Source organism: Cydia pomonella, chromosome 5, assembly GCF_033807575.1.
Source record: "Cydia pomonella isolate Wapato2018A chromosome 5, ilCydPomo1, whole genome shotgun sequence".
NCBI lineage: Eukaryota > Metazoa > Arthropoda > Insecta > Lepidoptera > Tortricidae > Cydia > Cydia pomonella.
Genome location: NC_084707.1, coordinates 11838613 through 12126970, shown reverse-complemented (window position 1 = coordinate 12126970; position 288358 = coordinate 11838613). Strand labels below are relative to the sequence as shown.

Sequence of the window (288358 nt, the reverse complement as noted above, 5' to 3'; positions counted from 1 at the left end):
CCGACTTCGGCGTATAATATTCTCGCATTATTTTAAAAGAGTGCTATACGTATTTGTATCAATTACGGTTATCGCCTTTCTCTGGCTTTCCCAGACAATTTAGGTCAAATGATATGTGATCACTATTGAGAAGTGGGATTAACTGGAGCAGAATTTCAATCTACCAAGTAGAGTGAGAAGGTGGTTGCAGCGCAATGGCGCAAGACCAGGCGCCTAGATTTTTACTTTCACTGAATATAAGCACTAATAAACACTGTATCCAAACAAACTCGAATATAAGTAATTTTGCGTAAAGAAGAACATATTGTTAGGAATTAAAAAGGCCGTTTAAAGCTTATCGCCGTTCACTTATAGGGATTTACGATTTTAAGGTGAGATTATTATTAAGTATTCTAAAACGGACTATAATAAGTGAATGCATGTGTAACGGTCTTTCCTACAGTTACTTTATTTAACTGCGCTTGCCATTCTACCGGCCACCGGTGCGTACGCCGCATATGAGAAAATAATGCCACAGATTACCGCCTCAAGCTCCTATCTCACGAATTTACATTATTACAAAAGCAACCTAGTCGTTCTCAAGATAAGGTTAGTATTTCTGTACTGCATATAAGAACGATGCGATTTAAGAGATGATATTCGTAATGCTACCTATGCACCGCACTACACAATGCGCTCTGGCCAATAATACAAACGATCAATTTGCTGCTTATGACACTTCTTATCCATAATGATAACGGCATATCTCTAGTGAAAAGTTTGCAATTCCGGTTCCCGTAGTTTACCGTGACTCAGAGATCGTTTTATAACAGATTCAACGTGATATTTTTTTCATATTTAATATAAAGATTTCACTTACCGCACTTTTACAACAAAGATGTATTTGTAAATTGTGGACACATATGGTGTATATAATTTTGAATAATTCTATTTCAAATGAAAAATAAGCTGCGTGTGATACCTTGAGATAAGAAACGCTACTGTTATATTGTAGCATCCAAACAATTTTATTTTATTTCGGGACTTTTTTTTTAAAGATATATAATCGGATGTTGACGCAGCTTCCTTTTTTGATTACAGACGGGGATAAACATTGTACGTGTTTAATTTGTTTACGTTTTAATTCTAGAAATACATACATTTCAAGATCTGATATTTTTATTTGATAACAGTAGTTTGTTACTCTTAATATACATATGAACAACCAGCCGACGCTTATTTTATTTGGAAAGATTTCAATGGCCTATGTATATTACAAATAAACTTTAATTCTTCGAATCGATCCTCGGTATCCTGTATCAAATAAATTGCACCACCACGCGTAACAGCTGTAAAAATAATAGGAAAGCCAGGTTGAACGTGGCATTTATTGTCCGAAAATGCAATAAACAATTGAATATGATTTCTTATGGCTGTTAGACAGTTATCTGGTATCACATGCGGAGGTGTATTTTGATATTAATTTGTTATGGTTACAATCATTTCTGGTTAAGACATGTCACTTTTGACACTGATAAATAATATCTATAACAAATGCAAATGAAATGTATAACCTGTTCTTACAATCAGAATACGCCTCCCGGAATCGTCACAAGTGTAATAACCGCCTTACAGCTGTTATGCATGATGTGACAGTACAGTTAATTCCCAGCGGGTATTGGCATTTAGGAACTGCTTTTTGCATTTAGTTTTAGTTTCACGTCGATAATAAGTAGGTATGTAGATAGAATGAAAATGACTTTATGTTATACAGCTTACCTGAAAGAAATGTTTGTGCTCATATACCAGTCTCGTAGCTCTCTTATTACCTCTGGAGTACATTACATACATATTGAATTTTTGCTCCTGAAAATAAAATATTTGTTCAACACTTCTATAGCGAACAAAAAATTTAGGTTGTAGGATGATAGGTGGTACAAATTAATAATATGTTTATTTTGATGATTTGTCACAGCTAGTTTAAGTGCCTACAAACTGCACACACTGTACAAGATGGTTGTGTGCCGCACAGTGCTGCACACTGGTGGAATCCCACCTTAATATAAGGACGGAGTTCTATTCAAAATTTTAATTTTGAACACAAAAAATTGTTTTCATGCAATGCGTGCCGAAGTTAGTGAAATCTCATCAAGTACTTTCCCCGGGCTAAAACGGCAAGTAAAACTACCATGTAACCCGGGCAATCTGGCGGTAACTTACGGAACTGTGAAAAATCGTGCATTACTAATATCATGGATATAGTCCGACCAGATTTATTGAAGCTACTGTCTAGTCCAAATATCGCTAATGTTGTAGAAATAACGGATCAAGTTTATTATGAGAAAGGCCAGATTACAGTGGACGGTTACAAGAATAGACAGTATCACGCGCGCCGCAGTCCATGACACCGATGTTTTTATGACTACTGGATAGTTACTTTTATTAATTATTTCAATTACTAATCAATCATGCAGATTTATGTCAGAATCTGTTTCTATAACAAGTTTAGTATTCTTAAGATTTTATCTTTTACCTGGTCACTGTATATTCCGTATGTAGGTATATTATTTCAAAAACTTATACCAGATATTACTAGTACTATTAAAGTTTAAACTGGAGCAAATAATAACAAAAAAACTAGACCTTAAAATATATGCAGTTACCTTCTTAGCCCATTCATAAGCAAGAATTACGTTGAATATGCACACATTAAACCGTTACATTTAATATTAATACGCTGAACAATCAAAATATGTTAGTGAGAATAAATTAGAAACTATCTCACTGTCGCGAGACAGCGGTGGCAGAATGATTCCATTTTTATCACTTGTCACTATGACCGTCACTTTCGCGCTTACATACTGTTAGAAAGTGACAGGTATGGTGACAAATTATAAAGAGCCGACCATCTTAGCCCTACAGTTGTACTTACTGTACCCGGAAATATTTCGATGCTTAATGTAAAGGCCAAAACATGCAGGCTGCATTCCAACTATACAATATAAAAATAAGAACTTCTGAGATAAGTACGGCTACCGCCAGGTTGACTCTGACATATTCGCTAGCGTGTGCGCAACTTACTTTCTATGCATCTCGCTCGTACTCGCATATTAGTGCATTACGTACATGTTAGTTTAACACTGTAAGACTATTGTAGTTAGTGTAGTTTTTCTAATTCAGAAGTAAAACGACTTATAAACAATGTGCACGATAGTCTGCAATAAGTTCAGATTTTCCCTCAAAGTCTAAACTGATTTCCATCACCCTGTGAAAATGTATAAATTCATAACTGGTACTTACGAACTTCCTAAAACATTGTCCCAACTTTCTGAGATCATTCTCACAGTCTCGTAAAGCCGGCAGGAATTCTTCGGAGTGGAACCTGAAGATGCGTTCGATGTTGGCAAAAATGTCAGTCTTCATACCCTGGAGGGTGTAGGGCAGGTCATCTCTCCCCATTTCGGGAATGTAGTTCTCGACCACATGCCTCAGTCGTTCCACGTACACGCTTTCGGTGTGAAGCAACTCATTTACTCTTTCTGTCAGTCGCCTGCAAGGGGATGACACAAAACCACAATTATGATACTTGTTATGCGTGTTGAACTTTCAAAATAAGGTGTATGATATCATAAAAATTGAATGCACTATTGTTTGGCTTTTGCATTGGATGTTGATGTGTGTGCCATATTTTAAGTTTACACAAGAATGCACAATACGTAAGTATATAATTGTCCTAGGTATCATAAGCATCTGATGAGTAAATACATGTAATTGATATCATTTGTTAATGATTTCTGTCATTAACATATCTAATCTTAACTTTTTTCCACTTTCCATGATATAGTCATAAAGTGCCGTAGCCGACAAGAAATCCTTATAGTTTTGTTATGTCTATATATGGTTTCTGAGCGAGAATTCTCGAGAAATTTGACCCTCGTCGAGACGCCTCCAGAACGCAAGAAATGAATCTCTATGATGAGTAAAATAAGAACACGCTAATAACACGTGATGTGTCTATAGTGTATATCTTTAGGTGCTTAAATAAATGTTTTTATTTTTATTTTCAGGCACTTAAAACAATAATTAGTAAACCAACCAAATAAAAAACTGTCTTAATCCATCCCTTATCGTTTTGGATATTCATATTTAGACACTTTTGAACTACCTACTTTGTCTCGTTTTAGGTTCTTTACTATACGTCGTTTTTTAGCATTAGAAAAAAGGTAAACTTTTTTACATGTCTTTTTATAGAACAACGCTTGTAGAAATTTAATAACTATTAATAATTATGAAAGCAGAATAATTTAAATGATTGACTGATTTATATTTTTTACATATTTGCCGTGACTTATTTTTCAAAAGTGTTTCTCAAAAAAAATACATGTCAAGTTCGCTTATGTTCTTTTTAATGCAGTATAAAACCAAACAAAACTAAATTACTATTGATAAATCATCCCGATATAGGTATTCCCATTATCAAAATAGCACAATTTCAGCAGCTTCATTGTTACGTTGAGTAGACTATTCTTATTACGTAGTAAAACATCTGTGCGATTGTCACGTCGAGTTAAATTAATTGACTTGAATATCCTTGCATATTAAAATACCATATTGTGGTTTGTTTACATATTGTTAAATACCTAAAGAAATACACTATAGGATATCACATCGCCGGCGCGCACGCCTGCACGGATAGTTTTTTGTTTGTTTTTAAATTTTTGTAATAAAGCATAAAAAATGGAAATAACATGATGTTCCATGCCTCCAGAAATAAAAAAGGCCGAAAACCAGAACCAATATCTTCCATTTTTTTTTGCTTCATTAGAAGTCCCATTTTTATCTCCAGAACATTTGATGTTTGGAGACATTCCGCCGTGTTGGAAAATCATCTTTGATAAATTCGCCTTTCATTCTGTATGTCGATAAAGAAAATCTATTAAAGACAGCGTTAAAGCTTATTCAATTCTACACAATAATGTACTATACGCCTTTGTGCAAAATATAGGCCATACAGAAAACACGTCTGATTTTTCGGGCATTTCACTACTAAACAGTATTCTAGTTCAGCAACCTTGACAATCGCCCGCGCGTGGCAAAAATAACTATACCTACACGTACCTTTATGATGTCATGCAACTATTCTTCAATGTTTGAAAATCATTGTAGTTGATTTAAAGATGCATAGGTATTGAAATCGCACGTTTAACTAAAAAAACTTTTAGGAATCAAATAACGGATGCAAATACATATCCTTCGTCGTAAAAAGCCAGCGAAGATTTTACTTTTTTTGCAGGCCGAGAGTTAAGTATATGACATTTTCTCAAGCTTAAGATAGCTTAGACACCAATAACTATAATATAAAAATTTACATAAATACCTAAATATAGAAAATACCCATGTCTCAGGAACAAATATGTTCTCATCGCCTAAATTCATAAATAAATAAATTTACCGGGATTTGATCCCAGGATTGTCAGCACCAACTGCAGGCTCAACCAGGAAAATAAAACTAGCTTACTACCGAGTAGCTAAACTAACCTAAACCGATAGGTCGTCAGTAGTACAGTTGTTGTGCATATTATTTGCTTAAAACAATATTATACATACTTATTGTTTACGGTGTAGTAAATGCTCTCAGGAAGATATATAACAAATTAAATCAAATACAAATATGTGTCTAGCTATCGATATACATCTCATACACAGCGTGAAGCCATTGGTTTCAAATGCTGCGTTAAGGCAGGCGTACTACGCATACTTCCACTCGCTTATGCTCTACGGCGTGATCTTGTGGGGTAACTCGACCGATGCAAAAAAGGGCGCTGAGGAATTTACTCGGTCTAAAGCAGAGGCAGTCCTGTAAAGCGTTATTTGCTGAGCATCAGATTATGACCCACTATTCGGAGTACATTTTTGAAGTCATAATGTTCACGCGTAAACACCTGTCTCAATTTAAGCGAGTGGAGGTCGTGGGCAAATGCCTCCGGAGCACGGAAAAACTTCGGACTGTTCCGCGTCGCACAGTATTGCATGCAAAAAACCCGCGAGTAATAGGTCCGACTTTCTACGAGCACCTGCCTAATCATATAAAAAATGAGACATGTGATGCAACATTCAGGCGCAAACTAAGATATTTTTTAATAAAGAAATCCCTCTACTCAGTTAAGGAATATCTTTCAAAAAAGTTTGACTCTGACCAACTACATGTAGATTGTAATTTCTAATGTATATTGTTATTGTTATTTATTTTAAGGTTTTTGTTTTCAGTTGACATTCTTTATTTTATTTTCTACTTGACATCATTGTTTGAATATCATATTTAACTTATTCATTGATAGGTACTCTGTAGTATCATGGTACAAATTCAACTTTTTATTCCTATTAATTATTTTTGACGTTTTGATATGGCTAATATTATATGATACATTTATATACCATTGTATATAACTACCTCTATAACATTATATTGTTTTGTAATAATATTAAATTTCACATTGTATCCAACGATCACTATACGATAAGTAATTGCTTATGTATCCTTTTACATTAACTTTGATCATTGTGTTGAGAGATAAATAAATAAACTAAAACTAAAACTACATCAACTGTTATAGTAATCATCTGTATATATCCATTATGTATATTGTTATTGTCAATAAATAGAATAATAATATGTTAATGTTTCATTATGTAGTGAGAACATTCTAGAAACGTTTGCTCATATGACCATACATTACAATACTTGGCGCAAAAATATGATTATCGTTAATATAAGAAGGAAGATTTACCATTTGTATAAAATTTGTTTCACTTGCGATGTTCAACGATTTGTATTGATACTTACTCAAATATAAAAAAACCGGCCAAGTGCGAGTCGGACTCGCGCACCGAGGGTTCCGTACAAACCTGTAGGTATATATTATTATATGATGTAACTAAAACTGTACGATTTTTGCAATTTTTCCTCTATCTGTGCTATAAGACATTGCTTCGTACCAAATTCCAAGATTCTGAGTTCACGGGAAGTAGGTATCGATTCTCTTGCGAGTGTCGAAAATTTACGGAAATGCGGCGGCTGTATCTTTTGATTGCCTTGGCTTAGAAGTTTAATTTTTTCACAGCTCTAAGGGACAGTAGACTTGAGTATTTGATATAAATTACAGTTTGATACCTCCACGCGTTCCTGAGAAAAAGGGTCTTGACAGACAGACAGACGGACGGACGGACAACAAAGTGATCCTATAAGGGTTTCGTTTATCCTTTCCAGGTACGGAACCCTAAAAAAGAAGAACAAGTAATAAATAATAATAACCCAATGGAGAGTAAACACTGTAAAAATACACTAATCATAATTCCATCCTCAGGTATATGCCACCGTATTTTACACACCAGCATCAAAACACTTGATATTCACCCACTTAGGTACATATATCTTCTAACAAAAATCTGTTATTATGAACACCTGTAGAATAGTGCGCAGATTTCTAGATCTATAACAGTAGGGCCTACAATATCCTCTTATACTCGTTGGGCAAAAAGCCCACGAAAATGCTAAAGCTTTTACATATTAAGGAAAATCAAACATAAAAAGTAATTATGAAAATGTCGCAATCTAAAGGCCACCTAAGCGCGCACATGTTTTTGGCAGAACTCTCGAAGCGTCTGGTTGACGTAACTGGTGACTGAAGAGCTGGCAGCTTCCTCGCACAACGTATCAGCATTGCGATACCACTAGGAAATGCCGCCGACATCCTTTGTACCATCCCTCATGGCCTCATGGGCCTATTTTAGATTTAAGCTAGTTATTAATTTAATTTAGTATTTGTACAGTTACTGTAATATGTACGTCTGTATATATCTAGTATGTTAACAAAGAAATACGTTTTATTGATTGCCACCTTGTTTTAAGTACAGTCCCGTCTGAAAAGTGCCAAAAATATTTATACACTACCTTAATATATGAGCCACTTTTTTCGTATCGATATTTTCAGACGTGACCGTACGATATCAAATGAACATTATTTTTGCGACAAGGCCTTTTAACAAGACAGTTGTTAAGTAGGTAAGTAACTACAAAACTTGAATGTCTGATTATGATATGACACTACTATCCTTATTATTATGTGACACATAACATACCTACTAAAATATCATGGTCAGATTGTTGATATAAATGGATGGTCTCGCAAGTGATTGTTTACAATTAGCGACGCGAAATGAACGCACCGCTCAATATTATATCAACAGTGGCTTATGCGATTAACAACAGAAACCTGAACTAACTTACCTACCTAACATGATATTACTAACAAGCGGAAACCCTATTACATATGTTTAGATTTATCAATATTGACTGGTTGTTTTACTGGAGAAGTACATCTACGCGTTCGTATGTACGTATATGTACGGCATAACATATCTACATCTTACGAATGAATGCATCTAGCTTACCTGCATAGCAGATTTGTTACGATTTCAGGCTTGGTTCCATACGAATAATTACTCAGTATGGCTTATACATTCACCTCGCCAAATTTCGCCTAAGGGTTGTTAAAACACCGTATACCTACAAGGTCTAACAAAAATAGTGGGAATCCGTTTAAGGGCATATTTGGTATCGTGATTCGTGTTCTAATCAGGCACAAATAGAAAAAACAATTTTTTGACGCATAATTTTTTTGGCGTTTGTATGGAGGGTTGACCGAATTGGACGACAAGCCCTATAGAAAAAAAATTGTTTCTTCTGCCTTATCCAAATCAGAACACGATATGCCAACATATCCAAATCCTGGTTCAAACCTGGTATAGGATATTTGTTCCTGAGGAGTCATGGGTATTTTCTATGTATTTAAGCATTTTTAAATATTTTATATTATATAATTCGTTGTCTAAGTACCCTCAACACAAGCCTTATTGAGTTTACTGTGGAACTTAGTCAATTTGTGTAATAATGTCCTATAATATTTATTTATTTTATTTATTTATTTTATTTATTTATTTATATGCCTTTAAATAGATCCCCACTATATTTGTTACAGCCTATTTTTGTCTGCGTAAATCAGCTGTTCCGTAGATGGCTATTGTAAGAACTGTAAGAGATGGCTGATTTTCCCTCCATTGTTGAACCCATATCAAAAGTCTCCCAGTAGGTTAACCGATTTAGTTACAACTTCATTTATTGTTAATCTATACATTATTGTATTATTATTTTTTTGTTTAACTTAGTTCAGTTAAAGGAATCGGTGTACATAGGAAAATAGTTTCGTAATGCATAGTTACAATACATAACATATATATTTACTAGTTAATATTTCTTTGAATCCTTTAATATTTGTCTAGAATAGTATAGTATAGTTGACTATATGGGAAGTTTTTCAACACTTAGCCAAATTTTCGCAATTTCGAGGTTGGTTCCATAGTAAAAGGTATTCAGTATGACCTAAATATTATTCATCTCGCAAATTAAAGCTGAGGGTCGGAAAAATTATTAGTAAGTATAGGTACGTAAAACTACATGACCAAATATTTAAAAAATATACTAATATCTACAGTACAGTACTACCACTGTACACAGAAAATATATATGTTAATAATTAATAATAAGCCTAATGAATAGGTATATATTTAACTGCCACTTAACCTAGTCGGTAGACATTCTGCCTACGAAGCAGGTCACGGGTTCGAATTCCGACATGGGTGTCTATTTGTGTGTGTGTGTTTATCACAAATATTTGTTCCTGAATTATGGATATTTTTTGTGTATTTTATTTTTATATCTATTATACAATATCGTTATCTAATTCCCGCAACACAGGCCTTATTGAGCTTAGTGTGGGACTACCTAGGTCGATTTTTGTAATATTGTCCCATTATATTTACTTGTTATTTATTTATATGTATATTTACAGTACATATGATGCTACTGGACCGCACTAGTGAGGTAATTACCACTTTACGTACTCGTACCTATGTCGAAAATTTAAAGGGTCATATGTATTTTAAAACGTGGTAAAAACTATTGCAAATGCGTACTCCCTTCGGTCGTGTTTTAATTTATCGCCACTCGTTGCCAATTTCCTACTTTTCCTACTGGTATCGTAAATCGTAATTTTATTAATACTCCTCCAACTGGGCACAGGGCCTGTGCCACACACACATGAATCGATAGGAACCTATGTAAGTAATATCATTTATAAAATCGTATTGCTATTCAAATTCATATCGCTTATTAAAGAAAGGAAATTATTTTCCTATAATTTAGAACTAGAAAAGCCATCTTATTGATTACCTGTGTGAAGTAATAAAGATTATGCGACCTTCCTGCCCACGCTAAGGCCGTAAGATGTTTCTTTCGTTACGAACACAACTCGACTAACAATAGATACCCACGCATTTACGCTGTTTTGTTTTGATATAATAAATGTATCATTTGACGACGGAAGTCATAAAAGTGGTTTCAAAGTACCTACCTACATATATGCTATACAACCTATACTTTACTTGGTCATGGTATTTACTCAAGAAGAAAAGCCCACCAAAACTCCCTCCGAAAGTTTTTCACTTAATCTAGCGATTAATACGATACAGACAAATACGAAACTGAATATTTTTAATTAAAAGTGAGTTTGTCCACAAGACTTAAATATCACAAAGAACTAAGAGAACAAAAAAGATGGAGAAAAGAAGAAGATTGAAGTCCACAAATGAGTAAAAAGGAAAAGTTAAGTCAGTTCTTGACAATTTAGTTGATAATAATCTGTTTATCTTGTAGTTCCCACGCATAAATTATCGTCAATTAGTTACTTCAACTACACGTACCTACACAACTAAACGTAATTTGTATATGAACACATAATTTTCTCTGTATCAAACGGAACTGAATGTCAAATATGGCATGTAAACACATACTGTATGGCTCAAAACATTTGAATAAACATCAAGGCGAAGCCATACAGACATACCTACTACAAACATTACAGTCACCTGTTATGCCTGTTATAAATGTAGCTTGCAATGATGTGGTTTTACAATAAATGAGACTAGAATAAATTTATGAGCTGTAGTGTATAATATGTGGTGTGTCCTTGGATCATTATACAATTTTGTGAATAATTTAATGCATCCCATATTTTAAAAGGCCGAGCATTTAATTTGTTAGGTAAATTTGTCTTTGAGGAAAATTTTTTACAAACCATTTAGTATTATAGCCAATAAGCCAAAATTTCTGATAGTTAGGTAAAATCAAATTCACCAATACGATATAATTACGGCATGTTCTTATAGTAAGACCTGCAGGTTTATACCTATGTATGTGACATTTTTAATGCATAAAAGGTATGTAGGTATGTGAAATAGCTAATGAATAAATATACTAAATGGACAAAGACGCAATATCCATATCTTAGCGGTAAAAGATAAGTATATCAGTTATCTATGGCATGACAAAGCCTAGCATCGATATCGCAAATATTTTTACACGTTATCGAATAAATGTGAAGTGACCTCACCGTCGATATTTCTCCTTTTTCGATTCCACTGGTAGCAATACCGGTTCCGCAGACTTTGTAACACACCACTCGTTCACTGCACTCACTGTAAGGAACTCTGTGTCTGGCGCATGGCACACCTCGGAACCGAACTCATCTGAGGACACTGTAATACTGTCATATTTTTGGTATGGAACCATACCGTCGAACGAAGATATGGACTTAATGCTAACGTTATCATAATTACTACGTTCACCGGAAGCACCTGATGTAACAGAGAAATAGTCTCCTTCATCACTGCAGTCCTCGTTAACTAGAGTATCGGTGGTCGTCGAAAGGGTGTCTGCTTTACCGTCGTCAATATTCACTACGTATTCCTCGCCCCTATTGGCCTTGTCACTATCTGAAGAATCATCACTGCTGCTATCAGATTCCGATATTAATGGACGAGTATTTTTAGGTTCTTCGCCATCGGATACTTCGGACGTTTTCAGTCTCAGTAATTTCTCTAGGTCACCTTGTGTAACACCGTATGACCAATGAGCTTCTCCTAAATGTTGATTGGAAACAGTTGATTTCCTCCGCATAACTGGTGGTTGGCGTCGACGCAGAACAACGGGGGAAGAATTGGGTGTCGCGAAGGAAAACCGTCTCGGCGGTTGTACCACCTCTGGCCTGGGGGATTTACTTTCGACGGACGAGTTATCGTTAAATGGCTCCGGAGGCGGGGGTGCAGGCCTATGAGGACGAAGCCTATCCACACCTGATTTCCGATCGGATACAAAACCTGATGAATTAGATTCATAGCTGATTTCTGACACATTAGACAAAATCGAATTCACCGATACATTTGAGTTACGGTCATGAGATCTATTCACTGGGTGCAAATTTTGAAAATGAAGTTGCACGGGGTTCACCACACTCGTTAAATTTTCTAGATCGATGTCTTTAACTCTTTCTAAAGATTCGGTGGAGCCCGCGAGGTTGGTCATCGAGGTCTTCTCGAAGCGCAGTATCATTTCCTTGACACTGGTGCGGTCCCTCCTGATGACGACATCCTCGTCGTCAGAGCGTTGATGCAGCTCGTCAGCAAGGTAAGTACAGAATTCCTCTTGTGTCATGGCGAAATGGAGGCAAGTCGGTTGCACAAGCGCTCGCGAGGCCAGGTGCGCCCGCTCATATCAAGGCGCACTGTGAGTGCGCACAATCGACGCGCGGTTGACACTGACAGCGAATCACAACTGACGCGACGCGCGCGCCACCCACCGCCGCGCTCTTGCCGGCCGCATTATACTAATTTTCCAAATCGAGATAACTAGAGAGAGCGGCATTCGAACTTCAAAAGTCTGTGAGTGATTTGTTATCGAATAATATTAAAATAAAATAAAATTGCCATTCTTTTGTTCAAGTTGGAATCGGCCTTCCTCGTAGTGATAAGCGCGCATTGTAATCTAAATATGTAACGTACAGTCAGCATCAAAAGTAGCGGATCAAATAACGTTTCATAAGTATCTACCATTCTGTAACGGCTTAACAAAAAGTGATGTTTTTAATATAGAATAGAACAACTAAGACTGTAAAAGATATACTTTTGAGCGCGAATTTTAGAAATTTATCTATATTTGGAATAGTTAACCGGAATATCAGATACTTTTGGCGCGTTGTTTCATCCGCTACTTTTGATGCTGACTGTACCTATTTATTGTTTTAGCTTTTTTGGCAAATTTTGTCGTGTTCATTTTAGGTAGACATATCTGTACCTACCTAGAAAAAACTAATTACTAATTAATTATACAGACATGCAGCGTGGAACAAACTTAACAAAAACCTTTTTTTTTAACATAACACATTTATTCAGCAAATACAATACAGATTATAACAGTAGAAATTAAATAAATAAATAAGTAAATATCTGGTACACCGTCTGTCAGTCGGAGTGTGGAAGGGCGGCACCATCATCGAAACCAAATAATTTCGCTGCTGGCTTCCATTTGTGGCGGGTGCCTCGAATGCACCTCGCTCTAAGTAATTATTGAAGTTATTATACTCAGCCAACCCAAAACGCGAGACAAGGATCTGTCCCAAAAACCTTATAGCCAAGACACACCCTTTTGCACAGGAATTTTATATAAAATCTAATTTGTAACATCGATTGATTTCCGTAATCAAACTAACAAATTTAACCCTTTATAGGGTACACTCACAAGTAGATATTATAGGGCAAAAATTAGCACCCCTAATATCATATTTTTGTATTTTTTCTTTTGCAGTATCATTAGGACTTTTAAGAGGCGTTGAGGATTGAATTCTGTTTTTTTTTTTATCTGAACCTTTAAAGGGCTAAGGGGAAAGGCGACAAAGTCACGTGACCGCTTCTCCGTACAAGAGTAGTCTCCATTTTCCTCCCTGAATACTGGGAAAAGTCACTGGAAAATATATTTACACAATTTATTAAACATATGGTATCGTCCACTATCGTCTCAATCTTACCATCTTTATCTGTCCCTAGCACTCTTAGCAGGTCACAGGTTTTATATTTTAAAACTAATATCTCTATGTACAGTCAGCTGCAGAGAAAAGTGAAGTATTGGTGGCTGTACAAGTCTTAACATTGGTGTTGTAAAAATAATGATAAGGCTAAGCCTGTGTTAGATTGTGCTAAATCTATGGGAAAAAAACGGTCTATAAAAGAAACAACAAATTTCTGTGATGGTACGAAACCGTCGGAGCGCGACTATGGTTCGCACTAGGGCAGATTTTTAGATTAGTAAGAGTAGTAACTGTTGTAACTTCTTAAGGTTCGTAAGTATGTACCACCACTACTAGACTAGAGTAGATAAGTACTCTACAAGTATATACTATATAAGTTATAGATTGTACTATCTGCTTATCGCTATCTTGTTATCAAGCCTTGAATTATTTCTATTTTTAGGAATATAACTTTTAAATTATTTAAATTATTCCCAGTCCGTCTTGACATGCATGCAACATACAACACCTAAATACCTTCCGCATCACTTACATTATTTGTACCTATGCTTATTTTATACTACGTCGGATGGCAAACAAGGATACTGCCCGCCTGATGGTAAGCAATCTCCGTAGCCTATGAACACCTGCAACTCCAGAAGTGTTTCATGCGCGTTGCCGACCCTAACACTCCGCACCCTCGCTGAGCTCAACGAGGCACGAGGCTCGACGTTGGTAATAAAGGTGTATTATTTAATTTGACCACTTTAGCTGTCACTATTTGATGCTGACTGATACAACATATGAAGGTTTAAATAAAAAGCTACTTGCACTGATATGTTTTATTAAAAATTACTCAATCGAACTGCAAAGTCCTGAAGGAGCCATCGACGCCGAACAGAGTGGATGACGTAGTGGGCTCGCCCGGCCGCTTGGCTTCATCGGACTGCACTGTCTCCTGAACCACGAACCAGTCGCGGTAGCTCTCTACTTTCAGCTTCCAGTAATCTACGAAAATATAGGCGTAAATCATAATCTGAATGTTGAACGTGTAAAACATCACTCACATAGGTAGTTACTTCGTACTTTTAGAAGCCTTTTTTTCTTGTTGTTTTTTTACGTTTTTCGTCGGCTGAGAATACGTTTGGTTTGCAGAAGAGCGAAAACAAGGAAAAATTTAAATGTTTCAACTAATATAATATAATAATAACATTTAGCCATATGTGTTTATTATTTACAGTACCATACAATTATTTTTAATATAGAGGTAATCGTGAAACAAAAGCAGTTTTATTATTGCCATATCCATTTTTGATGAGTAATTTTATAATAATTTTCTGTTAACAGAGTGTAAATTATCCTATAAGATGCGGATATGGCACAGCATTGCATTGCAGCAGCATTTGAAAAAAAAGTTTTTTTAATAGCTTTTAGTGTACCTATATTGTTTTTATTTTAGGAATCATTGAAAAACGATTTTACTCAAAAATGGATGTGGCACTATTGGATACTCTCAGCCGCCTCTCTGGCGGTATCGATATCTGAGGAAAAAACCATATTCCTATACCAATCTTGTAAACGATATCTGATTGAAGTGCGTAAGATACAGTAAATATTTTGTCGTTATATTGAAAATTCAATTTCCATTTAGGTGAAAAGATGAACAATTGAATTACGTTGTAAAGAAATATTCTTTTTTGCATCCAAATAAACGCAAATAACAAAGAAATAACATATAACATAAGAATAAGGTAGGTGATCTTATCGCTAAACAGCGAATTCAATGCAAAGCTCATTGTAATGATATTTACCAATCAATTCCTGGAGAGATCCGTCTTGTCCTCCATATTCCGTCGGGAGCATTGCTTGAGGGACGGCATGGTATATAGCTTTGTAGTCCTGGTTATAAACCTTTATCTGAAAATAATTAAAGGATACAGGGAAAGTGGGGCACAGTGAATCACTTATTTTTAACTGTAATTGCGAAATCTTAACATCAAATTATATCGTTTTCTTATCTTAAATAGCCTAAAAGTGTACCTATCTAACTCTTAAACTGTTTAAAACCCTCCCCCCACATAACCTCACGTGTATTTTTATTTCATTTTTTCATTCGACCTAATTTTAAGATAAATAGAATTGTATAGAGTAAATCTTGTTTATACTCGCTATTTTGAAGTGCCAAGTGAAGATTTATATTTAACAAAACCGAGAAAAAGTATGTGATCAATTTTTTTTTTCTTAATTTCGTTCACTATAGAAAAATACACGTGAGGTCTCCGTATACCCCCCCTCCCCCAACGTGATCTTTCGTGATTTTGTCGTTACCCCCCTTTACGCGAGGTTCGATAGGGGGGGGCTATTGAATTCGCGTGATTTGTGCACAAGCCCATACTTCAAAAACTGATGAGTATTTAATAACGTTCATTTGGATTTGATTTGTAATGTTTTATAGTCAGTATTACCCTTGAAATGGTGAGAAATTTTGTGTTTCACTCGGTGGCAAAGTTTGTTTAATCCTCGTGCCTTAAACCCTCGCAACGCTTATGATATTAACTACAGATTCTCATTTTAGCGCTTTTCCGTCTGTATACTAAAAGAGTCATTAAACAAGAGATCTGATGTTAAAATACTTACTCTTTTTTTCAATTTTTCTCCAAGGAAGGTTTTTAAAATAGCATATGCAGCCTCGAACCCCGCTGGAGTGCTTATTATGTAGTTGGACCGCACACGCACTGGGAAAGCTTTCTCGAAGCAGGAGATCGCTTTTTTTGCTAACGTTGGGGTCCATTGGCTTAGCACGCTGATCCCCACACCTTTCATGTCAACGATTACTTCCTGAGAAATAATAAGTTGAGTTTCATTAATAGTGTTTAAGACTATCAATTAACATTGCATTAGTCGTCAATAAGTCAAACGTAATTTAATTTTTAGTTATCAGTAAAAGAATAAGGAACAAAATGGCGTTCTAAAAGTTTTAATCATGTATCGAAAGATGGCAGTAAATTTCTGATATTAGGTATGCTTCCTAGTGCACGATATGCTAAGGCCCAATAAATGACACCCGGCTGTCATCTGTTGATATTAAAATACAGATGACGAATAGAATAGAGACCGTGCGCGTTGTAGGGTCTGTCATCTTGTGGCCTGAATCGGAACCATAAATATGTACATGTACACGTCACGTGTTTCCTTGTACATAGTAGGTTCTGCCATCTTGTGGGCTACATCAGTACAAAAAACATCACATTTACGCCTCGCACCAAAAATCTGACGGCTTCTGTGCTGCCTCCTACAGTTTATGCACGCTCTCTATAGTGACGAGAACTCGGACGTCTACCTTAATTATTTATCAACAGCCAAGTCAGAAAATTTTATATTTGACTATTTCAATTTTCCTAAATCAACATCGTTTTGTTATTCCTAATCACCTATATGAATCAGGCTGCATGTCATAGATGGTGGAATCGCATAGATGTGACAAGGACAAACAATAACAATGCTTTCTCTGCTACTCCTACTGAAAGATACATAAGACTATCTCTTTCTATCAGTTCCCCCCACTACTCATGTCCAATCCATACTAAATACTAGATTCATGCTGCATGTACAGTCAACCAATTTGAATCCTAGGCCACTATAGAACCTTGTCGCTTTAACTAGTCTATACATGACATGCATCACTCAATAAGCACTGTTGTAGAAGTCATTATGACATGGTTCTATAGTGGCCTAGGAATCAAATTGGTTGACCGTACATATGTGATAATGCAAAATCATTTCGCGAAAGCAGCAGAGTGCACTATTATATATATATATAGACATATAAGTAATTTTACTTGACTAAATTGAGCTACATAGTTTATGTATTGGCTGACTAAGTGTCAGCGGGTTAATCCTCAGAGTAATTAATCCCTAATTACTCCAGGTGTAAGAGATGGTATACATGTATGTACGTGTCATGTGTGATCTCTTGTTTATGTTCCGGTATTTGATACTTTCATATTAAATGAAGATATATATTAAATGTCGACGAAAAAACACACACAAAAAAATCAGTTTAGCAAGACATTTTTGGATACCTGTGAATGTTAAACAGCACTATCGTCCCCGGTCATCGTCCTGTATATGTCGTCCCTATAAAATCTCTCTGTTGACTGATTTTTTCTTATATTGAAAAAAAAAGACATAACATTAAAGAAAAATTAATTGAGTAAAAATCTTACTCTTACTTCTACTTCTCAAAGAAATTTACATATCGCTTAATGAGAAAATTACATAAATGTGAGTATCTTTTATCAAGAATTGCAAGCAACAAGCGCACCAAAGAGCATTACCACAATCATTATTAAATTTGTTGGTATAAATTGAGGTCCATTAGGAATATTTGAAATTTTCCCAATTTCTACAAGTACTCATTAGCCCTTTTGTGAAATGTGGACCAGTCTACTTTTGTAATTAAAACATAAGTAATTATTAGTTGGTATTAGGTGGATTTCATCTGCTGCAATTTTACGGTGAGCCCTTAGAATATAAATTAAAGAAATGTTACTTTGTATAGCCATGGGTATTAACTAATTGATTTATTTCGATAAGGTTAAAATTATGCAAATTACTTTAATGATCTGTTCGGCAAATACTGTATTATTATTTGAGGATTTTAATTCTTAAGACAACAATTTGGTATGACGTAGGTAGAATAAGTTCTTAATATTTCGAGGAGTAAAATAAATAATTCGTTAATATTTAACTTATCAGTTTTTAAACTGTCAGAAATGTGTGTCTTTCTGTTTACAGGCGCGCGTCCTGTATTTATAGTTGTATGGGTTGTAGCTTTTGCTGTGCTTGTGAAAACTATGTACATGCATGTCGTATTATGTTTGGAGCCAGGTCGGATCTATTTTTGGGAGTATAATTTATAATCTCATTTCCGTTTTTTGTAATACCATATCACAGACATGATTTTATGATGACTCTTTACCTCGCCAGCGACATTGAAATTGTCATCCTCCAGCATCATGATCTCAGTGATCATGAAGGCGATCTTCAGCACGTCCGTCAGGTGGTACTTGGAGGCATCGAACACCCCGATCCTTACGATACAAGTGCGAGATGAATCTTCGCCCTGGCATTTCTTCAGTGGCAGGAAGAGACTGAAAAAATTTTTTTTTCTTAGTGCAGTCTATGTTCTTATTAAAAAGGGGGAGGGGTTCAAAAGTATTTGTTATAGAAAAGCAACGAAAATCTAAATGGTTATTGCTTTCATTCATAATATATCGAAGGCAACTTGTGGCAAGCTGTTGGCCACTCGTTGCGAATTCCCTAATTTTCGCACTTTTCTCGTAATGTACTAGTATGAAACTACTTATTAGGAGGTGGTAGACATTTTTGGCGCATTGTTTTTATGCTACTATCAATGCTACCTGTATAGTAATTAGGTTTTTTAAATGTCTTATGCATTTCAACATTTTTATTTTCATTACCCATCATATTTTTTTGCATATAGTAGGTATACATAGATGTTGCATCAATGGTTTTAAGGCCATTTACCTTATATAACATATTATTCATATATTCATAATACCTACTAGGAATATCTCCCTCCAAAAGAATCATTAGCGGCTAACCCTGAATGTATTAGGGTTAATTAGTACTTTATGTTTGCAACATTAGGCTCTGTTAACAAGTGTAGGTAGGTACTATTTATGTACCTTCCACATTATTTTAGTAAATTAGCCATGTTTATAATTACTCACTCAGTGTAAACTTTTCTTACCCTAATTTCAGTGTCTCCTGAATCTTCGAATCCATTGGATCCCTGTTCGATAAAAACTCTGGCACCAACGCTTTTAAAGTATAATACATATCCAGTTTTTCCTTTGTACGTTCTAGACTGAACTTGCATCCCCGTAAAAATGCCAGCAGCCATTGATCAGCTGAAATAAAAGTAAATGATATAACTACTTCCATACATTTCAAAGTTTTCTAAACTAGCGCCATCTAACTATATTGTTCAGGACTACCTTAATAAAAATGTCGCTTAAGATGTTTGTTGTCAGTACGATATTTGTCAGCATGTCGGTAAAAGTTGTACTACTAGCGACTGTAATTGCTACGAGCTTCGGAGTAAGGAACACAGATGGCGCTGTCAGATCGGAACTCTTCTATTGGTAAAATACAAAGCAATGACTCGACTGATAAACACACTGAGTATAGAGTATAGATATACTCAGTGCCGGATTAACCATTAAGCAAAATAAGCACTTGCTTAGGGCACCACGTCTAGGGGGGCACCAAAATCGTGGGAAAATAACGGGTAGTTTGTACATGAAACTTTGTGCGTCGTGTATAGGGCACGTAAGTGCGTCTCCAACGCAGGCCTTTGCCCCTACGAGGGCCCATTCCATCAAGCTTACAATATGCTGATTTTTTCATCATACTTTACCTATTGGTTCGTGGTTGATTTTTGATTTCCAGCATTCTGCAAATCTGTCAGCCTTTAGGCCAAAGGGCCTTACACCCAACGTAGAGCTCAGTTTTAGAAATCTACTTGTCTTCAACCCTACGAGGAGCTTTTTCTTCAGCCTTCTCGGAGTGTCGAATTTAATAGTAGATCTACACTTTTGTCTTAATTTATTATTATGTCGTGTCCGAATTTCGCTCTCTTGCAACTCGGCCTTCGGCTTCGCAGCACCGAAGTCTTAACAGATTTTCGAGGATCGGAATTTGTCACTCATGCATGCTGCCTGAGCTCTTGCACACCAGATTGGTTTGCGACGTATTGCACACAGCCAAGCTCGTGCGAACTAATTGTCAAAGTTTTATTATAAAAAAACTGATGACGGAATCAAAGGCTAAAGTGCAGGTTCGGGGCTTCGTTCCCCACGAAGGTCGAAAACCAAAAGCATACGGTTTTATTTAACCCAAAGGTTTCCTTTAGCAGAATTAATCTTTGGTTTCCTAAGATGTAATTAAAAAGTGATGCCACCCAGATTTTTGATTCAGGTTTATTTTAGCTTCGGCGAAGTCGGTCAGTCGGAGGTCAATAACTGTTTAAGTTTAGGTTCTAAGTTACGTTTGTTCTCATTTTCGACAAAATCTAAAATGTAGATCATACCAAATTTCATTCAAATAGATGCAGCGGTTATTGATTCCCCACATAAACTTCCACCCTTCTTTACACATCCTTAGCGATGATTTTTTTAGATTAAAACTATCCTGTCCTTTCTTGGGACTAAACTGTAAACTCTTGATTATATTTTTGGGTCTAAACTAATTATCTCTATACCAAATTTCAACTAAATTGGTTCAGCGGTTGAAACGTGAAGAGGAATATTAAAAAAAATGAAAATTTTACATGTTTCCACTTCGGAATGGTGTCAATGTGATACCATACTCGTAAATGAGTTCGGCATTACACTACAAAACTTGGTGGCTCCACTTTTTAACTAAATCAACCCTTGGGTCCTAACTCCTAGGGGTCAATCCTGCCAAAGGAAATCTTCGGTTCGAAACGCCTATTTCATCGGCTGCAACTAACTCTAATCAAGTGCCCTTTTGAGCGAGGCCAAATGCCGAGCAGCAGGAGAGCCATGATCACATTGGTTCGATTTCGTTAGGTCTTATTCATACTCGGCTTTTTACTTTATGCAAAAGTTAGCCTTAAGCCTCACATTCGGCCATGTGTCCAAATCCAGGCTTTCGTCTCTCGCGGCTGGGCATTATGCCTTATTTACAATTCGCCATTGGTTTTTTTTATAGCGCGCCGCCCCCCCGCGCAGACTCCCCGGACGTCTAACCTTATGAGGACCTCAGCCTTCGGCCTCATTCACACAATTTGTCAATTCCAAGTTCTGCTTTCTTGCAGCGTGGCCTTTGGCCTCATACGTAAAAGCGCCGATCGGACCGCGCTTTCAGCCTTATGAAGAGCTCAGCTTTCGACTTAGTTTTTTAAGACACTTGGCCATAGATTCTTGCCAGAGTTCGGCCCTGCTGAAGCTCGACCTTTGGCCTCACATGAATGCGCTTCTTAGAAAAGCTCTCTTTTCAACCCTGTGTGGAGCTCGACCTTAGTCCTCGCTTACATTGGGTATTTTTTCAGTCACAAAACCCAGCTCTCTCGCAACTCCGCTTTGAGGTCTTGCTCGGAAGCGCCAAGTGGCCACTCCGGATCTTCAACCTTATGAGTATGGCCGTTGGATTCGTTTTTTGACTATTTCCACCATTGGTTCAATTCCAAGCACTGCTATCCTGCAGTACGGCCTTCGGCCTCGCACGATTGCCCGCCACGGTAGAAACAACTGAGTGTCAACCGTGAACCACGTTCGACGTGTTGTCTCCCTGTCGCACATACGAATTTACAATTGCCTCTGGGCCTCAGTCCTTATGTAACTTTCGGGTTACTTTTGGTCATGCATGTTACTTCTAGGGTTTATTTGTGAAGTGAACCAAAGCAGGTTTTAATCACATAGTTAGCCGGAAAGGCAAGTACACAATCATAGATATAGGTAATTTCAGTCATTTAGTTCACGCATGCTTTGATAAAGGTGACATTAGGATGGCGACTGCACCAGCATTACTGTTGCAACATTACTGCTGCAGCACTGTCAATTTCCTTGATAAAATAAGTAATGGATTGAAAATACTAATTGCAGCAGTAATGCGACCATGAACGTCATTTAGTTTACCAAAAAAAATCAATGTTGTCAATGTAATCTGGATGAGCCTAGGCAGAGGGGGCACCAAGATCTAGAAATGCTTAGGGCATCAAAATTTCTTAATCCGGCACTGGATATACTTAATTAAACATCTTATCGATTTAATTACTGTAAAGATATTTACGCTTCCATAAACATGACCTTTCTGGTAAATACTGATATTATTGCTGGTTTTGATAATGTTAGGAAAATCTTGTAATAAGAACATCGGCATTTTTGGTGTTTTTCCAGGATGACCTAAGCGAATGATATTGAAAACACTATGTGAGATAATTAAAACGTATTCTCTCTACACGCCATTCAAGGCTCAAATAGAAATCGAATTGTGCTTAATAATCATCCAGTAACAGTTAGCCCAATGTTTCCAGTTGAGGACTTTCTCATTAAATGTTTAGGTTGATCTTAAAAAAGGATTGCAGTTAACGTTACAGCAGCCATGAACGTCTGGTTTTAGGGATCTGAGTACCTACCTACTACTAACCTTATGTTATAGAGCGGAACGTATACGTTGTTACTTGTTAGTTATCTACGTGTACTTACATGTAACAACCTATCCTGAACCTACTATTTACCTGTTATGTGTACTTCTATTCGACAAAGAACGGCTGTACGATTTCTATAAAATTGATAATAAAAAGGCTCGTAAGACGAGAAATATATAATATAGGTATCAAGTTTTTTAGGTTCTTTCTTAAGAAATATGTTTGTAACTTATAAGTATGATATTAAATGATTATTAAATGATAAATGATTTGTAATTTGATTTGTAGTGTTTTACAGCTAATATTTTCCTCGCGATGTAATATTCTGTTTCAGTCAGTAGCAAAGTTCGTGTAACCCTCCCAATACTTACGATTTGTTTACTTTGCAATCTTTCCCTTGCACGGGTATCAATATTAGCACAAGAGGTTAAACAACAACTTTGTCCCCTTACTGTAAAAAATAGTACATTTCGATGCTATATAGTTAGGAAAGTATTCGCCTACGGCTCGTGGCAAGATATCTCGGTACTTGAGCAGTAACGACATTTCCGCACGTGTATCGAACGACGTTTTTTTAATACAGTTACGAAAAATAAGAAAAAACGACAGTTATTTTTTTTAAGCATGTTCTATAAGACAGAAACAATTGTAAATATAAAACATTGTACTATTATTACCTAAGTATATATTTATTTATGATTATTTGTGTATCGTATATTTAAATTGTAAAAAAACAATATCGAATGTTGCCTTTGGAAACTTAAAACATGCTTGCAGTAAGAAAAAAACGTCTTTGATAGGGTTTCAGGGCTTTGAACATATTAAGAACGGTTTTTCAATATTCAATATTAAAAAATTAACGTGTTATAATGATGAGGAGGTAAGTAATAAAATATGAAATATGCATATTTTTATTATTCTTACATTTACAGTGGGTTTTATTACGACTTTTAAAGGAAACTAACATTAACTCATTACTCATCAATAAGTAGTCATGAATTGGAACAAGTCAAAATTGGAAATGTGAAAAGCACTAGTTCGCGAAAACCAACTTTCCGCACGCTAAACACAAATAGCTACGTAAAGTAGCACGTTTTGAGCGACTGTATTAAAAAAGTTATTTTTTAAGGAAATTCATTTTCCTTAGATTTCTCGTCTTTCATGCCAAAACAAAGTGGAAAATACTGTTGTAGTATATTCATTTGTTAGATTTTACCGGTTAGTAATTAATTATGTAGTTGATATTTTCACATATTACTTACTTGGTTGTATTGCATGCAGATGTGGCTGTTTCTTTAGCCAGTCCTTCAACGCCGTGATATCAGACGCTATTCTGCGATCATCCTCATTTATTTCTTTCGCGGCTTTCTCCTTGAGTGCCGCAGACAGTGGTCGAATCGTCATATTCGATGATGGTGGTAATGTGCTTAATATCCAATGGCTTTTCACCTTTATCACAAAAAAATGTATATTATATTTCAAATAACCACAAAAATAATAATGTATGTGTTAATAGGTAGGTTGTTTAAAGAGTTTATTACATTACAATGAAGGATTTAGAAGCGGACGGTATTCAATAAACTTAAATCATTTGTGAAATAGCGTAATTATGATTGTTAAATTTTACAAAAAGTCAAGGTTAACTAGAATACGTTTGGTTAATAAACAATGGTATTAAGCACATGAATATCCATTATCATCTTAAATGTTTACACAATATTAGATAATAAATGTAAGTAAGTGGATTTTTTATGAAGAGACATAAACTTACATATGATCGTGACAAGTTTCCCAATGATGCGCTAACCAAGCAGTAAATTCATATTCGTCGGGATATATATTTCGCTGAAAATGCTTAAAACATCATTCGCGGACTGAAGTCAAGACTGGGTAACACCAAACTAGGATAGCGATAATTTTGTCGAGACTGTTATTAGGCTATCACTGGAGTGATTAGATAGTGGTTCCTATTTACGTGCGTTCTGCGAGCTAGATGGATAGATACTGAGAACATAAAACCGATGCCACGGATTAAGTATGGTAATACGGTCGATATATTTCTTGCTTCAGGCAGTTAGTCTACCTACAAACAGACACAGAAAAATTAGCCATCTCAAATATGTGATACTCTGATATATTCACTTTTTTTTTTTCATTTTTATTCAGCATACATAATCATTACAGTAGTGTTCTACACTATGATATACTTAGAATAAAACTATAAATACAACCTACTTATAATAGAACAGGCACCAGTAATGGGATGGTATAGACAAAGTATTTACCGTCAGTTTTTAATCGCTGGCAACATTTAACCTTAAACAAGAGCCAAAGAGTTGCTTAAGTTTAATTTTTCAATGATATTTGTTAGTTTGAAAATGAATGGCACCATACATCCTACGGAGTGTGGAATTAAATTACCTCCACCTTCCATAATACATCCCATGACTGGAGCAAAAAACCACAGTTTTAATTTGGTTAATAATATTGAAACCAATTGCAGTAGCTTTCATTAAATACATAGAAAACATAAAGGACGAATTGAACATTCAAGTTTTAAAGCGTAAAGCGGTAGAAATTTTACAGATGTCGGTGACGTATCAAAAATACTCCAAATTTTCTCTTAAATGTTCCATGATTGGTGCCGTTAACATACTTAGGTACCTAACATAATACAAATTTACTTCATACAGTCAAACCTTCAACCAGCTGACTTTTGTACTTTGCGGACACGAAACTTTCTGATAGAAAGCTTCTTTTTATTTCTAGTGTTATAGTTATGGACATCAGAATTCTTAGTGAAGGAGTCTAGATTCTTAACAACATAAATAATACTATTATAGATGTATTGGGAAGCTACAGTTAAAATATTAATTTCTTTGTAAAGTTCTCTTAATGATTCACGTGCTCTTAAGTTATACCTAGTTGGTTACTAAATTCTGTTACTGCAATAATCTTTATCTATATAAAATATACGAACGAAAGTTGAATAAACTATATATTAAAATGAAGTACACAAAATCAGAAATTACATATGACAATATCATTCAAAATGGCCTCCTCTGGCCTTGACACAGGCCCTCAAACGACGAGACCAGAGGGCTTACCGCGAACCACGTTCGACGTGTTGCCTCTCTGTCGCACATGTAAATTCGTACGTAAGTGTGATAGGGAGGCAACACGTCGAACGTGGTTCGCGGTAGGCCTCTGTCATCAATAGCGGCACGCACGATTGTCATGACTAATTCCGTCACTGTCTTAACTATGGCTCGCTTGAGGGAGTCAAGATTTATGTGGGGTTTAGCACAGGCTTTCTCCTCAATAACCTGCCATATTGCATAATCCAGGGAGTTAAGGTCCGAGCTGGAGGACGGCCAGTCTTCGTAGGCAATAAAGTCAATTTTGTTCCTTCGAAACCAGGCTTGAGTTGTTTTGCCTTATGTGCAGGAGCTAAGTCCTGTTGAAAGACCCATGACTGGTTTTGAAATAAGGTGTGGCTTAAAGGCTTCACTATTGGTTCGAGAACGGTTTCTTGGTAAACTTTGGCCCCAGTTTTCACACCTTTTTCACAGAAATGAACCTGTCTGCCCTGAGTATGACACACCCAGCCAAATCATCACATAAGAGGGATGATGGCCTTGTTGCACTCTCGGAACAGCCGCAATCGCCTCTTGACTGTTTTTTGCATACACTCTGTCATTCTGGCGGTTACAACATTCTTCAATGGTAATTTTTTTTATCTGTAATAGAATTTTGCGGTGGCCATTTTGTGCGTACCGCTTCAATAGCACGCGATTTCTCTCTAGCCTCATAGTCTTTAATCGTCCATTAAGCAAATGACCTTTTTGTCTGCGGTAAGCGTGTAGTCCAAGGTCTTCATTGATAACTTTTTTTAGGGAGCTTCTCTTCACAGACATCTGTATTGCCAACAACTTTTGCTTCCGGACGGGGTTTCTTGCAATTCTCGCCTTCACTGCTTCTATTAGAGCTGGGGTCCAAACGGTGCGTGGTTTTCCAGACCTCTTGCGGTCATCGAAGCTCTGACTACTATTGTATCTATTAATTGTGCGATAAACAAATTATTTGTTGAATTTTAGGTTTTCAAGCAACTTCAAAATCATGTTTGGCGGGTGTGCGTTAAGCGTGAGATAAGCGTTATGTGTGGTATATAATTATAGCTCACAAATCCACCACATTATGTCATTTTTTATTTTTTCGGTAGCATTTGTTTTAACGGAAATAAAGAGGTTGCAAATCGAGTAACACAACTTAGTAACTAACTAGGTATATAGAACGAATGGCTCTCTTTTGTAAGACAAATATAGTCTGTACGTCAGCTGCTTTGCCCCAAACCAGAATACCATATGACATTACACTATGAAAATAACTATAATAGACGAGCTGTCTCAACATTGGTCAATTGCCTGATTCTACTAACGGCGTAAGCGGCCGAACTTAATTTGTATGGTTAAGGTTTTTTTGGGACTTTTTGCAATTTATATTACCATATGGCTAAATGCTGAAAAAGAATTTAACCCTTGTATTGAACCTTCACAAGCTTTTATTTAACTTTAACTATGCTTTATACATATTTTATTACCAATACGTAATTTTAGTAGCTGACCAGAAAAATCTTCTTACCAACTGCCTCAGTTAAACGGTAGATCTATAGGTACATACTATCTTATTTAACTGTAGATACGTTCAATAACTTTATAAGGTAAAGGTATACGATGGGGCAAGTTCACCTAATCTAGATATAGGGAAAAGTAAATAACAAATGTTTTCCAGCCAGATATTGTCATTTCCAAGTCTTCGTTTCATATTTGTCTATTGCAAAACTTATCTAGCAACCTATGTATAAATGTGACCTATTGTATGTGTAGATAAAAGGGTATTGCTACGTGTCGCACGACGGGTCATTACACCGGTCGGCTATCTACGCTATGACCTCTTTGTAAACCCACTATTGACAAATAAATAATCAATTTCAATAACAAATTACTTGAAAACACGTGTCCCGCTTATTCGTTCCTAACTAGAAGACAAATCAACCGTGGCATGGTCATGATATTCCGGCCTAAACATGCAAAGAACGCTGAACAACACTGACGATTGGTAATAATTAAAGAGTTATAACATCACGACTATCACGAGCGTGTAAACGGAGCACGATAGATACTGTTGCTAAATTATTAATACTTTTTCAAGATAACCTGGTTATTATTATTATATTATAGTTATTATACTATTGAAAACGGGGTATTTATCATGTAAGTATATTTTGTTTTTGAGACTCCGTGAAGATGACATGTACAACTATGCCGAAATAAGGTAAAGGGCCCCTTTTTCGGCTGGTTAAGGCTATTGTGAATTAGTATTTTTATTATATTACTAAGCATGATAATATACCTCGAAATAGTTATATTAATTCTTTAGTAGTAATTTCATGTATAAGCCATAAAGATTTGGTTGTAACTTTTTTATGTGAATTTATTCATGAACCTCTTATTTGAATCAATTCGTGATAAATTTCAGCTCAGCTTCTAAGTTCGTAAGCTCGTGGCACCTGTTTCGGTATAAAGTTTTCCAGGGTAAGTGATAATAATTTGTTAATAATCTTACATATTTAACGGGTTTACTTAAGTACCTAAGGTGAACATAAGGACTAAATTATACTCGTCGACCTTAATGGTTGAATTATGTTAGCCTGTTACCTGAGTACTGGCCGTATGTTTTCATAGTTTATAATTTCATTATTACTTCAAAATGTGTTGTTTTTTCTTCTGTCAATGTTGTTAACGATTGTAATTAATAAATTATATCTTATTAAATATGTTAAAACCGGTCATTCACGTATTTTAGTCGAAAACGCTCGACATGATGGACTTCGAAATAAAATAAAAAAATGTTTCAGTCAGTACCGTGGAGTGTCGTCAAGAGCTTGCTTTGTCGGACCGGCGCAGACTGCGGGCCACAGCCGCAGCCCTCCGCGTCCGATGACTATCCGGACATTTAGGTAATCGCGCGTAAAGCACTTATTTGCACCGATTTTGTCGATCTTATTCGTAAATTTCGTATAGTTTGGACTGCTAGGTAATTTTGTATTACACATATCCTGGACTTCAACTTTAATTAACTACATTTTATTATTATAAATTTGAAGTTAATGAAAATTAGACGAAAATTAAACTAGTTAATAAATTTTTAAGTAATTAATCAGTTTGAATTTTCTCCAGAAATTACTTCAAAACAAGTGACAATTTCTCTGAAAACCGACATAATTTCAGCGTAAGTTTGATACTTAAACAATCTACAACATTTGCTGAAACTGTTCTTATACATCATTTTGTATAATTTACCACCATACTTTTTTGATAAATTTTTAAAAACTGTCCCTTCTCGTCACGTATTACCGGAGACGCACGCTTGCGACCTCATTATTAAAAGGCAAGATGAGAAGACGGGTTAAATAATAAACTTACTGTTCCGAAAAGACAGTAAATTTTACTGTTTTGAGTAGCTAAAATGTAGTGACCATTCGTTTATTTTTATCGTTTTTTCAATATTTATAATCCGTTTTTAGCATTAGAAAGAAGGTAAACGATTTTGACGTGGTTATTTATTGAAAAACACTTCAGAAAAATAAGTCACGGCAAATATGTCATAGTTATAAATAATATACGATCATTTACATTGTTCTTCTTCCTTATGTAATATTTACTAATTAACACGCTTTTATTAGGTCGACCTGTCGAACTATGTAATGGAATATAAGGTAAATAATTAAACCATCTTCCAAGGATCGTAGCGTCATGAAAATTGGCAGCTGTATGTAGTTCTGATGACAATACAATAATATGGTACTGTCGAACTGATCTGATGATGGGGTCGGAAGATATGAACTGGAACTTCATGATGGAACATCGTATCATAGCTGTGTTTGGATTTGTTAGAAAAGTCTTGTAATGAACTTTGACCAAGATTAGGTTTTATTTTTTTAACTATTAATTTAAATTTACAAAGCGCTTTTCAATAAAAAGACATGCCAAGATTGTTTACCTTTTTCCTAGTGCTAAATAAAACGGACTATATAAATGTTCAAACAGTTAACGTTACAATACAATACAAATACTCTTTATTGCACACCTCAATACAGAAACAGTACAAATAATACAACACATAAAGAAGAGGTAAACAACAGGCGGTCTTATCGCTACAAAGCGATCTCTTCCAGACAACCTTTAGGTAGCGGAATTAAAAATGTTATGTTATGTCAGTAGGTGTTCCAGATGCAATAAAAGAAGTCTAGCACACGTTACTGTTTTATATTTTACTGTTTTTAAAATATTTGTTGATATTGTATAAAGCAGTTAATTTTAATGAAAATCACTTTAATGTGCGCTCGATAGATCATATTTTTTTCAGATAGAACAAGAAACTAAAATTAAGTCTTATGTGAAAGGTAAAATTTAATTATTTATATGTAATCCAAACATTCTGTATTTATTTAATATAGCCTTTTTTTTTCAATTCATTAACTTTTGTAATCTTATTTTCCTGCGTGCATATATGACCTCCAATATACATTTTCAAATAAACTATAACTGGGAAAATTCAATCAATGTCGAGTTTTCTAAAGGAGCCGTCCGCGCCGAACATCTCCTCGGCCGTGCGCGGCTCTCCGGCGCGTCGCGACTCGTCTGTGCCGAGGGTCTCTTCCTGCTGCATCCATGACTTGTATTCTACCATTTTGTTCACCCATTTTTCTGTAAATTGAATTTCAAAACTTCATTCTGATTGGAACGTTCAACAACATCTAAAATACGGGCATAACAGGTTTCACGAAAATAATGTAAGAATTCAGTATATACTTAATATAAGCTAGCTAATTTATTTGAATATTATTATAATTTCTTAATTACGAATTCTTCCATGACGAATTCATACCCATATGCTTATGTGGGTGCACCGAATGCCACTGAACCACTTGCGAAAAGGGTATGCAATGATTACATTTCTTCTTCCTCGCGTTGTCCCGGCATTTTGCCACGGCTCATGGGAGCCTGGGGTCCGCTTGACAACTAATCCCAAGATGTGGCGTAGGCACTAGTTTTTACGAAAGCGACTGCCATCTGACCTTCCAACCCAGAGGATAAACTAGGCCTTGTTGGGATTAGTCCGGTTTCCTCACGATGTTTTCCTTCACCGAAAAGCGACTGGTAAATATCAAATGATATTTCGTACATAAATTCCGAAAAACTCATTGGTACGAGCCGGGGTTTGAACCCGCGACCTCCGGATTGCAAGTCGCACGCTCTTACCGCTAGGCCACCAGCGCTTCTCTTCTGCATGCAATGATTACATTTGTGGTTTTAAAACTCCCATCGGTGTTTCGACTTTCGACGCACATAAATAGACGCAAACATCGAGTCTTCGTAGTCTCCATGGTGCGAATTCGTAATGTAAAATATTAAGAAACTGGGTCCATATTTGCTCACGAAACAAATTTCGTTTCGATATTACCCGTAATAGTGATACCGACTTGTGATCATAATAACTTTACCATACAACTACGACCACTAACTACAACTCTTTCACGAATCACGAATGAATGTATGACAGCTTCTAACATGCGTGCAAACTTTGGAACAATTTAAAAATTCGTATAAAGTTGATATGCGTTAAATATTTATTGAAAAAATACAATGAGTCACAGTGAGATAAATCATAATACATATTTGTTTACTCGTGGCATTGTTGAATTCACCATTCTCTTTAAAGGCATCATCTAAAATTAGCTTTTACCTGTCAGTAGCATTATTGGGTTTGAATCTTACCTGTTATTTCCGCAATACTTCCGCCATTGCCTCCGTATTCTATTGGTAATGATTCTTGTGGTACGAATTCCCTTAATTCTTCGTATTTTTTGTGTATCTTCAACTTAAAAAAGAAATAAAGACATATTACAATGAATCTACACGTACATGAATCAAATATGATTGTGATTACTTGATTAGGTACTTATTGGTGCTGTAATTACCCTGTCTCTAGCTTTTGCATTTAGAAGTCCTTTGATTAATTGAAAAATGGCTTCAATGCCAGCGGGCAAGTTCACGTGATGGCTGCCTTTTAACCGTAGAGGCATTGATTCCTGCAAATGTTAACGAATGCTTAGGTTAGGATAGGTTAGATTAGATAAGGTATCTAAACCGCGGAATCAATGTAAAAATAAAACTAAATCTCTGAAACTGCTTCCGAATCCCGTGTCTAGATCTCTTTCGTATTTTCTGTTCCCAAAACCTAAGCTATTTTGGTGTAATGAAGGGCAAATTAAAGTAAGAGTAAGGTTAATAATCTGGTAACTCGTATACGTAGAGGGCGTTCCACTGTCTCATTTAAAAGTCACAGAAAATCTCGTGTGCGCATCGGAAGTTATTCAAGAAGTCACGATGTTCATAATTATGTGACTATTTATGTAAGTTTTCTTCAAAATTTGCAAACCATTTTGGGACCACTCATTCATTTCAGATTAAGCTAAAATTGAGAATACTTATGAAAGATCGATGACAATGTACTATTATTATGATATTGAGCTGATCTGATGATGGAGACCGGACTAGGCCATAGGAGCTCTGTGATAAATAACGCAAAATGAAAAAAAAAAACTATTTCATTTATGATAAAATTTACAGTATATTTTATAAATTACAATATTACTGAAAATATAAAGATTATCATGCAAAATAAATTGTAATATCCACAATTCCGAACGTGTCTTCGAAAATATTTTTTCAAAGAAAATTCTGGATTGTGCTGTCAACGTATGTTTGTTACTTATTTGCATAATATTCTTTCACTGAAATTACTTTCGCATTATTTTTGTGTTTTATTGCCATAATGAAATTAATTCTTGTATACCTAAAGAATACGTGCGTAAAAAAGTGATGAAGAAGGATAAAAACGTTTCTCACTGGTAACGTGTGCTACACGAGTTCAAAGTTATTTACATCTCGTGCTTTAGATTCCCTTGCTAGGCCCAAGATTCTAAATTATATTCTCTTTTACATACTTGGCTAACAGCTACTATTTTCTTGAGTAATGTCGGGTTGGCCTGTGCCAAGTGAGCCATTGTGACTCCTTGGTAATCTACCACGATCTTCGTTCCCATGACTGTCGCCGCATCGCTTTCAACGACCACAATCTGAAAACATTATTATTGTAAACGTTAGTATTGAAAAAAAGCGGTGGCAGCCGAGTGGATATGACGTCCGACTTTCAATCCGGAGGTCGCGGGTTCAAATCCTGGCTCGTACTACCAATGAGTTTTTCGGAACTTATATACGAAATGTCGTTTGATATTTACCACTAGCTTTTCGGTGAAGGAAAACATCGTGAGGAAACCTGCATACATCTGCGAGGAAATTCATAGGTGTATGTGTATAGTCCCCAATCCGCATTGGGCTAGCGTGGGGACTATAGCCCGAGCCATCTCGCGCATGAGAGGAGGCCTGTGCCCGGCTGTGGGACGTATATAGGCTGAATTATTATAATATATAGTATTGAAATGTAATAATATGTAGTTATTTTGTATTTTAACATTTCAATGGGTACCTACGTAGTAAATAAATGAATTTCTTTGATAATCTAATTAGATACCTGTTATACCCATTTTTTATCGAACGTCTGTTAAATTAAAAAAAAAAAACCTATCTGTTTGCCTGTAACCTCTTCACGCTTAAACCGCTGAACTGATTTAGATGATATTTGGTAACTATAGATATATTTTGAGTCCAGGGGCAGGATATAAGTAGGTATGTTAGTTTTTATTACGGAAATCATTATTATTCATAGACTTAATTATTACATATTAGTTTATTTATACATCTTATTTTATTTTATTTATACATATTAGTAGGTACGTAAAATAAAGGACCTCACTCTGGTCCAGACGTATAATTAATTTATACGTCTGGACAAAATAATCACTTACTTGCACCAAATAAATCAAGATACACATGATGTCGGCTACATTATGTGTGTTAGGGTGGTAGGAGCCTGGGCGGATGAGTATAATGCGAGGCGACAACTTTTGAATCGCCTCGGGAAGGATGACAACAGTTCTGAAATATAATGTTCCAGATAAGAAACGGCCTCCTAGCCTAGTCGGTAGTGGCCCTGCCTACGAAGCAGGCGGTCCCCGGTTCGAATTTTGATGAGGGTGTTTATTTGTCACAGATTGGTCCCGAGTTATTGATGTTTCCATGTATTTAAGTTGTTATCTATATCTATTTATCCATTATGGTGTGTTTTAAACACGGTGTGTTTTTATTGAATTCCGTTAACTCCAGGGTATGGGTATTAATTACCAAAAAAAAATGTTTTTCTTTTTTTTTAAGTAATTACTTAAATTATGAATACAGCGTTGTTGGAACACGGGGATTACATTTAATTCAGCCAAACAATAGAATCGGAAAAACAAATTATTGATTATCTCCGAAATGGAGTTAATTAGAATACCAGTGTTTTTGAGAAAGTTACTTAAATTAAGCTCAGGAATGCATTTCTATACCCACAACACAAGCCTTAATGAGCTTACTGGGACTAGGTTGATTTGTGTAAGATTTTCCCATAGTAATTATTAATTATTTAATTGTATCTCCTTGGATTTCACGGGCCTATAAATCCCGGTCTTTTGATAGGCTTGCGTGGGGATATAGATCCAACACGTAGAGGCCCCTTGGAGAGCTTAAATGTCATGCACTTTCACTTGCTGGAACCCGTTCACAGGACCAACAATGGGTACCTAATGATTCTCCGACAATTAATTCGCAGATTATCGATTCACAGACAACGATTCGCCGAACATCGTTTCGCAGAGTGATTCATTTGTAGAGTAACTTTTGGTCGACTAACGTTACGCAGAGTCTTGGTTCACATACAGTTCAGTTCGTTTCTGTGTAAACAAGCAGAACTATTATTGGACGATTTTTATTTGGCAGAGTAATCTTTTCGTTTAAGGAATGTTTAGTCGAATAACGTTTCACATTTTATACATCGCTATTTTCGAAATAAAGTCATTTTACAAAAAAACTGACTTAAGAAAAGATGAAATAAAATATTGACCTTTTTTAAGTATATGCGTTAAGCATAGTTTAGATTTCAATCAGTGTTTAACTTAAATATGAACAAAAGCGTAGGTATTGTACAAACAGCAACACTCTTGACTGTCGACCGGTGGACCTTATGCCTTTTGTAATAAGATCCACCGATGGACAGCTACAGTGTGGGCCATCGTACCTATGCAATATTGGTTTTGTAATATCTAGACGACCGCGCCTTGCTCTGGTCAAAAATGTGTGTTTTCCCAGAGATACGACCTAATTAGATCGATTTTTCGCCCCCCCAAAAACCCCCATATAGCACATTTCATCGAAATCGTTAGAGCCGATCCGAGATCCCCGAAATGTATAAATATATATATATATATACAAGAATTGCTCCTTTCAAGGCATAAAATTTTATGGTCATTTGTGTTAATGAAAATAAGTATATAATTAAATTTATCAAAACCATGTTTATCAGACTCAATCTAAAAGTTGTTGTGTAGGTTAGTCATGTCCTAGTCTAGCCATAAAGAGCGAAGTTTTGTTAATCAATATTAATGCCAAGTGATTATTCGACCTATTGTGTTTCGACCAATAGTTTCTCGGGTAATTGTGAGAGTTACTAAATGATTATTCTACGAAAAGTAAATATGCGTATTCAATGTTCTGCGTATTGACTACTCGTGCAAACGACTATTATGCGTAATGACATTCTGCCAATCGTTACTCGGCCAAAGAACCCGTCTGCAAATCGTTGTCGGCGAATCGAAAATCGGCGTATTGTTTGTCGGAAAATCAATAGGGCACCGGTCCGTGGGGTCGTTACTCCCCAACAGTATCTGTGGTGCAATTAATCTGCAGGGCAGCTTGTGGTGAGAGCTGCCCTGCAGATTAATTCAATCTGCAGATTAATTATTTAATTTTTATTAAATGTGTAATATGAAATCCATTAAGGCAATTTAATAGGTATAACGAACAAATAAACAGTTATATTATCTTATAAACGTAGCTCAGATAGATCATCGCAAAATAGTTCTAACTCGAAAATAGAACAAGATGTTATAAAGTCGTGTTATTTACAGTGTTTTTTTTATTAATTTCTAAATTTTCTAATATTGTAGAAACCAATAATTATCCAAAAATTGCGTCTTTTTCTATTACCGCATTTGTTTTTGCGATAATCTGACCGAGCTCTGTTTGGATAACAATAATTCTGATACAACTAACCCAAGTCGGAGAAACTCCAGAAACTTATTTTCAGTGGGCTTTAGGCGAAGAGTCACATCAGGTGCTGTTGTTCTCAACGTGTAATATAAATCCAATTTCTTCTTAACTCGTTCCAGACTGAATTTGCAGCCTCTCAGGACTGCTACCAACCACTGATCATCTATAAATAACAAATCAATACTGCATAAGTTTCTGGGGACCTATTATGCCCCACCACACATAACAACACAAACAAACAAATAACAACGAAGTCGTGGCTCCGGGCGCCGTGTACACTCTTGGCGACGGTCCGTCGAGAGTGACGAGCTACGAGCGGTCGGGCTGAACAGGAGCGAGGCCAGAAGGGCCGAGGCTGAAGGTAGGAAGGCGTGACGCGAACTTGTGAAGGCCCTCTGCACCTCTGGGGTGCTTTAGGACAACAACAACAACACATAACAACCGTAAGTGACATTGAACAAAAAACATATTTTGGTAATTAGATATTGCGCGAGATGAGTTTAAGAATAATGAGTATAATGAGACTTATGGTCCTTAAGCATGGGGGGGGGGGGTTGTTAATACTCCGCCGGACAACATGACTGTCCACTGTGACAGTTGTATATAACCTTATAACAAAAGTGCTTAAACATAATGGCGGCAGTTTCAGCACCTGAGAATAACGAGTCGAATAGGCCTTCGAATAACTGTGACAACATTCACCGTGCCGAAGCATAACTTGATCTGAGCCTGATGATTACTTAGATATAGTAAATCTTAATTACGTACCTACACTAAACACCTTTTAGTTGGCCCTTTCTTATCTGTAGGACTTTCTATTTTCTCTTTGATTGTGTCGTCGTATTCATAATAATAAAATCTGATCGATATTTATCATTTACAAACAGTACGATAAGTAAAGCACGTACCCGTCCGAGCCTTCAAATGTGGCTGCTTTGTAATCCACTCCTTCAAGTGTTGCACATCTTCTTGTAACCTTTTTGGATTTTCACTCAACTCGTCTTTAGCTATCTTAGCTAAATTGGGGGGCAGTTCACGAATCATCTTCGTGTAATACTGGAAATAAAAGAAAAATGAAAATTATCGTGAAGTGCAATAAAGATTTTAAATTATGATTTTTTTAGGGTTGCTTAAGAATTGTACGGTACCACTATTGTAGATTTAATCTACACCGTGTTTTTTTTTTCAGTTAATTTCAAGGGTGGATTCCTTAGCTTAAATTAAGTAACTTTCTCAAAGACACCGGTCTTCTAATTAACTCCATTTCGGAGATAATCAATAATTTATTTTTATTAAATAAGGCCCTTACGATCGTGAACACCGGCCTTAGGGCCTGTTTACATATTTATTAGTGTTTAGTAAGTGTTAATACATTTGCTACTAAACGTAAGTACTATCTCGGACGATCGATGTTCGAAATGACATTGATATGTCACAGTTCTTCATTTTAAAACACCGCTATATGCTTACCTTATCCTATTTTTATTAAAATGCAAAAAATAAAATATAATTTTTTTTTGAGAAGAACTACGGCATTTAAAACCGTTAACTACGTATACTCACATGACAAAAAACTACGACTTCTGGTAGGTAACATCGCCCACACTTTTAACTATCCATCGGTGGACCTTATTACAAAAGGCATAAGGTTCACCGATGCACAGTTAATAGTGTTGATGTTTGAACTGTTTTTATATGATAATACAATAAACTTTTAACGATATAAACGTACAAGCACATATAGGTATAAACAGATCGCTTATTTTTTAGAAAACTTACAATTGACCAAAATTATTCGCGTATCACTATCGACCGCGGTGTTTGCCGGTGTGTATCGACTAACTGATAAATATTAAGATTGCTATCGTTATCAAATGTAGGCTGGCTGACAGCAGTAAATATGTTCTGTTTGAATCCAAGAACGTGCCAATGTCGAGGTATTTACATTGTTTCAGTTTTTCTGTTCGCAGATTTGCAACCCAGTACAGAGGATAGGTTACAATAGTGTTGGTTAATTGTTATAGATTTAAAACTTTGCGCGTGTAGTTGTGTATTTGCAAAACAAACGCATAAGCATAATAATCCAGTAACTTTGTCGACTTTTGTAATGGGGTTCGTTTGCGTCAAATCCGGTAGTTTTGCAGACTTGTTTATAATGTTACCTTAATGAATAATCCAAGTTTGTAAACTCGACTGCCAAACGCAACTTTGTCAAAAAACGAAAAAATGGCAATAATTTCGTTTTTTTTTAGATTTGCGCGATTATAACCCTAAAGGACTAGTTTTTGATATTACCTTCTCGGGTTGTTTTCAAAGTAGACGAAATTTGCTACAGTACGAGACTAGAATTGTTTCTGTAGACTTAATAGTTTCCGAAATATTTAAAGCTTTTCAAAGTTTATAAAAGAGCAACCTGCCCTAGCAGCTTAGAGCAGGACGAAATATAGCATATATTGGACCTGGTGAGCTGACCCGTTCCCCCCTCTTTTTGGGGTAGGAACGGTACAATTTTTTAGCTACCGGGCCTAATCAGCTTTATTTGACCTAAGGAACAATCGTGCCAAACAGCATCGCCAGAAACAAAAGTGCATACTCACTGCACTTGCACACCCTACTAATTCAAGTTCGAAAAAATTGTAAAGGCTGTAGCCGTATTTCTATACAAAATTAGCCTTACAATCAAATGTTCTAGTTATTTTATTTTTAGATACTCCTTGTAGGCAAAGCTCTGTTCCCAAAAGAAGAACCATGTACACTTGTCAGTTTTCATAATATGGCGGTTTGTTTTTTTTTTTCACTTTTTAATTATTTTCTTGAATTTGGTCTTTGCGATTTATTTGATTTTTTGGTAGGCTATTAAAACTCATCACAACAAAAAATATTATCTGAAACTAGTTCAAATATATGTCATAATAATGGAAACCATAATTTGTCAATTTTTTTTTTTTTGGTCTGGTATAGCGGCACCTACAGTTTATCTTATACCTTTAAACGAGCAATTCTTGTATATTTCTGTGTTCTCGGAAACGGCTCTAACGATTTCGCTGAAATTTGGTATACGGGGGTTTTTGGGGGTATACAATCGATCTAGATTAGTCTTATGTTTGGGAAAACGCGTGTTTTCGAGTTTTTATGCATTTTTCTTTCGACGCAGAATATGGTCGCTAATTTCGTGCTGCCGGCCACTGTCCGTCTGCTCCAGCGGGTTAGGACGCGGACGGCTAGAAACGAGTGTTACGGGTTCGAATCTCGCCCGGTGACTAACTTTTTTTTTTATGTTTGCAAGTTTATATATATTTTTTTTAATTTTTATTGTTTTAGACAAGTTTAATTTACTAAAAAAATGTATTTAAGATTATCACCTATACACCACCATATTACAATAAATAGTTAGAACCGAGCAAAGCTCGGTTGCCCAGGTACTATTTCATGAATTGGCCATCCATAGACCTACTACATATATTAAAATCAAAATATTAGCTTTGATACTTCATGCCAGAAACAAACTACAAATAAAATTATTCCTTTCTTGTTTCAATGTTTTTACAGGATTGCTTTAATTACTTGTATGAACGAAATTAAATGTACCCAAACAGCTAAGAAACATATTTATTTCATCACTTATTATAAATAATAAGAGAGATGCCTCTGGTGACCAGAGGGCTAGCAGCTAGTTCGGCCAGAGACTAAGTCTTGACTTAACATTCAAGAGGTAATGCTGCCAGTCTTCTGGGCACCATTACCCATAACACATAACAGCGACCTAGGGAGCTTTTTTTTACTTATAAGTTAATTTTAAGTTTTAAAATAGTTAGTTTTATTAATTAGTTAACTCATTAAATTTAAAATTTCATTATATATTTTCATTTTATGTCCCCTCTTTAGTCATAGTATGTTTTTACAATTTTTCTATTTAATTTGTTATAAAACAAATTAATCTAAATCGTGACTAAATAAATATACTCTATCTAACAGTATAAAAAAAATTAATAGTTTATTTCCTTATTAATACCTACATCGTAAACGGGCCGATTTTTAATTTTTTCGTTTTTTTCTTCAGATGTTATTAAATATGGTGAATAGATAGAGTTCCCTATTAAGCGCAATTTTATCGTAAGTATGTCCTAAAAAATCTTCCTCTGAGGTACGAAACCGTATGGAATTATCATGACTCAACGGAAAATCACCTTTTTTTGGGACAAAGTGGGATTTCGTGGTTTTTCCGCATAGACTTACCAAAGTTTATCAAAATCTAAGGAAAAAAAACATCAACCAACATAAATCATATTTTATTTGGAACTAAGTAGTTACCTATTATCTACCTGTGATAAGTGGCTCGTTCCTTCATTTATATTAATCACAATGTGTACGGGAAAATAAACACAACTACAATTTTAGATTTTATTTACAGGATTGTACTACTTAGAGTAAATTAGTCAAACTGCAGTTGTCTAAAGGAACCCTCGACTCCGAACATGTCCTCGGCCGTGTTCGGCTTGCCGGGCCGCTTGCTCTCGTCCGATCCATACTGCAGGTCTTCATCTAACCAGGCGCCGTACTCCTCGACCTTCTTTATCCAATATTCTGAACAAATATTAAAATAAGATATATTATGGTAAGATAAAAAATATGCTATATTTTCTAAGCGGTTTAAACCTACCAAAAAGGCATCCCCATGACGGGGTTTCCCCTTTAAAGCTAAATGTAAATGTATTTTTTTCCTTTTTACAAATCAATTACAGAATTTTGCATTTATTGATAATGGTTGACGACTTTATATACTAATCTAATGCGGTTCATAACGTCAGTAAGAATTGACATGAATAATATTGTCATTATCATGTCATCATTATATTCCTGTTTTGATATAGTTTCAGAACCCCTAGTGTACATTTATTCGATAGCGATTTTGACTTTCCAAAACGTGCCGCTTGACGCGCTGTTTCTAAATCCCATACAAAATGAGACTTAACGCAAACGCGTACGTCACGTTTCGCTATCGAATAAATTTACACTAGAGGTACAGTCACTAGCAACACTGTCAGTAGTGATGTCATTATTTAAGGTTATTAGTTACTGACGGTCTCTGGCCTGCATTATGGTGACGGCACTAATGGTGCCTTCTTACCACAAATCGTTAACACTTAGGCTAGCGTTTCCTGAGGCTCTTCGTTCAATTAGATATCAACACTTAAATTCATAAAAAAGGGATACTCGCACCTCCCACGAGTAGAAGCAGCGATAGCTCTGTAAGGAAAATTCTTTACAGGTAATTAATACGGTTTTGATAGGTGGTCAAATTATATGATTTGACTATTTAATGAATAACTAAGTCAACTAGCTGAAGGAAACTAACCGTTTATTTCTTGGAATGTTCCGCTGTTGCCTCCATATTCCGCTGGTAGTATTTCTTTTGGTACGTGTTTATACAATCCTTCATAATCTTTATTGTGGACATGTATCTTTAAAAAAATCAGGCAACTGTTACACTTTGGCAAATAATTTATGTCAGGTGAAGCTTAATAAACATACATAGCTACATATAGCATAGGTTGTATGAACCTATCATAAATCGGGATGTTTCAAATTAAAACTATAAGCAAGTAGAACGTTCCATTCTTAAAAAAAGCTTACTTATGATTCTCTTATAATTTCATAAAAAAGAAATAGTTTTTTTTTATTAATGATTACAATGTCATGCATATTATTTTAATTTAGGGGCGTATATGATTGCAAGCGTCGAGACTAGGATAATCCTGAATTAATAAGCAAAACACTTACTCTTTGCTTGAGTTTTTCATTCATAAAAGATTTCATTATGTTTAATACCGATTCGAAGAAGGATGGAGTGTTCAGATAATGACCTCCCTTAATTCGAGCAGGAACCGCATCCTGAAAATTGAAAAGTGCTTGTATAAACCGTTTTGTTCCCTAACCGTAGTTTTATTAATATACAATTGCTATAGCCGTTTTTGGTCCCCATCATCAAATCAGCTTGATGGAATTGTAGAAGGTATGGTTTTTTAGCTCAATCGGAAACAGAAAATTGGGTCAACTCGGGCCGTTCATTATAATTAGGCTGTCAAACACTATAGTATACGATTGAACAACTATATTAATAAAGATGAGGTCGACTTTTAAAATACCTACCTACCTGTTTCTTAATAGCTATCAGCAGGTAATCTTCATTTTTAGGGTTCCGTACCCAAAGGGTCAAATGGGACCCTATAACTGAGACTCCGCTGTCCGTCCGTCCGTCCGTCCGTCTGTCACCAGGCTGTATCTCATGAACCGTGATAGGCAGCCAATTAAAATTTCTACAGATTATGTATTTCTGTTGCCGCTATAACAACAAATACTAAAAACAGAATAAAATAAATATTTCTTTCCAATCTCGAGGTTCTCATCCAATCACCGAAGTTAAGCAACGTCGGGCGTGGTCAGTACTTGGATACCCATCCAACCGTTTTTATAGATAATGGCACGGAACCCTTCCTGTGCGAGTCCGACTCGCACTTGTACTCGACTCCATTTTTACTTATTCGAGCATTTTGTATCAATAAAAAATTCAATTAAAGATCGAAAAAAATATACTTGTGAGATGATAACAACAGTTAACAGTCACTGCTAGAAAGAAAGTACTTTATTGGTAACATACCTGGTTGGCAACAGTCATCTTCTTCATGAGTGAGGGCGTCATCTGCCCAAAGTGAGCCATCGTAGATCCCTCTAAATCTATAACGCTAACTGCACCAGATACCATGTATGAATCGTCTTCCATGTATGCAATCTGAAAAATATTTTATTATTCTTGATGAGTACATGTAGGTACATACATACATAGGTAGGTACATGATGTGTACATTTTTAATTTTTGATTGATGGGGTGTAGGTACACCCCAGGCCAAAGTATGGAAACAAGCTTATATTTATGACAATAAAAAAACTGTAATTTTCAATCGATGAATTTTTATGAAGACAATTTTATTTGTACAACATGTGAATTACAAGATGTTACATAAATTGGAAAACAAAGCACTCAAAATGATAATAGAACACTTTAAAATTCCGGTTACGATAATTGCCAGTTCAACATTTTGGCAATTAAAAAGGGCGATAGCTATCTGACATTTTCCGAATTTAATTTTTTTATCTTTTTTATAGTACGTATACAGGATCAAGGATGTAACAAAAATAGTGGAGATCCATTTAAGGACATATTCTATATCGTGTTCTGATTAGAAAAAAGTAGCAGAAAATCTTTTTTGAAGCGAATAATTTATTTTTTCGTCGGTCAAAGTTGGCCAACCCTCCATACACAGACCAAAAATCTTTTGCGTCAATTATTTTTTCTTCTTTTTCCTAATCAGAAACATGTTACCGATTATTTATTAGAATATAAGTATTTTTAATCTTTTAGGGTTGCCTAATGTATTTTTTTGATAACCAATGGACGATAATAATATCGTTGATTTCATACTTTTGGCCTGGGCAAGTATCTTCTGCAGGTAACTTTTCCCACACGATGCACTTCACTTAGGTAGGTGAGTAGGTACATTTCATAATGTATCGCATTTTTTTAAAAAGCCTTTATTATCCAAATGTATGTAAATATGTTTATTTAGTCACCTGCAATAATTTACGGGGTAAATATATATGTACGTCATACTGAGCAACTTTCACTATGGGACCAAACCCGAAATCGCGAATAAAAATTGCCTGTTCCATACATTTTGGCTGTCTGACCTTGACATTTTCTATGGAAGAGCAGATTTTTTTTCGCGATTTCGGAGTTGGTCCCTTAGTAAAAGTTGCTCAGTATGTATATTTAGTCCGTAAATTATTGCAGGTGACTAAATAAACAACCTGTATAACACTAGATTAGGCGCATGACACACTGCATCCGGTTCGCCGCTCCGACTTGCGAGCGGGATGTCGCTATAATACGCTCATAGCGTTTTCTCGCTCAAACTTCCGAGCGACGTGCGAATCGGATGCAGTGTGCCATGCGCCTATGTAATTTTTTTTTGTAATTATACAATGTTTTTTAATGATTCGTATTTAGTCTTGACAGAAATAATGTAATAAGTATAATTCTACTTGTAATTCTGGTGGGCCCTGTAACTCGAGAAAATAATTAAAACATATTGTTCTCCTCAAACGATAAAACTTTTTTTAAAACAACTTTTAAAAATTATGATGTGTTAAGACTTCCTATTTTTCATACAAATAAATTTTTAATAATCTTCAATATACGCTATCATCATTAACGCTTTAAACATTACAATATTCGCTGAAAAATGGTTGGTCAGTTTGAGGAGTATATTGCCCACTAATTATTACTTCTCTGTCACTGGGCCCACCCGGTATAGTCAAATATTTTACCTTCACGATAACACTAATCGTTGACATAATGTCAAGGATAGATATCTTGTTAGGATCATAATGACCAGGTCTCATTATGAAAACTCTAGGCGCCGTTGGACTTGCTAATTTCGGTATAATGGCAAACGTGCTGCAAACATACAACGTCTTTTTAGGTAAATTAAGTTAGTTTTCACATTGGATACGGAATTGCGGATTCACACGTCGCTCCGGTATCACTCGCACTCACATCGCTATATATGTGCATAGCGCTGTCTCGCTCATACACGGAAGGCGCGTGCGAATCCGCATCAGTGTGCAACCTGATAACCACGTCACCTGTTTCAGTTTTTTCACGAGGGAAAAAACAAGTAATTTTTCCAACAAGTTTTTACCATTGACATATATATCTGAGGACGGGCCTTACGAGCAATAAGAATGGGGCCAGTACAGCGGTGTCACGCAGACGAATTCAAGCTAATCGTGCAGTCTAACGCCGCAACGCGATTGGTTGATGAGTTCGCACCACGCGCGCGATTGGTCACGACTAGTTCCGTTAGACTGCACGATTGGCTCAAATTCGAGAGTGACACCACTGAACTATTGCTCGTAAGGCCCTTCCTTAGATATATATGTCAATGGTTTTTACCCAGTTTTGAGAATTTCTTTGAATTTCGGATCCCTGTGATGAAGTCTGAATAGCTCAGGAGCAATTGTCCTGACTGAATAGTGTAGATCCAATTTCTCTTTGGCCCGTTCTAGACTGAACTTAGATCCGCGCAGAAATGCTGCTAACCATTGGTCATCTGAAAATAACGTAGGTGTCGGGAATCGTGGGCGTATAATACAATATTCTACTTACAGTCTTTACTGAACAAGACTGATTACAAATCATAGCACATGTTACATTTCTTATCGTAAGCCACCCAGTTTAGAAGTTAAAATTATATATATATTTGGGGGGGGGGGGGGGGGGGGTAGTCCATACATGTACCTGTAGTCCAACAATTTATTTTTATTAAGTAAATACTTTTTAAAATAATCGCTTTGAAAGTCCAAATATATGTTTACTTATTGATAGGTAGACTAGATATACAGAAACAAAAGACACACTTCATTTAATGGTTATAGAGTTTACACTATAGTAAGTAAGTCTGCAGTTGTAGTGTGAGGAACTGTTCCGATTGCCCGGATTATTTAGATCGCCCTCGGATTACCTGTCCTAGCATTAAGGTGAGGCTGCTTGGCCAGCCATTCCTTGAGGTGTTGTATTCCATCTTGAAGCCGCTGCGGGTCTTCTCCTAGCTCTACGCGAGCCTTTTCTTGCAGCTCGGGAGACAAAGGTCGGACTGGCATTTTATCCTAAAATATAGGTCTTTTAAAAATATATTTAAATTGAGTAACATGCATTAAGTATTCTTTGAGAGCTTGTTACGTCGAATCCAGTGGCAAAACCGCCTTATTATCATATTTAAGCTTAGGTTTCTAAGTCATAAATACTTAAAGAATGTATTTCAAGTAGCCATATTTCATATTTCACCTTCACGCTTCACGACCATATTTATGATCTCTCACTTATTTCATTCATCCGTTCATTATGAACTTCATTATCTGTAATAAGTCTATAATGCTATGCTATTAGTTCAACAAATATTTTTCAATGAATTCGCAAAATATTAGGAGGGTACTCAAGGCAAAGGTAAGGTAAGGTAGGTTAAGGTTTGTAGAGTGAGAAGCTTGGCTCTATAAGAGATCTGATAACTTTTTGGCAGTGTGAGTCTTATGGTTTCGTCTTGGCAACATTTTACATGAAAATGTTTTTAGTGGGATACCTATAATAGATAAAAAAAATCAGGACTGTACTTTTTTCTCCACGGACAATTCTAACAACCCCAAACACAATTAGTTTGAGTTGTTTTATCAAAGAGTTCCCATGGCCCATGGCCACTTCCTGTCTCCGTCATCAGATCAGCTCCATGTCATAATAATATTGCATTATCATCTGATTTACATTTGTATGAAAAAGGAGGGTGGGCTAATTGGCCCCTTTGACCAATAAGGGCAAGCGATGTGTATGTCACTGGATAGGTTATTCTAAGTTGTAAAACTTTTACTATGTCAGATAGTCTCAATTTTTTGTGTGAAAAAAGTTACCGCCGCAAAAAGTAGTGTTACTTGAAACGTATAGTTTTTATTCGATACTAAGTACCTGTGTCGCAGGCCAAAAAGGTTTTGTTATTGTCGATGATTTTATGTCCCGATATTTTAGTTTTTTAATCGTTTTCTTATGTTTTTTGGCATTTTTTTAACAGTGATTTTACAAGTCTCGCCATCCAAAAATGCAGTAGTTACCTTTATAAAAAAAACTACGTATTAATATTTACGCAAACAATAAAAAATGCTGTCATTTTATGGTCTTCAACGGCAGTTCTTTTATCAAATAAAGCTTTCCGAAGGTAAATGCATAAGTTCGGATCCCTTTGTTTGGCATATTTATTGAAAGTCATAATGTAATGGTAGTCAGATTATCATTTGTCATAATTCTGAAACCGTTAACTTTTCAGGAATTTCCTTAGATTAACCTATAGATAGGTTAGGTTAGGTTAGGTTTATTTTATGCCAATCTTGAAAAGTTACGCGTTTCTGAGAAAAATAAAATGATACATTATATTATGACTTAAAACTTTATAGGAAACAATAGAGACCCGTATAAGTTACTATAAAAATACTGAAATCACTATAGATGCACCTATAATATAAGAGCGTTTTCACATTCTGTATGACCAAAAAGAAGTAAAAAAATAAAATAAAAAATACATTTTTATATTTATTTATTCCTTTAGTTATTGTTTATGCCCCACTCTCTAGTAACTTTCTCCAAGAGTCATCCGACATCCGATATCAGATCGGACTATGTGAAAAAGATCTAAGGATCCAGATTCCCATAATTAGACACTCAATGAAAACGTGACCAACTGTGAACAATCTTTAAGGAAATAATTTTCCAATACGGTCCATCCGTCTTTGAGAAATCGGGAATCAAGAACTTCCTCTTTTGAGATTTTAAAATCAGTGAAAAAATTAATAGATAACGTTCATTCGCTTAACTTTCACTTAAAATTTAAAAAAAGGACGGTACTCAACGTTCACTTAATACTTTCTTAAAGCTTATACATGATGCATTTTCATTTTTTTGCCACTTAGCACTAGTACACGTATGTGAGAAAGAGTATTACCTTCCAAAAGGATTCATAATACAATATAGTACACCAATACTCATAATAGATATAAAATTTTAAAAAATAAACAAAATTGGGCAATACGTATACTTTTCATAACTACGTCTTTTTGCAGTAAGGATGTGTGATGAAAGTTGCGCACTCGCACAAAGAAACTTATGCAAACATGTTAATATTTACCATAAAACAGTCCGAATCCGGGCCGAGGCTTCCGACACTTCGTTTTTTATGACGAGCGATCAGTGATCACGAGACACTTTTTATAAAAAACTGAAGAGCCAGGACCCGGAATGTTCTAGCCTGAGTCATCCTTTATAATCCAATATAGGAAGCAATAAACTGGAAATAAGTAATATAAAAAATGAGGCAAACCTTGTGAAATAGTTACCTACCTTAAATAAAGTTTTAACAACAGTTAAAAATAACAGCACAACGATTATTGTAAAATGTGATAGGAACACTAAGATTATAAATGGATCAACAAGCTTTGTTATAGCTGCCGATACCGCGCATTATCTCGCTGATAACCCTCCTTTCCTTTTAGTAATTGATATTTAGGACGAATTAAACTCGGACATAGTAATAAAAGAGTTTTTCTTGTAATTATTGTAGATAACTAACTACATATATATCTGATGGACCAGGAATTGCTTTTACAGAAAACGAAACAACAACGTATTAATAAATATAATAATTATAGTTATGTGTATGTAAATTCACAACTTTGAGACGTATTTAAGTAAGTACGTAAAAGCCACGTTATCATTCGTCGATATGCAGGATTTCTAAATACATCTTCAGCGCCTTCTTTACCATCTACAATAAATTAATTTGAGGATTTAGGAATATACACCGTGTTTTTATTGAATTTGGTTAACTTCGGGGTATCGGTAAGTACGTTTAAGGAAACTAAATGGCATAGTTAATTAAAAAAAAAAATTTTTTTTTAGTTTTTTTTACTATTTTTATTTTTATAAAAAGTAACTAAATGTTGCATATAGCGTTGTTGTAACACGGGCATTACATTTAACTCAACGAAACAATTGAAAACTGTGACATATCAATGTCATTTCGAACGTCGATCGTCCGAGATAGTACTTACGTTTAGTAGCAAATGTATGACCTCGCACTAAACACTAATCAATAAGTAAACAGGCCCTAAGGTAAGTGTACACGCTCGTAAGGGCCTTATAAGATAGAAATTAATGATTGATTATCTCCGAAATGGAGTTAATTAGAATATCGGTGTCTTTGAGAAAGTTACTTAATTTAAGCTCAGGAATGCACCCTCGAAATTAACGCAAATCAAAAAAAAACACGGTGTATATCTAAACATCCAAATATATAAAGTTTCTAAAATATCCTAATTAATATCAGCAAGCTATGATACTGAAAGTAATCATATTTTTAGATCCACCCCTTATTTTACCCCAGACCCTATTCATAAATGAGCTAATTATTTCGTTCTTGTCTACAATTACTAACAATATTATGTACGATACGTCGCGTAAGTCTAGACAAACATATGTATTATACGGGGTCTCTTTTTATAAAACCACAGACATGTATTTCTTTAAATATCTTTATTTATAATTAATGTTCAATTATTTTAAAACCCTTTCAAATAATTAATAGTCAAAATAACACGTTATTATAACTATTAATTAATTATTATTTAACTGTAACATTGATGATATAAGATTACTTGCAATGCCTCTCACTCGAATAAAATAGAATAATTTATTCGCAAGAATATGTATGTACAAAGGTGTCCTTATAAATAAGTAAGTAACAATATTCAGCCATTTGGCATGCAACTTTTAGGAATATCGACAGTATTAAAATTATTTACATGTTCAGATACACCTTAACAGAGTAGAAACAATGTTCCCGAAGCCATTTCGTTAATTTTGTCTTAAATTCTATATCATACAATAATTTGATATGATCAGCTTAATACCTACTCGTATATATTTCAATAATTATATTGCATGCATTACGCTTATAAATGGCAGCATGACAGGGAGGTTGATAAAGCAGATTTTTGTAGGGTTCGTTGATTTCCTTTAAAAACATCAAAGCGTAACTTAAAATATTTCATATTAGCTTTGACAAACAGACAAACTTTTCTGGTATACATGGCATGCTAAAGGTAAAATATTATATTGCATGAAACTGGCTGTTATCCATGCATTTGCGGTTACGCGGACGCATTTTTTTGTAGTTTAAAAGCTTCCTCGACATGTACAGAGTTCCCCCAGAGTAGGAGACCGTAGTTTAAAGTAGAAGACACATGGCGGTAGTAGGCTGTAATTGCAGCTTCTGTCGAGACTGTTTTAATAAGTTTTCTCAAGGCAAACACAAATCTATCCAATTTCGAACATATTGTCTCTGCATGGTTTTTCCAATGCAGGTAAAAACTAAAAAAATTATACAGCGTAGCTTAGCAGCTTATACAGTGTCTTCCACATGTGTGTCTCGTAGTTTCAGTTTAATAAAATTCTCTTTGGCGCATTGCTACTTTGGCATACTGCAGGCCGAATCCAGACCACGAGCTTGCCAATTTTGCACTCGAAAACGAAGCAAGGGCCCATGGTTAAATGGCAATGAGATGTTTAATCGAATTCCAATTGCCTGAAGGAGCCATCAATGCCGAACATGTCCTGGGCTGTTTTGGGTTTTCCGGGCCGCTTGGCTTCGTCCGTGCCGTACTTCAGGTCCTCGTCGAGCCAGTCGCTGTACTCTTCGACCTTCCTCTGCCAGTAATCTAAATGTCATAATAAAGAAGAAAAATAATAATATGGTACTTAAGAAGATACGAATAGAAGCGCTGGTGGCCTAGCGGTAAGAGCGTGCGACTTGCAAACCGGAGGTTGGGGATTCAAACCCGGCTCGTACCAATGACTTATTCGGAACTTATGTACGAAATATCATTTGATATTTACCAGTCGCTTTTCGGTGAAGGAAAACATCGCAAGGCTTGCAGTCCGGACTGATCCCAATAAGGCCTAGTTACCCTCTGGGTTGGAAGGTCAGATGGCAGTCGCTTTCGTAAAAACTAGTGCCTACGCCAATTCTCGGGATTAGTTGCCAAGCGGACCCCAGGCTCCCATGAACCGTGGCAAAATACCGGGACAAACGCGAGGAGGAAGAGAAGGTAAGGTTTCCCACCGAAACAGAAGAAAACATTAATCGCTGTCAATTTTACGTTTTACTCTGACAGAGAAGAATTATTGATGATCAATATGTCAGAGTGAAGCGTGATCACTATTCGCGAGAATTCGATTTTCTTTAATTTCAGCTAAAATTTACATATCTAAAGCTTAAGAACGCACTGCGATTAATTTCTTGCGGTTTCAGAACCGCAAAAAGTACTTATAGCGTACGAGTCGTACATGCTTCATAAGCGCACGCACTTGCAACTGACTGAGACTGAAATCGCAAGAAATTAGACTGAGACCGCAAGAAATTTATCGCAGTGCGTGCTAAGCCTATTTAGATAGCCTATAGATAAGTAATATTTACGTTTTTTTTTTTTTATTGTATTCTTTTATTTAATACTTGTTAGCAATATAATAAGATTTAATGTTTTGAAAAGATATGTCCCCCCGAGTTTCTTGCCGGTCCCACATTGGGATACCCTCCTACAATTTAGACGGGATTTAAATAGTTTCGGGTCAGAGGTGTAGGGTTAGAGCCGGCATAGCTTTATTTGACGACGTTCATACTGTCGTACTCAGCAGTGCAGGGTAGACATCCATTAGAAACTAACCTATAATTTCCTGGAAAGTCCCTCCGTGTCCTCCGTACTCCGCGGGTAGGACCTCTTGAGGCACGTGCTTATATAGCGATTCGAAATCTTTGTTGTGCACGTGCAACTGAAATGAAAACCCATCAGTTTTAACAACAAATGTATAAATTGGTATATACGGTTATTATTTGAAACAAAGTCAATTTCATTCAAAACTTAAATAATGTACATTGTGCCCTTTTGGTTAAGAGAGGTGTAGAGATTAAAATAATATAAATAAAAAAAAACACGTGACTAGGCCGTTCCACCAATGACATAATTTCATAGATACAGGCGCGGATACAAGGGGGGGGCCATAGGGGCAATGGCCCCCCCCTAAAACCCTGGCTCTCACATTACTAAATTGAGTAAATTTTATTTTTTACCAACTTTGAACTATTATTTTATCCTATCAAATTATCTACCTACAGAACTACCTTGAGGTACCTACAATTCCGCTTTCGGGCCTTTCTGCAAGAAAATACCTACGTTTAATCGGGCTCTGCCGCGGCGCGAGGCGCGAGTCGTGACGTGAGTCAATAGGTATATTTTGGCGCGAAAGCGAGGGCGATCGAGCGCCGCGCGCCGGCCGGCCGCCCGTCCGCTTCACTCGAACGAACTTCACGTCTATTGTGTTGTGTTGTGACTGTCATTTGTTGCTGCAGTGAAAACTTTGTGATTGTGAAAGAAAACTTAACTTCCGTGCAGTTTAGTTAGTTCAGTGAAGACAAACAGAACTTTAGGCAGTTATTAGTACCATCATCGCTACCTACCTACCATATCTCGTAGGTAATCTACGTCTACGATGGTGAGCTAGTTTTTGAACTTCGATTCGGAGTAAAATGGGAATATTTTTGCATAAAGGCTGGCAAGGCGGCATCCTTAGTGACAACTTTGACTAATCAACAATTTATAGTGTCAGTGTTGTGTCTAAGTGATGTCCTGTCTCTTACACAGTCATTAAGCAAAATACTTCAGAAAACAGTACTCGATCTTAATGATAGTGCCATGCAAGTAAATAACACAATTTCTATTCTTGCCAGTCGCCGCGAAAATATAGACACAAGCTTCAACAGCGTCTGGCAGCGTGCAAAAGATATAGCCGAGCAACTGGGCGTAGAACTGAATGTTCCTCGAATTCCTCGCGGTGGTGGACGCCAAATTTATCGTGCCAATCACCAAACTAATTCAGCCGAGGAATACTACCGGGTCGCAATCTATGTACCATTGCTCGACTATGTCCTCACAGATTTACGACAAAGGTTTTCCACAGAAACCTTAGACACATTTCACTTGACGGTTTTGATTCCCGAGAACATTATTAAAAATTCTCCTGAGGAGGATGTGAAATCCATACAGTTCCTCCTCGAGCGTTTTGGACGTCTTTTAGATCTGGATAGAGGTGTTGCTTCGCAGCTACTAAAAGACGAAATGTTGCTGTGGCGAGTTAAATGGAAACAACATAAAGAGCGAGAGCAAGAGCTGCCAGCCACAGCAGTGGACATCTTGGCCGGATGCAATAAAGACGCATTCCCGATTGTGTACAATTTTATATGTATTCTTGCGACATTGCCTGTGACTAATGCATCGGCCGAGAGATCGTTTTCTTCATTGCGGCGTCTCAAGACGTACTTGAGAGCCACAATGAAGGAAACCCGTCTCCTCGGCCTGGCGCTTATGCACATACACAGGCACATACCTATAGACGTGGAGGAAGTTATCACGAAATTCGCTAAATCAAACCGCAAATTAGAGTTTAATATTTAATTTTGTAAATATATTAAAATAATATTATATGTAATTTTGTAAATATTGTAAATATAGTATAGGAATATAGTACTTACTAACGAAAAAACATTTTTTTTTTACCTTATTTTCTGTGCAAACATATATGATTTTCTCAAAATGCCCCCCCCCCCCCCCCTAAGCCAAATCTTGTATCCGCGCCTGCATAGATATACAAGATGTTGTACCACATTAATCTAACAACCGAGTCACTTGGTTTCTTTTTAGGGTTACGTAGTCACCTAGAAACTAGGGCTCGCGGTCGTGTCCGGGTTTCGTGTACACGTGTTCGGTACCCGTTTCCTAACTACACGTACATGGTTTTCTTACCCGTTCTATACGTGTAGTCGGGTTCACGTGTAATTAAGATCCATGTATCCGTGTACCCATGTACACGGCGGAACGGACCTTAAATACACGCGGGTCTAATCCGTCCTTGCCGTGTAGCGGAGATTGATGTCATGTATAGCTTTAAATAAAACATAGATTCAGGTTCAGGAACTCCGATTGTTTAACTGTTTTATCGGATTTTCAATGTGATTGATACTGTGTTATGTTATACCAATTTAACTGGAGTCTAACTAAAGTTCTATGAATCACTTTATAAATATTAACCATAGATATTATTCATTGTTTGCTGTCTCCGTCATTAGTAAAATGCGTTTTAGTGCCGCGCGGCAACAAAATAAAGGAATAATCCTACCTGAAGGGTTACTTGTTGTATTTTTTTGCAGATGTGTTGATCTTATCACAAAGAGATAAGACCAAAAGTGCCAACGCATGATGTAAAAAAACACGTTCTATTGAATGAAACACCTGCACTTTGTTTATTATCCATGTCATGTATTTTGTTTTGCACAGGATATGGCCATTTAAAATACTTAATCCCATTTTGTTATCATCCCGTTCATGGTAGTTTCAGTAAACATAACTATCTATACTTTTGTCTTAGTTAGATAATTATTGATATCAGTGATATCAATGAAGTCAGCGGTTACTAAGATATTGTTAATATTAATCTCATTTAGAGTAAAGCAAAACATATGAATTGTTGAAACAAAGTCTACGTACGTTATTATTGACATTACCAATCAATCCGGTAAAACTGCAAAGTAATTGAATGTTACTAATCTCTCTTATATTCAATCGTATCTCTTCATAGCACAAATCTCTGCTACACGAAAATGAAGGGTTGAACCCGCGGGTAAATAAGATCCGTTATTTCGTGTATCCGTGTACCCGTGTACGCGGGTACCCGTGTAAACATTTCTGAATCTGGGCGGGTTCGTGTAGTTCGGGTTCTTAGTACCGCCGGGCTTAAGAACACGGGTACCCGTGTCAGCGTGTAACACGTGTATCGTGATGACTACTAGAAACTCTTATAGTTTCGCCATGTCCGTCTGTCCATTCGTCCGCGGGTTTGCTTCGTGATCGTTAGTGCTAGAAAGCTGCAACATAACTATCTATATACTTATTCAATTTGGCATGGGTACATAAATTATTCATGGTGACAGAACGGAAAAACACTACAAAAAATGTAGGATACTCCCATACAAATGTTTTTTTTGCTTTGACCCAATAGTGTGAGGTATCTTTGGATAGGTCTTTCAAAACAAATAAAGGTCTCCGGAAACCATTTTTTGATAAAGTTAATATTTCCAGAAAGAGTCGCTCCGAAAGAAAAAAATATGTGTCCATGAACCAAGGGTCCAAAATATATGAAAAAAATTGCGAAAAAAAAGCTAAGTAAATACTTTCAATGAAACCTATAGCGAATATGATGGGTCTACTCGTTTTTCAGTTATTATAAAAAATCTTCTCTTCTTAGTAAAAACACGTACAAAGTGCTGCAAAGGTACTCCTTTTATGCTTATAATGTATCTACATGATATTTTGCTAATTAATAGCCCCCATTTGGCCTGTTCTGATAGAATGGTAACTACGAAAGCCTACACTGAGCATGGCCTGACATACTCTTGGGCGATTTTTTTTATTTAGATTTTTTTTATTTCTACACGACTCTTCGCTCTCAACCAAAATGGCAAAAACGGAACCCTTTTAGTTTCGTCATGTCCTTCCGTCCGTCTGTCTGTTCGTATGTCACAGCTATTTTACTCGAAAACTATAAGCTTTATGATTGGAACATAGATGTATTTCTTGAGCCGTTATTTAATTTAGAAGTCTAACTTAAGAAAATATATTTTAGGGGGGCCCTGCATAACATGTAAATGTGACAAAAAGCAATAAAAAATATCGTTAGAAATCTGTATAATACATCATTTGACACATCTTCAAAAACAACAAGGTATAAACGTCTTTGAAAATAGCCGTTTCAGACGTCCAAAAAATGTGTCCCTGTGTAACTTTTGAACCGGTCTTCCAAAAAATATTTAAAAAGTTTAAGGAAATAGCCATCAATGAGTTTTTCTAAAACTTATCTTCTTATTTAAAGGACCTAAATACCGCGAAGGTACGCTTTTTTTTATTGTTTGCCTTTTTTATATCCAATGAAGCACGAAGATCTCAATATGCGTGGCCAAACACGCACTTGGTCGGTTTTTGTATTTTATGAAATTGAAGGCACGGAACCTGCCACAGTGTATATTTATAAACGGGCGTACATTTTGGTCGGTTTTTTAATTTTAAACCTTACCTTACCTCACGTTAATTATCAATATCACAATAATTGTATAGGCAGTAGATTTACGCACCCTGTTTCTGTTCTTTTCGTTGAGGAATGATTTACCGATGTTGAGAATAGTTTCGAACCCTGGAGGTGTGTTTAAATAATGAGAACCTTTTATGCGAGTGGGGGCAGCATCCTGAAATTAAAGAATACACACAATTTATGTTTATTTTCGTTTGCTAATATTCCATATATCAAATATCTCTGTTCATAAACTGGTTGCGATACGTAATACATAGGATTGGCTAGCTGATTTTTTATAGGATAGGTATTTTAAGTACTCTCATAATTATTTTCACGAAAATGTATTGCAATCACACTTTTTTTAAGCTGCTGTTTTTTATTTCTTTTTCAACACACTTGCTCAAAACGGCCTTTTTATTCCACCGATTTTTCGCTCATAATTCTAGATATTAAACACGCGTGCTTTTTCTGTATATTATAACACTCGTGTTTTTCATTATATTATCCGACTGAGTTAAAAAGGTTAATGATTGGTAATAATATGTATGGAAACCGAGCCTTCTTAAATTGGTCGAGTAGATTTTACAACGTGGATCGGCGGGAGCCAGATGCAACACAACACACTAAACGATTTAATAATTAACATTTGATTAATATGAAAGTTTCTTTTTTCCTCGCCAGTGTGTTGAAAAACGTCGTATGAAACGCGTGTGCTATGGTCATTACACACATGGACTTTCTTATTGCAGCTCGCGCGCACAATATCGCCTCGTGTGTAATGTCCAACTTAACACACTTGTATCACTATGTACTATTTCTGTAGATCACTGTTAATCTTAGACCAATGACGCATTACCTGGCCAAGAACAGCCATTTTCTTCATCATAGCCGGCGAGGCCTGTGCAGCATGAGCCATAGTCGCTCCCTGTAAATCCATTATATTTACCCCGCCGCACACCACAAACGCATCGTCTTCTACATACATTATCTGAAAATGAAATACCCATAACTAGAGGCTCTGTGAGCTGTAGACCTATAAAGCCTAAAGGCTTCACCATATAAAAAAAATTACAAAAAAAACCATATCGAACCTGCCCACAAATTTTTATGATAATATTGATAATCGGTTGTAAAAAAAATACGAAAGCATTTTTTCCCTGTCGATCATAAATATTTTGCAATAGCTAGAATAAATGTAAACCTTAAACTGATATACCTACCCGCATTATAGTACCCATAACTGACATAATATCAGTCAGAGAATATTTGGCGGGATCATATGCACCCGGCCTAATTAATATTACTCTTGGATCTGTGGGCTTCAGTGATTTGGGTAAAACGAGACCGGAGCTAAAACAGAATACACAAAAGCATTAACATTATTGACAGGTTAGTACAAATGTCATACGAGGTCACATAATTTAATCAAATTAAATGTAATGGAATGGCCCATGAATGAATACGTTGCAAAATGTAGCAAAACAAAAGCAAATCATTTTCTCTAAATAAGGCGGTCCAGTGTGATATCATGAAATAAACCAGGACGGTCTTGGAAGTTAAGTTATGGTGTTCAATAATACGTACTTACCCTAAATTCAAAATCTCTTTAAACTTAGGATTTCTGTGGTTTATAGTATAAAGTTCGGGGGCAGTACTCCTCGATGAGTAATTTAGATCAATTTTCTCTTTTGCTCGCTCAAGACTAAATTTGCATCCCCTCAGAAATGTAGCCAACCATTGATCATCTTAAAAACATTTTAGGCATAAACATAGGTGTAACACAGTAAATAATTCATATTCACCATAATAAAATAAATACAAGACATAAAAGTTTTGCGTTAAGGTACATTTACGGTGTTTCGTCTATTTACCTACTATTGATTTAATCTTTATTGTACAAAAGAAAATCGTAAGTATATTTTTTTTTTTAATACCACGACGGTGGCAAACAAGCATACGGCCCGCCTGATGGTAAGCAGTCACCGTAGCCTATGGACGCCTGCAACACCAGAGGCATTACATGCGCGTTGCCGACCCTTTAAAAACCTGTACACTCCTTTTTTGAAGAACCCCATACTGTAGCCCCTCGGGAAAACCTCATATATAATACATATTTTATCGTACAATGGACAGACGTAATACTATAAGGCATTCTCTACCAGTCAACTTTAATAACACAGATTATAAGATTATTTTAGTAGCTCAGGAAAGGGGTTCATTGTAAGAAGGTACTGTTAAATTTTATCTGTACGTAAATTATTCAATTGCGATACCTACGAGTATATTTACCTACTGTTTCAAATATTGCTTTCCAGACATTGACGGCAAAAATTTTATGGAACAGTAGGTAACATAATAAAAATTGAAAAAATAGTAAGTAGTTATCATTATCAACTTCATTATCATAATCCAAAGTAATCCAAACTCACCGGTTCTGGCACGTAAGTGTGGCTGCTTAACAATCCATTCCTTGAGATGTTGTATTCCATCTTCAAGTTTTTTAGGATCTTCGTTTAGTTCTAAACGTGCTTTTTCCGCCAATTCCGGAGACAAAGGTCGAACCGCCATCTTTAAAAGCAGACGATTAACATTTGGTTCTAATTATTATAAATCCCCCAAATTAATATTATCACACTGATTAGTATTTTTCTGATAATATATCGCTATTAAACTTGTATATATCAACGTGTTATCAGAGTTGTCGATTGTAGTGTATAGGTTTTTTTTATTATAAGCCTTGAACGACTATAGATCGTGTGATGCTATTAAAAGTTAAATTTGACAAATCTGCTCGTCATGGTGGATGACACGAGCTATACCCTAATATTTAGAATTTACCCTAGTACTTAGAATGTGCCACTTATAGAGATCATGCAATAAAAACATTGAATTAAGTATTTTGAAGAAATATAACTCCGTAAATCCATCACGGGAGAAACAAAATCTGTAAGATTCAAAGTCAATTTTTGACTATAATTGACTTAAAATAACGTATTACCTTTTAGGTAGTTACCTGCGCCGATATTTTTGTAATAATTTAAATCCGAACTACAATTATTTTTTCATTTTAAAATAACAAAATTAGGTAGGTTAGGTAAAATAAACATCAATTACTTCTTTGTTTTTTTTTCATGATATAAACAATATTTATTCAAAAAGAAATTGATTGAAGTATGGCATTAGAAGATAAGGAAGGTAGAACCCCACCATCCGATGGGGATAAAAAATGACAAGGAGAGAGAAAGATAGTGAGAAAAAAAAGATAAAAGAGTATTTTTCAATCAGTCGAATTGAAGTTGCCGGAAGGAACCCTCAGCGCCGAACATACTTTCAGCTGTTTTTGCTTTTCCGGCCCTCTTGGATTCGTCAGTGCGATACTGCATATCTTCTTCTAACCATTCACTGTATTCTTGGACCTTCTTCTTCCAGTAATCTGCAAGATGTTTATAATTTTAGCAACAAGTTATATACTTATATGTATTATAATTATTATATAATGTTATTTAAACAAGGATTTCCGAAAGAATCGTAGAAAGAAAAATCGTAGTTTTCAGAAAAAGTGTCAACTTTTCGGTTGCCTTTTCAGTGCGACGGGTATAATTTCTTAAAGAACATACATATTTATTAATAATAGGAAAAGTTATACCTCTCGCATAAAAAAAAACTGCATAAAATCGTCGTAAACATCGTTCAATGACGTAAAATTTTTTCTTCCAATACATTTTGTACCAAATAACATAAAAAATTGCCTAATCGAATAAAACTCCTTTCCTACTATTATTTTAGTGGGAGATCCTTCAATTCAGATAAAGACTACCTGTATGTATTTGATAGATTGTTAGATAATACCCATTGAAAAATTAATTAAGCCAGGCATCAAAAAGCAGCTTTTGAGTAATTTCAACAAAACAAGATCCTTAGTCAGAACACTTGTTGAAAAACAGTGTTCAGTTCAAGACACTAAAGAAAACTGAGTATGGGGAACTCAAATAGGGAAGTATTTAACTTGAAACGAATTTTTATGATAACATGCACGTACCTATGATGTCTTTTTCAGTTCCCGCGTTACCACCATACTCCACTGTTAACATATGTTTTGGAATATGTTCGTACATCGCCTCATAGTTTTTATTATGGACATATAACTGAAAAATTTAATATATGACTTTAATAATTCTGGGTCAATTGTTACCTATTCATTGTAAATTACTCATGATCACTTACTCTGTTTTTATTTTTTTCATTGAGGAGTGCTTTCATCGCGTTAAAAATAGTCTCAAACCCTGTTGGCGTATTCAGATAGTGAACTCCTTTCATACGGAATGGTGTCGCATCCTGGAAGTTATAGTACAATAAGGGAGGTATGGGCAAAATTGCTAACAAGACTCAAGCGAAGCGGAGAGAAGGAGCACAGAACGCGCTATTATCGCTTTTCCTTGTCGTAGACGCTTTTTTTATTTCTGCTTAGTTCTAAGAAGTCCTAAGTGTCACGTCAAAATAATTAACTTATTGTTTGTTACCTACCAGTGCTTGGTGGGTAACAATGAATCCGACTAAATTACGTAGGTTGTTTTTGGTATGTTGTCAGAAATATTAAAACGTGTTTTTAATTTCGACGTATTGCGTACGTTCTGTCCTCAATGTGCTTTGGGGCAAGTAAGTATCAGGTTGCGTAACCAATCGTTTAAACTCCGTAACGAAGGAAACGCAACTGTCACTGATACTCACTAATATGGGAGAGTGATATTAACGCTACGCTACTGAGCGTTAACGAGTCTGTGACAGGCTGACAGCCGTCACAAGACCTAGCATAGTCGCGCTACCCCCTCTGCCACGCATACGGCAGTTTTACTCGATTTTCGAGACACGCCTACATTGCTGACTTCAGTCTACGGACCGGGCTCGGTCTAGACACATCGCCAGCTCGATGAAGAATTGTTCGAAGCTACTTCTTTAGGATATATTTTCTGTGCTCTGGTACAATTATTGGTTAAGATTACCCGTTAAAAACTGAATTAGGATATTACCTATTCGTTACTAGCAGACCTAGCGGATACCGGTTTGGTTTTTGGATTTGGACTAGGAATACACATCTTTGTATTTGAGTCCCACGTTGGCCAGAGTTGATCATCGTTGATGTTTTTATTGTGATTGACACTTTATAATATTTGGTGTTTTAAAAGCGCTATAAAATGTTACCTGGCCCACAACCGTCATCTTTTTCATTTGTAGTGGGGTCATTTGTAAGAAATGTCCCATAGTAACTCCTTCTAAGTCAAGTATGGCCATCACCCCTGATACGACAGCATCATCATCTTCCAAATACATAATCTGCAAAATAACATCAAATTCTTTAAAGTCAAGTCAACCCTACAAATTTATGCGTCTTTTAACCCTTTGAACGCTTTACGTCATAAACAAAAACGTTACTCACACGCCAAAATCACGGGCGCAAGCGAGCTAATAAACCTAAATTGAAAGTGCGAGCCTGCGAGGGTTACATTGACAGCGTACGCCATAACATTTATAGTTTTCCATGGCGCTGTGGGCACGATTACTTACAATGTCTTTAGGTGTTCTGGTCGTTCAAAAGGTTAATACGAGTAAGTCCATTACCTTTTCTAACGTATTCGAAACTGACAACACTTCCGATATTGTGAATTTCTCGGGATCATATTTTCCCGGTCTGATAATTGATACCTTAGGAGAACCAGGAGCGGCAACTTGTGGTAAAGGAAGAAAAGACCTGTAAAAATCAACAGTATTCTCTATCCAAGCAAATCTAGAAGGACATATTACCTTGACCTTATTACGGCCTGTTTCACAATGTCCAAGAAATAAATTAACTGCCAGATAAAACTTCATGCAAAACTTAGCACTGTAGATAAAGTGCTAAGTTAAGCTTATTTGAAGATTGTGAAACGTCAAAAATGAATTTCATTTTCAGATAAATGTCAAGTAGCTTATTCAGGACTTCACTTGTACATCGTGAAACAGGCCCTAAACAATTGTTTTCTTAGTGTGGATACTGCTTATTTTATTGACATGTGCAATAGATAGTATCATATTATATACTGTTAGATTTGTATACGTACTATAAGTAGGTACAGTAAGTTTTAACTTTGTATTTGATGAACCTACCCAGTCTCCAAAATTTCCCAAAACCGCGGGTTTTTTGGCGTAAGCTGAAAAAAATCTGGTGCCGTAGTACGAACCGAATAGTATAAGTCAATTTTTACTTTCGCCCGTTCCAAACTAAATTTACATGATCGTAAAAATGTAGTCAGCCATTGATCATCTAGAAATAAACAACGTACACACGTTAGCTCATTCATCTTTATCAAGCATCACAGACAGCACCCACTTAATAAAAACATAAAATTAGCTTCAAACACTACTTAAGTATAATTTAAACCAAAGTTCACTAAACCATTGATTGAGCACCAGACCAGATTTACTGTATTCAGACCTGTAAATAAATAGCTACACGAATGCGTAGGTTTTTGCTTCCAAAATTTCCCAAAATCGCAGGTCAATTTTTACTTAGACTATAGGTACCTCCTAGTTCAGTCCGATCCGTTTTATGTTGATAAAAAATATTTTTCCAATTTACTTTAGATTAAATCATAGTTCGAAATTAATGTAAGTAAAAAAAGCAATTACAATTTTAACATTATCAGCGTCAAAAACTTTACTATTTCGTTTAAAATTATTACTATTGCACATACCGGTTCTTGCTTTAAGATGCGGCTGCTTGGCTATCCAATCCTTCATATGTTGCAAGTCATTGGGTAGCCTCTGGGGATCTTCATTAAGCTCTTTTCGAGCCTTTTCTGCAAGCACTGGAGGCAGAGGTCGCACAGACATATTGCTGAATTAACTTTCAGAAACGAATAAACTTAATTTGTAGGATATCTTGCACGGTAATCCGATATCTGTCATTTATCTGTCATTGTATGTTTAAGCACTCGATAATGGTGACTTAATGCTTACTATCATTGATATAAAATATAACTAGTATAAAGATAAAGATACTGATATGAATTGTATGTATATTCTATAATATTATTCTCAGTAGTTTTCAAAAGGCACCTCTTCTCTTTTACCATATCAAGAACCACTTTATTGGATTTCTCTTCCTTCCATCTAATCGATTCCATCCGCCACCAGCACCACATTTTGAAGATTTCCAGACTCTGCCTATCTCGTTGCCGCTTGGCCCAGATTTCGCTTCCATATAATGCTTTAACCCCCCAATGCTATAACCCCAGATGTACTTGCTTTGAATAGGCATTTTTTTTGTATAGAAAGCTTTATTTGGCATAACTATTGCCTTATTACAATGCTCTATGTTTATCTGTAGTCGTACATATGTTATAATGCGATTTCATAAAGACCATTGTAGAAGAGAAAGTTGAAGCAGATTTATTTTCATTCGGAGCCTTTTTTTCCAAAAATATTAAATTTATCAAAAAATCGTGTTTGAATACCTCTCCAACGATACCCCACACTATTCGGTCAAAGCAAAAAAAATATTGTATATGAGGTACCCTAACTTTAGCATACCTAGTTAATAAAAAAAAATGTTTTCATTTTTATATAAAGTAATTAAATGTTGCATATAATGTTGTTGTAACATGGGCATTACATTAAACTCAACCAAACAATTGAAAAGTGTAACATATATATTGATATAACATAATAACATCGATCGTCCGAAATAGTACTTACGTTTTGTAGCAAATGTATAATCTCGTACTAATCTCTAATCAATATGTAAACAGGCCCTAAAGCAAGTGTACACGGTCGTAGGGGCCTTATCAGATAAAAATAAATTATTATCTCGGAAATGTAATTCATTAGAATACCGGTGTCTTTGAGAAAGTTACTTAATTTAAACTCAGGAATGCACCCTTGAAACTAACGGAAATAAAAAAACAAGGACCGGAACCGGTTTTAAAGGAGTCAGTGGAAGAAAATTGTTCGAGCCCTATACCCCGAGCTGGGGGTAACAGGATGAAAAGAAAGAAGAAGTAGAATACCGGTTTATTTCGGTTTTACTCCGAACTTACATAAGAACTCGAACGTTTTAAAAACTTTACTGTACGTTACCTAAATAAACCGGTTTATTCAATGATCAACGAGAAGGCCGGCTGGCCGGTGGTGCCCTGCGTAAAATAAGAAACCGATATAGGAAAAAACCGGTTTTTATTGTTCTAAACCGGTTAATCTGACAAGATTTTTATGGAAATGTTCTCCTCAAAATCGGTTAAAAATGGCTTTAAGAACAAAACCGAAATTAATAGGTTTTGTGCCAAGTACATGATAACGGTTGGGAAATTTAACCTGTTTCCGAGCCATGAAATAAAACACGGTGTATACATGGTGATGAATTGATGATGATGCCAATAGTACCTGCCTAAAAGTTGTTGTCATATTTTTAAAATCAGAATTATGCCAGAATATTTATGAAAGAGTAAAGTAAATATATATTTATAGATAGAGAGCTTCTGTAACTGTCATTATAGCAATCTACTTTAGGATATTCGTTATCAGTGGCATTTTAATAGAAAATTAAATACGTGATTTGAAAGAGTTGATAATTTTATTTTGTTAGAGATTTATAACATAAATCATGTACTTCACATTTTTGCCAGACTATTTACCTGGTGCTTAGGACAATAGCAGACTAAAAATAAATGTGTCATCATAAAAGCTAAACTAAACTGATTATAATTCTAATTCTTTTTCAGTTTTATGTTTATGACAGACCTCATTGCTTTTCTACATTATGAAAATAACTTATCTTGAACATTATAGTAACTTTCCATCATAAATATCATAATAAATATTTAGTATCGGCTCAGCGTTAATGAGTAAGTTAACCAATTAGTAAACAAACTTTTTCATAAGTACATAGATAATTACTTATAATAAAAGGCTCTATATGCGTGAATCCTTATGCACGGAACACAACTGAAACGTGTGAACCACTTAATCGGCCAAGCCTCTTTTTGAAATTACGTCAAGAGTTTAATAGTACATTACGATACAAGTGCGAAAAATAGGAAATTCGAAACGAGTGGCGATAAATTAAAACACGACCGAAGGGAGTGTTTTAAATCGACACGAGTTGCGAATTACCTATTCGCACATGTATCGTACAACGTTTTACAGTACATATGGCCCTTTAAATGTTCGACACAGTAACATAATATGCTACTTCTCGCACTAATGCTATAAAGTAGCCCCATATGTACTGTAAAAATAGTTACAAAGTTTATTTTAAACATATCTTAAATCAAACCAAACCATGGTTTTTTTCACGCGTGTGTTTGTTTGATCTAAATCAGAAAAGAACGTAGATTATACTAATATTTGAAATTGAATAAACAAGTTTTCATTATTCATAACTGATGTATCATGTAATAGAAATATTTTCATGTAAAATGTTGCCAAGAAGAAACCATAAGGCACGCCCTCTCAAAAACTCTTAGGGTACTTCCTGAAGTCCTAGAAAGTTGAAATTTGGTATGTACTTATAAGCTAGTATAAATATACACAAACAAGAAAATAAATTATCTTCACAAACTCTACACCTTTGTAAAAATAACTTGGTCATTTCGTTACTACAAGAACGAATTGTATAACAGAACAGAAAATTTATGAACAATTGAACAGTGAATACATTTTTTACCTTATGCCCGTATGTGATGGTAGCGTAACGGCCAAGCCACATATTTTAACTCTATCCTAAGTTTTGATGAACATCAGTGAATAAATGAGTCAGAGATGAAATCGGGGTTGTTTAGATATCAATAAAATCTAAAGTATAAGAGCCATGCAATTGAAAATTCTATATTTAATAGGTCTACTATTGGCATCATATCCCGAGAATTTTGTTTATCTGGGATAATCTTCACCTAAGTAATGAGGGTTCAAAAAAACGACGAAGCGCTTCGATAAAAGGTAGGTAGGGCCCTTGCACTTCGCATGACGCGTCTTGGCGGGGACACGGTTGTGAATTTATATAGATAACTATGAACATGATTACATCCTACAAAAATACCACAAAACTGTTTACGTGGTGACAATACAAAATAGACTTGACACCACATATTCTGTTTTGACTTCTTAAGGTACTTTAGCTTATGCTATAGTGAGATTATTCTAACATCCATAGACATACAATATAACTAGACAAGAAGTCGAGCGACCAGGGGTAAGAGAAAGACATATATGACGTCATCATGACATCATAATATGGGGTGACCATGGTCGCAAAAAATTACCCTAAAATGTAATAGGAAAACGATGCAACAAGTACTTAAATTACGTAATGAGTGAGTCGCCATTTTGACTCCCTAACTTGCGAAGTATCGCAAGAGAAATCGCGAACATAATCGCAACTAGTAGTCGGTTTATTTGTTTTTGTAGTAACTTGTAAATAAGCCTTACTTACCTATATGAAGTTTTGAGTTGATATAAGATTAGGTGATTGTTGGAATAAAAAGGATAAACTATCAAAAGAGGTAATTTCTTTATTCAAAACTTATATTATTATAACTGTACTTACTAGAAATAATAATTAAATGTGTCGTTCTCAAGTAAAAGGTACCACATAGTCGCTTACCATAAGGATACAATTTGCTTGCTCTCTATACGTACAACCTGTAAGAGCGTTCTTATGATAAGCGACAATGCGGTACCTTTTACTTGAGAACAACACAAATAAATTGAATATTAGGCAATAATTTGGTATATATATATTATATAATACAAGCATTTCAAAATGGAAACAACCCTATTGCAGCGAAGGTTCTTGACGATGTGCTTGAGCGACACCTCATTAGATACGCAGTATATGATTTTAAGCTAACATGGTAATTTACATTAAAACTGTTACTGTTTTTTTTTTTTGTTCCTCGCGTTGTCCCGGCATTTTGCCACGGCTCATGGGAGCCTGGGGTCCGCTTGACAACTAATCCCAAGATTTGGCGTAGGCACTAATTTTTACGAAAGCGACTGCCATCTGCCCTTCCAACCCAGAGGGTAAACTAGGCCTTGTTGGGATTAGTCCGGTTTCCTCACGATGTTTTCCTTCACCGAAAAGCGACTGGTAAATATCAAATGATATTTCGTACATAAGTTCCAAAAAACTCATTGGTACGAGCCGGGGTTTGAACCCGCGACCTCCGGATTGCAAGCCGCACGCTCTTACCGCTAGGCCACCAGCGCTTACATTAAAAACTGTTACTTAAAACCGAATATTTATGTTTAAATAAAAAATCTTACGTGTTGCGCGTTGTACATACTGTGGGGGTCAAGAAAACTTTATTTACACATACACTTGTAACCTGTGGATCAATTATATGAAGTTCAATAATAGCTTCAGAATGCTGTTGAGACTGCCACGACGACGACGTGCACGAATGGACGATTTCCATGACATGATGAAGAAAAGAATTTTCTCTCTCCTCTCCTGCGGGGTAGTATTAATCAATTTTAATAATTACATTATTTTAGAGTTTTATACTCATATAATCCGTAATCCCATGTACCAAGCCTCCAAAGAAATAATTTAAAAATTTAAGTCTGTGGTCTTAATAGTACAACGGGTTATTCCTACTAGTTACCACCAAGTTGTTACTAGTGGTAACTACTAGGAACTTTTGTCCACCTTTTACCACAGGTAGTTACACTAACTTTATTCCCACCTTTTACCACTGGTAACTACTGGGAAATAAAATTCCCACTGGTAATAGGTAGGATTTTTAATTCCACTGGGAATTAACTCTAATAAATTATTGGGGGTGATTACTGAATTACCCCCAATAATTTGTTAGAGTTCAAGAACCCAAATAAATACTTCAAAACACTGTGAGACCTATGTTAAGATGTACCAACTCTAATATAGTGTATAGTGTAACGGGTTATTCCCACTAGTTACTATTACTTATTTAATAACAGCCAACTTACGTGTATGAACAAGGTTGGAAAAGAAAACTTTTCGATGAAAGTTCGTTTGCCCAGTTTGCGGACACAATGTTGTTCAAAATGTTTGGAACAAATACGCGAGTATTTGTGAGGCATCCAATTTGATTTTCCAGTTCCCGCAATCCATTCTTTAACAATTTCATCCTCCGTCGGAAAGCTGGAAATATCAAATAGCTTGAAACTCCCGAAATATGGGGTAATTGCAGGGGACTTTTTTTTCTATTTGTTTGCAACTCTAAATAAAATACTACTGAATTTGACTGGTTTACATAACCAAACTTTCTGTTTTATTTTTAGCAATAATTTACTGATATCTCCTATTTTATGAAGTTTTTCATAATCCAACTAATGATGTAACTCAGTAACTTGGTTCCTGTGAGATTTGAGAAAGAAATACATGATCAAAATACGAAAAACTTGTACTTACGCATGAAATGTTACGCCCGCTTATTTTCGCAAGCTATTGCTTTTGTAGGCAACCACTGAACACCCCACCATGTTAATTGTACGTAAAAACATCTTACACCTCCATTAAATACTTAATAAACACAATCATTCACTTTATAAAACTTCTACAATAAGAAAACCACATTGTTTACTAGCACTCTTGACCATATGATTGACAGTTTAATGTATGGCATCTTGCGGGATTTTGTCTCTTTCACTCTTATAAATTTCTGTATATCGCCATCAGCCTCCTTCCTAAGCTGCCATAACCCGACCATGAAAAAAAACCCGGTCGGTGATAAAGACAAAGCATTGCACTATTTTTTCTTTCCTCTTATAGGAATCGCAATAAGACTATCTTTCTCTATCAAAGAGTGTCAGGCCCTTGCTAACATCACATATTATTTGACACATGACATTTGATGTTTGAAGTGCAGCAATCGGATCGATTACAGTTACGATTTGTGAGATCGAATCGATTACCTTTATAAAAAATCAATATACTGCTAGTGACTACTTAGTATTAGCAAAATCAGGCATTATTAGGTCCAAAGTCAACTAAATTCAAATACAAGCAAAGTCAAAGTCCAAAAATACGAGCCAAGGTAACCAGATGTGAAAGAAAAGAATCAAAAAAATAAAGCCAGGTGAAAAATACGAAAAGAAACGGAATATGCGCACAGTAAGGCGGAGAAACTTCGACAGACTGCGCATTTGACATTTGACAAACGAATGATTTTGACGTCAAATTTGATCCGCTCAGAAACCGACATATTTTTTGCAAATCGTACGGTAAAGATCTATTATTATAATGGATTTTTAAAAGTATTTGTTTAAGTTAATGTTTTCTTAGTTGTAATACCTTATTTTTGTATTTTCTGTAGGTTATAAATATATCGATTTTATCGAATTTCTTTAACTTACGAATATGTTACCCGAATCGAAAAAAATGATTTGGCCACAACGCTGGTTTAAAAAAAAAGACCCTTAGGACGTAAACGTTTGTGCAGTGATTTATTATTGTTAAATACTTCAGATATACGATGCGAAAAAAATAACTATAAGCATAATTACATTCAAAAAGTGAGTATAGTTTAAGTGGTAACGAAAGACATATTATAATTGCGTGGTTTTGTTTTTAATTATGGGAATGGATCATACACATTTACATTATATGGGTGCTGTCATGTGTCAAATATGTGATGTTAGAATTAGAACGTAGTGATTATATGCTCTTTGGTTAGAATAATCTCACTTATAGTACTACTTAGGTAGTCCTATAAGTGGCAGTCGGGTTATTTAAATAACGATGTTTTCTGTGCGAATTATGTACCTACTAAACTACCTAGTAGTTCGTCCTAAACAGATATTTTGCAATATTTCAACGCCTGCAAATACTTCCTCACCCGTATGCACACTACGGGTGACTCTTGTAATTTGTTTGAAGGTCACAGTTCTAATCTAACCTGACCATCATCAATATCATCATCATATCAGCCTTTTATCGCCCACTGCTGAGCATAGGCCTCTCTTCGAGGTACCTACACCAGTGCCCTCGCCTTGTCAAAAAATAAAATAATATATAAATAAAAAATATTATAGGACATTATTACACAAATTGACTAAGTCCCACAGTAATCTCAATAAGGCTTGTGTTGAGGGTACTTAGACAACGATATAAATATTTATAAATATACATACACATATAATACATAGAAAATTAATTTATAAATATAATACATAGAAAACACCCATGACTCAGGAACAAATATCCATGCTCATCACACGAATAAATGCCCTTACCAGGATTTGAACCCGGGACCATCCGCTTCGTAGGCAGGGTCACCACCCACTAGGCCAGACAGGTCGTCTGTCGGTCGTATGTCAATTTCTCAGCATTGTGAATTTTTCACATACCTAATGTAATGTTCAATCAGGATCGAAAAAAAATGCAACAGATACTGAGGCCGATTCTATTTTAACCATTTGATAACGATATTGTTTGGTACCACTTGAGTCGTGTGTTACATGCTCACATAATTGCGGAGAGATGCCTATTGACTGCTCCTAATTGCATTTCCGGACACGAATGAGCGTGAGCCGATAACGTCTACGTGGACGAAGTCAAGGACGAATGCAACTTTAATGTTTTGCGGAAGCCCTGTGAAGAGTTGTTAAAGATTGTAAAAGCCCATATTCATTAGATCCGTACCTTCCAGAACGATCCTTCTCATGTTTGCATGATATATATCCTGCCCAATTTCATGAACATTGGCCAAACAATACTCAAGATATAGTTTACTTCGCTCGGTCGATTAATAGTTTTCATCCTACTTGCATTATAACTTACTTACTAGTTTGAAAATTGCAAGATTTACTTGCTAAATTCAATAAAGATTTATCTTCAGTTTCATGTAGTACAATAATTTTATTGTACAGTCAGCGTCAAATACTTTGTAGCAGTCAAAGTGGCCAAATAGTTCGGTACACCATACTAAATATATGGTGTACCGAACTATTTGGCTACTTTGGTTGCTACAAAGTATTTGACGCTGACTGTACCTATTTAGGTACCTTAAAATATAGAAACTCCGAAATAAGGGATTCCATTTAAAAAAATCATGGATGCCTTTATAATAAGTAGTTACGAGTATCATATGTACTCGTAGTTGTATTCGGTTTAAGTTTTTTCATCACATTTGCTCGAAAAAGATCTTATTTCATGCAGGTGTGCTGAAGGACAAAGGCAACTCCCTAGGGAGTTATAGCTTTTTTTTTTTTAATTATGTCACTTATTCATATAAACCAAGTAGCATAAATGAATTTTACTTCTAAAATACTGACGTATGATTTAATATTTTTGTTTATATTTAAAATTATTTAATTTGATTAATTTAACAGCCGTTTAAAATATGTTTAAATAATTTTCAATCGTGGCCTGCCTGGAAAAGGAACCTGCCAAGAAATTACAAAATGGCGGACGAATGTTTGATATGTCACCGTATTTAAGAATTATTTCGCTTAAAATTTAATTTTTTCTTCGTAAGTGTGATGAAAAACATTGTGTATAACTCCGGGGGTAAGAATATTGCAAACTGCGGCTGTCGGAAATTACCACCCTCGAATCCATAATTTCACTTACCCCCCTCGTTGCACAATGTACTATTGTTGAAGTTATTGTTTTTTTATCTTCCGTTTAATGACTTTATCAGATATTTATAACATATTGCACAAGTGTAGACATATTGTAGGTCTCTGGTGCATATTAATATGCACAGAGCATAGAATTATAACACATTTATTTTGGTAAATGTACATTTATTTTATATTTTACAACCCTGTTGTTTCTTAGTAAACTATTGACGGTTACAAAGTAGGCAAGTTTCAATGACATTACGCCTCTGTGATCATTGACTGAAATAAGTTAGTAATAACATTAATTATCTTATACTTAACGACTAAATGAAATCACAGAGAATATTATATGGCCTAATTACGCCGCAATCCGGAAAAATAACGGCAAGAAGACTCTTCGACATACCTATAATCTTGCTAGGTACCTCGTTTTTAATAATCTACAAACAGTTATTTTGGATAAGGAACCATAATTAGCATAAAAAATCCAATTTTTAAACCGTAACCTGTACCTAACTACCTAGGCAATTCGTATAAAAAAGTATGTAATTTAAAACAGTTATCAAAATAGACATATTATTTTTTTCATTGAATAAGTATTCTTCATTTAGCTAACTTTAACCAGTTACCGATAAAAATCTACACGATAACAAAACGACAAAAGAACATGAAAAGTAAATCTATAGTTACTCATTTATGCAATTAAATAATGTTTTTTTATCGTTCCCTTCTTTAAATATCCCACCATGCTAGAGTCGACCCAAGATAACTCTGCATGGCAATGCAATGACAAATTGTGACCATGTCATGATTGATATCAATTTCTCTGAAATTATGACGTTTATTCTCCTAACGTTGTTCTATTCACGACGCAAAGTTAGTTTAGAAGGACACTAGAGGATGTGCGATTAACGCACTCAGAAGGACTGTAGAACCACTTGGGTACATCTGAGGAAGTACAATTAACGCACTTAGAACGACTCTAGAGCCACGTGGGTACATCTGAGGAAGGGCAATTAACGCACTTCGAAGGACTGTAGAACCACGTGGGTACATCTGAGGAAGTGTAATTAACGCACTTAGAAGGACTCTAGAGCCACATGGGTACATCTGAGGAAATGCGATTAACGCACTTAGAAGGACTCTAGAGCTACGTGGGTACATCTGAGGAAGTCATGAAGTGCGTAAACAGTACATCGCTTCGATAAGGTAACCTCGCGCATTGCCGTAACTAAAATGTCTACTAACATATTGACTGTAACAGCGACAGCCGCCAAAAATATCCTGTGATATGTACAGAGCTCACTTGTACAGAGTTCTCGGGACATTAACCGAATAATTTTAAGGTTATATTCCCGGTAATATATGATTTAGAGGATTCATTATGAATCAATGCATAGACTCAGACCAAGATAAGTTGGCAGCGATTTTGATATCCCAGACGGTGAACGTGTTATTTTAAACGTCAAACTTCTATGAAATTATTGTCGCGCACAGCGCGATTCGCCATGTAAAAGTCGGTATGTATCAACATCAGTAATGTCAATCTATATTTTGAGCTGTGGTAACACCACTCTTGCTTTGACTAACTTCCGCTTGTTGGTATGTGGGTAGAAAGATGGCGAAATGGTTGTGCCGCGGAAACGAGGAGAGAGATGAGCAGATTTCGTGGTCGTAAGATAAGTTAGGAGCTACGAGCTTCTAGGAGGCTTGTACCCCATAGAGAACACCTCAGGTGAGTGTTTGCTTTGCCATATTATTGTGTCGACCTAAACATGCATCATAAGGTGGAAAGATGAGGAGACGGTTATAGCATATCGTTCTTTCCGTGAGTAATAGTCCAATCTTGCAGTGCACAGCACACTTGGTAGTCGAGGACATTGGACTGGGAAGCCCCGGGCTCCCATGTATTAGAGGTGTGTCCGGGAACACACGGGCACGGTCGACTAAGTTGGAGCAACCGAGGCGAGACTATGGGGAAGGTGGAGGTCTCCGGGGGGGCATAGCCCCCCTGTCCGGCTAAGTGACTAATGTATGAAATATGATAAGAGTCACCAGGGATGTACCCCTGTTTAGACCGGAGCAAGTCGACCGTTGCCCAACTGGAGGTGCATAGCCATTAATTATCGTGAGATTTCCTCTTGTAGTGAAATGTGTGGCTTAGCAGCCACACAAAGGGTAAAGAGATGGAAAGGCACCAATGAAGATCATGTATGTGAGTGGCACAGCCACACGAGAGAGGCCAGACCTCATCGTATCTGTATACACATAAATTAGTAGAATGGATTAAAAATGGTCGACTCATCTTTCCATTCTCGTGATATAAATAAAAGTGTAATATATATAATATGTATCCATGTCGTCCAATTGTATAATGTGAACCCAGCATTTAGTATTTCATACATACATTATTTAGGAAAGACGACAATTATGACGTTTTCTTGCACCGCTTGCAACATATTTTGATTTGACTCTAACACCTTTTTAATAGTGATATTTTGTGATCTAATCATTAAAGTGACAAAGGAAACATATAGTGATATTATTCGTTTTTACATAGAGCTATATTATTTTAATTATATTATTATCAAAAACGCGTGCTTTGAACAAACCTTGCAGATTAGTTAATACGATCATTTGAGACTAAATCAAATGGCGCGTTGCTTGCATCATCACGCATCATCATCGCGTAGTCGCTTTAGTTAGGACGACGAGTAAAGTAATATTAAGTATTGAATCTTTAAATTCATAAATAATGTTTGACATAAAAAATTCAATTGCCTAAACGCAGGATCTTTAAATTATATTAGTTATATCACAAAAAAAGGTGCAATGGTGGTTACTCAAAGAATAAGATTGAAATAAATACTTAATATATTATACAGCTTAAACTTAACATATTTTAAGGTCTATTTTAAACTTAAATCACAAACACTGGACATCGCATCTTAGCGAAGCTGATTTTACTAACAGATATATACCTTAAACTACTCTTTGAATAAACAAGCATTGGAATAATTTTAAGTGAGTTTTCACTAAAATGTTGAACCCTGTTACTAAATTGATCCACAATAGAAACAGGTTAACAATCAATTACTTTCGCAGCTCTGCATTAGTTTCACTAGGTACTAGTTTCATATATCTACACATTCATACACAAATATTAAAAAGCATGCAAGTCTTTGCTATTTACATGCTAAATAAGGTAAGGTGGGTTAAGACTATCACCGGGGTAAGACAAACAATTGTATGGAATCCTCATACTGTTTGTCTTGCCTCGAGCAAAATAAACTACGTTCGTCTAACCCACCTTACGCTTAGCAAAAGAAAACAAATTAGCAAATTGGTCGTGGATATAAATATGTACGTCCAAAATGTTTATCAGTGCGTCAGTATACATACACTACCTACTTAAATATACAAAATATAAGTATGAACAAATACAATTTGAAAACGGCTATTCAATTTGTAGTTTAACAATGTATAAATGCATATTATTTCTTGTCAATTATTAGCTTCTTTTTCATCAGTTACAATATCATAAATTAAGATACTTTACACCAATACTGAGTCACCATAAAGTAAGTGTGGTTCGTTTCATATTTTGCCAAAAAAATCATACGAACCACAAAATAAGGTTATACAATCTACTTTGTTATGAAATTATAATATTTAGGTATTGCATCCGTAGTTCTTTACAGTTATTTTTCTAAATAATGAATTAACGGCTACGAAATATTTTTGTCAGATTTATAAATAAATATCATACCTGCCATTATATGACTTAAAATGTTACAACAGTAAATACTTGTTTTAGCTCTTAAATTAAGTACATACCTACCTACAGTTATAATAAAACCTATTAGGAAACGAAAATCTACAATTTCCGTTTGGAACTATCGGGTTAATATACCTATGTATGGTAGCCAAAACTACAAGGATTCTAACAGTTTCCATTGGATTGCTTATGCGCAGGAGATCAGAAGTTCGCGAAGAGTTTAAGTTCGTCGGGGTCAAGCGCGCGCGCCGCCTTCCAGTCCGTCTCGGTGTATTCATCGAAGTTGGACGTGTCGCCCTCGTACGACACCGTCGGCATGATGGGAGGCTGCACATAAACAATATGGTTGGAGACACATGTTGATCTAATGTTATAAATTATTCAGTTCGCCTGGAATTTTATCTTGGTAATTGAAATTATATTTACTTTCAAATGACTTCTAATCCCTTTAGACTAGGTACCTATAATACGTAATGCAATTATAAATAATATATAGAGAAACATGGACTCGACATAAAAAAGCCAGGTGATGTTAAATAACTAATTACCTGCATTTTCTTCATGAACACATCGGCCCAATCGATATTCTTGAACCATCTGTGTCTTTTTACGTCTTCTGAACCGCACTGCAATATGAAGAAAACAAACACTTACTACAAACTAAGAAAGATCTCCAAGAGTCATAAATCAAGTCAGCTGTATTGATCTTTTAAACAGTCACTGCCACAGATTCGGGCTCGATTACGACTAAAGGAATTAGAGCATCATTGTTTATCGGTACACTAGCCTCGTAAATAAGAATAAAATGGATGACTTCGAAGTGACGTAATATGCCACTACTATTACTATTTATAAGAATGCGCCTATCGAGGACGTTATGAGACACTAGTCACAGCTGAGTCGTCTTGTTTGCACGAGTGATAGTTAGCATTTTCTTCGCCATTTTTTTTAACTTATTTATTTAAAATATTTGTATTTGTTGCCAAAATTCTTACATTTGTTTGTGTGTTTGTTTTATTTTGTTTTTAATAGTTAGATACTAAAGATTCGTTCAGATGCATATTATACTTTTATCATTTAATGTCGCCTCAAGCTAACCGCCAGTGGCTCTCTCCCGTGGTTTATTGAACACGTTTTGGATTGTGCATGCCATCGGGGCGGCCACCTTACTGATGGCTAGCTCACTTATCTAGATTGGCTGGGTAGAAACATGGTGCGCGTATTTGCGTCGAGACATAAGTCAGTGGTAGTGGCGACTGTTTAATGTCGCCGCTAACCGCCTGATGGATGGCTTTCTAAACATCGCGGCGACATGGTGACATCGCGGTGACGCGCAACCGGCCCGCGGCAAAAAGCTCGGAGAAAACAAACCACTAGAAACTGCAGCCGATTCCAAACTAACGATCATCGGACCTCACTCGATGGGAATAGAATGATCTAATTACATTGACTTGGTAAATTGAAAGTTTTTCTTTGGAATTGAGTAGGTATTTTTCCGGTTTATGCCGAGCTTACTACATGTCTAAATGATATTTTCCATGAGTTATGTTATGGTCTTGACCGATTTAATTTTTATCTCTAAAATATAGGTAACTACTGACTGGATCAACTTTTTATTTGTATATTATATATTTATATCGTTGTCTGAGTATCCACACCACAAGCCTTCTATTTGTGTAAGAATATTCCCTATAAGTAATATTTATTATTTATTTCTTATAAATTTCGTACAAAATTATAAACTGTAATAGATGTCGTATATATAATTACTAAAGAAAAATAATAAGTAAAATATTTATGGTTCCCTAGTTATTATAAAATTATTAAATTTTATTAATATTTGGATTGGTGTGTTGGTTTATTTAACTCGAATGAACGGGTTTTTCTACAATTGACATTCAGCAACATTTAATGTAATGTTACTCGTATCAATGCTAAATGTTTGTTTTCGTGTGTATTTAAGTACTTTAGGTAATACATGTGCAATATTTCATTTATCAAAACACAAATATTACTGCTGCTACTATACTACTCGTAGGTAACTAGTTTGACACTAGGTCGATTTGTGTAAGATTGTTATTAAAACGATTTTTCAATAGTACATTACGATACAAGTGTGAAAATAGGAAATTCAAAACGAGTGGCGATAAATTAAATCGACACGAGTTGCGAATTACCTATTCGCACATGTATCGTACAACGTTTTACAGTACATATGGCCCTTTAAATGTTTGACACAGTAACGTAATATGCTAATTTGCGCACTACTGCGGTAAAGTAGCACCATATGTACTGTACATATATTTTTTGTAATTTTAATAAATATGATGAAACTACATACATGAAAAAATACTATATACTTTAGATCCTAAAATAAAATTAGTTTCCATGCATTAATTACAAATGCCTGGTTTATAAACGTGACAGTTTGACTAATATCAACCTTATCAAGACCTTGTACAGATGAGTCTAAATCAACCTTTAAAAAACTCCTACAGACAAGTTGTCAAGTGTAAGATTAGAAGTTATATATGGAATCGGCTGGAAAGCGGCCAACATCATAGCTCCGAAAAAAATATTTTTAGTGCACATGAACCTGATTTTTACATACAAAGCATACAAAAGACAACAACCTATCATCTTTCCGCCTAGACACCGATAATTCTCGTAGCGCATAGGTAATTTTAAGACAACGGGTCAAGCGCAAGGCTAAAAGATATTTTCCGCCCCAATGTAAACACGCGTGTGTGTACACAGCAATAACCACGTAATAACTATGCCACTTCAATATCGATTTCTGAAAGAGTTTCTTCACCATATCTGTGATGTTACTGTGTCTTTAGGCGTTCTTTACCTACCATTTCATTTACACAAGGTTATATTTGTTTTTCAGCAACATTCATTACAAAGCATCGTTGCTAGATCAAAAGATTTGAATGTCGGAATATACAGTTTACTACAACTACACACACGGTTGTCGCAACCGAATTACTACAGTTATTTTTGTAGACGATTTTGTTAACAGTTTCATATGATAAATTACCTTCATATTTCCAAGTCTCTTAGTTCTGTCTTGTACGAGTAGTTTCTTTATAATATCCTTCGCAACAGGGTCGAGGTGCCGCGGCCACTCCACCCGTCCGTTGAGGATTTTCTCGTAGATACCGAAGGGGTTCTCATCGTAGAACGGCGGGTAACCAACAAGCATCTCGTAAATGAGTACACCTGAAAATAACCGACAAAAGCACATTATAACGCGCTCATGAACCCAATTTACTAAAATATCATTAACATGAAAATCATAAATGTATGGAAGTATGGCGTAGGTATATTTATAGAAACCGGACAAGTACGAGTTGGACTCGCCCACGGATAGTTCCGTACAAATGTAACATATTTTCAATTTTTTTTACAAACTTACAGTTTTGAGATTTTTTTCCTATAGTGTAAAAAGGTATTACTTGTCTAACTTCATATTTCTAGGTCAACGGGAAACACCAAATGGAAAGTGTCAAATTATACGTTTTTCGCGACATAAACGATCATATTTTTTTTTACGTTATCTTAGAAGTTTGATTTTTTTACAGCTTCAAGGAGCTTTAGACTTGAGTATCTAGGTATATGGTGGACGTCAAGACACATTACATTACATGTAAGTAAATTATTTTAACAAATTGCTTGGCAGCTCCATTATCTCAGTACAGATAGGATCATAACACCGCATTAAACTGTCGGTGGCAGCAGGCAAGAGTGGTAAATGAATATTATATATATCCACAGCGCGCCGAGTGAATTGCTACGACCGATCGATCTCAACGCCTACAACACAAATCAAAATGAGCTTCAGTTTCGTGCGCAGGGTCATACTGGTTACCACCGACTAGACCAAGAAGCCGTTTCTTCTTCGCTTAGTAGCATTAAGGTGACGTTCGAGTGTCGACTGCAGCTGCATTACTGTTGCGGCGTCGTTGTTGCCGGCGCTGTATTTGTCAATTTCCTTGATAAAATGAGTGACGGAATTAACGAAATAATCGCGGTAGTAATGGGGCAGCGAGCATCACTCCACAAAAACGATGCCGCAACAGTAATGCAGCTCTGCAGTTGACATCCGAACGTCATACCTAATGACATCTGTAAAATCGAAAATCGAATTCGGCGAAAGACCTTTACCACAAATATGGAGTGTGGAATTAAGAGGAGTGGCATCTCATATGGTAGAACTGTTGCAAAAGTGTACAGTTGTCAGCTATAAATAATAGCTCCAAATCTCTCCAGAGTAGCGCTAGAGTAGCTAAGAACCTAGGCGTTATTGACGTAGTGAATTGCGCTGTGTATGATTAGATTTTTTTGTTCAAGTACTCTAGGTATTGTAGCGCCACCTATTTAAAGTTTTTTGATGACACTTTTGGTACATGGAGATTTCGTTCCTTATCTCCACCTTCCGTAGTCACAAATTTAGCTTGTTTATAAGCTATCACGTATTATTTGGTTATATTGATTAAATATTTTTTGTTAACTGAATGCTTACTCATAGATTTCAACAGTTGCAATTACTTTCTAATGTTTCGATTAGTTATACTTGTCAAATTTCTTTGGACATTGTTTATTAAATAAACGGCTTTGTGTGTGTTTGTTTTAGTAGGGCCAAAATTTACATAATCGCAGCGGTAATATAAAGAGTCGTATTTTAATTATGCAGTTATCAAGACATTAATCGCGGAAACATACATTAGCATACGAGTAAAACCGGCTCCGCTTCAGTTTTCGACTTTTAGGCCTATATTTTTTTGCAAATTTTATTTCACCCATTGGCGTCGCGTCTCAAATGTCAGTATGTCATTTTCATCAGCAAATTTCTAAATACGGCCAATCGCGTGTTGGACCACACATAAAGGAGGGTTCTGTACTTTCATACTATGTAAAAATGCCATACAAGCAAAGGGTCATAAGTATATTCGCGGTACTTAAGTCATATAATAATAAGCAGTTTATTTTGGAAAATCTCAGTAATGGCTCAATCGAACATGTTCAAAATAATTGTAATGGAATATTAATTCAACTTTATTTTCTTATTGATCTGGTGTGAGGGCTACTGCTATTCAAATTTTATTAATTGTAAGTAGAACTGACTCGCGCGTGTGTGTGTCTGTTTTTAGGGTTCCGTAGTCAACTAGGAACCCTTATAGTTTCGCCATGTCCGTCTGTCTGTCTGTCCGAGGCTTTGCTCCGTGGTCGTTAGTGCTAGAAAGCTAAAATTCGGCATGGATATATAAATCAATAAAGCCGACAAAGTCGTACAATAAAATCTAAAAATTTAATTTTTTTGAGGGCACCTCCTCTACACGTAAAGTGGGGGTGAATTTTTTTTTTTTGCTTCAACCCTACCGTGTGGGGTATCGTTGGAAAGGTCTTTCAAAACTAATAGGGGTCTTTAACAAACATTTTTTGATAAAGTGAATATATTCGGAGATAATCGCTCCGAAAGAAAAAAAAAAATGTGTCCCCCCCTCTAACTTTTGAACCATAGGTCCAAAAAATATGAAAAAAATCGTGGAAATAGAGCTTAAGAAAGACATTAAATGAAAACTATAGCGGACATGATCAGTTTAGCTGATTTTGAGTTATCGCAAAAAGTTTCCCCTTTATAGTAAAAAGACTTACTTTAATTAGGTACTGATTATGCAAATTTGCCTATTTGTTTAATTCGCGTGAAAGGTACCGTTTCATCCCTTGGTTAACAATTTACTATACTTTAAGCTCCAGTTTAGCTTATTGTGACGTGGAAGAGTAACTACGGAACCCTACACTGAGCGAGGCCAGACATGCTCTTGGCCGGTTTTTTTTACTTTTAGTTATATGGAGTGAAAACCCATCCCCCAGAATATTTACTTTTATTGGCTACGGAACCCTAAAAATTAAGTAAATAAAGCTAAAACTATATTGGTAACTATATATTTCAATAATAATAAAGGATAAGCGATAAAAAAAGCCGTAGCATAGGACAACAGCTGCTGCCGCGTGACTGTTGATAGCAGTTAACTTGTTATAATGACACGTTCTCTAGCGATAAGTACTCGGCTAATGGAGCTATTTTAAAGTAGGTAGATATATGTTTTTGTTATATTATATACAATAACACTAATTAGTAATACAATGACTAGTGATAATCAAATCTTAAGCGCGCGATTGTTTTATGCGATAAACTCAGCGTTCAATAGAATACGCTTGCCGCACACCCATTTTACATCAGATAATGTAATGACACTACATTGTTTTACGCGGTAAACGCAGCGGTAAGCGCATTGTCATTTTTCCTACATTTTGTTAACGCATGCGTTCAACGCTGCGTTTATTGCATAAAACAACCGCGCGCTTTAAAACCAAGAAAACATATGTATTTACTCGTTTATATAGACATGAACTCGAAATGGAACGATGCGACTACCCTAACAACAAATACCTAGTTTTAAAATAAAGGTTTTAAATAAGGAAGCCTTACCTAACGCCCACCAATCCACAGCCTTATTATGTCCTTTACTCTGTATGATTTCCGGCGCCAAATATTCCGGAGTGCCGCAGAGCGTCCACGTCCGGTCCGTGAGCTTTTTCGCGAACCCGAAGTCCGTGATCTTCAAATGCCCATCCTTCGCCAGCAGCAGGTTCTCGGGCTTCAGATCGCGGTACACGATGTTCCGCGCGTGAAGATACTCCAAAGCCGATACTATCTCCGCGGCATAAAAATTACCTGCAAGAATTAAATTTACATTCAAATTTGATACTACTAACGTAATAAACAAGATGGACTTTCTTTATGGACCCATAAAGGAAAAAATTGGGTATCCATTAATCAACGGGCAATAAATTCAAATGATACAGAAAAAGTCTTCGTTTACTTTATTAATTACAGATTTGAACCACTTTCATATGTAGCACCTTTCTCTGATGCTACGTGAAACCGGAAATTAGAATATATATCCAAAAACTGGTCTTAATATCTCACGGACGCCTAGAAGTCTGTATAGATAATATATACATATATAGGTACTTTTAACATACAAATTCAACGAAAAGTCCTTTCACAACCTAGACATTCTCGTAATATGTCCGAAGGTGGCATATCTATCAGCATGAATTATAAGGTCATAAATATTATGATGCGTAGCATCATCAATCCAAAAACGATGACTGTGAAACCCGTCAATAAAATTAGAAAGCGTGTCTTTCGCTTGACCTTTAACTTCGTAATCTTTTGTTTCATTTAAACCTTTCCAATATCAAATTACTTAATGGAAACATTCTACAGTCATCGCTATAAATAATAGTCTTGTACTTTTCCTGTATCTGACGGACAGAGAGATTTATTGTTTTCTGAACGTGAACTATTATCACAGTTCAGATATGTGGGATTTTAATAAATCGTAAAAAATTGGCTAGCTAGTCGGTGTAATAGTGAGAGTATGAAGAAATCATTTTTATTTTGGGTGTTAGAAGTCAGCACTGGAGCGAGTGTTGCCGTCACCAGTATTATTAGTATTACTGTCGGCCCGACACGACAGTGCCACAGGAAAGCTCTGTCACTTTTGCGGTAGCATCAATACAGCGGATTATTTACTTTACGCCGGTTGTACAGACGAACTATTTGGATTTAATTTATTGACGCCTGAAACTCGAAGCAGAAATTTATTGCTAAATAGATATAGAAAATTCGTATTCACCCAAATAGTTTAGATATATGTAAAACGTCATGTGATGGTGATAGTTTGAACTACATATTTTCTACGATAAAATAGAATTTAAAAGTAAGTTCGATACACAAAGTACTTAAATACATTGTATATACATTGCGTGTCTAAATACCTATGGCCTCTTGATACAAGGAACACAATTCTAATCGTGTTAAAGTAGGGTGATTTAATATTTTATATATCTTGAAACTAGAACATATTCAGAATAAATACGTCCGGGCTTTCAAATTTCGATTTAATTTTCATAGTTTGATTTAATGCCAGTATTTAAAAATCACCGCGAAATCAACACACCAATTTATTACTCGGTCGGTGTATTTAACCTATCTGAGAAGTCGTCTAGTATTGTTTTTGTGTTGTCGCAATAAATTAGCGAGGTCTTGTTGGAACCGAGACAAAAGGAGGACATAAAGAAGTTAGTGGGCGAGTGCGCACGGCACGGCGCGCGGCGTGATCGCGGAACCGCGCAGGCTTCGGCGCCTCATCCGCGCCGCCTGCGCATGACCTCACCAGCCCAAGATCATTCAACCGACACGATGCATCATAATAGGCGATGATGACTTGTTTCCTATATTAGAACTAATCCGCTGCTCTAAATATGTCTCCAGGATGTCATGTAAAACTCAAATTTCCAACAAGCTAGGTGTAAATTAGTAGGATATTAACTATTGTAAAAATAGCGAATAAATAAAATACACCGAGAAATAAAAGGGACACAAATACGTTATCCTCGTAAGATCTAGGGTAATTTTATTTTTTCCTATAAGAGTTAAAAATACGAATTGAATTTGTACTTGTTCAACTATTACCCGGGGACTGTATACAAATAACTAATGGGAAACATAGCCCAAAACTTGTTTCCTCATGAAACAAGTTTTGGGGTATGTTAGTCATATTGAAGTAAATCGTAGTCCATATTGGACTACCAAATGAAGCATTCCACGGGCTGTCCCGTACAGTCACCATCAGATATATCGGAGCGGCCCGGGTGCTCCCAAATATCTGATGGCAACGGTACTAGCGCATATTATTTCGTGTCTTAGAACTGTTTTTTCGGCGGTTGAAGCCGATGATTCTTTTTCAATTTGTCTCGTCTTATTTTTAACCAAGTCAAAGAATAAGAAACTCCTATGGCTGCAAATCTTCAGATCATTTGCGTTTGTACGGGACAATGGTAGACAATTCCATGGAATGCTGCAAATAGTCCAATATGTAATAATACACTCTAGAACTTATACATATTTGCTTTGAATTTTAACATAAGGTTCAAAACATAAACCCATATTCCATACATTCGCTTTTTATAGGTTTTTAATTACCTACTGTTTCCTGTGTCTGTAATCAAATCTTATAAGTTTTTGCATACCTACGTAACTTATGGTAAAATCACTTTATCTAATGATAGAGACCATAGGCCGATTATGAAAAGGTTGCGTTGTTTTATTTTTAATTACAGCTCAGTCAATGAATAAAAAGCTTATGAACAAAATTATATTTAGAAAGAAATTTCATGCGTAAGACGTTTGTTTGGTTTGAAATTGATAGATAGTTTTTATTTAATATAATATATATTTTGATTTTATACCTTCTTATAGAGAAATAGTGTTATCGTCATATGATTCAGATGCGAAAATTTCATAAATAAATCTCTGTCCAACTACTTTATCGAGGCATAACATTACATTTATTTCACTACATACATATACACTATTAGGGGTCACCAATTAGTTTCTACAGGGGTCCAGTTTTTAAAATAAAATGACCATTGTGGTCCGTTTTTACTTGAGTTTATTAAATAAGTAAAAAAATAATATACAGACCGCGGTCCGCCATTTGGTGACCCCTGCTATATACATTACATTTCACTAAGCGTTAATGAACCCTACTCGTGGTTCAAAAAATTGCGTTGGATACAAGAGTAAAAATACCAGCTGCACGAGGCAAGTCTACGGACAATATTGGAATGAGAGCAGGACGCACGCGGGCGTCACGTTGTCTGGCGACGGCACGGATCAGACATATTGTGTGATCGCCAGTTTACTTCCCTGCCGACAAACTACTATGGAAATCGCCGACAAAAACGCACAAACAACGACAATCCTCTCAACACCCAATGGCAGTGCCCGCGTCACTGACCGACTATTTCTGTACGCTTTGACATTCATGTCCTTTCTCCAGAAATACAGACACAAACGAACTGATTAATGTTTGTTTGGTGGAATGGTTTAAAACGCGTTAGAAGCATAACTAGGTGTAGCGTGAAGTTAATTGCGTCAATCACGAACTGATTATTTAAGACGTTTCAATTATGAAGCAATCATTCGTTAAGATAATTTTCCATTTATTTGTTAAAAACGTTTTTAATACTAGGATAAGACTAGTATTAGGAGGATGATAATACATTTATATTAATTAATGAATTAGGTAGTAACTTTATACCCAAATTTTTCTTTAAAACATTTCCTCACTACTGGATACACCCAGTCAGCATTAATAGCAGCCAATGAGATTATGCATCAAAAATATTTACCATTTTAGCCAAGCCAACCATTTTAAAAAATGCGATATGTCTCTATACCTATATAATACAATTACATACATTGTGGCATATGTGGGTACATGAAGGCGAATTGTAGCTCTATTTGTAAAACTAATGGGGTGTCAGACACTTTCGGCGCATTGGTTCATCAATTAGGTACTCTTGATGCTCACTACACACATAGACGCAGTTTAGAAATATTAAAACAAATGTGTAGTGGCGTGAATACACCGCAGGCAACCAAGGATTAAGTGTGAATGAAATATAATAATTAGAGTCAGACCAAGACAAGTCTGCAATGATTTTGATAGCACACGCAGTCCAAGTGTTATTTATAAGTCATAATTTCATAGAAATTAGACGTTTAAAATAACACTTACACTACGTGTGCTATCAAAATCGTTGAAGACTTGTCTTGGTCTGACTCTATATCTGGGTTAATTCATTATTTACCTCCTGAGTTACTATACTATAGTTGCATGAATACTAAGTTATAATACATATCTATATTTAATATCAAGTGCAACTATATCTAAACTTACACACTGTATTCGCAGTACACGCTGCATTTGAAACGCAAATTACTACGGCCATTAAACCATTTGCGTTGTCATGCCAAAAGGCGCCAATTACTAGACTGAAATGTACATTTGAGAGCCAACTCCGACTATCGAAACTAAGCTTAGATCTGCGGATAAGACGTATCTACTGGCACGAGGTGAAAACTATGACGTCAAAGAAAGCGTCACTGCAAACAAATTATATTTGACTTGTGATATTTCGTTTTTTATTGTGACTTATATATTATCATTTAAAGTTGTTTAGATCGAATATTACAGAGAGTAAACATCGGAAAACAAGGAAAAGTAATATTCAAGACACTTGGCATAAACAAACCCGGTGTCAATAATCTTTCAACTATCTTGTAGTAAAGGACATTTTACTCGCCACATTTACTTACTGACTGCCACAACCCTTATTTAAAATATGTATTAAATTTCAAAATTTTGTACCAACATTTATTTGCTTGCATTTTTATATATTATATAATTTTAATTAACGTGTATTCCCATGTCATAATTTAATCTTATAAAAATTTTATTAGTTAAGTTTAGTTTATTTTATAATGATAAATTGCAGTATTAATTTTTTTTATTTTAATCTATATTATTTTATATTATTGAATTGGATATTTAAATGATTTAGTTAAATTCTAGTCTAACAATGCAACTAGAAATTAGTCTATATCTGCAATATCAATCATCGCATCGTGTGTGGCTGCACGGGCCACGGAGCTGGACATTCAACGTAACATTACTTTGGCGTAAATCCAGCATTTATTTATATATATATTATGTTTCGTCTAATTTATTTACTTGGGTAATATTCCACACAAAAAAAATACTTTGATATCATATCAACCTCATTTTTATTGAATCAATATTTTCAGATTTTTATCTACCTTTATAACTAGATCTACTTTTTATACTAAATATACAGTCAGCATCAAAAGTAGCGAATCAGACGACGCGTCAAAAGTATCTACCATTCGCTAACAGTTTAACAAAATAAGATATGTATCTGTATGTAGAACAATGAATGTAGAGATTAATCTCTATTGGATAAGTATTCCTGGGTCGCAGATACTTTTGACGCATTCTTTCATGTGTCATTGATGCTGACTGTACATACTTATATCGAATTAGAGCAATCGGTAAGAGTAATCATGCCGCTGGTTGATCGCCGTAATCAAATGTCAGTGGACATGAATAAATTAGTGCCCGCGTTATTATGACTTCCCGTAATTACCTAGTTAATTTACTCCTGCGACTAGTTATAGTTTAACTAGATAGTGAGTAAAACTTTAGTGACATCAGTTTCTCAAGACGTTACCATGAATATGATCTAAAGGATGTAGCGTTAAACAAGGTGTCCAAACATACGACGGCAAAACAAAGACGGCTGACAGAGTAGCTCATAAGTTCACACAATCAACCCCAATGCCCATTTTAGTCCGCGTTACCGCGTAACAAAGAACTGTTAATTTTATTGTTGTGGACCATTTGTAGTGATAGAAATAGAATAAAGACATAATAAAATTAAGAGTGTTTGTATCACGGGTGTAAAAATCCAAAAAAAAAATTGACATTGCAATATCTTTAAAACTACTTATACTATCTGATAACGAGCTGACAGAGCAACAGCCGATTTCGATTTATGTCACTTTCTGGGACACCTAGGGACGTACTAATGATCGTTAATAAAAAATGCTAATTCAACTTAAATAATATATGGTAATTATCACATGACTTTTCGTTCGCATCTGTTGTCCCGAAACATTTTGTGTTGTAGATATAGCTGAGTACGGGAAGCCATAAATCATAGTTTAATAACAGACCTAAAACATCAGGATTCTCAACAGACGACAAATGACTTACCAGTAGTATTGCTAAAGCGTCCTGCACTCCTCAGATATGTGAACAGCTCTCCACCAGACACGTAGTCGAACAGCATGTAAATACACGAGTCATCGTGCGTCCACCACCGTCTGCAATACAACATGTTTTTTTTTTTTAATACAGTTGCTCTGAAAGTCCTACTTTACGTAGCTGTTTAGCGTTCGCAAAGTTGATTTTTGCGAACTAGTGCTTATAATTTTCCAACTTTATAAATTTATTTCTGAACGTAATCCATACGTCCATACCACAGAGTTTGGATTCCCAAAAACTTTATTCGCCATTACACATTTATTAAATCCAAGAATATTATTAAACGATATAAATTAAATATTTATTTGTTATTATATAAATAAAATGTCTTATGTTACGATATTTCACTAAAACATTTTTTTTAATTATTGGGTGAATGCCACGTTGCCACGTTGCCACGGTATCATTGCCACGGTGGCTGTAGAAAGAAAATATAATTCAACTTAAATTGCAACTGTGAGAGGTGTTTTTGAATGAGATTAGTTGTTGTGATTAATTTTTACAATGTAAATACTGATATTTGTATATGACGATTTAAAATTGCTTTTTGCTAGGCCTACTTGAATAACAAGGGTTTACTTTACTGGTAAAAGGCGAAAATTAAATATTCTATTTTACGCACCGTCTTACATTTATAATCTGCCTAAGTGTCTATCGCTACGTATTTAACTATAGAGGGAACTTACTGTAGTTGGATGCTGTACTCGGTGCAGTAGCGTAAAAGCATTCAGACAGCCACCGTACGTGAGATATTGTGTCCAGCCTAATAAGGCCCGAGTCTCAATTGATTTCTTTAATAATGAGCCAAAATATCTACCTATTTAAAGTAATGTCCTTTGAACCCTGCTTGTTTATTTAGGAAATCTTTGTACGCAATTGCATGATAATAGATCACTGCACGTAATGTCAAATAAAAGTGTGTTCGATAAGTTGCCAGACCGCAATCAGCAAGGCATGCGATTGAAATGTGACGGCACGGCAAGCAGTTGGCTCAGGCTCGGCGCTATAAACTCACAACGATGATATACATGATTAGGCCTAGGCCTAATAGTAGACTTGTTTGTTTTAATATTGTTGTTGTGTTGTACATTTCATTTCCAATTAAACTACTGCTACAAGAACAGGTGATTTTACTTTATTATAGACTTAGCTACTTTGAACAAAATCACAGGAAGACCGGTAATCATCAGTCTTGCATAACTTCATATCTAGGGACATACCTTTTTAAACGACTGCGTAATAATTAATCTTTTCATAATAAATAAATAAAAAGCCTAATTTCTATTATTACAGAAATAATCATAAAATCATTTTCTATTTCTTTTAAATAATCAAGGGTCCAAGCATGGAATTATTTTGTACATTTTGCTCCTTTTTCTCATTTATTGCATTTTTTTTCAACACTACTTATATTTTATAACCTTATACTTTTTTAAATAATTACATATTTTTATCTAAATGTCTTTGACCTACCATAGCATCTACACGAGTTTGAATTAATTGAAAGCAGTGCCTCAATTTAATTACTTATAACCTGCTTGCCTTATAAAGCGCACTGCTAAACATCACCGCATATTATATCCAGCGGTGGCAGCATGGTTCCATTTTTATCACTTGTCAATATGCCCGTCACTTTCGCGCTTACTTACTTGTTAGAACGTGACAGGCATGGTGACAAATGATAAAGAGCCGACCATCTTAGCCTTACAGATATAATAAGCCGGTCTGGCTCAACGCCTAAGATCCATCCCAGTAGGTAAGTGACACGTGGCACGCAGTGATTTATTTTATGATAGCAATTCTATATTGTACTTTAATTACAAGTACCAGAAGAATAACAAATGTTTTGGTACAATTTGAATACATAAATAACCTTAACATTTGACCATGGGATGAGCCAATGCATGACATGAATATGAAAATATAATTTTGTTTTATTAACACATTATCGGTATAATTGATTTATATACCCATGCCAAATTACAGCTTTCTAGCTCTAACGATCACGGAGCAAATCCTCGGAGGAATAGACAGACGGATAGAAATGGCGAAAATATAAGGGTTCCTAATTGACTACGGAACCCTAAAAATGGACACTGATTTAGCATGTTAACTAGCTTGTTCCGTAGATAGAAGTCGGCGAACACATTAAAGGAAGATGTAAATATCCCATGACACGGTTTAATTTTTTGACAGCCTATACAAGCGTTACATTTATTGGAGTAACGAACGACTTGTGGGGTCATGCTGCCAGCTGTTGGAAACTTTTCCACATGAGTTGCAGCTACTTAAGGTTGATAAAAACGAATGAACAAGCACTTACAAATTTACTATGAATGGGTGGTTGATCTCCGCGAGGATGTTCTTCTCGTTCATGACATGGTCCACTTGCTTCAAGCGAATGACGTCTGCCATGGACAGGATTTTCATAGCCAAGTACTCGTCCGCGGCCTTGTCGCGACATAAGCAGACCCGTCCAAATGTACCCGTGCCTGTAAAAAACAATGCTGATTGTTTTAGTGATTCATTTTATGGACTATAAAACTAACAAACACTAAATGAAGGTGATCAATTTATGACCTCAGTACGAGTGATCTTTATTGTATCCGCCTCAAAGTAAAAATAAAGAAAAAAAAAACAATTCCAGGATTCGCAGACCGATTGAGTAGCAATTAAAAAAATGATGTTAGGTTTCGTATCGTATCGGTCGATACGTAAACGTAGCAATAAATTGTATCTACAAAAAGTTCAGAGGAAAGAAATACGCGGCTTTTCTTTACCTATCAATAAAGCGTGAGTCACGGCGGTATTCTTAGACATCTGATAAGTTTACTCTTGTTTAGCAACACGGTGTATTTCGGTTTTGTTCCATTTATATGCAAATGCTATTTGAAACTAAAGTGAACAGTTTAATATTCACGAACAGAGTGGTAAAACTGGATAATTGGGCGCTATCCCTGTACAGAATCCCCATCCGTATAGAGACCTCTCGACGGTTAAAAACAGAACTAAAAACTTTTATACAAAATCACCAGTTGTCTAGATCGTTTGACCTGTGTATTAACCTCTACAGTGACTGGAACAAATGAGCTCAATCAAATTAACGATAAAGCCAATTAAGACCTAAGCGATTTATTAATTTTAGCCCACATTATTATGGAGGTTTATTTCAGTAACATTTGCAAAAACAATTATTATACAGTGACCTAATTATAATCTAGGAGTAAGCGACCGTCCGTTCGATGAACTTTAGTGGCTATTAGCTAACTAGTTAGTGATCTACCTGGTTACAAATGATGTTAAAACTCACTTTCATGTAGGTACAATTTAAACACTTAATAGTATTTACAACGGTTACACTAATACTTGGCGATGTTATCGACAAGTAGGTAATTAACTGGTTTATTTATTTACAACTTCCTACAACTTACTTATTTGATTGTTTATATAACTTAACAATTATTTCTATATGTGGTTTTGTTTTGTTGTCACGGATCAAAACCACATTGCTTACACGTATTTATACTTAACAATAACATTAAGACTTAACGAATGTATAAATTTTGTTGCCAGATACACAGTATCAAACCCGAAGGCCTGCTAACCCAATATCATCGGTATTCTTAACCGAGTGTAAATTTTGCGTAACACTTGTTAATTCGAGATCCCGTGACGCGAGTGTGTCGTAAGATTCCATATTACTAGCCATATATACACTCCCCTTCGCAGAACGCTAGCCTCAGAAAAACCAGCATAAATTGGACGTCAACATCAGTAACAGCTATTTGTAATCGAGATTATACCTTACAGCTTCGCCTCAGATAGGCCAGTAAACGATGAGAATGATAGCGCCCTGTTCGATAGCCCTTGCGCAAACCATTCGCTTTACATATGAACCGTTAACAAATGAATATGTTTAATCTCCTTGCCCTATTTTTCGTTTTTAGAAAAAATATATTTAAGGTGCCGTAGGTTCAAACAGCGGGGTTTTCGAAAAATCGTACCGCTTTTTTAGATAACAATACAGTTGCCAAAAATTTAATTAGCTTTCTTGAGAATTTCCTCTAAGGACTTCAGCGTTGCGAATCCTGATTTTTTGACTTTCGCTCGATAGAAAAACCGGCCAAGTGCGAGTCGGACTCGCACACGCAGGGTTCCGTACAATTATGTATAAAAACGGCAAAAAAATCACGTTTGCTGTATCGGAGCCTCCATAAATATTTATTTTTCTCTGTTTTTTAGTATCTGTTGTTATAGCGGCAATAGAAATACATCATCTGTGAAAATTTCAACTGTCTAACTATCACGGTTCATGAGATTCAGCCTGGTAACAGAAGGACAGATGGACAGACGGACAGCTGAATCTTAGTAATAGGCTCCCGTTTTACCCTTTGGGTACGGAACCCTAAAAATCACGAGCATACGTCAAAAACGCACTTTTTAAAATTTGTAACTCAGCGATTCCTTTTTGTTTATTTTAAACTTACAGCAAATTAAAATTCAAAAACATGATATCTTCGATCACGATCACGTACATCCATCTCGCTCACGCTTACGCTCAGTGAGAAAAGAGAAGAAGAGCATGATCCTACGGGGCCTTAAACATAATTTAGACATTCAGTAAATAAAGTTGAGCAGACCTTAACACGCATTTGAGATTTGAATTTAACTACCTAATGATGGCTCAACGAAACGTTCCAAAGAAAACATTGACTAAAGGTCATTGATTTCGATTATTTCTGATCCTGACGAGATGCATTTGATGAAAATCAACTGATAAAAAAAAATTATCCGTAAAACCCACCCAGATAATTTGCTTATTTGCTATTGCTTGCGGTTTTTATTTCAGCAATAATATTGCTGTTTATGTATATCTAAAAGTGTTCAATTAGCTACGTAATGCAATACTAAAGCAAATTATAAGATAACGTAATAAGTATTCAATTTCTCGGGAAGAAGCCAAATAAAAGTAATTCTTTAAAACAGTAACACTAATCATTCATGAACAAATTTAACCGCACCACACATCGATAAATGACGACCTTACCTACCTACACCTTTACCTTTTTTTTTACGTACCTTTTTCTTTGTAACTGCCAGTACTTAAAAATCCTTCATTTTTCCTAACCAAAAATAAAAAATTAAATTAAGCATCCACTTAAGAGGCTGTCAATACCTAAAGCGCGCACACTGTCTATTTGTATCGGAGTAAATGAGATAGCACTGTCGCATGTTACTGGGCCTGGGCAACGGTATAATAAGAAAAATATTTAAATAAAAAAAAGTGGATTATTAGTGTAATATTTTACTCAATAGCGGTTTAGATATAAATGTTTTGAAATTGTGATTTTAATTGCAGAGCCATAAGTCAAAACAATAAAGACATAGAACCGTTTAATTGTGATTTTAAGACCAATCTTTGCAATTATTTTCTATCGAACCGATTTTGTTCAATCATGTATCGAGTACAACCACGGTCATTGAAATATAATTAATATGAACATATATTTTTCTTACGTGACTAAAACAAATAGTCTTTCTTAAAAAACTGTTTAAGTAACATCAATTTCAAGGACATTGGGTGTTGACAGCCTCTTAAGGGTACCCAGCAAGCTCAGTTCTCCATCAAACGTAGTTACGCTCTCATTTTAAAACGACTAGCTAGATTGCTCTGAAACTGAAACTTTGTACTTACACTAAAATAAGGTATATCTAGTGATGTAATTAGTTTATGTACTATATGTATACAATCCAACACGTAGTTTTAACATAAGAACGAAACTCCGTTTGTATGGGAAGGTGAAATTCGGCTGAGTTTTCCGGAGACTCTTTAAAGATGGTACTTTCTAAAATTCTCCTAGTAAAACAAATTCATCAGATGATTATTCATTTGTTACTTGTATCACAATGTACCTAACCAATGTGACAAACGCCTTACACATTGACATTGAGTAGTTTCATGACACGTTAGTCATTTTTATCTTTGCAGCGATCATTTGATTAAGCTGGCACATTTGTAAAGATCTATTTGTTAATACCAAACAATTTCTCAATCCAACCCGCCCGAGCTTTGAGTCAAAGTAAAAATGACAACTCTCTCCGTAGTGTTAATTGTAATATAAATTTGGTTCGATCTTTAAAATTGTTAATGTATTCTTGTTGTCTAATCGTATTCAATAACACAAATGACTCGTCTTGTTTCGCATAAAGTACCTACTAATCTGGCGCCCGATTCGGATTTCAATTTATTGTTCTGAAACTATTATGGTTTTGATCTTTCAGTTGTCAAATGTGATATTTCTGGACCACAAATGTCACTTTAGACAGAGTAGAGCCAGATTAGTAGGTACTTTATGCGAAAACAAGAAATAAAAATCAGAATCGTGCTCCTGAACTAATTTCAAAGTATTTAGGTGCCGAGTAACTGTCAACACTGAGGACGTTTTTATCATATTTCCTAAACCTCCAAGATTAGAAGGTACTTTATGCGAAAACAAGAAATAAAAATCAAAATCGTGCTCCTGAACTCATTTCAAAGTATTTAGGTGCCGAGTAACTGTCAACACAGAGGACGTTTTTACCATATTTCCTAAACCTCCAATGTCAGAAAATATAACCTGCTCTGCAGCTATCGTATTTATTCACTAATTTATTATTAGTGCCCCTGAAAGCTCTGACCTTAATTACGCATCATCTATTTTATTATATTTGCAGTGTTGGCAATAAGACCCAGAACTAAGTACAGTTAGCAATATGAAACGCATCCCGTTGGATGGTATATTCATCTCAGTGAGTAGTGTATGTGTGTGTGGAGGATTTCCGTTTTGGAAATGTCTTACAAATGACCCATTTTTACTGCTCTTGATTGCAGATAAGTAGTGCTAAAAGCCTAATGTTAATAAATCAATTTTAATGTTCTAAAGCTGCTTTATAAGTCCAACTCGCACATCATCAAAGTTTATTGGATTTATATTACCTACGCAGCCAGTTGACAATGAAAGAAATTCAATATATGTAACCAAAATATTTTCCATCATTAGTGGTCCCATGTCAACAAATAATTAACATGTGAGATTTTTAGGCACGGTGGGAGTGTCGGCGAGACGACCCCGTGGGTTGCCGGACCACTTTCACTGAGCACTCATAACGGCGCAGTGCGGGCGCCGAAGACACGCTTCGAGAAGCGTTCGCTGTGATTTACGTCACTGTACTCAGATTACGTACGCGTCGGAGCCCATAAGCCTTTTGACAATGAGGCGGAGATTCGACCGTGAAGTATGAACAACATACCTACACAGAGAGCATGATGTGCTAATCTGTAGCTAGTCTGTAGCCCAATCTTAATTGCTACAACGGGTAATTCGTTTACTTTTAAAATACATAAACAGCACATTTTTATGATCATTAAAGATCAAAACTGTACGCCGCCGTGCGTGATTATGCGTTTCAAAACAAACAATATTTCTACGTATGACGTATAGGTTTACAAAATAAAAATGTTTTGCCTATGAGTATACCTGCTCTTGTGCATTACATTAACTTGAGTCAATCGGTATTTATGTTTGTTGCTTGTAGCTATAACCACTAACAGGCGTATTCGAATTTTAATTATTCGATCGGTTTTCAATATGATATCTACTGATCTGTCAATATCAAAAGTGACGTTTTTGATCGCTTTTTACACTGACAGATCATTATCATATCGGAAACATATCGAAAATTCAATTACGCCTGTAATTTGTTGAGGATATAGGATTTAATATGTAATGGGATATTATGTGTTATTTGTTTATAGGAAAGAAAAAGCACAGAGCAATGTCATCTCGATCGAATTAGCCTAACTGAGGGTAAGCACTCGTACCTTCATCTTATATACTAATGGCAATAACCTAATAATATCACTATTAGGTATTTTCCCCATTAGTATGTAGTAGGGGAGGCCGGGTATACAACCATATACATATACTAAACGACCACTAAACGAACGAAAAAGTTTATCGACTTATATATTACATAAAGAAAGAAGCCTCTTGCAATCTTTAGACACCGGTAGTGAACTGATTCGTTCGTTTAATTGTTTTTCCTACTCCTCTACTGTTATCTGTCATTTATGCATTCATTAACACGAATATAAGAACATACATAAAAGATTTCAAGAAAAGTCTATATTGTCTATTCCTCATAAAAGCTCTTGTGCTTTTATACGCTATAACGTTACTGCGATTAATGGCTACCAACCTAACAAAACCAAAACGAATACAGTTTTAAACTAAGTGCATTGATGCCAACTTACAAAATATTCATTTGGTTGCATAGTAAAAATAATTACTTCATAAGTCAGAAACAGGCATGTGACACCCGTAATATAGCAACACCCATAGACTACGAAGACCGCTCAGCGTTGCTTGTTAGTCTCCGTAGGCTACGGTGGCCAAAATTGAGGAAAAACTGTCCAAAAAATTAATTTAGCAAGTAGCAAGTACCAGGGCCTCATGAGTTACGAGGAGGTGTCGCCGACCAGCCGGCCGCGGCCCGGGGCGGGCCGGGCGCGTAACAAGGTATGCTCGCGCGTCTTACTTTTGCTGTAATTTGTTTACCTAAATTAAGATTTATTTTTGTTGACTCGTAGGAAAAATATTGTATGCAACGTTGTATAAGTAGGTCAAAAAATTCTCGTGGCGTATTCCTTTACAATTTTCGCCTACGCCTTCGGCTCCGGCTCACATTGTAACTCACGCCACTCGCCTTTTTTGACCCTTCTTATACAACTGTTGCATAAAATACTATATTATGGTTGCTGTGACCACCAACCTCTGGCACAACCATGCCACAGTCTCCCGTATTCTGTTTCTGATGCTTAGCTCCCAGGGTTACTTACGGACCTCTATTTGTCCTTAATATGTCATCACTATTAATCCTCACATTCCTATAAAAGGTCGACAACGTTTTCGATAGCCGTTTGTATAATAGAATAAAGTTAAGTAAGGAAGTAAGTGTATTTAAATGGAATTAAATAAAGCGCACATTTGCAATGCCAATCAAACAATAAACCAATTTGTTCAAGTAAATTTGTTATACAGTCTATTGATTCAACAAGGCGATCGCACCGGCCCAATGGCTACAAGGGGCAAGGCCACTCAAGCAACTTTTTTATTCTTTGTCTCCAATGAACAATGAACCGCCACGTGCACACGTCGTGGTGACAAACCTCCTAAATGCTATTATTGTATCGCCAACGGCATGTCACACTTATTAAATAAAATTAAAACATGAATTACCTGCCATATGTTACATACATTGTTTTGTTTTATATTATTAACGTCTTGCTATCGCAAATCAGTAGCCACTGACGCAAATGTCTCACGACTCGCATCCCCGCGTTACAGCATAAACCGATACTCTGCCAAGGATAGTTTCAATAACAGTAACAAAAAATCTATTGCTAGTTTTATGTTTTACTAGCTGTTGCCCACGACTTCGTTTGCGTGGATTTATTATTACCCGATACACTCTTTAATTTCAACCCCTTTTTAACCTTTTTACCCCTATAAAGAGTTCTTATAATGAGCCACTGAGTGAAGCCAATGAATGAGTTTTCAAAAGCACTTCATTTTTTTTCTACCTTTATATACCACGACGGTGGCAAACAAGCATAGGGCCTGCCTGATGGTAAGCAGTCAACGCAGCCTATCTCATATTGAGTGTTTCTTCCTCCGAATTTCCCTCCCTACTCAATTGTGTTCGTTACAAACTTTCTACCCCTTTTAATAGGGTACCTAGTGGGGGATAAATTTTCAAAAACGCTGAAATTACTTTTCTCGTATTTCATGTGATGTCTTATTACGATGTTTTAAGTTCTCAACCTAATATAAAACTTGATTCCGATACAAAATTTCATCCCCCTCAACTTAGGGGATGAATTTCCTAAAACGCTTATTTTTTTTAACGCTTAAATTAATTTTCTTCTATTTTATGTATACGAAATTTCGAGTTCCTAGCTATAATTTAAAAAAAATCCCCATATTAACATTCATTCTTCTTTCAACGCCCTTGGAGGATGAATTTCTAAAAATGATGAGTGAAAACATCGCTTTTTTTCTATTTTAATATAACACCTTTACACGAAGTTTCAAGTTTCTAGCTTATAATAATATCGCTTCTTATCTTTTGTACACTTTATACATAAATGCAACTTAATGTGCAAATTTCAACTTTCTAGCTATTGTTGTTTCAGTTGTGCGATGATGAATCAGTCAGTCAATCAGGACACACGCCTTTATCATTTTTGTATATATATAGATTAACCATTTTGTTTATTAATGCATCACCATACATTAGGCATTTATTTGTTATTTATTACAAAATGGTCTCCGCTTTCGACTTCGTTATTTTAAAAATATTAACACCATTTCAATCAATTTCGGCTCAATCTCATCTACGCCTCTGCTAAGCAGGGCAATGCAACAGCATATCCCAAGATTCCCAAGAAGGTAATTATTATGGACTACAGTGTGAGCCATGGTTTTTATACCCAATTTATCTTTGAATAGATGCTGAATAAATAAAAAAGTAAAGTAATTTAGAAGAAAAAAACGAAAGTAATAAACAAAATTCTTTCCAGTTGGTGACGTATGTACGCAACTGCTTCTGTCTACTCGACAAAACTTATTTACCTAACCACGCTTGACAAGTGCCATTTATTAAAAAGCTTTTATTTTAACACATTAATCGCTGGTCAGTCTCTGACCACACCCACTATGGCTACCGACCGGCGACATAGCGTATGAAAATATCTTTCGGTAACTCAGAGCCTGTTTCACACAGATTTCCGTCAAAGGTGGTATCCTAAGAATGCGAGCCAGTAGAAATTGCGTTCTATGGATGCCTTGCTACTATTAAATAAGTTCTGTTATCTTTATCTATTACATACTTACAAAAGTATTTAAATAATAAATTGAAACATGACAATCTATTAAGTATAAGTTTCATTTTGTGATAAGAAATACTACTTAGGTCATACTGAAAGTTTTTATAATCTCAAAAACTGCAGTAGGTATGTAACATTTTATTTTATATTTCTATTTCTTAATCCTTGCTAACACTCCGTTCATATTTTCTTTAAAATAATAATTATTATTTTCTTTATCGTGAAAAGTGCAAGGCCCATTTTTCTAGAGGCACTCTTTGTATAAAAATTTCAGCCATCAGGGATTTTGCATCGAGCTTTTAGGGTATCGTTAAGTTCATTATCTGGAATATACATGAGCATTTTTTTTTTACTTGACTCACTTGGATACCTGAAATTGTCTGAATGATTATTAAAAGCACACAGCAGCAATTTTATTTTGGACAATCACTATTGGAGGACTTGTTTCTAGATTATCATACGTAAGACTAAGAAATAAGCAACTAAATGTATAAACCACAAATAGACGCACAAGAACTGAGCTTCATTGTAGTATAAAAGTTAAAAAGCCTGATATAAACTTGTTGTCGACTGAGGGCACATCGAAAGTCGTATAAAATTCTAATACGATTTTTTACCAGTAAAAATTTAAAAACGGTCGACAAATTTTCAAATACAATGTACCTCGAAAAACAGATAAAGAGTTATACTTACCTATTTTTAATCAATAAACGTTTTATTTCACTGCGTCATCTCTAAGTGGCTCATTATAAGAACTTTCAATATTGCCCACGTATCAATAAAAATTTATTAACTATGTACTTGATCGTGTTTGATTACCATTGAGTGGAATTAAGTAATACTTAAACAAATAAGCAGGTGTCGCCTTGCACTAACCGCAACGTTACCGCCTGCTGTAGGTATACGATAGTATTGTTTCTTCCGATTCTTCTTAGGGCATGGTTACACCGGGTTAACAGAGCAAAATTTTGCACTCCACAGCGCATAATCATTTTTTTTTTCCATAGCCTCTACTAAAAAAGCTTTACAAAGAAATGCTTAAAGTTAGATTCAAATTGTAGTCGACTTTCTTATTACTCCTAAAGACCCTGCTTAGCAAGGTATCCTCGGGAGTTAACGGCCTCATTTTGGTCTTGGATCAAGGCATTTCCGGACTGTAAAGTAGTCGCATACTTACGTACCTTCCGAATCGTAGGTATCGCCATGAACAGGAAAATATACATTTGGAACAAGTCCAATATGCCAATCCAGTGCTTGAATGCATAAAGAACTACTTTTAAAATCATTTAATTATACAAACATAATGTCAGCTGTTTCTGGATTTAAAAGGTTTTGAATTACATTGAGCGCTGCCACGAAAAACACAAGTAATTTTGTTTCAAGTCTATCTTCATGCTTCACTGGAAACAAATGCCAATTTAATCAGCGATCTAATAATAAAGCGTATAACTTATCGACGGCAAAATCATGGCCAGTCCTTTCAATCGGCTACCAAGTACATGGCCTATTATTCAAAGCAAAGTGTCTGATTTTAAATGGCACAAGCCACTAAAATAACACAGCGCACCACCATCGCCTTAAATTATAAAAGTATAAATTAAATATGAAACTAAATAGATAATATCATATTTGAAACATGTAATTGTACATACCTATAACTAATAATACAGGGTGAAATTGTTATGTTTGACCATACTCTGAGGTGTGAATATTAGGTCACACTGAACAACTTTTACTATCTCTCTAGGTATGTCTCATGCATTATGGTGAATCACATGCCAATATTTTCTATGGAACAGCTGAATTTTTTTTTTTCGCAATTTCGTGGCTGGCCCTATAGTTAAAGTAGAGTTGACCCATATACCCTCAGCGTATGGTCAAACATAACAATTTCACCCTGTATGGTTTGCTTGTGGACTACCTTACTCAAGTCTATTACGTTTTATGACATAACAGCGATTACCTTACAGCAAGTCGCGTTAAGCCTGTGGTATCCGTCTAATGTACACAGTTTATAATATAGGTATATTATATAGTATAAGTCGATTTCTAACCTAGACTTACACTCAAAGAGTAGTATAATATATAGGACACCTACACCGTTTACATTAGATAGGTACCTGCCCACTGTTTGTTTGCACTTATACTTGTTTAAGTTAAAACAATATTTTTGTAAGTTTTTTTTTTGTATTTGCAGTAAAGCCGAGTGGGTGACCATACCTTTATATGGTGTAAGGGTTACAGCACTGCCAATGCCACCGTGATCGCATTTTCCCTAGTACACGGTGCCCCATGAGGGCACTTCCCCCCATTTGCCTGACTGGCCTTACTTACAGGATAAGTACGAGTATGATAACAATAGGTAACAGTATATTTTAAATAGTCTCGTTGTTTTCAAACTAATATTATTTTTACAAAACCGGTTCAGGGCAATACACGAAGTAGGAACTGTAAGCGAGACAAGAAACCCGTAAAATGATTTTCAGTTTTTCTAACAGGTTTAACTGACTTTTTTAGCGGAAGTCAATTTCGTGACGAAGGTGAAGGTTTTAAAGGTTTTTTCATGTTCCATGTATCGCGTGCCAGGTAGATCAGGAAAAAGTCAAGAGTGACCGCCACATGCGATGCTTGACTCACAACTTATTGAACCGATGACCTCAACCTCGGGCTTGAGATTTATACTCCTCAATAATCAAGTTCAAGACTACCGTGAAAAAGCCAGTTTTCTTAATGGACAGAAGAATATATTTGAAGTAAAATAAACGCTGAAATATTTGTAAACTATTCATCCTATTGTAAAATCTTTAAAATTTATTTGTAGTTTTACATGTAAGTAAACTGTATAATTATTGGTGCAATAAAGAATATTCACTTACTTACTTAAAATCTCACAAGTACTTAAAAGCATACTAAGAAAAAAATTAAAAAATGAAGAGTCCTGGCAGTTTCATAACCTGTACCCCTAGTGTAAATAAATTCGATTTTGAAACGTGACGTACGCGTTTGCGTTTAGTCTCATTTTGTATTGGATTTAGAAAGAGCGCGCCAAGCGGGACGTTTTGGAAACTCAAAATCCTATACAAAATGAGACTTAACGCAAACGCGTTCGTCACGTTATGATGTCGATAAAATTTACACTAGGGGTACAGGGCCCGTTCTTTTCATGCCGTTGACGCAAAAATGACGTAATTTAACATACAGGGAGTTGTTTTACAATACTACAAATTTAGATAACTTACTTATTGACGGGTATCAAAATAAATACTTGTTACGAGAATAAAAGCTTGTTACGCTGTTAAAAATCAAAAATATGTATTATTTAATAAATTAATAATCTATTATTTATTTGAGTGACAATAAGGTGAAAGTTAGTTAGACGTTTCTGTACTCATTGTCAAGTATATGTATAACTTACGTAAAGAGGTTGATAAATGATTAATTATTACGAAAATATTAATTGGAATCATACTCTATGTAGCGTGACGTCATTTTTCTGTCAACGGCATGAAAAGTACGGGCTCTGTTCATAACCTTATAGACAGTATTACCTTTAGGCGGGCCAGGGCAGATTCGTATTGAGACAGTTTCGTTTTTGGGCCCGAATCTGAGTAAGCCCGACTCTGTAGAGGCCAGATTCGCCATAGGTACCTTTCTGAACAAAACAATATCGACATACGACTTATGATATAGAAGTCACTTTCTTTTTAAAACAATTTCTGAGTAGGTCAGATTCGTATATGGTCCCGTGACATGACAGTAATACGTCTGATTGGTAATAAGTTGGGATCGGATTTATGCAGTTTCTTATCTCATCCGATTAGCAACGATTCGATTAAAATATTAAGCAGATTCTTTTAATGATGAATTCTGGAAATAACGCTTTCTTATTAGGACAGATTTTATGTATATTTAATTTCGAAAAGGCCAGGTACAATCAGCAGATATCTGAGATACTGGCCACTTTAAGATTAAATATGATAAAGTAATTAATAGATAGTTCTTAATGACAATGTCACAATGGTTATGTTATTTTCTGACCTACTCAGAATCCGGCATTATGAGAATCTGAAGAGCTAGGAATTTGAGATCTTAATAACCTGACATCTTAGGAACTTGGATAACTAATAAAATGCTCTATACATTATCGAACTTACTCAGAATCAGAATTAAATAGAAACTGGCAACATTAGAGTCATACTTACTCAGATTTTGGCCTAAAACTCAACTGGTTTAATACGAACCCGTCTTGCCCCGCCTAAAGGCAGTATTAGGTAACAATTTAGAACCCGCGACATAGATTACCTGTAGCTGTCGCAGGTTCTCAACTGTTACTGTAAGGATTTTTAATTTAAGTATAATTAATCTGCATATTATGCAAAACAACAGTTAAGATTGTTCATCTAAAAAGAACACCATGATCAAATTATGCGAGATATTAAGGTTTTTTTTCCATTTAAGGGTTTTTGCATAATATAATTTAGTATAGAAATATTTTATATAAAACGGTTAGATATATATCATAATTCTTTAAGTACTTTTATTTAGTTTAGTATCAAATAGTTGTCTATTTCAAAGTTCATAATTTACCCGAAAATCTTATAAAAAATTGTAAAGGCTCTTTCATACCCTGATCATTTGATACTTACCAATTTCCGTGTATATATTTTTAATAAATATTCATAAATTGTGTTTATATAAGCCAATGTGTCTGTGCACTCAGTTGTATGCAAGTGAGTCCCTAATATGCTAATAACGGCCGGGTAAACAATGAATGTTTAATGAGTCTACAGTTGCGACGTGATTTATATTCATGTGCGGCCTACAGCGGTTCAACAGGCTTTTATCACTCTGTATTGAACACCAATATACCTACACCTAGTTATAATTGCCGAAACCTTAGTAAATGAAAAAGCAATTTAAAAAAACCTTTAAAAAACATAATAGTAACGAAAGCATTTACATAAAAGGGAGTCGCATGGTTTCTTTCGGATATGCCATCATGTACTCCCAAATAAAATGTTTATTTATTACACAAATTAAGTAATATAAATTGCATTGTACGTAATTACATGGTATCACTGTGAAACAAAGATAATTTAGTATTTTTAAACATAGAGACTATACATCTCTATTGTATTGTAGTAATTATTTATTTTAAGATTATTATAATGTAATGTTTACCCAGGTATTGGCTGTTGTATTTATAAATGTTGTTATGTATTTTTCATGTCATTATATGATGTATTGACTTGTAAAAGAACCCTTGAGGCCTACTTACAGAATAAATTTTTGAATTTTGTTTTTTTTTTTTAATAAGAACATACAAAGCGCTCGGAGCTTTCGGAAGTTAACTCCTACTCAAAGATATTGACTTATAATATTACGTATTATACAATGCGCAGGCAAGCCTTAGATCCGGTGCGGTGAGAACATTTCTTTAAGAAGACATTTTTACCGCGGTTCCCGACAAATACGAGAGTTTCGTTTCACCGCTAGCTAAACGCATGCGGAATCGGATACGCGCATTGTTCACGTAATTTATGTAGGTACGTGTAAATAAGTGCCTTTCTTTAGTGTCTTCAACGAAAGATCTAAATAGCTATTATTATATTGTGGCGAAACTTAAGACCCAAAGTTTTATCAAACATACCAACAGTTCACCAGCCTATTAACTTTAGTATGTCAATTTACAATGCGAGGTTGTCGTTCGATTGAATCATTAGTTCATTGCACTTGAATTAAAGCTATTGTCTGTTTAGCCCTGGAATAAAAAGGTTTATTAGATTGTTTCCTATCGCCAAAAGCGTGTACTAATTACATTTTGGCTCACTAACTCGCTATTTAGCAGCTGGTGATTTCGCTACCTACACTAAGGGCCAGTGCCAGGCTAGAATATTCGCGCACAGATTCTGTTTCGTACCTAGTACTACGTTCGATCTAAGCCTATTAATAAATGTGTTACTTCAACCTGCTTTCGTCTTTCAAATACAATAGTCTAAATTAACTGCTCTTTATTAAAAATAAGTCTAAATTGCCACTATTGTATATACGTTCCTAATTTTATAAAACTTCAAATATCTTATAAATAACACAAATAGAAGCATGTTATGATAATCTCTGGATGTTATTGCTAGTATAAACGGTTATTAGTGTTATGACGTATCTTTGAATAAAACAAAATCCCTGTTTACACTGGTAAGACTTCCCTAGAGTTCTCTGCACCGGACCCGCGTCGGGCACGTGTTGGCTGCTACGCAAATCACTCATAACAATGTTAAATATATCATTTTTCCTCCCACTATAATCTTTATTCTGAAAACCTATCCAAGGATGACCTGTATTATTATGGCTTCGACGAAAGAATTATCGACGCATCGGCTATGTCACGACGACGTCGTTAGTGCTTCTCCAGTGGCATTTAGAATGTAGCAGTCTCCGATAATTTACTTTAATATAAAACTACAATCTGCCTATCCTGTACCATATTTGTTTTTATGTGTTTTGTTTAATAAAGAGTTTATATATACATACATACAATCCTTGTTTGAAGAAAATTAAAACTGTAGTATTTTGTTCCGGTCTATATTGTATAGGATATGATAGCATGAATATATATACACGTAGATGCTATCAATCAATGATTCTTGGCTTTATTTGATATGTTAATACATTCGATAATTAACAGTAACATATAATACTAACATTAAATCGTTGCAATAAAGTTCAAGAATGGTCAATTAACTGTGTCGGCGATGGTATAAATATAATATATAAGCACAGAGTTTGGTAAGGGTCTGATCTGAAATGATCTACTCGTTCAGCCATTGCATTGCCATTACGAGTAGATTGTTATAAAACTAGTTCTAACTCGAGCACTTTAAAAAATGGTCCAATTATCTCAAACATTTTTGCAATATTTGGAATTCTAGTTTCTACCCAGCTTCTTAACTTTCGTTATGGTAATGTAGTGTCAATTTAACAAATGGACAGCACTACTGAATTTCTAATGCATTTTTTATGATATTGCCAAAACGGAATCATCGCTTAAATTTGAATATGATTATTTTGGTATCTGTTAATTTTGAACATGAGATATACCATATCGTACGTCAGATCCACACTCATACTAAAATCGTTCCAAGAAAAATACACCAATTGTTGCGCTGGTGCCGCTATAACAGTCATCTTTTGATAAATGATGTCAATCAATATTTTGATTATTTATTCATGCCATACTATATTTTGTAAATAATTTTAAAGTTCCATAGGTGATATAGTTGACCTATATAAATAATGTCTAAAAAAAAGCGTGTCCACTTTATACACATGCTTCTGGAAAATTACTCTATCTACGATATGTCGTTAAATGCGTCATATTGATCGTAAACGTCAACGTGGAAAAAAAAACTTAGGTATAACAAGAAAAATTGCAATTGTATTAATGTAGTTAAACTCGGTACTCGGTATCGGTAAGAGATATATTTCGAAATGACTAAAAGCATTTTGACGACCGATCTGGCCTAGTGGGTAGTGACCCTGCCTATGAAGCCGATGGTCTCGGGTTCAAATCCTGGTAAGGGCATTTATTCGTGTGATGAGCATGGATATTTGTTCCTGAGTCATGGGTGTTTTCTATGTATTTAAGTATTTATAAATATTTATATATTATATATACTTATATTCAGCGTCCATACAGTACCTAATATCTGCAGTCAGCACTGAATACAATTGTATTTTCGCGACTTTGTTTGATTAATGAGATTAATTAAGACAAGAATTCTTGATAGCCGTTGGTAGTAAAATATCGTCGTAGCGCTGGACAATGAGAATTACAAAAATATAACTACATAAAACGCGCGTCGCTGTAATTTGCTTGTTAATTTATATAACGTTAAAAAGATGACGAGCATTTTCCCAGAAGTGTGGGCGTTTACCCACGTGGGACCGTATGTAGGTCGCCTAAATTCGCCGGAAGGAAGAGCTCCCCTTTTATATTATATTGGCTATTTTCGGTTCGCACAAGTCAACCTCATTATACGCGATTATCGACAATATGCCAGTAAGTAGATATTTGATCGAAACCTATTGATAATGCTATGAAAATAGTCTGTTGATGGGTATGAGTTGTTATAAAACTCATATACTTATACTGCCTGTAAGTTGCAAAATCAATGCGTTTATTTCGTTTAAATTACCATACATATTATGACACTCATAATATAACAATCACACTAAAAGATAATCAAACATTACGAAATCAAATGGAACGCACATTTCTTTTATGGAAGTGTGAGAAATTTAATGCAATACAAATTTCCGGCGACGTTGCCTGTCTTCGCTTTCAAGTGTCTCTCCCAAACATTTCTCTTTTCCGTCACCGCCAGCATACGGCCGAGTTCTTCAATTATGTAGTCTTACGCAACGATTGATAATCGATTACAACGCCAATTTCAAATCCAAGACACAAAGATCAAACCTGTTCCGTTAGCAATTACGATGCTCTCTCGAAATTATATGTATTAAATACATACTTATATAATATTATTATTTTTATATCGCACCGTATATAAAAAACCTCGTGCCAAATAGCATTATCCTATCAGTCAGTCATTTTTTTTCATTACCGAAATGTCCCCACGCCACATACAAATGTCACTATTTCATGCTAATAATATTTGGTAGGTATAACCGTTTTAACAATATTATTTACAATTGGCTATATTCCGAAGACGAGAGTAATGTCGCTGGTGTACTAATCAGAGAAAGTGGATGTCGACTGCGGAGTATTAAGTCGGATCGCGTAAAGCGTGGAAGTGCTCCTTGGCATTATGTAAGTTTGCTGAGTATGAGGGCTACGCACTAACAGTAAACAATTTCACGCGTCTAAAGGAAAACAAACGACTTACGAAAACGAATTCATTTTTACCTAAAGTACGTAAATTAACATTGCCAATAGCACGTTAATTGTTCATCCGTGAAATAGTAAAACTGTAGTTCCTTATAGAGTTATTATTCTTTTGTCGTTAGCTGGTGTGCGAAATGAAGATTTCTTGTACCTAATTGAGATACGATTCTATATTTTTTGAGAAGAAGCCTGCTCTAGAATACAAATATGGTCAGATATATTTGATGGAGACTGTACACATCTTTTCATTTCTCATGCTCTGAAAGAGGGTCATTGTTGTTCTAAAAGTGTGCAGAAAGTAATACGTTTCTGCACAAGAGCATTTTACTTTCCAAGTACGTTTTTTTTTATTTTAATACAAATTAATGATCATAGTTATTCCTTGTTAATAGATACTAATCGTATACTTGAAATACGAGTACCTAGGGGGGTAGGTGTCAGCCTATAGTGAACCGCTACGTCATCTGTCAAACAGCATCGCACTCTCAAATATTAAATAGGCTTCAAATAACGGTACAGAAGCTTAATCTACGAATAAATCACATACTGTGATTTGGTGTTTTAAAACTGGATTCCCCCGGGTTTCCCAATTTACATAGAGGTAAAATGGACGAATAATGAATTCAAGGAATTTAACACAAACGTACGTAAAGTACAGCGAAAAAATAATAGCACTGATAGTTTTTAACTAAGTAAGATAGGTACTTACAGGTGTTGTTTGCTTGCGTGACCACTCTTTACGGTGCGTTACCTATAAGTTTTACAAACTACGGCTATGAAAGCTGTCAACAGTCAACTGTAAATTTTGCCGTGGGACATTTTCGCACTTATAATATTATAAGCGATTATTCAAAATTAAACGTGCTTTGATCGGTATTTATAACACTTGAGTCCGTTACTCATTCGCATTACCTACCCGTCACCGACAGCCGCATCAAGCGACAAAAGTAATGAACAGCAAAGATTACGACTGATTACGGCCAAGGAGTTGATGTACCTACTAAAATGCAACTAAAAACTCAGTACTAATTATTTACAAACCTATATTAACAAACATATGATTAACCCCCTTACATTACTACACTTTACATTAATACATTTTAGCAAGCCTCCGTTACATTTTGTCTATGTTAAACAAACACAAATGTCAAAATGACGGATAGAAATAAATTATTATCAACCGTTTGTTAGATTTGACAGACCTTTATGGATAACACAAAAAATCTAACTAATCCTAGAACAAGATCAAGTACCTATAACTTATCACTTGCAAACCTATTTTGAGGGCACATAATCTCATGAAGCACCTATTTGTCCAACTGTCTCGCCTCTTAGTGAGAGTCATAAAGTTACTCAGCAGCGGCGTGATGCGCATGACCCTGTTTCGTCTGGACGTCGGTGCGCCGGGCGATTCGCTTACACCGCATTGTCTTTTACTTTCTTCTTATCTTAATTTGACTACATAGTCATTGTGAGAATAAATTTCTCTCAAAAAGATCTCATTAAGAATTTTCTCTTATTTCTCTATCTATCCCTAAGAGCGGCTGTAACTACCTACACGTGTAAATGTAGTGTATTTTTTTATGTTTCATGCACAGTGGCACAGAACAATCTCAAAACAAGTTTGTCTTATCAGCTTCTTTGCCTCGTGCTGAAATTTGTTTCAAGAATGAGTATTGCTTTTAAAAAAACTCGTACGAGTAAACAATAACTCGGACAGTTACTTAACGTTTTATTGATCCGCACATATACATAAAACATTGGGTAATAGGTACCTAATAGCAGATCGCGGCAACCTAGTCGCTGTGGCACCTGTTTAATAGAGCAAGGATAATTTTATGACTTTGGCATAAACAACACAAATCCCAAATAACGTCTCACGCATGAAGTTTCAATGTTTAGCCAAGAACGTTAGTTTATCTCATATACCTACCTATTTAGAAGGACAAATAAGTCATAAATAACCTAATTGAAGTAGAATTTGTGCTCGGCAAATAAATGTGAACGAACAGACACCAATTGCATTATCTTTCGGGGTAATCAAAGCACTCACGTCGAAAGTGTAAGATAACAAGATGGCATCGGCCCAGTGATAAAATTCATTTGCTAAATAAATATTTTGCCGGTTACCTACAACTCCTTACTCTATTTGCCACGACACACTAACCGACATATCTGTTTCTAATCGCGCGTGACAATACACAATCGTTCGCGTGCGTTAACTTATTAAGTAAACGTTACACATTAATTAAACGTATATTTTGCTTTTCTCCTATGAAGAATTTGCAAAGTGACTTTTCCTTAATAACTGGTCTCAAGGACTCTTAATTGTGCGTTCTGTCAGCGGAACCTAATATTAGCTTGGGCCCGCGCCGCCGTGTTGCAGTCATTACTGCTGTAACTAGAGCGTCGAGTGAATATAATACACAAACTAGATCTGTATTCTAACTGCGAGACGATTTGTGCTCTGTTTCACCTTCACAATAATTCTAGACAGGCGAAGCCGGTGTCACTTTTTATGTACCTATCTAAGCCGACTATAGACTGCCTGTGTGTGATTCATGTATTTCTTGTAGAGTTTAACTGCGAAACTCCACGCAACTAAAATTCTCCATAAATTACTGAAAGTAAAGGCGTGTCTTCCAACCAAATTAATGGACAAACCTGCTCCGATTCTGATCTTTATTTGTAATTTTGGTGCGACTTTCGCCAATCTGTTTCCAAATTAAGCATCACGTTTTCATTATATGCCATACCTGTAACTTTATTATACCTACCTAAACCTATACATGAATACTTACTTGGTTTTAACATAAGTAAGCTATTGCAAGAATAAAATAATATTACATAAAATAATTTAACACGGTCATAATGTGTTTGCACATCGTTGGTAGGTATGCGATAACCCAAGAGAGCAATAATGAAATCACGGGACCATCAGGTGCATTGATTTCGACCGTGTACATATTAAAATGTATTGTATTAAATGATTATAAATAATTAAATGTATTGTATTGTATTTAATCGCGTTTCAGAAAGATATGAAAGTAATATTATATTTGCAAACACACAAACATTAACAACTCGACGATTACTCGAAGGTTAGCTGGAAGAGATCCCTTATAGGGATAAGGTCGCCTTTGTACTTTAATTACTGTAATTTATTTTTGTAAGCCTGTGTTGTGTACGATAAACTGATTACCTACAACGACTACTGAGTATCTTGGAACTTGGAATGCATTTCAGTGAAGGAAAATATCCTAAGAAAACCGGACTAACCCAAATATGACCTAGTTTCCCTTTTGGTTTGGAAGGTCAGATGGCAGTCGCTTTCGTAAAATATACTTAATGCCCGCGTCAATTAGCATTAGGGTTGCCAAAACAATCCCTTTGGGACAGATAGCGCTAATTTATAAGTAAGTAGGGCATTATTAAACTAAGAGACATCCTTATACTGTTACTTATGTATTTATATACTTTCTCGACAAATAGGTGCCAGTACCTGTACCTTCACAGTAGGTATCATAACATTAATTGATTAATTGTACCATTGCTAATTTACCGGGGCGTTATTCCGAAGAACGAATGTTCAAAACTAGAGCGAAATGTCACGGGGCCTTTTATCCTACTTGTACAGGTCGATCGCCCTTGGCCCATATCTGGCCCGCAAAACTAGGTCGAGAGGTTGATTAGACCTCGTGCCTTCCAATTGCATCGAGTTTATGCGCTCGATGATAATACTAATAAACAATTTCCGATATTACGCAAACAAATAACATTGCAGGACAACATTATTGGGTTGAATGTAATTTAGGAATGTTATTTTGATTAATAAGAAATAAATTGACTGAAGGTAAAAGATAAGTATATACTACTTAGTTAAGTACTTATTATAAACGTGAATTTGTGAGGATAGATGTATGGTTGTTTTACGCAATAACTATGTTATTGAGAAGCAAATACTAACCTGTAGGTACGTACTCGAATAAATAAATCGATAAATGTAAGCAAATGTTATTTTACCTGTTGGCAAACCTGACCTAAATAAATAAATACATTCAACGAAATCATCCCTCTAAAGTAGTGAAAATTGTTAAATAATAATTTACACAGCTTTTATTATCATATTCTGTTCTTAGAATGATTGTATATTTAGAAGCCTATTGCACATTTTGTAGCTAAATCGTCAAGTAGGTACCTATTACCTACCTATACTAAAGCCCTACCTGTTGATGAGACAGCAGCGCTATGGCTACCTGACGAAAAACCTTAGCATAATTTTAGTAACCCTGATTCGGTTACACATTAGTTTACATGGCCAGGTATAACTTCACTTTTTAATTGCATCGTCCTTGAAATCGCTGCGGTAGTGAATGTTTGTGTTCAAAACATTCATTCTACGGAAAATACGGTCATCATATTTTTTTTTTTACAAATTTAAAACTTTAAGGTATTTTATTAAAATAAGAAAATACTAATTTCAGCGTTTTCGAAAATTCATACCCCAAGGTGGTGAAAAAGGGGTTAACAGTTTGCATGGAGATCAATTTTTTTTGTGTGGGACCTGAAACTTTGTATAAAGACATATAATTAGAACAAAAAAGTATTTTCAGAATTTAAAAAAAATTATCACCTAAAAGGGTTAAAAAGTTTGAATGGGGTTTAAGTTTTGTTATGAGCTAGGAACTTGAAAGTTAGTAAAAAAGTATTTTATTATAATAATGAAAAAAATTAAGTGTTTTTGAAAATTTATCCCTCAAGGTGGTGAAAAAGGGGTAGAAAGTTTGCATTGAGGTCAAACATTTTTTGAGTACGGGACTTGAAACTTTGTATAAAAGCATATTATTAGAAGAAAAGAAAAGTAATTCCAGCGTTTTAAAAATTCATCTTCTAAAATGGTTAATGAGGTTTAAAATTTAATTTAAGCTAGGAACTTGACACTTCGTAAATAGGAACGTTATTAAAAACCGGCCAAGAGCATGTCGGGTCACGCTCAGTGTAGGGTTCCGTAGTTACTCTTCCGTCACAATAAGCGAAACTGGAGCTTAAAGTATAGTAAATTGTTAACCAAGGGATGAAACGGTACCTTTCACCTGAGTTAAACAAATAGGCAAATTTGCATAATCAGTACCTAATTAAAATAAGTCTTTTTACTATGAAGGGAAAACTTTTTGCGATAACTCAAAAACAGCTAAACTGATCATGTCCGCTATAGTTTTCATTTAATGTCTCTCTTAGGCTCTACTTTCACGATTTTTTTCATATTTTTTGGACCTATGGTTCAAAAGTTAGAGGGGGGGGGGACACATTTTTTATTTCTTTCGGAGCGATTATCTCCGAATATATTCACTTTATCAAAAAATGTTTCTTGAAAACCCCTATTAGTTTTGAAAGACCTTTCCAACGATACTCCACACTCTAGGGTTGAAGCGAAAAAAAAATTTCACCCCCACTTTACGTGTAGGGGAGGTACCCTAAAAAAAAATTAAATTTTTAGATTTTATTGTACGACTTTGTCGGCTTTATTGATTTATATATCCATGCCAAATTTCAGCTTTCTAGCACTAACGACCACGGAGCAAAGCCTCGGACAGACAGACAGACAGACAGACAGACAGACAGACAGACAGACAGACAGACAGACGGACATGGCGAAACTATAAGGGTTCCGTTTTATGCCATTTGGCTACGGAACCCTAAAAAGAAGAACTACTTTTAGCGTTTTTGAAAATTCATCCCCCAAGGTAGTGAAAAAGGGGTTGAAAATATGTATGGAGGTCAAACATTATTTTGAGTGCGAGACTTTGTATATGGGCATATTATCATAATAAAAGAAAAGTTAATTCAGCGTTTTAAAAAATCATCCTCTAAAAGGGTTAAATAGGGGTTGACGGTTTGAATCCATTACAAATACTTTAAAACTTCTAAGAAAGGCATAATAAAAGGTAACAAAAAAGTTATTTCAACGTTCTTGATAATTCAACCCCTAAGAGGGTTAAAAAGGGTACATAAGTTTATAATGTTTATATGTGCTACGCGTTTTTTAAGCTAGGAACTTGAAACTTGGTAAAAGGGCATTATATTCAAATAGGCGAAAACTGATATCAACTTTTATAAAAATTAATTCCCTAAGTTGATGAAAAAAGGGTTGAAATTTTTGTAAATGCTTAGTGAATTTGGAATGTCGTAAAAACACACGTTAATCGAAAACAAAGAAAAAGACTACAGCTTTTTTAGAAATTTATTCCCTAAGGGAGTTAAATGGCTTTCATTTAAAGTTTGTATTGATCGATTAATTTTTTTAAAAGTAGACTTGTAAATAGTCTTAGGGAGTTGAGAGAGATTATATAGAGAACATTTTTTTTTCAGTTAGGGACTTGAAACTTTGTACGTTGTAACAGACAAATCTCATGCGTATAATTATTAACAAATAATTGACCGTCCCTACTCTATTGTTGCATAATGTTCTATGCTCATGTAGAATATATAACCACCAACATACAAATCCACGCGTACGAAATCGCGGGCAACAGCTAGTTTATGAATAAAAGAAAATAACAGTTTGACATCAAATGAACAAAATAACAGTTTATTTTACAGTCCAGTACTTTTCCATAATGCCTGAGTTGATACTATGGTCAATATCTAGTTCATATAACTCGACGAAAGACAAGTTTTATGCATACTCAAATCACATTGTTTTGATTATTAATTAGGATGTTTCTCCTAAACGTTCGGCTACAGTTGCATACTTTCTTATTGGGTTTGGAGTGGAATTCTACCAGGATTGAATAGAGTAAAACATTATATTGTCGCAGACAGCAAAACGATACGTGTATTCATTTGTTTGTAAACTGACAAAATAAAAAACCACAGACAAAATAAAATAGCTTCCAGCTAAGGAACATTGGGTTTAAAACCTGTTTGGTTTATATGTTCTAACACCTGCCCTTAAACCGAACAGTTTAAACCAAGATTATAAACACAATTAAAATGTTTGTCTTTGCCTAGAGGCTTTGTCAAAACATCCGCAGGCATTTGATCAGTAGACAAGTATTCTAAGTTAATAATTTTATCACTTACGACTTGCCGCACATAATGATGTCGAATGTCTATATGTTTACTTCTACTATGGTTAATTTGGCTGTTACAAATCTTCTGCGCCGACTGACTATCATTGTATAGAGTAATGGGTAAGTATTTACCTAAGCATTCATGTAAAAAGGTCCTTATGAATGCAGCTTCTTTCGCTCCTTCGCATAACCCCATGTACTCTGATTCGGTTGAAGATAAGGCAATGGTTCTTTGCTTACGACTCTCCCATGACACAGCCGAGTTGCTTATCTTGAACACATAACCTGTATATGAACGTCGGTCCAGCGGGTTAGACGCCCAATCTGCATCTACATACCCTGTAACAGATAACGTTGATTTCTCATATTGCAAGGAATAATCCATAGTTCCTTTTAAATATCGAAGAACACGCTTCGCCGCTTTCCAGTGCGTTTCAGAATAACAGTTGTTGAACTGGCTTAATAGGCTTGCTGCATGGGCAATATCTGGTCTTGTGCACACCGCTAAATACATAATGCATCCAATCAGGCTTCTGAACTTAGAGTCAGGATCAGTCTGTTCTCCCTTTTCAAATTTCAAGCCGGTCTCTAAAGGTGTGTTCACAGGCTTGCAGTCTGCCATATTAAATTGTTCTAACACTTTCTGTATGTAATTTTTCTGATCAAGAGTAATTTTATTTTTATCTTGAGTCAATCTCATGCCCAATACATGTGTAGCACGACCAAGATCCTTCGTTTCAAATATTCTCATTAGTTCTTCCTTCAGCTTTTTCTTCTCTGGTGTGTCTTTACTGAAAATCAGAATGTCATCAACATATAATGCTAATATAATAAGATTACCACTATCATCCGATTTTATGTAAACACAGGGCTCGCTGAGTGATTTTCTGAACTTGAGGACCTTCAGGGCATTATCAATTTTATCATACCAGGCCTTTGATGCCTGTTTCAGTCCATATACTGCTTTGTTCAGTTTAAATACGTAGTTTTCTTTACCTTTGACTTTATACCCATCTGGCTGTTCCATATACACAGTCTCCTTTAAATCACCATTGAGGAAGGCTGTCTTCACATCCATGTGATCAACATTCATGTCTAAGTTGACTGCCAGGGCAAGTAAAATACGTATGGTTGAGTACCTTACCACAGGGGAGTAGGTCTCATTGTAGTCTACACCATATTCCTGGGTAAATCCCTTAGCTACTAATCTAGCTTTGTAACGAAGTAACTGACCTTCCAATCCAAGTTTCTTTTTGAAAATCCATTTACATTTTACAGCTTTCTTTCCAGCAGGTAATGTTGTCAATGTCCAGGCTCTGTTCTTTTCAAATGACTTGTACTCTTCCACAATTGCTTCCTTCCAATGTACTTTATCATGTCCTGACAGCGCTTCATGAATTGTCTTTGGTTCAGCACCTTGACATGCAACTGTCATTGCAATCTCTGCATTAACGGAGTCTGTCATTTCCTCATACTCACTAGAGCCTTGATCCGTAGTCATATCAGGATTCCAAGTGACATCATTAGGATCATCTACAAAACTGGAACTAGAAGTGCTTGGTTCAGTTTCAGATACTTCAGATACTTCCACAACAGGATCAGCTGACAAAGGATCTGCAGTTAAAGGATCTGCATTTCTAATAGTATTATCTATGCCATCACTAATTAAATGTAACTGGCCATCTGTAGTAGAATTTTGCTGATTCAGTTTTATATCTTTATACATTTTATCTTCAAAGAACTGTACATCTCGAGACTTAATACATTTAGACGGGTTTTCAGGGTCAATTAGTCTATATCCTTTTGATCCATCGCAATATCCCACAAATACATACATTTTGCTCTTTGCATCTAATTTCTTACGTTTTTCACTAGGGATCATTGCATAGGCGACACAGCCAAATACTCTCAAATTAGATAAATTGACTTTATTACCTGACCATAGCTCTTCAGGTGTGGTCCCTCTTACCGCCTTACTTGGTGACTTATTCTTAATGTATATTGCTGTATTCAATGCCTCGGCCCAGAACCTCGGGTCCATTCCAGCATCCTGCAGCATGCAGCGTCCTGCCTGCATAACCGTGCGGTTGGCGCGTTCTGCGACTCCATTCTGGGCTGCACAATATGTTAGAACATATAAACCAAACAGGTTTTAAACCCAATGTTCCTTAGCTGGAAGCTATTTTATTTTGTCTGTGGTTTTTTATTTTGTCAGTTTACAAACAAATGAATACACGTATCGTTTTGCTGTCTGCGACAATATAATGTTTTACTCTATTCAATCCTGGTAGAATTTCACTACACCGGATGTTGTAAACATTATATTTAACGTAGTCCATTGAAATCAGTAATGTTTGTTAGTGTTCGTGTTTAGCTAACAGTCTGTCAACGTTAAGTCACGGCAGGTAATTGTGAGGAGCTTTCCAGGCTTTCAATGACTCCGGTCATTTGCGGATGTGCACTAAAACGGGCTTTCTCTGTTGCCACTCATGGGACATGGCCAATAACTTCTATATGAACTTAAATATAGATACAACCGAATTAAAAAAAAAATATATATATATATATACTATTTTTATGCCTCCTTATCAATCCAGACACGATTGTTTTTAACAGCAGATACATGAGTCACAAGTAAAAAACCCATTACGTGTGTATCTAAAATATTTTGAGGATTTCCAACGATTTATGATAGGTTTATGAAGAGACTATAGAGTCCATTCAAGGATCCAGATTTTTAAATGAAAATCGATGATTTATATCAAATACGAATCACGCAGTTTCTAACTGTATTAAAGTTGCAACATTTAATATAATGAGCGAAATATATCCCTATCGAAGCAAAAATCCTACGCTATCTATTTATCTATACACCTTATACGTAATACAAAGTCCCTGTGTCTGTCTGTATGTATGTTCGCGATAAACTAATAAACTACTAAACGGATTTTCATGCAGTTTTCATCATTCAATAGAGTGATACTTGAGGAAGGTTTAGGTGTATAGGTTTTGTGTAACCCGTACATAGCCTCGCTAGTTAATTCTAAAGATAGGTAATTATACTAGAAATTTTTAAAAAATGCATGTGCATAGAATGTACGCCAAAAAACAAATATTTAAAATCGACTGGATATTCGTGTAACAATTACCTAACCCCTGAAGTTGAATCCTGAAGTGCACTTAAAAAATAAACTATATAGTTAATTAAGGTATTGATTATTCTTCAATAAATACTTCCAAAAAATAATACAGAAATAAGCTACTGTTTGCCTGAAAGTCAAGATCATAGAAACCAAAAACTTACCAATGGTTTTAAGGATTTGTAGGTCATCCAGCTCATACTCCTTCTCCTCCTCAGAAAACTCAGACTCTGTGGTGGTGGAGTCGTGCTCCTCCGTGGACGACATGGACAGCGAGCGCACGTCGGAGCTCAGGTCCGAGCTGCACTCCCGGACCAACTTCGCACTGGCCATCATCATGCTAATTTTTTTTTACACCAACTTAATCTCTTAACTTTTTCAGTACCAGTCAATTGTTATTCGTTTTCAGCATAATCGACGTTTTTTTTTTCACTGCTGATTAAATGTTATTTTATTTCAATATATTTTTAAAAATGATTTTTAATACAGGTTTATTTCTTTAAGTATCAACTTTATTGTAAAGACGATGAAAGCGCGCGGAAAACTATAAGAGAAATCGCGACGACCACGCGTTCTCACCGGTAGCTAGCGCTTTACTGGCCCGAACCGAACGCTCACCCGACGCCCGACCGCTCTCAGGGATTAAAACGAACAGTAGGTAGCCGGCGCGCCGCGGGCCTACTGTAGGCGACGGAGATTCATTTCCACATGCGCCATGCTACCTCCTGTGCTTATCAAAGAAATGTCATCGTGTGATCATGCGTGTTCTCTCTCATTTGCAAAACAAATAAAAGATAATATAAAGTTTAAACTTTATTGGGCAACAAGCGCAGTACAAAGGAATATACAAGGATAATTATAAATGTAACCTAATATTAATATCACTGTGAAATCCGATATAGAAGTACTTAATTATTAAAGGAATAAATATGTTTACATCTAATTTTAACTTTACCTTAATAATATACAAAACATATATGTAGGTATGTATATTATCTGTTACTATATACATACAATAACAACCTATATTTACAAGTTTTTGTAGTAAAAAATATAAGACATAATGGGGTACTAATACGTACGAATACAGTAATTTTTCTTTCCCTCCTGAATATACAGTCAGCAAAGCTATTAGCTTGGCACCCCTGTATACACATTAATAAGCAAGCTGCTAAGCTAATATTTTTGCTGACTGTACCTACCTACTGTATCTACTTGTTTAGAGTGATTTGTATTAAACGTCATGAGAACTGTACTAAAATCGCGTGCTTCCCTCCAATATACGCCACCAACACGCGATCTTAAATTATTAGGAAACTCAACAAATCCTGTGGACTCAATTACCTACAAGGCTTTTTACAGCGCATCATTAAATAATAAATATATATAAGTATTTGTATACGAAAATAAAGTTTAAACGTTTAATATGAGTATATCACTACCTACTAGACTCGGAAACTCAACATGAACATGAATGAAAGGATGTCAACATTCATAGAAATTGACGTTTATCAATTTCTATGAAATCAATTTCTATGAATAATGGCGTTTATAATGACACTGTACGGTGCAGAGTAAGTAAGCTTAGACGGGCTCTGGTTAGTGAGCTACATGAACTGGAACTCTGTGTTTAATGTTTTTTAATTAGACATCAAAACCAGACAGCAGAGAACCAGATGTAGGGTAAGCTTTTCGGTAACTAGTATTGGCGGCATCAGAGGGCATTCCACTTATGCACTATTTGGTTCTTGAAACTAATCGTAAGTATTGCTACGAGATTATATTATTCAGTGTATAACCAGCTTAAAGTTGTTGCGTGTGATTAATTTTTAGCTAATGATACCTAGTTAAAAGATATAGGACTTTTAAAAATGGAAAGACAAGTTACTTATTACGTTAACAGTTTTGGTAATATACCTGTTTACAGTCTTTATTACAAGACCAGTAATTGGTTAAAAAGTAAAACAAAATAAAACATGACCCCAGACCCAAAAGGTTAACATTACAACACGGTTTATCAGTAAATGAGAAGAAGTCCGAAGTTCAAAATATAATAAAAATATTGCAGTAATAAATTAATACTTTAACGCCATCACGCCTATACAACGTGATTGCGAGTACAGTAAACAGTATTATCATAAATAATATTAATAAGTTTTCAGACAAAAAATATTAATATTATTTATGGCCGACATTGAGTATACTTCTTGAAATCATCACATACATAATTCAGTAAAAATCAACACTCCATATGAGAAAGATAATCCACAATTTTAAAACGTTTTCTCAGTAGACAAAACAATCGTAAAATAGTTAAAGCCCAGTTGTTTAAATAAAAAATATTCAGAATAATACAACCAAGACATAGTACTAGCCTGCGCCATGTGCGTTGTAATTCGCTGTGTAACTAAGAATTACTCATTACCTACTCATTGATATATTTTTGAGTCATATAGGTATTTATGCATCATTTACATACTGTAAACAAATAAAAACAAAATATACACAATTCAAACGGAGCGCGATAGAAATCTTATCTGTTATAGGTAAAAATATGCACCTATAGTCGTCAACGTTCAACAGCCACGTGTACATAGATATATTGTGATAACTGATAAGTGAAAATGTGACTATCTCTGGACACTTCAAATTACTGTAGTGCTCTTACTTTCGTGTATTGCCAGCTATTCTACTATCATCTCAGCGCTTTATTTACGTATAAACCAATACTATCCATAATTTTATCTCTTATATACAACATAACAGCATCTCTTTTGGTAAACAATTATATATTAAGGCTTACATTATTTACAACTTCTATTTGTGACCGCGGCCGGCAAAACGTCCCACTTTGTCGCTTGCCAGGTCGAGATTTGTTTATATCTTTATACGAATAACCTGTCAAGGCGTCCTTATGGCAAGCGACAAAGTCGGACGATTTGCCGGCCGCGGTCACATTTATATTCAAACATACGATAACAGCTTCCCAATCGGCTTATCGATAGAGCCATAGCTCTGCGACAACCGATCTTTAAATACAACAAGTACCTATAACATAACATTATTTACAGTACATATGGGGCTACTTTATAGCACTAGTGCGAGAAGTAGCATATTATGTTACTGTGTCGAACATTTAAAGGGCCATATGTACTGTAAAACGTTGTACGATACATGTGCGAATAGGTAATTCGCAACTCGTGTCGATTTAAAACACTCCCTTCGGTCGTGTTTTAATTTATCGCCACTCGTTTCGAATTTCCTATTTTTCGCACTTGTATCGTAATGTACTATTACAGTACATATGGTGCTACTTTATAGCACTAGTGCGAAAATTAGCATATTACGTTACTGTGTCGAACATTTAAAGGGCCATATGTACTGTAAAACGTTGTACTATACATGTGCGAATAGGTAATTCGCAACTCGTGTCGATTTAAAACACTCCCTTCGGTCGTGTTTTAATTTATCGCCACTCGTTTCGAATTTCCTATTTTTCGAACTTTTATCGTAATGTACTATTACAGTATCTACATATGGTGCTACTTCACCGCACTAGTGCGAAAATTAGCATTTTACGTTACTGTGTCAAATATTTAAAGGGCCATATGTACTGTAAAACGTTGTACGATACATGTGCGAATAGGTAATTTGCAACTCGTGGCGATTTAAAACACTCCCTTCGGTCGTGTTTTAATTTATCGCCACTCGTTTCGAATTTCCTATTTTTCGCACTTGTATCGTAATGTACTATTACATAACAACTCTTTAACTTTTCAACCTGTATACTTTCGGCAAGACACGGCTAGAGTTAGACCAAGCTAAGTTGGCAGCGATTTTGATACCCCAGAGTATGCAAGCGCTATTTAAAAAAGTCATAAGTTAGACGTTTAAAATAATACTTGCACAGTTTGGGCTAGCTGCCAACTTAGCTTGGTCTAACTCTATGCATTTATTATTCGTTTTTTTTTTTATTTAGTCGTGGCAATTCACCTCACCTTACATATTTGCACAAATATAGCTCTACAACTGTTTTGCTTTCTATTATGCAACACGAATGTTTGGGCAAATACTATTCACGTTGAATGCTAACATAAAGTTAAATTTTTCCTGCTTTTGATAGTTAAAGACAATACCGGACTAAAAGACATGCGATGACTAACATTGGAGTTGCAGGCGTACATAGGCTACGGAGACTGCTTACCATTAGGCGGGCCATATGCTTGTTTGTCACCGACGTAGTATTAAAAAAAATGATCTGTATTTATATCTAAATATTGCCACGGGCCAGGTGAATTAACCCTTATATCAATACCGGATAGAGATTGACATTTTAAAACGTTTCTCATTATATACCTACACATATATTAGACATAGTTACACTTAATCGTGGGTTTATACTTCAAACGAGAAAGCGCAACAAGATGAACAGTACGTATAACCTTTAACATTCGGTAGCAAGAGATCTCTCTGAACTTTACAAATTGATCTCAATTTGATATAACAGGCATGTCGCTTTTAATTATTGGCACGAGCCGTAAGCTTACTTAAAAAAAACTAAAACTTGGAGGCAACAACAATTAAAATATCATATTAGTGTGTGGTAATTAGGAACAGTATACCGGAGTGTGTAGCCACAGCTAGTTTGTCATGGAACTTTTTGGACGGGCAGAAGGCCATGGACTCAACATCTGCTAGAGGGAATCGCTCCGGGCAACGCGTCTTTGGCTTCGCCGAACATTGCTGTTGCATTGCCTGTGAAACAATGGATTATTGTATAGTAAGGTAAATGTGGAGAAAACCATCTATAAGGGAAGACCGTCTACAAGCTTTTTCGTCGCTTTTAGCTTTTGCGTTTGTAAGTTTGTACGCATACTTCACTTACAGAAAGTTGAGCAGGACTGAAGCTCTTCCTTTGTGACTATGCCTAAGCGACGTACGTATACAAATACGAAAGTATTTGCCGTGACGGTCTTCCCCAGAAACAATTTTATGTTTACATTCTTCACCGCATCGACCTAATTATAACAGTAGGTAGGTATGTAACATTATGTATAAAAATACAACTTGAAATTATACCCAGAAACAATTTTATATGCCATTCTTCACCGCATCGACCTGATTATAACAGTAGGTAGGTATGTAACATTATGTATATAACAATACAACTTGAAATTATACTCGCCTTTTTAATTTTTGTTTCATTTTATCACAATCTGAAAATTTCAATTTGAAAAGCATTCAGTCCGCAAGTTTCTTGCTAGGTTATTTGTAAAAAAAATCTTTTATCATTTGACGTTTTGATATTGTTAATAACATGTATGGTGGCATACATTAACAATTGCAAGTTTATACGTAGATTACGATCACAAGTCTGTGATCAACAATTGCTAGTAAGAAAACCTTTTTTAACAAAAATATTATACATATGTATTGTTAACTAGATTGATAGCGAATGGATAGCAAAAAAAAATATCTATATTAAGATATTAAATTAAAACTGGCCGAATACGTGTCGGTTTCGTACCTTCATACGATATCGCGGAACCTACGTCCTTTTATCAAAAATATATTTGGAAAAACTCATTCATAGCTCACCCAATCATGTTCAAAACCAATTTCGTGTATTTATTAAGCTATTTATTTCTTTGGGGTTTTTGGACTTTCGATGCAATTATTTTCAATATATTTACTTATTTTTTTAACCCTCAAGTTATTTTTAAAGACCTATCGAATTATGTGCCACATATTGATGTTTACATTTTTTTATTTTATTTTAAGTTACATGTTTAGGGTTCCGTACCAAAATGGTACAAAAGGAACCCTTATTTTAACTTCTAAACTAAGTGGCGACTGACAACATATACCTACGTTCGAAATATAATTAAAGAATAGCTTACAGTTTTCGAATAACATGGCTCTGACAGACGGACATGACTAACCTATAAGGGTTCTGCTATTTTGGCTACGGAACCCTAAATGATGTAAGTCCCGTCGGGCCCAACCCGACCTAAAAGTAAACAATAAACTTACCCTATCAGTTTTGACGATTCTCGTGAACACAATTCCATATTTGCTGACAGCGTCATCATAAGTCAAGGGTTCTATGGTCATGGATAGCTCATCGTTGGCTTTCTTTCTCTTCTTCGCGAGGTGTGTCATTTCTAACATTCCAATAACCTAAAGAAAGGAAAATCCATCAAGACAAGACAAAAATAGATTCGGTCGGGTAAAATGGTTGGTGATCAAAAGTATAATAACATTTACAGGACCAATAGCGAAAAGTACCAATTTTCACTTTCTCTTCATCCAACACAGGGTCACTGTATATTCAACACAGGGTGGGCCAAAAACATGTGCAAATAGAAAAACTTAATTTATCTTAAACGAGTTAGTGACTGGCAGTTGGCGGGAAAGTATGCGTCACATCGTGCAATTTTTTTGAAGCGGTTCATGGGACAAGAACGTGCTTTTTGTGTTGAGCAATTTTATAAAAACAACGTTTCCTACGTTATTGTACGACGCCTGTTAAGAACTGAATACAGATTACGCCGTGTAAGTGAGTATCCCAGTGTTCATTTAATTAAATCCTGTATGGAGGAGTTCGAGCAAACTGGTTAGACCACGAACATTAAACAAACAGAGCGGCCATGTTCAAGAAGAAACGATGAGAATATAAGGGAGGTCGAAGTTTTTGTAAGAAATTATTTAGAATTATAGAAACTATATTTTAAGCGAAATAATTCTTAGATACGGTGACATTTCAAACATTCGTCGGCCATAATGTTATTTACAGTACATATGGGGCTACTTTATAGCACTAGTGCGAGAAGTAGCATATTACGTTACTGTGTCGAACATTTAAAGGGCCATATGTACTGTAAAACGTTGTACGATACATGTGCGAATAGGTAATTCGCAACTCGTGTCGATTTAAAACACTCCCTTCGGTCGTGTTTTAATTTATCGCCACTCGTTTCGAATTTCCTACTTTTCGCACTTGTATCGTAATGTACTATTTTACATAGTCGTCGAGCGAGCAAGCCACTAACGCTCTGAGCGTGCTTTTCGTGGCTCTCGGGTCAGTGTTCCTGTTAGTAATACCTATGTACCTACCTGCTTCTTGGCGTCACAGAAGGAGGGGTGCATGCGTATGATGCGCAGGGTGGGCGGCATGGACGCGGCCACGCGGCCGCAGCGCGCGCAGCCAGTCGCGCAGCGCGTGCCGCCTAGCCGCCGCCCCGGCGGCACCCACACCAGCTCGCTTACAGACGCTTGCTCTGAACAAAAAATACAGAAAGTAAGAATTGGCGAAGTCATTTGTAGTTTGTAAGAATTAAACCAATCAAACAACAACAAAAAAATAAAGCGAATTATGTCTCAAATCACTAAAAGTCTCATACAAATCCTGATAATGTCATTAACCCTTGTCCTACGGTTGACGCCGTAGGCTGCGTCTCTATCTATCATTACTGAGGTCGTCGGCGCTTGCGTGGTGCTCGAAGAACTCGCCAAGCACGATCCACCACTGCTTTGGCTGAGCCTTTGCGTCGCCGTATCAATGATTAGTGTCTGATGGAAGAACAAACAGCTTACTGAGGGCGTCGTCTCCAGCCAGCACGGCGGTGCAGGCCTGGGGCGCGAATGCCACGCCGAGCGAGGCGGTGGCCAGCCGCGCGCGCCCCGGCGCGCCCGTGCCGGCGCGCGCCGCCAGCTCCGCGCCGGTGGGCGCCGTCCACACGCCGCTGCCAGATCCGGCCGCGTCCCCGGACACCGGGTACAGATCCGTACCTGGTGACAGAACGATATTCTGAATGTACTCCTCATACTTCACTGACATCTTAACTGTATTTTATCGCCCACAAGATTTTTAACATTTAGTAACATTGGTTTTCAATCTCAATTTTGAAACGTTTTTATAATTTGAAATATATAAATCTTCTACCAAACCCTAACCAGCCAAAGACGAAGAAGCATAAGATCAAATGAAAATTTTATGGTAAACAAACCGCCTTGTTAGTTTTTAATCAAATGCATCGCGATTAGGATTAAACTTGCAATAATAAAGTCATAAACACAATATTTTTACAGTTACAAAATGGCCAGGGTAGGAGACACAGAGTATGGGGGACAAAATTTGTCATGTATTTTTATTATGAAAAAGAAAAATTTAAAGGGCTTTATTAATAACAGTACAATCAATATTTCTATTAATTTATGAAATACCAAATTTAACAGATGTAAGAGATTTAGACCTGGATATAATTATTGATTCAGTGTAAAAACTGACCAGACAGACCACTGTGTCCACAAAGTAAATGCAATCTAATAGGGGATACTATCATAATTTATATATTATTTTTTTAAAGTACGGATATGTATCATGGACATCGTTAATACCTTTTAACTTAGAATCACCCAAATATTTAATAGCATTTCATTTGCATTTGTTTGCATTATGTTTTCCTGTTAGTATTTTCCTCGTGTTGGTGTGGTGAAAAAAAATGTAGTCGGTGGCAAAGTTTGTCTAACCCTCGTGCTTTGAAACGCTCGCACCGCACCGTCAAGATTCTACATTTCGAACCCACTACGCTTGTGGTTAAATTTTTGAATCTTTCGCTTGCTCAGGTATAAACATCGTGCTAATATTTATACCACAACTTAAACAACAACTTCGTCTCCTTGTAAAACAAATTACTATGAATGCCTTGGTCAGTTTATATTTTTTGGCCACGCAATTAAGCTTTCAGTTACGTATTTTTTTTTATGTGCGAAATCTCGTATTTTTAACACATCTCGCCCAGATGGTCAGTACTGGCTACGATTATTAAATGAAGATCATTTTTTCGCACTAACTTGCCAGCAAACAACGATGTTAACACATAAAACAACTTGTATAAAGTATTAATAGAGTATCCACCATGATTCATATCGAATTGTAAATCCGACCCGCGGTGAACAATATCCGCTCTAACCATCAACATTATCAACAACATACTAATCGTATAACGCAGTGTCATTCTTAAGGTACTTTTGTACTGGTAAGGAGATAATTCCTTCGGTCGTGTTTTAATTTATCACCACTCGTTGCGAATTTCCTATTTTCTGCATTTGTATCGTAAATAACTATTTCGAGCAAGTGTGATGAAAACATCATTAAGTGCTCGTATTGCAATTTCGTTCAAGTCAAACAAAAAAAATCGGTAATTCTTATAAAACTAACCTGTAATGCAGGTGTTGTGTGGTCGTTCGTCGTAATACGGGTGAAAAACTTGAACGTTATTTTCTACCGCCGACAACAATGGCGAGTCGGTATGTAAATCATAATAGGCCGTTGAACCATCCGCGTAACCGACTAATACTAGATTATGTTCTTTTTGCTAGAAAAAATAAAATATTAACATTAGAAAACTATGACTAATAATTTTATTAGTTTGAATTTTAGAGAACCACTGAACCAGCAGTATTTGACTTACTTTAGACCACGATACAGAAGTTGCCTGATATAGTTTCCTGTTACTGCCCATAGTCATTCTTAACTCGGCGACTGGTTTCAGTTTCTGGAGAATTTGATTACTGAAATCACAAAGGTGTTTAAATGTTTGCCTAACAACTCAAAAATATATACAAACAAGTTAATCATGTATTACGAAGTTACTAAGTAAACAACTTACTTCTTAACTACAATGGACGGATAGGGAACAGCAAAAATGTACACGGATCCGCTGGAGCACGCCACTGCGAGCAGCCCCAGACGACTCGCTGCGTTCTCGGCCGTTAAGGCATCCCTCGCACCCGACGGACACCAGTCCATCGACCAAACCGTCCCGAAGTCGTGTGCTATACCCAACACTATCTCCGGTAATCTGTGCCAATAAAAATACTAAGTATTTATATAATACAATACAAATACTCCTTATTACACACCTCAACACAGAAAACAATACAAAGAATGCGGAAAAAAAAGAAGAGGTAAACAGCAGGTAAAAAAATTCAAGAAGAGGTAAAAAAAATCAAATATATTCCAATAAATCCAGCTCTGGTGATTAATTTGAAGACAAGTCACATTTTCCGAAAGTGCAATCTAATTAGAACCTTAAATAGGATGGGTAAGGTTGAAATTCTATTGGCGCGTATGTGGTCGATAAATCGTACTTTGCCTGGAAAAGGGTTAAATAAATAAATAAAATATTATTTATAATTAACTAACGATCGACTCAAAATAACTACTACGCTACGCTACTACGCTAACTTTGAACGCCACGCCTATTACATAATAGGTACAGTCAGCATAGTAGCGGATGAAACAACGCATCAAAAGTATCTGATATTCCGCATAACTTATCCAAATATAGACAAATCTCTAAAATTCACGTTCAAAAGTATATTTTTTACAGTCTTAATTGTTCTAAAAATAGAATCATCACTTTTTGGTAAGTTGTTACAAAATGGTAAATATTTTTTGACGCGTTCTTTGATCAGCCACTTTTGATGAGGACTGTAAAACGCCCGATCGAAAACTTTATTGGAATGCACGAAGGTAAATAGGTATTAAACTGTAATTGTGTGCATCCGTGTCTGTCTTTGACGGTCAAAGTCAAATTATGGTTAGGGCTTAAAGCAGTTTTTTACGCATATTATTCCAAAAAGGAAAACTAATCACTTAAATTGGCGTTTTCGTCAGTCTTTCGGCAAGGGAAAAATCGGGATAAAAAAAAACCAAACTAGTCAAATTAATGAATATATTTTTACATTAATTTGACTAGTTTGGTTTATACACTATTATATATTTTTACAATATATCGTATTGAGGACTTACCCTTGAAACTTGTTGAAACTCCATATTTGTATTAAATTTTCGTGTTTGGGCGTTTCTCCGCCTTGGTAACGCGGGCAGTCCGGACCGTTGTGGCAGGCTATCGCCAAGAAGTTGGAGGCCCCGTCAAACATATCCTCCACTCGGGGCGGCACCCAGGCGATACACACTATGCTTGCACCCACGAATATACTGGTACCTAAAATATTCAATATTTTTCAACTGCCATAGCTACACAATGCACAACACCTTACAAAATTTGTTTGGCAATATTGTTAAATAACTAGATGTCAAAATATCATACAGATACAGTGAGGAAAACTCTTACATGTCTAACAAGTCTGCTTTTCTGACATTAACAATAATTATTTTAAACTGGCCTGTGTTGAAGATTTTTGCAGTAGACCCTAACATTTATACAACGCACAGCAGTGAAAGCAGTCAAATTTTACCAGTGTAAACTATTGTCAAGGTTAATATACCTTAAGGTTAAGATTGTGATTAGATATGTAACATATTGTAAACATTAGATTTTCTACCTTAACACGACCGGGATAAAGTCCATATTTGAAACACCCGCTCAATACTATGTTTTTTGCATATGTATGTACCTACATACAGCAATTTTTACTCATATAAGGTCGGATGTCAAGTGTATAAAAACCATATGTCAATCACAAACTAAGGATAATAAAGGTGCAAACGACTTACCACTGTTGTCCTCTAGAGCTTGGAATCTCTCCAAAGTTGTCCAAGCAGAAACAGTTTTGAATTTACAAGAGTGCTCCAGTGGTGGCATGTATCTTGTCAGTTCAGATTCGAGTACGGGTTCGTTATGACATTTCCATCGAGGAAACAATACTTCATCGGTCAAATGAGTATTACAACTGAAAATATAGGTTTCGTTAAAAAAATTCTTACTTCTTCACGTAACGAGAAGAATAGTGACAGCTTAGGGCGTACTTACAAATCTTCATCACCATTTCGGATATATGAATTGACATCTTCAACTTTGAAGGGAATACGTGTCACTTTTGACAACAGTGGCGCTGGAAAAATCAGTAATTTATCTTTAATAATTGTTAGATAATTGTTAATAGAAATACGAAATTTTAAATATGCAGTGTATATGTATGTTATGTACTATCTAAAGGATGTCTGGAAGAGATCTCTCTGTAGCGATAAGGCCGCCTGTTGTTTACCTCTATCTTCATGTTTTTTATGTGTTTCCATGTACATTTTTTTCAGAGGTTGTGCAATAACGAGGATTTGTATTATGTGATTCATGTTAAGGGTTCCAAATGGCAAAAAACGGAACCCTTATGGATTCGTCATGTCTGTCTATCTGTCCATCCGTAAGTCACAGGCACTTTTTTCCGAAACTATAAGATCTATACTGTTGGTAACTTGGTAAGTAGATGTATTCTGTGACCGCATTAAGATTATCACACAAAAATAGAAAAAAAAAAACAATAAATTTTGGGGGTTCCCCATGCTTAGAACTGAAACAACATTTTTTTTTTCATCAAAACCATACGTGTGGGGTATCTATGGATAGGACTTCAAAAATGATATTGAGGTTTCTAATATTTTTATTTTCTAAATTGAATAGTTTTCGCGAGACACACTTTCAAAGTGGTAAAATGTCCCTTCCCCCCTGTAACTTCTAAAATAAGAGAATGATAAAACTAAAAATATATGATGTACATTACCATGCAAACTTCCACCCAAAATTGGTTTGAACGAGATCTGGTAAGTAGTTTTTTTTAATACGTCATAAATGGTACGGAACTCTTCGTGGGCGAGTCCGACTCGCACTTGGCCGCTTTTTTATTTAACTAAGAAGTATGATAAGATTATCTAAGCATAAATAGCCTTTAATATCGAAGCACAACTTACCAGGATCTCTATACCGTTTCTTTTTTGCTTGAAGCTCGTCATTATCATCACCTTCGCCTTGACCGTCATTCACCTCATTCGAAATATTGGAATCGACGTCGGTATCTTCCGATTCGTCCTCCGAGCTTCCTATCTCGGCGGCTGAATCCTCGTCTCCACTGAAGTCTTTTTCATTTGACACTTCGCATTTGTGCTTCGTTAGTTCCTCTTTGAAATCCGTACCAAATCCACACGACCGGCACGAATGTGTATGCTATAAGCAGAAAAAAACAATGTATAATATTTATAAATTTACTACTCAATATCTAAGTAAGCTTCAAATAATGTTTTACAGATAAATAAATAAATAAATAAATATAAATATTATAGGACATTATTACACAAATTGGCTATGTCCCACAGTAAGCTCAATAAGGCTTGTGTTGAGGGTACTTAGACAACGATATATATAATATATAAATATTTATAAATACTTAAATACATAGAAAACATCCATGACTCAGGAACAAATATCCATGCTCATCACACGAATAAATGCCCTTACCAGGATTTGAACCCGGGACCATCAGCTTCGTAGGCAGGGTCACTACCCACTAGGCCAAACTGGTCGTCAAAGATCTGACTTTGTATTACACACCTTACTCATGTTGTCACTATAGTTCTCGATTACAGACCGCGCCCTGAAAATATAGGGAATATACACATAAGTTTGGTAGGGGCATTGATGTAAGTATAATTAACTGGATTCACAATCAGCCGAAAAAAATGGCCCCACAAAAGTAATGCTCGAACGGCTTGAGCATCAGTTTTGCTCCCAGTCTCGTTTCGGCCGTCGACAACGACAACTGTCAAACATGACGATTTTTTCCGTGAAAAAATGCGCTTATAATAGCAAAACAACAAGAAAAAGGGATGGCATATATTTCTTTCAGTGAGTTCTATTGATATTTTAACAGAACTAATGTGAATTCTTCATAATTTTATGGTTTTTAATCATTCATTTTGTTGATACAAATTAACGGTTGTCACGGAACAAAAATCTATGGAGTCTACATTCGATTTTTTTTAAATACCATCTTGGTGGCAAACAGGCATACGGCTCAGCTGGTGGCAAACGGTCACCGTAGCCTATGGAGTCTTGAAGCACCAGGGTGTCACATACGCGTTGCCGACAAGTTTTTTTTTGTTGTTGTACATGGGTGAGCTTTTTTATGCGTCTGAAGATGTATTTACTGTTTGCAAAACAACTGAAACTTTTTAAAGACATAACATGCGAAGGGGAACAAACCATGACAATTCTATAATAGCATCTAATGTATTGAAAACACTCATGCACGTAAACATTTTTACGTCATAACCACCAGAAGATGAACACAACAACAATCATAGAATTGTTGTAATAAAGTCGATAGCCAACCTGTATCTAACTGTACGTTTACATTACATTGCGAAAAAAGAAAGCTCCAAAAGTAAATGTAGATCAAAAAGACAATTATATAAACCCTGACCAGTAATATATGATCACGCGCCATATTGCGGAATTTCACTGGAACTAAATTTTTCATACTAAACTGAACTGTCACCCTATAAATGAGAATAACAGCGCCCTCTTGACAATGATCATATATTTCTGGTCGGGCTTTAACAAATTGAATTTATTTCAAGGAAACGGTGTTTTTTAAGTCGTTTTATTTTATATTTATGTACGTAGTAAAATGTTCTTCTAAAGTAGTATATTCCTGCAGGGCAATCGCAGACTGCATGTTGTCATTCAAAACAAAGACCATTCATACATCTATCTCAATCTAGTTATTAAAAAAATATACATATATATTCTATTTCCGATTTTGATATTTTTATTTATAAACAATAATATTAAAATAATTTGTATACATAAAGCGACTCCATTCATTCGCTATTTATTTTGACGTTTATACAATGTTCAACTTACGAAAACGTCATTTAACCATAAATAAATCAATGTTTTGAAATGGCCGTTTGCAAATTTGAACTGTATTGCATTAAGTTTACTTTTGTATGAAATACTTATCTTGACTAAAATTATAAAGAAGCGTTATTAGCATCTACCAGAGCGCATTGCCTAATGTCAGTTTGCTCCATATATTTTGACATATTTCTTTCGCATTGGGTGTTCTATTCTTTTAATACGTCATTGGGTTGGGGTTTTCTTATTTAACAAATAAGTGCCAAGACATTGTAAGTGTAAAGCAAGACTCTACATTTTGCTTTATAAAAACTTAAAATTATGAAAATGACAATAGAAAGTTGTGGTTTGGAATACTTGTATAAAAATGAAGAAGACCGGTGAAAGCACATGGTGCCCTTCTATAGTCTGTATCTTTAGGTATTTAAATAAAAGTAAACAAACAATTTGTACATTTTCGGGTAGTTATAACATTTATTGGTTAACCAACCAAATACAAAACCGCTTGGGTCTGTCACTGAACGACCTGATTCTAACCTACATTATTTGATTATGTAATGTTTTCATCTACCCTCAACTATTTTAAGGAGCCATTTGAGGATACATTTTGTTTACTTTTATTTAAATATCTCTTTAGCTATTATTTGTATCTTTATATAGAGTATAGGTTCATACGACAAATGCCTTCTACGTTGATACTTACTTCACAGCAGCACGCCTCTTGCCCGATATATGAATTTCTTGCTTTTCCTCAATTGCTTTTATTTTGGCCTGCGCTGTGAGCGTTTGTACCCTGTGCATCATCGCATGCTGGTTCTTATATATGCAGAGGTATTTATTATTGCATATATCACACAGGCTTCGATACATGTCTATTTCCTGCAATCCAATTTTATTGTTTACATATTATTTATTATTATATATTCTATTATTTAATATAAAGGTTTTTAAAAGGTCAAATTATTTGATACTATTAGTCAAAATATGTTTCTATGTATAATAAAGCTCAAAAAATACCTATAGTTATATAGATAGATACTTTTAAAAACGGATGTACTTATTAACAAATGAAGGAAAGAAATGCACTAAAGTACCTCCTCCGTTTTTTTACACATTATGATGTGCGCATAAAAGCCAGCAAAAGACGCTCGGGTGGTTCCGCATTCATTACATTTTAAATTACCCTTTATTTGTTTATATTCTTTTAAAAATCTCTCTACAGCGTAAACGTTTTTGATGTCCTGAAACCGGAAAATAACAAATTATAATAAAAATTAAGGTTTCCTTCATCATTCATATAAGGTATACTAAGGAGCAATATAAACTGTATAGAATACTATACAGTTAACAATAGGGAAGAGGATATGGGAGTGGTCATTTCTCCATACAAACGTACTCCACTTTTTCCTCCGTGGTTTATCAACACAGATTAATATTATCAACAATATCTGTGTCGGATACTGTTTTGTTATTTTTAAATATTTTTGTTTTTTTAAGCGCTAGTGCACTTCATACTTCGCAAAAACAGCCAAATCGATTAAGCCGCAAAAAAAACTGATATCAATTAGCCCATAAAACAAACCAGGCCGACACACACAATTTCATTACCGTTTAGATTTTAAAATTTCGTTACGACTGGTTAACAATTTGTTTTGGAGTTGAAACAGTCGAGTACGAAACCTAGACTTTTGAAATTTTTGAATACAGGATTTTTCGCCTACGCCGCACTAATTTTAGTAGCCGCCCTCGTGAGCGCGACGGATATATAAACCTAAAATTGTCAGGGGCTCGACTCCCATATCCGTGTACGTATTTTTAAGGAGTGGTTCAGAAAAAAAGTAGCAGCACATTATGTGGATTTTTCATTTTATTTAGTTACAATTGTTAAATAGCGCATTATTGTATTAATCCTTACATACTATTATATACAATTAAATACAATAGTAGTTAAAATAAAAGGGCGAATTGAAGTGTTCACCTTTTATATTACATGTCTCCTAAGACTTTTTGAACAGCGTCTTCTGAGAGAATTTATGAGGTGTTTCTCATAAACACAGTTTTTTCTTTAAGTTTGATAAGCTACTTAATACATTATTAAATTTTTTGTTTTGACTTCACTTTGAGGTAGTTACATGGAATTTCCATTTTTGTGTATTTGCGATTTTTACAGAAATTTGTCTCCCATAGAAAAACCTCTGTCAAGGTTAGATTGGAGAGACTTCCTGACTACCGAAGATGAACTTCAGTTTATTGGTATAAATTACTCGTAAGATGATATTCCTAAAAGCATACACAACTAGTTGTGAAAATGATTTTATTGTTATTATATAGTATTTTATCTGCAGATTACTGAAAAAAATAAACTACTCCATCATTAGTAAAACATTTAACAAGATACTAGATTTAAAGACACTTTTTTACTGAACCACTTTACCACACCACCACCACCACCTTAGGATCTTTCCTTAAGTACGTAAGCCAACTAGAAATCTAATTAAAGTCTTACAATAGGAGTTTCGCCAACTATCCAGGTTACATTGTAATGATTTTCTATAGCGTGAGTTTTCCAATCTTGCGACTTTATCACTTGGTTACACATAGCGCACTGATGTTCATCTGGAAACCCAAAATTAACAAATTATACACTTGTAAACACAAAACTAAATTCATGACTGTATGTATAAATCTAGCAATTAGCTCATTTTACCTAAACGAGTATCTAATTGTATATTATACTTAGCTAGGTCATAAGTTCTGTCACAAAGGTAATAAAATGTAATACAAACCTTTTAATTAAACAGGTTTGCCATGATTTGAAAACTTGTTTTATACAAACGTAATATAATTAGTTTCAAACTTAGATGGCGTCTTTATTTACTACTTGTTTACTTTGGGATTGTCGTTAGACGCAAATACGCGGCTGGATTGTGAAAAATTATACTTTACAAAAGGGAGTAAAATCAATGTCACATTAATAAAATACGTATGAGCCTACTTTTTAGGGTTCCGTAGCCAAATGGCAAAAAACAGAACCCTTATAGATTCGTCATGTCCGTCTGTCTGTCCGATTATGTCACCGCCACTTTTTTAGTTCGTTATTTTATCACCAGGCCCCTGTTTCACCACGGCGACAGGTGTGACAAATGTCACAAAATATTACATATGTAGTATTATCGGTTTTACCACGGTGACAGGTGCGACAATTGTAGAAAACAATTGTAACGACTAAACATAGGGAAACATGTATCAAATTTGTTTTTTTTTTTTGATACGCTTAAAAACTTCAATGGGTATTAAAGATCCATCAACGACTCCACCAATTCTTGGAATATTTGCAATTTCTCTAAATAAATGCGGGATAGCGTTGGAATTCTCCGGCTATCGTACTTCTCTCCCAAACATTTCATTGAAAATTGCAATCGCAACTCTTTTTATACACCGATGAATGGTAGCCTTTGATACTCCATGATTATCTCCGCTAACGTGATATTGAGAACCCGACCCCATCCAATGCAGCACTGTACAAAGAATTTGTTGGCAAGGCTTTAAAGCTTTGTTTTTTGTCGCTGGATGTTCAATATGTGCACCGATTCTATTTAATAAATATTCTACACTGATTTTACTAACACGAAATTTTTCCTTAAATGAAAAATCCGTGAGATAAAAGAAAAATTTATTCTTTCTTTAAATCTTCTTCTATATGCGAAATCATCAAGATCACTGTTACTATCACTAGCGTCACTACTACTCGCATGGAGAGCCATTTTGAACTACGCGTATGTCAACCACGACATACTACAATTGTCACGCAACTCGACACAGCTTCAACCACATGTCAAGATTCACCGATAATTCTACAAATATGTCGAGTAGAAAAAGTAATTCTTGTTTCACAACATAATTGTAATACATACAATTGTAGCAAAATGCCTGTCATGTTTGTAAGCATTTCTATAGAAAATATTTTATAAAATTGTAATATGTCACCTGTCGCTTGACAATTGTCGCTCGACATATGTCACTGACAATTGTAGCCGTGGTGAAATAGGGGCCAGCATTCAGTTCTGCGACAAGTCTTTAATTCAGCTTACCCTTCAAACTTAGGGTACTTTTCAGTGAGATGCGAATTGTTGACTGCCATCTGACGAGTAGGTTTGGTTAAACACGTTCAGTTGCAAATTTTGGCAACCCAATACACATGAATTATATATTCTAGGAAAAATAAAACACCCGGTTTTTATTTTATGTAAGATTAAATATGTAAAAAAGAAAAATAAATAAATAGGGATCAAAATCACCTTGAACAAGTCGCGTATTTATTGCATATTTTTTTATGTCATTTTTCCGAATATTACATAGAATTATGCAAAACTGTTATCAAATTACGTTAAAAAATTATTATTGCATGTAATTCAGCATTAAATAAACTTTCAACCCATTACATGAATAATAAGGAATGTATAAAGAAATGAATGTATGTGAATGTATGTAGGAATGTTGGTATTAACTAAATTGTAATTTTGACATGTAATGTATGTGTACATTATTAATAATAAATATGAATATGAATATATGAATATGTACCTATAGCTTTTTTATCAGTCAATATCTTTGTGTCAGAACTTATGACCTAAGTATATTAAAGTTTAAAGTATAGTTGGAAGTATGTTACCTTTATTCGAAGGCCCGATTCCTTCAGCAACTGACGTGTCAATAACATTACAATCTTTGATGTGTGTCAAATAAGTCTTCACATATTTTCTCACTAAGCCACACTTGTTACAGGTTAAGCCATCCATTCTTTTGCAGATTACGTACAAATACTGGTTCACGTCTTCAAAACTATCCAAGTTCTGAAAGATACAAGATATGATGAAAATATGAATGTTTACTTTTAAGCTGGATATATTATAGGATCCGACGCCACCTGTGACCGCCAACTGTACTTAGTGTACATAACCCAAATGTAGATCATTCAAATATGTATACAACACAGTCCTTTTGCATATTCAAGTCATCTTAATGTCAACAATTTACATATTCACTGCCAGGGACCTTCGGCGAGGTCTCTGTTCGTAGGCGCTTTTCGTTACAAAGCGGAAAATACGTGTTATCGGATAATGTGTATACCCGGATTGTGACAAGACCAATTTAAATATTGCAAAAAACTTTTTACATTTGTAAAGTTATTAAAATTCTTTACCGACATCTAATAAAAACTCACCCAAGGCCTTTCTCCTTTTCTCCATGCTAAGTAGTTGTGTTCTTTCTGCGTATGGTGTATCCATTTGCCGGCCTCCACTTCCTTTTCACAAACGCCGCAGGTTCCGCCGCTTGCGAAGTCTACGTCATCGAAATCAACAACGGATGCTGGGACTCTTTCCCTTATACCACCAATCTAGAAGTGTTTATTTTATTCATTAAAATTTGCTTGCCAATTGTCATACAGAAAAACTCAGTCCAAACTAAGGTTTCAATTAATGTTTTTACACTAAAATAAATAAATATCATAGGACAATTTTTCACAAATCGGCCTAGTCCCAAAGTACTAGACTACTATTTACAATATACCTAGACCTAGGTATGTAATTGAAAAATGCTTAAATATATATAAAACATCACAAAAAGATAGATCACATATCCTACGGAGATAGGAAGACTCCAGGAAAATTGATACCAGACTTGATAGATGAATAGTATTGTAACTAATGTACTTATACTGACTTTGCAGGCCTTTATGTGTTGCAAAAAGGATTTCACGTATTTCAGATTTATTCCGCAGTATTTGCAGCTCAAACTCCCAAATTCTTTAGTGAAATTTGTCAAATGTTGATGAACCTCTTTATCGTCCTCAAAATTCTATAATAATAAAAAAGATATTAACGTTATATATAAATTTTTGATGCTTATTAGAACACACACATACGCCAACAAACTGTTCTGCAGTTTGGCGAAATTTCAAAGCTGTAAATTTGTTTATTGTGTATATTACAAAAAAAAAACATTAATTACTTTTTATAGTAACTTACCACAGGAGCATCGCCTTCCTTCCAAGCGAGGTAATCATGCTTTTCAGACAAATGCTGTGACCAGAGTAAACTTATAACAACTTCGTCACAAACTCCACATTTGAAAGTATCCGCTTTTTCAATTTTAGACACTTCAGTCTTATTTTCGTTCTTGTCCTCCTGTCAAATAATTAATTTGTAAATTAAATGCGTAAATAACATCTTGTGAATCAAGTCGGGCCAACCGACAGTCACTATATAATTCAAAGACTACTCTACTTTACTTCAAAACTATTACCTAAATATAAAATATAATGCGGTAGGCATGTCGGACAGAATACGGTAGACTGGCTACAATGATTACCTATATATTTTTTGTTCTCTGTAAACACAGGATCCCAACCTCCAAGCTGCCCTAGATTCTAAAGAAATTATTATATTATTATTTATTTTAAGTTTCACAAACCTCTACGCCCTCGCAAATCTTCAGATGACGTAAGTATGACTTAACAGATTTGCACGGCAGATCACATTTCTGACAGGTCAAAGTTCCGATTTCAATAATAATATTACGCATATGCACTCGTACTTCCTCTTCATCATTTATATTCTGAAAATTATTAAAATTATAAATATATAACTAAAATATTTTTATGTAGTAGCAAATCAATTTTGTCATTAGCAGTAGAATGTAAAAACTATAGATCGTGTCATTCACGAAGACGGGCGCCTTGACTCGTAATGACATGTTTTAAGAAGATTAGATTTGACAAATCAGCCCGTCATCGTGGATGACACGAACTATATATACCGGCAGGTGACAAGCAGAACTCACTAATAATTACTAAAAACAATTAAACATAAATCAACCTTATTTTAGTAGTATTATGGTTCATTATGGCTATGAACTTGTGGTGGTAATTAGTGAGTTTTACTTCTCACCTGACGGTTATATCCCATTTTTGGGGTAATATTACAAGTGTAGGAAAAACACAGCATGATACTCTCTACTTACGCTCCAGTGACAACTAACTCTTACCAAACTATAGTAAGATAGTTATACCTGAGTAACCTAATGAAAACATGGATCATAAAACACGGAGACAGTAAACAAGAGCAAAGATTTGCATATTCATTACTCACTAAAGGAGGTTCGCCGTCTTTCCAAGCCAGATATCCGTGACTGGCGGCTATATGTTGCGTCCAGTCCTCGTTCGCCGAGTACTGCCCGCACACCCCACACTTCACCAGCGCGGAGTCTGCTGGTGTTGTTAGCGCCTGCACTTGTCTCTCTACCACTAGATCCAGAGAGCTGTCTTTCAAATCCTGGTAAAGCAATAAAATAGTGTCAAACATTGCGTTATTCTTTGCACAGTCGGTTCTAACGAGTCTAAACTCATTGCATAGTTCCGGCTCTGTCATAGTAAACCTCTAGAACAGGCCTGTAGGAATTATTATACATGGTGTTTTTTTTAAACTCCGTTAACTTCGGGGTATGGCTAAATACATTTAAGGAAACTGAATGGCATAGTTTTTTTTTTTTTCAGTAAAAGTCATTAATAGCGTTGTTGTAACTCGGACATTATATTTAAATCCACCTAACAATCGAAAACTATGACAGCGAGGCATTTCGAATATCGATCGTCCGAGATAGTACTTGCGTTTAGTAGCAAATGTGTAAATTGATAAACACTAATAAATATGTAAACCTAAGGCAAGTGTACATACTCGTAGGGGCCTTATCAGATAAAAATAAATTATCGATATCTCCAAAATGGAGTTAATTAGAATACCGGTTTCTTTGAGAAAGTGACTTAATTTAAACTCAGGAAGCATCTTAGAAATTAACGGACTTAAAAAAACAGCGTATTAGTAACACTTAAGCACGTGCACATATGTATAAATATGCACATATTATATTTATATCTTATGACATGGATAAGTTATAGGTTCTGTCATACTTCTTTGCTTCTAAACGGTTCTCACTGCACCCACCTTGAAATTTTTCTATTTGGTAGAGAATGCCATCCACCATTTATAGCTTTTTTTTATATGCAAAAAAGTTTAAAATAAAATAACTTTAGAATAACTTAAGATTTTAACTTAGAAAGACAGAAGCCAGGTCAAATAGAACAACCAGTTCAGATAAAATAAAAACCTTAGGTCTACTTCAAATTACGTTGTACCAAAAATATGTCAGACTTACACTACTACTTATTCCTTCGCATGACTTAACGTGTCTCGTGTATTTGTTTACAGTTTTTATATTTTTGCAGCATTTCGCACACGTAAGGCTGCCGATCTTCTTTTTGATGCGTATCAAGTGTTTACGAACGCTCTCCTCATCGGCCACATCCTGACAATCGAAACAAATTCAAAAATTTATTCAATTCTTTAATATAAACTTTAAACGAATACTAATTAATAAAAGGCCGATTGGAACGTGCACTGACATCAAAATGATATTTGATGAATCATGTTATTTAGTTATTGTGCGTCTCGCCCGCGCCGATACAGGCACGGACCAGGCAAGACCTCATTAGCAGAGAAAGTACTTTGACCTCATTTTGCAAACTATCCAGGACCATAATCAACAGTCTAAAAACGTTCAACAACACATTAAAAAAAACACATCTACACCACCCATCTTCACATCTTAACATTCATTACCACCATCACCTTTCATAACAACACAACATCACCCCAGTGTCACATCATTCATTAGAGATATAAAACATCCCACATGACCTTACGGATCCAGCCGCCCGTAAACTTCGCGGGGACTGGACCCAAAATTATAACGCATAATAATAAAAAAAACAGGCACGGACAAGTACGGTTGAGGCAATTGATTCATTACCAGTTTACGGTTCACTTTACATTGGACAGCTCTTAATATAAGTATGTACAACCAAATTTACTTGAACCGCAAGTTGCTAAATAATTTTTTTTTTTCGACCGAAACAAAATGCACATTAACTGAATGACATCAGTTAGATGTCATTCTGATATCAATGTATGTTCGAATTAGCCTGTAAAAGGCGCCACAACGCATTGATGATCCACACTGTCATGTCGACACACGCCGCGTTATTGGCCACGTATGCTAGAGGTCGTTTCACGAAAGCTGGCACCAATGGAACGAAACTTTTATTTATTTAAGCGTATGGCGTAACAGTGTAGGCAATATATTATAGTAATAGCAGGCCACGCAGCCAATCGATCGCGTCCGGTGTCAAATTGGTATAGAGGTCCTCCGGGCTGCCTTGGAAACGTCATTCACTTTCATTGTATGAGAGACACATGTATCGGTACACATACAGTCAGAGCCACCATTTTATGGGTTAATGTCATACACACAAATATTTTCATTCCCTCATTCATTCCATTCGTACCAGCTTTCATGAAACGACATGTACGTAGTATACGTACACGGACTACAAAGGGCAGCACCTCTTATAAGGGTCAGTTTTTTTTTTCAAATTCTAACTAGAGTCTAAAGCCAAAGCGTACAATGCGGATATCCCGGTCAACCCCGCCGCAATAGAGTATTTTATTGATATTCAATTGCCTTAAATAGACGAGCTCATTACTGTCTATAAAAACAACATACCAAAGTCTCCTCTCCACATTTCCAAGCCAGATAATTATGAAGAAAGCCTATATGATTATTCCACTCTGTTTCTTGAACACCCTGTGAGCAAACACCGCATTTTACTAGAGACTCTTGTAGTTTGTGATTGCTTGTAGAACTGTTAGCGAAGTCGACCAAGTCCACACCAGACTTCTCGGTTGAAGTGTTGGAAATAGTCGTATTCTGTGATTCCTGTAAAAGTTGAGTAATTTGAGCATATAGCAGTTATTTCTATATATTTAGGAATTATTATATGTTATTTTATTTGACTTTAATGATAATTTCACAGAGTATTTCATGAATATAGTTCGTGTCTTAGCTTGGTCAAATCAAAGAGAATTTGAAATAGAAGTGGATTGTCAAAGAAAACTTTGTAGCCACGTAGATTTACTGTCATCTTTCGACACATGATTAAAACTTTTAGAACGCCATTTGACTTTGATCCTTATTCTTTCAGTGATATGTGTTAAATTTGTTAAATAATGAAAAGTGGCGCCATCTAATAGATCAAAGGCTTAAGGTATGGTGACATCGTTTCGAACGATGGCGCCTTAACCTTTAGGTTGTACCCGGTAGGATAGCGCCACTTTTTGATATTTAACTAAATTATCACATATCAGTGAAAGAATATACGTCATAAATGGTACAGAACCCTTCATGGGCGAGTCCGACTCGCACTTGGCCGCTTTTTTATATTTTATATCGATGGACATTTTCGTTTTAAAAATATATATTTTATATTATTTATTACATTGGAAAAAAAAGCGCTGGTGGCCTAGCAGTAAGACCGTGCGACTTGCAATCTGGAGGTCACGGGTTCAAGCCCCGGCTGGTACTTTTTCGGACTTATGTACGGAATATCATTTGATATTTACCACTCGCTTTTCGGTGAAGGAAAACATCCCTACAAGGCCTAGTTTACCCTCTGGGTTGGAAGGTCAGAGACAGTCGCTTTCGTAAAAACTAGTGCCTACGCCAAATCTTGGGATAAGTTGTCACGCGGACCCCAGGCTCCCATGAGCTGTGGCAAAATGCCGAGACAACGCGAGAAAGAAGATTACATTGGAAAAAACGCTCTAAATTTTAGCTAAGGCGCTACCAATCTTAAAATACTGTTTAGTACTCACATCAATTTCACTGCAGTTTTTGAAATGAGTCAAATAAGCTTTGACGTATTTTCTGGTGAGTCCGCATTTTGAGCACGTGAGCCCGCCACATGTGTTCGTGATTGCATACAAGTGATCTTTTACGGCGGTTTCATCTTGCACATCCTGAAATGTCATAATTGACGTGATAAAAATACGGACCATGGGTCTGGTCGATTTGATCGCCAACGAACATGATGTTAATCGAGAGCAAAACAAAAGTGTGCTTACACTAAATCTAAACCATTGAATAAATTGTTCTTAAATATTTGGGAATTATTGTCGAATTATTACGGATCCCACCATCATGCAGTTCTGAGGAGAATGGGGCCTTTCAAACCATATATTTTATAAGGTCTTGATGTTCGCAATGATTCCTAATTCATATTTTCTATTTGCAACATTTATACAAGTTGTAAAAAAAAAATAGTGAGGATCCCGGTATAATCAATATCGTGTTTTGATTAGGAAAAAGTAGAAAAAAAAAATCAGTAGCAAAAGAATCGTCCTTTGTATGGTGCGTTGGCCGATTTGAACGACCTGCCCCATAGAAAAAAAAATCGCGTAAAATTTTTCTTTTTTCTCTTTTTTCCTAATCTGAACATGATACTGAAAATAACCTTAAACGGATTCCCACTATTTTTGTTACATTCTGTATATGTCTCTATTTAGCGCTTTGGTTGACTGGTAGAGAATATCATTAACCATTAAGTCTGTCATTTGTATGTTTATATATTTTGTAACCAAGTTGTTCAACAATGTTTACATAAATAAATAAAACACTTTGTAATTAAGTTAAAAAGGAGTTATAACATTCAACATTACAATTAACATGGCTTAACATACCAAAGCTGTATCTCCAACTTTCCATGCTAAGTAATCGTGTTGTGAGGCTATGTGGCTAATCCAGTCTTTTTCTTGCATAGATTCTTCACACACCGCGCATTTCACCAAGTCATTCGCATTTGCTATTTTAGATGAGATTTTTGTATCACTTGGCTTTTCAGCTAACTTCACTTCATGGAATGAAACGTTATATGTACTGTCATTTTGTGACTCCTGTAATTTAAATATAGGTATATAATTAGATTACATTACTCAAAATAATACATTTCTGAAATAACATCAACTTCGTAACAACGTCACTGCTGTCGGGTTTTGGTCAACACTAAGAAGTGAAAATATGGAGTATAGCTTAAGTCCAGCTATTTCTGTACAACTTGAGAGCTAAGCCTCTAGCGGAGCGTTCGGCGGGGCGGGGACAGTACACTGTGCAGCGTGCAATCTGGTTGCTCGCATACTTTTGGACTTGAGCAACCGCTTATTGAGCGTTCACTGAGTTTGCACACTTTCGCATTCTATTAACCGAGCGATAGAATTGGAGGTAATTTCTTCCTAGACATGTTATTTATTCCTAGGACTTGACGTATTTGTGCTTAAACAGTGGGGTTTGGTATATATACTAAGGTGTTAAGGTTGTTGAAAATAAAAGTTCAGACACGGTAACAATAATTAATCTATATTAACACTACGTGAAAACTAAACTAACATTAATTACAATAATAAGTAAGGAGCAATCAAGCTCCACCCATAAATAATAGGTACCAAAAGAACACGTAGGGACGGATACGCTATCAAGCTCAACTTGTGATATAGGGTACAAGACAACTTGTCGAGTTGACGTCTGATTATGAACCGATTCCTAATTCCCGCGATCCCGAAGACCGTAACTTTGGTGGTACGCATCAGGTTCATCGGAATAGCGGTACAGAACCTACAAAGGTTTCGCATATGCCAATCCTAAAAGCGTTTCCCACGCTGGCTACAAGCGAGTTTATTGTCTTAGTTAACAATATTCGGACACAAACAATAAAAGAGATTTAAACAATACGTAAGTACCGACAAAAGAAAGGATATTGATTATACGATGCTTTTACAAGCTCATACAGTCAAGTTCATAAATATGTATATGTCACCGTAAAATTGTAAATACTCGTCAGTTTATAATCTCGCTAGTTACATTATAAACTGACGGTAGTTAGATTTCAAACTAACCTAACCTAACCTACGTTAGATTATAAACTAATGGGTGTACAATCTTACGGTGTCATATACATTTCTTCACCTTAATCCATTGCAATAAGGTGAAAAAATGTATACATATTAATGAACTCGACTGTACCTATAACGATCATAATAAACAGTTACATGCTATTATATAAATGCACATTGCGTATAACGGGATAAGCTAAAATTAATATTAATTTATTTAATATCATTTAAGCTTGGGCGAATGTAGGACGCAGTCCCTACAGTGCTAACATAAAGACGTCATATTCAGACACTTGTCAAAAAGAAGTTCAAAACCTCTTCTTACATTAATTTGTGAAAATAAAAGATTGACATATATTTAACTTACGTTAAGTCCATTGCAGCTCTTAATATGACTCAAGTAGGCTTTAACATATTTTCTGGTTAGTCCACATTTGGAGCAGGTGAGGCCGCCACATGCCTTCGTGATCTCGTACAAGTGATTTCGAACTGCCACCTCATCATTTACATCCTGAAATGGTATTTTTAGAAATATTAGATAATATTTGACCCTTATTTCCGAAGCATTAACTGAGGGTGTAATAAACGGAATAATAAGAGAGATTTATATCGTCATCCTGTGAGCACCGTCAATATCTACCAATACAAATGCAAATTTGATATGTCAAAACCAGAATCAAATTATAATGGTATTGGAGACTTTTTAGAAGCTTCTGGGCGACTAGAGGTTAAAGGTGATTAAAGCAAGAAATATTACTTTGCTAATCCGCGAGAAAATAACGTGTTAGTCAATCAGTGCTAACCCGTTATACTTACTTGCGTATTTTTACATGCAATTAGTGTTCCCACCCTCCCACCGCAAAAATAAATACGCAAATAAATATAACAACCCACCACCAAAAATACAAAACTCGACACGTGTTTCGCCTCTCTACGAGGCATCCTCAGGAGATGCTGGAGATGTTGACGGTCTGACACCCGACAACTGAAATTAATTGCATGTAAAAATACGCAAGTAAGTATAACGGGTTAGCACTGATTGACTAATACGTTATTTTCTCGCGGATTAGCAAAGTAATGTTTCTTGCTTTAATTAGCATGGATTTCCGCAGAGTAACGCCTGATTCTATTAATTATTGGTTAAAGGTGAGCTTGGTTCAGAACAGTTCCGCAAGAAGGAGAAATATAACTTGATATACACACGTTTTAATTAATTTGCCTCCATAGCAAGTAAAAACAATCTAGCTAGTATTTTGGCTTAGTTTTGCAATTATCGTTTCTGTAAAGTAAACATATCGGACGATCGTTTCGTTTCGAGTACCTACAGTAGTAGAGTACAACCAACCAAACAAATTACTTACCAAAGGCGTATTTTCATGGTTCCATGCTAAATAGTTATGTCGTGAACCTATGTGATGATACCAGTCTTCCGTCTGTACTAATTCTTCGCACACCCCACATTTTATTGGACCAGTATTCGTATCCGCACCATTTTCATCAGCTTCTTCATTAATAGGACTATATTCCACTTTAAGCATTATCTCCGATGACACGTTGTATGTGGCATCGTTTTGGGAGTCCTAAAAAATAACTTCCTTCTCAACCAATTTTCCACTGTAACTGCGTCAAAATCATTTGACCGTCAACGGTATTTTCGCCGGATTTTCCGCTCGCTATAGCAGCTATATTGCATGTCTCATGGTCAGATAATTTTGAGTTACTTAGATAGCATCAGTATATGCCAGATTTCGACCTCTTATTTTTGTATATGTATTTTGTATAGCACGTTAACGTTACAACGCCATCTATTGAAACTCTTACTAGTTAAGCGGCATGCTATCTGCCTCTACAAAGGATAATAACTTTACACATCAAAAAAAGTGGATGAATATTTAAACACTGCAAGCATATATATAATAAGATATACAAAGAAAAAATAACTACTAACGAATATGTAATGTTGAATATGTTAATTTAAACTTTAAGTGAAGGAAGCAAAAAAGTTTTTAACCAGCTAATACTACACTACTGCATACAATAGTTCATCTTATACTAACGCTCAACCCAGTGCAGTTTCGAACATGACTCAAGTAAGCTTTGACATATTTTCTGGTGAGCCCACATTTAGCGCATGTCAGTCCGCCACACGCCTTCGTTACCTCATATAAGTGTGCTTTAACTGCAGCCTCATCCGTCACATCCTGATAAATATAATTTAACGTTATGTCTGAAGTAAATAAACAAAATTAAGGTGGATTAACTGTTTACAGTCGTTATTCTGTTCCATCAGCCAGGAGACAAAATTATGCCAGCTAGTTGCATCATAATATTGTAACCTATCCTATTGACCCACTAAGTAGTTATTGGCCTTGCAGTGTGAGCTCATTATTGGCCTTGTAACTTACAGAAAAATGGATGGTTTGGTGATTTTAATTTCCCAAAAAAATATTTTTAGCCAGTCAGGAAATAATGATACATAGATTAACAAGTAAAAGTTGATGTGCAAATTTACATGGCCAATAAATACATATAGGTATTCGGAATATTCACAATATTTTCCCTACATTGTTTAACTCCTTAAATGTGTTGGGTACACTATTTCAAATTCATCGTCTGAATCTTTACTAGCCCATGAATTATGGCGTAGCCACAACTTTTACATCGTTCGATGTTCTGTTCTCATAAACAAACAAAAATAAGCTTACCAAAGGTAACTCTCCACATTTCCAAGCAAGATAGTCATGTCGAGTGGCTCTATGTTCGTTCCATTCTGAGTCCTGCATAGATTCCTCACACACGCCACATATAACTAGGCCGTCTCGTTCGTCGGCAGGCGGCTCTTTAATTTTGACATTAGATTCTACTTGTTCTTCGCTAGACCTCAGTTCAGATGAACACTCGGCCTGTAACATAAGTTTCTCATAAAAATAACGAAATAATATATGTATGTTTCTCGTAAACTTAAGTTATAGAGTTATTTATTGTTTATTACACCTACAGTTAAAATAAAGATACCTGAATTTATTTATTGAAGATTATTCTGATTGTGATTCTGACTCTGACTGACTTCAATATCTTAATAGAACGTATAAGTTAATAGGTCGAGTGTTATAGTAGGAAAACTCGCGAGCCACGCCATCTATTGATGTTACTGAAAGTTTTTCTATAACACCTGTCACTTTCTGTGATCGCGTGTTATAGATCTTGCCGTAGAATCCCTGGTAAAATAAAAAAAATGTTACACCTATTATAAGAAGGTACTAACTTTTGATCCTGAGCATCTTCTCACGTGGCTCAAGTAAGCTTTTACATATTTTATAGTGAGTCCGCATTTACCGCACGTGAGTCCACAACCCGTCTTCGTGATCTCGTTCAAGTGTTCACGAACCGCAACCTCATCGTGGATATCCTGGAAATATTAAAGAGGGGCCTATACGTATATATTTAACTCTCAAAAACAACAGACAGACAGTTTTAACAGAGTTTACTAATATTTTCTGTATTAAACGAACAGTAGGTACCTACTATGATTACATTTTATCAGTTTTGTCTCAATTAAGTAGTACGGTATAGTGGATGTGCTACAACGGAAAAACAGCTACTTTGCCACATACATATCACCTTCGACGATTTTTGGTACTACCTGTGTACCAAAAATCGTCGATGTAGATATGTATGCGGTCTTTTCCGTTGTAGCACAGCTAGGGATTGCAAATATTCGAAACCTTCAGGAATTCGAATATTCTACTTTTTCTGACGAGATATTCGAATATTCGAATAAAATTCGAATATTTTAAAGAAATAAGAAAATGACCGGGAATCGGTTTTTTTTAATCGTTTTATTCAAAAACTATTTTCAAATATTGCAAAAACTAATGATATTTTGCAGAAATCTACTTAATTGACTAGTTTTATCATCCTACTGTGATGCCCACATTTATAAAACGAGTCGAAACGCAAAAAATGGACGTATTCAATATTTGTAGATAAAACTTTTAGTATAAATGCATCGTTGCGTGAATCAATACTACTATAACTACATATAAGCATCCAAACACGTAAGAGAAAAAAATGTAGTAGGGTATTATTTTTGCGATTTAAATTTAATATTTATTTTCAGTCACTCAGTTGCCTTTAAAAAGCCTTTCATTCAATTGTAGGTATTTTGTTCCGCTCTATTCCAGTGGTTGTGTGAGAGTAAACGGATAGTACACCGAGTGGCTTAGCATCGAAAAGAGTGTTAGGCAAGGATGTGTAGCGTCACCGTGGCTGTTCGTATCTACTCATGGATAATAGTTTGCATTGCATCATTTGAGAAATGATGAATGTGGGTTGAGAAGGAGTGAGTTACTTGTCAGATGTCTTCTTTAGATGACCTGGTATTGCTAGCATCATCGGGTGAAGAGTTGCAGCAGATGGTAACTAGAATGCATCGATCTTTTGAAAGGAAAATAATGAAATAAATGTAATCAAGACGAAAGTAATGGTATTTGGAAAGGGGGAAATATGACAAACTGTGATATTTTTTATTGGTCAAGAAAGAGTGGAACAAGTGAAATAGCTTGTGTACCTGGGAACTTTGTTTACTAGAGACGGTAAGCATGATAAAGACATTGAAAGGGAGTAAATGCTGGAAATTAATCGTGTCGTGTCGATGGGGCACTTAACGCTTTTATGAGCAGCCAGAAGGTGTCACAAAAAGCACGGTTGTCTGTGCATAGAGGGGTGTTGGTGCCCGCACTTATGTATGGTAGCGAAAGTTAGGTATAGCAGAAGGGGCATCAGAGCCACGTGGATGCAGTGGAAACAAGAGCGTTGAGAAGTGTGTGTGGTGTGAGATTACAAGATATAATACAGGAACAGTGTGATAGAGGAAAAGTGCTGACTGAATGAAGATGTAGTGACAAGAATTGAAAAAGGTATGTTGAGATACCATCTCAAATCATTCGAAACGTGGAAAGAATGAGTGGAAGAAGGCTAATAAAGAGTGTATAATAAATAAATAAATAATAATAATAAATAAATATTATAGGACATTATTACACAAATTTACTAAGTCCCACCGTAAGCTGAATAAGGCTTATGTTTAGGGTACTTAGACAACGATATATATAATATATAAATATTAATAAATACTTAAATACATAGAAAACACCCATGACTCAGGAACAAATATCCATGCTCATCACACGAACAAATGCCCTTACCAGGATTTGAACCCGGGACCATCAGCTTCGTAGGCAGGGTCAATACACACTAGGCCAAACCGGTCGTCAAAATACATAATGGAGCTGTAGAAGACGGAGCTGGAAGGGGTAGACCTCGGCAGACTTTCTCTGATCAAATCGGGGAAATCTTGAAGAAAGGCCTGGTCTAGACACCCTAAACAGTAGCAAGTGGAAATCCGTGGTCTCTGCCTACCCCTCCGGGAAATAGGCGTGATTGTATGTATTGTATGTGTCTATGTATATTGAATTTTCATTAGCTTTATTTGTTTTGGCAAGTTTTGATTCCTGATGGTCGGCTATTATAATATTGGAATATTAAAGGGAAAAAGTTGGCTGACTACTGGGTAGATTATTCGTCACCTGAAGGTGCATGGTTAAATTAGTCGGGCAGGTGCGTTTACGCTTGTAGTAATATGAATAAACAGAATGACCCTTTATCTTATAACTTACGAAACGTTGCTATGTACCCACAGTCCTACAAAAAGCATTAGCCGCACAATAAAAATAACAATTTTTGATTTTATTTTCGTTGGCATCAAGTTAGGTTTAGCTGTAATTTCACGAAGCCTATCGAGAAGAATACAATGAAAATATTATTTCCTTCGCATTTGGATACCTACCGTTTCGTACATAAGTTCCGAAAAAATCATTGGTATGAGCTGGGGTTTGAACCCGCGACCTCCGGATTGCAAGTCGCACGCTCTTACCACTACCAGTGCTTTTTTTCAAAAAACGAACTGCTACCATAAAAGTGGGTTAAGTTAGGTTAGAACTGCAACCCTCGCAAAAATAAGTTAATAAGTTCGGGTTATTCCCAGCTGTTACCGCCAACTTGTTACCACTGGTAACCACTGTGGTTACCACTGGCATCTACTGGGATTATTTTCCCAAACAAAAAATCCCAGTAGTTACCAATGGTAAAAGGTGGGAAAAATCCCAGTTGTTACCAATGGTAACATCTTGGTGGTAACAGCAGGGAATAATTCGTAAGTTCACGCCCTTGAAATTTCAAAGAAGAATTATTTCTAATAATTTATAGAACACAAGGTCACATCTGTAATAATTATGGCACTGCATTATGGGCATTATGGTATGGATAAATTTAAGGCCTCGATAAATAATGATAATAATCATTATTATCTTATACCTTTAAACGAGCAATTCTTGTATATATCTTATACCTTATTTGTATATGGGGGTTTTTGGGGGTAAACAATCGATCTAGATTAGTCTTATGTTTGGGAAAACGCGTGTTTTCGAGTTTTCATGCGTTTTTCTTTCGACGCAGAATATGGTCGCTAATTTCGTGTTGCCGGCCACTGTCCGTCTGGTCCAGCGGGTTAAGACGCGGACTGCTAAACGAGTGTTACGGGTTCGAATCTCGCCCGGTGATTAACTTTTGTTTTAAGTTATATATATATATATATATATATATATATATTTATTGTTTTAGACAAGTTTAAATTAGTAAAAAAATGTAGTTAAGATTATCACCTATACATCACCATATTACAATAAATAGTTATAACCGAGCAAAGCTCGGTCGCCCAGGTACTTACCATTAAACAGTAATTTTTTGCCCACTTTAATTAAAATTTATAAATACCTAATGAAGCAACATTTTTGTAAAGAGATGAGCATTAACATACCAACGACGGTTCTCCTGATTTCCAAGCCAGATAATCATGTTTTGAAGAGATGTGCTGTATCCAATCGCCTTCAACACTTAGTTGGCAGACGCCACAAATGATAGGCTTATTTTCATTCTCTCTTGACAGTTGAGTCTTTCGTTGATGGTAAATTTTGACCTCATTTATCGAAGTTAATGGCGGATCAAAATGCTCAGCCGTAGTGTCATTTGCTGAGATGCATACCTCTGTATCATGTTCTCCAGTTGCAAAAAGTATCGAACTCCCACAAGATGGGTCTTTTAGAGGGCTGTTTTTAACAGACATGTTCTGAAACATGAAAAAGGGTTTTTATTTATTTAAACGGTCACAACATAAAAAAAATTACAGATAGCGGACTTGAGTTAAGTCTAATGGCATTTTCTTCCAGTCACTTGACTGGAAGAATATAACTTAACAGAGACATGTAAAATGGTGCAAGGAGAAAACTAAGAAAATAATCCTTTTTTGCGGAAATTTAACACAAGTCACTAGTAACATATCTATGTCTGAATCTAAATAAATGTTGTTTCATTATTATGCGTAGTTCAATGCGATTGGCTAATAGGCCTAATGGTCTCTGTATATCCAAAAAAATACCTGCACAGACTTCGTTGAAGTATGTTGCTCCTCAATATAAGCAGGTGTTTCTTTAGTTTGCGGTAACTGTTTAGATATTCCATGTTTTTTATTTTTCGCTGGTAGTTCGCAATTATCGGGATCGACAGCAGAACGTTTACGCTTCTGAAATATGGAAAAACTGAAATTATAATACGTACTGAATTTAGACTATATACATCAACTAAGAATGTAAATAGTTATACGAACCTGTCCAGTTTTTACAGAAAGTTCATCTGTATCATTTGATACCCCTTCGCAGTTTTGTAATATATTTACAGTTAGCATTGTATTTTCAAATATATGTTCCTCTTCAGCTTCCTGCTTTTCATTTTCCTTCAATAGAATTAAACAAACTATGTGAATAAATGTATTCCACGTGTATAAATAAAATCTAACACAAAATATGATAATCTGGAGTCTGGAGAGGTTTACAAAAGGTATTGCGAAAGTAGCAAAATTATATAACAAATTGTATCAACTCGTCGTAAAATGGAGGAATGTGAATGAAGAAAATTGAAGCGAATACTTACGTTTTTCCTTACCATCTCAATATATACACTTGATGTAACATTGTTTTTTGTTTCCTTTTTATTGATAGATTTAATTTCGTTCCAACACAATTTATAGGAGATTTCATTGCAAACATCAATAGGATAGTCTTTTATATCATCATCAATGGTTACAGGAGTAGCATCTTCACTATAAATACTAAATATGAGATCAGGAGTACAATTCATCCTTGCATTATTCCAGAAATGAATATGTTCATAGCTGTTTGCATCATCATACGACATTAATCGGCCAAAATCATGGCAAAGACATACTTCTATTTCATTACAAATATTAGTGGTACTATCAGGCAGGTCTATAGACTGGGTAGATGTGTTAGATCCTTTAAAAGTGGACAAAGGAATATTTTTCCAGACCTGTCTACCCCTACGTTCATACGTTTTAGTAGGCAGGTAATTTTGAATATTTTCGGTTATTCCTGAACCACCCGGTTTTTCAACACCTTGAATGGACGATTTCGAATAGGTTGTGTTTTTCTTATTACTCACTGCGTTGCCCCCAACCACTTTATTTCTTTCCATAAAATGATGTCTCTTTTTTAAGTCAGCAAATTCGCTTAAGTATTTAGCTATTTCTCTAATTTTGTCCTCATGAATAGCAGCTTTATTCATGTGGTGAAGTTCCAGTTTATTTATCTCTCGAGAACCGTTATCTTTACATTCATGAGGTGCATTCTCGCTATCTTTTTGTTCATTTCTGTTTTCAACAAGTTCGTTTTTTTCACAAACTTGCTTCTTATAATGCTTGAAATATACAATGGGACTTTTTGTAGATGTTTCTTGTAGATGTTTGTTTTCTTGAAGGGCATTATTTTTGTCCTGGTTGTGTTTACTTTTTAGTGAAGTTTCTATAGGATTGCTCGCTTTATTTTCGTCGGAGGTTTTCCGTGTTGATTTAGACCGCTGTTGACATTTACCTTCATTTTTAAGTAGATTGTTCGTAATTGATAGACGAAATGAAACCTGTCTATCATCCGTGAAAGAAATATTATTATCAGGATTTTTTAAATCGACCTCTCCATTTTGCAGTATACTCAGTAGTTCATCATTATTATTTTCTGATATGTTAGCAACTGTCCTACTCTCAAGTGACTCCTGGCAAGTGTCCCTAACATTAGGCGCACTTTCACCTTGTAAACAAGCTTTAATTAGAGAGTATTGACTTCCAGACGAAGTTGGAATTTCATTTACAGCTTCAATAATATGCAACGTTGCATTATGTTTATCAAGAAACATTTCAGATTTATCTTCATTTGATATGGCCTTAGTAAAAATACCTTCATTATTTTTATGATTTTCAAAGAAACTTGCGTTTACTTCAAAAGATTCTTTTACTGCATTATCACCATGCTCAGAACATGTATTTCTATGGGCACTATATTTTTCCCGCTCTATCAATAAATTACTTTCGACCACAAAATCAGTATGACACGGCACGACTATAGTATTATCAATTGTCACTTGGTCTTTTATAATCACTTCTTGTTTTTGTGTCATTGGTAATAGTTCAAGAGTTTGTCGAGGGTTTACCTCATTTTGAGTGGTCATTATGAACTCTGATTCAGTTGCGTGCAAAAAATCGCACTGAGAAATTTTGTTCATATTCTGTAACATAACAAAATCTTCCTTGGAAAAGACATCTTCTTTTTTTAAATTCTGCTCAAACATTTCACATGCATTAAAACCAGCCATTTCAGCTAGTTCAATATTTCCAATTTCATTTGGTATTAAATCCACAATTAAATCGTCTTGTGGAACGCTATTTTTATTGTGACTTTTTATCGTAGTATTTATCGGAACATGAATAAATGTATTTTCTTTTGGTGAATATATATTTTTTAATTTGTAAAATTGGGATGGATAAATTATTTCCTCTGAAATTATATTAATTTTGTTTTCATTGGATTTACTTAAATCATGTTTGACAGAACATCCAATATTACTGCTACTGCAATCCGAAGAATAGGCCTCATCAGCATGATCATCGATAAGTGTTTGCATTTCGAGATCATGCGTTTTTATATTGGCATTAAAAATCTGATCACACTGTTTATTCTCCTGAGTAGTTGAGGAATTTGGACTAAATTTTTGTACGTTAGACAAAGAAACATGTTCTCTATGTATGTCTTTGGACACTTTGTCAGCTTTTTCAATTATATGTTCATCAATTAAAAGTCCAGCACTAACTCCTGTGCTTTCTACTAAAACATTTCCAACTATCTCTATTTCTCCTTGGATAACGCTTGTATTGTTGGAAATAAAAGTTGGACTCAAAAAAACTGACTTTTTCATCAATTCTGCAGTTTCTATAATTGACGTTGATTTTATTTCTGAAGATGATTGGATGACAGAAGTGGGGACATGTGAATCGAAATCTTCTTTAAAGGATAATTTATTTTCACAGTGGACACTTTCTTTGAAACTTTCATTTAAATCTGCAAGTAATAATATAGAAATATTACTTTTAGGAAAGCATTTTCTTGAAAAATATCTAGTAGCCATTTACAAAAATACAAATTTAGCCGAATTTGTTTGCAAGGTAATATTACTAACGGTAATGGTAAAACTTGCCTGTAATTTGAGAGTTGGATATACTTCCTGTTGGTGATCCATAGTTTCCTAAATTAATGCCCAACTTTTCCAATAGATTTGGAGGCAAGACAAATACTTCTGGAGATTCCTTTTTAGTTTTGGTTTTTGAGCCTTTGCGCGTTGTGACCTTTGTTTTATTCATTTTTATTTTATTTTACCCAATAACAAATCATGGGCTAAACTTATACTGCAAACTGAAAACCATTATAAAATATTAAAAATAATAATGGGACACATGATGTACCTAACAAGGAATTATAGACTTGAATTTAACATTTAGTATTAGATAGTGATAGTAAGCAAGTAAATATTCTTTATTGTGCGCCATGCAGTTAGAATTACGCAGAACAAATTTGATTATGTTTATTTTTACTCTACGATCAATACTTTAGGAGCTAAGGCGTTTTTTCGTAATTGGTCATCATAACTAATTTTTTTTGTTTAGAATAAGCAAGCTTAGTCACCCGCTGACCAAATATAAAAAAACCAGCCAAGAGTATGTCGGGCCATGCTCAGTGTATGGTTTCATAGTTGCCCGTCCGTCAACATAGTCCCGAACTTCTGAACCGTGGGTCCAAAAAATATGTAAAAAATTGTGAAAGTAAAGCTTAGTAAAGACTTTCAGGGAAAACTATAGCGAGCCTGATCGGTTTAGCCATTGTTGAGTTTTTGCAAAAAGTCTATGTTACCAGTCCTTAACTACGGAAACGGAACCCTACACTGAGTCGATTCTTGGCCGATTTTTTTTATATTTGGTCAGCAGTTATGATGAACAATTACGAAAAAGCGACGTTATCTTAAATCGTCTATTTTTTTCTCTTTGTTAAGTTAAACACTCCTACAGCTCCTAAAGTATTGATCGTAGAGTAAAAATAGACATAACTTAAATTATAGGAAATTTTATGGTGAAACTTTTGTCCGAAGTAATTATAATGCTATTCGTTAAAATGTTCGAGATATGAGCAAATATCTGAAAAAAGGTACCTTCAACCCCCCCTTACACCCTCAGCACAATCCCCACCCTCGAGGACTTTTAGTATGTTTATCTGGAGACCACAAGGTATAAAGTATACCAATTTTCAAAACTACACGAATTATTTCCCCTGATTGTCCATACTGAGGTTAATTTACTTAAGTTAAAAAGAATTTTATAACTATATAAACCTAAATGTATATTAAAATTTAGTTTAAGATAAAAATAATTGTATGCCCGAAAAGTCTAAAACTGCTGATACTCATAAAAAAATGTACCTAGTCTTCTATATATTAATAATATTCTTGTACCTACACAGTTTACATAATAAATATTTCTGATTTCTGTAGGGGGATCCACCCTATTTTTTTTTCTTCTACTTTTCTTTTATTTTACGATTTTGTCGGCATTTTTATTAGGTTTTCGTAGTCAACTAAGAACTCTTATAGTTTCGCCATGTCCGTCTTTCTGTCTGTCCGTCCGCGACTTTTCTCCGTGATCGGTAATGCTAGAGAGCTAAAATTTATCAAGAATATATGTATAAATCAGTTACCCCAACAAATCGTAAAATAAAAACTAGATTTTTTTTTAGGGTGACCCCCCTACACTAAAAGTGAGGATGATTTTTTTTTTGCTTCAACCCTATAGTGTGGGGGTCGTTGGATAGGTAATTTAAAACATAAGCGGGTCTTCAATAACCATTTTGATAAAAGTAATATTTTCGGAAATAATCGCTCTGAAAGAAAAATGAATATGTTTCCCGCTCTACTTCCCCTAACTTCTGAATCGTGGGTCCAAAAAATATAATAAAAAACGTGCAAGTAAAGCTTAGTAAAGACTTTCGAGGAAACCTATAGCAAACCTGATCGGTTTAGCCGTTTTGAAGTATTTGCAAAGAATCTATGTTGACGAAAGGGTAACTGGAACATGCTCTTGGCCGGTTTTTTATATCTGGTCAGCAGGTGACTATGCTTATTCTAAAGAAAAAAATTGAGTTATGATGAACAATTACGAAAAAACGACGTTTTCTTAAATCGTCTATTTTTTGTCTCTTGTTAACTTATACACCGTGTTGTAGCTCCTAAAGTATTGATCGTAGAGTAAAAATAAAAATAACCAATGTCCGAAGGAATTATAATGCTATTTAATAAATTTAATAAATAAATAAATAAATAAAATATTTGTACAGATATTCAAAATATGAGCAAAAATCTGAAATAAGGTTCCTTCAAAATACTGTCAAAACCAGGGCCAATCGATTTCAATAAAGCCCCAACCCAAGGTATTTGGGAACACCTCTTTAGAAAATTATTACTCATTCTGTGTTAACCATTCCATAACAATTCAAACATGTGTAGTACATACAATGATGAAGAAAGATGTGTTTAATACATTAAAAATATAAAACATTTATTACTGATATAAAATAGGGAGTAATTGATGTTTTACTCCAAAAAATGAACTGACTAGTCCCAGTTTACTGTAATAAATAAAAACAAAAAAAATATTGGTATAAAGAATATTAGTTACTGTGAAAATAAATAGTATACCCACACCAGGATTTAAAAATAATAAAAAATCTGTGGTAAAATTAAATATAAATAAAGTTTACACATGAAATCTAATTAGATACCAATGTGATATTCAATTAGATTTTTAAACAAGGAAAATAGTAATATAGATGGATGGAGCCACTTTTTCTTGCCACTTATTGCCATGGCTATGTCTCCTTGGTCACTCTGTGAAACAGTGATTGTATATCAATTCATTTTACCGAACATGCCCTTTCGTGATACCTAATATAATGCCCCTTCCATAACGAGCCATCTAGCATGTCAGTGGGATTTGTTAAAAAAAATCCTAACAAACTATTCTATAGCTGTCCCCTGGCTGACAAAACAGAATAATGCCAAGAAATAGTTAGCATAACTAAATATACATGATGAAAAGTAAAAATAACTTTATCTATAAGTTCAAAACTATTTTTTTTATAAATAAATATTATAGTACATTATTACACAAATTGACTAAGCCCCACAGTAAGCTCAAGAAGGCTAGTGTTGTGAGTACACAGACAATGATATATATTAATTATTAATACTTAAATACATAGAAAACATCCAAGACTCAGGAACAAATATTTTCGCTCATCACACTAAGAAATGCCCTTACCGGGATTTGAACCCAGAACCATCGGCTTCATAGGCAGGGTCACTACCCACTAGACCAGAATGGTTGTCAAACTTTTTGATATTATTTTAACTTATGGTCATTTGTTTTTAACTCATTTTGGACATTTTTGAACTTAAGTATTAATAAACTTAAATATTTGTAAGTAATGAAAAAGAGAAATTAGTTTTATTTTTAAAATTTTATGAAATGAATGTTGGTAAGTGTAATTAAAATTAATTTAGGTATATAATAATTTATTATATTTGTAACAAAATGCATGCAAAGACATGTTTACATTTCTGACTCCACTATAAAAATGTGAAAAATGTACTTATGCATATTTTTGTGGCAACTGAAAAAACTTATGAAATACCTAAATATTTCAAAATTTTGTCAGCATAGGTACACACATTTATAACATAGTTCAGTATGTATCTAGATATATAGGAATTTTAACGTAGTTGTGACAGATTCAACTAAAATATAAAAATTATATATATTTTATACTTTCAGTTCAACCTCAGTGTGTAATTTTAACTGTCTAAACAACTAACAGGCTCTAATTAAAATATAAGAAAATAAAAACAAAAATACATTGTACGCATAGCCCTCGTCAGGATTCGAACCATGGTCCATGATCATCACAACTAAAATCACGTGGCCACTTTACAACTGAGCTAAAAGGGCCAATGTCATTTCTACCGAAATTTTCAATACCTTTTGTAAAACATCCAAAATAAAGTTAAAAAAATAGTAAAATAAGGATGTTATACCAAAAAATAAATCAATTGTGACTTACCCGAATTACAATCTTCCAGAATGATCGGAGAATCGCATAAAATGTTTACATTTTGAGAAATGTCCAATATCTGTAAATAAGTTAAAATAACTTCACAATATTTTAGTTATTCTGCGATATACTGCGCTCTTAAATTAGTTATTTAAGAAAACCCAACATTTTCTGAACTTAGAATAGGTTAGGATATTTTTTTTTAATTAGTCGGATTGTTATTTGACTTTTATCATACTGGATGCTTATTTTTTTGCCAGTACGCCCAGTACACATCACAAATGCATGCACGTCATTAGATTTTTTTTAGTTGTTTGTAGATTATTAAAATTTTAACAGAACAAGATGATAAAGATAGATAAAGGATTATGATATGCTATAATTTATTGAAATCAAAGTGAATACTTCTTTTTTTTTTTTTTTTTTTATTTCATCTGGTCACTTTTTTATTTCATTTCATCACCAGCAAATCACCAGTCTGGTGGAGACCAAGTCGAGACTATCTTCTTTGGAACGATTCCTACCGCCACATCGAAGTTAATCGAAGTATTGAAATCAAAGAGAAAAAGCGCGGGAAACGTGAAACGCGGCGGTCCAGTTTTAGGTTTCTTGTAAATTTAATTTCCATTTTAATATTATAGATCAGGGAATCAGTAATTTGTATATAATTTTTCACATAGTTTGTATATATTGTTGTATTTGTATATATAATTAGTGTAATTTCGTCGTAGTTGGTAAGTTTTTTCGTATATATGTAATGGGGGATGACGATCCTCCCGACCCTGGAGGTGATAACCTCCAGGTCGGAAGTAATGTTATTATCGATTCAGCAATGGACACGGACTCTTCTGTGGGGAGCAGAAGTGAATTGAAAAGAAATAAGAGTCACAAAAGATGCAAAACATGTAATAAAAAAAGAAGGAAAAATAATGGCGGGGACTATTCGTGCGATTGTCAGAACATCATACAAGAAACCCAAGCTCCTTCAAACTCTAACATTCAGGTTACCAAAAACTCTTCGGATAACTTAAATACAAAAAATGACTCTTCTAATACCAAGGTTGGCAGGAATTTATTTTCATCTTCCGATGTTGCTCCCTTCACGGTGCACGTACAAATGAAACAAACAGATGCAAAATCATCTCTGCACCCGGTGTCCTTTGGGAAATTTTTACTAAAAAAAGGCTTCAGAAACATTATAAATGGAAGTGTTAAGCGCATTGGTAGGACACGTATAGCGATGTCGTTTTCAAATTACGTTGACGCAAACTTATTTGTTACTGATACGTGTCTTGAATCAGAAAATCTTACCGCATACATTCCGTCGTTTTCTGTGACCCGTATGGGCTTGGTTCGAGGTATTCCAGCACAGTGGTCGGAGGAGGAAATAGTTTCCAACATTTCCGTGCCCATGGGGTGTGGAAAAGTATTAAAAGTACGACGTTTGAACCACAGAGTTGTGGTTAACGGTTCTGTTACCTGGCAACCCTCAGAGACAGTTGTATTGACATTTGACGGTCAAGTATTACCGAAACGAGTCTTTTCATGCTACAACTCTCTTGCCGTTGAATTGTACATTTTTCCTACCATTCAATGCTTTTTATGCTGTAAATTTGGACATACCAAAAATAACTGTCGTTCGAAGCCTAAATGTTTCAAGTGCGGGGAAATGCATCCTGGAAATACCTGTGCAGTGGAGGAGGAGGATGCCATTTGCTGTTTATGCAATGGCTTTCACTTTGCCACAAACAGGTCATGCCCAGAACATGTAAGGCAAAAAGAAATTAAAGTCAGTATGGCAAATAACTGCATCTCCTATGGAGAAGCCGTTAAACTGCACCCAGCTATATCGAAATCGTTTGCTGATATGGTTAAGTCACAACCACATATACAATCAAATTTACCACATAATAGTGCTCAAAATTCAGTTACAAACCCTAGTTCGAATATGCGCCCTCCTAGCCATAGCAGCAGAAAAACTATTTTGTTGAAACCTCGTCCTTCTGTTAAAAAGACTACCCATGGCTATGATGTGGCTGCACATCGGGCCATAATAAGTGAATACTCCATCCCTTCTCCTGCAAACGGTTGTGCTCTACGTCAGGAAACAGAAAAGGAAGAACGACTAGTAATCGCTGAGTCTATTGAGGCCTTAAGAACTCTTTTGTCCAAGCCAAACCTTACTTTACCGTCCCACGTTGCCCCTATGATTGACTCTCTTACATTTGCAATTAAAAACAATGGACAATATAATACAATGGAATTGCAGAAGCATAATCAATAAAAAACATGATTTCATTCATTTACTAAATAAATTTAAACCTTGTGTTTTTGCCCTATCTGAGACATGGCTCAAGCCTGGAGCTCTTCTAAGAGCTACTGGCTATTCATGCCTCAGAGAGGACCGTCCTGACGGGTGGGGTGGAGTAGCTTTACTCGTCAGGAATTCTGAATCATTTTCATCTCTTCATCTCCCATCTCATAGTGATGATTTTTCAATTATTGCTGCCATTGTAAATAACATCTGCATCCTCTCTGTATATATTCCTCATCAATCATCTTCTATTTTTAATGAATTAGAACAAATAATTTCCTCTCTACCTAGGCCCTTGTTGATTCTAGGAGATTTCAATTCACACCATCAGTTTTGGGGCAGTTCAGTATCCAACTATAATGGACATCGTGTTTTAAAAATCTTAGATGATCACAATCTTTGTGTCCTAAATACTGGCTCTCCAACTCGCCGTACAGCGCCTACAGAATCACCCAGCGCTGTTGATCTATCCATTTGCTCTGCTGAACTGGCATCTTCTTTCACCTGGCAAACTCTAGATTCTACATTTGGTAGTGATCATTTTCCAATTATAGTCTCATTTCCTTCATCTACACGACCATCTCCGAAACCTAGCCCTAGGCTTAAATACAATCTATGTAATGCTGACTGGAAAAACTTTAAATGCTGTGTAGAGAAGAAATTATTGTTTTTGCCTAGTTTAGATGATACTGACGTAGTTGGTTGCTCGGTTGCTTTGGCCCGGGTGATTACAGAAGCAGCTGATGATGTATTTCCTGTAAAAAATACTGTAATTAATAAAATCCCCTCTCCTCCTTGGTGGGATCAGGATTGTTCCCAAGCCATTAAACAACGAAAGGAGGCTGAAAAACTTTATCGTCATTTTATGACTACTGAAAACTTTGAGTCTTACATGCAGGTCGCACGTGATACTAAAAAATTGTTACGTAGGAAGAAATATGAAGGTTGGAGACGATTCTGTGCGTCTCTCAATCCTAATGTAAAACCTTCCATAGTTTGGAACAACATCAAAAGGTTCAGACATGCATTCAATGAACCCTCAAGGCGTACACTGCCTCCTAATCTTGCACAACAATTTATAGACAGACTAGCACCTTCATCTGTTCCTGAAGAGTTTGTGTTCCAACCTGCAACCTTTTTATATGATCCTTCCTTAGACTCCACTTTTAATTGCCCTTTTAAAATGGAGGAACTAAAAGGTGTTTTAAGCAATTTAAAAGATAGTGCTCCTGGTGAAGATGGTGTGCCTTACTCATTTTTAGTAAATGCCAGTGATGGCATACTTACTTATTATCTGAGCATAATAAATTCGGTTATCCAGTCCGGTATAGTCCCAGATTCATGGAGATCCCAGATAGTTATTCCTATTTTAAAACCCAATAAACCAGCATCAGATGTTTCTTCCTATCGCCCTATTGCCCTTTCCTCAGTATTTGCAAAAGTAGCTGAACACTTAATTAAAAACAGGCTAGAATTTTTTGTTGAAAAGAACCATTTATTATCTCATAGTCAGTTTGGATTCCGAAAAGGTAGATCTACTTATGATAGTTTGTCAATATTAATTGCAGATATACGACTGGCATTTTCTAAAAATGAGTCAGTAGTAGCTGCTTTTCTGGATATAAGTGCTGCTTATGATAATGTATTAGTTTCAGTGTTACAGGAAAAGCTTTTCAAGTTAGGCATTCCACAAATGTTAAGTCATTTTGTAATAAACCTTTTATCTGAACGGTCCATCAGTCTTATAAATGACAACAATAGAATTTCTCGTTTAGTGTGGAGAGGTCTACCACAAGGGTCTGTATTAAGTCCATTATTATACAATATCTATACATCTGATTTAGAGTCATCTCTAAATGGTACTGTTAGGGTCTTACAGTATGCCGATGATTTATTACTTTATTCATCAAATCTTTCTCTTGAACAGGCTAGTAGATCAGTCACTTGTTCCTTATGTTTCTTGAGGTCATGGTTAGATTCTAATGGTTTAGAACTTTCTGTTCCTAAAAGTGTTGTAGTTTTATTTACTAGAAAACTATTTCCTCCTCCAATCAATGTGCAATTTGATAACTACTCCATTTCAGTAAAAGATAAAACTAAATTCCTTGGTGTCATTTTAGATAGTAAATTAACAGGCCTCCCACATTGTGAGTACATAGTTTCTAAATGTGAAAAAAATATTAATATCCTTAGGTGTGTTTCTGGAGTTTGGTGGGGTTCCCATCCTTTTTGTATGAAACTAATGTACAATGCCTTAATAAGAAGCATTTTAGATTATGGGACATTTTTGTTAGAGCCTGGATATGTCGTTGGCTTCCAAAAACTAGATCATATTCAATCTAAAGCCTTGAGAATAATTTGTGGTGCCATGAAATCAAGCCCTATCAATGCTATGCAAGTTGAGTGTTGTGAGCCTCCGCTCCATTTACGACGCCAATATCTTTGTGATAGATTTATTTTCCGTTGCTCCCAATTCTCTAATCACCAACTCTGGATTATCTTGTCTAACCTTCTACTTCAAATAAGTACATCCAACTATTGGAAACACAAGAGCCCTCCTTGCTTAATCAAAAGTTTTCAAAAACTTAAATCTATTTCAGCTCCCACTGTTAGCTCTTCATCACTTCCCATTTTTCAGCATGAATATGAGTCTCTTATACTAGTTCCACCAGTTCTCCTGGATATAGGTATATCAAAGAATGATATAGATCAAAATCAACAATTTCTGAGTTTTATTGATACTGATTATCAGGGTGCTAACCATATGTATACAGATGCTTCTAAGATGTCCATCAATGGTTGTGTCGGTATTGGTGTGCTTCACATTCAATCTAATATTTACCAAAAGATAAAATTGCCTCCAGAATCCTCTGTGTATAGTGGTGAGTGCTTTGGAATCCTTAAAGCATTAGAGTTTATCATCATAATGCATCTTAAAAAAACAGTCATTTTTTCAGACTCTTTAAGTTCTCTTCAATCAATATCTAAATTTCCTTTCAAATCTAAATCTAATAACCCAATTATTTATCAAATCCGTAGTCTACTGCAAAAATGTCATCTTAAAGGTTACTCGGTTTCCATTGCCTGGATCCCTGGACACAGAGGGATTAAAGGTAATGAAAGGGTGGATGACTTAGCTCGTGATGCCATTAGTTCTGGAGACATGTTTCCATTTAAGAATGTTGCTGAAGACCTGTTGGCACTGCCTAAAATATACCTAAGAAAGGAATGGACAAAATTATGGGCATCTGGTGCGGGTGCCGCTGCGTTACATTATCGGAGCATACAAAGATCAATTCCTGCCAAACCTTGGTTTGCTAAAATCTCTTTGCCAAAGCCTGCAACCAGTATGTTAATTCGAATGAGATTGGGTCACGTATGTACACCGGAACACCTGAAACTACAAAATCGCGTGGCCAGTTCCGCATGTATTTGTGGAGCTGATCCCGCTGATCTTAATCATATATTCTTTTCAGGTAATTGTAACCTGTATGACCGTTCTATATTATTAAGACAGCTGTCAGATTTAAAAGTTCCGTTTCCCACATCTATTAGAACACTCCTGTATATTAATAATTCTTCTCCATATATATTTAAATCATTGTATTCATTCCTCTCACGTCATAATATAAAATTATAATATATTACCATTCCCTGATCCTTATCCAAATTCCGACATATCCTTTATAATGTAATCCTTTAATTCCGTTTCCCCGTTTTACTCGTTTGGCTGAATGCGCCAGGAGCGCGATGCCATAAAAAAAAAAAAAAAAAAAAAATCAAATTGAAATACGTTACTGCCTCTCGGTTGCTTAAACCAAGAGCAACAGAGAAGCAAATAGCGATTTTCAATGTAAGCGGTAAGCTCCTCACTTATCACTTCTCAAACGTCAAACTGACATCCGCCAAAAGGACCATTCCCAAACCATTCCCAAAGAGCATATAATCACTACGTTCTATTCCCGTAATTAAACTGAATCTAACCGCATGCATTTTTGTGTGTTCTAAATAACTGTTAAAATTATACTTACTGAATACTTGAATAGTCATCCTTCGATTGTAATATTCTTAGATGGAGTAACGATAAGTATCAAGACAATAATACTATTGCACTAGACTAGCCTTAATAAAATTTATTATATCTTGCAGCAGGTCTTTTAAGTCACTTTGAAAACAATTTAATTTTTAATATGAGTTCTAAAGCCTTAGCTTTTACCGTTCAGGCAGAATGTACAGTTACAAAGGCTCGAGCAGGACTGATGGAGCTACCCCATTATAAAGTAAGAACTCCTGTCTTTATGCCGGTTGGAACACAGGTTAGTTGTATTAAAAAAAAAACTATTTGTGCTTTTAAAGTTCCGGAGGAGCTTACATTTTACAGTGTTGCAACAAGACAAACAATATTAAATATTTGCAGCACTAACCAAATAATTCGGACGACCGCCCTTCTAATATGTCGAATACCGAATAATCAAAAGGGGGTCAAAAATAATAAGATCAAACATAATATGTTACCACTGCGCTTTGAAGGGTTAACATTTATTTTATAGAAAAATAGCTCAATATTTATAATAATGAAATAGATAAGTGATAAGATAAAAACTACTAGATTGGACTTAATATTTATTATATGTTGTGTAAGTAAAACTGCTAGAGTCAGACCAAGCTAATTTGGCAGCGATTTTGATAGCACAGACTGATAGTGTTATTTTAAATGTCTAACTAAGAAATTGTTGTGATGTTACTTACCCCTTGCGCAGTCTGTGCTGTCTATCAAAATTGCTAGCAACTTAGCTTGGTCTGACTCTACCATCATTGTTATTGTTATAACTTCATAAACAAATTTATTATTTTACAGGGAACAATGAAAGGTATATTGCCTGAACAGTTGGAAAGTTTAGATTGTGAAATAATATTAGGAAATACTTATCACCTGGGCAACCGCCCAGGTACAGAAGTGCTGAGCAAAGCCGGAGGCCTTCACAAGTTCATGGGCTGGAACAGAGCTCTGCTCACTGACTCTGGTGGATTTCAAATGGTATCTCTTCTAAAACTGGCTGAAATTACCGAAGAAGGTGTCAAGTTCAGATCACCATATGATAACTCAGAAATCATGTTGACCCCTGAGAAGTCTATTGAGATACAAAATTGTATAGGTATGCGCTTCTTGCTTCTTTTAATTTAACATGTTTGTAATGGAGGCTTGCTGTAGACCTTATATACAGGGCATGGACAATGAACATTATAGATAGACATAATAGATATGATAGCTCTTATTAATGATTTTATCATCAATTACACCCAATATGTTTACCACCACACAAATTGTTACTTTTCGTTCATCTCTAAATAATTTCCTATTCTGAAATGTTTGCAATAAATAGAGGGTTGACAATGTTAACATTAACATTCCTATAGCTTATATATACAATTTCAGGTGCAGATATTATAATGCAGTTGGATGATGTTGTCCAAACCACATTCAATGACTATGATAGAATCAAGGAGGCCACTGAAAGAACTAGTCGCTGGCTAGACCGGTGTCTAAAAGCCCATAAGAGGCCCACTGAACAAAATATTTTTCCCATTGTTCAGGGCTTGTTAAATGCGGAGTTGAGAGAAAAGAGTGCCAAAGAACATATGACTAAGGATGTCAATGGATTTGCTATTGGAGGACTTAGGTGAAAAAAAGTATAACTTTTAATGTGCATACCATTTTTTATACATATTCTAGTGTTCCAAATTCTAAAACAAAACAACTACTTCCGAGTCTCAAGAGAAAGAAATTTTTTTCAAATTTTGTTTGTGAAGAAGTGTCAAAGTGGCAAAATATTTAGGATGTAAAAACTTGGATACTTGTGCTGTTATTTTGTATAAATTTTATCTCTGATGGATTTACGTTGTGTTAACTTACAGTGGGGGTGAATCAAAAGATGATTTTTGGCCCATGGTTACCTTGAGTACCGACATCCTGGACAAAAATAGACCTCGTTATTTAATGGGAGTGGGAGTAGCTATAGACCTGGTGGTTTGTGTGGCCCTGGGTGTGGACATGTTTGATTGTGTGTACCCAACAAGAACTGCAGTAAGTTGATCCATTAAGCTACAGTTAATATATAGTATAAAAATGTAATCAGTATATTTATTGCTTTCATCATAAGTTATACTATACAAGATGTTACATTTTATTTTGTTCAGCTATGAAACCCTGTAGGGCACTGCAATACAACTTAAAATCTAACTTAACTATGGCTTAAGGCTATCTCTTATAAGGATCATCTCTTATCAGGATATCTGTATTTATGATATAAGACTATAAATAAATATATTCTTTCAAAATGGTTTTGACACATTTTTAAGTAAAAAATACTTTAAATACTACACACTAGGCTACTTTCATGATGAATTAGCCATTATAAAATATATGTTCTGCAAGTAAGATAACTCAACTATTACATAAATTTCAGAGATTTGGTTGTGCACTTGTCAATAAAGGACAACTTAATCTTAAACAAAAACAGTATGAAACTGACTTGAATCCAATTGACAAGGATTGTACATGTTCAACATGCAAAAACTACACTAGAGCTTATCTGCACTGCATTGTCACTGTGGAGACAGTTGCTTGCCATTTACTGTCAGTGCATAATATTGCTTATCAGGTATGTAATAAAATTATATATTATGATATACATGGCTAGCATGTCTTGTTGGGACTCAGGCGAGATCAAATCAAGGCTGCTTGAAGTGAGACTGCGAAGTTGTGCTAGCCATACTGAGTTTGTGTTGTGCCATCATTGAATTTGTTAGCTAACATTTTAATTAGCTACTTTGCACAAGGCTTCTTTGTTAATCTAATCTTTGAATTTGTTTTTTCTTTTACAGATGCGTCTTATGAGAACCATGAGAGATTGCATACAAAAAGGAACTTTCCCAGAATTTGTAAAGCAGTTTGTAAAAGAAGCGTTCCCTGACGGAAACTACCCTACATGGGTGATTAATTCCCTTAATTCAGTTGGAATCTGCATAGATATTGATAAAAATAAAAATTAATTATTAAATTATATGATTTATTTTCCTTATCACATGAAATCATCAGAGTCATTGCCATCATAATTAGTACTCATGTTTTCTGGTTTCATAAGGGTTGAGTAGCTTCTAAGTTCTGCTTCTTCCTTTTTCTTTTTCTCCTCCTCCTTTTCTTTTTCTTTCTTTTCTCTTATCAGTTTCTTTTTGTCTTCTCTCTCAGATCTATCCCTTTCTTCTCGTTCTTGTCTCAGGTCTGGAAAAGCTTCCTTCTTTGTTTTGTTAAGTCTATTTACAATTTCATTATGTCTTTTGGCCACTCTGACTTTTCTTACATCTTTATCTTTGTGGAATGCAACTTGGCCAGCCTGCAAGATAAGAAATAGTTTGTTCTTCAGACTATAAAACCTTGTTTGAGAATTTATATAATAAAGGGTATAAAACTTAAAAACACACAGATAGGGTAAATCATCAATTACTGGCCACCGGTGAATTCTATTCTTTTTGACGACCGGTCTGACCTAGTGGGTAGTGACCCTGCTTATGAAGCCAATGGTCCCGGGTTCAAATCTTGGTAAGGGCATTTATTCGTGTGATCAGCATGGATATTAGTTCCTGAGTCATGGGTGTTTTCTATGTATTTAAGTATTTATATCGTTGTCTAAGTACCAGTAGCGGCGTGTGGAAATTCTGGCTAGGGCGGCTAGGCAACTCGGAACAAAAAAAAACACCTTAACATTATGTACTTTTTTTTCATGATAAATCATAAAAGTGAAGCGTGCGCTAAGTGTGTCCTTGGGCGCGACCTTTTGCAGTTAGTGTATAACCACCTTGTGAGAGTCAGAATGGCTTATGTACCTAAATAAAATTAAACATGATAACCATACCATATTTTTGTACCTAATTTGTACTATTTAGTACCTCCTTTAAAAAACCTCACGGTACCTACTTAAGTTATCACCAAAAAACAGTACACCCGCCATCCTGACAGTCAGAATGGCGGGATGGGACCGTGCGAAGTGCATGGTGGGGGTAAGTAAAGCGATCCCAGCGCATAAGGTGGTAAAAATTTGAACTAATTGCGGATAGCGTCTTTAACATTTCGTACAATTATATGGCTCGAAATGAAACTTTGATTTACGATTACTCCTGAAATATTCATTTAAATTGTATGGTGTAAGAGACCATTGTAAGCTGTATGAAATGCTTAATATAACTAACGTAACGTTCAATGTTTCTGTATGGCAATATTAAGCAAAGGCCACTCGATTCATAATTGTCAAACATTACACTCCAAGATAAATCTTACCTGTTTGTATTTAAGGTTTAAATTTAAAAGAAGCAGCATGTTAATATAACTGCCGTTATCGCGGCCCTGGGCTATAACCGCGAAAATCGAAGTTCGTCAATTCCGGGCATTTTTCTCTGTCACTCTAATTACGTCTTAGTGAGAGTAAAAGAGAAAGATCCCCACAATTTGCGAATTTCGGTTTTCGCGGTAGGCCCGGCGTACCCCGAAGTTCGCAAATTGCGAGCATCTTTCTCTGTCACCCTGATCACGCCATTGGAGTAAAAGAGAAAGTTGCCCGCAAATTGCGTACTTCGGTGTTTGCCGTAGGCCCCTCAGTACTCGCGGACTTTATGAATATAATATGTACGTGCATTTTTCCAATATAATAAGCCTTATGCTGTTACGTTTAAGGTTTTTATTCAAATGCTTTGAAGCTCATTCGCGTGGACTCTATAGCACATTTTACGAGCATGTGCGTGAGTTTTCGTCTGGTTTTCGTATGTTGTGTGTAGTGGCGCATGAATGAATAGTCAAGCTTAGCTTCTCTTCGCGCGCTTGCTATGATTAGTTGAAACTTAATCAATATAGTGAAGCTTTAGTAAATCGTGTTAACAATTCCAAGGTAATGTAATACGTAGTGTTTTCATTATGGATATATTTTTATTTTTAATGATGATAATATAAATTTGGTTTATGTAGCAATAAATTTTAGGTAAGCTGGTGGGAATCGAGTTGTATGGAGCCGCCACCCCTGCTAAATACCCTCAACACAAGCCTTATTGAGCTTACTGTGGGACTTAGTCAATTTGTGTAACCATGTCCTATAATATTTATTTATTCACTTATAAACATAATTCATAGCATAAGGTGCTCAGTTATTAAAGAGTGGCCAGTAATTGATGATTTAGCCTATTTGCTTATAACTGTCTTGTTTTGTTGTTGTAAGCTTCAAGTTCAGAAACAAGAAATTGATCTATTTGTTTACAAGCTTTTATTTAGTTTCATCAGTCCCTGTGTGTATATTCATAATCAAATCTTGCAAGCTAAATTACACCCACTTCCTTATTATCCAATTGAGCTGAAACTTCTCATACTTATGTAAGTCAGATGGAATGCTGTGTTAAGGTATCATCAAGGTGACCTTATGATGGAGACTAGAGGTGGCCATAGGAACTCTGTGATAAAACAATGCAACCTCATTGTGTATGGGTTTATTAGAATTATCTCAATGAGCCAAACAGTAAACTAATAGTTGAAACAAAAGTACAGTCAATGGTTAAAGCTTGTATCAAAAATGAAGCTGTTTAAAAAAAACTAAGAGTTAGTCTTTCAACTTTGGAGTTTGGAACATTTAGAACATAATACTTTACCTCCATAGCAGCGGTCTTTTTTAAATTTGACCACATGGTGTAGACGATATCTATATCATTCATCTTATTTCCCATTATAGAATTGGCCTTTACTAACTGACAAGCATCATCAAGAACTGAATTGGGTATATCATCTATGGTTTGACCCTAAAACAAAAAAAAGTAGATATCAAATTTGCGACCGGCCCACCTTTGGACTCATGTATTATGTTATTTGTACTTACAGGCTCTAAACGAAGGTAAACATGAGCAGACGATACTTTATCGACATGGAACCACACATCCTCAGGCCAGCCCCATTTAATTAAATCTTCGTCTGAAACGAAAGAGATAAGTTGATTTATCGATAAATTAGTACATGTAGAGTATGGCGATCAGTGTCTATTCTAGTGAAAAATATATAAGGGAAATATTGCGAAATTTAAGGAATATTTTTTTTACATACTTTCATGCTTGTCAGCACCCATGAATAAGGTTACAGGCGGAGATACTACATTACTAGTAAAGTAGAAAACCATTTTTGATGTTTTCCTAGAAATAGCTTAATTTTATTTTATTTAAATAAATCCTTCCTAAATTTCCAACCTACACACATCTGATTTGACATTGACAAATGAGCAAGCAAATGACAGTTGCCAAGTCATGTGTTGCCTCTGTAAAGAAATAAATAATGATTGTAACTTTATCACACTGTCGGACAAAATTAAGACTATTGCACGTCATGGAGGATCGCTTGTGTAATCATGCAATGTATTCACAGCATTAAAATCCAAAAATCATTGCCTAAAGATGAAAATCCAAGGTGATTTTGACATATGTTATGTATGACAGAAGAAAAGGAAACAGCAGTTGATTTACTTCGATCTATTTAGAATTTGGTTTCCATTCAAGATTTGCAATGGGTAGCCCAGAACAAGAGCTCTGTCCACCGCCATCAGAAGAAGATGAGTTAACCTTACCTAGAGCAAGTATTAACAAAATGATAAAGGAGTTGGTTCCTTCCGTTAGGGTTGCATTTGAGTCAAGAGAACTAATACTTAATTGTTGTACCGAATTCATACACTTGCTCAGCTCTGAGGCCAATGAAGTTTGTAATCAGAGTAATAAGAAAACTATTAATGCTGAACATGTACTCACAGGTATGTCTTTATTTCTCATGTGATATATATGTGTATTTGTAAAAAGTAACGTTTTTAGTCTTCAGCGTTATTGGAAATGAAACCCAATTGCCTAATCAGTGTCTAATGTTACATGTCCTGGTTCTACATTCTAATTTTGGCACTGTCCAATAAAGCAATACTTTGTTTTACAGTCAAAGGTTGTAGTAAGTGTTTAAACATATTACTGATTTTCAGCTCTAGACAGGTTGGGGTTCAATGACTACACAATAGAAGCTGAAGCAGTGCTAAAAGACTGTAAGGCTGTAGCGGCCAAGAGAAGAAGGCAGAGCACCCGTTTGGAAAACCTTGGAATTCCAGAAGAAGAGTTACTCAGGCAGCAACAGGCACTATTTGCAAAAGTAACTAAATGTTTAATTGTTTGTTGTTCTTAATTTGTTTATCTAATTAAATAAACATACTGGGACAAAGGGTGTACTAGGGTGAGCTACATTATGTTTAGTACCCAAAAATTATAACTTTTTAATTGAAATAGACTGGAACATAGATAAGTATTATCAAAATAATAATATTAACCTGAATAATATAGCAGGTAAAATTTATTGATGAAATAAAATATGAATTTTGTAGAATATACCTGTGGCCCTAGTGAAAAAGGGTACAAGTCTCTGGCAGCGCAGGTGTAAAGGGGTGTAAGTTCCACGTAACACTTATGCCCTTATACACCTAAACTGCCAGAGACTTGTACCCTTTTTCACTAGGGCCACAATTACCTGTGCACAGTTTCCCACTAGTATATCTTTTTAATCAAACACTGGTTAGCTAGGCTTTGTAGACAAAGGCAGGCATCTATTCTGGTCATAGACAATCAATAAAAAAAAAAATACTCATATATCAGGTATTAAAATCCATCACAAGACAAAATAAAATGAAAAAAGTAAAAATTAAAAAAATATACATTACAGTTACACACTATTACTATGCTACAAACATAATCACTATATACATTAATTAATTGTTTATTTATTAGCAGCACTAGATAAAAATCATCACTTTATTTGGCCAGTGATGATTTCTGCCCAGTGTTTTGTCATGGGGCAGTCCAAGCGCTCAGTAAACATGCTCAGGATGGCGTTAAAGCTGCCGCACACTCTGTTTAGCAGATGCTACTCACTTCCTTCTGATGGTGTGAAAGCCATCAGTGTACACCTCTGCAATTCAGGAGAACCAGCTGATGTATATTTTGTATTCATTCCAGGCTCGTGAAGAACAAGCAAAGCAGGACCAACAGCAATGGCTACTGCTGCAGCAACAGGGGCTAGTGGGTTCTGACGTGACGGCACAGCCTTACGTACCACCACCTACTGGACCTAAGGGTGACATGGATGAAGATGATGACTACTCATAGGATCAATGTTTATTTCTAATAGGTCAATATTGTGTGGTTAATTCCATTTTTTTTACATGAATTTGACTAATAATTTCTTTGCATCTATAAAATATGTTATGTTTACCTATACATTTATAGAATTTGTGTTGGTTGATCGGAACACTAAGATATGTTTATAGACTTCCCCAATTATATTAAGTATTGGACTTACCATACCACAATAAGACTAAAGCAAGAAATATGTATGTCTGCCTCATAACTCTAAGTATTTATTAGCTAAGGAAACTTGGATGCTAAACATAATATGGTGTACTCCATTTTTCACTTTTAATATAATAACAAATTTTTAATTAAACCGAAACTTTTCAACCCGAAACCGAAACGAAAATTCAAGAATAAAAAAAGTAACCCTGCTGGATGTAGAAATACCTATCGAGTTTCTATGAATGGTGAAATAGTAAACAAATAAGACAGATTTTTCTTTATAACCTTATGTTAATTTTATTATTCAATGAAATGTAATTCTTTGATTTGATAGGACCATGTTCATTCTATAAAGGTCCATATTGACGTAAATTCGGTTTTAGTCCTATACACAATTGTGTACTTAGACTTAAGATAGTTCTTAAGTTTATATACCTATATTTTTTTGTTATTTTGTACTGGGATCACTAAAATCTAGACTGTCAATACAATAAATCATCTTGTCACTACTGTCATGTTGGTTTAATTTCATTTATCATATATTTTGTAATGAACACCTCTAAGGAATTCAAGAAATATTAGTCAATTACATGATGGTTTCTGCAACATGAATACCAATGAGTCTAAAAAGAAAAAGGCTAAAAAAGTTAAAACTAAAACATTACCAAGGAACAATTCTCAGGCATCAGTAAATTTCATAAAGCTCAATAAAGTTGTCCATTGTTAATATGATTGCAGATTAGCTTTATTATAAACATTTCAGGGTTCCAGACCACCCGGCGATAGTAATATCAATGATTTAGAGGAACCATGTTGTCCCCTGATAGCCAAAGACTCCGAATGGGTAGACATTTTACAGACACCACATAGAACCATGTCCTCTGAATCCACCGAGGAGGTAATATTCTGATATATCTGTGTTATGAGAGTAGGTATCATTAAACAGATTGATATGAATAGTTAAAATATAGTTATTTATTTTATAAGGGGTAAAGTTGTTGTTTAAACCCCTCATGCTAATTGATACCAGAGCGAGCGAATGATGTGTGATCCATGAGCGGAAGGAGTGGTTTGATAAGTGGAATCTTGAGCGTTGCGATGGCTAAGCAAACTTGTTACCGAGTGAAATACAAAAATGTTCACTCGTCAAATTTTTTAATTGCAAAACAAAGTGTGGTTGGGGTATAATAAAAATATTTTTTTTATTTATTTAAACGTTGAGGAATAAATCTGGTAAAATAATCTTATTCAACTACTTATACATAGCTATACTTAATAACTGTATAATTATTTATTACTGCGTGCCTTTATCAAGAAGCAGTTGTTCTTACATGCAATCAAATCTGTTTGCTAACATACTCAGAATGCTGTTGGAGCTGGCCCTCACTCTGCGCACAAGGGATGTAGCTCGCTTGCGCATGTCGGTCTACCCGCCCTTCGGCGGACATCCCCGTCATCACTCTTATATTGAACACGCAGGCGCTGTAACGTTAATGAGTATAACCAGCCCACAGGTATAAAAAGCTGGAAACGACTGTCTAAGGCACAACTAAGACAAACTACGCGTAACCTACTACCATCCATCCTTTCCTTTTATTTATAGGTAGAATCGGAAGACGGTCGGGAAACGAAACCATTAGCAATCATGTTTCCAGGACTGCTCGCGAAAGACCCTCAGACTCTGCAAAACATGCTGACCAAGGCCATGTCGACCACAGAAGTCACCAAGCATTTAGTTGATCTCGGACAGAAAGCAAACTTCAAGTACATGAAAAAATCTAGCAGGCTCATTCCGCTTGACAAGGTACTAAGACATTTAAGGTGAGAGTGGGAGCCCTATTTTTTATTTAAAAGGAGTGTATAGGTAAAAAACTTAAGTCATCAGTACCCCTAGTGTAACTTTGATCGACATCATAACGTGACGAACGCGTTTGCGTTAAGTCTCATTTTGTATAGGATTTTGAGGTTCCAAAACCTCCCGCTTGGCGCGCTCTTTCGAAATCCAATACAAAATGAGACTAAACGCAAACGCGTACGTCACGTTTGGAAATCGAATTTATTTACACATTTATTTACTGTTGTATGTAGTTGTGACGTGTTCGAATAGACATTTGTTTTGTTTGTGTGTCTTTTAAACATGTATTGTCTATTCTTAAGTTTATACTTAAGTTTTTACCTATACGTAAAGCTTTTTAAAGGAATCGATAACGCACCTGTGACACCTCCCAGAAGTAAAGTTGCAGACGTCTGTAGAGGTAGACTACGGTAACCGCTTACCGAAGGGATAATTTAGATAAGTATCCAGGCTGCCATCTAAGTACTTGCTTATGCTTAATATACTTGGATACCTGTGTTAATCTTTGCCACAGTCAGTCTTAACTTAAATATTAAATGTATTTTCAGGAATGGTTGGAGAGCGTTTCCGAAGTGAATACCGGTTCCCATTCTTCAATGGGCCCCGGTGTGAGCGGTAAGCTTTACCTTTGAAAGCCCTTCACTTTGATAACCCATTCAAAAAACGTTTTGAAAAAATTATCTGTCTAGTATTTTTCCAAGATTTATATATGATATTGGTAGCGTACTGAGGAGTGCCTTCTGATTTGGACGGCAACTAGTTAAAGTTAAGCGGCCCACTACGGCGCACGGTCACGTGTTCATACAAAAGGGTTGGCAACTGTAATGGCTCCTCTACACGATGGCCCAGCGTAGGCCAGTCCAAGGGACGCATTTATGCGTTAGAGGGAGCAAGTGATATTGCTATCTCATTCCACCGCATAGCTGCGTTCCTTAGACTGGCCTACGATGGGCCATCGTGTAGTGGAGCCCTAAAAGGTTTGTATAAATGGCGCCATCATAGCTTTTCCCAGTTTAGTTTAATATGATTCGGCTTAAAGGGCTGGCATATAAAATTCCATGAAATAATCAAGAATTTCACATTATTCTAGGGATTGGCAGTTCAAGCTGTACTGGCGCTATCTGCTAAATACTTCGACCGGCCAACCATATTTATAGTAAGGTGAATGTGTGGCTCGTGGCCGTACTTTACGTGCGTAGGTATCAAAGCAGTTTCAATTCATACCTTTTAAAACTAGATAGTACTCAGTTGTACGAGAGCGGGAGCTAAGTGGTGATAGAGTGGGATGGCAATACCTATTTTCTATATCTTTTCGATCTACCGCACTTGCAGGATTTAATATTATTTATTTTTTCAAAAGGTTCATCCAATTCTAACAACGACTCCGTGGAAGATACAGAAGCCAAGAAATAGAAGAACTTATGACAGTAATATCAACATAAGATCTAAATAAATAAGAAAATAACGCAAAAAAATAAAATACCATTGATATAATATTAAAAATGTATTACAATTTTTGTACAGAAAAAAGTATTTACATATTTTGTTTTATTACCAATCGAGCCGTACAAGAATATTATTTTCATGTTCCACTTGTTCAATTTCTATCATTCTGGGGAAATGATACGATTAGTGACATTCGTATATGATGCCATTTTCGGCGGAGGTGATTCAATAGCAATGGGGAGGCGTCTCACAAAGGTAAGCCGAAGTTAATTTTGTCTGCTTTTTTAGGGTTCCGTACCCAAAGGGTAAAACGGGACCCTATTACTAAGACTCCGCTGTCCGTCCATCCGTCTGTCACCAGGCTGTATCTCATGAACCGTGATAGACAGGTGAAATTTTCATAGATGTATTTCTGTTGCCGCTATAACAACAAATACTAAAAAATCGGCCAAGAGCATATCGGGCCATGGTCAGAGTAGGGTTCCGTAGTTACTCTTCCATCACAATAAGCTAAACTGGAGCTTAAAGTATAGTAGATAATTAACCAAGGGATGAACTGTGGATGAACTGTACGTCTTTTTACTATGAAGGGGAAACTTTTTGCGATACCTCAAAAACAGCTAAACTGATCATGTCCGCTATAGTTTTCATTTAATGTCTTTCTTAAGCTCTACTTCCACGATGTTTTTCATATTTTTTTGACGTATGGTTCATAAGGCGATTATCTCCGAATATATTCACTTTATCAAAAAAAATTGTTGAAGACCCCTATTAGTTTTGAAAGACCTTTCAAACGATATCCCACACTGACTCACACTGTACGGTTGAAACAAAAAAAAATTTCACCCCCACTAAAATACCCAAAAAAAAAATATTTTTAGATTTTATTCTACGACTTTGTCGGCTTTATTGATTTATATATCCATGCCAAATTTCAGCTTTCTAAAACTAACGGCCACGGAGCAAAGCCTCGGACAGACACAGACAGAAGGACATGGCGAGACTATAAGGGTTCCTAGTTGACTACGGAACCCTAAAAACAGAATAAAATAAATATTTAAAGAGCCTCCCATACAATAAACGTAATTTTTTTGCCGTTTATATAGATGGTACGGAACCCTTCGTGCGCGAGTCCGACTCGCACTTGACCAATTTTTTATAAAGCGACGTATGTATGAACGTATGATACCGGCATCTTAACACTTTACCGATCCATGTATTTGGATAAATGGACAGTAGTGTTAACATAGCCAATTAAACGCCAGTTGAACGCCTTAAGTCATATACAAAAGTGTCACCCGCACGCAAAGGGGTATATGAAAGCCAGAAGGTACATAATAAATAAATACAACACTTATGAGGCAGAACTACTCACGTAGACTTTAAGCGTTTTTCGGCGTTCAAAGAATTAAATTAGAATTGGGTTTCACAAACACCTCGCCACTGATAGGATATGACAATACTGTGTCCCGGTTCCCGGTTCATATTAGGTATATAATGTAAATTGCAAGTCTATCTAGCTGATGACACGATGTAGGCTGCAATCTAGGGCATCTATCTATTTCATATACATATCCCACGCTATTTCCGAGAGGAAGTCACTATTCACGTAGGTACCTACTATGATTTATCAGTTATTAGTATTATTGGTGTATTATATTATTTATTATGTTTGTCGTAGATAGCCAACACAGAAATAACTGTTATCTTGTGTGGCCTATAGACACTGACTGACTTAACAATACTTAAAAAAGATGAATACAGATAAATACATTAAAAATAAAATTATTGAGCATGGTTTAAAATAATCTTATATTCTAATTTATTAATAAGTTTTATAAGGCATAACATATGTTTAGGACAGATTAAAACACCATTTAATAAGACTAGATAAGTAAATGTTTACTTAACTTGTTTTATGTATAATGAAACAATATTGGCCAGCCAATAATAATGTGCACTGAACTAACAGTTTTGTGAGATTTGTTTTAATTCTGCTTGTATCTTTTTGGGTCATAATTAGGAGTCTAAATACTCTTAATAAGGATGAAATTCTATTGACAAGTATGTGGTCAATACCTATATGTACAGTTGTGTGCAATATAATAGTATATTCAATACGAGTAAGAAAATGAAAATTAGGTAGGGATTTACGTTTTTATAAGAATTTCCGGAAGTTAGTAAAAAAGCCAAATTCCATAATATATTTTACTTCCAATATTATTTAAGTAAATGTTACAGTTAATTTTGAAACAATGTCAAGTAATGCAGAAGAATTATATAAAAAAGATCCAATATAAGTTATAGTTTTCCCCATACATTTTCTTATGTACTGCTATTATATTGCACACAACTGTAAACACAAACAAGTAAATTAATTATAAAAACAAAAAACCCGACTACTACTTGCATATGTTTTTGAAATGGCCTTTTCACTAGCTTTCATTTGATACCCATATTGTGGTAAGAAAAAAAATCAGTTTTATCCCCCTCCCCCTTTTATCATACGCGGATGCCATTTTCTAAATCGGTTTTTTTTTTTATGTCACTACCACAATTCTGACGAATTCAACGAAACTTCATATGTAAAAAACCGTCCAGCCGTTTGGGCTGTAGGGCGGGGCGTGCTAAACAAAAGGACATACATACATGCATACGCTCGAAAAACATTACTCTCCTTCTGACGCAGCCGGATAGTAAAAGATTTGCAAGTACCATTACAGAACATATAATTAAGTAGATAAAATATCTAATTTCTGAGCCACAAAAATACATAGTTAGGTTCTTAGGCTCTATTTTTGTGCATGGTTTATCTTATTATAGACCGCGAGCCAGCCACAGATTTCCATGACCAATCGCCTCCCGGGCGGAAATTCGTATAGTGGATAACGGGTATGTATGATAAACCCTCATGAACGTCAGCTCCGTTGGTAGGGTTGGTGGGTTGGGAATGGCAACCACCGAAACACGAAAAAAAAGTGTCATCGTCCTATCAAACGGTGGACGATGACACTTTTTGATCTTTGTCAGATGATAGTTTAGACGCTATTGTGAATTTAGAAAATCGTCAGTCGGTTGTTTCGCGGTGGAAAGACCGTCAGCTGGTCGCATGAACATGTAAAAAATAAGCGCTTTACCTTTTTATGATAGTGATAACAAAATCATGAAACTAAACTTTGCATGTAGGATTCCATCAGGCGTTTCAATAAACGGATTACGCATAGTTATGTCTAAGTGGTAAGGCACATATTTTTTACATCATGTAACCAGCTGACGGTCTTTCCACCGAGATACAACCGGCTGACTATTTATTAATTATTATCTAAGTATGAGCCGGGAGACGATATGATATGCTCCTGGCCCGCAGTCAATCAATAAAATTTAAGATAATATAAAGTTTTTTTTTTTGGGAAATTCACAAAAATCAACGATATTATCGACTCATGTCAGCAAAAATAGCGAGCGAAGAACTTTTCGAATTTTGAAACTTTCTACGTAGATAACCTGACTGCGTCTGCGGGTGTGCTGTTGAGAGTACTTTGCGCACTTGAAGTTGAAATAGTCACATACAAATTAGGTACCTATATCATTCGAGTAATAAAATTAGTTTGTTTCAGTTCAACACCTAAGTGATTCAAATTAAGTACGTTTTGCGACACACAAGCTATTTGCTAAAATATGTATCAAATTGTATTCTACTAAAATTCCTTTGCTAAAAAATATACTTACTGCGGTTTGCTATGTACTATTAATTACCGACTATGAAATAGTAGGTAAGCGTACGGTAAAATTTACATAGAAAACCGTATAGGGACTGCAATTGTATATTACGATTATATAAGTATCATAAGTTTTGTGTTCATGCATGTTATGCACGTGTTTTTATTGCTTTCCGATTCTACAGAATGTCAAGAAGTTAGGAAAAAGGAATTTTACAATTTACATTAATCAATCGTGTCCCGTGAATATTGTTAGCCAGAAACGTCCACACGCCTTGCTTTTGTAAATATTTAAACATTATCAAAAGCTATCTTAGACTAGAAATAAAAAAACCTAGTACCTACATAATTTACTATATATTTTCGCGTCATTGAACACATTCGTATGAACTAGGTTTGAAAGATGAATACGTGATGTTCGATCTATTACTTACATTTGGAGAATGTTATAAAAGCGGCTTATAATTATTTGATTACTTCAGGTAGGTAGGTATACTGTGGTCATCGAGAATATATAAGTAGGTTATATCTGTAGCCCGATTGTACAGGTAAATTCATAAAAGGCTGGCGCGAGATTTGTACTGAATTCATGAATTGACAAAATTTTCATATAGAATCCGTGCCAGCTTTTGTGAATCAACCTATACAATGCCGCTACAGGTTACTATTTCAAAACAGTTATTGATAGTAGAAGATGTGTCCGTCCAAGAAAAAACATGTCAACCACGATTGAAAATTCCGTAAAAATATTTTTAACGGCTATTAAATCAATCAAATTAAATACATTTTTAATGTTCCTAAACAATAAATAGTTATTTACGATACAAGTGCAGAAAATACGAAATTCGCAATGAGTGATGATAAATTAAAACACGACCGAACGGAACGTAGTGTTTTAAATCGAATTACCTATTCGCACGTGTATCGTATGTTTTACAGTACATATGGCTCTTTAAAATTTCGACAAATGCACGGAAATTGCTCATTTCCGCACGCGTGCGGGATAGTAGCACCATATGTACTGTTTTTTTTTTCGTATGGCTTTTTGTTACTCTACTTCAGAGATATTACAGTTTTTAAGTACTGTACCGCTTCTTTAGTTAAGGTGGTAAAATCCTCTACTTACCCATGGTATTTGGTTAGAGGACAGTCAAATACCGTGTGGTGTACGGTCTGTTCGGGTGCTCCACACCGGCATACATACCCTTCGGTCGTGTTTTAAATCGACACGAGTTGCGTATTACCTATTCGCACATGTATCGTACGACGTTTTACAGTACATATGACCATTTAAATTTTCGACATAGTTACGTAATATGCTAATTATCGCACTAGTGCGGTAAAGTAGCACCATATGTACTGTAAAATAGTAATTAAAAAGTAAGTAGTAATTTAAAAGTAAAACTCATTCATACCTACTTGGTTCGTATGAATTAGTGACACAATGAAAAAAAAGAGCTATAATTTTTTTTACAATCCATAACTCCCCCGGAAGCAATACATGCTTTTGTCCTTCAGTATACCTACCTGCATTAAATAAGATTTCGAGCAAGTGTGATGAAAAAAATATTGTTTTAGGTATTGAACAGAGCAGAGTGGAGGTAAAGATATGAAACCTTTAGCGACATATTAAATTTTGAAATTTATTCACGATAGATTTTACCTGAGTTCATCATTTTCCATTCGCCTCTAGATTCTACCTACCTGTACCTACTTATCACAACAACAATCTGGTAATGGTCATACAGATAGTAAACTTTATATATTAGTGTTTGCGTTAAATCCGGTAGTTATGATTTTTTGCAGACTTGTTTATGATGTTGGCCCAATGAAAAAACCAGCAAGTTTGTAACCTCGAGCGCCAAACGCAACTTTGCCAAAAATCGCAAAAACAGCGAATGTTTAGGTTTTTATTTATTTAAGCGATTATAACCCTAAAGGACTAGTTTTTGATAGCACCTTCTCTAGACGTTTTTAAAGTAGACTAAATTTGCTACAATACGAGACTAGAATTGTCTCTGTAGGTCTAATAGTTTTCGAGATAAAGCCTTTCCAAATTTATAATTTTTTCGATCTTGTATTCGTAGACAAAGTAAGATGCCGCTTGGCACGATTGTTCCTAAGGTCAAACAAAGCTGATTTGGTCCGCTAGCCACGAGATCGTACCGTGCCTACCCCCCAAAAAAGGAGGGGAAAGGTACGGCTCCCCAGGTCCAATCAATATGTCTTCCTGCTCTTAGCAACTAGGGCAAATTATTATCATTTTCATATAATTTAGGAATAATTTCATACAACTCGGATTATTCATTAAGCCAACATTATAAACAAAAACAAGTCTGCAAAAAATCAGAACTACCGGATTTGACGCAAACGAACACCGTTACAAAAGGCGACAAAGTTACTAGATTAAGATTCAATATTTTGTGATTACGTTATAAAATAAATTTACAATACCAATTGGTATGCAAAGGGGGCCAGAGATCTTCGCATTGATTGTACTATTCGTACGGAATTTACAATTCTTATTTCTTCATGTAAAAGAAATAACCTAATACCATAAGTGAGTTTTGAATTGGCAACACATCATTTCTTAAAAGTGGCTTCCCTTTATTCCGTATAACATTTTAACAACATTAATATAAATATAAATACATACATACTATTATAAAACCTTATTTCACAAGTTTTTACACACTTAAGAAGTGTTTTCCTTGACATTGTCTCAAACAAATGTTTTTAATATCTACAATACATTTACGTCTTTTTTACATGATACACAAACAATTATGTAATAAGACATAAAGTTTTCAATAATTAAATCAGCCATTGGCAGTCTAAAGGCTATGTACTAGCAAGTTGTAAATGTAATAATTTGTATCGCTCTATGTACTCGTAGGTACTGAGGTTTTTAAGCTGTTCATTGCTAACTACAGAGGGCGCTTAGGGAAAGGTGTAAAGCGCCAAGTTGTTGCTTGCTTTTTATTATAAATATAGTTGCGATTTTCGTATTTTAAAATTTATTTTTGAAAAATATCAAATTTGCAATAACGTTAATTTTAATTTTAGGGGTTATTTCGAGGCTCTTAAACAAGATATAATATATCTTTTTTTTTTATTTGAAGCCTGAAATTGAATTCAAAATTATAAAATCCCACCAATCACTAAAAATCGTTATACAACAGCGCCATCTGTGTTGAGCTTTGCGCGTTAAACCTCATAGCTATATACTCTCTTTGAAAGTTATTTGCATAATTAATTATATGCATATTGAGTAATGGTTCACAACTATAATAACTGGTTATGGATGTTTAATGAAAGAAGTCTGTTTCACAACCTCAGTCATCGGTGAGTAAACAAGTGAAGTCGTATTTGCTCATAAAATTTGGCGCCACTCAAAATATAGATACCAACTAATAGGTATTTCGTAAAAATAATGTAAGCTGCAAACAACACAACTAATGTTTTAGGTCTACCGACTGGCACCGAATAAAGTAGTAATCAAGCTAAGTACTTTAAACAGTAAAGCGGAAAAATTACAATGGTGTTATGTAATTTTGGTTAAGGTGTACCTAAACTAGGGTTATCCATTAATTACGTCACACGTTTATGTATGTAATTTTACGTTATTTAATGGATAATCCGTTTAGAAAAAAAAAATTTAAACCACGCTTTGCGATTCTCGCTTTTCAAACTAGGTACAATTTTACTGGCATCTGCATCTGGCATAATATATACTATATCCTGAACATGTAAATATGATACTTAGTAGCGCTCGGGAGATTAAAAAACGGATTAATTGTATCTACCTACGGCGTATTCTGCTTAGAATAAAAAATACAACAGAATTGGGGATTGGCCGATCGAAGCTTTTTACGGATGGGCCAGTATAGATCTATATCCTACCAAAAATTTAAAATTTTTGTTTGTCTTTGGAATGTTATGACTCGGATGCTAACCTTTAAGCGAAATCGCACTATAAAACTAGAAACAGAGGATACTTATGCCGGCGCCATCTATAAAAACCTTCGACAGTCGGCAACCCCATTAACCAAACTCGCACTAGATTCCGGGCACAGTAAATCCAAAATGACCAATCTAACATTTATCCTTAGCTTATTTTTTACAAGTTAATCGTTTAAAAGACCGTCTAGGTATCGTACCGCGGCAAGCGTGCGGGGTGCAGGGCGAGCACGAGCGGCTGGCCCGAGCAGCGCGCCAGCAGCGCGGCGCCGAGCAGCGCCAGCGCCGCCGCCGCCAGCAGTCACGCGCGCGGCCGCCGCGGCGCCGGCGCCGGCGCGGCGTACCTGCACGAATATATTACTACTTTATGTGACTGCTACATAATAAAAGGCATTAAAACACACGAGTGTGGGTTTAAGAAATGAACGAAGTGAGTTTCTTAAAAAGATCACACGAGTGTTTTAATGCCTAATTATGTACAGTTACATACACTATTTTATCTACACACATATTATAAACTTTCTATGAAATGTTCACTAACCCAAATTACAGCCTCCGTTGGGACATGGCGGAACTCGCGGATATATGGTGGCGTCACCGAAATATTTTTATCGCTTATTTTACACGAAACTTTTGCTATAGTTACCTTAAAAACAACAAAACATTCATTTTATACTTAAAACTAATTCAAATATAAACTGTACGTCAGATGGCGGTAAATTAAAACTTTGTTCACGCATGTAGTTTTTTTTTAATTCAGAGACAAACTAGAATCGGGGGCCTATTTCCGTATCATTCGATACAAACACACATGCGACATATGTCAAAATTGTATGCTATTGACATTTAATTTTGATTTCGAACAAAAAGGCATCTCGACTGATATTAGAATAAAGGTCAAATCGAATTGCTTTTTTTTCAGAGATGTTCCAAATTTTAATGCATAACCAAATCGATTTTTATGTAGTTATGAAGCTACATTATCACAGATAAGAAATTTGTTGTAACAAAACTGTTTATCGTAATGTTGGCCATAATTTACGGATTTTGAAGGCATCATAGAGGGTTTATGATATGTGTGTAGATAAACTATTTTATTCATACTTTTTCCTACTCCTCTACTGTTATCTGCCATTTATACATTCATTAACACGAATATAAGAACATATATAAAAGGTTTCAAGAAAAGTCTATATTGTCTATTCCTCATAACAGCACTTGTGTGTAATGTATAAATGGCAGGTAAGAGTAGAGGAACAGGAAAAATACTAGTATATCATTTGTACTTGTATCAAAATAGTTATTTACGATACAAGTGTGAAAAGTAGGAAATTCGCAACGAATGGTCATATATTAAAATACGACAGGAGTTTCGAATTACCTATTCGCACGTGTATCGTACGTTTTACAGTGCATAATATGGCCCTTTAAATGTTTACATAAGCACGGAAAATGAAAAGTAGCACCATATGTACCTACTGTAAATGATACTCCTATCAAAAAGCTTATTAATTTCACGGCCTGTTATTGTCATAAAAGTTAACACGCTCTATAAATTAACTTGGAAAGACTTTTCACTACTTCTCCTTTTTTGGTCATATGCTTTTAATTAGAGGAAAAAGGATAACATTAATTCTTTCCACATTTTTAAACCTAATATATAGAGCATTTACTTTTATTTTATAAACCACGTCGGTGACACACAAGCATACGGCCCGCCTGGTAGGCAATCACCGTAGCCTATGGACGCCTGCACCTCCAGAGGTGTTACATGCTCGTTGCCGACCCTAAAATTTAATGCGTGTAATGTTGCTTTTCCCCTGAATGCTATATTTAGCTAACTAACCGTCATTGCGCGGGCTTGAGCGCCGCCATCTTGCGTCCTCGCGCGCGCGCCTCCTGCCGCGTCGTGGTGTACTCGAACCACATCACGTTGGGGATCAGCGTCGTATCACGGATCATTAGCATCTCGCAGACTTTTCTGAAATATAAGGATTTTTTTTCACATAAGCCATTGTGAAACATACTAAACGGTATTTATTGTTCTTTGTTAATTATTTCATTTCTAATTGGGCAATCTAATAATACGAAGTCGTTATCTAAAAACACAACCGAGTCCTATATTTGGAGTATAAAATAAACCGAAATATATGTTTATTTCAAAGTTTTTCCAAAAAACCGGTTCCGATCCCTGCATACTAAGATTAAAACATTTTTTTCTAAAACTCACAACTAATCATATCTCTAATTTATTGTACTACAAAACGTATTGTACTATAATGTATTTTATTTTTAGCTTTTAGCTGGATTGTTAAAGTTGACAACTTGACAGGTCATAAGTTATAATGTGATTCTATGTAAATTGTAAAGTAAATCTGTGAATTACGTAACACATTTACATTAAAGAATTTGAAAATATGTTGAGGAGGTATTTCAATAAATGTCCTATTACTAATCATGGTCAAAACTAAAATTATGCAGAACTTATGCATTTACTTATAATTTAGTTATTAAAACCTTTGGGAAACAGACAAAAACAACACACATACACAGGTGATACTGAAAGTTTATATAATCTGAAAAACTATACTAGATATTTAAGATTTTATTTTATAATTCGATTTCTTCATTCTTTCCGATATTTTTTTTTACGATAGAGTCATCTTGAAAAATACATGGCTCATTTTTCCTCAAGCACTTTTGTAAGAAAATTTGGCCCCTCAGTGATTTTGTATGGAACATTTGCGGTATAAATAGATTCATGTTGTCTGACGCATACAACATGCACTGCGTGTCCCATATGGCTTATGACCGCACACTATGGAGGGAGACGAAGCATAGTAGCATACATGGTCGCGATCTTCAGCATAGAGGGACCGAGGAAGAAGACGTATACATGTGTATGTAAGATTTTTTTTACTCGACTCTTTTGGATTCCTAAGGTTGTCTGAATCTGCTGACATGCGACTTTTTTGTAACTTTTTATTATAGAACACACACATGCGATTTAAGTTTGGAGAGAGCTGTTGAGAAACTTTTATATGTAAGATTAATAAAAAAAGCAACTAAATTTATAAAACCTACCACAAATAGACGTACAAGAACTGGGCTTCATTATAAGATAATATTTAAAGCCTGATATAAACTTGTTGTTGACTGAAGACACATTGAAAGTAGTTTAAAATTCTAACACGAAAATTGTTTTATACAATTTTCATACTGCCATAATTCCTAAAATACACATCACATCCAAATGAATTGTACCTCACAAAATTGATAAAGATTTATATTTTCAAACAATAAAGGTTTTTTTTCACTGCCCCATCTCAAGTGGCTCATTTCACGAACTTTCAGTATAACCCATATAGTTTATCATATTAAACATGCAATAAGACTGTTGATTATGATTATTAACAAATATATTACTGAGAAAGTAACATTAGGTACACAATTTAAATGATGCAAAGCTAATATGAGCTACTACATACTTACAATGAAACTAAATGAGGAAATAGTGGCGTCAGAACTCTATGCACCACGGCAAACCATATTGTAGCAAAGAGGAAGCCGACAAGGGCCCCCACTATGACTTGTGAGGATGTGTGGTAGTGTAGGTACACCCGACCTATGCTCACCAGCACGGCTAGGCTTAAACACCCACTGACTATGATGCCTTTCCACAATGCAGATATTATACTATTATTGTTTATATGGTGCAATCTGAAACAATATGAACATGTTTACTATCCTTTTCAAATTATATCCATAGATAAATAGTGATCCCAAATGCTAACTGTAGTGAAACATTTTTAAAGATTGGGTGATATCACTTTTACATATAATGGGAAGATATATTTTATAATAGCCTCTAGGCCACACAGAGATCAAAACTTGCTAAGACAAATACAATTTTGATTTGTCAAAATAAAGATTTAAAACATATTGGAATTGAACACCTTTTACTGCAACCTCTGAGCAGCTAGAGGACATGCTTCTGATAAGAATAAGTGTTTGGCAAAAATTTCATTTTTGGTACAAGCTTTTATCGCTGATTGTACTTTTCTTTCCACAGGCAACTAATACTCATAGAGACAATTCTAAAAACCCCAAACACAATTAGGTTGCATTGTTTTATCACAGAGTTCCCATGGCCACCTCCTGGCTTCATTATCAGATTAGCTTGATGGTACCATAATATTCCATTGCCACCCGACTTACATATGTATGCATAATTTCAGTTCAATCAGACACCGGGAAGTGGATAAAATTTAGCTTCCAAGATTTGACCCACACATACAGTTGTGTGCAATATAATAGCAGTACATAAGAAAATGTAAATTAAGGGAAAACTATAACTTTAGCTATAATCTTTTTATATAATTATTCTGCATTACTTGATATTGTTTCAAAATTAACTGTAACCTTTACTTAAATGATATTGGAAGTAAAAAAAAAATATCATGAAAATCGACTGATTTACTAAGTGGCGGATTGCTATTATATTGCACACAACTGTAATAGCAGTACACTCTGCGACGAAGATCGTCTTATAGAAAAGTTTTTTTTTTTATGACTCGGGTTTAGATGTCAAGCTTTGATTGGAAATAATAGGAAAGATTCTAAATTACAATTATAGTACACAATTGTATTTTTTTCGTAGGGTCTTACGTTTTTATAGGAATTTCCGCAACTTAGTAAAACTCAGCCGATTTTCATGATATTTTTTTGTTTACTTCCAATATCATTTAAGTAAAGGTTACAGTTAATTTTGAAACAATATCAAGTAATGCAGAATAATTATATAAAAAGATACAATATTATTGATCTAAAGTTATAGTTTTCCCTTAATTTACATTTTCTTATGTACTGCTATTATATTGCACACAACTGTACATACTAACAGGGCAAGTTAAATGAAAGCTTGTAAAATTGTTGTTATGGTAGTGAAAGATAACAATAATTTAATATAAATTGTAATCCAATGAACTTACCTTACAGCAACAAAGTACAATACATATATACTGAAGAACCAAACAAATTGAGCATGTGAAGATGGCATTCCATATTCATTGTACAGATGCCCTCTCGCTAGAGGTCTTGCTTCACATATTATGTGCTTTAATATTATGTTTAATACTTCATTGACCAGTGTGCCTAAGAAGAAGGCAATCTGAAACAAAAAAAAAATATATATATATATACAGTGTAAACTCTATATGTATAGTGACACTCAAGGGACCGGACGTTTTTTGACACTATAGCCTCCTAGACCCCAGAAGGGATGTTTAGTTTTTGAATTTGGAACCATGTCTTGTTTAGTGAAAGTTAAAAATAATGTTTTGGAATTTGTCCTTTATAAAGGCCTCTGGGCTCTGGGACTCAGGAGGATAGAAAGTTTTCATTATATAGAGAGAAAGTTATGTAGAGTAGAAGGCATATGTATGTTCTCCAGAAAACAAACCAGTCCAGCTAAGCCTTTATCGGGCAGAGGGAATATAATTCTCACCTGATTTTGAACTCTATTTCGAACTGATAGGGTTTAATTTTGCATTATAAAGGGTTTTATTATAAAATATAATGAATAGTTTAAAATAAAGTTCTGAATAACATGTTACCGTATGAAGTGATTGAATTGGATGAAGAGAAAAAATCAAGTATAACTTACGGTATGAAGATCTCGACGAAATAACACTAGCGTGACGAATCCGGCGCCAATTCCAAAAGGCGACAGGCTAATAAAGGCAAAGAACTTCCCTATCCAATCACCTGTAAAAAAATTAACGATATACGTGATACTCATTCAGCCGGTAAAGGAGCTGTTAAAATCGTTTTATTGTCTTCGGTAAAGCAAAATCGGTGCAACTTTCACGCATGAACTAGCAGCATTTACTGGCTTGCATTGTATTTAAACACTTAGTATCACTCTTCTTTAGATATTATGTTTTGTGGTCTGTTCTATATGACGACGAAATATATTGTGGTAATAAAATAATACATACCTTTTGGATATTCAACCAAAGTAAGAGCTAGCGGTTGCCATTCGATCTCACCGTTGAGTTGCATTGTATCGCTAAACGATGAAACTTCTTCTTCCATTATATTACGCTTATTACTATATAGAATTTAAGATAGAAATCGTCATAGAATTGACATCCTTTTTGTTATAAATTTATATAAAATAGGTACACGATACGCGATACCTATCAACGATTGACAAATTTTGCTTGATTTGACGTTTGGCCTGGTCAACTTTTTTTAAAGTTGAGACTACAGTAGGACAAGTGAAACAGTCTGAAAAACCTATTTCACACGAGTTAAGCCACGTGTATCGGTGGACACGACATGTAAAACGTAGTGATTATATGCTCTTTGACGACATGATTGGACAAAGTTCGACTCGATACCGTGTGTTTTGAGCCTTAGCACAAATAACCATAGACAAATATTACCGATTTTTTTATTTAATCGAGGCTCTATTTTGTGACAATCACACCGACCTAGGTCTTTCTTTTGTGGAACCGTCGTCAAAATAAAGGAGACCTTTGTATCAAAAATTTCACGAAAATTATAAAAATTAAAAATGGCAGAATCGGAAATAGTGGATGCGGACCTTACAATTGATGATTTACTTCCTAAAAGTCCAGAAAGGTAAAGTAAATGCAATCTATACATATAAGTTGCATTGAATTCGTGAACTAAAATGCACAGAATTAGGTATTGATTAATGAATGGATTATTTGCAGAGCGCTAGCGTTCTTTATTTAGCTAGATTTTCTTTGAGCACGTGCATTAGATTGCAACGTGCCAATAACGTAGGAGTAAGTAGCTATAGTACCTTGACATTTGACCTACTTGTATGGATCAAAATATACCGTCGATCAATTTTTTACAAGGAACAAAGTCTCTGTTAAATATAAACAACTTGTACAGCTGATAGCAATGTCTTACTGACTTAGTAATTCATCAACAGCTGAGAAAATAACAATGTATATTTTGATGATATTATACTCACACACAAACACTTTTATCATGACTGATTTTAAGTGACTTAAATAAGTACAAGTTATTTTTTTGTTACCTTTTATCAATAATAAGTTATTAATAATTTTTCTTTGTTGCACAAGGTAAAATAATAATGCTGAAATTAATAACCACTTCTTTTGACACAGTGCCTTTTAGTTTGAATAATTGTATAATATATTGTATAGTAATATTATTTTTAATCTTACCCTTTTTTTACTCTTACACTCTGGAAACATTTTAAACATCTCCTTTGCTTTCCTCTATCATTCATTATGTTATAGCAAAGGAGTTACTATTGAACACAATGCATGGCCTATATACAGTCTTATAATTTTCAAAATTACTGTAAAGCTATTATAATAGTTACATCGAAAGCACTTGTTCATTATTTAAATGAAAATGAATATGAAATATTTATTGATCTTACACATTTCAGTCTGGCTGAGGAGAAGAAAGAGAGTGGCAACCACTTGTACAAATTTAAAAATTATAAGGGTGCCCTTGTTATGTACGATGAGGCCATCCAGCTATGCCCGGAGAATGCCTCTTACTACGGCAACAGATCTGCTTGCTACATGATGCTGGGCATGTACAAGAAGGCCCTAGAGGATGCTCAAAAATCTGTTGTGCTGGATCCAACTTTCACTAAGGGATACATCAGAATTGCAAAATGCTGCATTGCTCTTGGTAAGAAGAATGATATTAATATATAAATAAATAAATGGGTGAATCAACTTGTTTTGTTTTGTTATCCTGTCCCGTTGTCCAAGGGACAACAGTGGCACAGTTTGTTTGAAGAGACGTTGTATGCCGTTCTATTAACATGCTTAGTAAAGGGGCCCATTATGGACATTGGTTATAACGACCACAAAAACGCAAGTTTGATACATTTAAGTACCATAAAATCAGTATTTCAATGAACTTTTGTCCCCTGGACAACTAATCGTAACCATGGCAACGAGTGACGCTAAAAAGTTGATTCTCCCAAATATTATAGGACATGATTACGCAAATTGACTAAGCCTCATGGTAAGCTCAAGAAGACTTGTGTTGTGGGTCCTCAGACAAGAATTTATAAATATACCTATAAATACTTAAATATATAGAAAACACCCATGACATGACATGACTTGACCCAGGAACAAATAAATGGCCTAACTGGGGTTTGAACCCAGAACCATCGGCTTCATAGGCAGGGCTACTATCCACTAGGCCAGACCGTTCGCCTAGTAGGTAGTATATTAGATTTATATATTTTCCAGAATATTAAAAGTAATGAAACAAAATTGCTAGTCTTTTTTACAAAACTTATGTGATAAATAAGCTCTTTTGAAAATACACTCCTTACCTAGTGAGACCTCACTAGGTAAGGAGTGTATTTTCAAAAGAGCTTATTTGTCTATGAAATCTGTACAAAAATAAGCCCTTATGAAAAGACACTCATATATGTTGTGCAGTACTTTTCTTTTAAATATCTCTTATTTAATTTTTTGGCTTGATATTAAATTGAAGGATTACTGCTTTGTATTTGGCAAATGGTATTGTTTCTTTCCTGCATGCAGAGCATTGAAAAGGAACAAAATGTTTCCAGTTTAGTTTTGCCTGTTGTGCCCCCTACCTGCCATTATCTAAAAACACAACAGACACAGACTCCCTTTTCCACATTTTATTGCTTCACATGTAATATTGTTTTCATTGCTGATTGAACATCATCAAGCAACAAGGAGTTTTATCGGAAGTGTGTCAAGTTCCAGTAGTTCCAAGGGCCATGGCACTGCTAATGATAATGTGGGGTTTTAGTGTTAATGTATATTTTATAACTCTTTTTTTTTTTGTTATATATTCTCGATATATTTGATATATCTTAATATCGAATATATATTCTTATATATATATATATATTAAGATATCGAATATGTAGAAAGTTATGTGTACTTGGGGCAATTTATATCCTTTAGGAATCAAATAAGCCTCGAAATAGAAAGAACAGTTGCCTCCGCATGGAATAAATTCTAGTCCCTTAAGGCGAAGCTAGGGCAAGCTCTTTCCATGCAAACTTTGTGCGAGTTATTCTTCGTTTGTGTTTGCGCTACAGTTATTATTTTTGGGTAAATATGCTTATTTTTCTGTTAGCTAGGGCTTAATGTATTATTTTTTTTAATTTTAATAAATATCCAATATATACAAGCAAAAATTGAAATTAAATGCTATAGTGCCAAAACTAACGAATAAAACTTACACAAGGTTTGTATGGAGAATGCCTTGCCCTACCCTGCGCCGTAAAGAAGTACTCAAAAGCCAACATTTCCCTATGACAGCCAAGAGAAAACTATTCAACTCGTGTATTCTACCTTGCCTAACATATGGATGTCAGATTTGGGTGCAGACTCAGAAACACCTCTTAAAACATAGAACTAGCCAGAGAGGAATCAAATGAAGTATGCTAGGAGTCAGGCTATTAGACTGTAAACGAGCAGAGGACATAAGATTTATCACAAAGGTAGAAGACATATTTAAGAAAGTAAGGCAGCTAAAATGGCGATGGACAGGACATATAATAAGGGATAGCAGAAAAAAATGGACAAAAATTATTACAGATTGGTCTCCACCAGACGGAAAAAGGAAGCAAGGTGGCCAATTTAAAAGATGGAGAGTGACATCAATACAATTGGAGGAACAGAATGGCCCTAAATAGAAAAAGAACAGAGAGAAATGGAAGAAGCTGGAAGCTGCTGCTGGCTTATGTGTCACAAGACACTGGACACTAAATCAAGAAAAACAGATAAAACTAATAAACAATGATGTGCAGTTTAGTGTCCATCAATAAAGGCTATAATAATAATATTTTATAAGTATTATATCTTTAAGTTATATACCTATGGGTGACTAGTTGTCTAATAGTTCATTTTACTGTATTGTTTTGTAAATAGTGTGAGATGCGCAATAAAGAGTATTGTATTGTATTTTCAGGGGACATCTCTGGTGGAGAGCAAGCAGTGCGCAGAGCGACGGAGCTGGGCGGCGCCGACTGCGCCACGAGCGAGCGCCGCGCGCTGGAGTCCCTGCGCAGGCTGCACGAGGACGCCCAGCGCGCCATGGAGGCCGAAGACTACCGCCGCGCTGTGTTCTGCATGGACCGCTGCCTTGACTACAGTCCATCCAGCTCTAAGTAACTAATATCACATTTTAACAATATCTAGACTATTTAGACTTACCTGTCTTACTTTCGTAAACACTGTTGGGATTTAATTGCCAACGAGTTGCAGATCCTGAAGATTGTTTAGGTTCCATCTGAGAAAACAAAGATAAGGGATTAATTTCATCATGAGTTAAATTCCAGCATTTGTTAGCGTCTTGTTTAATTAAAATTACAAGTAATATGAGATCTATTTCCTGATGATCTTTAAAATTTCGAATAAAGTAGGTGTAAGATCCCAGGCATTGGGATCCATAAAGGCTGTCTAAATACCTAACCCTCCTAATATTAGCCAAATTAATGTAGCTGTGTTGATAAGTCTCACCACAAATGATAGCAGTTGTTATAGCATCTACTGGACTGAGGTGAGCCTATCAAAATTCGTGGTCAAAAAAAAAAACGCGGCTGATACAATTCCACGCAAGCTTCTTAAGGTGGTTCGATTTTCATACAAAAAACAATCGCTATTTATTAATTAATTGCACAATATTATTACATAAATAGTTGCGCATCTATTTACTTTCGAATATTCATTTGCGCTAAATTAATAGAAAAACTTTGTTTCATACAGAAATCATGCAATAATCAACGTTATATTTTTATAAATTTTACTCATGTGTGTGTGACAAATGTCGTGTACAAATACATTGCGGCGTTGCCACTCCATGCTTCGGACGGCCATCGGCGCGACGTTGCGATGTTTGACGCGTTTTTAGCTGACTCTGTCGACACTGACACTCAGTGTGACCAGGCGTACGATAATTGTCGTACATGTACGATAATTTGGGACCCGGTATGACATAATGTTCCAAAGAGCATTATCGTACACTAAAGTACTATAATTTCAGCCCTTGGATGATGCCACCTTAAAAGTCTAGTAATTTGAAGCAAAATATGACACTACCTCTCAGAAATAGGCTAAAATTAGTATCTTTTGGGTGTTCGGCTCCTTGGTGTAAGTTTAAAGTTTAAAATGTCTCAATTTCCTGTATACCGTTTGAGTCTATCCCAAAAATACACAAACATAAACAGATTTTTTGCGCAATTTAGACGAAAATTGTCTTTTTTTTATTATTAATTGGAAATTTAAGCTTATTTTGCTCGACATTTTTAGGGGCTGCCTTTTTGATTGGCATACGATATTTTTTTCAACGGTACAATAATATTGACACTCAAGTACGATAATTCTCTTCCGCTCGCCTGGCAACACTGCTTGACAGGACCTGGGGGCCTACTGCGAAAACCTAAATTCGCAAATTGCGGGGATCTTTCTCTTTTACTCTCACTAAGACGTAATTAGAGTGACAGAGAAAAATGCCCGAAATTGACGAATTTCGATTTTCCCGGTAGCCGCCCTGGTGCTTGACGTACCTACTTGATAGAAAACAACGCTGACGTACTTGATAGAAAACAACGCTGCCGCATGGTCTGAATTGTGATTTTATGTGTTTTTGGATTGAAAATGATAGCAACGTCTAAATCAAGTTACAAAAATCATCGATATTCTGGTCCGCGAAAAACCAGGAAATTGGAGTCTACAAAAATGACCAATTCATAGAAAATATGACCTAGAAACTAGTTCATTTTTATAAAACTCAATTTTGCCCGAGATTGTACTTAGGCCAATACCTAAGGGAGCTAAGTGTATTGATCTTGAATAATTAGTTGGCTAATATATGACTCCAACATGATATGGACATTTACATCATAACTATTATACCTAGTTGGTTACTAAGTTCTGTTACTCGATTTCTTTCTTTCTTCCTAGCGTTGTCCCAGCATATTGCCACGGCTCAATGGAGCCTGGGGTCCGCTTTGACAACTAATCCCAAGATTTGGCGTAGGCACTAGTTTTTACGAAAGCCACTGCCATCTGACCTTCCAACCCAGAGGGTAAAACTAAGCCTTGTTGGGATTTGTCCAGTTTCCTCACGATGTTTTCCTTCACCGAAAAGCGACTGGTAAATATCAAATGATATCTGTTCTGAAGTTCTGTTACTCGATTTGCAACCTCTTTATTCCCGTTAAAACAAATGCTACCGAAAAAATAAAAAATTACATAATGATGATTGTGATGATTTGTGAGCTATAATTATATACCACACATAACGCTTATCTCGTCGTATCTATAATGAATTGGGGCCTAAAAGAGAATCGTATTCCAATTTTTTGAAACGCTTGTATTACTTTCTATATTAACTAAAAGTTGCCTTAAAATTCAGTTTTTTATACTAAAAACGGCTTTAAATATGTTAAATTAACAAAATATATTTTGACAGATGCTTTCGCGCCCAAAACGCTCTTTGAAAATTGTGTGACGTCACAGTTTATGGTTTGACACATAACTACATACACACGTAGAAAATAAGAACTGTCAACTGATATTTGTCATTTGTTGTTAATCGCCTAACTGTCAACAGTGTCAATCCGAGAGTTGTGACGTCATCAGAATCTTCAATGACGTTTCGAGTTTGGTCACGTGACGTGTGCCAAAAGATATTTTAAATTCAATATTTACAAAAATATGGTCATTACAGGTCCCCTAAAAGTAGTTTAACGTGTTCTTATAATCCAAAAGAATTTATTGGGATACAATTATGCCCTAAGATTTGTAGATGGAAACAACCCTATTGCGTTGCACAAATGTGGGCACCCGCCAAACATGATTTTGGGTGTGTCATACTCAGGGCTAACACAGATTCATTTCTGTGAAAGAGGTGTGAAAACCGGAAACTGGAAACCGTTCTCGAACCAATAGTGAAGCCCTTAAGCCACACCCTATTTCAAAACCAGCCATGGATCTTTGTACAAGACTCAGCTCCTGCACATAAGGCAAAAACAACTCAAGCCTGGTTTCGAAGGAACAAAATTGACTTTATTACCCACGAAGACTGGCCGTCCTCCAGCCCGGACCTTAACCCCCTGGATTATGCCATATAGCAGGTTATTGAGGAGAAAGCCTGTGCTAAACCCCACACAAATCTTATCTCCCTCAAGCGGGCCATAGTTAAGACAGTGACGGAATTAGACATGACAATCGTGCGTGCCGCTATTGATGACTGGCCTCGTCGTTTCAGGGCCTGTGTCAAAGCCAGAGGAGGCGATTTTGAATGATATTGTCATATGTGATTCCTGATTTTGTGTACTTCATTTTACTTATTATTTTATAATATATACTTTATTAAACTTTCGTTGGTATATTTTATGTAGATAAAGATTATTGCAGTAACAGAATTTAATAACCAACTAGGTAGAAAACAATGCAATACATAAACACATAAATTGGATATGATGTGATCCGTTGAATGAAATTGACAATAAATAAAATAAATAAATAATTTTCTATCCCTAGGCATTGTGTGAAACTTCTAGTTGTGTCAAAATATCGGGAAATCAATAATATAAACAAACATGGTAAATATCTCATTTCTTTTTATAATGGTTATAAATAGAAGGCCATGCAATTTTGTAACTCACTGTAATTTAATTAAATGTATCGTAAAAAAAGTTTTAATTCTGCTGTGAAATAGTACCTACTTTTTTAAAGGCTGGGCAGTAAGGGAAAACAGCGTTTTTTTTTTTGAAAAAAATACCGGAAAATCTGACTTACAAATTTGGACTTTCTTAGGTTCATTCTACTTAGAATCTTCTCCACCCTAGCATTAAAAAAAGATATCCTAAAATATCCATACCATTACGTCACATTTTAGTGTGAAAGAAATTTCAGTGTAAAACTAAAATTTCAATACAAATTTTCGGGTTTTTATAGCACGAGGATTGATTATGCTAGTGATTCTGAGTTGGAAGAACCCAAAAATATCATGATGTGTGAGAAACAGATTTTTAATATTTTTATGGAAAAACGCTCATATTTCTCATAAAATAATTTATTAATAGCACTTGATAATACTGATAACAAAAAAAAAAATTAATGAGTCTCGAACCCACATCCTCTTGCATGTATTTCCACGTACATACCGCAACGCTATTGAAGCCTACTCACGCTGTGCCAAATTGTCTACTACAAGGATCCCAGTACGACTGTTTGAATGTGTGAGTGATAGTTAGAAATAGAGTCAAGAAACATTCTGTCGACATTAAGGGGTAGTTTTTGTACAATGAAGTGTTCAATGTTTGTCTTAATAGTTCAATATTTATTTAAAGAGTGCGCTAAACATAATTTACAGTATAGAAATACCAAAGACTACTCCACAAAAAAATTAAAACTCAAAATTTGCAATTGTGGCGCCATCTAGTGAGGTTTAAGCTTTGGGTAACCTAATCGAACCACCTTAATAAATTTATTCTCACTTTGAAAACCGTAAGGTTTTAAAAAACTTAATGAATACTCAAACTCTTTAAAAAGTATGCTAAATATTTGAATAAAAATATCCCCATTATGACGAGAGAACTTTCTTTCTTCTTCCTTTGTGATCATTCAATATATATTTATGGTGATATATTTATTAATTCTCATATTTACCTATTTATGACAAGAAATAAGTTGAGCCTTACGTAGGCCAAGACTTTCGCAAGTTATCATGAATTGTTGTCTAGAGTTTAGTTCATGAACGAATCTATTTATATATTATGATTGCAGGGCGAAATTGACCAAAGCAGAATGCTTGGCTATGATTGGACGCTGCCAAGAAGCACAAGAAATTGCAAATGACTTGATCAGAAATGACAGTTTGGACGCAGAGGCCATATTTGTGCGCGGCCTCTGTCTTTATTTTGAGGTTTGTAACTTTGTACGACATACATAAATTATATGTGTTATATCTATGTTTGGGGAGTTTTTCCAACGCTTAGCTAAACATTGCGAGTTAAATATATAGGTCACACTAACCCAACATTAGTACATTACGATACAAGTGCGAGAAGTAGGAAATTCGAAACGAGTGGCGAGAAATTAAAACACGACCGAAGGGAGTGTTTTAAATCGACACGAGTTGCGAATTACTTATTCGCACATGTATCGTACAACGTTTTACAGTACATATGGCCCTTTATATGTTCGACACAGTAACGTAATATGCTAATTTTCGCACTAGTGCGGTAAAGTAGCACCATATGTACTGTAAAACATATTTTCGGCTTTTCAATACAAAACTTTGACATCTGATCAGCCAAAGTGTGTGGAACAGCCAATTTTATTTTAGTGATTTCCAGGTTGGTTCCATAATAAAAGTTGCTTATTACGCTCGCTACCTCACAAAATTGGAAAAACATAAATCAGGATTCAGGACTCAATTCATAAACAATTATTTTTTTAGGACAAGGATGACCAGGCATTCAAGCATTTCCAACAAGTGTTGCGTCTTGCACCAGACCACAAGAAAGCAATGGAAACTTATAAGAAAGCTAAACTGCTCAAGCAAAAGAAGGAAGAAGGTAAGAAGGTTAATATATTATATTTGGTCACTTTATTTTTCAGATGTAATACATTCACTATTTCTGGTCGTTCAAGGTCTAGCTGGCTCTCAATGACTTGTTACAGTAGTAACTATTGAGATGTTAATTTGTTTATTATATATCAAAGACACGTAAATAAAGCGCACTGTTAATTTTTCATAAAAAGTTGAGTGCCCAAATATGTAAGATGATGTTACACTGTTATGTCTATATTTTTTCTCTTTCAGGAAATGAGGCATTCAAAATGGGCCGCTGGCAGCAAGCCCTCACCCTGTACAACGAAGCCCTCACCATCGACAAAAACAACAGAGCTGTCAATGCCAAGCTCTACTTCAACAAGGCCACAGTATGCGCCAAGCTCAACCAAATTAAAGAAGCTGCTGAAGCTTGCACCGCTGCTCTTGAATTAGATGAAAATTATGTGAAGGCCCTTCTCCGCCGAGCCAAATGCTACACAGAACTGGGAGAATTCGAGGAGGCAGTCAAGGACTATGAGAGACTATACAAGATTGATAAAAGCAAAGAAAACAAAATATTACTCCAAGAGGCCAAACTTGCTCTTAAGAAGTCCAAACGCAAAGACTATTATAAAATACTTGGGGTTGAGAAATCTGCATCTGAAGATGATATTAAGAAGGCTTACAGGTATGGAATGATTAGGATCATAATGTAAATTATAGTTGCAATTAATTTGACTTGATATAAAAGTTAAATAAATATGTTTATTTGTCTATAATAAGGTAGGTACTTTTTCTGAAATACGAATTTAGTAACTTGCTTGCCGAGTAAAAATTTGATTAAGGAGAATTTCGTACGCGGGTATGGGGATCCCATTAAATGACACTAACATTAGAATTTGTATTGAAACAGACGAGGATACGAGATTTCAATAGAGAATTGAGTTATTTACAATAGATATGAATCAGTTCCCACGCCACGAATTCACAAACAACTGTAGAATAATGTAAGGTGCGTTTATACTGACAATTGTACATCGATAATTATTTCCATAAATTATTTAAGTTTTGATTAGCATTTTGTTATCTTGGCTAGGGGTTGTCTACAGGACTGTCGTTTTCTGCGGTCGATAGCGCACTACGCATTTTACATGTTATGATGAGAATCTTCGCGAGTTTTAATCGCTCGGTTCAATCCGTGTGCGACATAGGTAAAACAACTTTGATTAAATTGGACTCGACTTCAGTACTGTTTATAAAAGGTTTTAATTTTTCATAAAAGGTTAACTATGAGCACATTAGCGAAACACTAACATAATTTTTCATTTGAGCAACATGTCTCGGAACAATTCTTGATGAGAAAAAACTGGAAACAAATAAACACACCGAAAACATCACTGTATGTGAAGGTACCAAATTGTCTTTCGTCCATAAGGTGGATCGCTAATCGAGTCTAAGGCGCCTCACACATCTCACTAAAGGCCCCGAAGGTTCGTGTTCTTCTCTCACTCTCACTGAGCGTAAGAGTGAGCGAGATGTATGTGCGTGCTCGGCACCGCGGCTATCATATCATGTTTTAGAATTTTAATTTGTAACAAAAAATTAGTTGATGAGTTAGTCAAAAATCAAATTAAGTATGTATTTTTAGAAGCAATATTCTTGTTTTTAGCGTTTGTGCATATTGTTACAAATTTTTAAAGTGCGTAATTTTATTCTATCGAGCGTAAGTCATAAAATCAGCCCGCAGTCTGCGCCGGTCCGCCAACTCCAACTCCCGATGATGCTCGTCAAAACGGGGTGAAACGTGTCAAGCAAATTTTCGTCTTAAAATACGTGGGTGACCCGTTTTAATATATTTAATATGTCAAAAAAATTAGGATACGATGACTAATTTTTTTTTTCAACCGTAGTGTGATCTAAAAAAGCATTACCGTTAAAAAAAATATTCCGGTCTTCGGAGTCCTAAATCCTAAAGGTGTAACCGTATTTAGTAAGAGTTTGGCTTCTAACTAGGAGCATATTTTTTAAAGATCCTAGTTAAGATTCCAGTTAAGACGATTATGTATGGTGTGTACAGCGTTTTAATGACAGGAGCGCCTTATTGACTATCGACAATAAGTAGCCTTCTGCTTGGAAATGTTACAAATGTAGTACGGAAGGTAGGGGCAAGGAACAGAATCTCTATATACCAAGAAGTGTCCGACAAAAAACCATAAATAAAAAAATAGGTGGCGCTACAATACCTAGAATACTTCAGAAAAAAATCTAAACATAGACAGCGCACTTCACTCCGTCAATAACGCCTAGGTTCTTAGCTACTCAAGCGCTACTCTGGAGAGATTTGGAACTATTATTTATAGCTGACAGCTGGACACTTATGCAACAATTGTGCCTAAGGAGTTTCTGTTCCTTGCCTCTACCTTGAATGTACTCGTAGGCATGTTAACGTTGTTTCCGCAGGAAGCGCGCCCTGGTGCACCACCCGGACCGGCACGCGGGCGCGCCGGAGGGCGAGCGGCGCGAGCAGGAGCGCCGCTTCAAGGAGGTGGGCGAGGCCTACGGCGTGCTCAGCGACCCCAAGAAGCGCGCGCGCTACGACCACGGCCACGACATGGACGACGACAGCGGCGGCATGGCCGGTTAGTGCTGTCCCACTCGGTGCACCGCCCCTGCGAGGCCCAGGACTCTGCTGGCTCAATACTGCCTCGACCTCTCCCAGTCTCGGTGGTCGGTATGGAAGGCGATCATGTCTCTCTGCGCAATCTTTAAAGCTTTTTTGGAATTTTATAGCTTGGATGCCAGCCCTTTACGCGAAATTTCATAGAACAAAGCTAGAGAAAGGCGCAAGCTATGATGGCGCCAAGCCGCCAACTATGCAAACCTTTGACAGTTGCTAACCCCATTGCCACGAGTCACCGATGTTTGTTGATCAGGTAGGACTGTCGATAAAAAGCGCAATTGACGATACGGTCTTGTGTTGATATTAGACATGCGCGCGTGAGATTTTTCAACTTTTTAAATTTCGCTAAGGGGTTCAATAACACGTAGATATAATGAAACACCACGAAAAAAAAACTAATTAAACACAAAAGACGATTCGATTACTTTTTCTTGATAAAATAATAATTTTAATTTGTGACTGTCATGAACAAATATTATTTTATGAACCCAAATTCTGCGTTTCGTAACGATATGTAGCGAGGAATATGCTTTTTTAGAACCAATATAATCATTTCATTTACCTGTTGTCGCTCAGCGTAGCTCTATTCGGCAATTTTCGATGGTGGAGTCGCTGGAGCAACTGTAGCAACAAGCGCTATTGCGTGAGAAGGTAGCAGAGTTTCACAACAGGTACCTAAGTATAAAAATAAACTCGGACAAGACGAAAATTATTGCGAATCTCCAGTTGTACCTTACCCGATAATCGTTCGGGAACTCTGCTCTCGAATTTGTTGACGAATATGTATATTTGGGACAAGCAGTCCAGTTAGGCAAATCTAACTTTAAAAAGGACGTCAATCGGCGAATCCAACTCGATTGGGCAGCGATTGGGAAGATACGACATAGCTTCTCTCTCTGAAGACCAAAGTCTTCCAACGGTGATTGTTGCCAGTGATATCCTAACGGATCACAAACGTTGTCGTTCACAATGTGACTTATAAAGAGAAAGAGGCTCAGAGGCACTCAACGTGGAATGAAAAGGGCTATGCTCGGAGTGTATCTATACGTCATAGAATCAGAAACGTGGATCTTGGATCTTTCAATTGGAGTACTAGTTGCTAGAATGCATTAATAACGCCTGCACAAAGGTTGAGAAACGGGGGTTGGCGACCGCCAAAACAACCTTGTTTCGGCGCGAATTTTAGACTACCGGCAGCGGCGCGCTGGTTCCTTATGGCGGGGCGCACGCCTAGTTGAAACTTCAAATATTCGTTAGAAACTTATTTAGCAACCACTGTACGGTTGAAAGGGCTAGATGGACCAAAAAAAATTCACTTATTAAATAATTCTGTTCTGAGTTGCTCTTATATGTTCGTCTAACATGATTGGTGCAACAGAGCCTAAGATATACAGAAAAATAGAAGTGATACTGTCGATCGTAACGTAACCTTGACCGAGGCCGTGGTGGTCTAGTTTCGATCACGTCGTGCCAATGTTACGTACTTTCCCGAACCATTCATCGGAATAGTAAATTGGCATGGGGGTGTTAATTGCGTTCTTAAACTCAGACTGTTGTTTCTTTTATAATATGACAGTAAATTATTTTTGATTGAAAAATTCGCGGCCTGAATATGAAAAACAAAACAGAGGTTTTTTAAATTATTTTTATTTTTCTACATAGTCCCCGTCGAGTTGAATGCACTTGTTCCGTCTGGATTCCAGAGCCATTACACCACTTTTGAAGAAGCTTTCCTCGAGACCTTCAAAATAGGCATCCACCTCAGCATGGAGCAACGCCGAGGTTGCTTGAAAATTTCATACCACTCATGTTTTTTTTTAATTGGGGAACAGATGAAAGTCCGGTGGTGCTAAATCGGGTGAATAGGGTGGGTGGGGCAATAATTCAAACCCACATTTGGCAATCTCCGCCATCGATTTTAGTGACGTGCATTGTCCTGGTGGAAGATAACTTTCTTTGACAACATTCCAGGTTTTTTATCTTCAGAGCCTCGCGTAATCTGCGTAATAACTCGCAATAATAGTCGGAATTTATAGTTTTACCTCTCTGGAGATAGTCAACCATTATTATTCCCTTTGCATCCCAGAAAACAGATGCCATGACTTTATTGGCCGACAAAATTGCTTTGGCTTTTTTGGGAGGCGGAGATCCAGGATGAACCCACTCCTTAGATAGCTGTTTGGTCTCTGGTGTATATTGGTGGACCCACGTCTCGTCCATAGTTACAAATCTGTCCAAAAAGTCTTGAGTATCGGCTTCATACAGGTCTAGACATTCACGTGAATTAGTACAGCGAGCGATTTTTTGTTCCACTGAAAGAAGCCTCGGGATCCATCTCGCCGACCCCTTGGAAAAACCTAATTCGTTGACTATAATATTTTGAGTTCTTTCATAAGAGATGCCTACGATGTCAGCTATTTCCCGCACCTTTAATCGCCGGTCTTTCATTATCATTTCGCATATAATTGCCACATTGTCCGTGTTAGTCACCGTTGTTGGCCTCCGGGGACGAGGGTCATCTGCGATATTATCTCGTCCACGCTTGAATTCAGCTGCCCATTTTTTCACCATCGTATATGATGGACAGGATTGCCCTAATATGTACTTTGCATATCATCATAAATTTGCTTCGGTGTCAATCCTTTTTTATGCAGGTAAATATTTAATCACAGCACGCTGCTCTAATTTCCCCATTTTCACGATATCTACCGACACGTTACTTTAAATATGCCGTAAAATTGCTTTTAAATATAGACGCTAATTGAAATATCGCGGGAAGACAGTTGAATGACAGTTCAAAATGGCGGCAGAAAAAAGTTTTTTTTTAACTGGTTAGGCCGCGAATTTTTCAATCAACCCTCGTATTATTATGGTAGCCCGCTTGGCCACGCAACTTTGGTGGCTTTTAAAATTACAAATAGTACAGTATGTATTCAATATTGACTTTATTTTGTCTGTGTTAAGGTAGACAATGGGTTTAAACTGTCTGTTAATCACAAACTAGTTTCACATAATACCTGTATCACATGACCGTTTTCTCTAAAGGGTCACTTCGAGATTCCAAGATAGTTCTGTTATATGTTAGTTTATGTGTTTTCATTTAAGTTTGGAAGTAAGCGGCAATTGACCATTGACTTGTTTGTTGCAGATATCGACCCGAACGTAGTGTTCCAGACTTTCTTCAACCGCGGGGGCCAACACTTTGATTTCCAGTCGGGAGGTGGCTTCCCTGGATCCGCATTTAGCTTCCAGTTCGGTTAATCTATAGGTAAACTAACAAAACAAAACAATGTCCCAGGTAGAACACACAAAATTACTAATTCAATTCATTGCCATTCCAAATTATATGAACCAAATTAGTGCACTTTATTTGATCATGTAGCGTGCTAGAGTTAGACCAAGCTAACTTGGCAGCGTGTTTAATAGCATAAACTGTGCAAGTGTTATTTTAAACGTCAAACTTCTATGAAATTATGACGTTTACTTGACACTTGCACAGTCTGTACTATCAAAATCGCTGCCAACTTAGCTTGGTCTGACTCTACCCACGATTCTACTGATTTTTTTTGTACCTACTCATAATTTAGCACTAACCGAAAATTTACAATGTTAAAATTATGCTGTGAGGAGTGTAACATTCTGATAAAATTAATGATATTTTATATTTATACTTACAAAAATAGTGTTGCATTTTAGTACCTGCAATATTTTGAAGTGACGAATCTATTCACTGCCCTTAAATGTATGGGGTGCATTAACGCCTTTTAATAACAAGATGGTTAATGGCAAATTTATGTTAATTGCATAATTAATTAATATTATAGAGATAGTAATGTTATCGACTGATTTGGTTAAGTAACTTTTTTCATTCTTCAAGTGAAGCAGTAACTGTTTAGAAACATAATGTTTGTTTTCTTTGATAGTTATTGCAACCCTTTTGATATGCATATAGTGTAGCTCTGTTACTAGATGAGAAATATAAATTTACTATTTTGTAATAATTTCAGTGTAATTTGTCTCACTCTATTCTCATTGAATGAAGCCCAATATAACATTGTTATATTTATATGTCTGGCTACAATTCACATAACTTCGTAAAATGGGCCTCTCATATTAAAATTATATAATTAGGCGGGAAATCTGTGTAGTGATAGATTTATTTTATTGAAAGTATTTGTCTAACATGAAAGAAGAAAACGATATAGTATAAGTATCATATAAATAGTGACACCCAAAGTAGCCAAATATACGGTAGGTAAGTACACATCGTTAATTTTATGATAAAAAGGTGTTACAATATATTTGGCCACTTTGGCCGTTACTGTGTATTTGAAGCTGATTGTACTGTGCAGCACATCTAGCACGTTTTATGAAGACTCGCGCGACTACATGTGTCTGGTCGCGGTTTGCGGTAACATGTGCTAGATGTGCTGGTGAGATTTCTGCTAAGATTAACACTATAGCATGTTATATGGGATTGTTTCAAATAATTACAAGTACCTACAGTACAAAGTACCGCTTTTATAACTTGGTTGGTGTCATAATTTACCATCTGAAACTACTTGTTCGGATTTTATATTGTAATATAAGCTACATAATACGCGAAACAATTAACATCTATGCTGTTGTTGCCGGATATAAGATTGCCAACTGATAATTGTACTTCATTTTATTATCGGTATGGTTTAGAAATAAAGTTTACGCCAAATGTGGATTGTATTAATCGTTTTCATACCAATTTTAAATTGTTAACCCTTATCCACGCATAGTACGATTTATCGTCCACATACCTGTGCATTGAATTTAAGGTTAAGCAATCTGATTTAAGGTAATTTTTTTTTCTTTTTTTATGTTAAAATAATTGCCAGGTTTATTAACAAAATTATACTAAGTAATTCATTTTTATGGAATTAAAACTAACTATTATATTATAAAATGTAAAACTAAAGTTAAACCTAAAAATAAAATTAAGTGTACAAAATTAAACTAAAGTTAAAACTAAAGTGCTGAAGCTCACAACATTAAAAGATCGCCGAGAGCGCGGAGACCTGATTGAAACGTTTAAGATTCTGACGGGACACTACGATATAGAGCAGTTTCAAGACCTGTACAAGCGCAATAGTAACACCCGTCTGCGAGGCCACCAATATAAGTTAATATCTGAACTGTCTAAAACAACCCCCGCAGACATTTTCTCAGCAACAGAGTGGTCAAAGCATGGAACAAACTACCAGAAGATGTGGTCTCAGCACTGAATGTCAATCAGTTTAAGAACAGACTAGACAAATACTTAACCAGCGCAAAGAATACATATTAAGCGAAGATCACTCAGATACAGGCAACTATCAGTTGTTTCAACTGCCTGCCTGATTAATAAATAATAAATAATAATAATAAATTAGAAAGAAATAATAAAAATATTTACAAAATTAACCTAATTACAAAGAGAACACCCACAAGGTTCAAATTAGATTGGTCGTTCGGGAAATGTGATTTGTCTTCATATGAATCGCCAAAACGTAACTATTTGGAATAAGTATATTTGGATTTGTTGGGAAAACCTTCTAGATAGGTACAACCTGGAAAAGGGTTAGTATTAAAAGGTATTTTGATAATATTAAACTGCAAAGGCGGACAATGTGCGTGACCTGAAGCACCGAGGTGTCATAAAAACCCTTTTTCCAGGTAAAGTGAAGGGCAATAGAAATTAAAATAAATGTAAACAAATATAACATATTTTGTTAGCATCTGGCGTTTCACCTAGAAGTTTTACGATGGTTGTTTTAATTGAAATTAACATAACTATATTTTAGTTAGTTATTGATATAAATAAAATATTATATACACTGTTATATAAAATCATAGTTGTCCATAAAGTGCTAGATTACGAAGGAATGAAGGTAAATTGGATTACTAAGCTAATTATACGGTTTAACTCGCGTATTGCCCGCCGGGCAGTGCGATAAGATAACCATTTGGGGGCGGTTTTGCGTTAGCGTTAGTATGACTCACGAAAATAGGGAATATAACGCGAAACTCTGCATAGGGGGCGCCACTACTATAATCCATCACAATCTGAGGCTCTACCGCGAAAAAAGAAAATCGAAATTTCGTTATCTAACCTCTTTATCACTCTTGCATAGGTATTCGAGCGATAAAGAGGGAGATAACCTCCTAGTGAGTAATATATTCTTTGGTCCCGTTTTACCCTTTGGGTACGGAACCCTAAAAACAGTCTAAGGCACAGTATGTATAAGTTACTCTATGGTTTAGGAGAGGTGCTAGTGCTGCACTCTGGCGGCAGAACATTTCAGTAATACTACCTATTTAAATTTGGGTAAATGGATTTGTTTACATTTGCAATTTCTATTATACACGTTTCGAACACGTTTGTTACGACTTTCAACCTTATATTTCCTGATTAAGCGTTCAAATTACATTGAATTGTTTCACCTAACTTCTTTGACTTTATAACTGAGAGATGGTTTTGCCAGTGCGGGGAATTTTTAAAAAGAAACGAGCTACATACAGTTTGAAGGTTTTAATGATAGAAAACTTAAAATAATATATAAAATATCCGAAAAAATCGTATAAAAATAATTAATAAAAATTAAACAGTTGTTATATGAAAATGGTTTCACTAGTTTTCACACAATGGACTTTATTAACAGCTTTCACTAGATTAACAAATCGTAGTTAAAATACCGCTCAGAAATTAGCCAAAATTTAATCAAATGTTCAGGCCTCTTCTTTTTTCTCAGGCTTCTTATTCTTCGGATCTTTCTCGTAGTTCATCGCTTTGTCATCTTTGGGGCGTTTAGATGTAGTTTTACTGCCGATACCTTCAAACCTGACCAAAAATAAAAATTAATTAAGACCTAGCAAAATATTTCTTAAGTACCTCTCACCAGTAGGTGATTCTTATGAAAGTAGCTCAACTCCTTTTAAGAGGGAAGAATAGCTTTGCAATCCTAAACGTACATTTTTGATAAAATTTACGTTTTAGGAGAAAACGGTTTCCACTGAATAAATCTTAAAAAATCACAACTGAACGATCGACATCGAAATCAAAGTGATTTATCAAGATTTAGTTAGTGGAAACAGTTTTCTCCCGAAATAGGAAGGATCGCAAAGCTATTCTTCTCTCTTAAGAGAATACGCTGAATACGACATTACAATTACTCTCAAAAGAATCACCGTACAGAAATAGACGTCAGTTCCCACACGACGTAATAAATTTTAGTCATATTTTGCACCTCAACATTAGTTTTCAAAGTCAGAGAAATAGCCGTCTATCTAAGCAGAGAAAAAGCCATCAATTTGAAAAGGGAAATGGGCCGTCTTGAGCTTATCTACAACAACGACGATGTTTGCGAATTATGGTTTTTACCTTTACGACCTTTACGTAAAATTTAAGTATGAATCTTACTTTTTCATTTTAAACATTTTCTTTTTCTCAGGTTTTGGGGGCTGCTGGGCATTCTTGAAGCTCAAGACATAACTTTTTACTATGTCGACGTTAACAGCGATGTTCTCAGGATACATTCGTTTCTTCCAGAGGTCTCTTTCGGCAATCCACATTCTTTGGTATTCGTATGAGAGCAGCCATCCTATGCGCGATTTACCCTCCTATAAATCATGAGGTTTAATTATCATATTATCCGAAATGCTGCTTAAGCAGGATAAAGTCATTCCCAAAGGATCTAACGTTGGTTCGGGCGCTGCCTGCATCCAAAGTATCCTGCGCTTCTGACCAGGTTGCCGGATTTCGTGTTGTTGGGGTGCTCCCCGGCCGCAAGTAACTGCAGTTAACAACGATGGCAACACATAGGTACGGACGCCTATAATCCAGTGATTACACTGTCCTATATACTCTTTGGATTACACATACAAAAGGTGTTTTCCATTTTGTTTCGTTGAACTTCTATGAAATTATGACGTTCACTTTACTTAACACTTGCACAGGCTGGGCTATCAAAATCGCTGCCGACTTAGCTTGGTCTGACTCTACCCTCTTTGAATAGTGAAGGATATAAATATAACCGGTGGTAAATCCGATTTAATTGTATCGTTTAACTACCTAGAGCAATAGTAGATTGTAAATCAAAAGATAAAAGCTCTCATTTCTGCCAAGGTAGTTAGACCGAGGCTGAAATGATGCCCTTCACCCGAGTTAGACACTACTTTTCATTTCGAATAGGTACGAGAAAAGAAAAATACATGTGTTTAACATGACTAATTGTAAGTATAATTTTTATAGCATTTCTTGAGGGTACCTTCAATTAATCATTTAGGTAAAAGTAGATACTTATCGTTATTTATTGAATGATGAGTTAAATATCAGAATGGAACTTGTATGAAAAATCTATTTAAAACCAAATTTCAATTGCTTATCATTAAAAAATCGTACTTGGAAAGTAAAATGCTCTAGTACAGAAACGTATCACTTTCTGCAGACTTTTTAGAACAACAATGACCCTCTTTCAGAGCATGAGAAATGGAAAGACAATATCGATTCGGCCGACCGCAACTATATGTATGCTTTTTTTACATTTACCATAAATTTCCAGGGTTGAGGATTATATCTGGGGAAATCGGAAGAAATAATATTATGTACTGGAGCACATCGTTGAGCTTTCTCCCATTTAATTTGACCCATTCGCCCCATATTTAAATAATTTGTATTATACTGGTACTATAATGAACAAAACCCTAAAAACGGCAGTAAACTGTCAATGTGGCATACTATGATTTTTTTAATTTTGCTTTTATTTACGTAAACCGGCCGGCAATCTTATTACCTAATAATAGGTCTGCTTTATAATTATTATTGAGCTTGCACAGGGCGTAATGAAAGTGGTTTATATGCTGTCCGTACTTTAGCAAGAGTCCTACTGCGAGGAGTAAAAGCTGTTGATCTTGGTAGTCTTGATACGATCAGAAGCCTGTTCGACCGAGTGGTGTATTCCCATTTGTCCCCGCCCCACGTGATCAGCTCAAATTTTACATTCGTTTCAGTAAACGGCCTTATCAACCCTTTGAACGCCAGAAACCCCTAAAGTCGTTGTTACTAGTCGCGCCCACAGCGCCAACGACCAAAGAGCATATAATCACTATCCAACGACTACTATAAGTGTCATGACGTACGCTGTCAAAATAAACTTCACACTAAGGTTTACATTAGAGTCAAACCAAAATAAGTTGGCAGCGATTTTGATAGCCCAGACCGCGGATTTACATTCGCGGCTCGGCCACAGCTCATGAGCTGTTCGAGCTAATGTACACACTCGCCTCCACAGCCTCACCAGCACGCCACCTAAGCTATTGGTCGCCATCACCGCGGCCCCGCTCAAATGGCATCACCAGGCTAGGGATCGTGGGGTTGGGTAATGATGAGCTGGCCACCAGCAGCCACATCGTCTACAAAACGACGAGGTTTGACCTTCCCACGTCGGTGGAGAGCGACCCGCGACAGCCGGACACTGCTATCGAAGGATAACCATCCATCTCTCTCGCCTCGTCGAGCTTATCAATTTTAAGCACAAAGCGGCACGGTATAGGGTTTGTAACCGAATGAAAAGCCGAACGCTAATGTAAACAGCAAGCGCGCGTCCCCCGCGAGGCAAGCCGTCGTTTACATAAGAGTCTCGTGGCTCGGCTCGCGCCACCGCACGCGAATGTAAATGCGCCTAGACGGTGCATTCTATAAAATTTACTTGACACTTGCAGTCTGGGCTATATCACTGCCTACTAACCAAAGCTACTAATCTTGGTCAGACTTTGTAGCTCGCTTGTGCCCGGTAGCTTTAGTGGTGTTTATGACAAAGCGTTCAAAGGTTAAAAGGGATGATAAAAATAAAATCAGGTTTACTGGTATGTGTAAAAAGTGTGCAAAAACAATAATTAAAGAGAAATTAACGTCTGGATGATTACAGACTATTTTTGATCACTATGATATTGATAACTTTCAGATTACTGAAACATTAATACTCTCTCTATTTAGACCGTTTTTATTAGTTTTGAACTTTAACAAAATTTTGGTGGTAACTAATGGAAAAAAAATCCCACCTTTTACCAGTGGTAAAAAAATTACCAGTAGTTACCACTGGTAACAACTTGGTAACTAGTGGGAATAACCAGATTTTTATTTCAACAACTTGCTGGAAACTAGTGGGAATAAACCCTACGTTTCGGGTAATTTGATTACAAAAACAAAAATATATTTTTTTTGCATTTTTTTTATTTGATACACAAGTGAGTTTTAGATGTTAAGTCTTCTACAGCACCCATGCACCTGTAACAATAAGAAAAAATAATTAGTTTTAAATACCTAATTTTACATTCTGAATGCATAGTAAACAGCAGGTAGATTTTTTTTGTATGCCACGTATTAGTCCATTCTAATGCATCCAGTATTGAATGGGTGGAGTAAGCAAGATAATATACCCTCCTATTCTTTGCATAATTCTTATAAAAAGAACATGACTGCCTGGGAGGGATAAAAATATACCTATGAGGATGAGTTCTCTTTAGTTTGTGTGTGCCAATGGCAATTGGCTACTTGACTGTTTTTTGTAAATAATGTCAAACGATCTTGATTTTCCTGATTTTTGATCTTGATCTTGATTTGATTTTTCTTATATAGGACTCATGGTATACATGCGACACAAAGATCAGAAATGAGAGTTGAAAGTCTGACGCTCGCACTCTATGATTGAAACGCCTCTAACAAAATGATAAGGTGATGTGACGTCACATCATAATAAGTCTGTCCTAAATGTATGGAAGATCAAGGAAATTACCATTTTGATCCTGAAACATTGCGTTTATGTGTATAGTTGTCATACAATTTATTTTTCAATAAAATGTAAGGAATGGAATGGTACCATTTTCTTTTCTATTTTTAAAAGACAAAAAAAATTTTTTTTGAGAATTTCCGAGCCTTGTATTTTTTTATAATCTCAATAAATTTTTTTTAAATTCCATTTTTTTATAATTCATGGCTCATTTTCTATCCATTTAACTAAATTTTGTTTTGTTTTGTAGTTATGTTTCAACATGTGTTAAGTACCCAATTGGCATATTGATATTAGATTGGAATTGATGAATTAATTGAATGATAAGTAGTGTTAACTGACAATTAAGGACATTCAAATTTATGAAATAATGGACAGGGAAAGAGTTAGCCAACATCAACAATTGAATCACACTAACCCCCTTATTCATAAAATTTAACAAACCTTGTTAAATTTTGTCCCTTTCTTACAAACATAAATGTCAAAATGGCTTAAGACCAAACAATTATCAAAGGCTTGTTAGACTTAACATGCATTTATGAATAGTCAAACAAAGATAAGTTGGTAGCGGTTTTCAAAGCCCAGACAGTGCAAGTGTTATTTGAAACATCAAACTTCTATGAAATTATCACTGACCTATATATTATACTACTCTTTGGATTACACGTAAAAAAGGTGTTTTCCATTTTGTTTCGTCGAACTTCTATGAAATTATGACATTCACTTTACTTAACACTTGCACAGGTTGGGCTATCAAAATCGTTGCAGACTCAGCTTGGTCTGACTAACGCCATAAACCTAATTGAACAAAAAAAGCTACACACTTATTCTTTGATCTATTATAATTGGAAATTTATAATTATTTAGAATCACAATTATCAGTAAAATGTTTTGAACTTTTGACAGCTATTTGTCATACTCAAAAATTTCATGCACAATGCATTGCATATACCAACAAGGGTTTTTGGTGTGAGAATTAATTTATATTATACTACTCTTTGGATTACACGTAAAAAAGGTGTTTTCCATTTTGTTTCGTCGAACTTCTATGAAATTATGACATTCACTTTACTTAACACTTGCACAGGTTGGGCTATCAAAATCGTTGCAGACTCAGCTTGGTCTGACTAACGCCATAAACCTAATTGAACAAAAAAAGCTACACACTTATTCTTTGATCTATTATAATTGGAAATTTATAATTATTTAGAATCACAATTATCAGTAAAATGTTTTGAACTTTTGACAGCTATTTGTCATACTCAAAAATTTCATGCACAATGCATTGCATATACCAACAAGGGTTTTTGGTGTGAGAATTAATTTGTGTATTCTTAATTTTCTTTACTGTAAAATAATTACCAAAGTATGAATTAAACACAGTAAGCTCCAAATGTGCTAATAAATGTTAAAAAACAGTATTCTTTTCCAGTGAAAGGCCACAAACCGGCCAGTAGGCGTGCCTCGGTTGTCTGTCAAGTCCTTGTAGCATTATTGGTGGGCACAGAGAAAAAAATAACCATATGCTTGCTTTTACAACACATACATGAACTACCAGTGTCTGCTTGAAATGAAAATGTACAGCCAGCTGCAGAGGGGGGGTTTGCATACAATCAGTCTATTGCAGGGGGGGGGGGGGTCACCTCTCTCTCTGCAGCTGACTGTACATAGTTTCTAAAGTTTAGCTCAGTGTATATGGCTATTTCCTGTAAGGTTTGAGTCAAGAAATGAGTTTTCTTGAATTTGCACATAGCAGTCATTGATGTGATTAGGAATCATGGATACTCTTCTCTTAACCTCAAATATTAAATTAGCAATTAGTGTTTAATAACAAACACTTTACATTGAACTCATTGCAAGAAAACTAATGAAATGAGTGAACAAACAAATATTCATCAAGCCATGACAAAGTAAATGAAAGTAAATGTACTTAAATAGAACTGTGTCTAACTAAAGGCAGGTCAGCAAGATTAAAACTGATAAAATAGTGACATGTCGAGTCCTCACTACTTTTAGATATAATATTTTCATTTAAACATGAACACGTGGTTACTAGTACAAATTTACACAAGTAACCAAAATATAGTTCTTCATTTGTATGACTGAAGTCCATCTAGTCTTTTAATACAATCGATTTACCAATCAATCTAATCACTGGTTCGGGCATCATTAGTCAATTGTGTAGATCGTTACTTAATCAGACATAATGTAAGAAATATATTTCAGTTATCAATAGTCAACTCATTATAAGAACACAAAACCAAGACCTGACCTTTTCAATAATTAATCGGCGTTAGGAAAGGCGTGTTTGTTTTAGAGGTTATCGAAGTGTAAGAAAATTAAATTAAAATTAGCTTACCCAGTTTATTTGGACCTCGCACGCATCTTCCTGCGTTTACGCTTTAGCCTTCGCATGCGCTTCTTACGCCACTGAAACAGAAAAGAAAAATCATAAAATGTGTCGAATGTGTAAGGTTGATGTGTTAAAGTAAGAATAATGTACATTGAACACAAGAAATATAAAAATATACATTACCTTGGCTCTCATACCGAAGAGATTAAAAGTTTACTTTGGAGAGACCGCTTATAGCCTTATGATCGTTGCAATAATTGAAGATACAATATGAGGACCGGCTACGACATGCGAGCGGGCCCGTGCAAAATCTATAAAGAAAGAAGTAAAGAACTGAACTCTGAAGTTACCAGATGCATAAATAATTTGTTTTTTTTTTTTTATTGCCAGGCGATAAAATTAATTAAAGCATTTTTAGTATTTGACAATGAACAGAAATCACATTACTAAAGCCCTTACAGACGGGCGTACCAGCCTAACCAAAACACTATTAAGCTGGGTATCATTATGCCGTATTGTATCTCTGTCGCTTAGCTCCGACGCGTATCATAATCGTTAGTATGGACGAAAAAAGATCGCGATTATTTAACGCGCCGTATTTGATCGCGCACAATCCATGTTGCTACACGGTTATTCAGTACCCCACACCAGGCTGACGCAACTAGGAACAAAATAAGTTTTGTATGGAACTTGTTTCGCAAATCTTTGCCAACGAAGAAAAATAAAACGTCAGTGCTATCTATTCTGTCAAGTTTACATCAAGTCAACTGTCACTGTCAGCCTAATTGTTTTGTTTGTTATGAAGGCTTCAATGTTTTGTTCGGGTATTTCGTGCAATTTCTTTATTATTTAGTTAAAATATCGAAAATAGTGAACCGTGATCAGAGTAAAGAGCGACTTTGTTACAATGCCACCGAGAAAACGGTTTACTAAATGTGAAATATGTGGCAAGCGAGCCACTCGAGAAAATCACGCAAAAAGGAATTTTATGGCGAAATTTCCCTTGGATAAAGACCGGTACGTATTGCTTTAGATACTTTTGATCTTATTTTGGTGCAGCAGGCTTTAAACACATCGAAAATTTGATATTTTATATTATTTTTAGTTGTGAACTAGGGATGTACTAAAACTATCGATAATTGTATGTTTATTTGTATATCAGTGTAAGTAATTAAATAAAATATGTGAAATTTCCTGAGAACTTCATGCAATATGACACAAAATTAATTCGTCGAAGATTTTCAGTGGAAAATTATCTATCATCTAAGTATGCATTAATGGTCATTATTTGATATATATTTTTTTAATCTAGTAATTATTTAATATATTAATCTGAAATGTAAGTAAATTAATCTCACTTTTTGTGATCGATAAAAAATATTATACGACATTATTACACAAATTGACTTAATCCCATAGGAAGCTCAATAAGACATGTGTTGTGGGTACTTAGACTACGATATATACATATAAATACATAGAAAACACACATGACTCGGGAACAAATACGCATCACACAAATAAATGCCCGTACCAGGATTTGAACCTGGGACCATCGGCTTCATAGCCAGGCAGTAGGCCAGACCGGTTCTCATGATTAACAGACATATAAATACATAAGAAGTTAGAGCATTGATAACGGGTTGTTGATAACTGGATGCCGAAAAACATGATTTATAGATGCATATTAGCGCTAAATAATCAGTTGATCATCTCATTAGCAAATACTTGGAATATAAACTGTAGATAAAGTCATGTTTGTCCAAGGCTGTATGTTTTCAGATGCAGGCAGGGGGTCAAATTTGTTGGGAACGAAGACCTGATACATCTTCCCATAGAAAAGTTACATTTATTGAAACATGTATGTGCAGATTATGTTGAAAATAAAGCTTTAAATAAATAAAAAAAACGACTTAAAAACTGTATTAATATAATTCGGGTACACATTAAGCCCGACCAGATATTAGTCCACTCAAAGAACTATCCACTATATAACATACAACTTAAATGTGGACTCGATGCTAATCTGATTTCGAGTACAAAATTTGTAGACAGGAGCCTATGTTTCAACCCTCCCCATTTTATCGATATCGATAAGAATCGCAAGCGTGTAGCGTACTACACTATTTAAATGGGTTATGTTGGTATTATGGTTCCTTGACAGTTCTTTGTCGTAGATTTTGGTAATGATTTGCTAAACAAACTGATTCCACTCGCTTGTATGGAAGTCCCGTCTCTTAAAACGTAGTGATTATATGCTCTTTGCCCCACACACTCTCTTTCGATAGGCGTATCATGATCGGTAAGTCTGGATGTGTTTTAACATTGTATCATGATACGCGTTTATGATCGGATGCGTGATACGCCGCGATCCATCTCGAGTCGGTTTTCCCCGATCATCAAAAAGGGTACGAACACGCTCTAGACAAGTTTGTACGTGTACCGATCCAATGCCCGATCAGCGGGCTTACCGCGAAAACCGAAATTCGCAAATTGCGGGGATCTTTCTCTTTTACTCTTACTAAGACGTAATTAGAGTAACAGAGAAAAATGCCCGCAATATGTTTCCAATTTTTTGAAACGCTTGTATTACGTTCTATATTAACTAAAAGTTGTCCTAAAATTCGCCTTTTATTTGGTTTTACGACTTTGGTTTGACACATAATTACATACACACGTAGAAGATACGAATTGTCAACTGACATTTGTCATTTGTTCTTTATCGCCTAACTGTCAACAGTGTCAATCCGAGAGTTGTGACATCATCAGAATCTTCAATGACGTTCCGAGTTTGGTCACGTGACGTGTGCCAAAAGATATTTTAAATTCAATATTTACAAAAATATGGTCATTACAGGTCCCCTAAAAGTAGTTTAACATGTTCTTATAATTCAAAATAATTTATTGGGATACAATTCTGCCCTAATATTTGTAAATGGAAACAAACCCTATTGACGAACTTCGATTTTCCCGGTAGGAGCCCAGATCAGTGCAGTGCTGTCGTAGCAACAGTTTCTTGTATAGTATTCTATTGTGTTATAATATGCATATTGTGTATTTAATTTTAACCTCCTTGTTATTATAGTCAGTCAAACAAGTGTGTCAGTAAAAAAGGTGCGATAATGAAATTATCTATGTAACGATAACCCTTCATGCCTACATTTTTTAAATTTTCCGCTTTATACTAATGACGGAAATGGCCAGGAAGGCTATATAACAGGTGTGATATTATTAAATTTCGCTGAGCGATCTCAGCAGTCGACATTTTTGACCAACACGCAGGTCAGGGGGTCTAGCCAAGCTGCCAATAGGGTTGTTTCTAATTTTTCGAAACGCTTGTATTACGTTCTATATTAACTAAAAGTTGCCCTAAAATTCAACTTTTATACTAAAAACGGCTTTAAATATGTTAATTTAACAAAATATATTTTGAAAGATGCTTTCGCGCCCAAAACGCTCTTTGAAAATTGTGTGACGTCACAGTTTACGCTTTGACACATAACTACATACACACGCAGAAGATACGAACTATCAACTGACATCTGTCATTTGTTGTTTATCGCCTAACTCTCAACAGTGTCAATCCGAGAGTTGTGACGTCACCAGAATCTTCAATGACGTTTCGAGTTTGGTCACGTGACGTGTGCCAAAAGATATTTTAAATTTAATATTTACAAAAATATGGTCATTACAGGTCCCCTAAAAGTAGTTTAACATGTTCTTATAATCCAAAAGTATTTATCAAAGAGCATATAATCACTACGTTTTAGTATTTATTGGGATACAATTTTATTCTGCCCTGAGATTTGTAGATGGAAACAACCCTATTGACCAAATCCCTGTACTGGATAATGTATGGGTCACTTTAGATATTCAGTTGTGAGTTGTGACTGCTCTGGTAACACTATAAATTGACACTTGCCTTGAAAAAAAAAAATGGTCTGTCAATCAATTTCACAATTCGATCACTGCAGTAGACGTATTCGCGCCAAATCTATTTTTATCGAGATATTGTTAATATAATTAGGTTTATTGGAAAACTGATCGAGAAAGATCTAGTATAAGTGAAGGTAAGTTTCCTTAATATGTACTTGACTGTATTTTCACTAGTATTATAAGTAAATTGTATGTATTTAGCTTACGGATAACCTATGTTGTCGTTTAGTTTGACAGTGTTACCAACATTCTGCAAAAAAAGTGTAATGTCGTTTGTAGTTCCATTGTGGCACGGCACGGGGCTTCGTTTTAATATTGATTGTTATATTTTGCTAATAAAAGGCAATTTCAAATAATACTAATGTAAAACGCTATTATTGCGACGTGAAAGTTAGTGTAACGTACAGTGAATATTTTGTTTAAGATGCTACAACAACAGTTGTGTTATACATGTTAATGACGCTGGACATGCATCTGTAAAGATGGTAACTTCCAACAAATTACTTGATAAAAAGGTCGTTAAAATGGCTGAACAGAACAATACTACGGTTGTGCCCCAAAGAACTTTGTTAGGAGAAGTAAATGAGCAAATTACTTGTCCGCTATGTCGTGGTTACTACATCGACGCCACCACGATCGTCGAATGTTTGCACTCATTTTGTCGCAGCTGCATCATCAAGCATTTGCAAATTAGTCGTTACTGCCCGGTCTGTGACGTGCAGATAAATGTCGCTAAGCCAAATTTCAGGCTAGACAAAGCACTTCAAGATATTGTTTACAAACTCGTACCAGGGCTTTTCCAAAAAGAAATGGAAAGGCGACAACAGTTTTACTCGTCTAGACCGGGTCCGGCTGCTTCAGCGACGCCAGAGCAAAGAGGTGAAGATACAGAGAGGATAATTTTCAGTCCTGAAGATGTTATCTCATTTTCTTTGGAATATGCAGATGCCACAGACACTGACAGCATATCGAGCAAATCATCAGACAGCAATGAACCTCAGCCACCAACTGGTACCACGAGGAGGTTTCTACAGTGTCCTGCGGTTGTCAATATTAGTCATTTGAAGAAATTCTTGAGTATGAAATTTGATATTGATAGCACTCAATTTGCTATTGACATTTTATATAAAAGGGTGCCTTTGCCAGACTACTACACTTTGATGGATATTGCTTATATTTACAATTGGAAGAGGAATGAACCAATGAGATTTTTCTACCAGATTATAGATTATGTAGCTATCAGAAACAGATTGTTTGATATCAATAGGAAAGGTTCTCATTTTCGAGATAGAAAATCAAGCCCCACACCAACAGAAGATACAAATGTTAGCAGCCCTGCACATAATCTGAATGATCAGGGTTCAGAAATATCATCTGGTACTGACAGTCCCATGCCAGAAGATAACAGTGGCAAAAAGTCACACACTTCCTCAACTACAGACAAGAATAATCAGTCCAACAAGGATAACAGTAGTCAAAATAGGTCAGGCGCCAACAGTAACTCTACAGCTAAGAAAAATGATGATGAAGTAGAAAAGTCACAGTTTTTGAACTCTTTTGAGTTAACAGCCAAAAGTAATAGCCAGTCAGTTAAATCATCTCCTGTAAAAGGTAATGTGCTAGAGACATCATCATCATCTATTAATAATTCAGTTAAAAGTCAAGAAGCTCCAAAGGATGATGATACTTTGAAGAGAAAACCACAGACACCACCAAAAGCACCAGAAGTTAAAAGACTCAAAATTGAGTTAGAAAAAACTAAAATACCTCAAGGTCTGACTAAACCAGCCAACTCTAATTCTGCTTCATCTCCTGGAGTGTCAGAACCTCTTAACAAGTCTGGGACTGCATTTGATAATTTGACAAAAACAAAAGACACCACTGACAACAAACTTAGCCCTCACCCTGTCAAAAACACCCCATCATCATCTCCACCAACAAAGGAACAAAAGATGCCTACAGTGGGTTCTAAACCAACTTCAGAAAGTACTGGAATAAAAAGAACCATTCCTAGTACAACAAATGTTTCTTCTCCAAAACGAAAAGCAACAAATGAGCCAGTGGCATCAGTACAGCATGCTTCACAGCCTAAAACGGTTTCTCCTCTTAAACTACAAGTACCCAAAATGGAATCACAGCAATTTTCTCTCCCAAAGCCTGCAGAAGGTCCAAAGCCTCCTCCAAAAAGAATGCCTGACTTAAAACCTACCATGCCAACAACACAAACAACCCAAAACAAAGCACAACCAATGAATAAAGTGAGGATGGATCTGTTAGCCAATAACAGTGATCCTACAATAGATAGAAGTAAGATATTATCACAGGTGAAGTCATCTCTTAGTGCCACTCATAATGCTGGCCAAACCTCGGGTGACCCGCTGAAATCTTTGTTGTTAGATTCATGTAAAATTAACATCCCTTCATCATTATCAATTACTTTAACAGACCAGAAATTAGATCCACGTAGTCCTAGTGAGCCAACCACAAGTGATCCGAAAAAGAATATTACTAATAAAAATTTAGTTTCCGCAAATAGTAGCACAGCTCATAAAGTACCTAGTCCACCTGTTCACAACTACATCGAAATATTAAAGTTACCAGATAGTAATCCTAAAAAACAACAGATGAAAGCTGAAGGCAATACTGATACCAAGCAAAGTCCACAAGCAAAATCTGAAAGTTCAACTGCATCACCAAAGCCTCCAGGCAAATCTTCTGAGTCATCCGCTAAAGGGCCAATACCTAATTTAAAACCTATAGCTGACACTAAATTAGGAAAGCAAAGTGGCAACTTTGCTTCACCTATTACTTTCCAGCAAACATTTGAGAAGCAATTACAAACTTTAGCATCAGATAAAAAAACGAAACTCCCAAAAAATAAAGCTCAAGTGCCGAAACTTGTTCCAGCTACTCCAAAAACATTCAATACCATAAATAAACTGAATAATCCAAACAATAAGTCCCCCAGTAGTGTAACTATGACTCCAGAAAATAAGCCTAGTGCTGCTCTAGACTTAACAACTCCCCATAATATGCAAAGTCAAATAGGACAGCATCCTAATCAATCACGTCTTTTAGAAAAAATGCAGTCTATTGCGAATTTGGCAGCAACAAAACAAAACCCTCCAGGAAAAGTTTTGCCTGCAAATATGAATCCAGGGAATGTCTATTCACCTATTTCTAATAGACCTGCAAATACGGGTGCAAGTCCATTGAGAATACCTTCTTCGAGTATGAACCAAGTAAAGCATGAAAAAGGTAGTCCCAGTGGATCTCAGACTCCTGTTAGGCATGACATAGGTAACAAACCTTTTCATATGAATCAAGCAGGCAGTGGCAATTCTATAATGTCACCTAGCTATCAAACCCAGTCACATAATTCTCCCACTCCAGCACAGCCTTCTCCAAGATCTCAGACACGGTCTCCTAGTTCTTCTCCTAAATTAGTAATTGCTGAAGAAAAACAGGCAACTAGTAGTTCATCAGAACAGAATATTAACCAATCTAATCAAATATCGAGCACACAACTCCCCAACCTTAACACTTTAAAAAATGAATCTCCAAAGGCATCCCCAGGGCCTTCTAAACCAGGTCCGAAACCAATGAAACCATTATCATCAGGTCTAAAACTGTCTGGGATTCGCCAGCCCATAACCCCTACTATTAAGTCCAACTCTGGTATGAATCTTCCTCCAGATTATATGACATCTCAGCAGCTGATTGCACAGCATCCAATGGCACATTTAAGGCATCAAATGGAAATGAGTTGGTACAAAGCTAATCTATTCAAAAGTATGGCAAATGCCGTACATCAAAATCAACATGATTTTAATAACAAAGATAAGCAATGAAATATCAATGTAAGATAAATAATTGTTAATTCATATTGTATTTATTTAATGAAATCATAATATAGTTACTAATATAATATTCCCTGTTTTTGGAACTATATTTTACATTTTTCTTTTTTCAGCTTAACTGTATCAAAGAGAATTTGAAATAGAGGTGGATTGTCAAAGAAAAATTTACTGCCGACTTTTGACACATGATTAAAACTTTGAAACAATAAGGATCAAAGTTGAATGGTGTTCTAAAAGTTTTAATCATGTGTTGAAAGATGGCAGTAGATTTACTGTGGCTACAAAGTTTTCTTTGACAATCCACCTCTATATCAAATTCTCTTTGACTGTATTAACATAGTAAGTTGTGTGTAAATAAGATATTCATAAGAATAACTGTAATTTAGGTATGTACGTAGGATCAGCTGTAAAAGGGTGTTAAATTCATTTGTAAACTTATTTTGATGCTGAGAGTAGACATTATTAATGTATTACAAAGATTCATAAACATACTTGAATAATAGAAGAAACATATTTTTATATCAAATTCTGTTTCAAATAACATGTAGGTACTTTTGTCAAATGAATCCAACGCTTTACTGTTGTATCTAAAATCATGAATTTAATTTTTTAAATGGTAGTTATATACTTTACATTATGGTTTGTGATTGACATATTGTTTCTCAACGTTTTATTTTCAACCTTATCCACATATATAATATTAAAGTCTATAATTCTATATTTTGTGCATCATACTATTGAACAGCATGTTACAATATGTAGTTTATTTAATACTGAGTTTATCTTTTACATATTAGGTTGTCATAACCTATGTATTCAATTTACATACATTGCATACTGTATTCTTGTGATTAAGAAATCTTGACCTTAAGATGGGAATTGTAATTTGTAATAAATGGTGGCAATTATGTAATTATTTTTCTATTACCTGTCCTTTAGTATTTACATTGGAGATTTAAAAAGGTATATAATTTATTTAAATACATATTTGATTGCATATATTATTTGGAAACTTCTTTTGGCGTTCAATTCGGTTTTACATTTCAGATGTCGGCTGCTCAAACTGCTATTCCCTTTAAATCCCGTAAGAGGACTTACATGAATAAGAGGAACAAAGAATGTAATGAAAATGAAAATATTCTTAACAAAATGAAGTTACCAGAACACATTAATTTAAATCTCAAAGATAATTTTGACAATGGTATTAATGGTAAGATATTTAATGTCTACTAATATTATTTTCTTCAAATTGGGACAGCAACCGGTCAGATGACATGCCAAAAGCCATATTGCAGGTGTGCAAGTATCGCACATTAGGTAAATATAAGTTTCAACACGGCGAATAATGTTTGACAATCGCCAAATGTTATAGGACTATTGTCTGGGGAAAATGACTCAGAATTGAGTACATATTATTTAAACTTAAGTCTTCTTCTTCCTCGCGTTGTCCCGGCATTTTGCCACGGCTCATGGGAGTCTGGGGTCCGCTTGACAACTTATCCCAAGATTTGGCGTAGACACTAGTTTTTACGAAAGCGACTGCCATCTGACCTTCCAACCCAGAGGGTAGGGAGGCTAGAGCTCTGTTCAGTATGGTGATGGTGGGCATCCGAAGACGAAAATAATGATCTGTTTAGGTTTTAAATGTTTTAGTGTAAGAACACTTCTCGATGTGTACTATTGAGCGGCATCGTCTTTTAGACTAAGCTCGTTAAATAAAGATAAAAAGAAACCCAGAGGGTAAACTAGCCCTTGTTGGGATTAGTCCGGTTTCCTCACGATGTTTTCCTTCACCGAAAAGCGACTGGTAAATGTCAAATGATATTACACGTACATAAGTTCCCAAAAACTCATTGGTACGAGCCGGGGTTTGAACGCACGACCTCCGGATTGCAAGTCGCACGCTCTTACCGCTAGGCCACCAGCGCTTCAGCATTATTTAAACTTAAGTAAAATACATTTATGCTGTGATTGATTCGTCTACTTAGATCTTATATTCATTTAGATTAATTGTTTCAGACTCTTGTTCTGCTCCCAAAATATCCAGAAAAACCTTGAAGTCTATTTCAGTCGTCGAGTCTAAAGATGAATGTGAAGAATCCTTTGACGAGAGGTTTGTATGACAATAAAAACATGGTATAATTATGACAAACGAGAAATCGTTAAGAATTGATGTACATAGAGTACATACAAAACATTTCATTGACCGTTTAGCCAGTCCCCATGGCTAACATCGGCAAGGGCCAGCAGATGATGATGATTAACAATCGTATGTGTTTTTGTAATTTTTCAGAAATCGACATGCTGTTACTTCAGGCCCGCTTCCTAGTCGAGAAGAAGAATTTGAATGGTTGCAAAACTTCCTATTAGAGAGCCTTGACAAAGAAGAATCTGCTTCGTTATATGTTTCTGGGCAACCTGGCACAGGCAAAACGGCAACCTTATCATGCTTATTGAATTCGCCAAAGGTATACTTCATTGACTTATATATTACATACTTCGTAAAGACGGGCCTTACGGTCACTACGAAGTAGGCTAGCAGTTCGTTGGTGCGCAAATCGCGTTTGTGCACATGTTCTCTGGTTCGCATGTTCGCTGGGCATTATATGAACGGGCCTATTACCTTTGAAATCTTAGATTATAATATTTCTCAATCAAGGTAGGTAATTAATACTATATGCGCGATGTGAGCAAACGAGTCTATTCGCTAGGTGCACGACTGGTGCTGCCCTTTTGTGGGCTTTTCTACGTTTAATCTTATGGAGTTAAATTCTGTGGCCCTAGTGAAAAAGGGTACAAGTCTCTGGCAGTTTAGGTGTAAAGGGCATAAGTGTTACATGGAACTTACACCCCTTTACACCTGCGCTGCCAGAGACTTGTACCCTTTTTCACTAGGGCCACAGAATTACTTCCGCTAGCATTCACTCCCTCCACCGACTTCGCACCTTGCTATTAACGCTAGAGTCAAACCAAGATAAGTTGGCAGCGATATTGGCTGCCTAGACAGTGCAAGTATTACTTTAAACGTCAAACTTCTATTAAATTATGACGTTTACTTAACACTTGCACAGGCTAGGCTATCAAAATCACTGCCAACTTATGTTGGTCTGACCCTAGTGGCCCGCCCCACTTTAAGGGAAAGTCTGAGCTTTGCTAATCTCTGTGGCTCAATTTATGAAGCTACATGTTTACAACTCTCAGCTTAGGCTGAGGATATGGTCAAAAACCCATCATGGGCAAACAATTTAATGCTGATTCGAAGATCTCTTTTGTCAATTAGTTTAGGCTTAAACGATACATATTTTCCTAGACAAGATTTGTCCGACTGTTATTATTATATCTCCTTAGATTTCACGGGCCTATAAATCCCGGTCTTTTGATAGGTTTGCGTGGGGATATAGATCCAACACGTAGAGGCCCCTTGGAGAGCTTTAATGTCATTATTATTATTATATTTATTATTCAATAACTCGTTATATTTCTAATGAAAGATTCTCCGCATCAGGCGGGACCCGAAGTCCTGACTCTGGGATACAAGTGCGCCGCTCTACCAACTGAGCTACCAAGACTTCCCCAAAAAATGCCGAATCTCGACCTTAAAAAAAAAACTAATAATAACTATTAATATGGGCCTTGTTGCCTAAATCAATTTTTTTTAAATCAAAAATAAAATTCGTACTTTGTTAATTGGTACTTTAATTTTGAACTTAAAAATTATTTACAGATCAAAGAAGGCTTCAAACAAGTATACGTGAACTGCACTATGATGAAGTCCGCCACGAGCATATACAGCAGAATTTGCAAAGAATTGCAGCTGTCTACTTCAGGTTCAACAGAAAAGGCATGCTTGGCTGCCATAGAAAATTATTTGAATAAAAAACACAAGATGATGTAAGTAATTGAATGTTACTAATACATTATCATCACACTTGCTCGAAAAATTATCGTTTATGCAGGTGTATGAGGTGTACTGAAGGACTAAGGCCTATATTGTTCCCGCGGGAGTTTTGGATTGTAAAAAAAAGTTTTAGCTCACTCGTGAGTTATAGCTTTCAAAAGTGTCTAGGAATGATTTCACTAAAAATTTATGCGGTAAAAATATTTCGGTGACGGCACCACATATCCGCGAGTTCCGCCAAGAGAGCAACGATGCCCCAACGTTGGCTATAGTTGGGTTAGTGAATATATCATAGAAAGTTTATGTGTGTAGATAAAATAGTGTATGTAACTGTACATAATTAGGCATTAAAACACTCGTGTAATCCTTTTAAGAAACTCCGTTCGTTTAAAATCTGAATGCCTTTTATTATGTAGCAGTCACATAAACTACTATTATTTGTGTACGAAAGCGGCTAGCCTTTCAAATATACCTACTCGAGACATTGGGACGACTACCGCCGTGACCGGGTAGCCTAGAGGTAATGGCATTACCCGCGTAAGCTGAAGACGCCGGTTCGGTCTAGGTCATTGTGGGGCTTTGTCACTTTTTTTTTAATATTATGCCATCTTAGTTTATAACACTGTGTGTTGTTTGGTGTTCAACATGTATGTGTTTCCAGCTTACTAGTGTTGGACGAGATCGACCAGTTAGACAGCAAACGCCAGTCAGTTTTGTACACGATATTTGAGTGGCCGGCGCTGGCTGGCTCTCGTCTGGTCTTGGTCGGCGTGGCCAATGCTCTGGATTTGACAGAGCGCGCACTTCCGCGATTGCAGGTAAAATATTAGTAATGGGTTAAGTACTGAGAGCTTTATACGATCTTTAAGTGGCCGGCGCTGGCGGGCTCTCGTCTGGTCTTGGTTGGCGTGGCCAATGACCATCTACATATCAGATCAGTCGACTACAACTTGATTTATACACGATGCTCGCGAGGAACCGGAAAAATTTTAACTACGCATTTCTGAGGTCAAAAGAAGGAATAAAATATATATGAGCGTAGGACAATTATGTCAAAAATGTTTTTGTTTTATTTTCTATATTTCGAATGCATGTTTGTTCATAAATAGTAAATGTTGGTAAAACTGTCACTTAAATAAATTTTCGCTTTTTTTTCCTAAAACCTAGTTTTTCAAGGTGACATCTATTAATAAGAATATTTAGACTAGGTTCCAGTCCCATTAGTGGCAAGTTAGCAACATCGCCATTAAAAAGGGTGTTTTGCACTAAGTAATAGTAAAATATGTTTATTTTTATTGGTATTAACTCAGAAACTAGAGTTCCAGATAAGTTTATCTGAAACTAAAGAGTTCCAGAAAAGTTTATGAAGACATATTAGTCTTTAAATGTAATCAGGAACACGACACTGTTAAAATCTTTCGGGTTCCTCGTGAACATCGTGTATTTATTGCTAGCATGACCCACAGACGTCATACCAACTATGATGTAAATTTTAGTATGCTGACCACTTATTCAATGTCTTATTGTGGTTGCTTGCTGAATAATTTAAGATCCCATAGTTCGTGGAGTGGGAGATGGATGTGTGTGCTTGTGACCGCGGAAATCATGTTTTTGAATTTTCGAATCGTTGAAGTCCCTAGTAAAATTTTCAAGATTGTTGTTTTTGGCAACCGTATTGTTATCTAAAAGAGCGGAACGATTTTTCAAAAACTCCGCTCCCTGAACCTTAATTATCAACAGACTATAGACTTCTATATATAAAATAAATCAAATCGGAGCCGGACAGTTGGGTACCCTTCCTTGTAAGTACTATTTTATTCCATAATATATTTACCCTTCCAGGCCCGTTGTTCGCTGCGGCCGCGCACCCTGCACTTCGCGCCGTACACCAAGCAGCAGATCATCAACATATTCTCCAAGATATTGGGCGAGGCTGACAAAACCAACGTGTTTTCACCTGTCGCCTTACAAATGTTGGCAGGTATATACATCTATACATGTTCAATAATATTTTGGAACCATTCGTTCTTTATCATTTATTTATATTAATAATAGATGTATTTGTCGATTTTAAACTAATTAATCTGAATGAGATGATTTTTTTTATTTTGGCTTTGTCTCGTACAGTCAGCATCAAAAGTAGCGGATGAAACAACGCGCCAAAAGTATCTGATATTCCGTATAACTTTTCCAAATGTAGATAATCTCCTAAAATTCGCGTTCAAAAATATATCTTTTACAGTGTTAGTTGTTATATATTAAAGACATTACATTTTGTTAAGCTGTTACAGAATGGTAGATACTTATGAAGCGTTATTTGATCCGCTACTTTTGATACCGACTGTACCTATATGTACTTATGTGAGAATTGTGAGATGATCGTAGATGCGAACTGCAAAACTCAAATTATAAATGACAAATGTAAATGGGAAATAGACAATAGGCAATGTATATAAGTAGATAATTGACTATAAAATCTGTTCACATCATAAAAGAAAACTTAGATTTTTACTATCAATTTGTTATTTATTGTGGATATGGAAATTTTTAATTGCCAAGTCAACATTCAACCTGCAAAACTGCTTAAATAGTAGACCTGTTAAAATAGTAGAAAGGCTGATTTAGATATGATGAACGAATTAATTTGAAAATGTGTCTATATTGATAGCATGATTATTAATTGGATGGAAGAATCTTTCACTCCTGTGAAGTATCTGAGATGCATTTATATTAAATTTCGTTATCCCCTACTTATGGACACGTAAGTTTAACGTGTCCATAAGTAGGGGATAACGAAATTTAATATAAATGCATCTCAGATACTTCACAGGAGTGAAAGATTCTTCCATCCAATTAATAATCATGCTATCAATATAGACACATTTTCAAATTAATTCGTTCATCATATCTAAATCAGCCTTTCTACTATTTTTATTTTGTATCTTTTAGCTAAAATTGCTGCCGTTTCTGGAGACATGCGAAGAGCCCTAGACATAGGCCGTAGAGTGATCGAGCTTGCAAAACGCAGTAAATTTGCCGAGAACCAGTCCGTGGACACCATGATGAAAGACTGCACGGTCACAGTGGAACTCAAGCAAGTCCTGGAAGTACTGAACGATGTGTACGGAGGCTCCAAGAAAATCGAGTCTGATGTTGATGAAGGTTTCCCGATGCAACAGAAGTTGATACTTTGCAGTCTTATGCTTATGCTCAAGGGAAAAAATAAGGACATTGTTATGGGGAAATTACACGATGTTTATAAAAAGTGAGTACACTCTATTTCTAATTATTTATCATCTGTTGTGCCGACTTATCATTAGACTCACTAAGGGAGCCTATGATCTACCCGAAAACCTACTCCAAAGAATTGGCACAGGCACTAAATCTTACGAAAGGGTTTGGTGACCTTAAAATCCACATGGGAAACTAGGCCTTATTGGAAATAGGCCGGTTTCCCTTGATGATGGTGGATAAAAATTAACTGAATTTCGTACATAAGTTTGAAAGCTTCACTTCTTAACGCCCAACCAGCGCTACTAACCAGTTATGCTACCGGCGCTCATGATTAGTCTGATGACAGGACTGGATGAAGTCATAGCAGTCTATTGACCAATGACCGACCTTGTTAGGAAAACGTTTGGTTATTATTGAAACTTACAAGCTTCACTTGAATATAGAGAATATTTCACTTTCAATTGGCGGCAAAGCAAGGCGTTCTGTTTTTTTTCTGACGAATTAAATATACATTATTATAGGGGTTTATTACTTTCGCACTTTTTGCAGCCCAATTGGCTCCTTGAATTTGATCGTATTAGGTGATGTTACATTGTTTGCATTATAAATTTATAAAAAAGAGGTTATCACCTTCTGCTTGAAAATTCCTTTACCTTTCAATGGTTTACATTAAGACAGTGATCTTTCTGTATACAGAGTAGCAGCAGCTCGCAACATCGCGCCGCTCGACATGAGCGAGATGGCAAGCGCGTGTACTCTACTTGAAGCACGCGGTGCCTTACGGTGAGTTGGATGTTTGCGAATTATTTATTTGACAAATAATAAATATTAGATTCTACGAAACACAAACTATTCTAATTAAAATATTTTAACTTGGGTGTTATTTAAGTAGAAATACTATTCATTGTAAACTGATGTAAATGTCATATACGAAATAAAAAGTGATCAAGTATTGTATACAATAGTGATATAATCAAGCTTTTTAATCTTTCTTTTTTTATACTACGTCGGTGGCAAACAAGCATACGGCCCGCCTGGTGGTAAGCAGTATCCGTAGCCTATGTACGCCTGCAACTCCAGAGGAGTTACATGCGCGTTGCCGACCCTAACCCCCTCCCACCCCTCGTTGAGCTCTGGCAACCTTACTCACCGGCAGGAACACAACACTATGAGTAGGGTCTAGTGTTATTTCGCTGCGATTTTCTGGTGGAGGTACTTCCCCAGTTGGGCTCTGCTCTAGATCTGGAAAGACATCCGCTGTGCTGTGCCCTACCACACAGAGCGAGATGACATTCACAATGCACATACCTCTCTTGTGGACGTAGTTTAAGGACGTACCCAGGTCCGACCTTGTACCTTACTTAGGCCACCACCTTACTACGGCAAGTAGTCGCTTCCCTTAGAGTCATATAGGGCCCAAAAGGTGCCTTTGATGAAACCAGCACCATATTTTAGTATGTTGTTAAACAATTTAAACATGTTATTCTGACTAAAAAACCATCGGGAGATAGTTTCTAACGTGGTTGAGTCACCAGTTATGACGTCATCAAAATGGCCGTTGCCGCGTTCTGAATATTGCGTATACCACAGAGAGTATGTCACATGTAAGCTTGTGTGGGGTGTAAAAAAAGGAAAAAATAAATGCGCTACAATATTATTCATACATTTGTCCTTGTGAATACCATAGCTTGCAAGAAATTTTAACTTTTATTAAAATTTTCCCAAAAAAAATCCGTTTTTTTGTTTTTATCAACTTTACTAGTAACTTTGCTGTAAAACATTGTATCAAAGTATGAATGCTACATTAATAAGCTATAAAATTCTATTAACATTTTGAAAACAGGCATTTATGCGGCGCATCCGATAATATTTCGAAAATTTTACCAATTTTGTTACATTATATTCTCTCTTCTATATCGTTGGTTTCCGTGTCTAGACCAACCAATTGATTTATATTACCATTTTGGGTGTCCACTTGGTAAATTGAACAGTCTTTACACTAAAAATTGATACGAAAGTACAAGATCATAAGTTTCGGTGCGACCGAAAGGTTCGGCAGTTTTTGTGCCGAAACCGAACCTTCGGCTGAAACACGATTTTTATGCCGAAACCTGCCGAAACCGAAACCGAAACTTCGGTCTGACACTTAAGTAAAGTTGATAAACAAAAAAGCGGCCAAGTGCGAGTCGGACTCGCGCATGAAGGGTTCCGTACCATTTAAAGGTGGCGACTGACTTGTAACATTTCGGTGTAATGTAACGTGATACAACCCGAGCATTACAACAGTCAGTGCAGCGAGCCGAGCCGCTCGACGCGAGCACCGCGTGCTCCACTCGGCTGTCGGTTTTTACGCGAATCCCTTTGAGTGTTACAAAGGTGGCGACTGACTTGTAACGATCGCCGTGAACGATACATTACAAGCAAATGTTACAAGTCAGTCGCCACCTTAAGACGTATTAAAAAAAAATCTACTTGCTAGATCTTGTTCAACATTTTACCACTTTGGACACACATTTTACCACTTTGGAACTGTTTCTCGCGCAAACTATTCAGTTTAGAAAAAAATGATGTTAGGAACCTAAATATCATTTTTGAAGACCTATCCATAGATACCCCACACGTATGGGTTTGATGAAAAAAATTTTTTTTTAATTTATTGACGTATTAAAAAAAAACTATTCACTAGATCTCGTTCAAACCAATTTTCGGTGGAAGTTTGCATGGTAATGTATATCATATATTTTTTTTAGATTTTTCATTCTGTTATTTTAGAAGTTACAGGGGGGGGGACACACATTTTTTCACTTTGGAAGTGTCTCTCGCGCAAACTATTCAGTTTAGAAAAAAATGATATTAGAAACTTAAATATCATTTTTGAAGAGCTATCCGTAGATACCCCACACGTATGGGTTTGATGAAAAAATTTTTTTTTTAAATTTTTATGACGTATTAAAAAAAAACTACTTACTAGATCTCGTTCGAACCAATTTTCGGTGGAAGTTTGCATGGCAATGTATATCATATATTTTTTTTAGATTTTTCATTCTGTTATTTTAGAAGTTACAGGGGGGGGGACACACATTTTTTTCACTTTGGAAGTGTCTCTCGCGCAAACTATTCAGTTTAGAAAAAAATGATATTAGAAACCTAAATATCATTTTTGAAGACCTATCCATAGATACCCCACACGTATGGGTTTGATGAAAAAAAATTTTTTTTTTAATTTTTATGACGTATTAAAAAAAAACTACTTACTAGATCTCGTTCGAACCAATTTTCGGTGGAAGTTTGCATGGCAATGTATATCATATATTTTTTTTAGATTTTTCATTCTGTTATTTTAGAAGTTACGGGGGGGGGGACACACTTTTTACCACTTTGGAAGTGTCTCTCACGCAAACTTTTCAGTTTAGAAAAAAATGATATTAGAAACCTCAATATCATTTTTAAAGACCTATCCATAGATACCCCACACGTATGAGTTTGATGAAAAAAGATTTTTTGAGTTTCAGTTCTAAGTATGGGGAACCCCCAAAATTTATTGTTTTTTTTTCTATTTTTGTGTGAACATCATAATGCGGTTCATAGAATACATCTACTTACCAAGTTTGAACAGTATAGCTTTTATAGTTTCGGAAAAAAGTGGCTGTGACAGAATCGGACAGACAGACGGACATGACGAATCTATAAGGGTTCCGTTTTTTGCCATTTGGCTACGGAACCCTAAAAAACGAATTGTTTTTTGGGAAAATTTTAATAAAAGGTAAAAGTTTCTCGCGAACTATGGTATTCACAAGGTCAAATGTATGAATAACATTGTAGCGCATTTAGTTTTCCTTTTTTTGACACCCCACACAAGCTTATATGTGACATACTTTCTGTGGTATACGCAATATTCTGAACCCGGCAGCGGCCATTTTGATGCAGTCATAACCGGTGACTTAACCATGTTTAACAACCATCATTTCATCATTTGTTTATTTGTTGTTGATCTAGAGCAGAGCCCAACCGGGGAAGTACCTCCACCTTACAGAAAACCGCAGCCAAATAACACTTGACCCTACTCATAGTGTTGTGTTCCTGCCGGTGAGTAAGGTTGCCAGAGCTCAACGAGGGGGGTGGGGTTAGGGTCGGCAACGCGCATGTAACTCCTCTGGAGTTGCAGGTGTACATAGGCTACGGAGACTGCTTACCATCAGGCAGGCCGTATGCTTGTTTGCCACCGACGTAGTATAAAAAAAAAAAAAAAAAACATACTAAAATATGGTGCTGGTTTCATCAAAGGTACCTTTTTTCCGCTCAGGGAACCGACTAAAGGTTCGTGGCCTGCCTAAACACGGCACTCGACTGAAAAGCTCTCATATCACGATTGTACAATGTAGTATTTATTTGATCAGATGCACGGGCCCCGCGGGGCGCACGCGGCGCCTACGCCTGCAGTGGGACGAGGCGGAGCTGAGCGCCGCGCTGCGCGACAAGCCGCTCATGGCCGCCATCCTCGCCGAAGCCGGCTGCCGCCCCAACTGTTAGTACTCATTGACACCCTTTTTTTTTTTTGTTTTTTTGTTGACGGAGTGGGAATGCATTTACGCACGGTGTGTGGGACTCGCCACGAGAATTTAGCCCTACCCACTAAACCCACTCCGGCGTTTCACCCTCTTTGCCGTTAATGAGGGCGCACTGGGATCGATGATGACATTCACCACGGCGCCCTCCGGCACTCATTGACACCCTGCGCACACTGCATGCGTGTGCGTAGACTTGCACGTTCGCCTCGTAATATACAGATCCTTATGAGAGATGGCCCACCGGTTGCGTGACGTGTGCACGCACGGCTCCAACATTAGGGCACCGTGCCCGTCTACACACACGCAGCATGTGTGCTTTGGCCTTAATGCGTTCGCTGACAGTACCTCGACAATATTTATTTGTAAGATTAACAACGCTGACTCTGTTACTGACAGCGAAAGTGTTTAAATAAAACGAAAAATGGAAAAATCCAAATCTAGTATAATTATACGGTACGAGTCTCTAACTCGCGACTCTTGGGTAGCCCGACCAAAGAGTTATTAATAGTCATCCTAGCGTTGTCCCGCCTTTTTGCTACGGCCTATGAGAACCGGGGGCTCGCTTGGCAACTATTTCTAAGAATGGGTGTCAGCACTAGTTTTTACGAAAGTGACTGCCATCAGACTTTGCAACCTAAAACGGAAACTGGGTCTTATTGGGTAGAGGAATAGTCCAAGAAAAAAACGTGTCTCGAATTTGACAGCTGAAATATATATCGCTGTACGGCCTCATACATTATGCGGCTGTCAAAAGTTGACGTTTGACAATTCAATTGCCACAAAGTGTAGATAGCTTGCGTAAACTGTAGGGGGCAGCACAGAAGACACCATATTTTTGGCGCGAGATGTAATAATGAAATGTATACTTCCAATGTAGCCCACAAGATGGCAGAACTTACTATGCACAAGAAAACGTACGAGTAGATGGCAGCACTTGCTTTGGCGTGAAGTGTCAATGTACATATTTATGAACCTTACACATTTACGCCTCGCTCCAAAAATTTTGACGTTTCCTGTGCTGCCCCCTATAGTTTATCCACTCTCTTATAGGTATGGCGATGTATAATGCAATTTAGTTCAGGTGTCAAACTCGAGCGCACGATTTTTTTTACACCTCTTCCATAAGTAATAGTTGTTTGCTAGCAACCAAGACTAAAGATTTTTTTTCCATTTTTATGTTATTTAATTAAATTTATGATATAGGTAATTAACAGACGGATCTTCTTAGTACAAAATTAAATTAATAAAACTGTAATCTGAGGTACGTAGATTCTTGACGAGTGATCTAAATCACTAATTCGACATTACCCATTGGTTCAAGTCGTACCGAAGACCGCGAGAAACTCATGGTAAGCCAGGGTTAGATTAGGGACAATTGTCCCACGACACGTGTCGCCAGGGACGTCGGTTAAAGTGCCGCGACGTTGCCGGACTTCTTGCGCGCCTTACATATGTCGCCCGACATGGCGATCGAAGTCCGGCAACGTGGCGGCACTTCACCCGACGTCGCTTGCGGCCCGTTTCGTGGGAAAATTGTCCTAGGTCTATCCTTGGCTTAAGGGTACAACCGACTTGTGTTCGTCCCTTCGGCAACAGTCCCTACGGCAACAACAATTTTTACCTAGTGACACTTTTTTTTTTCGTATAGGTATTTAATAATAAAAACTACACTTTTAAAAGGCTCAGACCCTTCCTGGTTCCGTAATTACAACGGGAAGTCGGCCTGCTGCTACGTTTCGTTACATTAATAAGGCTGCTAATGATTAGCATTTAAATGTAAGATATATTATTGTTTTTTTTTCGAGTGAGTTGTGTAGGTATAACATGTTGACCCTGGGAAGATGTATGCTGTGATTAATTAAGAATCCTATTTTCTTTTGGCATTAAAAACGCACGTTGATAATGAAATTTTGATATTGTATGCCAGGTTTTTCATAATTTTCATTCTGATATTGCCATAAGTAATTGTATCTGGCTTGTCTGAGAAACATTTTTTTACATAATCTGAAGTAGTTAAAATTTCCGAAAAAGTAAAAAACTTAAGCATTAAAGTGATGAAGCGTGACGATGGCGTTGTTTGTGAGATGCCGTTGCGCTGGTCATTTCCTTTCCAACCATAACATTAGTTTTTTAAAAGTACCCTTACTGTTTTGTGGCTTGTGGTTTATAGTGGCGATTTACTTGTTTTTACATTCACAATAACATTACCTAGGCTTTCAAGTATAAAGTTTCGTTACATTTTATTTAAGTTTACGTATTACTCTGCCATTTATCCTACACTGACTTGAATGTTACCTCGCATGATCATGCAATGGTATTCACATTAACTACTGTTCAACATAAAAATGTAACGGTTCTTTATAAATCGTAGCCTGTTTCAAAATTGTTTAATTTAACGAAAGGAGCGTGAAGTGCCTTGACATGTTTTGTTTGGATGTTTGTTAAGGTGAGTTAGTGTTTTGTAATGTTAGGTAATTATGTTTGAATCTATTAATACTTAATACATGTTGTGTAATATCTAATATCAAATCTATGAATTATTTCTGATATTATGGTAATTGAACCTTACCTTACCTTTACCTTTTGAGTTAGATAATATAATGAATGTGGTGTGAATAGAGGTCATCCACGGCTTAATTTGTACGCTTTTTGGCATTTGTTTTAATTCTAACAGATCTCATTGGTTTAAAGCGCAATCCAAAAAATATACAGAAGAATGCGACAACGCGATGTACAAAATACGACTGCGGAAAACCACTAAATTACTAAAGTACACCTATACTGTAAAATCCTCTATTTTATTTTTACTAAAATCCGGTAGATCTCGTACCAGACCTATTATTATTTTTTATTCATTTACTGTAACAGCCAGTCGACAACTAGTCTGGCAGAACATTATAAATCGAGTATTTATGACGCCAATGCACTTAACTGTTCTTATTTAAAAAAAAACTTTGACAAAAAGATGAAATTGTTTTTCCAATTTTGTTTATTAGGAATACATTTATAGAGAAATGTGTTCTTTTGTTAGTCTATTAGTATTCTATTTTTAATCTGTAAGGCCTTTGTTTTAGGTATAATAATTATTTTTACTTATATCAATTTGTATTTGTAGTTTTACACGGGACTGACTTTATACATAGGATTTTTATTAAATGATAATGATTTGGGAAATAAATAAACATTAATATAATATTATTTTTTATTTATTCTTAAACATTTATACACTAATCCTATTTTGTGCAAAAACAAGACTTTTTACATTTTTTGTGAAGTACCTCTGTACAGAAGACAATAGATGACTGACCACAAGGCGCGACAGCGACGAACGTCGAAACGATCTGATCTTTGGATAGCGAGCTTAGTAACGACTTAGGGGTGCTGTCGGGGATTACAAATACTATTTATCTGCAAAAAGGTACCCAAAAGGTAATGTTGAAGTATGTTAATTTAATAAATAACTTAAATCGATAGCCACTCAGTTTTGTACAATGTCAGCCATCTAAATTAGAGGGCGAGGCTTCAATGGGGGGCTCATAGGCGCAGCTGAGGGTTGCGCGAGCGCACGAAGTTGAGGAGCTCGTCGCTGTCCTCGCAGACGAAGGGCTTCACGTGGTGACACGCCACGTCGTGCCACTTAATGCCGTCGTTGTAGAAGTTGTTCAGGATTGCCAGGCATGACTCGTCGTTGCCCTGCGAAAAAATCGCGCGATTATGCAAAACGTTACCTCGCAAGTCGTTGAACCGATACAGAGTACAGACGCGAGTAATAAATTCCTCACGCTCCAAAGATGAATCACGAAGTAAATTTCTACAAACAACTTTCAACTTTCTCGTGGTGCAATCTCTGCGATTCAAACTTCCGGGATTTTTTTTAGATTGCTGGAAAATACCGACTATTGTGTAATAGTTGACGGCGGAATTTTACTTTGAATCCGAAATGACAAAAAATATGCCTGATACTTCAATGACACGACTGAATGAAGTCCCATAAAACAGAAGCTATAATTCACTTATACGACATTCAATGATTACGAGCCATGATTTTAGCTTGTGTATATGTGTTATATATCCATTTCATGATATCCTCCTTTAAAATTACCTTGCGTGTTTTTGCTCAATTTGTGTCATTTATTTATGTGCCCGAGACTACATTTCAAACAAACTACCAAAAAAGAGGTATTTCTATAAAAAAAAAAAATGCTTGTGTAAAATGATAAAGGTTACCTGGGCAGCTTCACGATTGTCAGGTTGGGGCTGTCCGTACCCGCCGGTGTAGGACCAGTCGCCGGTGTTGCGCTGCGTGGTGGGCCCGATCTTCGCGCCCGAGCCCGACCAGAACCAGCCGTTCACGTTTGGGGGCTGCAGGTCGGGCCTGTCGCATCCCGCGAAGTTGCATTTACGGCCAGACGTCCAGATGTAGCGCACGTTACCGCGAGCGATCCTCTGCTTTATGAATTCGTTCTCCTGTAACGTAAAATACGTAATTAGTAACGTCATAATACGTCAAATTTATAATAAGTAAGCTAATGTGACGTACGACGCTCTACTAATTAGTATAATTGCGCTGGCAACGACTTGATCCGCTATTCCATTTGCCGCATGCCTCGGCGTTCCACGGTCTCGGTCGGTCAACGACTAGGCATTATAATAAGCAGTTGTGGTACAAACTACAATAATCGAATCGATTCAACACTCAAGACAACATGCTTATGCAAACAAAGGTTCCAAGGTTAGTATGCCACGGGCTCCGTAATTTATAAAGATCAACGCCTCATTAATAATTAATTGCTTTAGTAGAATCGCGGGGCCTACAAACACAGAAAAGATAGTCGAATAAGGTAAGTCGGAATGTCAACCTAATTGGAAAGGGAAGTTAGTATCGGTGCGTGTCCGGCACCATAGCCGTCAAAAGTGGGCGGCGGCCCGGCTGCAGCAGGAATGTGTGTCGTGCTCCACTCCACATGGCGAGCGGTCCTAGCGGCCGTACGGCAACACTCGTGACGCACTGGCTCTAGGCCATTGCACCCCTTTCATTCACGCGACGCCTTAACGCTCTATAAAGCGCATCTATCTGTAGATCCTAATAAATATTGATACCTCGTCGCTATTATAGCTTCACTCGCAGAATAAGAGGCGTCATTTGCATCTACTGGCACGCCATTCCGGATCCAAGAGCTATAAACAATAGACGAGCGGAGCTGTACGCGTTCGTTGACATCTCGCAACCGCTGCAGGAAATGTTTAGAGAAAACAGCGTCTTCGACTAGGCATCTATTTATTTCCCACTACCCGGATGGTAATGTTGACAATAGGATATAGGCAGGCCGCGCACATCCGCGACTAACAAACACGATTGGCACGTAACTACAGACAGAATGGTCGTTGCCTGGTAACTTGGTATTCCCACAATCATTATGCAAATGTATCTACATTGATGAGCACTGTGTTAGTTTTTATATGCGAACTTCATAAAATTGCTTCAATTTGCGTAAATTTAATGGTCAAAGAGCCCAACCTTATAATTTTATGAGTAAGTTAAACTTACTAAAAAAAGGTCCGGGTTTTATTACTATTTGGTAGTATTAGGTACGGTGACAGACATTAATTGTTCACGCCAATTTGGTTGTCAATACTAACGCTATGACATCCTCAATGTAAAGTGAACCCTTAATGGCCCCACAATTAAAGTCCGTAACTGTTCCTCGATATCAACTCTTAATCATTCTAAGTAAATCTTTTAAGTAAGTTAAGGTCATCGACGATAGATAAAAAAATATTACATCGTGACACGGCCATTAAATCGGAATGCATGATGTTCATCATCTTGTAAGCGAGATGATTCTAGTAATTTTTTGGTTACGACATACAAATTGCAGATTAAATTGCTACAAGTTAAATACAGTTTGATACCTGGGAAAGTGAACGCATCAGCATCACGACTGACCCTGTTGCGTGATTTATTCGAATTTGCGAGAGGATTACCTAGTCGTATATAGCCATCTCAAGGCCCGGACAAAATCATGACTGAAAGGACGACGCTCTGAGAAGAAATAATTGCGTTGTTCTATGTATCATAGATACGTACGTATACTTTAAAGAGTTGCCTACCTATCAATAACTGGCCGTAATTGTAATTAACGCTTAATACATATAAGTAAATAAATAAAAATAAATAATCATTTTTTCAGAATAAATATAACCCATATAAATAAATATAAATATAGCTAAATTGCTTATGGTGGTAACTTCAAGCTAGATACCTATGTCGTTGCGAAGGACCATTGACCACCTATATGAGATATAGGTACCCATACAACCATTTTCAGTCGCAGATTATTCTAAATTCGTATTATAAATTCTAGAATTGATAATCCAAGGAAAATGTGATGAAATTGTGTAGATGCAGGTGTTGAATGTCAAACAATGTGAATACTACTTAAACAAAATCAGTGTTGAGATAACGGGATTAAAGGGTTTGGAAGAAATATATGCAGGTATCTACAGATCCTCAATCAGTGGCATAAGGGCATAAAAATAAGTAAGTACCTGAGGAGTTTCCAGCGACACGGCGTCCATGCAGTGGCGCCGGCAGATGTTCCTGGCGTCCAGCCAGTCCACCTCCAGGCTGCGGGTCGGCGCGTGCTCCCAACTGAAGAAGTACGAGTGCAACACGCCGCGCGCGTCGCGGTACGTCGAGTGCCGTACCCCTGTTAACAACGTAATTAATGCGAATACGTGACATCACTACATGGACCAATACGCAGGCACACGCGTTCTTATTAATGGCTAATGAAGATTTTAATTGTAACCGTGTGAATAAGTTTAGCACCATTACGACATGCTCACATTCATTAAGATTAATACGAAGTGCAGAATGGCATGGCTTAGCAAATTGTGCCACAAGGAACAAAACAGTCTCAAACAACTAATACATACACACGTTGGGACGTACATTACGACATACACGCCATATCGGATGTGGGTGAGTATGTTACCAGTCCGTGTAGCTTCATACAACAGAGCAGGTACATCTATTGAACGTCGGTGACGACACCTAGATATAGTCACGTTTCGAAACAAGAGTTTAAATTCGAACGATCCCCCGCTCAAAGCTTTGCTCAAGGTTACCCATTTTCGTTGTTTCTCATAGTGCCATTGTTTGGGCCATTAGCTGCAGATACAGTAATTTGTATAACATTATTTTTACAAAAAGTAAATGCTATCAACCCATTACACAAATCACATATCCCTTGCCCATGCAAACGCATAAAATACGCTTGTCATTAACGTGTGCAAACGTAATCCACAGTCTAACAAATTATCCAATCAAAGACTTCTTTCTTTACGGTTCGATAGGCTAAATAACTCATGTAAGGCTGTCGTGGTAATAGGGGACATCGTACGTGAAATGCCGTGCAATCAAAACAAACGTAATGGTCAGGCCGTTCAATGAAGCGACAGGAGCGACAGTCTTTCGTAACTAGAAAGTGCTTATTTCATGCCTCTCACCAACTCATCTCCGGTGCTATGCTGAGTGGTTGTTCACACGTGTTATGCATAGCTATTGCAAGTTGTCAATAAAGGTTACTTTTGTACTCTTTTTGGCACGGAATCCTAAAAAGCACCAACACTTAGTAGCTATTTTCAGCACCAAAGAAGTTGGTGCTAACTAGTCGGTTACTCAAGTTATTATTTAATAATCTCTTCATAGAAATTATGTAATTAAGGAGAAAGAGAATTGATGTCATTGCTTATTGATATTGACATGTCAAGTCGTGAGAAACTACCGCGCGTTACGTATTACGTATTAGAGAATTCTCGCTTTTTATTGCTACATATTCAAGAATAGAACAAAAGAAGACGTTCTTCTGATGTTATCAATATCAGACAAAAGAATATGCACATGATATCGAGTTTATTTCATTAGTTAACAATTTATTAATCATTTAAAAAAAAATTAAACGGTTCGTGTAAAGTAAATGTAGAGACTAGAGACATCTACCTTTAAAGTTTAGATATACCGTACACAGGAGTGGTTTATACGACTTCGTTTACTTATTTCATAAGGTCACAGGATATTGCAAGATCTACATTAGGGAGCTGCTTTACTAGTTATAGAAAATGTTGTGACTTAGTTGTGATATATCCCGAAATAAATCATATACCTACCGACACCATTCGCAATGACTTACTTCTTTGCATTTCGAATAGCAGACTGATTGCCGTTCACATCGTCATTTTTAAACAATTTCCCTGTCAATACTTAACTAGTTGGAGGCGAAATTATAAATACACCAGGGATTTCCAAACCCCTGGGTGCGTTTAGCCTACATGCCAATCATTTATGCTTCGTAGCAAGCGAAACGCAACTGTCGACTAATGGAAGAGTGATAGAGAGACAAAACGTTTCATTGTCGTTGCGCTAGCAAGCGATTGTCACCTTGGCTAGGCACCCAGACCCACAGACTTCGACTGTACCGTTTCCCTTTCTGGATCTGGTCTGCGGCCCGTAGTTTGGAGACCACTGGGCTAAACGGTGCGTTACATATGTAAGTACGTACATGTACACGTACACTTTTAACAATAAATGTGCACATAAAGGACCTTTGTTGCGTTGTAAACGAGTTCAATGCTGATTGTAATCACAAAGTGCACTCCCACATGGCGTGTCGTCACGTACAGGAGCCGAGCCCCGCATATGCCTCCGACATTGCGAAAACGCTATTATTTCCCATAAGAACCGAACCACAAATATTACGTTGCAAAGTACGGGTATCTGTATTTTGCAACTAAAATTATTTAAAAATAAATACTGAAGGTCAAATATTTTCAAGTGAGAATTTACAAATAGCATGTTCGCACAGAGATGCTAAAATTCGAACTTTCCAAATAACAGAGCAACAGATACAAAGGTCATCGGGATAAACATAAAAGAGTAGTCGGGTGGTTGAGACGTTGAATCTGTAAAGCACTCCCTATGATGTTACCAAAAGTCACTAGTCACTTTTAAGTTTTTACATTGACACGTTGAATCTGAAGCTTGTTACAAAAAGTATTCGTAATTACGATTACCAAAGCGGATAAATGGCACTTTTAAGCAACTGTTGCAATGAATACATTAAATAGAATGGAGGCAAAGGCAAGAGGTCACTCTAGCAATTGTGAAGAGCCGTACGCGAAAAGATAACCCATTTAGATTACTAACAAGATCTGTTATTTATTACGATTAAAATTTAATTGAAGGGGCTTTAGGTACTTGATCGCATATAGAAACAACTTTTAGAAGTAATTATAGGTACCTCATATTGTATATGTCTGTGACTTCTAGCCACCAGGGATGGATTCCCTTTAGGATGCAACAGAGAAAGTGCTTAAATGAGGAGGAAATCACCCCGAGAGGCAGGCACTACTTTTTAGCGTCGTCGGTCGTAGGTAGTAAAATTTTTGCTTAAGCATTAGTAAGCGACGCAACTATGTACGTAAATTAAAAATATTAATTACAAGTAAGCGATAATACCGTATGAAGAGTTCGTGACTACATATCAAAGAGGACTCAGCTTTACCTCAAGCAATTAAAGACAAGGTAAACAGCTAGTTACTTTGCTGGGATGGGAATAGTCTATATGAGATTATTGACCGAAGATGTTGCAAGCAAGCAGCTATTAAAGTAAATACCAGCTGTGTCTGGAGTGTCTGGATATAAGCTCACATGACAATGAGACGTATAAGGTTTTACAATTTGTACGATTCAATGCTACGATGTCAAGTCAGGACTTACACTTCTTACCAGGGATCGGAAACCGGTATTTTTTGTATGGGAACGAAAACGGTATTTTTTCGTTCTTTGTTAATTATTTCATTTCTAATTGGGCAATCTAATAATACGAAGTCGTTATCTAAAAACACAACCGAGTCCTATATTTGGAGTATAAAATAAACCGAAATATATGTTTATTTCAAAGTTTTTCCAAAAAACCGGTTCCGATCCCTGCTTCTTACATTCCCTAGTCCTATTATATTTTTATTTTTATTCTATTATTTTTTATTATATTTTCCGGTGGCCGATCATAAAATTAGGCGTAATCGATCATAATTATTGATATTGCAATTGGTTTTAATATTATTAACAAATTAAAACTGTATTTTGCTCCAGTCATGGAATGTATGGCGCCGTTAATTTTAAAACTAGCAAAAATTTATAAAAAATAAAACTTAAGCTTATGGCTCCTATTTATGGTAAAATCTTGCCAGCTTTAAAAAACTGATGATAAATATTTATTTCAAAGGATTTATAGGGGTCCACGTCCATTATAGAGGTGTTTACTATATGTTTTTTTTTGTTATTGAAGGGCGGCCTCGGGCCTATACGAATCTATGTATTTCTTTACGGGTACAGGCATATAGTTCGCGTGTTCCGTGATCAGGGGAATAGTTTTCGTACCACGAAGTACACTTGCACGAGTTATACAATATTTATAAGTAGATAGACTAAGGTATATTAAAAATACTGGATTTCAGTATTTTTACAATTAGAGCTTCAAAATATTTTTCATATAGTTCCTAGGTACGGGTATGCCCAAGCTGAAAATTTTCGAGACCGGATCGAACACAGTACGGCTTAGCTGACCAGGATAAGAAACTAATACTCCCAACCAGTAGGCTATCCGAAGTAAGGATTTTTTTTTCATTGGCATTCCCATAGCGATCTTCGTATTCCTAGTTAGTTTGAAAGGTTTGGCAGCTAGCAGCTCTATATCAAGTTTACCTATCATGTTAAAATAGATTTACTACCTATGTGTAAATACGGTTCTACTTTACGTCAAAGTAGGTAATTAAAGTGAGTACCTAAAGATTTTAACATTATAAATATTATAGGACATTATTACACAAATTGACTAAGTCCCACAGTAAGCTCAATAAGGCTTGTGTTGAGGGTACTTAGACAACGATATATATAATATATAAATATTTTATAAATACTTAAATACATAGAAAACACCCATGACTCAGGAACAAATATCCATGCTCATCACACGAATAAATGCCCTTACCAGAATTTGAACCCGGGACCATCGGCTTCGTAGGCAGGGTCACTACCCACTAGGCCAAACTGGTCTAGTTATTGTACAATTATTGTACTTACTATTCGCGCAACTCCTGGGGTCTGGTAGAGCAAGCCTCCTCTGGGCATTGACGACACATAGCACGGCGAGCAGCGCCGCGGCTGCCAGGCAGGAGTGCCGGCTCATCTGAACAGAACAACAACATTAAGTTACACGCTATCCTACATTCATAGTCCATGCGGAGAAATTACATACTCGAGGTTCGACCTACGACCTCAAACGTTGAGAAATGATGCAATGGGATATTGGGTGTTAGGCAGCCCGTTAAGCCCGACACGCGGATGCTTAATTACCGGACAGATTAATTTACATATTCAATTATCTAGTACTAGACGTACTAAAAAGATAATTTATTCGTACAAAACACGGAACATACGAACGTCCATGCGAGCCTATGGCATTTCAGTCATATAATATATATTCATATGCAGATATGAAATAATTTAAGGTACATGGAAAAAACATTCCAATTAAATTATGAACATACCGATGAAACCGGACTCTATAATATAATAGGCATAAGTATCTCTTTGTTTTTGGTATCCGCGCAAATCTTAAATTAATCTGTTAAACGCAATACGTCTAAACGTCACGCGAAATTGGTCTTAGTGCATAAAAGCCCTAAATTACATAAAGCGTTTACTACTTGTAATATTTAACTACCTAGTACGAGTATTTCTAGTAATACCGGTCCGGTAATACCGATTGAAGATGCCTTAAACTATCCTATTACGCGGCATAGCGTGCTAAACTTAATCCGGATTTCAGCAGATATATACAATCTTAAGACGTTAGTTATACTGTGAGTTCACTTTTGACCTTTATACTTACATATAACGTAAAGACTATCTAAATTCTAATCTATCTATTCGTATAGCGTACCGACTGGAAAGCTTCATCAAATCAAATGCCCCTGGTGTTTTGCGTTCTCTTGCTGCATAATATTTTGGTTTAGCATGTTAATGAAAAGCTTATTAAACAATTCAAACATGACTGCAATGTGGCATCAAGATATGTACGAACTAATGACAGCGGGCAGTTAGATATGCAAATGCACTTCTAGGTAAATATGTTAAATGCCTTTTACATCTGCAAAATCTTGCCTTTTACATCTAAAGATAATAGTTTAGGTACTTAAATTGCTGTGGTACGAGCCACAGAAAATACCTATACCTATTATTTTTTGCACTCCGTGTCACGGGCCAAGGGGTGCTTGCACCGCACTTGACGCCGCCCAATAGTGTCACCAAGCATTCCGCACTGACGAAAGTAGCTACTTAGTGAGCCAACGGGCCGTATTTATCAACCTACGAGTTCGCTTTCTTTTACTTATGTAGACTTCGACTGCCCGAGGACAATCGATACGTGAGATGAATTTATTTTGTTGTATTTGTGAAAGCAAAACCCGCCTTGCTGACCTCCTTGCTGCGAGTTAAACGTTTGCGTGAAATGGTGCCCAACGCGAGAAATCGACGATTTGGGACGCATTTTACGGTAACCGAAAGCTGCGTCTCTGATTCATTCTTCTCGTTACAATGTTTACAGAGTGGTGTTACAGCGACGCTAACTATTAGGTAATAGACAGTTGGTAACAATCGCAACGGGACCTCATTACCTACCTATTATGTTTTGTAGTTTTGCTAAATACCTATGGCTACGAAAAAAATTTGGCTGCGAGGCATTTAGTGTTTAACTGGGGTACATAAGTACATAGTGGGTACTTAACTTTAAATTACTAAATAATTGACCATTATAAGAAATGTCACTGGCTCCAAAATTCTTGTAGGAAAGTCACTACTGCATCATTAATTTTAAACTATGTTTAAGGCGCCAATTAAATGATTATCCTAAAAATCTGTACCTACTCTTTTAATTGTTTATTTATTTAAACCAGGCTTTCATACGTTCTTAAGATATATATTTTTAAATTACACTTGTAAAAGTACCTACACTAACGGTTTTATACTTCGTGCGAATTAAAGATCAACTAAAGATACCCGTATGAAATTGTATGTAAATCAAATTATGGTGATCAATTCAAAATAAACATTGTCGTATTCTTATCACAACCAAGAAAAAAATGCCTTTAAAAATATTCGTGCACCACTTTAGTGTCGTCCGTTTAACACACACGTCCAATGCTTATTTTGAGGGAAAAAAACTAAACTTATTTTCATGTCACGATTTTGAGTGATAAAGCCTGCGCAGTTGCGCGCGGGCGCTGCAGCAATACCTCGGTGGTGGTACGTGTGCGTGCGGGCGACGTGGGTGAAGCTGGGACTTGATGCGCGGCGCGGTCGGCAGGTGCAGTAAACACGCGTGTGCGAAGCGCGGTGATGTCGGAGGGACTGGCGCAGGCGCAGGTCTCTTCTCTAATTAAGCCTCCGCCCCATTCATTCACTTTCACTTCCAATATGAGAAAAGACTCGTCCGCAACGCCGCGCCTCTGTCGCTCGGGACACAGGGACCTTCGGAGGTCACAGCCGGAAACAAATGAGGTTACATAACAAACCTGTAACCTGTACCCAATTTTGAAACTGCAATTTGGGCTTCGATGTCCATATAGACATAGTGCGTAACCGTGCATGATTACTTCCTCACTATGGGCGACTATGGGCACCATAGCATGACGCAGGCAAGCGTAAAGTTGGGCATTGGACAAGTTCCTTAGTAGGCGCAGGAAAAACAATGATAATAGGTATTTCAACAAAGTGGACATGATGGGGCAAAATTATTTGATTATTTTAATATTTTTAAGTAGGTTTTCGCCAACGTAGAACGTACATGGTTTTATATCCTGCATCACTAGATCACTACATTGTCAGTAGTATTTAATGTACTCAAAAAAAACCTTAATTTTATTAATGAGAGGAATCCTCCTTACCAAGGCATCGGCCAAAATCGAAAAAACCCCATGTCAATCCATGCTCAGTGTAGGGTTCCGCATTTATATTTCTGTCACAATAGGCTGGCTTGAACGGGTGCTATTAGTAGGTATCATTTGAATATTACAATCAAAACCTTCGCACTCTTTGCAGCACTTTGGTACGTCTTTTTACTAAGTAGGGAAGATTAATTGCGATAACACAAAAACGGCTTAACCTATTACCGGCTTAATAGTTATCTAAGGCAGAGAGGGACCGGGGGGGGGGGGCATATTTGTATGTCACTACAAACACACCTCAACGAGGGTGCGGGGTGTTAGGGTCGGCAATGCGCAAAGTTAAATAAATAAAGTTAACACCTCTGGAGTTGCAGGCAGTCTATGGACAGGCTACGCTGACCACTTACCATCAGGCGAGCCGTATGCTTGTATGCCACCGGCGTGGTTAAAAAAAAAACACAGGGTTAGAGCGAAATAGGGGTGGTACCCACACTAATTTTCGTTTCTTAGTTTTTTTTTTCTTTCGTCGGCATGACGGATTTAAATATCCATGCTAAATTGTAGCTTTCCAGCACTAACAATCACAGAGCAAAACCGCGGACGGATGGACATGGCGAAACTATAAGGGTTCCTAGTTGACTACGGAACCCTAAAAAAATTGACGATGCCAATAACTTTTACACACCTACTCCTATGTGTACCTATAACTCAAAAGTTTTTTGTATATTAGTAGGTAGGTGTTGAAAATGATAAAAAAAAGCGGCCAAGTGCGAGTCGGACTCGCGCATGAAGGGTTCCGTACCATTTGAGACGTATTAAAAAAAAATCTACTTGCTAGATCTTGTTCAACATTTTACCACTTTGGACACACATTTTACCATTTTACCACTTTGGAAGTGTCTCTCGCGCAAACTATTCAGTTTAGAAAAAAATGATATTAGGAACCTAAATATCATTTTTGAAGACCTATCCATAGATACACCACACGTATGGGTTTGATGAAAAAATTTTTTTTTTAATTTTATTACGTGTTAAAAAAAAACTACTCACTAGATCTCGTTCAAACCAATTTTCGGTGGAAGTTTGCATGGTAATGTATATCATATATTTTTTTTAGATATTTCATTCTGTTATTTTAGAAGTTACAGGGGGGGGCACACATTTTTTCACTTTAGAAGTGTCTCTCGCGCAAACTATTCAGTTTAGAAAAAAATGATATTAGGAACCTAAATATCATTTTCGAAGACCTATCCATAGATAGGGTAGACGTATGGGTTTGATGAAAAATTTTTTTTTTTAAATTTTATGACGTATTAAAAAAAACTACTTACTAGATCTCGTTCAAACCAATTTTCGGTGGAAGTTTGCATGACAATGTATATCATGTATTTTTTTTAGTTTTTTCATTCTGTTATTTTAGAAGTTACGGGGACACACATTTTACCACTTTGGAAGTGTCTCTCGCACAAACTATTCATTTTAGAAAAAAATGATATTAGAAACTCCAATATCATTTTTGAAGACCTATCCACAGATACCCCACACGTATGGGTTTGATGAAAAAAGATTTTTTGAGTTTCAGTTCTAAGTATGGGGAACCCCCAAAATTTATTGTTTTTTTTCTATTTTTGTGTGAACATCTTAATCTCCTAGTGAGTATTATATTCTTTGATCTTAATGCGGTTCATAGAATACATCCACTTACTAAGTTTGAACAGTATAGCTCTTATAGTTTCGGAAAAAAGTGGCTGTGACAGAATCGGACAGACAGACGGACATGACGAATCTATAAGGGTTCCGTTTTTTGCCATTTGGCTACGGAACCCTATAAAACTACTTACTAGATCTCGTTCAAACCAATTTTCGGTGGAAGTTTGCATGGGAATGTATATCATATTTTTTTTTAGATTTTTCATTTTGTTATTTTAGAAGTTACAGGGGGGGGGACACATTTTTCCAATTTGGAAGTGTCTCTCGCGCAAACTGTTCAGTTTAGAAAAAAATGATATTAGAAACCTAAACATCATTTTTGAAGACCTATCCATAGATACCCCACACGTATGGGTTTGATGATTTTTTTTTAAAATTTTATGACGTATTAAAAAAACTTGCTAGATCTCGTTCAAACCAATTTTCGGTGGAAGTTTTCATGGTAATGTACATCATATATTTTTTAGGTTTATCATTCTCTTATTTTAGAAGTTACAGGGGGGGACACACATTTTACCACTTTGGAAGTGTCTCTCGCGCAAACTATTCAGTTAAGAAAAAAAAAAGCGGCCAAGTGCGAGTCGGACTCGCGCATGAAGGGTTCCGTACCATTTGAGACGTATTAAAAAAAATCTAGGGGGAGTCCGGGAGATATGACCAGGTGGGAGAGTTGAACCACGACAAATATTTCAATTCAAATTTCGCGCCACCGTCGCCGTTGACAGCTCATGTCGTACTTTAACAGAAGGCGCAACTTTTGGCGACGCCATATTGGCCGTAATTAGTCTGGTTTGGAAATGACTTGAGTAAACGTGGTTTCGCTGTCGCGAAGTGAAAAAAATTACAATTTTATATTTTTACACTATTTTGACAATTAAACAGGTGAGTAGTATTATTTTATCTTATTGTACTTGTTGGTTAATGTAGTTTTACTAACAGTGATCATTTGGAATGTTTAATGTAAGAGTATAAAGAAAACATAATCTATATAAAGTAAAGGGGGGTGCGGGAGAGTTGAGCCGCATGGTGGTAGGGAGACATGATCAGTGGTTCAATTCTCCCACACTGTGCTTAAATAAGGGTTTGCTTTATTTTTATGCAGGCCAAACGTCAAAGGAGGTAAGAGGAAGGTGTTGCAAGATAGCGACAAGAGAAAAAAATCCAAAAATAAAATAAAAAACAAGCGTTGTGTTCCTACCGGTGAGTAAGGTTGCCAGAGCTCAACGAGGGTACGGAGTGCGGAGTGTTAGGGTCGGCAACGCGTATAAAACACCTCTAGATTTGCAGGCGTCCATAGGCTACGGTCACTGCTTACTATCAGACGGGCCGTATGCTTGTTTGCCACCGACGTAAGTTGCATAAAAAATGTTCGACTGTGTGGTTCCTGCAAAGGATAGGTATATTCACGAAGTTTGCGATGGGTTAACTGACAAAGATGTGGACAACTTTATTTGACATGAAGAATTATGTTATGTAAAATGAAAAGGACCTTGCATGTGCCTTTGATAATTTGTTGACTGAATTGATCTGATAGAAATAATTCATAATAATAATAATTTAAAGATAATTGATCTCTTGAATTTCATGTTAAGGTTGCCGATTTTAAATTTTATAAAGGTTATTAAATTTTAACATTTTGTTTTATGGGTAAAAATACTTTGTTACAACTACTTTCCTTTTTTAATAAATATATTGGATTAAACAGCACTTTTTTCACTGTTTTTCCTACCTAACATATGTATAGTCATATCTCCCACACCCCCTGGTCAACTCTCCCATAGGTTGGGGAGACTTGAGCCAATACCCCGTTTAAGAAAAATATTTTTGCAGAACTTACATTTTGTACTTTATCAGCACTTTGCTATGCTCTAAAGATACCTATTTAGATATGTCATCTATACACGAAATATCGAGTTGCTAACACTTACGGATAAATCTCTAGTGGCTTCTGAGTAAAAAGAGGTTCAAGTCTCCCGGACTCCCCCTACTTGCTAGATCTTGTTCAACATTTTACCACTTTGGACACACATTTTACCATTTTACCACTTTGGAAGTGTCTCTCGCGCAAACTATTCAGTTTAGAAAAAAATGATATTAGGAACCTAAATATGAAACTCAAAAAAGATTTTTTGAGTTTCAGTTCTAAGTATGGGGAACCCCCAAAATTTATTGTTTATTTTTTATTTTTGTGTGAACATCTTAATGCGGTTCATAGAATACATCCACTTACTAAGTTTGAACAGTATAGCTCTTATAGTTTCGGAAAAAAGTGGCTGTGACAGAATCGGACAGACAGACGGACATGACGAATCTATAAGGGTTCCGTTTTTTGCCATTTGGCTACGGAACCCTAAAAATGATACGTCTTGTTACAACACCCGCATATTTTCCGGAAATAAGTAGCTCATCGGCGACCAACCGGCCGTCGACCGATCGGGCGCCCTGGTAACGCTGGTGTGATGTCGTGGAGGTGGACCTGCGTCGGTTGAATGCCAATTCATGGCAGGAAACCGCGCTGGGTCGGGACAGGTGGCGGTCTCTCGTTTCGGAGGCCAAGATCCTTTTTGGACCGCTGAGCCAAACAGTAAGTAAAGTAGTAGTATTTCTATTTGCCATATTTAATTTATTTTATTTCTTAATTAATTAAATTATTTTATTATACAGTGTGTATTTTTGTGTAAATATCCCTTTCTTACAAATACAAAAGTCAAAATGACCGATTAGGACAAACGATTGTTACCTAATTGAGGTTTGTATCGCGTTTGTGATGAATAACGCTATTAGTCTGCCAACAGCAGGTATAAATGTTATAATCTTACTTTTCAGGCAATCTTAATTTGAGTTTTAATGATCTTAAACGTATTGCATATATATATAAGTAATTGTAGGCAAAACACTTCTGTAAACCGTAACAAAAGTGCATTAGAAAAATTCTAAATTAACGTATTATTAGTAACTCTGTTTATGCTAACATACCTACCTAATCTAAAATAGCCACTCGATTTAATTGAGGTCAGTGAATGACTAGGAGATGAGCAGAATTCTTGACCTCGTGATGACAGTTGTTAGTACCCATACGGCGGCGGCGAGGCTAGCTGAAGTGATTAGTTACTTTGACCATGATTCAGCAAAGCTCCGATATTCGAATGCGCACTTCTTTTATTATATATAAAGCGGCGTCTATTACGACTGCCGGCTCATTTGTTTACAGTTCGTGATGGTTCCGGACGGTCGCAATGAGATATTTCACTTCCTTTAGATATGCTTGATTCCATATAGTTCTGTAGTCTGTACCTACCTACTTGATTCGGAGCGTAGCTGTCTGAATTATGGCTGGTAATTAGAAGTCGAAACTCACTGAATAAAAACATCGGCGATAAAGGGTTCTTATTTATATTCATATATGTATTTAAATTGAATCGTATACAATTGTAGGTCCATTCGGGAAATGCCATCAGCAGCATGTGCACCTTTTCACCGCTGGGAACGGCAGGGACCGGGTTGTTTATGTAAAACTGAACTAGATGATACTAATTATAGATTCTGCTACTCTAAAAAAAACTGATGTTGTAATTTCTTATTTTTATGTATTTGCCGAGAGCATGAAATCTCCTGAAATTACAAAGTCCCCCAAAGTGTGGGAGCGCCATTATAAATATAAAAACGTTGTATATACGTATAAATAATGTAAGTATTGTAATATTTGTAATCTGCTAAATACAAGAGTAAACTGTTGTAAACTGCTTGTTGCTCATCAAAATCATTAAACTTTGTATAAAAAATCTGTATTAATCGAAAAACTCGAAAAAGCTTGATCAAACTTTATACTCGGTTTTGACAATTGACTGCAAACCCGGTTTTTTCGAATTCGGTGAAACCGGTTTTGTTGACCCCCACTTTGTAGTATATGCTCATCATTGACGTATATGCTGCCACTTCCATACTCAGGGTCCCTCTGTTATAGAATTAGTCATACAAAATGACCCTTTTTTCTTGCGCTTGGGTGTAGAGGTAGACTGCGCCGCAGTGTTGTCACATACAATTTTGGCGAAATGGTAGAACAGGGTGCAAAAATAGGTAGAAATGGGTGGAGTTTAAAATGAAAAATAGGTAGCTCTACCACTCATTAGAAGTACATTTTTATGATTAAAAATGTGTATAAAAAGTTTTGAATTATTTATAAGTGTTTAATATCGTGACGTTAGTACACGTGTTTATTAAAGAAATTGAAACAAAAGTTAGGACTTCCATTGTTTGTAGGTAATAAACCTGCTTGTATAATCTGTTTCTTTGGCAAGTTTTCATTAAATCTAATCTAAATTCGGTAGAAATTAAGCAATGTTCCGTCACATGTATTGAGAATTGTTTGCAATTGTACCATTTTGAAAATAGGTAGATACCAGGCCGAGGGAGGTAGATAGGTAGAACGCAGGCAAAATAGGTAGATCTACCGAAAAGTTGTGACAACACTGCTGCGCCGTGACCTTGCCAATTGCTGTTCCAGATTCTAAAATCACGCACCAGGTTTAAGGTTTCTCGATTACGAAGAAGGTAGGTATAAACCGACCCGTTTAGATGCCAAACAATTGCTATATGTATTGCATATAACAATTCCGTTAAATAGTACGAGTACAGACACGCACACACTATTCTGATAAAAGTAAGACCTTGAAATAAAAACACACACATACTTATTTTTTCTAAAAAAGTTATTTTTGAACTTTTTACGCCTTTTACGCGGACGAAATCTCGGGCGAAGTCTAATATATTGTTAGCGAAAGAGATGATGCCGTGACCTGGGTAGTCCAAAGGTTATGGCGTCAGCCGCGAAGAAGCCTGCTGAAGTAGTGAAGGAAGTCACAGGTTCGACGTGGATTCCTGTCTTGGACACTGGAGGCCTCGGTCAACTTTTTCCTTCGTATTTATATTTGGCAAATACTTCAGTTTATGACATTAAGACTATCGTTACTTAACTCTTAACGGTTAAAAAGGCATGCTTTGGGTCAATGGCATCTACTTGTTTACCTCAACGCCTCAACTGAATATAGGGGCGTTTTATCAAGTAAGACCATAAAATAATAGTTGTATGCAATTGAATTGTCACTGGGACTGATGGGGTCGCGGTACCGGGCCACAGCTGTGAGATAACTGTGGATATAAGTGAAAGTCAAACAACACATTTGTTTAGCGGCTTTTTGTTAACAACTTATTTACTTGGTTCGTTGATATTGGTTTGGCGAATGCGTGGAAAGACAGATTACGTTTAAAAAATAGTTGTGTCATTGACATACTCGTAAACTTCGAATTTAACGATTTGAATAACAATAACATTTTTTTTTATTGCGTACATTTTGGAAGTAAAGCTTTCTTTCTTTAAAATTGCATAATTGAATGCTAACCTAAACTTTAGGTGCTAAAAATACTTACAGATATTCTTTTTTGGCTGTTTTGTGAAATTACCTACGTTTCTCATTTGTTTGGTGTCGTAGTGAAACCGGCTTATGTACAACGGCATAGAAATCGTTCGATAGGCTTGTAAAGTGTTGCCGCACGAGTGCCCATGGACAATGTCAGTCATTGCCATGCCATGATGCGCGGAGATGCTGGCGTAAGGTGTTCTACTGGGTCTACTACGCGATTAATACAGACCTTTAGCAGACACCGTAGTCAACTGGGAACCCTTACAGTTTCGCTATGTCCGTCCGCGTATTTGCTCCGTGATTGTTAGTACTGGAAAGCTGCAATTTGGCATGGGTATATAAATCAATGATGCCAACTCTAAGATTAATTGATTAAAGTTTATGGTATTTCTTTTCTAGATTAATTAATCTTGCATGTTTTGTCAATCAAATGTATATGATTAATATTATATTTGAGTAACAACAAACTTATTACACCATTATTGTTATCAATGTGAAAACAACCTTAATGTCATAGAAATAAAGATCAATGTTTTCTTAGCCAAATCTCAATATCCTGGCATAGGTAAATGATGGTTTACTTAAAAAAAAGTTACAATGGAAAATATTTAATTGATTGGATAAATAAGATTGATATAAATATCAGAATGTTCAAAATATTGTTAATAATATTATTACAGCAGATTTAAATTTTATTATAAGTTTGTTAATTATTTAGGCAATTTATATGCCAGCGAGAACTGTTTTAGTTGTTTTAAAGGTTTGCTTTGGCGCCAATTTCGATGTTTTAAAAAAGTTGTCCTGTTGATTTTCACTATTGATTCTCGAATTTTCATGTTTTATGTATCGATACATATTGGATGAGAATTAAATTATTTTAAGTAATACAAACTGAAGTCTTTCAATGAAATTTGTTTCACGACAAAGTGGTATAATAAAATCCACTACACGTAAAGTTAGAATGTTTTTTTTGCGTTATCCCTATGGTGTGGGGTTCGTTGTTGTATAAATCTTTCAAAACAAGTATGTGCTATTTATACAGGTTTTCTTAAACTATTTTTATACTTCACTTCACTTCGAAAGAATATGGGGCCCTTTAACTTTTGAACCATGGGGCCAAAAAATATTAATAAAAAAAACTTGAAAAGAAAGTTTAATAAACACTTTAGGGAATATTACTGCAATGTTCTGTCGCCGGAGTGCAGCACTATTACCTATGGTAAACCATAGAGTAACTTAAACATACTGTTTTTTGACTAGTTTTCACAGATATTAAAATATGACATTGATGCATCAAGGCGGTTTGTTTATAAAGGGCCTACCAGGAAACGCTAAAATCGAATTTAGTTATCTGCGTCTTTATCGCCTGAATTAAAAGAGTGATAGAGAAGTTAGATAACGAAATTTCGATTTTCTTGTTTCGCGGTAGACCCTCAGATTTTGATGGATTGTGGTAGTGGCGCCCTTTACGCAAACTTGCGCGTAATATTCCCTATTAAAACCATAGCAAATATGATCGTTACGCCATTTTTGTGTAACATTATACGAGTACTTACTAGGTAAATAATATATTGACTCAGTGTGTGTTAATAACATAAGCTATGCAGACGACATGGTTTTGCTCAGCGCGTCAGCTTGCGGACTACGTAAATCACTTTTCGTATGTGAGAAGTATGCGACTGCGCATGACCATAGGTACAATTGCATCAAAACTCAATACACAGTCACATTTGTCACTATCACTACTCCCAATTAATAAACTAAACCTTATGATAAAACTCCCCTTTACTTCTACCTCACCAAAATTTGGCTTTGTCATCGTCTAGTTAAGAGTTAGGACCCCTCGAAGTGAACCGCGGTACCCTAAATTTAAGTTTAGGAAAAGATATTTATGGTACTAAAAACATGTTTTATTATGTTATTACTAAAAATATTACAATGGTATGTAGGTATTGCAGCATATATAACATAAATATTAAAAAAATTACTATTATATATAATAGCGACATCACGGCAACATAATAGCGATATAATGGCGTTAAAACGGTGACATAGTGGCGACATACTAGCGACATAATGATTGATATGCGACAATAGGGTACGTTGTTTCCAATTTTTTTAAAGGCTTGTAATACGTTCTATATTAACTAAAAGTTGCCCTAATATTCAACTTTTATACTAAAAACGGCTTTAAATATGTTAAATTAACAAAATATATTTTGACAGATGCTTTCGCGCCCAAAACGCTCTTTGAAAATTGTTTTGTCACAGTTTACGGTTTGACACATAATTACATACACACGTAGAAGATACGAATTGTCAACTGACATTTGTCATTTGTTCTTTATCGCCTAACTGTCAACAGTGTCAATCCGAGAGTTGTGACGTCATCAGAATCTTCAATAACGTTTCGAGTTTGGTCACGTGACGTGTGCCAAAAGATATTTTAAATTCAATATTTACAAAAATATGGTCATTACAGGTCCCCTAAAAGTAGTTTAACATGTTCTTATAATTCAAAAGAATTTATTGGGATACAATTCTGCCCTAAGATTTGTAGATGGAAACAACCCTATTTGTTTTGTACCCTATTTATTGCGGCGTAAACAGTTGACTTTGCAATAATGTACCTTGTTCAACAGCAATGTAATGCAATATGTTGAATATTGTTGAAGTGAATCAAGCGACAGTTTATATGGATGAAAATCTTTATATTAGGTTAAATTCATAGTTTTATTACAAATAAATAGTATTTATCGTATTTACATGTGAAAAGTGATTCCGTTGGAGTGCAAATGGATCAAAACACTACGATGTTTGCAAACAAAACAAAATATCTAGGAAGTACCCTAGACCGCACCTAAACTGGTATGCTCATATTGATCTGACCATCGGCAGGGCTAGAAAACTGACTTGGATCTTCAGGACGCTAAGGCATATTGTACACACACATACAGTCTCGTGCGAGTGCAAATCCCCACGCAAGCATGGTATAATTATAACGCCATCGACAATAAGGTCCCTTTCAATAAATAAGGTCACAAATCACAGTTATACAATCCAACAAAGAAATCAGTCAAAAACCGACTATTTTTGATCACTTTTAAGACAGTTCACTGAAACAGTAATCGACTTATAATTAAACTAATAAGTAATTACTTCTAATTAATTCGACTTTTAATTAATTATCGATTAAAGCACTCTATATTAATACTGTATTTAATAGTATTGAAAAAAAAAATTAAACAAATATTTTTTTATTCAATCGCGTTGAAAATTAATTAGATGTCTGATGAAAGTGATGAATCCACTCTCTCTCTATACATGTAATTTTGTGGTCAAAAGACTTTTTCACTTGCACGGTTTTGGTGAATCGCGAGATCTTAGTTCGTTGCGTGCATGTTGCGCGCTAATTACCCGTGTTGGCCAAACGTTAATGTCATTAACCATTAAAAAGGTTAATCAAAATAAACCATTAAAAATTAAGGGAAATTAATTATTAATTGCAATTAACATTAATTTGCATTAACATCAATTGCTTCAGAAACAATTAAAAATTAAATAAATTGTTAATGAAAATTAAAAATGTGATTAATATTTAACAAGAATAAATATCGTAATTTTATAAAAGGCGTCCAAGGGATTAAAGGTCTGCAAGACTGAACGTATATAAGTTTCGTTTCGAGTATATATTACTCATCCTCCTTATGAACCCTGGCAGTACCTAGTGGAACTCAAGTTTGGTGCAACATAGGCACACGCTGTTTTGGTCATCCGACTCGTCTTGATGAGCAGTTGGGAGAGCAGTACCCAAGATAGACCTGATGCTGAACCCTGACAGCACTTAATGGAACTCAGGTTTGGTGAGAGCAGTAATACCCAAGATAGAGCTGATGCCGAACCCTGGCAGTACCTAATGGAACTCAGGTTTGGTGAGAGCAGTAATACCCAAGATAGAGCTGATGCCGAACCCTGGCAGTACCTAATGGAACTCAGGTTTGGTGAGAGCAGTAATACCCAAGATAGAGCTGATGCCGAACCCTGGCAGTACCTAATGGAACTCAGGTTTGGTGCTGCGTAGGCACACGCTGTTTTGGTCATCTAACTCGTCTTGATGGCGGCGATGGCGTCTCGGCGGTTGTTGAAAGCTACATACCTAATTCACGAGCTAGTGGAGCTCAAATACAGTCACTCAGAGAGGCTATGGTCGAACGCATGAACGTGTCACTGAAGGCAGTCTCCGTTTGGGGAGAAGCCAATTTGGTCTCGGTTCAATGCTCCAATGTTAAGGCGTGTCTTATCTCCGCTAAACGGAGTCCATTTCATCTGACTCTTACTTTCCGAGATATATCCCTTCCGATAACCAGCCATCTTGAGCTTCTCGGAATCTCGCTGTCTTCGAAACTCAACTTCGGCCCGCACATCGAGTCGAAAGCACAGTTAGCAGCAAAAAAGCAAAAAAAACTCTATCTTGGGTACTGCTCTCCCAAGTGCTCATCATAACGAGTCGGATGACGAAAACAGCGTGTGCTTATGTTGCACCAAACCTAAGTTCCACTAGGTACTGCCAGGGTTCAGCACCAGCTCTATCTTGGGTACTGCTTTCCCAAGTGCTCATCAGGATGAGTCGGATGACAAAAACAGCGTGTGCCTATGCTGCACCAAAACTGAGTTCCTTTAGGTATTGCCAGGGTACAGCATCAGCTCTATCTTGGGTACTGCTCTGCCAAGTGCTCAAAAAGACGAGTCGGATGATGAAAACAGCGTGTGCCTATGTTGAGCCAAACCTGAGTTCCACTAGGTACTGCCAGGGTTCAGCATCAGCTCTATCTTGGGTACTGCTCTCCCAAGTGCTCATCAAGACAAGTCGGATGACCATAACAGTGTGTGTTTATGTTACACCAACCCTGAGTTCCACTAGATACTTCTAAGGTTCAGCATCAGCTCTATCTTGGATACTGCATCAAGATGAGTTGCATTACCATATCGGCGTGTGTCTAATGTTGCTCCAAATCCATACACTCTCTCTGCTCTGGTGTTGCAGGCGTCCATAGGCTACGGTGATTGCTTACCATCAGGCGGGCCGGGTACTAAATAGTTTCAAGCAATAGTAACATTAATATTAACATAATTACGAAATTATTTTATTCCATTAAACGTTATGCGATTGAGACTATTGAGAGTAATTTAGTTTTATTGAGTGAGACGAAAACTGTACCTGTATGTATAATCGTCATGACAATGACTGACGTTTCAACACTTTCAACATGTCAACACTAATGTGTCGCTAGTCACTAACATCCCTAACAACCAGATGATAGTTTTATTTTGTGGTTTCAGGGTTCCTCTACACGATGGCCTAGCCTAAGCCAGTCTAAGGGACGCAGCTATGCGGTGGAATGAGATAGCAATATCACTTACTCCCTCTAACGCATAAATGCGTCCCTTGGACTGGCCAGCGCTGGGCAATCGTGTAGAGGATCCATTAGACTTATCGTGTCTGGTGTTGGTAGATCTACCGCTACCAAGGTCCGAGAGCTACATTGTTTCATTTTGACATCACTCGCCCATGCATCTCGTTCGTACTCAGCCTGCGATTAATAACATTATTAATAAAAAATAATAATATTAAAGGAAAAATGGAAAAAGCACTGCTTCCGGTAGGACTTGAACCTGCGACCGCGACCAGTCACGGGGTTGCACCTAGCGACATCTATGGAAAGACTGTTGCATCTTAACGGCACCGGTGTCTCAAGTTGTATTGAGAATTCACCAGTAACAATTTGTTAACTAGTGTCATGGGTTAGCAGCTAGTGTCCGACCGAAGATTCGGTTTCGGCCAGTTTCGGCCAAAAAATAAACTTTCGGCTATAGTTTATTTTTCGGACAGACAGCCGGACTGAAATTTTAGCCAAGGTGACAAACGCTATCGCTACGACAACGATACGCTTTATGTCTCTATCACTCTTCCAATATTAGTGCGACAGTGACTGACGCGTTTCGATCACCATGGAGCGTAAGCGATTGGCATAGTTGGTTACGCGGCCAGTGCCGTTAAGATGAAATAGTTTTTCGGTAGATGTCGCTAGGCGCCACCCCAAGGCGATAAAGGCAATAAAGGAAGGAATAAAACGATTGGCGCGCATCTGATAGGCTTCCGTAGTTCAATTGGTTAAGAGCGATTGGACGGTTTCCAAAAGTCGGAGGTTCAAGTCCTACCGAAAGGGGTGAATTTTTTCATTTAAGTAATATCAAACCTAGAAGTTTTGTTGAAAAGTTTCCACGCAACAGCCACTACGCGGTAGTAAGCCAAGTGACTCACCCCAACTTATATCGTGAGCACTGTTAAATAAGGTTTTCTTTAGTTATAATCATTCGCAATCTACGAATACACTATAGTTTAAAGTTACGTATAAACGTACTAAACTTATTCATAAAGCAATTAAGCTAAAGAACCGCTTCACGAGGGAATTAAACACCCGAATTTGCAATTTTCTTACCCCTGGAGTTACACAATGTTTTTCATCACACTTGCCAAGAAAAAACTAAATTCTAACCCATGTTTTAACAACAACATTTCATTTTTATAAAACCTGAAATTTTACATATGACTTGGAAGTATTTGGCTTCCTGAACACTGCTATATATTAATAAAATTTAATATGGCTTATTACATAAAAGAAGAAAAAAAAAAATGAATGAGAATGGAAGAGATCCCATACAGGGATAAGTTCGCATTTGTTGTATTTAATTTACTCTGTAACTGTGTTTTTCGTGTTTTTATTTCTATGTACAATAAAGTATATACATACATACATACAAAAAATACAAAATAATTTAAAAAATGTTGTGATTTTACCAATTCTACGGCACAATAGGTGATGTGCCATTATCATTCATCAGGAAAAAAAATTTGCTGTCATAATATTGGATTTGACATTGTCAATTAAATACGACGTATTGATTGAATTTCAAAACAAAGAAAATTTTATTTTATAATTAAGTTTCTATCTACTAATCGTTTTTAAAATGGGCAAAGCCATATGAATCGATGAGGTAAGTATATACTCCTCCAAAGTATACCAAATACTGTTTCGTCCCTTACCTACTGCAAAAATAGCAAAATAAATGTTTCGTCGCAGATATCGGTACAAACATTTAATTACTTTACATTCGTGTAGTGTTTATCCGTCGATCCGTCGTATCCGTATGAAAGCCTGGAGGCTTACCGCGAAAATCTAAGTTTGTCAATTGCGGGCATTTTTCTCTGTCACTCTAATTACGCCTTAGTAAGAGTAAAAGAGAAAGATCCCCGCAATTTGCGAATTTCGATTTTCCCGGTAGGCCCCCTGGTATCGTATTCGTGTATCAGTATCTGTTATAATATTGTAATCGTCGTAGTAATCTGATATTTAATCAAAATTGTTTTAAAACAACAACGGACCAGTTTAAAACATTGACAATGACAGAATTGACAGACAACGTCAGATTAATTAAGTCATGTTTTTAGCTAGACAGTTGAAATTTTCACAGATTATATATTTCTGTTGCCGCTATAACAACAAATACTAACAGAATAAAATAAATATTATATTGGGGGGCTCCCATACAACAAACATATTTTTTTTTGCCGATTTATAAATAATGGTACGGAACCCGTCGTGCGCGAGTCCGACTCGCACTTGCCCGGTTTTTTTTCTATCGAGATAAGACCTAGCTTCTAGTGTAGAACTGGAGTTACGACAATTTAGAATAAGTAAACATTAAAAAAATTATAATAAATTAAATACAAATCCTAGTGGAAAAAATAAACTATTAGCGTATTCTTCGTTTCAATTAAAATGTAGAGAACCAATAAAATTATAGGGTCAGAAAATTGAAATGTTGTCAATTCTTAAATACGGCGACATTTCAAACATTCGTCCGGCATATTGACATTTTTTGACGGGTTAAGGCATCGAATGCACAGACTCATTCGGCTTTCAGCCATGATTGAAAATTATATACTTAATAATAATAATATTTTAATTATTTGGCTATTATATGAATCAAATTAAATATTTCGAAATTGCGGGACTCGTAGCTTTCGCGATTACGGGATTCTGTGACATCGGAAGTCGGGGACTCCGAGGCGTGACTTCCACTTAGCTTCTAATCTTGAACGTGAAATTTGCTTCTATAATTTAATTAGTTTTAGAGCTGCTGGAATGATAAGTTGTTAATATGTATGTGCAACACAAGAGCACATATTTTTACAGCTCAGCTCAAACGAGGCTCAAGGTTCTAAATTGAAAGTTTTTCGCTTGAGACTCTAAAACAGCAGTCAAAGTGTTGCACATATTTGTGCAACATTTTGTTAATTATTCACGAGATATGTATTTCTTCCCAACTATTAAGTAGAGCGACCCTGACTTTTTAAGAGCTTCAGGCTGGTGTCTGCATAGCACTTGCGAAATAAGATAACTATATACCTACCTACCTACTCTACCTAGTGCATCATTATGATTTGTACCTATCCTTATGTATTGTCAAATGCGCTTCTTCAAGGCAACATTTGAGAGTAACTAGGTTTACGATGGGCTTTGTGGTTAGGGAGTTACATTTGTATACAATGTTAAACGTAAGTTATTTCTTCATCATACCGAGGATGGACAAATTAAACTTTATAGTTTCTCAAAATCTAGTGGTTAGCGTTTTAAATTGTACATTGTGCAATAATAGGGGATGTATGGCCAAAATTGCGATGGGGTATTATTCTCGCTAAACCTGCATGAAATACCACGCTATATAAGAAAGTGTGATGAAATAGATGGTAAACCAAGGGATGAAAGGCGCCCATTGTTATAGCGGCAATTTGGCCAAGGTATAGTAGCACCAATAGTCCGAGACTGAAATGGTGTCTTTGATCCGAGTTAAATACTCTACTTTTCAATTCGAATACGAGGAAAGTAAAGTACATGTGCATTTCTTGAGGGTAAGTACTTTTAATTAACAATTTACGTAAAAAATCGTTATTTATGGATTGGAGAGTTAATTATCAGAATGGACAATGTACAACAAATCCATTGAAAACCAAAAAATTTACTGCTTATCGTAAAAAAAGAGGTAAATATGTATACGTATCATTTTCTGTACACTTTTAGAAACAAAAATTACCCACTTTCAGAGCATGAGAAATGAAAACATGTTTATCAGTAAATTAGGAAATATGGTTAGCACAAGAAAATTAACCCGAATATGGGCAATAGGGGGAAATAATTCATGTAGTTTTGAAAACTTATACCTTGTGGTCTCCAGATAAACATACTACAAGTCCATGAGGGTAAGGGCTGTGTTGAGGGTATAGGTACCTTTTTCAGATTTTTGCTCATATCTCGAAAACACGCGGACAAAAGTTTTACCATGAAATTCCCTTCATATTTGATTTGTTTATTTTTTCTCTACTGTCAATACTTTATGATCTACATAGGTACATGCTGTTTAAGTTAACAAAGAGACATTAAAATAGACGATTTAAGAAAACGTCGTTGTTTCGTCATCATAGATATAAGAAGTTCGTCATTGTTCATCATAACTTAATTTTTCTGTTTTGAATAAGCAAGCTTAGTCACCTGCTGACCAAATATAAAAAAAAAACCGGCCAAGAGCATGTCGAGTCATGCTCAGTGTACCTAGTTGGTTACTAAGTTCTGTTACTCGATTTGCAGCCTCTTGATTTCCGTTAAAACAAATACTACCGAAAAAATAAAAAATGACATAATGTGATGAATTTGTGAGCTATAATTTTATTATATACCACACATTACGCTTATCTCGTCGTATATATAATGAATTGGGGCCTAAAAGAGAATCGTATCGCAGTAATTGCGTTGCGCAAATGTGGGCACCCGCCAAACATGATTTTGAAGTTGCTTGAAAACCTAAAAATCGACAAACAATTTGTTTATCGCACAATTAATAGATACAATAGTACTCAAAGCTTCGACGACCGCAAGAGGTCTGGAAGACCACGCACCGTTCGGACCTCAGCTCTAATAAAGGCAGTGGAGGCGAGAATTGCAAGAAACCCCGTCCGGAAGCAAAAGTTGTTGGCAATACAGATGTCTGTGAAGAGAAGCTCCCTAAAAAAAGTTATCAATGAAGACCTTGAACTACACGCTTACCGCAGACAAAAAGGTCATTTGCTTAATGGACGATTAAAGACTATGAGGCTAGAGAGAAGTAGCGTGCTATTGAAGCGGTAAACATAAAATGGCCACCGAAAAATACTATTTACAGATGAAATCTTTTTTGACGGAGTGTGCAAAAAACAGCAAGAGGCGATTGCGGCTGTTCCGAGAGTGCAACGAGACCATCATCCCTCTTATGTGATGATTTGGCTGGGTGTGTCATACTCAGGGCTAACACAGGTTCATTTCTGTGAAAACTGGGGCCAAAGTTTACCAGAAAACCGTTCTCGAACCAATAGTGAAGCCCTTAAGCCACACCCTATTTCAAAACCAGCCATGGGTCTTTCAACAGGACTCAGCTCCTGCACATAAGGCAAAAACAACTCAAGCCTGGTTTCGAAGGAACAAAATTGACTTTATTGCCCACGAAGACTGGCCGTCCTCCAGCCCGGACCTTAACCCCCTGGATTATGCAATATGGCAGGTTATTGAGGAGAAAGCTTGTGCTAAACCCCACACAAATCTTGACTCACCTTAAGCAGGCAGCGTTGCCCTCTCTCAACCTCCAAAAATTTTGTTTTGGCAGCGCCACCCCAGACAGTAATACAGTAGCTCATGACAGGTTGTGCTAATGTTATATAAAGTTGATTCAGTAGTTCCTTAGTAGTAGTAGTATATCTAAAAATCTTTTCATCTTCTGCAATGACATGGTACACCGAAATGGTGATGCTGTTAGTTACGAAATATTAATTCATAGGTATTTAGCAGAAGCTTTTGGACAAAATAAAATATCGTGAGAGAACCGGAGAGGTCCGGGAGAATCCCAAATGACATACTCTTGCACTCATAAACACTAAGTTGATGGTTCGACTGCACGATAACGATTTAATTGGACTGGGCAGATCAGAATATAAATTTGATTCTATCTGGTTTTGTACTAAACTGGCAGTTGGATTGGGCAGAATTATTATCTGTCACTTTAGTACCTGGAACATATTAACTAAAGTTGGGTAGAAGGTGAAATGGCAGTCACAACCGTGAAAACTAGTGCCTGTGCTAATTTATAGGATTCGGTTACTGAGCCGACACCAGGCTCCCTTTAGTGAGCTGTGGCAAAAAGCCGAGATAACGGGATTCAAGTATCATGATTTTTAATGTCGTACTATAATTTCGTGTTAGCATAACAAAAACCATAAAATAGCACTAGCTGGCATGCCCTCAAATCCTACAACTCTTTCCGCACAGACTCTACCCGTTAGGGCGGATCGCTCAATGTATGAAAAAAAATTTTTTCACGGTTTTCGAAAACGATGGGTGCGATTTTGATGCCTCTTGTGGAGGCCATACTTGGAAAAATAATGAAAAAAATATCAAGTACTGGTAAGTGCCTCCACAAAGCGATTGAAAGTAATGAAAAATACATTTAAAAAAGGTGTTTTGGAACCTAACTATTTACATGTTAAAATATTGGCTCTAAGAAAACTATTAAAGGCACTGTCACAGCCATCTGCTGCAGTAAGAACATTTAAATTGCCCCAATTTAATTTTTCAGCCCAAGATTATATTGATATGGTTCCAATTCAAGATATATCAACCCCGCCGATGCTAAAACTTCTTGATGAGAATGAAATAAACAGTTAAACACGTTAATAAATAATCCAGAGATGGTAGAAGAGGTTGTGATATCCAAGATAAATAAAATCCCATGCCACACTCAAGCCGTCGAAAGATGCGTGAAAATTGTAACCGAAGCGTCGGCCTCAGTATGTAGTCCATTAAGAAGAGACGGATATATAAGAAATCGCTTGAAAAGTCGAAAAATTATGCCTCAGTTCGAGAGCAAAAAAGACTTTAAATTGGTATAATTTTAGTAATTTTTCGCAATATTTTACTTTTTTTCCAAAACTACTATAAAAGTTTTCTGAGTTATTATGTGCTATATTTGAACATTGAATCTTATTCTAAAATATAAAAAAATTTAACTGTTTTAAGAGTTTAATTTTCATTCTTTAAATCATAGCTTCAGGTGCGAAAATCGTTAGTTTTTTTATTTTTCGATAGCGTTGTGGAGGCACTTCCCATTATTTGTTTTTTTTTTTAAGTGATTTGCACCCTATAGAGCACCAAATCCACACCCATCGTTAAAGGATTTCTTAAGTTTAGAGAGATCCGCCCTACTACCCGTCCGTCAACATAGACTTTTTGCAAAAACGACTAGACCGATTAGATTCGCTATAGTTTTCCTTGAAAGTCTTTCTTAAGCTTAGTAAGCTTTACATTCATGATTTTTTTGGATCCATGGTTCAGAAGTTAAGGAAGTAGAGGGGGAAACATTATTTTTTCTTTCAGAGCAATTATTTCCGAAAATATGACGTTTATCAAAAAATGGTTAATAAAGGACCGTATTTGAGAGACCTATCCAACGGCACTCCACTAATATAGGGTTGAACCAAAAGAAACATCCCCACTTTTGGTATACGGGAACCACCCTAACATGTTTTTTCTTCTATTTTAAAATTAATCCTACATGGTTCGTTTGAATTAGTGACAGAATAAAAAAGCGGCCAAGTGCGAGTCGGACTCGCCCATGAAGGGTTCCGTACCATTTATGACGTATTAAAAAAAAACTACTTACTAGATCTCGTTCAAACCAATTTTCGGTGGAAATTTGCATGGTAATGGTAATGGCACATACAAACATTATAAATATTGGGTATACTCCTGTGCCATCACTATGCCATGTACTAGAACGAACGCCTACCCTATAATTTATTTCGCCTTGTATGACGACTGACTGACTGTTTAGGTATACGGGAACCACCCTAACATGTTTTTTCTTCTATTTTAAAATTAATCCTACATGGTTCGTTTGAATTAGTGACAGAATAAAAAAGCGGCCAAGTGCGAGTCGGACTCGCCCATGAAGGGTTCCGTACCATTTATGACGTATTAAAAAAAAACTACTTACTAGATCTCGTTCAAACCAATTTTCGGTGGAAATTTGCATGGTAATGGTAATGGCACATACAAACATTATAAATATTGGGTATACTCCTGTGCCATCACTATGCCATGTACTAGAACGAACGCCTACCCTATAATTTATTTCGCCTTGTATGACGACTGACTGACTGTTTAGGTACCGATAATTTAAATAATTTATTTGTTAATGTAGCTTTTAATTGAATAATAATTATAGCCTTATGATATTTACTAGAAACTTCTAAACTTAAATATATAAAATTTTGTACTTTAGCGTGTAGCTGTGCTCTCTCGGAAAGGTTTCCACGGAAGACCAGCGTCGAGATCCTTAGGTGGTATCTTGACATTAAGCTGAGTGGAGACCTTTTCAGTGACGCTTAATAATAAATTGATTCTGTCGTCTCATGTATTACTTAAACTTAAGCGTTTTCTGAATAAATTTCTTCTATTCTATTCTATTCTTCTAATGTATATCATATATTTTTTTTAGTTTTATCATTCTGTTATTTTAGAAGTTACAGGGGGACACACACATTTTATCACTTTGGAAGTGTCTCTCGCATAAACTATTCAGTTTAGAAAAAACCTCAATATCATTTTTGAAGACCTATCCATAGATACCCCACACGTATGGGTTTGATGAAAAAAAAAAATTATGACGGATAAAAAAAACTACTTACTTGATCTCGTTCCAACCAATTTTCGGTGGAAGTTTGCATTGTAATGTATATCATATATATTTTTTTAGCTTTATCATTCTGTTATTTTAGAAGTTACAGGGGGGGGGGGACCACACATTTTATCTTTTTGGAAGTGTCTCTCGCGCAAACTATTCAGTTTAGTTTTTTTTTGAAGACCTATCCATAAATATCCCACACGTATGGGTTTGATGAAAAACAATTTTTTGTGTTTCAGTTCTCAGTATGGGGAACCCCCAAAATTTATTGTTTTTTTTTAAATATTTTTGTGTGAAAATCATAATGCGGTTCATAGAATACATCTACTTACCAAGTTTGAACAGTATAGTTCTTATAATTTCGGGAAAAAGTGGCTGTGACATAAACGGACAGACAGACGGACATGTCGAATCTATAAGTGTTCCATTTTTTGCCATTTGGCTACGGAACCCTAAAAATGCTATAGCTTTTTTTTTCACAATCCATAACTCTCGCGGGAACAATAATAACAATATAGACCTTTGTCCTTTAGTACACCTGCACGAAATAAGATCTTTTTCAATCAAGTGTTATTAAAATGTTATGGGAAAGACACCACTTTGTTGATAACGCGTTAGCGTACGGTACGGTACGGAGCGATACGATACGTTCGTCGCAACACGCTTTCTCTGCACCATGCCTTACCCATCATAAATATTCACTCTACGGGGTCAGGATGGACAGCAAACCAAATGTTTGACGAACCGCCGTCATATCCGTGACTGTAAAAATTTGCAATGGGCGTGGTTTATAATGGTCACCGAACGCGTGGGCATTATGTAACCACGGTAACGCCTGTAACAAGCAAGACCTTTAAGGGTAAACATTTCACAACTTCACTTTAACGAGAACGCGTCGCGAATCTTCAATTACGTGCGAGGAATTTTGTTATAAGCTTTTGGGATATTTTGTACATTGGGCACAGATCATGCCGTTTATTAGAGGAGTTGACGTTTTTGTAAAACTAATTAATAACTGTGACGTTCTCAAGTAAAAGGTACCACATCGTCGCTTATTACCATAAGGACGAAATTTGCTCGTATATTAATACGTCTTATACATATCTTTATGTCAGAGTATCCTTATAGCAAGCGACAAGGTACCACCTTTTGCTTGAGAACGACACACTGTTGATAACCAATCTAAACCACCGCTGCTTTGGACCCGCTCGAATACACACAAAAAATTTCAATGAAACTGGTGGAGTCGTTTACGATATTTTGCGAAACTAATGTGAATTGCATTTGATGTGATCATAGGTTGCACCGCCTAACCCGCCGCCGGTTGTGCAAGAAATATTGATATAATACCTACTAATGTTAAATATTCATACAAAAGCAGTTCGGTCTATTAGTTGTCCGTGACTTTGTTTGCATACAATTTTATTGTATCTTCGTTGTGTAACTATGAGCGTAAGAGCGTAACCAGTAACCACTCACGACTATACTCGTAACTAGTGGTGCGAAAAAGGTTTCAAGGCATGAGGGTTAAACAAACTTTGCTTCCGAGTGAAAATCATCCAAAAAGTCTATTCCACCAGCCATCATGTGGAAACAACTCAAAATTGGCATCATATTATACCCTGATTTATAATTAAATTCCATCAAATCTACCACTGTGTCGCCAGTAAAATAAAACATTCCATAAATAGTAAATATATTATTGGCGAAAGAAGGCACCGTAAGTAAATAATTTAATACTAATTTGAAATACAACATTTAAATGCTTAGTTTAAATAATCAGACTTATTAAAAAGGCAGTCAAAACTATTTTGAGGTAGAAACGTTCGTTTTGAAATGGTAATACTTCAGGTCTAATCAACATTTGGTTATCCGTTTTAATATAATAACATTATCGTCTTAAGATGTGTGTATTATTAGTATTATTACTATACCTTAAAACGTAAATTCGAAAACGACAACTACAGGATAGTGTAATATGCCCTTTTGGTTACCATGATAGATTTATAGCGGCCATAACACTCACTTGTCACTTCATTCAGCATCTGACGTATGTCACTTATAGTATTTTCAAACAGAAAGGGTAATCAGAAAAGAACTGATGTCATCTCAATACAATTTTACGAGATTTAGCATTTTAAGATTATAAATTGTATGGAAATGACACCTGTCACTGTACCCAGCATGTTTCAAAAATACTCTAGTCCCCAACTGAGCAAGGCTTGTACTGTATAAATTATAAGTGCTTAAAGATGATACGTTTGAATGTAATTTTGTACGTATAGTGAATAAATATTTACTTACATACATAACAAAGTTAAAGTATAGGCGGCACATTTAACAAAAACCCTTCATTTATGTAGTTGGCAGCGTTTCATTAAAAATATAGAAAATGGAGTGACCGAAACCGGCAAAACGTCCCACTTTGTCGCTTGCCATAAAGACGAGGTTTGTTTGTATCTTCATGCGTATCAAGGCGTCCTTATGGCAAACGACAAAGTGGGACGTTTTGCCGGTTTCGGTTCTAGTTCGGCCCCCTCCAGACTATGCGCGTGAATCGCGGCGCGACTTCGCGGAGCGAACATACCGCGACGTTGACGTAGACTCCACACTCGCACAACTTCACGGCGATTTCGTAGTTTGGTTCGCGGCAAAATGGCGCCGTAGCGTCAGCTGATCGGATTTAGTTTGCGGCAAGGCACTGATTCAACAATTGTGTACAAATCTGGCACAACATGCACTACAGTGTAGAATTTTGTAGGTAGTTGCCAAATCTGGAACAACTTTGCTGTACTGCATACAGCAGTGCATACTTAATCAACACTTTCATCCAAAAGAAATAAAGTGTTTTTAGTTGATTTAGTATAATACTTATTGCAAACATTTATTGTTAAAATGGATTTCCTTGAAGCAATTACAATCGTGGTTTAGACACAAGAAACATTTACACTAGCATCTTTGGCGATCTGATCAGAATGGATATTCTAGCCAGTGGTTGAAACCATCTTCTGCTTCTTTGATTGGGGGTCAATACGACGCATCTTGAATGCTAAAGCCACTAAGAATAGAGGTGACAGCAATGTTAACTAGTGGGCATAATTAGTTAGAGGGTCGATTAGTACATTTACCTTACAGCCAATTTCGCCAACAAAAAGTCACAGTCTGGCAAAATTTTAAAGTAAAAAAATTAATTATTATTATTATTATTAATCGTATGGCATGCACAGTTGAAGGACAATCAAAGTATGGCCTTGAGGTTGTCAAGCCAGGTAATCAGGTCAGGAGTGACGGAGACCAAATCTTCAGCTGGTCCAGAATAAGAGTGAAGGGGGCAGCGCCGGATGATATGTTCAGTTGTCTGCTCTTCTTCACCGCACTCGCAGAGTGGAGAAACATTCCAGCCCCATTTGTAGGTAAGAGAGTTGCAACAGCCATGCCCAGTCCTCAATCTGTTCAGGCGACACCAAAGTTTGCGAGGGAGATCGAACCCTTTTAATTTTTGTGTCGGGTCTGTTATAAGGGTGAATTTCCCGGCCGTGTCAGCAGACCACTCCACCTTCCACCTATCTGAGATGCTGAAATTCTTTAAGTTCTGGGCTGTAGCTCAGGGTGGGTTCCGGGATTTTAGTCGCTGGGGGGGGGGTGGATGGCAAAACTCATTGTAAGCTGGCAGAGCAGGGTTCTTAGTTATTTTCTGGGTTTCCCTCCTCAGTGCCTGGAGCCGTCGAAGGTGAGGCGGGGCAATGTGGCATAGTAACGGTAACCAGTGGACGGGTGTAGATCTGATGGTACCAGAGATGCAGCGCATAGTCTCGTTTAGTTTTATGTCTACTTTGTGGGTATGTGCGCTTTCAAGCCACACTGGAGCACAATATTCCGCCGCCGAGTAGACGAGCGCGATGGCTGTGGTGCGTAGGCAATCAGCTGAAGCTCCCCAGCTAGTACCGCAAAGTTTCTGTAGGAGATTGTTCCTAGTAGCGATCTTCTGCGAGAGTTTTGTTAGGTGCGTCTTATAGGTCAGTGACCTATCCAGAGTTACTCCAAGATATTTCGGGCAGGGATTGTACCTTAGAGCATCTCCATTCATGTAGACACCTGGTTGATAGTTGGCTAGCTGATTGTTTAGGTGAAAGCAGGCTACCTCAGTCTTGCTAATGCTTGGGATAAGTCTCCACGCACTGAAATATGCGAACTTACGACGCTTAAGCAGAGATCGCCACGACACCAAGAGCTGGCTAGGCCTTTTAGTATAGATGAAGCAACCAATGCCATCAAACAACTCAAGAATAATAAATCTCCTGGCCCTGACAAGATGTTTAATGAGTTTATAAAACATATGGGTCCCGTTGCGGTTAGCTGGCTTTCTGCTATGTTTTCGGACGAAAAAAAATTAATAATAATTTAAAACTAATAATTTCTCAAAATAAAGTAAAAATATATATGTATGTATATATTTCAATCGATGCAATATTATTTATAACTACGAAACCCTAATCTACTTCAAATGCATCATACTGCATACAGTTCCAAATATGAATATAAGTAGTAAATAACCAGGGGGCCTACCGCGAAAACCGAAATTCGCAAATTGCGGGGATCTTTCTCTTTTACTCTTAGTAAGACGTAATCAGAGGACGGAGAAAAATGCCCGCAATTGACGAATTTCGATTTTCCCGGTAGCCGCCCAGACTGCATGGTGTGCCACATTTGTCTTAGTTAAAAAAGCCATTAATGCATAGTGTTCCGAATATGTCACAAAGTTTAATCAAAGAAAGAATTGTAAAACAGATGTGTTTACGTATGTGGACTGCCGTAAAAGTGTTGAGGATTCATTTAACTACACATAACAATAGTAACTTTACCAAAACTTTGATTTTTAATCATCAAAATCGCGAGCCGAAAAACCTCCGCCGTGGTCTGTCACAAAATCGCCGCAACCGGCTTTCTAAGTTTCTATCCACATTTTTTGTAGTATCACGAAAGATCTAGTATGCCACAACTACCCTAATGTGTGAAGCAAAACGGTATAATAAAACCGGCCAAGAGCATGTCGAGCCACGCTCAGTGTAGGGTTCCGTAGTTACTCTTCCGTCACAATAAGCTAAACTGGAGCTTAAAGTATAGTAGATTATAGGGATGAACTGTGGATGTAATAGTTCTTACGTCTTTTTACTATGAAGGGGAAACTTTTTGCGATAACTCAAAAACAGCTAAACTGATCATGTCCGCTATAGTTTTCATTTAATGTATTTCTTAAGCTCTACTTCCACGAGTTTTTTCATATTTTTTGGACCTATGGTTCAAAAGTTAGAGGGGGGGGACACATTTTTTTTTTCTTTCGGAGCGATTATCTCCGAATATATTCACTTTATCAAAAAATGTTTGTCGAAGACCCCTATTAGTTTTGAAAGACCTTTCCAACGATACCCCACACTGTAGGGTTGAAGCAAAAAAAAATTCACCCCCAATTTACGTGTAGGGGAGGTACCCTAAAAAAAAAAAAATTTATATTTTATTGTACGACTTTGTCGGCTTTATTGATTTATATATCCATACCAAATTTCAGCTTTCTAGCACTAACGACCACGGAGCAAAGCCTCGGACAGACAGACAGACAGACAGACAGACAGACAGACGGACATGGCGAAACTATAAGGGTTCCTAGTTGACTACGGAACCCTAAAAACGGTACATAGAGATGGCGTTAATAAAGTGTGGTAGCCGGAAATATCGAGTGTGATAAACTTGTGACGGTATGCGGTAAAGGGTTAAAACGCATATTCATTTACTTACCTTATTCGAAGCATATGAGTAAACTCTGCCTGGTAGCATTAAAATACCTAGTTTCGAGCCAATGACGAGCCATTCTGGGATTTCGTTTAAATAAAGCTCATCCCCACTGCCAGGTGGTGGTCCACCAATGGTGGTGGAGAAAAAAGAGCGAAATATAGCCATAAGTTAGGAAGAGACAGCAATATAATGGCGGGAAACGACGAGCCTCTTTCAATTAATAAGCTTCGAATAAGGTAAAGTACATTATTGCAGAGGCCGGGAAATGGCAATTCGTGGATGAGTTTCGATTCCGACGCGTGAATCGCGGCGCGACTTCGCGGAGCGAACATACCGCGACATTGACGTAGACTCCACACTCGTACAACTTCACGGCGATTTCGCAGTTTAGTTTAAAACGTAGTGATTATATGCTCTTTGTTTGCAACAAGGCACTGATTCAAACTGGGAACTGTCAAATTGATTTTTGGTTGATCAAGTTCGCACCCAATATAATCAAGTAGCCGCCATAGAAGGTTATGACAGATGATTAACCGACTCGTGAGCGAATCGCGGCGCGAAGCGATCGCTAGTGTGGAGACTTGCAAGTTCGCGCTACGCGTCTCCTTTGACGCGGGCAAAATACCGACAAAAAACGGGGAATAAGGCGCGAAGGCGTGAACAATTTGCGAAATCCACGCGAGGGCCCTCCACACTCGCGTTCGCGGCTTCGCGCCTCGATTCGCGCACGAGTGTGTATATACATAATTACATAGATTTATAATTAGCCTAGATGCCTAGTCTGTACATCCCTAGTGAAGCCATTTCGAGTATGACATTATGTCGCCCGCGTGTCATCGTATCCGAACGGCCCTCGCAGTACTCAAGGTCGAGTTGGTTTGTGTACACCTCCCGGTTATAAATTAAAAAATAAAAGAAAGATGGTTGTTTGTGCGGTGAATGGGTGTCACAACACATCAGTGAATAAAAACAAACCGCCTGATATAACATTTCACGCGTAAATATCCAGTTTAATGTGATATTTTTACGTAATTGTAAATACAAAAATCCAAATTTTCGTCAGCCGCCATTACTTATAAATGTTGCCAGGTGACATGAATCTTTTTTCCTCGAAATGAGGCATGACGATTACATTGATAAAATAAAATTACTATGCTTACTTTACGTTCCTTGTATGACTATAGAAAATATTCTTTTTTAGTTTTTCATTCTTTTATTTCAAATTATGTTTTGTCTTTTATAAAATAACAGTTTAAATTTATATGTATTATGTCTGATATTCGTTTTAGATTTCCGACTGATCCGCTTCTGTCTGCGAGATGGAAGGAAAAAATTAGATTAAATTGGAACGATGCAATATGGAAACCGACTAAACATAGTCGAATATGCTCTCGCCATTTTGATGAGCAAGAAAAGTAAATTGTATTTGTGGAACACAGGTGTTACAGTTAAGGTCTGTAAAAACGAAACGCAACTGTCACTGTCGCACTTATATGGAAGACTGATAGAGAGACGAGAGACACAAAGCGTTTCGTTGTCGAAGCAATAGCGATTGCAACCTTGGCTAGGCCGGCAGGTACAATTACTAGTACTGACGATAAATAGTTATTTGTTTTACAAGAGGGAAAGTTGTTGTTTAACCGCTCGTGCTAATTAGCAATATTATCGAGCTAAGTAGATAAAGATCCCAAAATTTCTAAAAATGGAATCTTGAGCGTTGCGAGGGTTTCAAGTTACGAGAGTTAAACAAATTTTGCCCCAAGTGAAACAAAACTTCATCACACCAACCCGAAGAAAATATTAAATGTAAGATATCAAATAAAATCAAACCAAATCGAATCCAAATGATCGTCATTAAATATTTATCATTTAAAATCATTATTCCAAAGTCAATTCTACCAGCTATTATCTGTGCACATTTGTAAAATAAAAAAATAAACGTTTTTTATTTAAACATTATTTCACTAAGTTCAGAAATGCAAAGTCCTTAAAAGAAACCTTGAAAGCTTTTGCTATAAATTTAATATCTACATACACACTCCCAAATGATTGATAGCCAAGTATAAGGATGTGGTTAAAATCAATCTACTTTAAGGAGAATAAATGAACTCTGGCAACCCGTTTTTGTATATATGTGTGTGTCGCTGAGCGTAAGACACGAGCGTCGCACGCACACATCGATCGTGTTTCGGCTTCACTTTTGGCAGATTAGCCTTATGAGGACTAACTGTCTATGTGTGATAGGTCATTGCATAATTATGTTTCTAAAAAGTAAAAAACAACAGTAATAACCACGTAGTGATTATATGCTCTTTGGTAATAACTTTCCCGTCTGCTAAAACACGACAATAATGGTTTGAATTTGTGTTTGACCATAACGATAAACTTCCCGTACTATTTTTGCTACAATAAGGTGAACATTTCCGAGTATATTGGAGAAAAGTAAATTAATATGCGTTTCAATGGTAGGTAAAACATGTCTATTTCAAATATTGTTAACGATGTGCTGAGGGCCTATCGCGATCCACGTTTGACGTGTTACCTCTCTGTCGCACTTGTAAATTCGTACGTAAGTGTGACAGGGAGGCAACACCTCGAACGTGGTTCGCGGTAAGCCCTCTGATATTCCGTGGAACGAAAACGATCATTAGGCCCGAAATCGGGACTGATTTCGGGCCTGATATCGGGAGGGGTGGATGTAATTAGCGTTTAATTAAATCCATTCTTAAAGCGCCAACGGAAAATTACTCTTGCTCAGGCCCGAAATCGGGTCTGATATCAGGCCTGATAAAGTGTGGATGTAATAGGCACTATAGTGTTTTTCACCCCATTCGTGGTTTGTTAATGCCACAGAATTCCGTGGTTATTGCGTTGCATTGCTGCTTCACTTTTGTTTGACATGTTAACGAAAGAGATGCAAGTAGTGCAATCCACAAACTATGAAGTGACGCCGTAATTTGAAATACAGTATGAACCAGAGACATGTCAGTCGCTTCGCTATGGTATGAACCGACGTGTATTTGGCAGTTACACCAACATAACAGTTTTAATTTCGTTTTGTAGCGTAGAAAACTAAATTGGAGCTAGTCTATAGCATGTCATAGACAAGATACTTGCGTTATCTGTGTCCAGTACAGCATATCGAAAAAGTACTATAAATTAGTCTATAGGCTGCACCCTTCCTTCTTACAAAATCTCTAAAAAATGGCTGATAATAAGTTATACGATATATTGGGTGTTTCTAGGAATGCTAGTGATGCAGAAATAAGAAGGGTAAGAATCATAAGCATACTTTAACATCTCTAAATACGTTAAATAATCTCCTTCCTGGAGCCTAACCGTAGCACGTTATACCCATTGTTCATTTTGTCATGCTTACTTCATTTTGCAGAGCTACCACAAGTTGGCGAAGGAATTCCATCCCGACAAAAACCCTGCTGCAGGTGATAAATTCAAAGAAATTAGCTTTGCCTACGAAGCGTTATCGGACCCGAAGAAAAGACAAACGTACGATAAGTATGGGCTTAAAGGTTTGCAAGAAGGTGGACAAGGTGGCGGTTTTCCCCCCGACGATATCCTGGGTCACTTTTTTGGTGACATCTTCGGCATGGGTGGAGGCAGTAGAGGCCGTCAGCGAGCTCGCGGCGAGGATACCATACATCCGCTGAAAGTGTCTCTAGAGGACATGTATAATGGCAAAACAGCCAAGTTACAACTAAGTAAAAATGTGATTTGTGGCCCGTGTAAGGGCATAGGTGGAAAGCCAGGAGCTGTTGTGTCTTGCAAGGACTGCCATGGACAGGGTATCAAAATTTCTTATCAACAGATAGGGCCCAACATGACTCGCCAATTTCAAACCCGCTGCCCAACATGCCAAGGACAAGGTGAAACAATTAATGAGAAGGATAAGTGTCCTAAGTGCAAAGGTAAGAAAGTCTTAAATGAGACCAAGATACTGGAAGTTCATGTAGAAAAAGGCATGCGGGAAAACCAGAAAATATACTTTAGGGGTGAAGGAGATCAGCAGCCTGACACACAACCTGGAGATGTGATAATTGTACTGCAGCAGAAAACGCATGATGTGTTCCAAAGGACGGGTGATGATCTTTTGATGAAACGTGAAGTCACACTAACTGAGGCTTTATGTGGTTTTGAGTTTGTTGTCAAACACTTAGATGGCCGTGATTTGCTCATAAGACACTTTACTGGAGAAGTAATTAAGCCTGGAGATCTCAAGGGAATCCAAGGTGAAGGGATGCCTCAATTCAAAAATCCATTTGAGAAGGGGAATTTATATGTAAAGTTTGATGTTGTTTTTCCTGATAATAACTTTGCTTCGGAAGAGCAGTTAAAACAGATTGAGAGTATATTACCACCTCGACCCGCATTTGTAATGCCCACTGGTGAGGACGTGGAGGAAGTGAACCTGATGGAGTACACAGCCAACGACCGCAACCGTGGAGGCCGCGAGGAGGCATATGCCAGTGACGATGAGGAGCACATGCATGCTGGTCCAGGAGTGCAATGTGCCCATCAGTAGTTCAATTATCCTTATGGATTTCTACACTGACCTCATGGTTTTTTATAGGTAGTTTAATATTTCTAAACATTCTTTGCATTAGTTCCGAATGCTAGACATTTTTTCATTAATGAATGCAATAATTTATGATGTGACTAGTTGCAATTGTAAATTTTATAGTGAGTCACAATTAAATCATATACTGTTTTATCACAGAGTCACATGACATGCAATAATAAAGTAGCCTTAAACTTGTGTTAATAAAACAGGTGTTTTTTTACACATTCATTTTATCAATAACCATACCCATTTTTATAGTTTTTGACCTGTTTAAAATGTATTGGTTAAAATATCTATACACATTTCCTATAAGATATTCATTCCAGGGACATTATTTTGTATGGCTGAGGTAAATAATCATCATAAAATGTAAACAACATGTTTTATTTCTAAATTCCTATTGACCTTCCAGTACAGAAAATAGTAATTAGACATGAATATTCAGTTCTATTGTATCTACAGCTATTGTATGATAAAAAAAAACATGGATGTTTAATTCCAGTTGGGGCTTCATTTTAGCTGGAGGTGAAGTTTGCTTTGTCATCTAGTCTCTGCAAGCTTTCAGGCTTCTCAATATATATCATAATAATAATGCCATTACTAGTTCTTACTTAACTTATTCTCCATCCATAAGGCTTCAATTGATTCATAGTATTTTTTGAAATCTTTTCTACTTTTACACAGGACATTAAGATTGATTTCAGTAAATCCTAATTTACGCAACTTTTCCAACCTTTGCTTGACTGTATTAGGCGATGCTACTAAAACCCTGGGCTTGTTAGCAATATCTTCTGGTTGAAAACCCTCACTGATCAAGAAATCCAAAAAGTGTTTTACCTAAAAACAAAAATAACACCTTAGGGAAAGAATAAGTTATTTTCCTGAAGGCAAACTGTTGATAAGTCAATCTTGTAATTTAACACTTATTTGCATCAAAAATGAAAGACAATTAAATTTCATAAACTTGCAGTAAATCCTTCTTATTTAAATGATGTTACAAAACTCTCAGTAATAATAAAAAGAGTTTGACTTCATCCCAAGCCAAGTTTAAACAAACAAACAAACCTTCGTAACTCTGATTGTCTTAAGAGCTGGTATTCTTGTGCAAATCTCTGCAACAGCTTCAGGGGTGGTATTCAATCGGTCAGCCAAATATATTTGTGTTGATTTATTTCCCCCAAGGATATTTTTAGTATCCTGTGATATCTTTATGTATCTGAAAGTAATTTACAAAAATACATTTGTAAATGTGACATTATCTATGAAAAGGGACCTTATTGTCGGTGGTGCTTACGCAATTTTCAACGATGTTCCCATATTATAAACAACGCCGCGCTACGCAGTGCGGCGTAAGCGCCATCGACAATAAGGTCCCTTTTCATAGATAATGTCACAAATAATGTTTGATAGTTATTCTAATTATAGAATTTAAAAAAAGTAAAAAAATACCTATTCATTATATCCTGTTTACAGCGAACCATCCAAGGATAGAGTGTCTCAATCCCCATATCTTTTACTCTCTGTAGTCTTTCACGAATAGTCTCATGTTTATATTTAAGTACCCATAAATCTCTTAAAATACGATCAGTAGACACACCCATTTCTAAAATGTAAAGAAAAAATAACTTAAATAAATGAATACATTTAACAACTTATGGAATCTCCTCACAATCTGTCTCCAGAAGTCCAGACTTACCTAGAAGAGTTCTCAAAGAGTTCTCCAACCACTGGAATGATAAGGTGTACACAAAAGTTCTTTTTGCTAGGCGTTCACTAAGTTCTGATGGTGAGCACTGAAAATCAAAGTTAATGTTTTAGGTGTATTAAAAAAAAACAAAAAGCGTTGAGCATAAAATGTGCTTCAACAAACCATACCTTAATTTTGTCAGCAATATAATATAGTCTGTTGTTGCAGAAGCCATTCATGCTATCATTTTTTGTAGTTTGATAGATATGTAGTAAAGTATTCATAGGTAATTTATAATAAGGTCGGGCATGTTCTTCTGATAAAAAATTCATTTGTGATATTAATTTTTCTTTGGAACATTTAATATTACCTGCAAAGAAAAATATATTATCAGAAAATTATACCTAGCCGGTGAATTAAAAAAAATATTGAATAGTTTTCATTGATTACCATTGTTTTCATTTTTCGTTATTACTTCTGCTTTGGATGTAGTATTGTAAAATTGAAGCTTAGTGAAATCATTTATTAAGTTGTTGTATAATTGGTTCTCACATTTTGCTCTTGGCAACCAGGATATTTTGTGGAAACTACCCCCAATTAAGGTATTAATTTGTCTGAGTAAAACAAATGACGAAACAAATTTTCGCATATTTAATAAATTACGCATGCACAGCGATTAAAAATAAAAACGTATGATCATTATTAAATAACCATATGATTTTGACATTCATTTTTTTTTTCGCCCTTCTGGACAGGCTATGACCAAAGGCCATACTGCCTCGTCTTCGGTGAGAATAAATTTCATAAATCATTTTTGGTTGTAAAGTCTTCCTTTTATATACTCATAAGTCAAATCCTATAAGTGTGTCTTCAGTATATTTGTCTTCAATAGTTTGTTTTTCTTTATATTGTCCAGCCGTGGCAGCATGGTTCCATTTTTGCCGCTTGTCACTATGCCCGTCACTTTCGCACTTACATACTTGATAGAACGTGACAGGCATGGTGACAAATGATAAAGAGCCAACCATCTTAGCCATACAGTCCAATAATAAGTCTTCAGTATAATAAAATTACAATTAGCAATTACATGTCAGTATCAGGGTTACCACATCTTGGTTTTTCTCCAAATCCAGTAGAAATTAGAATTGCAAGTATACAAAATGAAAACTCCTCTCAGAGGTAAATCTGTGAGGATTCAAAATTAAAATCGAACCAAGTCATTACAACAAATTTACAAATTCCTTATCCTATATCTCACCAACGCTGCTTACTATATACAATACAATATATATATATATACAATGGCAAATATGTACATTTATTTACAATAAAGTCTGTAATGTTACGCGGGATACACTCAGAAAACGCTCAAAGATAAGTGCAAGTTCACAAGGCGCTGAATGCCAAAGGATGGGCAGTCAAAAATAATATGAGATAAGTATAATGTCTTCATTTAAGTTACAGCAGTGTGAGCATTTCGGACTATCGACCATTTCAAGACGATACAAATGACAGTTCAATCGACAATGACCAAACGAAGGCGCATAATAATGGAATAAAATTTTCTATTAACATTAAAATTACTTTTACAAAATCATGGCTGACTATTAACTTTTACTTTAAATGTAACGTACCACAATCCCTTATTATCTACTTGAATAGCATGATTCCAACGTGTCATCCATTTTCTGGACATTCTATGTTTCAGAATTGGAATAAGATCTGTATAAGGTAACGCTACATTAAGATATGAATTTTCAGTATTAGGTAACGCTACATTAAGATATGAATTTTCAGTATTAGAGCATTAATTGATTTAGCTAAAAAGTCAGCACGTCATTCCCAACTACTCCAATATGAGACGGAACCCACATGAAGCTTACACCTTACCTTCGAGAAAGAGATCAACCCAAGACTGTTTAATAACAAACATTAAATAATTTGTTTTAGCATGAATTTTATGATTTTGTAAATTCTTAAGCACACTCATACAATCATTTACTATAAGCCATTTATTAAATCCTTGGTTTTAATGCTTAATATGCTTTAGAGCTGCAAGAATGGCAATAGCTTCTGCTGAATATATACAGTTTTTATCTAACTTATACCCAAGACCTCTACCCACAGTAGTATCAAATAAGGCAAAAGAAACATTAGAATCAATTTTAGATCCATCAGTGTATATCAAATGATGATCATTCCATGCTGATAATTTGCTGTACACTGCTTCTTTAGAAGACAGTGCATTGTCGATAAAAATGCCAATTTCTGGGAATTTACTATCAAAGTTGCCTTCATAACATGGTAACACTCAAGCAGAGGACTTGTCAAAGAGCATATCAAAATGATATCAAAGGAGCATATAACCATAACCACTACGTTTTAGGACTTGTGAATATTGCAACTGTCAAATAAGTCTAATAATTCAATCGCATTTTGAAGGGAGCGTGCATGAACTGTAGGAGGCAGCACAGGAGCCGTCATATTTTTGGCGCGAGGCGTAAATGTGATGTTTATTGTTCCGATGTAGCCCACAAGATGGCAGAACCTACTATGCACAAGATAACACGTGATGTGTAAATGTACATGCTTATAGTTCCGATTCAGGCCACAAGATGGCAGACCCTCCAACGCGCACGGTCCCTATACAGAAGGAGCTAAAAGGTTTGACAAAAGTTGACTATTTTGAGAATAACATTTCAAAATAATTTTTTTCTCTCAAATAATTCTCGATGTGCTGATATTTGGTGAAACGGAAAAATATTATTTTTCGGGCCCGAAATCGTGTCCTGATAAAGTGTGGATGTAATTGGCACTTTCATCAGTCTTCGCTTAGTTAGATAATTGCCTCGGGTCTCCAGCTGGGTCGCTTTATGCCCTAGTTGTATAATTTACTAGTCTCCTCATTATTAAGGATATTCTACCTAATTGTTTTTCATATACCTAGGAGGCAAACGACTGATATTCTCCTGATTATAAGCGATTACCGGCACCCACAGACCCGCAATTAACACCAGAGGGGTTGTAAGTGCGCTGCCGGAATTTAAAATTGTATGCTCTTTTCTTGAAGATCGTATCCGTTCGGAAATATCGTAGGCGACAGTTCATTGCACAGTTTAGCTGTGCAAGGTAGTAAGTTTCTGGAGAAACGCACAGTTGAGGACTGCCAACCATCGTAAGTGGTGAAGATGGAAATGTCGCTTAGGGCGATGGCGGAAAGAAGCGGCAGGAATTAATCCGAACAATTCCTCGGAGCATTCCCCGTGATACACGCGATAAAAAATGCAGAGCGAGGCACATCTCTACGCAGCGCCAAGCCGATCTGAAATACGCTGCAGCCAGCCGACAATTCGAGTCGCTCTTCGTTAGATGTGGTCCAGAGGGAGAACCGAAGCTGGTACTGGGCTGTCCCTGGCCACAGATGAAAACAGTAGGTAGGTATTCCATACCTTCAACTCACTGGGTTTTTATAATTATTTAAGCTTTGCGTTACCATTTGCAAGTAGGTATAGATAGAGGAAATGCAACACGAATAATAGGGGAAATGCAGTCATGTGAGGTCAGAGGGCCTACCGCGAACACCGAAGTTTACAAATTACGGCCATCTTTCTATGTCTTCGCGTTTGCGGTGCGGTAGGACCTCTGCCTCCTATCACTCTTGTCTATTCGAGCAACAGAGGGGCCCTATAACGAATTTTCGTGGTAGGACGTCGTTATACTTACTCACTCATTTTCGTTTGACATAGAATAAAGTGGTTCTGACAATTGTTAGCAGACTGACTTGACTGACTGAGGAATTAATATTGAAAGCGGAGGCCTTGGAGGATTTAACAACTCGAGTCGCCTGTAAGAGCTTATATGGACTGACGTTTTCTGGCATAAACGTAACGTACAAATAGCCATACTTTTGACGTGCCCCTCCCCCGCAAAAATCGGCAGACTGTTTTGTACAGAAAATTACAGACAAGGCGTCTCCAGTTGTTAAATCCTCCAAGGCCACAGAATAAGTAAAAGTGTTACCTACCGTACAGAAAAGAAACTTTCTACCAAACCGAAGCTTGACAGCGGTTCAGGGACGAACGATGCTGTCCCTTTCCTATGTATGGTACTATCCCTTTCGGCTATTTAGGGTTGTCAAAAATCAAGTC

At 36.1% G+C, this 288358-nt stretch overlaps 19 protein-coding genes and 2 long non-coding RNA genes across 28 annotated transcripts in view; 7 read left to right on the top strand and 14 right to left on the bottom strand.

The window, feature by feature from the left end:
• The window catches only part of LOC133517728 (obscurin-like), a 29109-nt gene extending 16376 nt beyond the window's left edge, over window positions 1-12733 (bottom strand). The window contains exons 1-3 of one of the 2 annotated variants that reach the window (XM_061851111.1): window positions 11487-12733; window positions 3280-3529; window positions 1759-1845 (exon numbers count right to left, since the gene is read on the bottom strand). In XM_061851111.1, the coding sequence (XP_061707095.1) occupies window positions 1759-1845; window positions 3280-3529; window positions 11487-12586 (1437 nt within the window). In that variant the 5' untranslated portion in view covers window positions 12587-12733. The remainder of the gene's footprint in view (window positions 1-1758; window positions 1846-3279; window positions 3530-11486) is intronic. The other variant, XM_061851110.1, reaches the window with a different exon arrangement.
• Window positions 12734-14761: 2028 nt separating this feature from the next.
• Window positions 14762-25243, bottom strand: LOC133517723 (retinol-binding protein pinta-like). The gene is made up of 7 exons (XM_061851102.1): window positions 24905-25243; window positions 24396-24582; window positions 19711-19870; window positions 18916-19087; window positions 16572-16772; window positions 15746-15851; window positions 14762-14942 (listed from the first exon to the last, which is right to left on the bottom strand). The coding sequence occupies exons 2-7, from the start codon at window positions 24535-24537 to the stop codon at window positions 14791-14793; spliced, it is 933 nt and encodes a 310-aa protein (XP_061707086.1). The 5' UTR covers window positions 24538-24582; window positions 24905-25243; the 3' UTR covers window positions 14762-14790.
• A 5202-nt stretch (window positions 25244-30445) lies between these two features.
• LOC133518224 (uncharacterized) lies at window positions 30446-48892 on the bottom strand. The gene is made up of 16 exons (XM_061851855.1): window positions 48460-48892; window positions 46046-46190; window positions 45478-45634; window positions 44850-44979; window positions 43123-43254; window positions 42246-42356; window positions 41821-41926; window positions 40899-41048; window positions 38028-38044; window positions 37373-37520; window positions 36468-36627; window positions 34127-34256; window positions 33206-33337; window positions 32177-32287; window positions 31974-32076; window positions 30446-30902 (listed from the first exon to the last, which is right to left on the bottom strand). The coding sequence occupies exons 2-16, from the start codon at window positions 46182-46184 to the stop codon at window positions 30751-30753; spliced, it is 1878 nt and encodes a 625-aa protein (XP_061707839.1). The 5' UTR covers window positions 46185-46190; window positions 48460-48892; the 3' UTR covers window positions 30446-30750.
• Window positions 48893-50243: 1351 nt separating this feature from the next.
• LOC133517724 (alpha-tocopherol transfer protein-like) lies at window positions 50244-59020 on the bottom strand. The gene is made up of 7 exons (XM_061851103.1): window positions 58722-59020; window positions 57881-58037; window positions 57513-57642; window positions 57149-57280; window positions 56354-56464; window positions 51840-51945; window positions 50244-50834 (listed from the first exon to the last, which is right to left on the bottom strand). The coding sequence occupies exons 1-7, from the start codon at window positions 58858-58860 to the stop codon at window positions 50683-50685; spliced, it is 927 nt and encodes a 308-aa protein (XP_061707087.1). The 5' UTR covers window positions 58861-59020; the 3' UTR covers window positions 50244-50682.
• Window positions 59021-59471: 451 nt separating this feature from the next.
• LOC133517721 (retinol-binding protein pinta-like) lies at window positions 59472-63846 on the bottom strand. The gene is made up of 7 exons (XM_061851100.1): window positions 63021-63846; window positions 62434-62590; window positions 61909-62038; window positions 61492-61623; window positions 60517-60627; window positions 60332-60437; window positions 59472-59725 (listed from the first exon to the last, which is right to left on the bottom strand). Exons 1-7 carry the CDS (start codon window positions 63157-63159, stop codon window positions 59574-59576), a joined length of 927 nt encoding a protein of 308 aa, XP_061707084.1. The 5' UTR covers window positions 63160-63846; the 3' UTR covers window positions 59472-59573.
• A 2967-nt stretch (window positions 63847-66813) lies between these two features.
• LOC133517720 (uncharacterized) lies at window positions 66814-69127 on the bottom strand. Its single transcript, XR_009799401.1, has 2 exons — window positions 68272-69127; window positions 66814-67774 (listed from the first exon to the last, which is right to left on the bottom strand). It is a non-coding gene; the product is annotated as an uncharacterized LOC133517720 (long non-coding RNA).
• Window positions 69128-72033: 2906 nt separating this feature from the next.
• LOC133517719 (cAMP-dependent protein kinase catalytic subunit 3-like) lies at window positions 72034-119073 on the bottom strand. Its single transcript, XM_061851099.1, has 7 exons — window positions 118632-119073; window positions 90746-90914; window positions 88372-88481; window positions 82149-82394; window positions 78693-78874; window positions 76198-76275; window positions 72034-75976 (listed from the first exon to the last, which is right to left on the bottom strand). The coding sequence occupies exons 1-7, from the start codon at window positions 118804-118806 to the stop codon at window positions 75851-75853; spliced, it is 1086 nt and encodes a 361-aa protein (XP_061707083.1). The 5' UTR covers window positions 118807-119073; the 3' UTR covers window positions 72034-75850.
• Window positions 119074-121025: 1952 nt separating this feature from the next.
• LOC133517718 (uncharacterized) lies at window positions 121026-160988 on the bottom strand. The gene is made up of 36 exons (XM_061851097.1): window positions 160588-160988; window positions 156623-156837; window positions 154013-156486; window positions 153690-153815; window positions 153462-153605; window positions 152844-153152; window positions 149232-149375; window positions 148672-148869; window positions 148024-148167; window positions 147328-147546; window positions 146334-146477; window positions 144761-144973; window positions 143897-144040; window positions 142749-142961; window positions 141342-141491; window positions 140279-140461; window positions 139602-139745; window positions 139157-139315; window positions 138852-138986; window positions 138352-138525; window positions 137800-137980; window positions 135634-135743; window positions 134222-134368; window positions 133831-134006; window positions 131820-131862; window positions 131183-131435; window positions 130251-130332; window positions 129995-130170; window positions 129287-129482; window positions 128142-128333; window positions 127944-128043; window positions 127691-127847; window positions 126064-126258; window positions 125584-125747; window positions 124501-124647; window positions 121026-123222 (listed from the first exon to the last, which is right to left on the bottom strand). Exons 2-36 carry the CDS (start codon window positions 156783-156785, stop codon window positions 123061-123063), a joined length of 8061 nt encoding a protein of 2686 aa, XP_061707081.1. The 5' UTR covers window positions 156786-156837; window positions 160588-160988; the 3' UTR covers window positions 121026-123060.
• A 5868-nt stretch (window positions 160989-166856) lies between these two features.
• LOC133517722 (queuine tRNA-ribosyltransferase catalytic subunit-like) lies at window positions 166857-169956 on the top strand. Its single transcript, XM_061851101.1, has 6 exons — window positions 166857-167208; window positions 167751-168048; window positions 168330-168573; window positions 168809-168977; window positions 169360-169554; window positions 169778-169956. The coding sequence occupies exons 1-6, from the start codon at window positions 167083-167085 to the stop codon at window positions 169943-169945; spliced, it is 1200 nt and encodes a 399-aa protein (XP_061707085.1). The 5' UTR covers window positions 166857-167082; the 3' UTR covers window positions 169946-169956.
• LOC133517725 (coiled-coil domain-containing protein 25-like) lies at window positions 169946-173203 on the bottom strand. The gene is made up of 4 exons (XM_061851104.1): window positions 173025-173203; window positions 172804-172895; window positions 172580-172726; window positions 169946-170286 (listed from the first exon to the last, which is right to left on the bottom strand). The coding sequence occupies exons 1-4, from the start codon at window positions 173095-173097 to the stop codon at window positions 169975-169977; spliced, it is 624 nt and encodes a 207-aa protein (XP_061707088.1). The 5' UTR covers window positions 173098-173203; the 3' UTR covers window positions 169946-169974.
• A 143-nt stretch (window positions 173204-173346) lies between these two features.
• On the top strand, window positions 173347-175804 carry LOC133517726 (protein Dr1-like). Its single transcript, XM_061851106.1, has 3 exons — window positions 173347-173718; window positions 173935-174098; window positions 174956-175804. The coding sequence occupies exons 1-3, from the start codon at window positions 173478-173480 to the stop codon at window positions 175103-175105; spliced, it is 555 nt and encodes a 184-aa protein (XP_061707090.1). The 5' UTR covers window positions 173347-173477; the 3' UTR covers window positions 175106-175804.
• A 31-nt stretch (window positions 175805-175835) lies between these two features.
• LOC133517727 (uncharacterized) lies at window positions 175836-178683 on the top strand. Of its 3 annotated transcripts, none has more exons than XM_061851108.1 (5): window positions 175836-175973; window positions 176055-176189; window positions 176895-177095; window positions 177695-177761; window positions 178507-178683. In XM_061851108.1, the coding sequence occupies exons 1-5, from the start codon at window positions 175899-175901 to the stop codon at window positions 178557-178559; spliced, it is 531 nt and encodes a 176-aa protein (XP_061707092.1). In that variant the 5' UTR covers window positions 175836-175898; the 3' UTR covers window positions 178560-178683. The 3 variants fall into 3 exon arrangements, with proteins under 3 accessions (XP_061707092.1, XP_061707091.1, XP_061707093.1); XM_061851107.1 differs by having other exon boundaries at window positions 175845-175979; XM_061851109.1 differs by lacking the exons at window positions 177695-177761; window positions 178507-178683 and adding an exon at window positions 177490-177525 and having other exon boundaries at window positions 175845-175979.
• Window positions 178684-187249: 8566 nt separating this feature from the next.
• On the bottom strand, window positions 187250-192557 carry LOC133517717 (dolichyldiphosphatase 1-like). The gene is made up of 5 exons (XM_061851096.1): window positions 192271-192557; window positions 191937-192037; window positions 191263-191441; window positions 189764-189991; window positions 187250-188252 (listed from the first exon to the last, which is right to left on the bottom strand). The coding sequence occupies exons 1-5, from the start codon at window positions 192365-192367 to the stop codon at window positions 188120-188122; spliced, it is 738 nt and encodes a 245-aa protein (XP_061707080.1). The 5' UTR covers window positions 192368-192557; the 3' UTR covers window positions 187250-188119.
• A 196-nt stretch (window positions 192558-192753) lies between these two features.
• On the top strand, window positions 192754-209250 carry LOC133517716 (dnaJ homolog subfamily C member 7-like). Of its 2 annotated transcripts, none has more exons than XR_009799400.1 (8): window positions 192754-192919; window positions 193731-193981; window positions 196265-196463; window positions 201091-201229; window positions 201767-201884; window positions 202133-202550; window positions 204323-204589; window positions 207691-209250. XR_009799400.1 is itself a non-coding variant. In XM_061851095.1 (8 exons), exons 1-8 carry the CDS (start codon window positions 192852-192854, stop codon window positions 207801-207803), a joined length of 1485 nt encoding a protein of 494 aa, XP_061707079.1. In that variant the 5' UTR covers window positions 192755-192851; the 3' UTR covers window positions 207804-209250. The 2 variants fall into 2 exon arrangements, 1 of the variants encoding a protein (XP_061707079.1); XM_061851095.1 differs by having other exon boundaries at window positions 192755-192919; window positions 204323-204501.
• A 1818-nt stretch (window positions 209251-211068) lies between these two features.
• On the bottom strand, window positions 211069-213254 carry LOC133518308 (uncharacterized). Its single transcript, XM_061851981.1, has 3 exons — window positions 213100-213254; window positions 211972-212171; window positions 211069-211392 (listed from the first exon to the last, which is right to left on the bottom strand). Exons 1-3 carry the CDS (start codon window positions 213208-213210, stop codon window positions 211281-211283), a joined length of 423 nt encoding a protein of 140 aa, XP_061707965.1. The 5' UTR covers window positions 213211-213254; the 3' UTR covers window positions 211069-211280.
• A 1508-nt stretch (window positions 213255-214762) lies between these two features.
• Window positions 214763-218207, bottom strand: LOC133518309 (uncharacterized). Its single transcript, XR_009799459.1, has 3 exons — window positions 217875-218207; window positions 217698-217768; window positions 214763-214836 (listed from the first exon to the last, which is right to left on the bottom strand). It is a non-coding gene; the product is annotated as an uncharacterized LOC133518309 (long non-coding RNA).
• A 3410-nt stretch (window positions 218208-221617) lies between these two features.
• On the top strand, window positions 221618-237159 carry LOC133518275 (cell division control protein 6 homolog). Of its 2 annotated transcripts, none has more exons than XM_061851930.1 (10): window positions 221618-221761; window positions 226535-226697; window positions 227507-227600; window positions 227781-227955; window positions 229212-229378; window positions 230047-230203; window positions 231228-231366; window positions 232335-232650; window positions 233316-233402; window positions 237017-237159. In XM_061851930.1, the coding sequence occupies exons 2-10, from the start codon at window positions 226535-226537 to the stop codon at window positions 237147-237149; spliced, it is 1431 nt and encodes a 476-aa protein (XP_061707914.1). In that variant the 5' UTR covers window positions 221618-221761; the 3' UTR covers window positions 237150-237159. The 2 variants fall into 2 exon arrangements, with proteins under 2 accessions (XP_061707914.1, XP_061707915.1); XM_061851931.1 differs by lacking the exon at window positions 221618-221761 and adding an exon at window positions 226317-226450.
• On the top strand, window positions 221893-226395 carry LOC133518259 (polycomb group protein Psc-like). The gene has a single exon (XM_061851892.1). The coding sequence runs from the start codon at window positions 222110-222112 to the stop codon at window positions 225476-225478; it is 3369 nt and encodes a 1122-aa protein (XP_061707876.1). The 5' UTR covers window positions 221893-222109; the 3' UTR covers window positions 225479-226395.
• A 3216-nt stretch (window positions 237160-240375) lies between the features above and the next one.
• Window positions 240376-272939, bottom strand: LOC133517715 (uncharacterized). 2 transcript variants are annotated; one of them, XM_061851094.1, is made up of 5 exons: window positions 272840-272939; window positions 248334-248439; window positions 243737-243897; window positions 241415-241654; window positions 240376-240880 (listed from the first exon to the last, which is right to left on the bottom strand). In XM_061851094.1, exons 2-5 carry the CDS (start codon window positions 248437-248439, stop codon window positions 240722-240724), a joined length of 666 nt encoding a protein of 221 aa, XP_061707078.1. In that variant the 5' UTR covers window positions 272840-272939; the 3' UTR covers window positions 240376-240721. The 2 variants fall into 2 exon arrangements, with proteins under 2 accessions (XP_061707078.1, XP_061707077.1); XM_061851093.1 differs by lacking the exon at window positions 272840-272939 and adding an exon at window positions 250547-250702.
• An 8118-nt stretch (window positions 272940-281057) lies between these two features.
• Window positions 281058-282900, top strand: LOC133517713 (dnaJ homolog subfamily A member 2-like). The gene is made up of 2 exons (XM_061851089.1): window positions 281058-281217; window positions 281336-282900. Exons 1-2 carry the CDS (start codon window positions 281149-281151, stop codon window positions 282482-282484), a joined length of 1218 nt encoding a protein of 405 aa, XP_061707073.1. The 5' UTR covers window positions 281058-281148; the 3' UTR covers window positions 282485-282900.
• LOC133517714 (transcription termination factor, mitochondrial-like) lies at window positions 282892-284942 on the bottom strand. 2 transcript variants are annotated; one of them, XM_061851091.1, is made up of 6 exons: window positions 284661-284942; window positions 284399-284580; window positions 284220-284316; window positions 283973-284126; window positions 283589-283739; window positions 282892-283360 (listed from the first exon to the last, which is right to left on the bottom strand). In XM_061851091.1, exons 1-6 carry the CDS (start codon window positions 284875-284877, stop codon window positions 283124-283126), a joined length of 1038 nt encoding a protein of 345 aa, XP_061707075.1. In that variant the 5' UTR covers window positions 284878-284942; the 3' UTR covers window positions 282892-283123. The 2 variants fall into 2 exon arrangements, with proteins under 2 accessions (XP_061707075.1, XP_061707076.1); XM_061851092.1 differs by lacking the exon at window positions 284399-284580 and having other exon boundaries at window positions 284661-284939.
• Between the last annotated feature and the right edge of the window lie 3416 nt (window positions 284943-288358).

Bases quoted from the DNA above. Each gene is read 5' to 3' on its own strand.
- LOC133517723 (XM_061851102.1), bottom strand. From the start codon at position 24,537: ATGACGATTCGACCACTGTCTGCGGCACTCAAGGAGAAAGCCGCGAAA. The intron at 15,852-16,571 runs GTAAGTATTTTA...AATTATTTTCAG, and splicing joins GAGAAAAATTGAAAAAAAGA to ATAAAGGTTTATAACCAGGA. The intron at 14,943-15,745 runs GTAAATATCATT...ATATTTTCGTAG, and splicing joins ATCTCTCCAGGAATTGATTG to ATTACTGGAAGCTGAAAGTA.
- LOC133518224 (XM_061851855.1), bottom strand. From the start codon at position 46,184: ATGCCAGTCCGACCTTTGTCTCCCGAGCTGCAAGAAAAGGCTCGCGTA. The intron at 44,980-45,477 runs GTAAAAACCATT...GTATGTTTGCAG, and splicing joins AAAGAAATTCTCAAAACTGG to CACGTTTGCCATTATACCGA. The intron at 30,903-31,973 runs GTAAGATTCAAA...TTCAATTTACAG, and splicing joins AAGTATTGCGGAAATAACAG to AAAAATGGGTGAACAAAATG.
- LOC133517724 (XM_061851103.1), bottom strand. From the start codon at position 58,860: ATGGCGGTTCGACCTTTGTCTCCGGAATTGGCGGAAAAAGCACGTTTA. The intron at 56,465-57,148 runs GTAATGCGTCAT...CTTTAATTTCAG, and splicing joins AAATGGCTGTTCTTGGCCAG to GATGCTGCCCCCACTCGCAT. The intron at 51,946-56,353 runs GTGCGTAAATCT...TTTTCATTTCAG, and splicing joins ACGAAAAGAACAGAAACAGG to TTGCACGTGCACAACAAAGA.
- LOC133517721 (XM_061851100.1), bottom strand. From the start codon at position 63,159: ATGTCTGTGCGACCTCTGCCTCCAGTGCTTGCAGAAAAGGCTCGAAAA. The intron at 62,591-63,020 runs GTATGTGCAATA...GTTTATTTCTAG, and splicing joins GCATCTTAAAGCAAGAACCG to ATGATCAATGGCTGACTACA. The intron at 61,624-61,908 runs GTAATGGACTTA...GTTATTTTGCAG, and splicing joins TTTCGAATACGTTAGAAAAG to ATTATGTATTTGGAAGATGA.
- LOC133517719 (XM_061851099.1), bottom strand. From the start codon at position 118,806: ATGATGATGGCCAGTGCGAAGTTGGTCCGGGAGTGCAGCTCGGACCTG. The intron at 90,915-118,631 runs GTAAGTTTTTGG...TGTTTTTTACAG, and splicing joins ACAAATCCTTAAAACCATTG to GCACGGGTACATTTGGACGG. The intron at 76,276-78,692 runs GTAATTTATCAT...TTCATATTGCAG, and splicing joins AGAGACTTGGAAATATGAAG to TGCGGTTCAGAAGACGTAAA.
- LOC133517718 (XM_061851097.1), bottom strand. From the start codon at position 156,785: ATGAATAAAACAAAGGTCACAACGCGCAAAGGCTCAAAAACCAAAACT. The intron at 139,316-139,601 runs GTTTGTGAAACT...ATTATTTGACAG, and splicing joins AGATTTGCGAGGGCGTAGAG to GAGGACAAGAACGAAAATAA. The intron at 130,333-131,182 runs GTAAGTTGTGCT...TGATTTTTCCAG, and splicing joins GAAACGGTATAGAGATCCTG to CGCCACTGTTGTCAAAAGTG.
- LOC133517722 (XM_061851101.1), top strand. From the start codon at position 167,083: ATGAGTTCTAAAGCCTTAGCTTTTACCGTTCAGGCAGAATGTACAGTT. The intron at 167,209-167,750 runs GTTAGTTGTATT...ATTATTTTACAG, and splicing joins TTATGCCGGTTGGAACACAG to GGAACAATGAAAGGTATATT. The intron at 168,978-169,359 runs GTAAGTTGATCC...CATAAATTTCAG, and splicing joins TGTACCCAACAAGAACTGCA to AGATTTGGTTGTGCACTTGT.
- LOC133517725 (XM_061851104.1), bottom strand. From the start codon at position 173,097: ATGGTTTTCTACTTTACTAGTAATGTAGTATCTCCGCCTGTAACCTTA. The intron at 172,727-172,803 runs GTAAGTACAAAT...TTTTTGTTTTAG, and splicing joins TTTACCTTCGTTTAGAGCCT to GGTCAAACCATAGATGATAT. The intron at 170,287-172,579 runs GTAAAGTATTAT...CTTATCTTGCAG, and splicing joins AAAAGACCGCTGCTATGGAG to GCTGGCCAAGTTGCATTCCA.
- LOC133517726 (XM_061851106.1), top strand. From the start codon at position 173,478: ATGGGTAGCCCAGAACAAGAGCTCTGTCCACCGCCATCAGAAGAAGAT. The intron at 173,719-173,934 runs GTATGTCTTTAT...ACTGATTTTCAG, and splicing joins TGCTGAACATGTACTCACAG to CTCTAGACAGGTTGGGGTTC. The intron at 174,099-174,955 runs GTAACTAAATGT...TATTCATTCCAG, and splicing joins AACAGGCACTATTTGCAAAA to GCTCGTGAAGAACAAGCAAA.
- LOC133517727 (XM_061851107.1), top strand. From the start codon at position 175,899: ATGAATACCAATGAGTCTAAAAAGAAAAAGGCTAAAAAAGTTAAAACT. The intron at 175,980-176,054 runs GTAAATTTCATA...TAAACATTTCAG, and splicing joins GGAACAATTCTCAGGCATCA to GGTTCCAGACCACCCGGCGA. The intron at 177,762-178,506 runs GTAAGCTTTACC...TTTTTTCAAAAG, and splicing joins AATGGGCCCCGGTGTGAGCG to GTTCATCCAATTCTAACAAC.
- LOC133517717 (XM_061851096.1), bottom strand. From the start codon at position 192,367: ATGGAAGAAGAAGTTTCATCGTTTAGCGATACAATGCAACTCAACGGT. The intron at 192,038-192,270 runs GTATGTATTATT...ATTTTTTTACAG, and splicing joins TTTGGTTGAATATCCAAAAG to GTGATTGGATAGGGAAGTTC. The intron at 189,992-191,262 runs GTAAGTTCATTG...ATATTGTTTCAG, and splicing joins TTGTACTTTGTTGCTGTAAG to ATTGCACCATATAAACAATA.
- LOC133517716 (XM_061851095.1), top strand. From the start codon at position 192,852: ATGGCAGAATCGGAAATAGTGGATGCGGACCTTACAATTGATGATTTA. The intron at 196,464-201,090 runs GTAACTAATATC...TTATGATTGCAG, and splicing joins TACAGTCCATCCAGCTCTAA to GGCGAAATTGACCAAAGCAG. The intron at 202,551-204,322 runs GTATGGAATGAT...TTGTTTCCGCAG, and splicing joins GATATTAAGAAGGCTTACAG to GAAGCGCGCCCTGGTGCACC.
- LOC133518308 (XM_061851981.1), bottom strand. From the start codon at position 213,210: ATGGGGCGAATGGGTCAAATTAAATGGGAGAAAGCTCAACGATGTGCT. The intron at 212,172-213,099 runs GTAAATGTAAAA...CATGATTTATAG, and splicing joins CTCAACCCTGGAAATTTATG to GAGGGTAAATCGCGCATAGG. The intron at 211,393-211,971 runs GTAAGATTCATA...ATTTTTGGTCAG, and splicing joins AAAATGTTTAAAATGAAAAA to GTTTGAAGGTATCGGCAGTA.
- LOC133518259 (XM_061851892.1), top strand. From the start codon at position 222,110: ATGGTAACTTCCAACAAATTACTTGATAAAAAGGTCGTTAAAATGGCT.
- LOC133518275 (XM_061851930.1), top strand. From the start codon at position 226,535: ATGTCGGCTGCTCAAACTGCTATTCCCTTTAAATCCCGTAAGAGGACT. The intron at 226,698-227,506 runs GTAAGATATTTA...TAATTGTTTCAG, and splicing joins TTTTGACAATGGTATTAATG to ACTCTTGTTCTGCTCCCAAA. The intron at 233,403-237,016 runs GTGAGTTGGATG...TTATTTGATCAG, and splicing joins GAAGCACGCGGTGCCTTACG to ATGCACGGGCCCCGCGGGGC.
- LOC133517715 (XM_061851094.1), bottom strand. From the start codon at position 248,439: ATGAGCCGGCACTCCTGCCTGGCAGCCGCGGCGCTGCTCGCCGTGCTA. The intron at 243,898-248,333 runs GTAAGTACAATA...CGTTGTTAACAG, and splicing joins CCCCAGGAGTTGCGCGAATA to GGGTACGGCACTCGACGTAC. The intron at 241,655-243,736 runs GTACTTACTTAT...TTTACGTTACAG, and splicing joins TGTCGCTGGAAACTCCTCAG to GAGAACGAATTCATAAAGCA.
- LOC133517713 (XM_061851089.1), top strand. From the start codon at position 281,149: ATGGCTGATAATAAGTTATACGATATATTGGGTGTTTCTAGGAATGCT. The intron at 281,218-281,335 runs GTAAGAATCATA...TTCATTTTGCAG, and splicing joins GTGATGCAGAAATAAGAAGG to AGCTACCACAAGTTGGCGAA.
- LOC133517714 (XM_061851091.1), bottom strand. From the start codon at position 284,877: ATGCGTAATTTATTAAATATGCGAAAATTTGTTTCGTCATTTGTTTTA. The intron at 283,740-283,972 runs GTATTTTTTTAC...AATTACTTTCAG, and splicing joins AAACAGGATATAATGAATAG to ATACATAAAGATATCACAGG. The intron at 283,361-283,588 runs GTTTGTTTGTTT...TTTTGTTTTTAG, and splicing joins AGACAATCAGAGTTACGAAG to GTAAAACACTTTTTGGATTT.